The 288,358-nt window shown below is 40.1% G+C and overlaps 2 protein-coding genes and 2 long non-coding RNA genes across 7 annotated transcripts; 1 reads left to right on the forward strand and 3 right to left on the reverse strand.

The window, feature by feature from the left end:
* Positions 1 to 3,778: 3,778 nt before the first annotated feature.
* Positions 3,779 to 70,380, reverse strand: SHB (SH2 domain containing adaptor protein B). The gene is made up of 6 exons (XM_030470862.1): positions 69,448 to 70,380; positions 55,241 to 55,358; positions 32,332 to 32,547; positions 23,720 to 23,891; positions 19,443 to 19,562; positions 3,779 to 6,719 (listed from the first exon to the last, which is right to left on the reverse strand). The coding sequence occupies exons 1-6, from the start codon at positions 70,027 to 70,029 to the stop codon at positions 6,536 to 6,538; spliced, it is 1,392 nt and encodes a 463-aa protein (XP_030326722.1). The 5' UTR covers positions 70,030 to 70,380; the 3' UTR covers positions 3,779 to 6,535.
* A 14,768-nt stretch (positions 70,381 to 85,148) lies between these two features.
* On the forward strand, positions 85,149 to 128,151 carry LNPEP (leucyl and cystinyl aminopeptidase). Of its 3 annotated transcripts, XM_030469713.1 has the most exons (19): positions 85,149 to 85,606; positions 94,529 to 94,629; positions 97,840 to 98,680; positions 99,543 to 99,681; positions 103,344 to 103,475; positions 105,928 to 106,048; positions 106,652 to 106,806; positions 107,133 to 107,246; positions 110,874 to 111,005; positions 112,468 to 112,599; positions 116,173 to 116,333; positions 118,134 to 118,222; positions 119,413 to 119,593; positions 120,320 to 120,476; positions 121,170 to 121,354; positions 122,038 to 122,199; positions 123,103 to 123,243; positions 124,643 to 124,724; positions 125,672 to 128,151. In XM_030469713.1, exons 3-19 carry the CDS (start codon positions 97,863 to 97,865, stop codon positions 125,801 to 125,803), a joined length of 3,033 nt encoding a protein of 1,010 aa, XP_030325573.1. In that variant the 5' UTR covers positions 85,149 to 85,606; positions 94,529 to 94,629; positions 97,840 to 97,862; the 3' UTR covers positions 125,804 to 128,151. The 3 variants fall into 3 exon arrangements, with proteins under 3 accessions (XP_030325573.1, XP_030325572.1, XP_030325574.1); XM_030469712.1 differs by lacking the exon at positions 94,529 to 94,629 and having other exon boundaries at positions 85,345 to 85,606; XM_030469714.1 differs by lacking the exons at positions 94,529 to 94,629; positions 112,468 to 112,599 and having other exon boundaries at positions 85,345 to 85,606.
* On the reverse strand, positions 110,147 to 132,719 carry LOC115600574. Its single transcript, XR_003989053.1, has 3 exons — positions 132,412 to 132,719; positions 127,018 to 130,921; positions 110,147 to 110,309 (listed from the first exon to the last, which is right to left on the reverse strand). It is a non-coding gene; the product is annotated as an uncharacterized LOC115600574 (long non-coding RNA).
* A 76,954-nt stretch (positions 132,720 to 209,673) lies between these two features.
* LOC115619880 lies at positions 209,674 to 229,995 on the reverse strand. Of its 2 annotated transcripts, none has more exons than XR_003995144.1 (4): positions 229,955 to 229,995; positions 216,191 to 216,290; positions 215,932 to 216,066; positions 209,674 to 211,245 (listed from the first exon to the last, which is right to left on the reverse strand). It is a non-coding gene; the product is annotated as an uncharacterized LOC115619880 (long non-coding RNA). The 2 variants fall into 2 exon arrangements; XR_003995145.1 differs by lacking the exon at positions 229,955 to 229,995 and adding an exon at positions 223,584 to 223,706.
* Between the last annotated feature and the right edge of the window lie 58,363 nt (positions 229,996 to 288,358).

Below are 288,358 nucleotides of genomic sequence, written 5' to 3' on the forward strand. Positions count from 1 at the left end.
GACAGTTACCTCCTGAAAAGTATACGGATGTTGTTATGTAGAGAGAAAGTTAGAAAGGCGAAGGCACAGATGGAAGTAAATCTGGGCACTGCCATAAAAGATAATAAAAATTACTTTTACAAATATATCAGCAATAAAAGGAGGGCCAAGGAGAACCTCCATTTTCTACTTGATACTAGGGGAAGCCTAGTGACTGAGGATGAGGAAACTTAATGCTGGGTATCCTCAGGGTACTCAGTTCCCTGAGCTGGATTGCAGAGATGGGGAGCTGATTGAAGTCCCCATAATCCAGGAAGAAATGGTTAGCGACCACTTGCTGCACTTAGATGTATACAAGTCTGTAGGACTGGATGGGTTATACCCAAGAGTGCTGAAGAAGCTGGCAGAGGAGCTTGCTAAGCCACTGTCCATCATCTATTAGCAGTCCTGGTCTAGTGGGCAGGTCCCAGAGGACTGGAGGTTGGCCAATGTGACGTCTCTCCAAAAAAAAGGGCAGGAAGGAGTATCCCGGAAACTACAGGCCTGTTAGCCTTGACCTCAGTGCTGCGGAAGGTCATGGAGCAGATGATCTTCAGTGACGTCATAAAGCACGTGCAGAAAAATGGAGGGATCAGGCGCAGTCAGCATGGGTTCAACCTGATCTATGATAAGGTGACCTGCCTGGTGGATAAGGGAAAAGCTGTGGACATTGTCTATTTGGACCTTAGTAAAGCATTTGCCACTGTTGTCCACAGTGTTCTTCTAGAGAAATTGGCTGTTCATTCCCTGGATAGGTGGATTCTTCACTGGGTTGGAAACTGGCTGGTTGGCTGTCCTGGGTTCAGCAGCAGCAGCCATTTTTTCTTGGTATTAGGGCCAGTGTTGTTTAACATCTTCATTGATGATCTGGATGAGGGGATCAAGAGCACCCTCGGTAAATTTGCAGATGACACCAGTTTGGCTTGGACTGTTGATCTGTTGGAGGATAGGAAGGCTCTGCAGAGGGATCTGGGCAGGCTGGATCACACAGTGGTATGAGGTTCAAGAAGTCAAAGTGCCGGGTCCTGCACTTGGGCCACAGCAACCCCATGCAATGCTCCAGGCTTGGGGAAGAGTGGCTGGAAAGCTGCTCATGGAAAAGGACCTGGGGGTGCTGACTGACAGAGCTGAACATGAGCCAGCTTGTGCCCAGGCAGCCAAGAAGGCCAACAGCATCCTGGCCTGTATCAGCAACAGTGTGGCCAGCAGGGCCAGGGCAGTGATCATCCCCCTGTACTGGGCACTGGTGAGGCTGCACCTCGAATCCTGTGTTCAGTTCTGGGCCCCTCACTACAAGAGAGACATTGAGGTGCTGGAGCGAGTCCAGAGAAGGGCAACAGAGCTGGAGAAGGGCCTGGAGCACAAGTGTGATGAGGAACAGCTGAGGGAACTTCGGGGGGGTTTAGTCTGGAGAAGAGAAGGCTCAGGGGGGACCTTATTGCTCTCTACAACTACCTGAAAGGAGGATGGAGCCAGGAGGTGGCTGGTCTCTACTCCCAAGGAACAAGGGATAGGACAGGAGGAAACGGCCTCAAGCTGTGCCAGGGGAGGTTTAGACTGGATGTTAGGAACAATTTCTTCCCCAGAAGGGTGTTCAGGCATTGGAACAGGCTGCCCAGGGCAGTGGTGGAATCACAGGTCCTGGAAGTTTTCACAAACTGTGTAGATGAGTCCTTAGTGACATGGTTTAGTGGCGGCCTTGGCAGTGCTGGGGTAATGGTTGGACTTTATGATATTAAAGGTCTTTTCGAACCTAGCTGATTCTATGGCTGTATGATTTTAGCACAGGCATTTGGAGCACTTACGTAAGTGGTCATTCTGTTCATGGAATTTCAGATGCTGCTTGGACTCTTTCATAGATGGAAATAGATCTTCTGCTCCTGAGTTGTGCAATTAACTTCTCTGACCCCTGGTAAGTGCAGCTCCAAAATCTCAATGATCAGCCTTGGATTAATCAGGGGTTCTTCGCCACCCCCTCCAGGAGATTGCAGCATCTCCTGAGGTGATATATCTTACACTTATCACCAGTTTGAATGGAGCCCATGCCTATTTCCTGTGCCATTTCCAGCTTCGCCTGTTGTAAGGGTCGCTGTTGCTTGGTTCCCCACATAAACCAATCTTACTTACACCACCAATTATAGTGTTTTGGCTAGTTGATATACCCAGGAATGTGCATTTTGTCAGAATCCTACCATCCCAAGGGAATGCTTAAACTTCCTTCTTCTTGGTAGATTTGTGTCTGGGAACTGTCAGCAGCAATAAATGCAATCCAGAGACCCTGAAAGACACTTGAGCACAGGCAACGTTCAGATGGATCTTGTCACTGAACTAACTACAAGGTCTAGAGCACTGAGGTACACAGCAATTCTGAACTGTGAGTATATGGTTCTCGGAGTAAGCTCAAGGTCTGAGACAGGCAATAACATGCTGCAGAAAATGGGATTGTAAATGGTCATCCCTTGCAACCTATGAACATCCTTTTAGTAGGACTTCCATTTGGTTCATTTCAGACCAACAACTTTCTTTAGCTGCTGCTGTTTCCTTCCTTCCCTTTTTCTTCCCTTCTTACTGGGGGCTCCAGCAAGAAGTAACAAAAGGAAGCAATTTGCAGTGTTTTATATGGGATCATTTCATATGATTAAAAAGGAAAGAATGTACAAAACCCAACTGACTCTCCACTGTTCATTCCCTTCTCCCCTTACTCAAACCATGGATGCAGATGTGTCTGTTTCATTTCTGTTTTGTTTTCCCGCAAGGAGGTAGTGCAGCAGTGTGTCGGGTGGGGTTGTTTGTTTATCTATTTATTTATTTAAACAAGTGTTAAGACCTTCCTTGTTCAGCTCAGGTACCACCCTAGGTACAACCTGAGGCTAGCATGAATAACTAAACAGCAGCAGAGGACCAGCTCAGTACCCCAGATTGTAGCTTAGCAGTGCAGCAGGTTGAATATGGTAATCAGAGCTTGAGTGAAAGATAGCATTTGCAGCCTCCACCAACATTGTCACACAGTATTTGTGTTGCTAACTTGAGACATGACAGCAAGAGAAAGGGCAAATCCTGAACCTCGTTGGGATCACAAGGAGCAGCACATCCTCCAGCAGTCATCCTCCAAGCAGCAGCGGTTTTCCTGGAAGCACAGACTCAGGCCATGTTCTTTGAGAAGCTGGAAATGTGTGTTTTGTACCTTTGCACTTTAGAGAGCCCCACACTTTGCATCCTGGCTCTAAAGACTTTATCTCAGAGAATACACTATTATCAAGAACAGAAGCCATAGTGATGACTGTACATCCACAAACCTTTATGATTTTTCCAATTATGGAAGGAGCTGGGAGATGTAATCTTGGCCACTCTCCTACCCATCATACAGATGTGCACAGCTCGGGGGCTTTCACTACACTGAGAAATACTCATCAAAATAGAAGCCTAATTAACACCTCTTACAAAGTCTGCAGAAAGTGATACACTAGTGTTACGCTCTAAACAGCAATAATTGGTTTCCTTGAGCATCTCAAGCAATTTTACAGCAGTATCATTCACACATGTACTTGGGCAGTTTTGGCACAGCCCTTGAAAATGTGTAAACTGTCAAGATAATTACTCAAGGCAGAACTGAGACTCACTCCAAACCAGATTATAGCCTAATGATGACTTTCACTACACAATCAAGACACACAAACGCAAGTTGTTCCAAAAGGCTGCTTCTGCTATTAGCTGTTGAAGACAATCAGATTAACATTAACAATTAGAGGAAGAAAAGGGAGAAGTTTGGGGTTTTTTTAATAAACTTTTAATGTGCTATATAGGCATGATCGCTACGAGATCTTCCACCTATACGCAATACTACACACTGCAACACGCCGCATTTTCACTGTACAGTAAAAAGTCTGGGAAGAATATTCCTTCACTGGAAAAATATCATACAATCACTTAAATAAACAAAGACAGCATTACAGTGCAAACAAAAATCCCCATTTTATTTATTCTGCAATTAATGAGCACTTTCTAAAGTCTTTTTTAAAAAAATTAATAATAATAAAAAAAAAAACTTCGACAGACAACCAACATTTTCTGAGATTATTTCCTCTTGCTGAACCAAGAAACCTGATCTGATCCTTGAAGCCGTAATAAACTGTATACACATTTATGTGATGCCTATTCACCTGATTTGTATGAAGCAAGGGATCCCAGCCCAAAATCTGCAGACAGCAATAAAGTGGCACCTGCTGGCTTCAGCTGACTTTCAGTCATGCCCATGACAAGATTCGGTACAACGGTCATCCCCGTGAGGTAAATATAATGTGCTTAAGGAAGCCTAGCAAGACCTTGGTTGCTGTTGGTTTCTACTGGTAATTGCTCTTAGAGAGAGGAGGGGCATACTTTTCCATTACAGGATTAAAATAGGCCACAGAACAGCAATATTGCCAAATTCTCAAAAATGCACTGCAACATGCAAAAGAAGAAATGTGACATACCTCTGTCTCAAGGGGCATGATGGAGTTGCCAAAGCCCACACAGGCAAAGACTCAGAGAGCAGCAGATTCAATCTAATTCCTAACCTCTGCAAGCTCTGCCGCCTTCATGTACTCCTACTCTGGTGGAAGAATAATGTGCTACCTTAAAAGTGCCTTACCAATTGGGTGATGTTAGGAGGAGAATGAAGAGTTCTGCAAAGACTTTAGGGAAATAAAAAGCACATGTAGGTGAGTATGTGAAAAAGGCGATGTTTGGTTTTACTGGAGAGGAATGTTGTCTCTTTGTATTCTATTGTGCCACCCTTCTCTCAGAAAACCACCAAGAGCCTATTACAATGCAGATTCAAATTCTGGGTGAGACAGCTGCAGTTTGACCAACTACTGTTGCTGCACAGAGTGACAGTGGGCTCCTCGTATATGTGATCCAGTCTGGTTCAAACTGTGTTGGATGTCACATAAAGAACAAGGCAAGCTTAAAAGGAAGCATAACATTCATCACCAGTGACATATGGGACATCCTTGAGGTTCTTATCAGATCACACAAGACAATGAAGCACTACTTTTACAGGCAGTAAGTGGTTATTCCATTACCATTTTCCTATTTGCACTTCTTTCTAAGCATACATAAAATGGAAGAGTAGTAGGTAAGAAAGCTGAATTAAATAACACACAATTTCACAGTCCTATTGCAGCCTGTAAAATACATATACTGCATATAACCAGTTTGCTACTACAACAGCTGATGGGTTAATGCACATCATTCTAGACATAGGTGGGAAATGGTACAAAGTGAGAACTACCAGGCTATTGATTGTCCAGTTCTAATTTCTGCACAATTATATATATATCTATTTCATTTATCCCCTTCAACGAGCACACAAAGCGTGTAGAAAATATCTCTCATGTAGATGGGCACTGAGTTGGCAGGACTAAGGTACAGAGCAGCTTGTGCAGTGCTTCTGGCTGACAGTGATTGAAATACAGCAGGAGGCTTCTGCTTATGGTGAAAATGAACACTGGCCAGAAGGTTTGTGTCAAGCAACCTTGTTTTAAGAATGTCTTGATACGCCAGAAAAAAAAAGTTTCTGCTACATACTAAAGTTCTCATTTGTACAGCTGCAAATGTCATCTTGGAAAGGCAGTGTGACACACACTTGTTAGTCTGCTATCTCAGTAGGACGACTGTCTGATACAGATGAATGAGCAAGTGAAGATTTTGCCTACAAAGCTTTATAAAAGCCTTTGACCACCCGCATGCATAAATACTAACCCATATATTAAAATGCCTCATTCTTAACTACGTAAAACATTACGGTTTAACTGCACCAAACAGAATTAGCTGCCTGCATCTATGAATGAAACTTGCAAATGAAGACAGTAACCCTTAAGAGATTATTTTACCAAAAAGGATAAAAATATATAACAAACTACTTTTTCATTACATTCCATCTTCATAAATAATTGACCGTGATTTGCTTTTACAAAATTATTTTCAGATTGTGTGCCTAATAGGAGTTCGACATTTGACTACCCCAAGAAACTGCCTTAAAAAAAAACCCCCAAAACCCACCAAGCTAAGTGAGCAGAGCCACAGGGACTCGCCTGCTAAGCAGCTTCTTCTCAAGTCCACCAAGGGACTCTGGGGTCCCTCAGAGTCAAGTTACTCTTTCACATGAAGAAGTTTCTCAGGGTAGCAAGAGAATAAAAGTTGCTGGTGTTTTACTGCTGAGAAGAACTTGTTGATTCTTCTCAAAACATGGAGGAAGAACTGCCGTTGGGAAGTACTTTCATTCACAGAGAAGCTCTGTGAAGGTTGTCTATTCTCTTTGTACTAAAATTAGATTTCTTTCTGTTATGTAGAAGCCTGGTTCTAGAGGCACCCTGCAACATAAGAGTACCATACACAACTCTGCAGAGCACCCACGTTCCCAAGACTAAAGGCTGCCACTCCATCACAGACTCAAGCACTGAATTCTGGCAATGAATTCTGTGCAACCCAGCTTACCTCTCACCTCCCATCCACAGGAAGGGGTGAGACTAGATTATTAGAGGGTCCGCACAGCCACAGGGTAGAGCAGTGACAAGTGTTCTGCTCCTTTGATAGGCAGCTTTTTTGTAGTGTAGTAGTGGATGACTTCAGGAACACTGTCGAAAGGAGGGCTGTTCTGACCCAGGATGTATTTCTCTTTGGTCTTCATCAGTTTCATGTGCATAAAACCTTGACTGCTCCTGCAAGGAGAGCAAAGTGTTAGTTCATGCTTACGCATAGGGAAGAGGGGAACAGAACCACAACAGGCTCTCCTTCATGTAAGGGAAAGTAGGATAACAACATACAGATAGTTGCTGGGTGACAGGCCAAGACAGCGGCCAGACCCTGACAGACAATGAAAGCCTGCAAACCCCCAAGGACAGTCCAACACAAAGGCAGCCTAACCCACTATGTTGTTTTCCCCATACGCTGTCTGGATCCAGGTGCAAGGCTGGAGATGATCCAGAGGTGTGCCAGAGGACAACTCTTTCCTGTCCTACCCCAGTGTTTTCCTGTTTACTGTTCACTACAGCCAATCATTACTTCTGGACCAAAAGGTGTCATTAGTTTTGGCCTGCCAGAGGGCTGAGGCCCTCTTCATAGACACAGAGGCAGGTCATGAGCCTCACTCAGATGAAGCAAGGCCTGCCCTTCTCTGTCCTGTTACCCACAGGACAGACAACACTCATTCCAGCCTGGCAGCATCTGCCCAGAACACGGCTATGTGCAGAACCTGGTGGTTTCAGCTGAGATGAGCTCATTCACCAGATGAGCCCATTCCCAACATCAGTGGCATAAAGGCTTTCACCTGCCCTCTACTGAGCAAAGGCTGCTATCCTGCAGCCTTTCTGCAGACAGAAACCAGTCTGTGACTTCCACACCTGCCCTAGGTTCAGTTGTAACAGTCATTTTTCCCCTTCCTAGTAGCTGGTGCAGTGCTGTGTTATGGATTTAGTCCGAGAACAGTGCTGATAACACACCGATGGTTTAACTGTTGCTAAGTAATGCTTACCCTGATCAAGGACTTTTCAGTCTCATGTTCTGCCAGTGAGGAGGGGCACAAGAAGCCGGGAGGAAGCAGAGACAGGACAGCTGACCCAAACTGGCCAAAGGGGTATTCCATACCACAGCACAACATGCCCAGTAATAAACTGGGGAGAGTTACCCAGAAGGCCCAGATGGCTGCTCAGGCTGGGCTGGGTATTGGTCGATGGGTGGTGAGCAATTGTATTGTGCAGCACTTGGGTTTATAGGGTTATTTTTCCTTCCCTTTTTAGTTTTATCCCCTTGTTATTTCCCTTATCATTATTATTATTGGTGGTAGCAGCAGTAGTTTTGGATTGTACCTTAGTTGCTGGACTCTTCTTATCTCAACCCATGGGATTTACATTCCTCCGATTCTCCTCCCCATCCCACCAGGAGCAAGAGGTAAGAAGGAGGGGAGTGAGCAAGCAGCTACATGGTTCTGAGTTACTGGATGGGCTTAAACCACAACATCAGAAGCATTCAGTTCCTAGATGACCTGCCTGCACAGTGCATTGCCTTTTTCAGGGAAGGCTCATGATTACACAGGGAAGACTTGCATGGTAATAACTGCCCTGTCTGCTTCTGCAGAAGCAACCCATCCAACACAATGCCACTCTGAGGGGTAGCACCCACACTGCCATACAGTACAGTAGTGGTAGAGCTGACCTCATCTCTTCCCAGCAGTGATCCTTCAGTGTCTGCTGTCCTTAGCATGTCATACAGGCTATTTTAAGAGTATAGAGTTTAGCTAGAACAAAACAAGAGCAAAGGACACCTCCTACACTTCAAGATGTTAAATAAGGCCTAGGTAGAGGGTTTTTACAGCTTGCTTCATGTCCCACTCCCTAACTTGTGGCTCCAAACCATTGCCTCTTCCAAGTGTGTCCAGGGACAAATATAATACTGTTAAAAACTGGAGTCGGTCTCTGTCAGCAAGAAAAAAAACAGTATAAGATGACACAGAAAGCTACAGCAGGAAAACAGATCATGCCATGTTAAAAAAAGCTTCTCTAAAATCTGCCATTTTCTACTTAGCAGGTGTAGCATTCCCTCCAGCAGTGCTTGTAGCACTATAAAGCTCATATCTTTCAGATGTATTCCACAATTCTCTGAGGAAGTGACCCTTTATTTTAAGCAGAAACTACTACAGACACTGTAATTATACCTCTACACACTTAAAATCATGCTTTAAATATCAATTTCTTAGCAGAAAAAACATCTCTTTTGAATCATAATGGCTTTTTTTTTTTTTTTTTTTTTTTTTGCTTTAAACAAAGGTGCCATCTTTAAATACTTTGTTATGAGGACAGATGTATTGTTCCGTTCCTTCAGTTCACTATGCATCTGCTTTGCTACAAGATGCCTTAAAAAGATAAATTAATGGAATCCCAGGTGCATACTTATTTCAGGAGTATAGCAAGAACTGGAGAACAATCTACCAAATGCACTTCAATACAGAAAGGGCCAGGACACATGCCCTTTTCGCAACAGAAAGAAAACATATGTAAACAAACTGCTACAAGCTGTGCATTCATGACAGTTGTTGCTTCCCTAAGAAACACCTATATCTAGGTTTGGGTAGTACATAGTCATAAAGTATATGATGTCTATGGCTGCCAGAATTCCACAAACAAAAAGCATCTTCTCTGTATCATGACAGGTCAGCCTTTTAGGAGGCCACATGGTTTGTGAAGATGAGTAAAAAAGAATGTGACATAGAAGTTATGGATAGCAGCCTGATGGAATTCCAAGGCAAATAGAAAGCTTCTGCCCATGGGAGGGAATAAACCCAGGCAGCAGCGCAAGCTGGGGCATGACTGGCCAGAAAAGGAACTGTGGTGGACAGGACGCAGAGCATGTCTGCCCATGAAGGCCTACTGCAGCCTGGGCTGTGTAGCAAAAGTGTGGCCAGCTGCTGGAAGAAAGTGAGTACTTCCTCTACATAGCACTGGTGAGACTGCAGCTGTACCTGCAACTGGTGCAAGGACTGCCCGTAAAAAAGAGAAGCCAACATTAGCACAAGTCCAGAGCAGGGCCACTAAACATGGCCTGGGGTGGCAGCACATGATATACAAGGACAGGCTGAGTGAACTGTGTCTGTTCAGTCTGGAGAAGAAGAGGTGAGATGCAGGGTGTCAGGCTGCAGTCATCCATTGCCTAAATGGGAGAGTTGCAGAGAAAATGGAAATTTGAGTCAACAAGCCTGAACTGCAACAAAGAGAGTTCCCACTGGACATAGGGGAAAACCTCCTGCTCATGAGAGTGGTGCAGCCCTGGGACCCGGCTCTGACAGATCAGGAGGAATCCATCCTCACAAGTTTTCCAAATTTGCCTGGCCTATACAAAGCACTCAACGACCTGATGAGCATATCCTGGTTGGAGCAGAGGGTTGGACTTGACACCTCCAGAGGTCAATTCCCAAATAGATCTCTCTATGATTCCATGACTAACCTTTACCATTTGTATATTTTCAGCCACTAAGTCGAGCTTCTAGTTTGACAACAATTTTGGTTTGAAACATTTGTAAAAATGTACTATTGAAGAAAAAATATCAAAAAAAAAAAAAAAAAAAGGAATCAAAGAAACCTGTGAAATTAAATGTCAGGACTTCTAAGTAAAACTTTCCTGAAATTGAAAATGTGGGACTTGTGGCATTATTTCACAAGAGAGCACACAAAATCCACCTCCATTTCAAGCTAGGCACAAAACACTATTAAGGGGAGACTTTATTTACATATAGGTCTCCTGTTAAAACCAACTGCTAGCTATGGTCTTTGTGGAACATGCCATATGATTCGACTGTCAAGTGGCCATGTGCAGATGAAAACTTGTGAGGTTGTCTTCATTCAAGTTATCAGTAATCTTCAATCTCTTCTGGTATGCCTGGACTCATAAAGAATCGGTGCCTAGTAGTAACTGGCAGGGCAGAAGGCATCTACACTTATTTAACAGCCCTGTTGCTGCTAGACCAGTGACTAGGATTACAGCAACACTGTTCTGAAAGGAACCTAGAAGTTGTACCCCTCTCTCTTCTTCTCTTCCAAACCTTTTAGATTTAAGCTCTGATTTCAGTATGCAGGAAGATTGCTGAAATTTCAGGTAGCAATGAAGGAAAAACTTCATGATTGAACTCGTGATAAATCAGTTTCTGCTTAGCTTTCTAAACACTGTTGGAGTCTACCTGAAGCAAGCAGACATGTGCCTGACAGTGAGTAGTCCTGGTTTTGGAATACTGATTTCTCATCTCTTTCAACAGCAATAACCATTAGAACCCGCCAGGCCCAAGGTTTTCAAAGAGCAGAACCTAAACACCAATCCCAAATTAACATATGTGAACACTGATAAAAGCCAGTGCCTTGAAGAGGCGAGACACACATTTTGCAAGAGAAGATGCTGGGACCTGACCTAAGTCCTGTGATACTGTTACTATGTGAATTCTGAATGCCACTGTGGTTTATCAAGTGTTGCAATAATTCTGAAGTTTTTGTTCAACTGAGGGAAAACAGGGACAAAACAGTGCCATTACATACAGTATTCGTTCCTTCCTTTCCTTACTGCAACTATTCCCATGGATTTCAAATACAGAATAGGAGAATTCCTAGTTGCTAATCCCTGCACCAAATTGCTTTGTAATTCTCAAGCACAGATATTTATACAGACACAATACTTGATACATGACTAATAGTCACACCTTGCTTAAAATGTTTTGCAACACAATCATAAAACCAAGCAACTTTGAGTTACAGCCTTCCCACACATTTTCCTTCAGTTTTCAAAAGCCAGTAAGGATAGGAAAGGAATTGTGCAGACAGCTCATCAGACTGTGCTTTATTTTGATCTTATGCCTGAAAGGCAATACAAGAACATTCAAGAAATATTAATTAGATATTAAACCTAGTAATTTTTTTCCATAAAATGTTAATGGTTTTGAAAGATCATTCATGTTCACAATCGGAAAAATTGGCCAAGTTTCTGAACACTGTTTTTGCTGAAGAAAATGCTGTTTTGTCAGAGCAGATTTTCTGCATTCATTTTGATGAAATGTCACCTGGACAAGGAAAAAAGCAACAACTTTGCAGTAACATCAGAAAAATAACATTCTAGCAATGTAGGAAGCAGGTTTTGTTGTTTTGTTTTTCCATTCTGAAATGCCTTTCCATTTTAATGTATTATATGCTGTCACTTTAAGCAAAACCTATAATGTTTCATGCTAACCTACAGCAACAAAGCAATAAATTAAAATTTCCTCTGAAAAAATATCACACACCCCCACCCTCCCTCCCCCACCTCCAATAACTCACTGCTTTGAAAAATCATTTACTGGAGCATTTACTTTTTTTTTTTCAAGCACAGAATACACAACACTGTCATTCTATAACTGACAGCCACTGTCTCCATGGTATACCAAACAATGTCTCTTCCCCTACTAGCAAGGGCTGCAGCATTGTAACAGCATCCAGTACATGTGAAGACCACTCTACTGAGCCAAGGCTCCATTCTCTATAATCAATTCCCATCCACTGTTATGCAGTTAGTAAAGATGTTTAGCTTGTTGAAGTTCTGTAGAAGTGACAAAATCCTTGCTGTTCCTATCATTACTGTTTAGGCCAACACCAGGCTAGTAATACACGTTTAAATACTTTTATTCAATTGCTAATTTAGAGAGCCATCAAAAATCCCACTACATCTTCATAAATTACATTGTCAGGAAGAAACTTTTATTTTCTTACAATATCGCAACAGCTACTTTCCACAAATATATTGCCATGTTTTAAATCAGCTAAAAAGTACAAAGTCCAGCATTAATCCAAACCCAGAACTATCCAAAGTCTACGTTCTTAACTTTGGAAAACCTCTTCTACAGATGAATCTTTCATTTTCATAATGACAAAACACTTTGCTTGCAGTGACCTTTGCTATTTAGGGAAAACCACATGCCTGTTTCTGAGTCCACAGGATCAGGATGTCAGTAGACACCATCCTCTCTGAATTCAGCTCTGTTCTCCCTCCAGTGGCAATGATTGTGCACTAATCATCTGACAGAGCAGAAAGCAAGGCCCATTACTGTTTTCGCTCAGTCTGCACATTTAGCTGAGTTGTGAAATAATCCTAATCTAAAATCCAACCACATTTCCTGAAATTGAAATGTGAGTCAGGAAATGAAAGCGGTGCAGGTGTGGCACATGCTGCTGCAAAAAGCCATGGGAAGGGAAAACCCTGACTGAAAGAATTAGCTATTAGGGCCCAGGTGACGGCTGGTCTTCACTGAGCAAGACTGAAATATAATAACCTATACTGAGATGTTCTATTATTACATTAGAAATGCACCTCTATGAGCTTCGTCAGCGGTCATGGACTGGGAGCCCTGGTCACAACACAATTTACCAGGATTATAGATTGCCAGTTTTTACCCAGCCTTATGCAATTAAAACTAGGTTTAAGTAAAGAGTGGGAGGGTGTGAGTGAGCCAAATACCTACAACCCTGTTTCCTCTTTTCCTACAGAAAAAAGAAAAACCAAGAAACAGTGCTGGCCTGCTGTAGGAGGTATAAAAGCATGCACAGCTGCCCCTCAGGCCTTTGGAACCTGTTTGTTCTGGGAAGATAGATCATATTCCTTCCTTCAGCTATGGAGAACAATGCTGACAAGGAAGCCCAGTTTCTGGATTACAATCCACAGAAAGATACATTTTGCCTCAAACACTTGCCATCAACAGTAATAGTTCTTTGTTTCTAACTGAGATGAGCTGTACCTCATAAAGATCTTCTTTGTTGACCCTAGATGTAGCCAATTCACATGTAATTATTTTTCCTTAGGTAAACTATATCAAAATAACAGACATTGACTTGAACAACTTAAACCACCTTGATGTTTTATCTACAGTTGCATTTTAATTTGTTAACAAAGCAACTTGGACACTTTTTTAATACCTTTGGAATGGTAATTTTTGGAATTTGAATCAGACAGAAAACTCATGCAAATTCCCCATGTGAGTTAAGCCTGTCTGGCTTAAAGTCCATGGAACAAAGAAAGATTTCCTGCTGTTGGAAAAGATTATCTTAAGAGATGTCTCCATTGTGCAATCTTCAATTGTATTAAATGGAATTGAGCAAGTGCTACCATTTTTAAGTTTTCAAATGCAGTAATACTTGTATAGATTCTCATTGCCAGACATTGCTGTGTTTTGAGAAACCTGAAGCTAGTCTTTTGTTACTAGAGAAAAAGAAAATCATAAACCCAAAACCCAGAGTAACAACCTCATGAAGCTAAAGAATAGACTTTAAATCACTGTCACTTAATCTCAGTACAAAATTAGTGCGTTTTCCTTCTTCCTTGAATCAGAAATGTATGATATTTATCTGAAAAAAAATGCTATCTCACACATGCTGATTAATGTCCCTGAGCAGCACAGACACATCTAAAACCCAATGGTGAATATGAATGCCTGGAAGAAGCACGCAACATTTGGACAGGAACAGATGCTGCAGTTTTGCCCAAGAATGATCTTAGACACAGAGCTACACAATTACCAGGGCATATCTCACTCCATAAAGCAATTCCAACATCTCACTGACCTATATATGAACTATTTTCCCATTTCTATGACTAAGTAGAATAATTTTGGCCTAAACAACAATAATAATAAAGAAAACACAGTGTCATCAATCAAGTAATGCAACCACAGATGACAGAAGTAACTCATTAGATTTCAGTATCAACCCAATCAGATATTGGAACCCTTGCTTTAGTAAACTAAAATGGAAAAAGGTAGTGCTCCTACTTCTTCAAACACAAGTTCCTTTGGCTCCCATAGCATTCAGGTAGACTTGGAACTGCATTTTAGAAAAGCCAGTTTCAGCTGCCTAATTTTTTCCAATTGTAGGCAGCATTCTGTCAGTCTCTTGACAACCTATTTCTAGCAAGATTTAAAAAAAACAAAACCAAAAACAAACCAACCAAAACCCAACTAAATTAAATCTCTATCTTTTTATTCTTTAATGTGGTTCATTTGTGCAGTTACACAACAAAGACCATTTTATTATTTGTCCCAGAACAATGTTCTGTGCCAACAATTTTTGCACATTTTTGCAGTGAGAGCGCTAGTAGTAGAGTGCCAGAAACTTAATACTGGAATTCACTGCCTTTTCCTAGTCAACCCTCATAAACATCCAAATCAGCCATATTAACAGCAGAATTTGCTCTCAACACAGATTAAAGGATTTGCCACAAGATGACAATTAACAGTCAAATGCTCCTCACAGAACAAGGGGGAACTGCGAGTTCATTCCCATGTATGCGTGTGGCTTTGTGTAAATTCAACTTTTCCATAGTATTTTCCATGTTATCTCTCCCTCACAGATACTCAATATGTGTAATACTTTATTTCATGTAGTCACTCATGTGAGCATACAGATATTCTGCCTGTCCCTTACCTATCCCTATCACAGGCTGATACATATCCCTATACCACAGCCTAATGGGAGGATGCAGGCTACAGACAGCCAAGTGCTTTTCAGAGCACATTAATTAGCAATTGAAAAGTGACTGTGGTTATTTGAAAGTATTTCATTACGGCTTCTGCAGCAAGTCATAATTTTTAATCAATGTCCTTAAACAGTGAAGCAATCTCTTCTCAAACTTATTACACAAAGAAAGTAACAATAAGACATCACACTTGATTAGATAACCAAGGACAAATTTGATAATCACTTTAGGACTCTAGTCCAATACACTGCCAGAGCTAGCCTGGATAGCTTAAATCTTCAGCACTGCTTTCCCATGTTCAAAGCAGGGTCATAGCAGAGACCATATCCATTGCTTTAGGGCTCTTGTTGCCTGAATTTCAACACAGCTGAATTAGGAAACAAGCCTTAAGGGGGCAGCCAGAAGCAGCTCTAGTGTTCTAGTGTAGAAAATATCCATTCAAGCTGGACTCTAGGAGACGCAAATCCAGTATACATCTAGTTCTCCTGTTGTAACACGAACCCCTTCAGTTTGGCTGTTGAGCACCTTACACCAACAGGTTTTTCTTGGTTTACTGTGCCCAGCTGTGGGGTAGTACTCCCTTCTCTCCTATAAATCAGAGAGCCTTCCAGCCTCTCATGTGGAGGGTCCAAACTCTAGACAACTCCACCCGCTTTTTCAAGTTTGACAACATTCTTTTTTGAGAGCTGGTTTTCACACAACCAACATACATTCAGCCCTTAAGGTCTCATTCAGTTTTCCTTGAGACCACACAGCTGATAGAGGACTTGGTGGTCTACCCCGGCAATTCTCCTACTTTATGAGAAGGAGGTATGTTCTTAGAAATGACACAGAAAGGAAAGCAGAAACTCACTAGATTTGACAGAGGTGGGGAAGCTGAGAGATATTATGCTTAAAATCTAGTAAACCTTTCTATTTCAGATGTTTCTAGGAAGCCTTTGTTCTCTTCCTCTCTTTTGCTTCTGGCAAGAAATGTAACCAAGGATGGGCTTTTGTGAATCACAGGTAACCTACTATTTGAACAGACGCACCAGCTCAAAGACATACAACAGTAGCAGTGGCCCCAAGCCCCAGACCCCTTCCTTTGGTTATAACAAGCCAAGAGAAGGCGCTACGTGCTTTAATGGGAATCAAACAACGTGAACGAGTTTCTCCCAAGCAAAGGATTTCAGGACAATCTTGTTCCGTAAGGCTTTCAAAGCACTGTGCAACAGCCCATGGTGAACACATTGCATCTAGTTTCTATTGCATTAGCACATCTCCTAGCACTGACAAAAAGCACCAAGCATGCAGGTGCTAGGGATAGACAGACTTCAAGCAGAGGGGGCACTGGAAATACCTAAGGATAGCAGTCCTTCAGTTCTGTCAGAGAATAAAAGCCCTTGCTGCTCCTACGCCCCTCCAGACTACTTAAGACCTGCTGTGTAGCACATAGTGGTCTCCAGCTAAGTGATACGGAGAGCCTGAGGACAGGCATGCTTGGGCGTGCTACCATTTGGAGCGGATCGGTCTGCACAGCCCTTGATCTAGAGACCTTTAGGGTCCCATAGGCAGCCTTGAGACATTGCTGAGATCATTCTGGTATTTCAGCTCACAAAGTCACGATTCAGTCACAGTCCGCCTATGTTAAGCCATGCTCTATGGTTTTTGAATAAAAGCGTTGAAGAGGTAGCATTAAGGAGGTTTTGCAATAGGACCTGGGTGCGCTTGGTGGGTAATGCAGGAGGATGAGGAATTCCAGTGTGTTCCTCACGGGGATTTGATTTTGGGTGAGAACAGCCAATAAATTAAACTACATGATGTTAACTGCTCCATAATACTGTACATATTGTCACTTTGGCTGTATGCCTATGGTGGCTATATGTCCATCACTGGACACTGGGCACCTCATGGCATCTGTCTCCAGATTTGAGGATTGGAACCCATCTCCCTTTTGATTAATGAAGAATGATCCGGAAAAGTGCAGCGGTGATGGAATCACAACTGGCTTCAGTATTCAGCAATCCAGCACCACACACAACCTTTCCTGCCCCGAAAGACTGTTGTAACAGATGGAGCCCAATGTCATGGACTCAATGAACTCAATGCCCTTTATAAGCGCAGTCCATAGACTATGAGAATGATATCTCTGTGTGTGTATATATATATATATACAGGGCGTGCTGACTGACGGAGCTGAACACGAGCCAGCTTGATGCCCAGGCAGCCAAGGCGGCCAATGGCACCCTGACCCATATCAGCAACAGTGTGGCCAGCAGGGCCAGGGCAGTGAGCATTCCCCCTGTACTGGGCACTGGTGAGGCTGCACCTTGAATCCTGTGTTCAGTTCTGGGCCCCTCACTACAAGAGAGACATTGAGATGCTGGAGCAGGTCCAGAGAAGGGCAGTGGAGCTGGTGAAGGGCCTGGAGCACAAGTGTGATGAGAAACAGCTGAGGGAACTGGGGGGTTTAGTCTGGAGAAGAGAAAGCTCAGGGGGAACCTTATCGCTCTCTTCAACTACCTGAAAGGAGGATGGAGCCAGGAAGCAGCTGGTCTCTTCTCCCAAGGAAGAAGTGACAGGACAAGAGGAAATGGCCTCAAGCTGCGCCAGAGGAGGTTTAGACTGGATATTAGGCCCCAGAAGGGTGGTCAGGCATTGGAACAGGCTGCCCAGGGCAATGGTGGAATCACTGTCCCTGGAAGTGTTCACAAACTGTGTAGACAGGCCCTTAGTGACATGGGTTAGTGGTGGCCTTGGCAGTGTCGGGGCAATGGCTGGACTTGATAATTTTGAAGATCTTTTCCAACCTTGCTGATTCTATGACTACAAAGAGTCTCTTATTCAGTTGGCATAATCAAAACCACTGTGATAAGGGACCTGCACACAACTCCAACCATGCTCATGCCAGCAGCCCAATGCCTGCAGCTCCTTTATGATTTTTTAAAGAGAAGTCCAGTTGCATACCCTACTCATATCCTAGTGATCATCATGGAAATTAACTGCCTGCCAGTGACATCAGGCAGCAGCTTAAGTCTACAATTGAATATTTCAGCAGCACTTTTCTGTAAACAGAAATAATTTTACTTCCAGCAGTGGAATCACCACTATGAAGTGAACATCCTCAGTACAATCTGAAGAGGGGATGGATGGTTGCTGTTGTGTCTATGGTTAACTCTCCCAACTACCCCATGCACACCTTGTTTGAGCACTTCGATACAAGCCATGTATCTGTGCTGGTGAAATGGGTCTTACATATATGTCACTCAAAAATGAAGCAAGTGAAAGAGTAAAAAGCCACCTGAACACTGGCTTAGCCAATTCAGTGAAGTCAACAAAACTGAAAGAACACAGAGGCTTGAAATCTCTTTGACCATCACACAGGACATGCACTTCTACTCAACCCAAAGTGGAGATACAAACCCAAACTGCAATTCGCTTGTTTAGACCAGCAGACTAAACCAAGGTAGAGTAGATGTGGCCCCTTATTTCTAAGGAACTTACGAATGTAAAAAGGATTAGGTTTGTTGCTGTCTATGTAAGTGTACCTCTTACCATCATCCCCCCGCAGTAAAATGTGTCTCCAGAACAGACCTATTAAGAAACCATGTAAAAGCCAAACTGGCATGAGTAATGCTAGTAAAAAAGGCAAGCAGGCCTGTGACCCAGACCTACCTGGAAAGGTAGATTCCACATCAGACCCTATCCTGTAACAAGGAAAGAAAGGAAACAATTCTCTTTGCACTTGTACAGCCTATACCAAGGTCAAGGGGCTTCTTGCTTTCCTGCATAGAGTGCCTGGAAACTTCCTCTGCTGGAAATGCAAGTGAGCTGATGTCCCTGCCCATGGCAGGAGGGTTGGACTAGATGATCTTTGAAGGTTCCTTCCAACCCAAACCATTCTATGACATGTTGAAGCCAATATCTGTAATGTATCCTAATCAGCCTAAGGCAGGTGGGGCAAGTTCAAAGCATCACTGACACTGGAACAACGCTCATTTCCTAATTCTGTAGATCTTTCATTATTGATCCTGGGCTTTTTACTTTCAAGAATTGTAGCAATACTGTACAGCTTTACCACAGTAAACCACACAAAGCCTTCCTTCCATGTATGAAGCAAAAGAAATAAAATCCCCAAACAACACAGTTGCTTATTACCCTGAAGCAGAAGCAGCAGGTTCATTTTGTTAAATAGGCACCAAATGAAGACTAAAAATCTCTCAACATCCTCAAATTGCAAGGTCCTAATTCAGCGATCGTCACTATATATCATGCTCACTGACAGTGTCAAACTGACTGGGTGCCCTTCTGAGCTGAACCACTGCAGCAACAGACTGGATCATTTTCTATTCTCGTACCAGAGAAGTTATAGCTTATAAAATACATTTATTATTTATTACATTACATTTATTGTTTTACTGAGAAGTACTTACTTCAGTGAAAGAGAATAGTCATGCTTGCTCGTTTGACTATTTCTTACAAGGTAGCTACACTCTTTACATAAACGTAACAGGTTTTCTGCATCTGTCCGACTGATTGCTCCATGATACCATCTAGGAAAAAGCAGAGAGATTAGTACACATATTCCAACTCATACTCCTTTCACTACTTCTTTTCTTTAAGGGATGAATAACGGTTAATATCACATAGATATCTTTTAAATCCGTATTATGGATAAAAAGCACAATGCTTGCATTATCTGTGACATATCAATATTTCAACTAATATACAAAAGAACAAAAAGAAATTAAACAAAGGCAAACAAAAAGAAAATTGCATCTGAAGAATATGAAAGTTAACAGTGGAAAACATTTGCTAAAATAAATCTTTGAGAAAGAAGAAAAGTGATAAAGTGTGAAGATCTGAAACAAAGACACTTGTTCTAAACATAGCTGTGACAAATCAGAGTGCTTTAAGTAAATCTCTGGTGGATCTGTGGAGTAGGTGTGATCAATTCAGGGAAGAAAGGAAACGGGGAGAGAAAAGGTGGGTCCTTCACTAAACTGACCACTGCAAATAACGAACCTCCTCAGCACATGCTGCTCTGTATCAGCAATTAAAATCTCACAGTCACAGTAGTGAACACTGACCCTTCTCTCAAGTTTCCAGAGCAATGTAATGTGCCTGGTCCTGCACTGGGTCAATCATCTCTGAGGAAGATTTCTCCCTTCCTGAAGTTGCCAGATGCACTTCAAAGCACAATGTGACACTACCATGCCTGCCTAAGCAGGATAATGCATACATCAGGAATGCTCTCTGTGTGTTATTACCAGGAACCGTCACTGGCCTTGTGCAAAAAGTTTTTTTCCATTTGTTGTAATTTTATTTATCTGCTGAACTTACTCTAAGGGACATGTTCCAACTAAAAAGTGAATAAAGACCAGACAAATCCCTTTGACGGAAGTCATGCTCTTAACTACCTTGTGCTGATGCCAGCTCCATGTCAAACCTGATGAACGTGCTACACAAAAGTTGGTGCTCAAATTAAAAATTCATTGTGTGCCTCGTTACAACCAGAGTCTTCATTAGAGAAAGCTAAAAAAGAGGTTTATAAATTTGTATATTTATCACAGACTAGAAAGGGAGGCCCTGGCAGTTCCATCACTTCATAAACAAAATTGAGACACAGATGCAAATGTTTTCAGGGGGTGTTCTCCCTATCTCTCATGGGATATTTACTGCTGAAGGATATTTCTGAATAAGTGATTTAAATACTAGGTTGTCTTCTGAGTGTAAGGGAAGACTATTAACTCTAAGTATGAATCAGAAAATGGTTTTAGGACAGTCTAAAAATTATTCTCATTAGCTATTTCCTATTTCTATATTTTTTTCTGACCCAGCCAAAACCAGGGAGATACCCTGGGCTCTGACGTTCAGAAGGAATTATTTCATGTATTGTTCAGATCTGGTGCTTCCTAGTTGTCAGAGAGATTCACGGAAAAAGAATGCAGGGTGCTTTCAGGAATCAAAACCTGCTTTTAAAACAAGTTGGAAGAAAAACAGTGAAGTATGAAGACAACTGCTGATGGAGAATATCTGACCCATGGAAGTTGTTTTGGCTACAGCTGAGAGTAAAGAGCAGTAGCCAAAAGCGTAATTGCTTGTGAATCACATGCCCATGCAAATGGAACACTGAGATTGCTCCTGTTCCAGCTAGGTAGCAAGATAAGCATGGTGCAATAATCAACTTAAAGTTCCTGACAAATCTGCTGTTTCAACTGTAGTGGGTCTGTTTGCCCTGGGCGTGTTTATTTTTTAAATGTTAACATACAGGTATTTGTGCAGAAGGTCAAAGACAAAATAGTGAAATGACAACTTCTGAAAGATAACAGTGCAAAAGCATGATATAAAAACCTGAAGACATGCACACCTTCTAAGATATCCTGGGAAACAGGCATACAATGCTAACCTGATAGCAAAATTCAAACATAATCGCACACTTTGACCTTTACCAGGATCTCCTCCCAGGATTGAAAGCATCCTGACTGTGGTTTATAGAATATTCTTCCTGATGTCTCTTACTTTCTCAATGGCCAGGTATCAGCTGCAGCTGAAGTGGCCGCAGCTCCACTGAAGACAGGACAGCTGCATCAATTATACAGTAAGTATAATAAGTTATTACAGCTTATATAATGCACAACACTACTCTGTTTCTGAATTGGTCAGAGCAAAACAGAAAGTCACCAGATCTTGTACATAAGGCTGGGAGGGATTCACTTTCAAGAAGACAATAGAAACAGCAGAATATACTTTCTTCTTATCACTGTTATTGAGGAAGCGGAACAAATTCATTCAACTCTCCTGGATTAATGAGTTACTAAGCTCATAGTTACAGATTTCTTAATCACAACTAAACAACTAAAAGTATTTTCTTGATATATTATTACACCTTGGTATTTCTCCCTATTTGGGAAACTTGCTAATCTACTTGTCCACTTGCATACTTCCTTTCCTCTACATCTTCTATTCCCTTCTATAAAAACAGATTCCATTTTTGTATAGAGAGATGGAATGGTTTGGCATGTACTGTGGAGAGGTCTCATACTACTAAAACTTCAGCAGTTTGAACAACTATGAATAATCTAAGGTACCATAAATTTAAACTCTTCCACTTTCTGATTATTGTCAACCGTGCATTCAATTCAGGTTTGATCCTGCATAAGGAAGAACCAAAAAGAATCTCAAGTGATTAGCACTTGACGCAAAACTAGTTTTGTGAATTTTCAGTTGTTTCTATCAATTACATGTATATATATTATATATATCAATTATATATATATCAATATTATAACCTCAGTATAACTGAGGTTATACTAAAAGAGAGAACTATACAGCAATATATTTATGAGTCAAAAGTTAATTAACAGATGCTTAACTTTCTCCAGTATTTTAAATGTACTTTTTGGGGTATGGTGGAACTACCCACACCTGAAGACCAAATTTTACAGTCAAATTTATAGCCTTTTAGTGATTTATGTAATACTATCAGTGAGCGATTTCACAATAGTGGTTGCTAGTTCCTCTGTTGGAGATAAGTATACAACCTGTCCATGAGCAGATGATTCAAAGGCTGATGTTGATTAGATGGACTATGATGGATATGTGAATGATATTATTCTTTGTTTCAAACTGAAGTTTCTGAATATTGTATGTAAAAATGGAATGTCAAAGGAAAATTAATTTCTGGAACTACCTTCTCGCAGACACAAATGACAGAGGGGGATTTTCTCCTCTTGAGGATTGGAAGTGCAAAAGCATTGCTAATCCTCTCAATATTGCTACATTCAGGAACAAAGCATTCTCACAAAAAGCACATTTGCATCCATGATAAATTACGCCCTCCCTCTCCTGTGAAAATAAACTCTCCATCCAACTTAGAATGACAGTAGCTGGACTGGGACTGCCTTCAGCCATTCAAGACATGACTTCTTCACTTTTCTGTGTGAATCCACTGGCTTCACAGTGCTCAGAAACACCAGTGTAACCTGTGCAACTTACTCCACAAAAAGATTTTTTTTTTTTTTTTTCTTTGTGTAACAGGGGATTCTGGCCCCTTCTGTGAGGCTGCACCTTTGATATAACACAGGACAGTGGGTCATTCCATCACACAAGCCAGTCTGTCCAAGTGGTTCAAGGAAGGGTAACGATAAGGAAGGACAGAGGCCACCTTTGTGGATACCAGACATTCACTCCAGGGAATTCTCCCAGAACTTGAGACTGGAGTTGACAAAACCTCCTCTAAATACCAGCCTCAAGCTTGACACTACCAGAGTTGAAATAAGTCTCTTTTCTGAAGAGCTTTGTAAGTGGTCTCATCAGTCTCTCCCTGGAGCATTATTACAGACAGAAGCAAGGTACATCTGAGGTACTAGAAACATGCTATGCAGCCACAAAGATATGGAATCTGTGCAGCTTTAAAGCAATTTGTATACAGGGGGTATTGATCTGTTTTCCCTAATGCAATGTAAGCAACACAGTTGAAGGTGGAATAATTGCACATTCTTGGCAGACAAATTTCACTGTTCCTGAGATGAGTTTCCTGTTTAAAAGTATTTTGTCTCCCACAAAAGTTAATCACAGGATTAATAGGAATAGTTTTTCGAGAGCACTAACACAGGGGAAACTGAGGAGGGGGAACTAAACAGGAGGATCTGGGACACTTGCTGCTTCTGTAATTGGGGAGGCAAAGAGCTAGAGAGCAATTACTTACATCTGTTTTTCCAGTTGAATAGTTGGATCTATTCTCTCTCCCAGGATCCCACAAAACTCTGGACTGCCATGTTTGATGGGTTTAAAGCCTCCTCCAGGTGCTCTTAACTGCCTGCGCTGGTCATTTGAGAGAGAAGGAGATGCTTGCCGTTTCTCACTTCCATTAAATTGGGCTGCAACATACACAATAATTACCTCTCCAGGCAAGGTTAACAAGGTTGTAGCTCTTAAGAGGTTTCACACTTCCCAGGGGAAATAAACATGCATGCACTAGCATTAGGATGTAGTGGTTTATCTACAAACTTGTAACATGTAAAGGTGTTTCCAACTATGCAAGATACAGTCCTAAAACTCTTCTGCCTTTCCAATAGCAAAATCCACACTCTTCCAAACCTTGTTACAATAACTAGGGCTTATCTTAACATTTGATACTTTCTTCCCCAAGAGACGATACTGTTAAGCAAGTAACAGGAACAAAGATAGGCTCCTGCCATAACTACAGTAACAAACAAGTGAGAACATCTGGAACCCAGCTTCCCTCAGTGGAATCATCCTAACTGTGATCTGGGTGCAAATCCAGACAGCTAACACCCACCTAACATCTACATCAGAAATACTGGCAAGCAGCAATAAATTAAAAGTGTATCCTCTCATACAACGTGGGCACAAAGCTTTTATCTTGAAACGTTAGGGTACAAAGCGACAACAAAGGAAAATGGCATTTATTAATTTCTTTCACAAGCTATATTATTCCTGGAAAAACAAAATAACTTATTTTCCAAATCTCTAATTTCTTAGAGCACTGCAACATTTATAGCAAAGCACATACTAATGATGAAGTGCTAGCACAGGTTGCCAAAAAAAGCTGTGGCTGCCCCATCCCTGGCAGTGCTCAAGGCCAGGCTGGACGGGGCTGGGAGCAACCTGGTTTAGTGGAAGGTGTCCCTGCCTGTGGCAAGGGGTTGGAACTGGATGATCTTAAGATCATTTCCATCCCAAATCATTCTGTGATCTTATGTCAGTATCCTCATTCTACACTTACTACACTTACAGATTCTACATATCTATGTAATTTCAAAAAATTAAAAGACAGAATATTGACAGAAACCGTGCAAGGAGCTACCCACACCATCTTCCTTACTCTTGCTGCCTTCTATGGTTTGCTGCTTCATCAAAAACTAACACTCTAAGCTGCAGATGGATTATGTTTTAAGGTAGTCTAGTGGGGACCAAGCAGAAAAAAACTTGACTGTATCAAGAGGCAAACAACATAATGTACATAAACACACACAGTGCAATCAGCTCTCCTATGAGTTTCAAGACCTGTGAGCTTCAAGATCAGAGAAAATGGTACAAGGACAACAGCGTGTTGTAGATCTCATGCATTTACAGCTCCGCTTGTAACACACAGCCACTTAGGCATGTGGTTGGTAGTACTTACTGTTTTAAAGCAACACTATACCACAGGAAGATAGCTGTAATGTTCAAAAACATAATGCATACAAAATAAGGAAGGCATCCAACATACCTCTATGGGGCTTAGGACACTTCCAAATTTTCTATTCAGAGAAAGTAGGCACAAATTATTGCAAAAATTGGATGAATGTATTTTATCATATTCTGAAGTATGCATGGCAGAAATATACCGGTTATTTCTTAAAATGGAAACTCAGATTTAACCTCATTACCTGGGTAATGAAAGCTGATCAGCATAACAAGGAGAAACATTGCATGCGTGTACTTGCCAGTGACATACATGAACAGAACTGTTACTTCAACTGTAAGAAAACTACCTGGATATAGTTTGGGAACTCTGTGAAAACTGGTGAACTTAATGTCAGCTTCTGACCACGCAACATCTTTCACACCAAAAAATTCAGTTCACAGGACAAACATGAAACTCAGTTTCATAAACAGCAATATCTTTACAACATGACAGTTGGAAGTAGGCTCTGTTCTCCAAAAACAGCACAAAGTTAAATTTCAGATGCTTTTGAATGTTTTCTCTGTCTGAAAAGCTCAGGCATATCTCTGAACTCTTGCTCTTTTATGTTTGGGGTTTTTTTGGGGGTGTGTGTATATGAGAAAGAATTAAATTGGCAGGAAGAAGTAGTCTGAAATGGATATCCAGGCAGATTAAACTGGTAAGTGTGATTACCCAGTGAGGCACCAACCCATGCAATGTTGTTATCAGGATTGAGTATAATCCCCTTTTAACCAAAGCTATAGTATACATAGCAAAGGTTCAGAAGCTCAGTTACATGCAGCGGGAAATACAAATTTTTTCACTGCTGTGGTACTTCTGTTTACATAGCCGTTGCAGTTATGGAACTGAGTGCATACCTGACCCTTCCTCACTCTCCATGTGGCCTCTCTTCCTCTGCCCTGTAGCTGGTACCATGCCCCTCTGGTGGTGGTCTCATTCCAGAAATTCTCTGCTTCAAGTGTCAAGGTCCTAGGCTTTCTGTACAACAGCAATTGCCAAGGAGCTCATGATCAGTGCTGAAAACTCGTACCACATGGCCCTCTTCGTAACAGAGGCCCACTTATTTTGTAAAGCAATATCCAAGACAGGATTTACAGATTTTACATGCATTTGCTTTACCCAAAGGTTTGCTATCCCATATGACAACCTGGAAAGGCCTCATTGGCTCATTTGGGAACCAGCGTCAGCCTGACATTCCTGAATTGGGCTCTCCTTTCCCAGGCAGACTGAGGTACCAAAAAGCTACTTCGTTCCTGTTACTTTGCCAGCCTCAGCTCTTCTGGGCAAACTAGTTTGCCCAGCTCAGCAGGAGGTCTAACAAGACCTGCCCACTTCCCATAAAAGCCATCAAAACCACATTTCAGCTTCAGCTGTACAGCCTCCAAGGAAACAAAACCAAATTTGTTTGTTAAAGAACTCAAGCTTTAGACAGTCAAAATGCTGCACTCCAGCTTTGCTACACAGAGACACATCTTTCAGCACTACGGTCAACAGCAGAAGTCCCCGGGGAAGGCTGTACACAGCTTGCTCCACAATGTCAGTATGATGCCAGCCCCAGCCACAGTGCTTAGGAGCCACAGAGAAGACATGCTGCCCTCAACTTGAGCAGACTTCCTATCTTGTGCACATTTTCAGTCTGGCACATCTCAAACTCCAGGTTGGAGACAAACAGGTCTTATCCATGCTTCAGCAATAAGTCTTGGCAGAGGAAATCATGGCAGAGGAACAAATGTTTTCCTTAGAAGACTTGCATAAGTAATTAACTTCATGATAATTCTAGTGCTGCTTGACATTTTGGTTTGTTTTGTAGGTCTATCGCCTGACAAATTGAGAACATTTGCTGCATAAGCCTCTTTGTGTCGGCACTTTGCATATGTCTGTTGTCCCCTTCAGATGAACTTCTCAAAATAGGAAACTTGTAGCAGAAGATCCCTTCACGTTCACAGCCTCAACAACTACAAGTAGTTGGTGGATGGCAGTTTTGTGCCTTTTGTGCCTCTAAAGCAGGACTTGCCCATTGCGAGAATTTCTAATACCACTTAGACCAACATTATACTCTTCAGAGAAATCTACCTCAGCTAAGAACTTAAAAAACACCACCTAGTCTAGTTCCATTAGCTAGCTGTTGCAGAACCACAGCACACACTAAGCCAGAAAAGCACCTCACAAATCTTAGCAGAGGTTCAACACTTCTCCACTGAAATTTCCACTGTTCCAAACTTAGAAGCTGAACCTCTTTTTTCTTTATTTTAAACATTTATAACTCCTAGGAATTAGATTAGGTAGAGACAGACATCAGATGAGACGGCAGCTTGAATCTATGCTTGCAGCCAATCCTTATGCATTCCTTGGTAACAAATAACCGGATACCTAAGACATTCTAAGTTATAACGAATGACAGATGCAATTAAAGAAATTTAATTAAGCTAAAAAAATATTTACTCTCTTAGCATTTTAAAACAGAACTCTGCATGCTGAATCCATAAAGAATTCAACCATGTAATATGTTTTAATTAAACTTATTTAGTCCATTATTTCACAAAGCAATATTTAAATTTAGCATGCTTTCATAAGCGTTAAATACATAATGCTTAGAAGAATATTTACACATAGGCCAATCACAAAATCTCATATTGGATGGATTATCTGGATGCCTTATTAATTTACAGTTATATGTGACCACACTCAGAAAACCTATTTCAGAATTTACCTGAAAAAGACCAAAACAGTGGGCATAGAAATGATTTACAGAGCTCAGAGACTTAGCAAACACCAAAAGAGCTATGCACAAAAAGGTATGCATATGTTCTCTGGATTCAATGAATTAAATATCAGCCACTTCATATAATATGTACAATACATGAAGAAAAAAGTCCAAGATTTCCATATGCACACATATGACTCTTAAAACAGTAATTTTATGACTAATAATCCCATTTCTGTGTATTGGTCCCATAATTTATATCTCAGTATTGCTAAACATGAAGTTTCTGGTTTAGGTATTTTGCATACTTGCATAAGAAAAATTACTTCTGGATAGTACACAGTCACCATCCTTGTGTGGAAAGCTCACAATAACTCTGATATTATTCTTAGCCTTCGGAAAAATATCAAAACTATTACATAAGGAAATACTCAACTCACAGAATCCCTGTGCTATGCTAAAACACAGAAACAAACTGCAGAGAGATAAATAGCCATAAAGAATTCTACCTTTGAAGACTAAAGTGTTGCCTGCTCAAGCATTTGTTCCTCGATGGTCTTTTATGTAGTCCAACAGCTTTACTTACCCTCTCACCTTCAAACAAAATATTCTTCGTTCTAAAGTAGCTCTAACCTCAAATTGTCCAAGAACATACACAAGAATGGCTGAACACGCCTCCAACCAAGCAAACATTGGACAGATTGGCAAAAAATAACTGGAAGCATTTCAGCTGACAGAGTCAGCAAGAATTAACTGTTCAGCCTTGTTGCAGTTGTTCAACTGCAATCTGTAGTCACTGTAGCCCAGACATTGCCATGGCATCTGGCCTAGCCCAAAGGGCTAGAAGAATGGATATGAATGAGGAAGCACAACATCCTTCTTCCTTGTGGACAGAAATGCACACACAGCTAATAGGAAAGGGTCTTGGGTGATAGGGAGTAGGTATCTGAAGGTGGGAGAAGAGAAATCTCAAGGAGATGTAAGAAGGTAACAGAATGACACCGAGTGTCAGCTAGAAGGATGAATGAGACTCTAAACACAGATGCAATTCTGTGGGACATGAGAGGGTAAAAGATGACCACAAACAAAAGAAAGATGGGCAAGAAGCAGATGTGGCAGAGGGAAGATGGTGAAAACTCTCCAGAATCTGGAATGGAGAATAGAGAAATTCCCTGGAAAACAATGTGGAGAGCAGCCTAAGACCTACTGCAAATACACTGACTGTGGTTCTGCACAGCCCCTATATGTGCTCTGACTAACTTTTTGATCCTTCCAGGTAGGAGACACCCTACCTCTACAACACAGTTACTGTTGACTATGTTGATGCATATTAAGGCTTATCTTTGAGGAGATGGAGGCTGCACATATGCTCTAGGCAAAGGCAGCACTGCTGCCATCACAGAGACACATGAAAAGGCATGGAAATGTGTACTGAACTGGGGAAGACATCAGTGCTATAGCATAAACCCAAAGCAGAAGGCTTTACACACATACACCAGACCAACAATCACCATCTCCAAAAACAGCCATTGTGGCATTGGAAACCTAGTGATACATGTCTCTGATTAGCCTATCTTGACACACAACAGATATCCCAAATCATAGCCAGGATCTCACAGCCAGGCAATCTCCCAGCACAAGCCCAGCAAAGGGGATGAGTCAGCTCAGGCAAGCCTGAGCCAAAGCCTGCTTCCACCAGGCAGAGCTCAGCAGCAGAACTGTGTAACATACTAGAAGCCAAACAAGCAGGTTAGACTTCTGTATTAAGAGTTCATGCTCTTCAGGGAAAGAGACTACTTTACCTGCACAGCATCCAACAGAACTGGATGCTAGTTTAATTCCAGCCTTGAAAGAACTATCAGCATATGCTTAATGGGAAAGTGACTGAGCCTGGAACTCTGCAGGATTATTAACAGCTCACATGCCAGAGGAAACCATGCTGCTACGAAGTAGAAATCATTTTTCTTTAACCTCCTCTTCTGTTCCATAGGAGCCCGACAAGCAGAAAGGGGATGCTGAACAAGAGGTTTATTTTTAAGCAGCTGCTTCAGTTTCATCCTTTTGTCTCTCCCACCCACATTTCACAGGATGGATACTGCAGATATGAGCTTGGCAACAAACCCGAATCAACCACAACCTGAAGATGTAAGAACAAACGAAGCAGAGAGGCAGAATCAGTCTCACAACAGATCGCCACAGCACTACTCCACTGTGCTAAAAGAGAAACACACTTCTGTCATCCACATCCACCTACCTATTAGGAGAACAGGTCAGGAACACTCAAAAACGGTATTGTCATTGTTTATGTAACAGTGGCCCTTTATAGCTGTGGAGAGCAGTCAGTTCTCATTTCTGCAGTGTGGCAATATCATGGCACAAGGAATTGCAAAATCATGGAATAACTCAAGTGGAAAGGGACTGTGGGAGGTGTCCAATCCAACCTGCTCAAGGCAGGGTCTGCTATGTGATCCTATGAGGTTGTTCCAAACTTTATCCAGTCTTCCCCTCACACAGGATGAAAAAATCTGAAGATGGAAACTGCAAGGGCTTCCTGGGCAATTTGTTCCAATGCTTGACTGTTGTTGCAGAGGAAAATAATTTCCCAATATTGAGTCAGAACCTCTCCTGATTAAACTTATGTCTCATTTTCCCATCACACCTGTTCATGTGTGAAGAATCTGGCTCCACTCTCTTGAAAATCTCCTCATAGGCATTGGGAAGTTCATACTGCATCCCCTCAAAGCTTTCTTTTCTCCAGGCTAAGCAAGTCCAGTTCTCTCCACACATTTAGTCCCCATTCCCCCAGGACTCTATAACCCCTTTCAGCAAAGCTGGAACCCAGCAAGTCAGCCAGTCTTCAGTCCATATCGTTGCAGGGGGTTAGTCTGCTCCAGATGCAGGTATTGAGTTTGTCCTGGTTGGATTTTGTAGGCTTGTTGTCAGCCCATTTCTCTAGCCTGTCCAGGTCCCTCTGAATGACAGCTCTGCACAAACACACTCTCCTGATTTGATATCATTCCAAACAATGAGGTGCATTTCCTCTCCTCCTCCTCCAGGTTAGTGATAAAGATGCTAAACAGGAAGAGTTCCAGACCAGATCCCCCAAAGAATCATACTTCTAACCAAACTCCAGGAAGAATATGAATCACTAAACACTATCCTTTCAGGTCAGTGACCCTGACAGGTTTTCATGCATCTAGTAGTCCACCCTTCTAGGCTACAGCATCCCAAATCAGGTAGCACAGCTGATGCCACAGCACAGCATGCTGCAGGCTGAAGTTCAACATAGATGACACCTACTGCTCTCCTTCTATTAACAGATCTAGCAGTTTCAGTGCAGAACGCAAACAGGTTTGTCAAGCAGGATTTAGCCAGGGTAAATGCACGCTGACTACTAATCATTGCTCTCAGGATTCTTACCATGCTCCCTCCCAGAACCACATCTCTTTTCTTCCCTCCTCATCCCCACAACCATCACCTCACACAACTCTCCTTTCCAAGCTTTCTGCCAAGCTAATTCCTAAAAAGGACAGGGAACAACCTTGATCCTAGACACAGCTTTTCACTAGAACATGCCACTGAGGAGAAAATCATAGAGCATGTATGACTCTAGCACACTACAAGAGCATCCTGGAACATGGTCAGACCAACTGATACAGCTGGGCACACAGAGGCTGTTTGAAAGAAAAAGCATTGGAATCACATATTCACTGGACGAAGCCCCCCATAACCATTCCTGCAAAGCAACAGAAGAAAAGAAAATAAAAGAAAAAAGAGCATTTTTACCCACACCAAGCACAGACATTCACAGATACAGAAAACAGTTTGTGTCAGATCTCCCTGACTGACAAGTTCTGATATGAGAGAACTCCAGCAGTTCAAAAGGATTAATCCAAAACCAAGTTCTACATTAAATCACAGAATCATTTAAGTTGGAAAAGACTTTTAAGGCCATCCAGTCCAACCATTAACTTAGTATATCCACAGAAATGCTTGCAATTATAATGAAAATACTCTGAATACCAAGAAACTCATCACTGAGTAGAAGTATGTTACTGCACGCATGTTACTCAGCTATTTTTTTGTCCTGCCCCTTTAAGAATTGACCCACAATTTAAAGACCTTGCAAAGCAACTCCCTTGTCTTAGAGCAACTCAACAATGAACACTATATACATCACATCCATTAAAATGGGGGTAGGGGCAAGGAGTGCTGATGTGATTGACAACAGGTCGGCTGAAGAACCATACAAAAAGTCCACATTTCTGCAACAGGTAAAGAATTGAGACTACCCACATTTGCTTTTCAGAGATTCCTACACATACACACACTAAAAGAGCAGAAACACTTTAATTCTCCCAAGGCAAGTACATATACTACAAGTGTGACAGAGAATTTCCTGGCTGGGATCTAGGAATCCTACCTGCCAGAGCTGGGATGGTGACTTTGTTCCACTCCCATGGCTGATCATATTCATCTGCAGGCCTGTCGTCATCCTGTGGCAATTTGCTTTCTCGTAAACGGTGACTCACCACACTTTCAGAATCAGGTTCCACACCACTGCCTTCTGGTTCATAGGGTGTGTCATAGAGCTGCATGTTTTTCTGATAGGACTTCATGCCTTCCTGCTTCTGAAACTCTGTTGGCAAGAAAGAAAATTGCGTCAGCATCACTACTAACCATGCCTTATCATTACAGTCAGTAATTTTAGAACACTCAACTTCCATCCAGTCCTTAATAGACACATAATTATACAGACGGCAAGCTTGAACAAGACTTCTAAATTCTACCTTTACATTTGGTAACTGGCTGGAAGCAAGTTTGCTCTGGCTAACGACCACAGCACACAGAGTCTCATGCCTCCACCAACATTCCCTGGCTTGCAAAGAGCCAGATTACAGGAAGCACACCATCCCTGGCAGTAAAGCACACTTACAAGGAACTGTAATCTGGAATCTGCAGGAACACTGAAATTTGTGTATGCAGTTAACTCTTTAAAAGCAGATCCTTCATAGGTGTAATTCAAAGATATAAAGATCGCAAAAAATAAATACCACAGTACAATATGCCAATAAAAAATCCTTTGCCGTTATCTCTACAGAAATCCAGCAGAAAATTACTAGGACTAGAGTAAGAACAGAATACCAGCAGAAAATAAGCTAGAACTAGAATAAGAACACTAAACAAAAGCATTGGTAATTAGAGCTTAGCTCACATTGTATTAAGGAACATGTATTTCTTTAAATTAACACTGATCTTATAAAAAATAAACATACTGAAACTTCACAGAAAGGAATAATATACTGCCCTCCTGAATACAGCAAACCAGAAACTGGGCTTTGTAAGGAGAAGCACAGCTAGCAAATCAAGGTGCAAGCTGTCAGGCCTTCACATTGGCCCCAAGGAGGCTACACCCACCAAGAGGTGGGTCCTTCTATGACCAGTCTGCACACTCCCTAAAAGTAGTGTGCAAGGAGCGAGCTAGTTCATAAAACTAGAAAGGAGCCAGTGCAGAGCTACCAAGACAGCAAGGTTCAAGGGTCTATGACAAGAAGATATGGTTTTGTTATTCTGGTAAGGAGAAGGCCAAGGTGGGATGTGACAGCAGCTCTCAGCTGCCTGGGGAGCAGTCAGAGCCCTTCTTGCACAGTGCCAGAAGATGTCATAAGGAGAAACAGATCCAAGATGCAGCTTGAGAGATCCAAGTGGAACATTTGGGGAACCTTCTTCCCCTGGTTTGTAGCACAGCCCTATGATAGGTCATCATGTCATGGTAGGTGTCTCCATTCTTTGGAATTTGCAGAGCCTTGGCTGGACAAACCCAGGGTCACTCCATCTCCTGATACAAAACTGGATAGAGTGGATGATAGACCGAATGGCTGTGCCCTCATTTAGAAGGACCCGGAGATATTGGAAAATTGCAGGCTAACTGGCTGGAAAGCAGCTCAGCAGAGAACTTTGGGGTCCTCTATGACAGCAAGTTGAACATGAACCAGCAATGCACCCTTAAGGTAAAGAGGGCCTGTACTAACCTGGGCTGCATTAGGATAAATGTTGAAAGCAGGTCAAGGGAGGTGATTCAAGGGAGGAAACTTAGAGGGAAAAAAGAAGCTTATAAAAGGTGGAAGCGAGGACAGGCGGCCTGGGAAGAATACAGGATATTGTCCAGGAAGCTAGGGACCAAGTTATGAAAGCTAAGGCCCGGTTAGAATTAAATCTGGCAAGGGCTGTGAAAGATATCAGGAAGGGCTTCTATGGGTATGTAGCAAATAAAAGACAAACTAGGGGCAACATGGGCCCTCTACGGAAGCTATCGGGAGAACTGGCTACCATGGATTTGGAGAAAACTGAGGTTCTCAATGACTTCTTTGCCTCAGTCTTCACTACCAAATTCTCTGACCACACCACCCAAGTCCTGAAGGGCAGATGCAGGGACTGTGAGAATGAAGACCTTAGGCTCACTGTAGGAGAGGATCAGGTTCGAGACCTTCTTAAGAACCTGAACGTGCACAAGTCCATGGGACCTAATGAAATCCATCCACGGGTCCTGAAGGAGCTGGCGAATGAAGTTGCTAAACCACTGTCCATCATATTTGAAAAATCATGGCAGTCAGGTGAAGTTCCTGATGACTGGAAGAAGGGTAATATAACCCCCATTTTCAAGAAGGGGAAGGTGGAAGACCCGGAGAACTACAGACCAGTCAGCCTCACCTCTGTGCCTGGCAAAATCTTGGAGCAGATTCTCCTGGAAAACATGCTAAGGCACATGAAAAATGAGGTGGTTGGTGACAGCCAACATGGCTTCACTAAGGGGAAATCCTGCCTGACCAATTTGGTGGCCTTCTATGATGGGGCTACAGAACTGATGGACAGGGGCAGAGCAGTTGACATCATCTACCTGAACTTGTGCAAAGTGTTCGACACTGTCCCGCATGACATCCTTGTCTCTAAATTGGCAAGACATCAATTTGATCGATGGACCACTTGGTGGATAAAGAACTGGCTTGATGGCTGCACACAAACAGTTGTGGTAAATGGCTCGATGTCCAGTTGGAAACCTGTAACGAGTGGTGTCCCTCAGGGATCGGTGTTGGGACCTGTCCTGTTCAACATCTTTGTCGGCGACATGGACAGTGGGATTGAGTGCGCCCTCAGCAAGTTTGCTGATGACACCAAGCTGTGTGGTTCGGTTGACACGCTGGAGGGAAGGGATGCCACTCGGAGAGACCTTTACACGCTTGTGAGGTGGGCCGATGCCAATGTTATGAAGTCTAACCAAGCCAAGTGCAAGGTCCTACACCTGGGTCGGGGCAATCCCAGGCACAGCTACAGGTTGAGCAGAGAAGAGATTCAGAGCAGCCCTGTGGAGAAGGACTTGGGGGTGTTGGTTGATGAGAAGCTTAACACGAGCCAGCAGTGTGCGCTCGCAGCCCAGAAAGCCAACCGCATCCTGGGCTGCACCAAAAGAAGCGTGACCAGCAGGTCGAAGGAGGTGATCCTGCCCCTCTACTCTGCTCTTGTGAGACCTCACTTGGAGTACTGCGTACAGTTCTGGTGTCCTCAACGTAAAAAGGACATGGAGCTGTTGGGGCGAGTCCAGAGGAGGGCCACGAGGATGATAAGAGGGCTGGAGCACCTCCCGTATGAAGGCAGGCTGAGAGAGTTGGGGCTATTCAGCCTGGAGAAGAGAAGCTGCATGGAGACCTCATAGCAGCCTTCCAGTATCTGAAGGGGGTCTACAAGGATGCTGGGGAGGGACTCTTCCTTAGGGACTGTAGTGGTAGGACAAGGGGTAATGGGTTCAAACTTAAACAGGGAAAGTTTAGATTAGATATAAGGAAGAAGTTCTTTACAGTGAGGGTGGTGAGGCGCTGGAATGGGTTGCCCACGGAGGTTGTGGATGCTCCATCCCTGGCGGTGTTCAAGGCCAGGTTGGACAGAGCCTTGAACCACGTGGTTTAGGGCAAGATGTCCCTGCCCATGGCAGGGGGGTTGGAACTAGATGATCTTAAGGTCCTTTCCAACCCTTACGATTCTATGATTCTATGATTCTATGATCCTGCCCCTCTATTCTGCTCTCGTGAGACCTCGCTTGGAGTATTGTGTACAGTTCTGGTGTCCTCAACATAAAAAGGACATGGAGCTGTTGGAGCAAGTCCAGAGGAGTGCCACGAGGATGATAAGAGGGCTGGAGCACCTCCTGTATGAAGACAGGCTGAGAGAGTTGGGGCTGTTCAGCCTGGAGAAGAGAAGGCTGCGTGGAGACCTCATAGCAGCCTTCCAGTATCTGAAGGGGGCCTATAAGGATGCTGGGGAGGGACTCTTCCTTAGGGACTGTAGTGGTAGGACAAGGGGTAATGGGTTCAAACTTAAACAGGGGAAGTTTAGATTAGATATAAGGAAGAAGTTCTTTACAGTGAGGGTGGTGAAGCACTGGAATGGGTTGCCCCAGGAAGTTGTGAATGCTCCATCCCTGGCAGTGTTCAAGGCCAGGTTGGACAGAGCCTTGGGCGACATGGTTTAGTGTGAGGTGTCTCTGCCCATGTCAGGGGGGTTGGAACTAGATGATACAGGTCCTTTCCAACCCTAACTGTTCTGTAATTCTATGATTCTTCCCTTCTACTCAGCATTGGTGAGGACACATCTGAACTGCTGGGTCCAGTTCTCACCTCCCCCATCAAAGAAAGGCATAGACATACTGGAGCAAGTCCAGCAAAGGTCTATGAAGCTGATATATGACTGCAGCATTTTTCTTATGAGGAGAGCCTGAAAACTGGGACTGGTCAGTCTGGAGAAGGTAAGTTTCAGTGAGGACCTTGTCAATATAAATATCCAATGGCAGAGAGAGAAGATGGATGGCAAAGCCAAGTGACAGGACAAAAAGCAACAGGCGTAAATCAAAGTACATGAAATTCCATCTGAACACAAGGAAACACCTTTTTGCTGTGAGGATGGTCAAATATTGAAACAGGTTGCCTGGAAAGTCTCCATATGTGGAGATATGCAAGACCTGACTGAATGTGGTCATGGACAACCTGTTTTAGCTGACTCTGCTTAAATAGGGTTGTATTAGATGATATTACAGGGAGATGGCTTTTAACCCACAAACCTAAGTAAAGATTTAGAGCTGTTCTTTTCATTCCTGTAACAAAATCCATTCACCAATTCATCTATCAGCATGAATATTACAACCAAGCAATTTCTAATTTCTCCAAACCATTTCAAAAGTACTGAGATGTCTACAATATGACAGAGTACCCTTATTATTTGGAAAAAATAATAAGCTTATACAGTACAAACACAGTAAACTTTATGCAATATACACCAAAACCAATTGTGTAAATACAAGCAAGATAGGTCATGATAATTCCTAGTTATGAATGACAACCACATTACCATCTTCCAACACAAGCAAAACCTAGAAAATGGTATCTTAAAGGGTAACTTATTTGAAAAAAGCGCTTTAAAGCTTTTAAATTAAAACACAGTCTTTGTCTTTCACCTATCTTTCAAAAAGAATTTTGCTCAAGGAAAAATGCTGCATTAAGAAAAACCTGTATTAGAAAGGATACGCAGCCAAGACTCTCTTGGATAAATTCTCCTGGATAAAGAGATAAATTTTTTTTCTTTTAAAGTCAGAAACATGGTACGTGTCTGATTTTCAGTACTGTGAAGCTAGCCACTGATACACCAGGAAACCTGAATTTCTGAGGAAGAAAAGCCACAGTCCTACTAAATCAGAGACTATATGGAAAGGACCAAAGCACCAGACCACACAAGAAAGATTACGTGTAAATAGAAGGTGGTATGCACTGATTGATGATCCACGTTCAATTAGAAAAACTAAAAATATTTGATCCTAAAGCAGTTTCTCTAGGCAAAACTAAAACTTAGAGAGAGCGAAGAAGTGGAAGAAGGAAAATATATCTACATGCATATATAAAAATATATGTATGTATACATATACACACTTACACATACTCACATACAGCCTTTTTTATAAAGCTTCCTATAAATTTGCTTGAAAGTCCATTTTTTTTTTTACTTAATACATTGGAAGAGTATTTGTACAATTTAATTTTAATAGAAGTAAAACCAGAAATAGTTCCTTTCAGTAACAGACAGCAATGCTGAATCTGTACCACAAGCAGCATTAGCATTATACACAGCTAGTGAAGACTTGGTATCTAAGAATTAGATAGTTGAAAACAACAGAACATTTGTGATGAAGCATTTCTCATGGTTTTCATGCAATCTCTAATCAATGACAGGTCTAAGTGCTGAAATAGTCTGGAATGGCCAGGGAGCCCAAAACTGTGATAATTTCACTTTTTTTTTTGTATTTTTCACTTTTATTAATTGTATCCTTTGAATTCTCACTGCTGATCTAGAAGAGTACATGTTTATGCATTTTATACATACTGAATTATGCTTATTAAATTATTTAGCTACTAGAAGAAACAACTAAGATTTTGAAGGAACTTTTTTGCTAGCAGGCTGAAAGACTCCCACAAATAATTCTTATTCTCACAGATTAGCAATTATAACAGAATCAGGCTCCAGTGTAAAACCAAGAACCTGATCAGCAAGGTACAGAAACTGAGACATCTGGGAACACAAGATTATGAGGTACAAGACTGAATTTGACATTATTCTTGTTTAGTGAACGATTCTGACAAACACATATGGAACAGACAAAGCTCCACAGGGGAGCAGTTAACCTCATGATAACCTTCCAGCAGCCACACTAGACCTTTTAATAGTCTTAAATAATTCACCAGCATTACTCATAGATGCACTGTATTCCTGAGGTGACTTTGGAGTGAATTAGGGGATGTATCAAGAAAACAGAACAGCTAAAAAGCCAACAACGGAAACTTTGAAGACAGTAATACTTGCTTATAGAGCCCAGAAGTTGAGCTTCTCCAGCTTTCCTTCCAAGAGGAAGCAAGACAACAAAACAACCAGATTCTTCTACAGCATACAGATGCCAATAGGTATTTCCTTCATCTCAAACTAAAGCATGCAGTAACAAGAGGTCAAACAAGGTAATTGCATTCTTAAAAAAAATCCTGTTCTCCCAAATCAAGAATGCCTGTGTCATCACGCAGTAAAATACTTAATGCTATTTTACAGCCCTTTTGCAACGTTTCTTTGGATGAAATATGATAAAAGCAACATGTCGGAGTCCTGCAACAATTGTGCAGGGAATTTCAGATACAGAAAGATTCCCTCAAGTTAAGTACTTGTAACAAAGATTTTGTTTTCCTGTCTGGTGAAAGACATTGAGCTACAAACTCTGTTGGGCAGGTTGGGAAGTAAAGGCAAGTTCCTGCATCACAGTAGAAACACATCTTGCTTGCCTACATCCAATATGAAGAAAGAGTCTTAGCCTGCAAGAGACAAATTACTAAGTCATATAAATCCCTTGATTTTTTTAACCTCTGCTGTTCTACTGGGAAAGGTTTTAAACATTTTACCTGCAGGGAGTTCACAGCATCTGTGGTAACGCATGCAAGTTTCTTTATCACTCCAACATCAACCAGTAATTTATGCATGCTCCACTGAGAAATAGATTCATAATGTAATTAGATACAGACACATTAACTAATCAAGTGCAGCACAATAAAGCTGTTTTGTCAGATTCCAAAGTGTACTGACCCACACACACCAGCTGTGGTATGCGACTGTGATAAAACAGACCCATCTCCACTTCAGCTACAGATTCCAGGGCTGGTGCAAGATTTAAAATGGTACTACCTACTACCTCCTCTGCTGCTTTCCCTACCAACAAACCCTAGCCTAGCAAGACAAATCTGACTACAAAGGTAACATGCTGGAAACCCGATTGACATGTAAGACCAACTTTTGAAAACCTAGCATTGATAGAAGCCATTGAATGAAAGTACAATGATTTTTCAAGGTCAGTTGCGCATGCACTTAACTTTGCTCCTTTTTGAAAGAAGCTCAGCACATTGTTCATTCATTTAACACATGTTAACGTGTAAACACTGTGCTGGAAAAGGATTGTACAGAGAACAGCTGTCAGCTTTAAGAATTTATGCAGGTCTCCTCTAGATGGTTGCTGCTTCACTAATGTCCTCTTCCCAGAGGTCAGCATTTAAACAGCTTCAATCCTAGTGACCTGGATTTAGTTTCCTGCTACGCACATAAAAAACACAGCCTGCTATCAACTACACAACATACAAAACTATAACCAACCTGGAGAAAATACCACTGTGATGGTATTCTCACTTAGTACATTGACACCATTCTAATCTATGAGATAATTCCAGCTGCAAGGATCTTAGTGTTGAAACAACCTCATCTGGAAATTACAGATGTTTCTGGTATTGAGTTTTCAAGGCACACAAACAAGCTAAACATTTATCATCAGAAAGATCTGGTTGTTTAATTAAAGCAGGCAAGCAAACAACAATCCCTTGCTTGAGTTCACTATTTGCATGTTGTTCTCCTGTACAAACAAAATGCCTCAGAAAGAGGGAGTGTTTCAGCAGTTAGGGAATATGCTAACCTGTCTTCAACTAGGATAGTCAGAGCAAAGTTACGAGCAGCACGACTTCTGAAATGTGGATTCAAATATTTTATATTCAAGAACCTCAGAAGGGCAGTCTGCAAAGTGTTTGGAGGACTTGCTGCAGCATGCTGGTTTTCTATAGATAAACCTGGGATAACTAGAAGAGCACCACACTAAAAATATAAATCAAAACAAAATAAATCAAAACAAAATAAATCAAAACAAAATAAATCAAAACAAAATAAATCAAAACAAAATAAATCAAAACAAAATAAATCAAAACAAAATAAATCAAAACAAAATAAATCAAAACAAAATAAATCAAAACAAAATAAATCAAAACAAAATAAATCAAAACAAAATAAATCAAAACAAAATAAATCAAAACAAAATAAATCAAAACAAAATAAAATAAATCATAAAGCCTGTTTGTGGACTACAGCCACTTGTATTCCTTGTACTCTTACCCATCACTGAAAATCTGAAGTTACCAGTGAGAGTAAAAAGAAACTTGGGAAGGCTCAGAGTTACACTGAGAGGTACTGGTGAATACCTGATGCATCTCCCCAGACATTATCCTGACAGATTGGTCATCTCTAGCAGAAGGCCACATGAGAGCAAGGTCTGAACATAGAAAGCCGAGTCTCACCTGGAATTATTCTTGCTCTCTATCAGGGAACAGGTCTTGCTGAACTGGCCCAAACCTCTGCTCTTCACATGCTCTGCTCCTGAGGCTTCCAATGGAGAGCCACTGAACCAGCACGTAACCACAGTAAAGGGCAGTGAGCTGTTTGCACGGAGTATGTGGGTAGGCTACAAATGAACCAAAAAACTTGCCACTTTGCCAGAGGCAAAGAGAGACGCTAATGCAAAGATCACCCTGACACAAGAACATCTGTTCCCACTGAATGCATTTCCTTTCCCTCTCCATAAGCAGGTCAGAAACACTTAGCCGACTACTCACTTATTCCAAGCCTCACCATCAGTGTTTCTTTTCACCATCTTGGCCAAGAAAACCTGGAAACATTTTAGAAGTCATGCTGCAGAACTCTCATTGTATTAGTGCAAAGACTATTCACCACAAAAGCTAAGTTTTACCTCTGCTCAAATTTCACCTCAGGCCATCAGAAGTCAAGCTGCTTTCTGCTCTGCTTCCAGGTCCAGCTGGATGCCTCCAACTGCTGGGACACAAGAGAACACCAATAATATTCCAATATGAGGGAAGGTTGTTTTGCTTTGAGACTGCAGCGACTGCTTCCCAATGCTCATGATTCCAGATTTTGCTGCAGGACAAGCTGGATATGAGATCTTCCATCATTTTTGCTTCTGAACTGAAGCCAACTGACTCAGAAGTGAGCCATTTTCCAGGAATGAACAAGAGACATTTGTTTCCCTGACTTGGTGTAAGAGCTCAGCATAATCTCTTGATGTGAAAAGCAATGTCTTGGAAACAGTCTGCACCATGGAAATCTTGCTGAAGTCCAAGTATGATTCATAACCCCAGGAAGAAGCTTTCAAAGCAACTTTACATTCCAACAATCCTGATAAAGAAAGGCTATTAGGCCAACCAAAGCAAGGGCATAAGGAAGATATTTATCCCTTTCTGATAAGTATCAATAAACCAGCAAGAAAAAACATTATTATCTTCCACAGAACACATGTGCTAAGATAAAATAAACAAACAAGCACACCCTGACCAAGAGGACAGGAAGTACAAGATTTTCTTCAGAGGTGGGGAGGGGCAGGGAAAAGGGGGGGTGGATGTTGGTGGCATTGAGACGCATATTAAAAAAATACAAAACACATGGGAAGAAAACCTAAATCTTGGTGGATTTGAAGTGGTACTCTTCTAAAGGACATGAAAACTATTCTTGGAAACATAATTCTTTTATGGTAGAGGCAAAGAAATAAAAAAAATTCCCTGAATGCACAAGTTTATTCTACAAAGCCTTTCCTCCTCAACACCTAATTTCCTGTTACATAAGCAGTAATTAAACATTATAACTGCTATCTTAAAATTCATAATTTCTGCAGATTTTACCTCTTCAGAGGTGCTTAGCTACTTACTCCTTACAGATTTCTCCAAAAGACATAGAAGAGGTTAGCACAAGCAGAATCAGTTTTCCGTAAGAGACATTCTAACACCAAAATGGTAGCTATTTTAAACAAGTTAACACTCTCCAGTATCAAGACAGAGAAGCTTGCAGCATATATAACTGTCATTTCCTGAAGTTATTGCTACTCATGGCTGCTACTGATGCTCACAATGTCCTTGACAGCTGTCTTCAGGAATCACCTTAAGAGGCGAAAGGAGTGGAAGAGGAACCCATTGATAATGTAAATGACATTCAACGCTTACATAGAAGAAAGATTTGCTCGAATCCTGTCTGCTTGTGAGAGTCTCCGCTTACTGAAAGCTTACTCAAAATCACTGAATGAGATAAGCACTGATCAAAAACATTTTTAGTGAGTTTAAATATTTATCTGTATTTATACATTCAAGATAAGATTGCAAGGAATATCTAGATGTGAGAAAATTGAGTTTATTAAAACCAAGATAAAATATCCAACTATTTCCCCGATAGCCAGAGGTTTAAGTTCAATGAGAATTACCCAGAGAGGGCTTATCTTCTCTGCACATAACTAACTTTAAACATGGCCTTACTTGGGATAGGGAAGGGGCAGAGAAGGAAAGGACGTGGACAGAGGTCTCCTTCCAGACTTAACCACCCTCTGATACATAGTGGGGAAGAAATTGCATATGGGAAAAACATATGGCATGCTGAGACAGTAGACTCATGTAGCCAGAAGAGGTGCCATATCTGATTTAACAAAGCCAGATGAGATGTGCTCTTATCTTTTTTTAGCCACCTGCTAGCATTCCCCCTAGAGAGTACAAGGCAGAGAGAAGGACTGCTGCTTTAAAACTCCTAAGATAGGCTTATTCCACAGACTACATGGTGATTACATGGTGAAAAGCAACACAGACATTTGAACTGTACATTGTTTCTGAAGAAACATCTAGGCTGTGAATGAATGTGAACTATGAATAAAAAGCAAAACAAAACTGAGAGCTCAAAATATACCCTGAAGCTTCCCTGATGACTAATGCCCATTATTTTATCTCTGTAATTTTTTCAGAAAAATGTCATGAAAACAAAGAGAAGTCAAAGCTTTGGAAGTGATACCTGATGCATGCACAAGATATATTTCCTCTCTGACCAGTATTCCAGCAAGAGCAGGCACTAGCAGTACTCTGTTTCATCCTCTGGCAGGACTTAAAAGCCACAGAGCATCTGCATGCTAAACCATCTGTTCTTTTCCTGTTCACTGCAAGTTGCTACAGTGACCATTTGCAATTTTGCAATTTTGCAAATGGTAAGTTGCAAAAAAGAGTTCACAATTTTACCAACTTTGACTTGCTTTCCAAAGGAAAGTGTTGTCCTAGTTGCAATCTTTCTGTTCTGTTGCTCAAGTTGATCTACTGGCACAATCAAGGAATTCTGATCAGTGCTTAAGCACCTTAATGAAGATTGACCACCATCTGCTGGATGTGTAGACATGAAAGATGGTCTACATTTGCTGTTCAGCTCTGAAGACAAAATGGTTTAATTTAAAATTGTGCCTCCACATGAGTAGTACAAGGAAGCTGCTCAGTTGTCAACACATCCAGTTACAGATTTTGCTTTCCACAATCCAATCCAAGGCTTTGCTTGAAGTAAAACACAGCTGACTTGCTATCACAGAAGAAGTGACAGGGATATGAACATTGGAATTGCTAGTAAAATGTTTCACCTTATCCCCCTTGGCCTATGATCCCTTACTCATTGAGTTAGCTCAGCAATGGATTGATGGAAGGAGCAACTAGTACCTAGAACTTGTAAGACTTCAAATACTCTACGCTGAGCTGTCCAGCAGCTAATACTCAGTACCCTGCACTTTTTTGCAGATTTGTCCGTAATTACTATACTATTCAGTCAAACCCCAAGTAGATATTGATTCTTAGTTGAAAGCCCTCATACAGAATAATGTTAGTAATGCAGTATTGTTTCTTTCCTCCTGAATAATGCTTCTATATAACAGTACAGAACATGAAGTGTTTTTTTGAATGCACGCAGCTAGTGATAATATGCTTTAAAGTATACAGTCTATCAGGTCATTACTCAAGAGTATTTGTGCTTAAACAGATATCTAACAACAGCAAATAAATCTGCTTAGCATTCAGCAGAGCATCAGTAAGAACAGACACTATTGTTCTGGACAACAAACCACAGTCATGTAAACGCCATAAATCAGTCCTCCCCTTCTTGCAACAGAAGTATGACAAATCATGAAGAGTAACATCTGTTTTCTTCCACTTAGGTCAAGTCAGAAAATGCCATGTTATAGAAGTTCACTTCAGTCATAATCTTGATGCATACAAATGAGTTAACACTTTCTCATAAGCTTTCCAGTTACACTCTTATTTTCCAATATGCATCTTCAAACCACTAACTAAAGTGCTTGCAAACATTTTCAATGAACAAAACCACACCCAAAGAGACAATGGCGTAAAGCTGGGGTCTTTGCTGGGTGTTTTGCTCTTTTTTTAAAAAGAAAGATACAGAATTCTTTTTTTTTTTTTTTTTTTTTAAAAAGTTATAGGGAGAGGCTGCCTCTTGATATGCTCTATATTCTACCATGATGCCAAGTTTTCTCAGTGATGGTGCATTTCACAACCAAAGGAAAGGGCAATAATAAGTGCTAGGTGGCCTAACATACAAAAGTACGTGGTGTATCTGAAATACACCACATTTTTTCCCTTTGTCTCCCTCTTCCCTTTCTATTTTAATTGAGATAGCAGCACAGATACCTTCTAGCCCACTTCAGGCTGCATTACAGCCATGACAGCTGCTGCAAGACTTGCTGAGGAAAAGTTCAAGAGGGCTCAGCTATGCCATCCCACTTTTCTGCCTTGCAGCCAATCCCAGCCAAGTGCAACTGTCTGACAGACCACACAAGAGCTACAACCGCACAAGAGGCACAAAACCTACTGCTTCTTCACATAGCTTTTCAAACTACCCATCTTGCAGAAAATGAATGCAGAACTCAAAGCAAGCCCAGAGTTCCTAAAGGCAAGTTTCCCTATTTCCCTCTAGTTTGCCTGGTTTGTTCTCTATTGCTAGTCAGACCTACAACAGTATCAGTTTTGCATGCCTACATTCTGCTTCATAAAATCAAGCTGCATGTTTCCTCTCCCATTCCGAAGTGACCAACATGTGAAATTGAGTAAGGCAGAACCAAGAGCAAGTTCAGATGAAGACTGAGTATTTCCATCTTAGATTTGCACACGTTGATACTGCTCAAGAAATTCTGACACAGTAGCACAACACAGTCCATCAGCAAGCAGAAACACACTGTAGGCTTCCTAGGTCTTTGCTTGGGTAGGGATGACAGAAAGAAATGCACATATCAGCACACCAACACACACCAAAACAGACAAGGCTTACCTGACCCCATCCAGAAAGGCGGGCTGCTCCTGCAGACAACAGCCTCTAATAGTTTAAACAACCCGAATAGTAATGAACCACTAAGTTTGCATAGACATTTGAGCTCCTCCAAAACAGCACGTTAAAGCAAAGTTCTTCACAGACTGAAACCAGAGAAGGAAAGAAGCTGTATGTTGTTGCCAGCCTACATAAAACACACAGAGCACAAAAGAAGTTGTGTTTCTGGCCACTTTCCACTGAAGTTTTAAGCTCGTTTTATGACACTGTTGTGAAGCCACATTAAAACGCTTGTAAACTGATGTGGCAGGATGTTCAGTCTCTTTGGCAAACACGAAACAGGCTGAATCTTCAACTCTGTGGCAGGTACACATGCCCTAACAAAAGCCCTGACAAAGACCTGACCAAAGCCTGTGGAAGCTTCCCCCCATGGATAAAAACTGGGGAGAGCTTCCCACATGCATAGTTCTTGTCCTACCTGCGTGATAGAGGTCAGCAGGTACAAAGGCAAGGAAGTTGGGTCCTGAGCCCATGGGGGCTACAAGATCATACCCGACCACAGCTCAGATTTGACAAGGGTATAAATGAAGCCCTGCTGGAGAGCCGTTTGGAGCCACCCCTCCTCGGAGCAGGCCTGCAGTAGGGGACTCTCCTCTTGAGTAAGGACACTGTCCTAGGAAACTCCCTCAGGTTGGGAGCCCTCTCTTTGTTAGGTGAGGCATTTTGGATCATTGCCCATAAAATATGAGTCAGCAGTGCAGTGACAAAACCATGTGACACCCAGAATCAGTAGTTCATGTTGATGAAGCTTTAATTGAGTTTGAACAATAAATTTTGGTTAGTTTCAAATTACTGGGTCTGTGACAAACTCTCTCCTCTGGTTTGGGTTACGAAACAAAAAGAAGATGCAGTAGAAACTATAGCTAAGATATTACAGCTGATGTCAGAAACCTTTACTTACGGTTTCACTCATGTTTTGCCACTAGAGACTTTCAAATTTTGGCTGCAAAGCCAGTAGGCAAAAATTCTATCCATTTACTAGCAGGCTAAGCACAATGAAGATGACAAAATATCACAGTCGAAAGGGTATCTTGTTCCTTCCAAGAAGTATTATGTTTGCTTCATCATACACTTAACTAATACTGTACCATCTTAGAGATGGTACATAGAATAGTTAGGGTTAGAAAGGACCTTAAGATCATCTAGTTCCAACCTCCCTGCCATGGGCAGGGACAACTTGCACTAAACCATGTCGCCCAAGGCTCTGTCCAACCTGGTCTTGGACACTGCCAGGAACGGAGCATTTACCACTTCTTTAGGCAACCTGTTCCAGTGCCTCACCACCCTCACAGTAAAGAACTTCTTCCTTATATCTACCCTGAACTTAACCTGTTTAAGTTTAAAACTCATTCCTCCTTGCCCTATCATTACAGTCCCTGATGAAGAGTCCCTCTCCAGCATCCCTGTAGGCCCCCTTCAGATACTGGAAGGTTGCGATGAGGTCCCCGCCCTCATCACAAGGTCGTTCTTATGTTGAGGACACCAGAACTGCACACAGTACAGCAAGTGGGGTTTCACAAAAGCAAAGGGGCAGGATCACTCCCTTTGACCTGCTGGTCACATTTCTTATGATGCAGTGGGCTGAAAGCCAACCACACACTGAAGCCAGCTCACGTTAAGTTTCTCATAGACCAACACCCCCAAGTCGTTGTTGGAGCTTACTTAATTTTTTGTAAGGTACAGAGAAAAAAACAAAGTGATCGGAGTAAGAGAGAATACGATATTGAAAGGCTGATTGAGAAAGTACTTCGGGGGGGGGGGGGGGTGTGGATCTTTCCAAGCTGCTGATTCTTCATATAACAAATTCTTTCTATTCTGCTTTTGAACAATATTTCAGAAGAACAACAGAACCGGGACCAATTTGAGAAGATTGAGGGCTGAACTGGTAAGTCTGCAAGACGTACCACTGATGTCCTCCTCTCAATAAAGTGGCTCTGATTCCTCCCCCTCAGAGCCAGCAGCAAGTTTACAGCAGTCCCTTCCTTTCACATGCAGACCACTGGTATCAGTCACCTACACTTCCATCACACTTCCAGCTGAAAAGCACCCAGAATTCCTGCCAACAGAGTCCACACATGCACATACAGCCCCAGTCCTGCCTGCAAGCCCATCTGCCCAGTCTCTGCTCCTTCATCCCAAGAAGGGATAGTGAACAGCTGCCAGGAATCACACTTCCTGCTGCAACAGCATGCCTTCAGAATGCGTAACCCCCATCCAGTCCAGAAACTGGATGTTTATGGATGAGGTCCTGCTCAAGCTGTATTTCAGCAGGTTGCTTCTTTCTGCCTCTCAAATCACCTGTGTGGTCTTTCCAGTGATTAAAACGACAAGTACTAGGAGCATACTGACATGGTGCCAAAGCTGGAAATGGACTGAGACCAAACATGGATTTCCATAACCTAGCCTGGGCTATCCTGATTGTCACAGCCATTTCTCACTTTCACAGAACAGCTACAGACTAGTTGTAGGAACACAAGATAAATTAGGTTAAAAAAGATGTTGCTTGTATTAGGAAAGTAGATAGGTTTTGCCTAAGTAACCCTCCTGATCAAAGTAGTTTGAAACTTTCTGCTTCTTAATCACCATGATGCAAAGAGTCTTCCAAAGAGGAGGCATTTTGAGCTCAGCGGTTTCTCTTTCCCAATCATTCAAGCATCCATTTCTTCACTTTGATTTTTGTGAAAAAACATAGACCAGATTTATTAGACACTGAGCAAGTAAATTGCATGAATGAAGTTACATTCCTTCCAAACACAACTTTACCTAGTCTATTACCATACTGACCTACCTTTCCAAAGCTCTGGACATCCCGATGCCATTATTTTGGGTGTAACTTGTGTCTTAATGAGAAGAAGCAACAGGAAACTGAAAAAAGCCTCAATTTATATTCAGACTTGCGATTCAAGTTTCACCATTTAGTCCATTTCCAGACTACATCAAGTCATAGAGCAAGACGAGGGTGCTGAAACAGCATGGTGGGATGGGGAAGACATTTAAATCTTGGCTTAAACCCATTCTGAACAATATGTTTTTACACTGAAACTAAGGAACAAAATTCTGTGCATGCAACTGACGCATTGAGTGGCAAGACACAGATTTTATCTTTCTATTCCAAACTGGGATGGGGTAACGGTTACTTTTTCAGGAAAAGGCCAATTTTACAGTTACCCAGTTGTGTAGAGTGGAGAAGGAGAGCTAGCATTTTATTTTCACTCATTTGTAAGTGGGTATGCACTATCCAGAACAATTAGCACTGCCCTAATGTTAAACATCAGAGAGAATGCCTAAATTATTTTAGGGGAGGAGAAAAGATTTAAACATAGAGGAATGATATTCATTTTATGCACAGCTGGTTTCCACTCCTAGTTGTGCACCTAGTTACAGCAACCACAACACACCACACAATAAATTATACTGTATACATCCTGGCCTTACCTCCTCACACTCACTGATGAGGTGCAAAGTGCTCCATGAAGACAGGAAGAGAAGTACTGATAATCCTGGCAACTCGGCATGGACCTAAAGTGATACAGTTTCACAGCACATGTGAGATCTATTGCTTTGCTCAGAGAGAAGGTAAGGACTTGTGTGAATGCAGATTCAGCATTATTTCAAACATGCCTCGATTCATGTACCTCAGATCTAATGCAAGGAAGAAGTCCTCTTCCATAATTGTCTGTAGATAACTTTTTTGTTTTAGATCATTAATGAATGAAATCTCTGTCCAAATTTCTAACGAAGGAAGAAACAACTTGAAATAGATGCTGAGGCCGAGGAGGTTTCTAACTAACATTACATCCAGCATTTTTTAAAGAAGGAGCACAGCTGTTCAGAACATATGTTCTCGCTTCTACTGGGCTGCAGGGAATTCTGCACTACAATCAGGCTAGCTTCAGGTGAGGGCCAAGCTCCACAAACACACAAAGTAACACTAGCAGTATGCTCCAAATGGTGGGTATGCTCAGGATGCATCAGACATCCCCTTCTTTGTCAGCTTGAGGAAGAGCTCCCAAGATTTCCAGTGCAGTCCTTTAGAAAACTCCCAACATGTAAATAAAGCCATCCTGTAACCAGTCACAAGCTTACTTCTGTGTGTAACTGAACTTCAGCTCTCACCCAGTGGCCCTCCACATTGCAAACAAGTTGAGAGCACATACACATCCAGTTTAAAGAGTAAAGAGTTACCTTGCACTTTTTCCTACTTTTTTTAAAGAAAAAAAAAAATCTTAAAACTTGTTCTGCTAGAATGACCAGCATATAGTCTTATTCACACCATCTGGCAAACTGACAATGAACATAAGATTTTTAGTCAGGAATCCACAATACCATATGAGATGGATTGATGATGGATAAATTCTCATTTTGGGCTGTTGGCAAGCCTAGTGTCAGATCCTTAAACAGAATCTAGAATTGAAACACACAAAAACATAGGAACAAGAGAAGATTAGTCTTTTGAAAACTATGCCAGCTGTTGAGCTTTGTGAGCATAAACACTGCCTCTTCTGTGCTGGTTACAGCTGTTTGCCATGTTCAAATACAAGCAGACAGCAAACCTTGATCAGTCACTACAGTGCTTAAAGATTGCAGGTTGGCTTGCTAGGCTCAGTGACCTTCAATAGGCCAAAAACATTCTTTCTAAACATCCCATGCTGTACATGTTAATCTACGCAGCCTAATATTTATAAAAGTAAGTATCATTGCTCTTTTTACATTGCAGTGGTAAACTAGGCACCAACAAGCAATGTGCCAGAAGCCACATGGAAAAGAATTTTACAATAACTGACTCACCACCATGGTGCTGTAGTGACTATTCAGATGAAGTTACATGTCTGAACAAAAAAAAGCTTCTCCAGTTACAAGGGAAACTGACACCCAAAACCTTTTGAAGTAGGTGCAGGTTCATGGGAATGCTGTTTTCGCCACACTCCCAGCATTTCTGTGATAGCTTGAAGCAAGACAAAGCTACTGCTCCCAGCATGTCCCATGTCCATGGGGAGCTCCCAGTTAAGGCAGATGTACTGCTTCTGCTAGGCTGCCTGTCATGTATTGGAGATTCCATCGTGATTCAGGCATAGACTCTTACTGCAGTCCCTAGAAAGAAACAGTGAAGTGCAGGAAGGCATTTGCTCTTCTAGCACTGCCTGCTTCTAGAGAGAAGTCTTAGTTTTCTGCATCCATCAGGCAAAGCACAAAATCCCTAAATGTGAGGTAAATAATCTTGCTCACCAGTGTTCTACTGCATAGTCAAAATGAAGTTTATGGAGACAGAATGATAAATACACAGAGAAAGAAGAAAGAAAGGAGGATGCTAACGCTGTGAGCCTTTGAACAAAGCTGTGAACTTCCCATTCAAATTATCTCTAATATCCCCCTTGTTTAACCTCAAAAAAGATACTGTTGATAGAATCTTCATATTTATTAAGGACCATCTGGATGGGGGCTCTGCCCTTCCTCATTGAGCACTTCCTTTAGCTTATGTTCATTTTTGCTGATAGCGCAGATATGTCATCACCCAAGTTGATGAACGCATTGAACAACAGACAGGCCTATGATCCAAATGCTCTAGAGCATCCCTAAAAATAATTTCCAGCTCTTCAGGTGCAGCACACAGATCCCTCTAGCGTACCAGTGTTGTGGTTTCTCAGACTAAAGCCAAAACGTGGCTTTGTACCAGCTACTAGGAAGAAAAATAACTCTGTCCCAGATGAAACCAGGACAACCAGTCACCCACCCCTGGAGCATGTACATAAACTCATCTGTTCAGTCTGCCTTACATAGACCAGGCATGTATGGGTATTTGATTGCAAATGTTTCATGCAGTCTGAGGACTTAACTTTATTCCTTCTGAGAGGCAGACACACCTGGAAGAGCTGTGCCAACACAGTGTTATGGGCACTACCACTCTGGCCTGACATTGTCTCAACTGTTCACTTCTGTTCAAATGCAGCATCTCCAGCTACTGCTCCTCTGGGAAACTCTCTCAAGCATGATGTATCTCCTATACCTGATCCAAGCAACAATACTTGGTTACAGGCCTGTTTCTGTGACAGGCCACATGTTCTGCATCAGCTATTGCAGCAGCTACAGACTGATGCTAGGGGAAAAATAAGAATTGAGAGCTTGCGTAAGAAAGCAGTGGAAACACCATACTTAGAACACACTTGGATAGACAGCCTAGCTCTTGCAAAGGAACAATAGGGATTTATACTGCTGGTCTGAGAGAGTCCTTTCAGCAAATAGGCTGGGGATAAGGCAAAGACATAATACCGTTCCTGTGGCTCTAGCTGCACACCCAGTCAAGATGAGTCTCACACTGCACCAAGACCTGAATTCCCAGGGATTTTCTCTGAATCTCCAGTGCAGATTTCCTGAAGACAGGGCAGACACGAATATCAGCACTGGCCAACAGATATGCTTGACTGCCAGGAGATGACAGCTTCTTATAAACGTGCATTCATTCTCAATATGCTCTACCTTACCCTCAGGTCAAGTCTTTCCTCAAAAAGCCTTTCCAAACCTTGGCATAAAGGTTGCTTTCTTCCATTCAATATAACCACAAATCCAGGAAAATAGTATATTTTGGGGACACCATCAGCAGAAGAAACTTCAAGCCTGATTAAACCTAACCTAATTCTAACTATGGACAGCATGGAATCAGACAGATCAATAGTTTCTTTAAATAATCAAGTTCAAGGCTTACTTTTTTTTTTATTTTTAATTAAGCATCAACTGAGAGCCAACTGTATCACAAGTGCAAACCCACAGAGCTTTCAGGGAAGAAGAATAAGTTTTGAATGAACATAGTTATTTCAGACATCACACACTTCTACTTGGGTGTAAGCTTAGCTTCCCAAATTGAATTAACAGGGTCTTACTTCATACGGACATTTGCTTTTGCCTAATCCTTGACTAACTCAAGGAGCACGCAGCATGTACAAGAACTTTAGGCTCCTATTTCAAAACAGCCCTTACACCTGGTTTCCGGAATTGATCAAGAATTAGAGTACACTGGTAAACAAGGAATAACTGACAAAAAGTTGTTTTGTTTTCTCTCTCTCCTAAAATGCATTCTGCTGAAGTATACAGATTCCCCCTGTCTGGGGATTAAGCCATGTGAAATACAGTCAGAAGGGCTTCATGAGATTGGGTAAGCTAAATGGATAGCCATATAACATTCTTTTGTTCATCAGACAGCACAGCTAACAAACAAATATAACAAACAGCAGTAAACATTTTGAGGCCAACCAAATTGCAGTCCAAAGGCCTTCCTTAGAATAAATACATAACATAACTCACCTGGGAAATATAAAGTGAACCTTTGAAAACTCTCCAAAAAGATGCCTCTGGATTTTCATTTGTCAAGTAAAATGCAAAGGCAACATCCATACAATTAAAAAACTAACATAAAACCACATGTTTGAATACAATGGAATATAACCTAACCTCACTGAGGTTTACAGAAGGGCTTTCTCTATTTCTACCAGCATTAGGACAAAATGACTGGAAACCAAACACCTAGATCTCAAAACACTAAACATCTTCAGGAAGATTTCAACTACCGGCTCAACCAAATGCATATTCAGAACACTTACTACATTATACTCAATTAAACCGAAGTTTCAAAAGTGCCTTTAGCATTTTTGAGAGTTCCACCTGTAATAACATACAAAGCAGATGTAACAGCTTAGTCAGCTGCACCAAACACCAAGGGTGTCCTACAATTGCAAGTGTACACAAATTTCTGCCCCTTAATTTAGCTAAGCCATTTAAGATTGTCCACTAAAACAACCCATTTATTATGACTAATCTTGAAAAGAAGATAGAATGAGCTCCTACCCTAATCACAGGAAGAAAGAAATCAATGCACTGTCAGCTTCATAGTTAAAATTACGAATGCTCATCACTGCTGTATAAAGAACAAGAACTTATTGGGACTAATATTTCCCATAACTGGGTGGATGCCCATTCCTGGGAATGTGAGGGTTGGATGGGGCTTGGAGCAACCTGGTCTAGTGGAAGGTGTCTTTGCCCGTGGCAGGGGGCTTGGAATTAGATGATCTTTAAGGTCCCTTTCAACCCAAAATATTGTATGATTCTATTTTTCCTTCTCGTGGGAAATTACTCAACTAGAATGAACAGATTTACCCCAATGTGAAATAAAAGCTCCCAGCTGCTCTGTAAGATACTGAAAACTTATTCCAAATAATATAGTCTACATACGCCACAGGAGTCACTTCCTGTAGCTCCCTTTCAGAAATGCTATTTAAGAAAAGAAAAATAGGAACACTTGCATGAAAAAAGGATCTTTGATCCAACAGCCTCATCTTCCCCCACTGATTAATTTTTCCTGAGGGCAGGAGCTGCCAATAGAAAAGGAAAGCATACAATCAACTTAACTGGGCTCAAGAGTGACTTTTACCTCTTAATGAGAAAAAGAGGACCTGATGTACAAATCCAGGAAATGCACACTTGATCTGCATAAAGATGAGTGTTGACTGAGTAAAATCATAATAAATTAGAAACACATGGCGCCATAACCCAAAAAGTTCACAGACTGCATAGCCAACAAGTAGGAAATGGATGCAGATTGTATGAGGAAAATACAGCCACATAATGCCTGGACAAGCAGCTCAAACAGTCCAAACTCCTCCAACAATGCCACCTTTAACCACCTCTTTATGTGACAGAAAAGAAAGGATGCTACCAATGATAGCATTTCAAGGCTCACAGGCACCCTAAAGTGTCTCATTTTGGTACAAAAAAATCCATCAGAGAAGTGAGGAAGGAAAGAAGGAATCTACGCAAAGATGTAGCTTTGCACCTCCCTTGTCTGACAGAGGGAAAACCAGGAAGTCTGAATCTGATCGAGGGGAAAAAAAGGCCATAAGCAAACTGACGAACAGTTTTTTAGTGAACTAACACAATGTCATTCTTTGGTCATCCCTACCATGTACATGGATGAAAGCCCTGACATTGCCAAACTGAGCAATACACACTTCAACTCCCACTGCTCACAGTTTCATCTTTCCACATGACAGTACAAACCATCTATATTCAATAGTGAGGTCCAGAGCAGTACTTCTAGGTAACAAGGCATGTGCAGGCATATGAAAAGCCTCCACAGCATTTACTGTTGACTGAGCATCTTCTGAAATGTGGTTTTGCATGCTAAAGAACATTTCTGTTTCATAGCAGCTGTAATATCCATGTGAACTGCCATGATCACATGTTGAATTATCTTTTCTTACCAGTCATGATTCTCTGGGCTTCATATGGTTCCATATAGCCAGTATTCTCCCCTTTTCCCATTCTGTTCAACTCACTTTTGGCATCATATGGATCTGAGTAGTCATCAGCCATCAATACCTGAAAGACAGGAAAGTAACTGTTATTAGAATCTCCAGCCAGATGGCACTAACACCCTACCAGGAAGAAAAAAAACCCACAGTTTCACACAGCTGCATCCTATGCCATCTTTTAAGCACAGTCTGAGTTCAGAGGACAAATACACAACAGCCACAAATCAGTTATTAAATGGTGCTGAAACAGAAGTGTACTCCTGTTCATACCAGATACCTCACAAGGCAGACTCTATGTCAAAGGGTTTCTGACTAGCACAAGACATGGAATAATCGGGATGCACAAATTAGAAAGATCCAATCAGTCAGCATATTCAATCCAATGCAACTCTTATCAGAGAAGTTTGCTAATATTCAGAAAAAAAAAAAAAAAACACACAAACAAACCACACTTCCACTTACTTCACCCCCTCTGCTTTTCATGTGAATCAGCTACAACTGAAAATATTGCTAAAAACTTTTCAAAGAAATGCTCAACGGCTACTCTTTTCACTACATTAATAAAAAGCTTTTTAATTTTAGCTGTCAGTTGAAAACGAACAAGACACAAAGCACACTTCTTGTTTAAACTTAGTTCCTTGAACCCATCTGTGCCATTCTTTCTCTCAAGGGAACATTGTATTTACCCGCATTTTGTGAACTAGAACAAAAGGTAGCAAAAAGAAATTATCTGTCAGAAGAACAAATTTCTCTGGAGTTTAGAAAATCTAACTCCCTACCCTTCGTTACCATGGCGCTCCTACCCCTGCACAATCATTGTATGCTGTGTCCCACTGGTTATGGAGGATGTTAAATCAGTTGATTAAACCAACAGGAATCATTCCTCCCTGGTTTTGAAGGGGTGGAGTTAATCTGGGTTTCTAAAAGCTGGTAAGGACCAGAGTAAAGGAAAAAATCCTCGTATGAGAATTACTGCAGACCACAGAGATGTAATGTAGGTCAGGCAAAAGAGACTGAAGCAGACAAAGCAGAGGCAGGCCTCAGCATCAGAATACCCATAGAATCATCAAATAATTCAGGTGGGAAAAGACCCCAGGACCTCTCACTCAAAGCAGAGCAAGCCTAAGAGGTTCTGCCCAGAAGGCCTATTCTCTTTAACAGGGATTTTTCAGCCAAGACTTTTTCTGTCCCACCAGTTACTTTACATCTTTAGGAGCAGCACCAGTAAGACCGACAGCTTCAATCTTGCCAACAAAGAGCAGGAAGCACATTGCCAGCTAAAAGACTGAAGCTGCATCTGCTTCTGTCTCCTGCTGCCAGCATACCCCACCACACAGAGCAAAGAACAGGAGACACACACACTTCCAGATCTAAAACCTGCAAAAAAGCCATGGAGTAAATGAACACTGTTGGGAAAGGCAGAGATCTCCTTTAATATTAGGGAACAAAACATCTAACACTGGCCCTGAAACACTGTGACTTTATACTACTTATTTTTATTATTTAAAACCAAAAAACAAACAAACAAACAAAACCCCACAAAAAACCCCGTCAACCAAAAAAACCCCACATCCCTCATCATAAATTCTCAATCCCTGGACTACAGATCACTCGCAAGCACATCCCAAAGAAGGGACATTTTAGAAGATGTATTTGTTATGACTGAACTCACAGCTGTGAGTGTCAGAGCAAGACTTAACTGCCCTACAGTCACAGGTTAACAGCTGGGATATCAAAGCACCTGGAATTGATGTTTTAATAGCAAATTAATCATGCTTTCCTCCACTCCATGTTTAAAGTGACTGGAAGTTTCTGTTTGACCTGAAACCACCAGACTGACATGAATAATAGAGGGAGGGGAAAAAAAAAAAAATCCTTTCTCTCACTTACTGTCCAAAATTACTGCCTCATTATCGCAAAAAACAGTTAAACCAAAGGAAAAAAGCCCCTTCCCCCATGTCTGGCAACATAGCCCCAGGCAGCAAATCAAGTGACAGCAGCTGCACACACTTAAGTCAAAGACAACAATGCATGTCAGGCAGCAGTAATTTCTCCTAGTCACGAGGACAGATTTATGTCCCAAAGTGCTGTAGCTGAGATGCCATCCATTTAGTCTTCTGATGCAATCCTGTCAAGAGCTGCTGGGTGGTAGTACGGGCTCTGAACTGCTCTCCCACTACAAATATTGACAAGTAATACTTGGCAATCCTTAGCATAACTGTACTGAAACATAAAACAGGATTTGAACACAGTTATTTGTTATTTCTTCTTCTCCATTTGCCAAAAGTATACTAGGAGGAAAATTATACATACGTAAATATGCTGTCAAACATGATAAAAGACTGATTTGCTTTAAGCATAATGGTAACCTATTCAAGAGCTTTACTGTACCAAACATGAACAGAAGGACTAAAGCAACTAATTTATTATTCAGAAGAGGTCGAACAAAGCAAAAGCTGCTTTCTAACAAGGAAATAATAAAAAAAAAAAGTCAGAAGGTTCAAATCCACATTAACTTATTCTTGTTTTTATCATTATTTTTACACTTTATTATCTGCAAATCTGTAGCAGATTAGACTACCACTGGAAATATATATCCACTACTACAGTAATCCCTGGAGTGAAAATCTCCCCTAGCTTAGACAGCGGGTGTAAACTGTTCCCCTTCAGATGAGTAATAGTGTCACAAGCACTGTGAGATTCTATACAGCTCACCGTAACTATGTTTTCAATCAGGTCACCTATCAAATTTGTCAGATGGGCAAACTTGTTCCCCTGAATGACCACCCAGAAAAAACATTCACTGAAAACAACAACAACAAAATAACAAACAAACAAATCCCAAACCTACTTCTCAGCACTCAGTCAGGCAGAAAGAGCCATCTGATTCACCTTCCAGAAGCTGTATATCTGTATTTCCTTATTAAGAGTAGCTTTACAGCTCGGACCTGTCTGAGGGCTTCCCAGGTGACTGTTACTGTTTCCATATATCTTAAAATTTACTGATTCTCAGCCTAGATATAGCAGCTGGCCAGTGCCAACATTTCATTTCTTCTGTACTTGCTAACAGCTATAATTTTTCTCTTCTAGGAACTCTCAAGTTTTAGTACCTCTTTCAAAAAGAAGCCTTCATTCAAAAAGGCTTGAAAACCTCAGATGAGTATGCTTGTTAGTTCTATTATAACATACCTACTCTAAATGCCTAAACTCTAAATTCCTTTTCACAATCCCATTACGGACGATTTCTCCTGTTCTCATTTTAAAAAGAGTTTCTACTCTCCAAGTCTTTGTGCCACCTCCCCACAAATTACTTTTATCTTAGCAAGCTCATCTTCCAAGCCTATATGCAGTAGGTCAGACAAAATCAGACAATATACCACCAGTCTTTCAAGGAATGACAAGGTTCTGATTAGAAGAGTTTTCTACTTATGGTACATGTAACAAACAAAATATTTACTTCATGCCAGAGGTATGAATATGTTGTCCTCATATCCCTTCATGCCATCCTCCCAAAGCACAACCTTGCCAATGTTACATGGAGGTTCTGTACACAAGGCTATGAGTATTCCAGCTATATCCCTTGCATGTCCAGTGGAACTTTCCAGATCACAATTTTAAGCATTTCCATGCCATGTGGGGAAGATCTAATGTGAGAGCTTCATGCTGTCAGTTCTCCTCCATGGGCATGTAGAAACAGGCATTTCCATGCGATAATCAAAGTGTCTCCAAGTGTCTCAAGTAGTCAGGCTACCCAGGGTCTAATGCTGTACCTGCCACATAGATGTAATCAGAGGAGTGGTGGCATGCTGAGGTTTTGTAACTGCAGGCTAGAGAGGGCATTCACACACGGGGTCTGACCTTTGGTGCAGGACAACAGTAAATTTCTCTCCTTTCTGCCAAATCCAGCCACCTTTCAAGTGGGTCTTACCTTTGAAAATGAATCACAGTTATCAGGGAATCCCCTGGAGGCCTCAGGCAGCTGTTCAAATCCAAAATTCATGTCTCAGTTGGCTGCATTAGCCAGGGATATTGTTAAAAATCTGTGGCTTATCTTTTAATAGAATGCAAGTTTATCAGAGAGGACTGTGAGCTGCTACAACTATTAATTCCTGCTCTATACAAGCCCTTCCTTTGGCATCCCTTACACACGATATTATTTTCTGTCATGTAGATCCAGTAATAGTAACTTGAGGCATGAGTAAATTCAAGCTAAAGAAACTCCAAAACATAAATAGAAATGCGCTGATTAAAAGTAAGTGAAACTTGCATTTGAGCTTCCACAATCAGAGAAATCAACAAGGATTTGGAGAACACTCACAGGAGTTCTGCCTAGCAGGTTGTTAAAACTGAAAGGCAAAAGAAAAGGAGTAAGGCTCAAGTTTCCAAACAAACTAACAATTTCAAAACCATAGCTCTAGCTAAAATGTTAGAGAGACAAGATGAAAAAAACACAAGCTCCCCCCTCTCCTGCCCCCAAAAATTAAATACAATGTGAGATTCTGGTTTACTTCTTTAATATAAATGAACTAAGGTGCAAGCTTCACTTTGCTCTTTTACAGTCTTAAAAAATACCACTTAAGACGTACGTACACTATTATATTAAATACAAGTTTGAGCAAGTATTTGCATACACAAAAGCATGATTTGCACATGCTGCTAGAGGAAGAAAACCAAAAAAAACCAAAAAAAAAAAAAACCAAACCAAAATAAACAAACAAACAAAAAAGGCATAATTTTCCAGATCTCTAATGTGGCTAAAAACAGATTTTAAAGGTAACGAACAAAAAGAAACAAATGAGAACTTACCACACTGAAATAAACCCTCCTCTGAACGGAAAGAAAATACAAAAGATCTACCCTTGAAACAGCAACTTCAGCACAGAACTGTTTGTTATTTGACTGATTTAGTGGCTATCATGATTAAGGACACACTATTCTGTAAGCATCCAAGAGGAATTATGATAAATAACATAGGAAAAAAACCAAAAGACCTCTCCTGCCAGACAGACCTTTGGGACATTTATTATGGGACGCTTTTCTGAGGGAAGATTTACTATTAAATATTATATGTTAAAAAATATATTACTTACATATTTACTTTTTTAAAAAAAAAAGGACAAACCATCTATTCTTCTCTTGGCTTTTGTGACTGGCAATTAATTACAGCCAACGTGACTGTCAGCAGAGATACAGAAGACAAGAACACTTCGAAATTGTGAATTAACACCATGGTTAACACATTTAATACAATGTAATGAAAATTTCTCATCCTTTCCGAAAATTTATAGTCACAAAGACCTGTCACTAGCTGCAGTAGAAGTCACTCTATCACAGAATCACACAATCATTAAGGTCAGAAGGGACCTTCGGAGATCATCTAGTCCAACTCCCCTGCCGAGGCAGGGCCACCTGGAACACGTTTCCCTATCTTCCTTTTGTTGCTGATATACTTGTAAAAGCAACATCTTGTAGAAGCAACAACTTGTAGAAGCATCCCTGCAGGCTCTGATGATGTTCCTACACTTCTCCCACTTGGCCTGTCCCTTTTTCCACCTCCCATAAATTTCCTTCTCGAGTTTAAGAACTCACAGAACTCATTCACACCTTTCACTTCCAGAAAGGGATACATTCCTTGTCTAAAATGTAACTGAAGCACAATTGGGAAAGATGGATCCTAAATTTCTGAAACAGATGTAGACTGGTAAGCAAGGTGGGAGGGGAAGCCAGTATTTAATAACAGGCTTTCAAGAGCTTCTCCCCTATACACGAGGCTTAGTTTTCAGAGACAATAAATTGCTCTTTGTGGTTTCTACAAGTCCACACACTCACAGTGGCAGGACCCAACTGCTAACACGCTGATACATAAACAACCGTTACTGACTTCTTGCCTCCCCATTTCTCTTCTCTATGCCCTTGATTCCCCAGGCAGTAAGTGCAGTTCCCCACTATTCCATGTGTGTTCCTACTTCACATACAGCAACGCAGGCCACCCAGATGCTGCTGCTGCAAGTTGAAAAACAGAGTTCTACCTGCTTCCCCAGTAAGGAAAGGGTCCTTCCTTCATGCATCCTCCCTACTACTTTAAGTTTGAATACACCTTGCAGCATCTGCCAACAGAAAAAAGAGTTATGGAAGGAAGGACAGACAGAGCAGTTAATGGGTATTGCTCCCTTCAGAAAACTAGGTAAAAAAAAAAAAAAAAAAAGAGGGGGAAAAAAAGTCCAACACCACCAGAAAAAAAAAAGTAAAAAAAAAAAAAAGTATCCCATGCACTGACATTAGCAGAACACGTTTTGTAAAGTCATTTTCTGTACTTCCTGAGCAATGCACAACTACTCCAAAACCACACCTTATGTCTGTTTCCTTGTCCATGGACTGTTTTACAGTAACATTTACAGAAACAGGGACATATCCAGGAAGATCAGCACCGCAGTCCCTTTCCTCTGTAGCCCCACAATCCACCATGTGCTGTTTCAACTGCCAGGTCTCATATTACTTCCTCCACTTCAGCACAGTGCCTCGCATACTGTTAGTCATGGATATAATCACACTGACACATAGCAGCTAAGGAATGAGAAGTTAAACCATATTCTTTGCCACAGGGCAGTGCTCTGCATGAATGTCCAAGAATCAGACACTATACCCAATTGCTAGTAGCCAAGGACACATACTAAGATGTTTAGAGACACAAACATCTCTCCTATACCAAACAGTGCCAGTGAGCTTGGGGAGCAACGGAACTTGTAAAAAAAATATAGACTAAGTATTCCTTGAGTGATCCAAGCAAATACAATGGCAAACTGGCCACCACAAAACCAGACTGCAAAATATTAATTTACTAGCAAACTTGATGATTAAAAAACCCCACAGATTCACCTTTTTCCTTTCTAGATCCTTTATCTTCATTAATAAGACTAAAAGCCATTTACGTAAGTTCTAATACATACTCTTACTGTGCCTTATTTCTCATTCAGAGTTTAAATGAACTTTAAATCACAATAAACCGCATAACAATATTCTATCTATAGAAAGTTTACTTCTACATTACAACAGTCCTAATGGTATCCATTTGTTGCAAGTTTACCTTAAGCTGGTGTGTAAAAAGTGTAATACAGACCCTCCTTCTTTATCTGAACAGTTCTGAAGTAAAGGCTGCAGATAATGTCTGTGCTACCACGCAGTATTAAGAAAGCTGTATTTATGGTGGCCCTGCTGTTGAAACAGAATCGTGAAATGCTATTTTAGCTGTGCTTAGTGTCTCAGTACTTCTGTGTTCACATGTAAACTTAACTAAGCCCGGTCCTGCACATACCCATGTGAAAATTCAGAGGACAGTCCATAGAAGCAAGCACAATTCATTCCTTCTTGCTGATCAGCACCAGTATGCAGCACTGTTTTAGTGTCCTCACAATATCATTCTCTCCCATTGATTCACCCAACCATGCCCAACTGAATACACATGCACTTGATCTGAACAAAGCTCTATTCATTCTTTCATGCTTTTGTAGAAGAAGGTATGCTTATATGCTTTAGAGACTATTGTCAGACAAACTCCACACTCACTTACTGCACAGATTCATCTACAGAATGGGGAAAACATTCCAGCTTGACAGAGCTATACCTTAGATCCTGCAACAGTGTCCTTACAGAAATGCACTATATTAACGTAAGTCTCCTGGCAACACTCAGGCTCCAGGGTAGCTTTTGAACATCAGAGTTACATGAAGACTTAGGTTCCATGAGATCTCTAAGGACAATTAAACCACTGTTCTGGTCAAATCAAGGGTAATATGAAAGATAAACCAAGTTGTCCAGGGCCTTTCCCACACAAGTTTTGAAAGTCTCCAAAGACAGAAGGTCCACAACCTCGTTCTCAGCAATATGCATGTTTATGTATGTAAAATAACATGTAATAATGACAACTATATATTTTATGTATTGATAATATTTCTATATGTATGTGTATGTGCATGCATAAATCATCTCAACAGCTGCCACTGTTTGCACTGTTTGTCCTCTTCCACCTTATCTTCAGCAACAGGAGCATGTTGACTCCTCCAGCACACTAAATGCTCTGACTTCAGAGTGGTAGGAGATCCTCTGTGCAGGCTTTCCAGATGCCAAAGAGCCACTCCATGATACTATGCTGCAGCCTTAGGGACATCGGTTCTTCTCAAAATCAGCATGCAACAAGCTACCGGTTGGGTGGAACAGTGATGCAGAGCAGCCCTTCAAAAAAGGATTTTGGGGTGCTGGTGGATAAGAAACTGAGCGTAAGCTGGCTTCGGTGTGCACTTGCAGCCCAGAAACCAACCGTGTGCTGGGCTACATCAAAAGGAGTATGACCGCTTGGAGTACTGTGTGCAGATCTGGTGCCCTCAACATAAGAAGGACATGGAGCTGTTGGAGCAAGTCCAGAGGAGGCCACAAGGATGATAAGGGGCTGGAGCACCTCCTGTATGAGGACAGGCTGAGAAAGTTGGGGCTGTTCAGCCTGGAGAAGAGAAGCTGTGTGGAGACCTCATAGCAGCCTTCCAGTACCTGAAGGGGGCCCAGCAAGGATGCTGGGGCCTACAAGGATGCAGCATCCTACAATGGATGCTGAACAGTCTCTACAGTTCATCAGGGACTGTAGTGATAGGACAAGGGGTAATGAGTTCAAATTTAAACAGGGGAAGTTCAGGTTAGACATAAGGAAGAAGTTCTCTACTGTGAGCATGGCGAGACACTGGAACGAGTTGCCCAAAGAACTGGTAAATGCTTCATCCCTGACAGTGTGCAATGCCAGACTGGCTGGGGCTTGAAGCAAACTGGTCTAGTGTGAGGCATCCCTGCCAATGGCAGGGGTGTTGGAACTGGATGATCTTAAGGTCCTTTCCAAGCATAACAGTTCTATGACTTTATGCAATGAGCCCAGAAAGTAAGCACATGCTCAGGCACTAGCTTGGAGCCTAGCAGCTATGTGGATCTCTTGGATTCAGGAAGATAGCCCAGCACAGAAACATGTTCATCTTGCATGCTCTCCTCTGAAGCAAGAGGGGGTACACATGAAAAAGTGATGCAAGCATGTGTTCTTGCTCACTGGGGGACAAGTGAACATGGTTCATAGACATCAGATACAAGACCAATGGCATCTTTTTCTGGAAACCTTTGACTCAAAGCAGAGCCATCTGCCAATGGGAACCAAGTGCAAAGGGGAAGTTTGCTCCAGAGTAGAACCAATTGTAAAGAGAGGCAGCCTGACACCCTGTTGTAATGGATTAAACATGGGAATAAGGCACAGAGATACATTTGTAGTTTAAGATCTCTAGAAACTATATACTTTTACATAAATAACCCCAACACTGCTTAGATATCTTTTAAGTGTTTTCTCAGTGCACCTCAAAATACCAGCTGCTAGATTCTGTTAAATACATCTGACTGTTCTCACTTCCCAGATCAAATTAAACTTAGACCTTCTAACATCTTTTCAATTTTTACTAAAACATTTTAATTATATACAGAAATAAATAATGTTCTATGGAGCCTAAGTATTTTTATGGAAGACCTTAAAGGTTCAAACAGCACTTCCATAGGCCATTGGAATGTCAGAAAGGTGCTTGTTTCTTACATGATGGGGGGAAAGCTTTCAACGAAAACAGCTTCAGCCCTCATGCTTAGCCAGATTTCTGCACCACACGCTTCCATGGTGGGTCCCATGGCAACAAAGGGTTTTTTTCTTACACAAGTATAGAATTCACACACAGACTTTGTTTTTAGACCTTTGTAAACCAAATCAGCAGCTATGCTGCCCTGAGCAGTTTCCTTCCTGACTGCTGCTGCCACTCATCATTTACATGCTTCTGCACTGGATCAGTTCTGCCTGTGTGGAATTGAGCTATTTTCTACAGCATCGGATATGTCCTGTGGAAATGGGTCTTGCAACAGTTCTTCTGCATTCAATATCCAGAACTGCTGCACACATCTGCCTCCACTACACAGAAGGAATGCAAAATGCTGCTCATTATGAAATAATTATCTTTTTCAAGGACAAGTATGCTACAATCCGATATTTTAAATCCGAAGAACTTCCTCCAATGGAGTTCAGTTGCCCTTTGAATAGCGTTCTGGGTTCTTCAGCTGCAAAGCCAGGCAGAGAAAGGTTAGGTTCAAAAAAAGTGTAAGAGATGAGAAAATACATAAAGTATCCTTTCACATGGACACTTTCCACTCAACTATTACTACTATTCTGGATTTACACACACCATACAATGCCAGATAAAGGACAGTCGCTGAAGAAGACTTCAAGTCATTCTTTTAGATCCCCAGTTCACGAAGTGGTTTGTCTATTGAGTTGATGTTAAGTCAAGTCTTGCATTTATTCATACACAAACACAGTAGCCAGCAGGTTGTTCCGGCACATAGCCACATGTTGTTCTGGCTTGCCTACACTCATTTGTTTGCCACAGGAGAGCTAGGAAGTTAACATTTCCCAGGACAGCACTAAAAATGGAAGCCAGTAATTTCCTAAGTTGTTCCAGCTTGCCTACACTCATTCATTTCTCACAGGAGAGCTAAGCAGTTAACATCTACCAGGCCAGCACTAAAGGCAGACGTCAGTAGTTTCTTATCCCCCATACTGGAGGAACTGAGCTGCTTCTGCCACGAATTCTAACACAGCCTGCTACTCCCTTGTTTGAAGATAAGCATCACTGTTAAAGCCCTAAAGCCTGCCTGATAGTACCACCTAAATAAAAAAATCCACCCACCAATTCAAGTTCAAAGACAACTGGTGATGGTGACTCTCCCTTAGGCATCTGTTGTAGAGGTTAGTCACCTCACTATTAAAGACGCATGGTGGTTTGGATTTGTCTGCTTGAACTTTAGTCAGTACTTCTACCTCTATACATCAAACCTTCCTGAACCCCAGATACATTACATGTCTGTGGTTACTTTTACAAGCTGTACCTGGAATCTTGCAAAATACAATCATGCCTGCCATTGCTTTTAATGTCCATCTCCTTTATTCCCTGAATCAGCTAGTTTATCTTTTTTTTTCCCTGGGAATTTTGACTAACCTGTCTGTCATTATTGATACTTTGCCATTTGTCTTTTATAAGTAACCACACCAAACAAGCACCTTCCTGAATCTCCTTCCCATTCTAGTAACTCCTTCAAGTTTAACACACAACTGAGCTCTGCAAACAACTCTTTACCGATGACCAGTCACAAAAGTTATAAAATTGCTCACTGAATTTGTTGAAAACCATACTTCTCACTTCTCAGTGAACATTCAGAAAACAGCACTCTATCCTTGTATGCAAAAAAGAAAAAAACAGGTGCTAAATGGACACAAGCATTTAACAAACATTAGTGGATCATTAAACACTAACATACTTCTATGATGACAGGCCTTTATGGCAAGCAGATCTTTTTTCATTCCTAAGGTACATAGCTTAAGCTATGCTACTCACAGATTTTCAGCCCTTGATTTTTTTAACATTTCTATCAACTCTTCTGAATGTTAAACCTCTAGCTTTTTTGATAACATGTTTACTGTCCCCTCTGCTATAGCCTTCTTACAGAAGTTTATTTCCACTTGCTTTGCCACTGAACTAGACATACTCTGTTAACTAACATCCTCCTTTTTCTCCTCAGTGAATGACAGGTGTAGGAGAGATGCAGTTCTCTGCCTGCCCACTATGACCATAGCTTACCAGGTTCACCTGTCAGGCTTTACATTCCAGGGCTGTGAAATACAAGATATTTCATTTCCATTACTGGGAGGAAATAACATAACTGAAAAAAAGGCAAGCTATGTAGCACATCACAGCCAAATTCCATTGCGGGCGGCAGCAGGCACACTTTGCTTTTGAATATAGGGAAAATTTTATCAGGCATATTAAAAATTCCTGTTTGTCACATACAGTTCTTTCTCCCAAAGACAGAAAGAATGTGACTATGAAATGAGTGTTCTATTTCTTCTTGTAGGAAAACATAGGCTGCTTGTTCAAAACAAATTTCAGAACCTGCAACAAGGGCTTGGGAGCAGCACACAGATTTATGACCATACAGAGTAGCAGGTTACCTAGCAACAGATGTAGTTTCTGCTTCAAAAATTGCTTCAGTAGCATCACGGTTTAAAGCCAGCCAGCAACTAAGCACCATGCAGCTGCTTGCTCACTCCCCCTCCCCAGGTGGGATGGGGAGGAAAATCAGAAGAATATAAACCCGCAGGCTGAGATGAGAACAGTTTCATAACTAGAAGTAAAATATAGTGATAATAGAAAGAATACCAACAATAATGATAATAGTAGGAAACAACAAGAGAAGAAATGAAAGCACAGAAAACCCAAATGATGCACAATACAATTGCTCACCACCCACTGACCAATACCCAGCCCGACCCAAGCAGCGATCTGCCCTTCTGGGTTACTCTCCCCAGTTTATATACTGGGCATGTTGTGCTGTGGTATGGAATACCCCTTTGGCTGGTTTGGGTCAGCTGTCCTGTCTCTGCTTCCTCCCAGCTTCTCGTGCCCCTCCTCACTGGCAGAGCATGAGAGACTGAAAAGTCCTTGCTCAGGCTAAGTGCTACTGAGCGGCAATTAAACCACTGGTGTTTCACCGGCATTGTTCTCAGACTAAAGCCAAAACGCAGCACTGCACCAGCCACTAAGAAAAAAATTAACTCTATCCCAGTCAAAACAAGGACAAGCAGTGTTCAAAATTGAAAGATACTTAAAAAAAAAATAAAAAAAATACTAGCAGTTGCACTTGGAAGCGTTTTGCCCCAAGCAGTTATTTTCTCTGAAGTTGCAGAAAGTATTTGCCAAGAGCAGATACACAGTATCAACACAGGCAATTGAAAGAAGACTGACAATGCTATAACACAGTGAGACTCTAATCTATTACTCCAACAAAAAAAGTTGCTGCTTTTGCAACTGTTGTCAGGAAATACACCTAAAATGACAGGCAATGTAATAAATTTTAGACTTTAAATCTTGTATCATCACCATCGCAAGTTGATTTGTTTGGAATTTCACCTGGACAGGATGTAATTTATCAAGTTTTCACGGAAATGCGTCACTAGTCAATGCAATCAAGTCACATATTTAAACATGTACATACAGATCACTGAAATCGATAACACTGAGCACGTTCTTGGAATTCCTGTGATGCGACTATTACACTGAAGTTGTAAATGCCAATTTACAAAATGGAGAAATATTAATTTCCAACATAAAGAAAAACTATAGCTAAACTATCCCCACAGAACCCAACAAGGGTGGGGGAATATGTGCTGTGCTTTCAAAATAATAACAACGATTCCCTCTGCAAAGCTTCCCAGTTGTAAACCAAGCTCCCAAGCTCAGCATTTTCCGGTGCTGTGTCTACAGTATTTTGCTAATATTTGCAGGGAACAAAGACTAAAAGATAGGAGAACATTTGCAACTGAGCAAATAGCTAAAATGTTTTCTTAAGGTACCTGCCAGTTGGAAACACAGTTATCATGGAAGTTGTCATGCTGTCATGCACAGGACTTCAAATGACTTCACCTTTGACACTGAACTAGGAGTCAGAGAAGCTATTACTGGACACATGACAAGTTGTCTCTTTTAAAACAGGCAGTCTGACTCAGGATGGCATCAGATTATTATTTTTATAATAGAAATCATATATATGAATATATATATTTGCATGTGGTATGCAGTCAGATATACGACAACTCCATACCATATGCAATGGGTCTGAGGCCACAACTTTGGGTCACAAGCACAGGGCTTCTCAAGTGACTCCAGGGCTCCTCAAACATGCTCTCAGAGACTGACATCCTGTCCTGCAGGAGCATGCCAACCTCAGAACCTTGCTACCACTCCTGAGGTTAGCACCGCACTATGCCCAGAGCCGAGCTAGGCACACCTGCCCCATCAGAAGGGAGGTGCGTTTGAAAGGACTGGGCACTACCGCTTCATGTGCCAACCTTGAACAGGTCTTGCCTGCCCCAAGATATTAAAAAGGGCCAGGCCATCCAGTGGAGCATGGTGGAGAGCAGCGGCGGCTCCAGATGCATTCAGATAGGAGCTACTCCCGTCACCAAAAATCCTCCAGCGGCTAACGCAGCCCCAGCCCTATTGCCAGATCTACGGGTGCAGGAACAGGACCACAACACTTACTTTATCTTTCGTGGCAGAGGGGACAGAGGTTGCCAGCTGCTTGGAGCCTTTGTTGAGCTTCTTGCTTGTTACATCGCGGCCACCGCCACCCTCGACCCTGATAAGCCGGTGCTTGGGGGAGATGTACTTCACGTCGGGCGGCGTGGCCGGGCGGCGCTCGCTGTGGCTGCGGAAGAGGTGCGGGGAGCCGGCTGCCCCGGCGGCGGGGGGCGCGGCACAGCATGACGAGGAGGAGAAAGCCTTGGGGGCCGCCTCGCCCAGGTCCTCGGGCACCGAGTAATCCGGGCGGCACATGGCACGCAGCTTGAGCAGCGAGGAGCCGGGCCCGCTGTAGGGGTCCTCGAAGTCGCGGTCTTTCTGCGCTCGGTAGGCGCGGAGAAGATCGCTGGTGTCGTCGCGCAGGCGGCGGCGCGGGAAGCCGGGCGAGGTGTGGTGGTGAAGGTGGAGGTGCGGCGGCCCGTCGGGGCGGGGCACGCTGCCGGCACCGTTCCGCTTCTCTCGGTAGTCGGGCCGCGGAGGCTGCGGGGGGCTCTTGGTCTTGTTATTGCCCAGGCTGAAGTACTTATTCAGCCATTTGGCCATCGTCTCCGCGGGCCGTGGCCCCTCAGCACCGCGCGCTGCCCCCGGCGCCCGGTGCGCCAGCCCCGCTCACCGCCGGCGCCCGCATGGAGAAGCAGGGCAGCGGGGCGGACCGAACGCCCCGCTCTGCACACACGCCGCTCTTCCGCCCCGCTTAGGCTCCCCTTGGCTTCCCGGCGGGACAGAACCGCTCCCGGCCCGGGCCCGGCGCTCCCCCGAGGCTCTCGCGAGCACAGCTCCGGCTCCTCGCAGCGGAGCAGCCCGGCCTGACCTCAGCACGCACCGGGGAGGAGGCCGCCGCAGCTGCAAGCAGGCCTCGGCCCGCCCACAGCCGCGGCCGGGGCGGGGAGAGCCGGCGGGGCCGGGCCGGGTAGCGGCGGGGCGGGACGGGCCGGGTTGGGGGTGGGGATCTGCAGTAGGGTCATCGCTCTCTCCCTTTGTAAGCACGGGGAGGGACTGGACGCGCAGCAGCAGCAACGATCGTGTGCGGGGCGCGGGTGTCGGTGCGGCCTCTGCCCGCGCTCCGTGGCAGAAGGGAGGCGCCGGGGCCACGGCGGCCGCGGCAGCACCGGGTGGGACGTGCCGCGTGAAGTGCAGGGGAGCGGCTACCACTGACAGGAGACCGCGGCCGCGGGTTTCTTTCGTTTCCCAGCTGGCTTCAGCTCCAGCAGCCTCTGTGTCTCCTGCAGCCTGTTGTCCGCAGGCGCCGGCACACTGCAGCCAGGGCGATGTGGGCTCAGCCATTGCCTACGCAGGTCGGGCTCGGGCTTTTCTAGAACAGCTACCAGTGTGTCTGTCACCCTTGGCCTCCGTGGGTAGGGGGTCTTTAGGCTGGGCGCAGGTGGCCCCTACCTAATGGCACCAAGCCCTAGTTTTGGCTAGGTTGGAGGGGGTGATCCTGCTCCTCTACTCTGGGTTCGTGAGACCCCACTTGCAGTACTGTGTGCAGTTCTGGTGATCTCAGCCTAAGAAGGACATGGAGCTGTTGGAGCAAGTCCAGAAGAGGCCACGAGCATGATAAGGGGGCTGGAGCACCTACCTCCCGTATGAAGACAGGCTGAGGAAGTCAGGGCTATTCAGTCTGGAGAAGAGAAAGCTGTGCAGAGACCTCATAGCAGCAGTACCTGAATGGGGCCTACAAGAATGCTGGAGAGGGACTCTTCATCAGGGACTGTAGTGACAAGAGGTAATGGGTTCAAATTTAAACAGGGGAAGTTTAAGTTAGATATAAGGAAGAAGTTCTTTACTGTGGGGGTGGTGAGGCACTGGAACAAGTTGCCCAAAGAAGTGGTGAATGCGCCATCCCTGGCAGTGTTCAAGGACAGGTTGGAGAGAGCCTTAGGCAACATGGTCTGGTGTGAGGCATCCCTGCCAATGGCAGGTGAGTTGGAACTAGTTGATCTCAAGGTTCTTTCCAACCCTAACCATTCTATGATGCAAAGCACACAGGGTATTGTGTATTTTGTTAGTAGGTGCCTTTCCCAGGTGTGTTCCTAGGTAAGAAGGGGTACAGTAAGTCAAATGCAGAGATGATACCTGTGCGAATCATGCCGCTCAGCTTGCATATTGCCAGGAGGGTTTGGAATCTTCTGGCCCACCATTTTTGCGACCAGTTAGTATTGGTCTGCCTTTCTCCATCTGCCCAAAGGTAAACATCTAATACAGCAGGTTTTCCCAAGTTCAGGTGATAGCCTTACCTGAATCTGTAGTCTTCATCCCGGTGCTGATTTTGTCTGGCCTCAGAGAAGGCTGGAGAGATTGAATATGCAGGTTGGGGTAGGAATATCCTTAGGCTGATGTCTCCAGGCCCACCTATGGCCTTTGCCACAATAAAGAAGTTCAGCAGACAAAAGAACTACCCAGGCCATAGCTTGGCCTGTGGTGCTTCAATTGTGCTTGCTGATCTGGAACAGCCAGCCTACGGTTCTGGCTATACTGCACAGGTGGAATTCTGCTTCAAATAAAGGGTGGAGAAGGCCTCACGATTAAATCTTTTGGAGGCTTCCTTCATTCAAAATTCAAACCCATCCATACTAGCAATAAAAAGTTATTTTACATTTTGGATCATCTTTTTCATCCCTTCAATTCAAAGTGCTCCAACTTATGACAGGGTTTTCCAGATCCCTTTTGTTTTATCAAGCCCATGAATGCAGAGACATGAGTAAGCTGGGGACTTGCAACACAGGAGTTCTTTTCATACAGGTCAAAGCTCTGCACAAGGACATTCCAGTTTCATCCGGAGCCATGGACATGTTCTTAACAGCAGAAGTCCTAACATGCTTTCTGCACAGAAGGATGGCCTGAAATTAGAACTGAGATGTAAACCCATTTTGAAGAGGGGATTTAGGCAATGCTTGCAGTGTTCGAAGAGTGATGTGAAGATGTCAGGAGCTAGTCACATTTGCACTGCTGCTTTTCATCATTTGGGAAATGGACATCTTCTTATCTTCCCTTTTTATATTCAGAATAGGGGAGGGAAGAGAAGAGGAACCTTTTAGCTACTTCTCACTGCCAGTCAGCAGTGCTCTGTTGCATTTTGGCAAGAACCTGTTTAGTTCTCTGTTGGCATTGCTGAAGCCAATCATCAGTATTGCCTGTAGCATATTTTACACACCTACCACCAGTCATGAGTTCTGAGGGCAGAATGAAGTCAGTTATCTTCATGAAGTAAAGATGGATTGGATTTTCATGTGAAGTTTTTATCTGGTTTTATGGACCATTTTAACCTTGCTCTTGGCTGCACATTCGCTCTATGAAGCTTCATTCTCTCTTTTGAATCATAGAATCATAGAATAGTTTGGGTTGGAAAGGACCTTAAAATCATCCAGTTCCAACTCCCTGCTATAGGTTGGGATGCCTCACTAGACCGTGTCACCCAAGACTCTGTCCGACCTGGCCTTGAACACTGCCAGGGATGGAGCATTCACCACTTCTTTGGGCAACCTGTTCCAGTGCCTCAGCACCCTCACAATAAAGAACTTCTTCCTTATATCTAACCCAAATGCAAAGGAATTCCTTGAGTTTGTTCATTAACATGCAGCTTGCTCATGGTAATGGTGTTGGTATGTTTTAGTGACCTCCTGAGGACAGAGCTCTTCCACTATGAATGCGGGGTTCAATTATAATTCTTTTCTGGCAGGACTTCCTACGGCATTGCCATCAGTTTGTGTGGGAAGAACAGCATGCTCCCTTTACTGGCTTGGGCAACTGGGAACATTTCTGCTTTTACACCCTCCGTATTGTTGTCACACCTCTGACTGGCACATTCATCCTGTCATACTTTAGGGGTTTTTTTTAGGTCAGTTTCTCAGCTGGAGCCTGAGAAGTGTCCTCTTTCTTGTCTGGCTAGTACTTGAGTCTTTCAGGGGGTTGCAAGACTCCCAACAGTTGCTGTTTCTAGGAATGGCATGTTCTAGGATCTTTATACAGGGGTGAGTTTTTACCTTGAAGCAAGATGAGTTTCAATTTCTTTGAAAATCAAAGGATCTCCTTACCCAGAAGTCTAGCAGCTCCCTAATTCCTGTTCTGCCAGTCTTTCCACCAAGAATTTGGCTCCAGCATGGGAGGGGGAAGAAGGGCCCAGGAGTACCTCAAACTCAGACCAACACTGTGCTTTGTGGCTTAATGAGGAACTACGTTTTCTCATCTGCATTGGCAGCTTGGAGTGACAAAATGATGACAATACAGGGCAGCTTCTCTAATATTTCAGATGTTCCCTTAATTTACTTACCATCAAATCTCAGCAATGTGGGAGGATAGAAAAAATGGGATACTGGATAACCCCAGGAAAAGCCAAACATGGGTAATACCTATGAATGAAAATTCCTCTATTTTCAAAGAATCTGCAAGATAGGCATAGCGGAGAAATGAGCTTAATATTTCTGTTGCCTCTGGAGTACGCCAGTCTCAGAGGTTGTTCCAGCCTGAGTCTTCAAGGACCACAGCACTCTTGGATGTGCACAGGCTGCTTTCCAACCCCAGTCTGTTAATGCAGGGTATACCTGCACCTGCAGAACTCTTAGTCTGTCTCCAAATGATTTTTACATGGCTTTTTCGAGGAACCACGCTTCATCTTTTCAGAGCTTTGACTGGAGTTATGAGTTATGGTTGGTTTGTTTCTGAGATGTTTCTTTACCAAATATAGGTTTGGCGGGATAGTGGTGAAAGAGAACTTCCTTAAAACTCTGTGAAGTTACAAAATGAAGTGTTACAATCCAAGTTGAACATCTTGCTTCTGCTTGGCTCTGCATCTCTTGTAGCAGAAATACCAAGAAAGGCTTTGTGATTTGTTCCATCTTAGAGAATGAGTAATAAAGAGATGCTTACCTCCACTGAGACCAAATGAAGAGCTGGCATTTGATACATGTGTATTATTGCACACAAGTAATTTATTTGTGTTGACAAGGTATGCACCCTCCTAATCATAATAAGTTAAATAAATAATTAAGTTAAGTAGCAACTACACTGGAATTTTAGACATTTATTTCCTCTCATTCTTCTGGTTTTCATGTGTAATAAATGTTGCAGTACATGCAGTGCATTTCAAATTAAAATAAAGAAGAAAAAGTAGCAAGTAACATAGAGAGGAAGGAACTTTCTGGATTAATAAACACCCAAATGGTGCTGCCATATCTAACTTTAGAGTTATCCTACAAGAAAACAAGTCCAATATTTCTAGTATTGATCAATTCTTCATATTGAAATATCTACAACAAGCTGGAAAGGAGGAAAATCCTTCTGATAGTGTGGCTTGGTCTAGGCAAAACATCACAAGCATTCAGTGTGTTAAGAACTGTCATCACAAAACATAGGAATGTTCTCCTTTTTGATACACATCCTTTTTACTGACTTATGTTGGGTAGTTCAGGAAGAGTCTATAGCATTCATAATGCATTTGGATTCCTCCTATTTGTGCATATTGCATCATATTCAGGTAATGACTACAGATCAGTTTGCCACCCACAGGCTATCATAAAATGGCATTAGTTATGTTAACCACATATGTTAACCAGTTGTCAGGAGCAGGGGGTACCAGTCACACTACTTTGCATTATTCATTATGTTTTGCTTTGCAGTTGACTGCGTCAGTGCTTTTGAATCTACCTAGTTTTCCTATGCACTCGTGAATACCTCAAACTCTTTCCTACATGTAGGTAATCTACACAAATTTAATCATAATTTTATCATAATTTGCCAGCTCAGTGCTCAGACTGTTTTCCAAGTAATAAGTTAATGAACCTTAGCAATCCTAGCATGGATCCCACAGGCTCGCTGCTGTTAGCTTCTTGCAGAGGTGAGAATTGGCTGTTTATGACAAGCTATGTTTGGTCTTGCAGTGTCTGTGCCCAGGTCAAGAGAAAGCCACAGGACACTTACCAACTCCTGAGTGGCTATGCGAAATCATTGCAATGTATATTGTTGTCAACGTGCCTACATCTTAGGGGTGTACAATGGTGCTCATGGTGGTGGACTTGTTTACCAAGGTGGCTACTTTTATTCCACTGAAGAAGCTGCCTACAGCTTCTCAGACATCATGTTTGTTGCTGCAGCATATGTCTCACTGCCTTTGCCTGCAGGACAGCATAGTGACTCTGCCCCACGAGGCTGGCGGCGGCTGTTGGCGCGATGCAACGTCGCGCCGGCCTCGCGCGCGACGCGCAGGTAGAGCGCGCGGTCCTCTCACCGGCGCCGCCCCTGGCCGCTGTCTTCGGCCGCCCCAGGGGCGCGTCCGCTCGGGTCGGGCGGGGGACCCTGCTGCGGAGGTCGGCCGGGCCTCGTGGGGCCGTGAGGGGCGATGGCGGGGCCTGCGCGGTGGAGCTCTGCAGGGGGACGGGCACTGCCTGGCAGGGCCAGTGCTGTGGAGCTGGTTGTGCGAGGCAGGCAGGAGCTCGGCCCCTGGGGATCATCGTCGAGAGCTGCGGTGGCTGCTTGGCGGGCTCCTGCCCGCAGCGTTGGCTTATAATAGCTCACCCCCGCCCCGGTAAGGGGGGAACGTGATGGGACTGCGTAGAGGAATGGCAGAGATGCCCTGGGCTGGTGGAGAGCAGAGAGAGGGCTGGTTGTGATTCTCTGCTGGGTGTTGAAAGAGTTGGGATTGTTCAGCCTGGGGAAGGGAAGGCTCCGGGGAGACCTCAGTGCAGCTTCCAGTGCCTAAAGGGGCCAGCAAGAAACCTGGAGAGGGACTTTTACAAAGGTATGTAGTGACAGGACAAGAGGTAACAACTTCAAGTTGAAAGAGAGGAGATTTATATTAAGTATAATGAAGAAATTTCTTACTGTGGGAGTGGTGAGGCACTGGCACAGGTTGCCTCAGGAAGTTGTGGATGCTCCATCCCTGGAAGTGTTCAAGACCAGGTTGGATGGGGCTTTGAGCAACCTGGTATAGTGGAAGGTGTCCCTGCCCATAGCAGGGGGGGTGGAACTAGATGATCTTTAAGGTCCCTTCCAACCCAAACCATTCTGTGATTCTGTGATTCTGTGTGATGAATTGTGGGACCTAGTTTTCTGCCAAGCTCTGGAGGTGCAACTCTTTGTTTCCACTCCATATCACCCACACCTACAGGTCATGGGAAGCAGGTGAACCAAATCCTGAAGCAGTATTTCCACTGTATTAGTTAACTTCAGGATGACTGAGTCTTAGTTCCTGTTGGCAGAATTTCCCTGCAACTGTAGTGACCACTCTCCCATGCAGCAGACCTTTTTGTATGCACAGTGCCCATCCAGATACTCCAGCATTTGTTCAGGGGCTTTCCTTTGTGGACTTCCTTGAGTACTTGCTGTGTGTGCATTTGTTTCTTCAAGAGCAGATAGGAAAAGCAAAGATTACTTACCAAGAGGATGCTGACAGATGTTGGTGACTGGCACCAAACTTTGCAGTTGCATGAACATGTTTGTCCAGTGAACATGTTCATTCCTTACCAGCTCCTCTCTGTTGGTGAGAACAAGGTCCAGCATGGCCCATCTCCTCATTGGTTCCTATATTGCTTGGAGAAGGAAGTTATCATCAATGCATTCCGGGAATCTCCTGGATTTCTTGTGCCCTGCTGTGTTGTACCTCCAACAGGTATTGGGGTGGTTGAAGTCCCACATGAGGACCAGGGTTTGTGAATGTGAGGCCTCACCTACCTGTCTATAGAGGGTCTTATCCCCTGGTCTTCCTGCTAGATGGCCTGTAGCAGATCCCACTGTATTGTCTCCTGTCCCTGTCCTCCCTTTAATCCTGACCCATAAACTCTCAGTTGGCTCCTCATCCATCCCGAGGCAGAGCTCTGTGCACTTCAGTGACGTAGAGGGTGACACCCCCTCCTCGTCTCCCCAGCCTGTCTTTCCTGAAGAGCCTGTATCCTTCCATTCCAACACTCCAGTCACAGGCTGCATCCCACCATGCCTCCATGATGCCAGTGAGGTCATAGCCCTTCAGGCATGCGCACATCTCTGACTCCTCTTGCTTGTTCCCCAAGCTACATGCATTGGCATAGAGGCATTTCAGTTGGGCCCAGATGAAAACCAGCTTACTGCCTGGAGTGGCTGGAAGTCCTTCGTGCTTTTACTTTTGATCTCAGGCAGCTGTTGAATGTGCAGTCAGCTACCCCTGAAATTGTTACATGGTGATTCCTAATATTGTATCACCTCAAGCACACTGTTTCTAAATAGATACACTGCATTTCAGCCAGATAATCCTGCAAACATTACTTTGTGTGCGTCTGATGGTTATGTGTTAAGTGTCATGTAAGATTCCACCCTAGACATGAAAAGTATTTTGAAAGTTTCAGCTACAGCAGTTGTATCAGCCTTTTTTTAGAATATGCTCTGTTCTTTTACTTCAAGACAGTGCCATTCTTCAATGCCCAGCCAAGGTAGCACTGGTGAGAGCTAAATATCATGTAACTGTGAGTACAAGCATGCTCACAATCAAAGTCATGTGAATTCCTCAGAAATAGAATGATAAGACTCTTGGATACTATTCATAATCTTGTATTTTATTTTCAATAGATATGCACTTCCTAAGACTGTTGAAGTGACTGTAACAATGCCGATGTCATACTATTTGGTCACTGCTGTTGCTGATGTGTCACTGAAGAAGACTAGAGGTTAATGTGGAAATTTCAAAGCTGTATGCTTCTATTTCCATTCCCCATTCTCAAGACCTTGGTCGACAGTTTCTGAACTATCCCTTATGTTCCCTGCATGTTTTATTTACACTAATGAGGTTAGTGTGGCTATAGAGTGTAGGATAGAAAGAATGGCAGTTTTATTATGATGGGGTCTGGTAAATGCCAGACATGTTTGAGGTATTGTGGGAAGCTAGCTAGAATGTTGCAAACAGCAGGCTAGTAATTGCATATGCATACTTGCAGTTGGCTATTCCAGAGAATGATTTTTTTTTTTTTTCCCTTTTTTCTTTTTCTTCTCTTTTTGGAAACTGAGTTGAAAATGTACTGTTTGCAGTGAGGTGTCCTAGTTCACCAAATTATGACAATTAAAATCACTTGGAATGCAGACCTCTGTTTCTCCTCTAACTAGCTGACAACTGTCGTATGTGTTGGAGAGATTTTATTGGATCATAACAGTGATGATTCTACACTTGGATAGAAATCACCAGTGTGAGAACTGAACATATTCTTGAAACTAGCATGCAGGTATGTGTGTTTCCATAGTTTAATCTCCAGGAAAGATAATAATATTTGATTTCTCTAAATCAGTCTATGGGGAAACTAGTCTTCAGTTTAGAAACTATGGAATTAAATCCTTTGCTTTTGTAACTTATTGTAAAACTGCTCAAGTCCAGTAGAGCTGTGTGAGTATACCCATTCATATCAGCTGTATGTCTCATTAATACAATATATAGTATACAGAGAGCCTTGAAAATTGGGTGTTATCTAAAAAGTTTTTGAAAACTGGTACATCTAAAATATTGCATAAAGGAATAAAAATAGGCAGAACTGGTTAACTCTGAGCCCTTGGGACTGATCTTTTATGTTTTTTAATTCTCAAATAGATTATACTTTATTTCTTTCTCTTTGAGTCCTGTGACAATATCTTGTTTCGCTATATGACTCAATCTTGAAGAAACTACTAAAGTGAAAGGTGCCAAGACAAAAAAGGGAGCATCAGCCATTTAATAGGAGCATAAGATCTTCAGATAAATCCCCTCAGAAAAGTTGAACCACAAAATTAATTGGGTTTTTTTTAGTGAAAGGGTTTGCTAATAATTGAAAGCTCTTCCGGATTAAATTTCATCATTCAATACTATATGTCTTATGTTCACAAACATTTTTTGTGCATTATTGCTGTTTTCATAACTGGTAATTATCCTGTGCCTTTGGAACCAGAGGTGCAGTAATGTATTTCTAACCCATACCAACTTTTGCTGTCTGACAGTGGTATCCGTCTGGTAAGCCATACTGCTTTTTAGCTGTTTGGATTGTCTGACTGTTCATATCCATACCATCCAAAAAGTTATCCTAACCAAGTGGCATGCTGGTTTTTAAATCAACATTTTTGTACAGTACCCAGACCTATCTTTTCCAATTGCCACCAGCTGCAAAGTTCACAAACCTGTGTGCGTGAACATTTATTTTATCCATGATTATTTACTGTACTGTTCTCTGACTGCATTGACTTTCTCTGCAGAAATCTTGCAATATACTGCTACTCTAATAACAAGAATCACATGAAATAAGTGTTTATCAAATGTGGCTGTGGAACAAATGTCTGGACAGAGACTTTCCAATGGACAGGATGTAGACTATAATTTTAATACCAGTATCAATTATATAACTAGTTTCTCATAATACAAACATAACTAGCATCAAGCAGTAGCACACAAGCCCCATAAAGTCCAATATATTGCTTAGAATGGATACCTAAAAGCATTCGTTATTGCTTAAAATAGATAATATGACAGGTTTTGTTAATATCTGAAATTATTTTAATGTTTTAATTAAAAATATAGCAGAGTAATTATAGTGTTTGATTAGGAACAATTATATGTCTCTTCAACATAGTGTTATCAGGTTATTTGTTACCTGCCTTTCTCAAAGATTTGTTTTTAAAGGAACACTGCCAACATATGATGGATAGACTTTCAGTGAAATAAATGAAACACCAGAAAATTTACCACAGGCAAGTGGAAAGAATCTAGATGCTGAATATATACTGAAGTCTGAGCTCAAAGACATTGACAAGAATTTACATTTTCTTATTGCCTTGAGATGTTGTAAATTAGACCATGGTTTAAAAGATGTCACTGTTGTACATCTTGATTACCATATGCTGTGATCTCTACTCTGCTATATATGCTATTTGAGTGGATGTAACGGATGGGAACCTAGCTGAGAGTTTCTTCTGTCTCATGACTGAGAGACATTACAAAGTATGGTTTCTGTCGAAGTGTATTTGGTAAAGTGTATATATTTCTGTTCATCATGACTGTTTATTGCATACATAGGTGTGCAGCTGTTCTATGACCTTCATACCTGGCCCCACCAGGGCTCCTGGCCAACACTCTCAGCACGGCCAACAGTGAGATGGTGAGAAACTGCACGGTCCCACGAGTAAACAATTAGAGATCTGGCATAAAGTTGGCTGTTTTTCTAAGGGTATAAAAGCAGGACCCTCTTGTGCCTGAATCCGAAGCCTCACCTGTGGGTGGACGCACCGTGTCGGAATTTTCCCAATTACCAGGGACTCGCGTCATCAGCTGCAACAGGGCTTCTCAGTTTGAAGTGTGGGACTGGTTGGTGATTCGGTGGTAATTGGTGATGTATTTCTTCTTAATCTCTATTCACTCTATGCAGTAATGATTTGATGCATTGCTTATTTTCCTTTGTACTTTACATATATATGATTTGCTTTATTGTACTTATTTACTGTATATAGAGAGATATACGCCTGATTCACATTAGTGTGATTGTTTACTTTAGTGTGCTTATTTGCATTAGTGTGCTTGTTTGCTTTAGTGTGCTTGTTTAATAAACTCTGCATATTTATTTTTTTTTTATTCTACAGCTAGCGTATAGTCATTTTGTGGCATACCCTGCCTGTTAGGCTACATTTTCATAGCAAGTAAAAGCTCTACAGCCTTCTACATAATTTAAGACTGATAGAGAACATCACTAAAATATATTATTTTGCTAAACAGTATTATTCCCACTGTTTGCTTACAATTTTCTTTTATAATCCTCTTCAGATGATTACAAGGCTCATGAAAGCCTTGTGCAAGTGAAATCAAATCAGGTATGTCAACACCGAGTATTTCAGAGAAGTATGTACAATAACATTTATGTGTTCTGTGGCAGTACCCTGACCATTCTGCATTCTATTAAGTTTCAGTTAGTGTTAGATAAGAGAACTAACTGCTTCCTGAGCTGAGCTAAGAATAGAATCACTGGAAAGAGCGAGCCAAATCCATATATGTAGAAAGCTGAAGAACTGAACCCTAATGAGGAGATTGCCATAGTCATCTCACCACTGGAAAGAGAAGAATCTTCCTTCTCTTCTTTGCCTCTCACTCTGAGCCAATGTTGCTTAGCTGCATGCTCATGAGCCCTCCTTTTACTGATGTTATCCTTTGCAGATTCTGAAAAAACCGATAATTATCCACTGCTTTGCTGAATTAGTTTTCTGCCAGATTAGGCAGTAGAAGAGTTGAATCAGCCTGCAGAGGAATATAACAAGTATTAGAGTTGGTACGAAGTTCATAGTTAAAGTATGAAGCAAGTATAGGCCAAGAAGAAGAGCTGAGCAGGGAAAAGGACATTGCCATTTTGTTAAGTGGCAAGCTGTTAGATCTGCGCAAATTATCATGCTTAACTGTATTCTAATTTTACCTTAGGAAAAAGCAACTTTTAAATCATGCTCTATAGAATGCTGACCACAAAAGCTGACACGTTACTTCTCTGCTACCTGGATGATATACTAATAGTACCTGATAATTTCTAACTAGTGAATGCTTTAAAACAAAACAAAACACAAAACCAAAAACAAACCACAAAAAATAGATGTGAGTCTAGAAGTGACATGCAAACTCAAATGTTCCAAGGAAAAGAGAAACATACACTGGTTTAATTTCAGGATGTGGAAGTTTTTACAGTAGTTTGTTTATTTTTATGAATTAAACAAAAATAGCAAGCCAGGAAAAGCATTTACAGGCAAAGGGTCTATGCTACAATAAAACACTGTAATCTTCTAACCCTGCCAAGACTCTCCTGCTTAAAATACATCTTGAACTTGTGGTTTGGTTTTTTTTTGTCTGTAATGTAGCACTATAATCCATCTAGAAGCTAATGTGCCACTGCTGTTTATTTCTACACTGCTATTGAGAATGGGACTGCAATCAGCATCCTGCCAAATCCTTGTTCTAGGCCACAAAGAATAAAGAATTTGCTGGATTCTAAGAAAATACATAGTAGAACAATTACAATACATAGTTTTGTCAGCAGTGGAGCTAAATGAGATGTGGTTGTCTTTGCATATCTTAACTCATTGCAAATTCTTGATAGAAACTTTTCTTGCATTGGCATCCTTGAATGCTCCCTCTCTTATGTGTCTCTACATGCACAATTTTTAGTGTTTCTATTCAAGGATTCTTTGCTGTATAGTTCACAGTGGAATTTTTTCTCTTATTGAAGCACTTATGGTACCTATTCTCTCAGATCTATTTTTCATCTAATTGGTAGAAAATTTATTGCTTTAAGATGTTTTCCCTAAGATAAATGCAGTGGTCTTGAAGCTTTTGGAAGAAACACAGAAAGAGGCAAGGTAACTGTGTAAACTTAACTATACTCCAATCAAAAAGGAATGTAGATCTAGGAAGTATTGCTGAAAGGTAGGTTTTGTAACTACATAACATACATAGCAATGACTCTTCTGTGGCAGCAGCTGCTTCTCCTAGACGTGGATATCTGAACAGATAAGATACACAGATAGACTGGTACGGTTATTTGTTTTGTAAACACAGTGCTATGGATTCCTTGGGTTAATACTCTGAACAGAAAGTGGTTACCAACAACTGTAGTTCCTGCTTGCAGGCGATGAGGGTGTCAGGTTTATGCAGAGTAATGTGTACAGCAATGAAAGATTTTTAGCTTTAAATAAAACCCCTTACCTTAAGGAGGAAATTAACACGGTAATCAGTAGTATTTACTACTTCAGTCAAGGAATAAAGCCAACTTCCTCTTTCTTTATCTCTGCTCAAGCTTTAGGCGTAAGTATTTGTTGGGGGAATTTTTTCATCTCCTTTTAAGCCCATCAGCCAAATGTTTCGCCAGTCCCACACCTGATTCTGAGCTAACTGACATGTTTTAGCAAGTCAGAGGAAGTAATGCGTTTGTCTTCAAACCTCTGGAGCCCTGGAAAGTTCTCAGCTACAAAGCTCTACATCCTATTTTAGTGTAGCTTCTTCTTATGTGCAGATCTGGCAGAAAACAATTGGAGACTTCCCACTGTGTCAAAGGCACCCAAGTGTCTACCTGACAGTTGTAATATTCATGTGTCCAAAACTCTGTTCCTCTCACCAGAAAAATAAACCAGAACAAAGAAGTTCTGAGTCATGTTTCCTGCTGTTTAAAAGCTGAAATATCTCAGGCATTTATTACGGAAAGCAAGTCTTCAAAGACAAGAAAGAAGTAGGGCTTCTAGCAAACATATCTTACACTATGGAAAAGACTCAGTTAAGATATTCCTGAATGGAGGCTGCCAAACAAAGATGGAATATAAATCATAGCAGATGCTTTAAGGATATATTTAGGACTTTGTGCAATTAAAGAAATGTTTTATTCTGCATCTTAAAAAAAAAAAAAGAAAAAAATATAAGAAAGAAAAAACCATTGTGGTAATAACTTATTTAAGGCATGGGGAAAAAAAAACCCCAACATTCTTTGTTCTTATCAATCACTCCTACTACTGAACTATAACTAAAACCAGTATTTAACAGTGAAAAAGATTTGTAACTCTTTGACAAAGATTTTTTTTTTCAACATGCTGTAGAAATTCTAGGTTTTTAACAACTCCAGCAAAGTTGGAGCTTCAATTGCATCCAATTGTGTTCTAAATGATGTTATAGAAAATTAAACTGAAACCCTTATTCTTGTAATACTGAGCATATGCAAATAGGTGCTACTGTGAAACAACCTCTGTACATAACTTCACCTGTATGAATAGTTCCCATCGTATTCTCTTAAAATTTGATTTTAGTAGCAAAATACAGTTATGGAAATTTCCACACGTACTAGAACATGATCTTATTTTAGCTTTTCTGCTTCTTAGACAAGAATTATGGATTGATAAGAACGAAGAATGGTGAAAGCAAATGGTTGTTAATATTTCCTTAATATATTTAAATACAGGCCAGGCAGGGTCTAGCTTAGAAGAGAAAGCTCTCAGGACATCCCATGCTATTAAAAGAAATGCTTTGCTGATTTAATAATTTAATAATTAAAGTTTTTCTTTTGAGGTTGGGTTGTTGTTATATGCTAAGGAGTGTCTAAGAACATGTTGATGAGTAAACAGTAATTAAAACTGGTACAGCTCAACATCAGGGCTAGGACTAAACTCCAACGACTTAGTGTGAAATGTATCTATGACCTAGTTTATGCTACAGGGTTGTCAATGTAACCAAGTATTTGAAACACTTAGACTAAGGTGTGAAAAAATACCCTTCCAGGTTCATGTAACAGTGAGAACAGGTACAGAACTGGGAACAGAACCTGAGCTCTTGTGGGTGCCTGGCCCTCATCCCCTCCCACCCCCAAAGAACAGTTAAACTTAAGAGTTCTTGGTAAAATAAACTCGGGACCTTTAGATTATGAATCAGTTCCCATTTTCTACTTTTCCAACAATCGGGTTAAAATTTTCCCATATTAAAACAAACAAAAAAAAAAAGGTATTTAATCACCCACGTGATGACAGAAGTGTAGTGATCAGGGAGGAGGGAGCAGATAGGGCAGTAATAAGGCTAAATATAGAAAATTAAGGTTAAATCGTGACGGTGAGATGCAGTCGAAGCTAGTCGGGCTCCGCGCATTGCCACGGCTGTCAGGCCCCTGCGCAGCCTCTGCGCGGCGTCCCGGGGCCGAACCCTGTGGCCAGGGTTCGTCCCGGGCCCTCCTCTACCGCGACGCGACACGTCCGAAGCACCCCCAGGCGAGCAGACGGCAGGGCCCAGCTCCGGGACACCCGCTCCCGCTGGGTCCCACCGGAGAGCCGCGCAGGGCGCCGCGGACCGGCACCCCCAGCGGGGGGCGGGCGGGGGGCGGGTCTGTGTGGGGACTGGGCGGGGCGGCTGGGAGGGAAGGGGGCGCCGAGGCCCGGGCAGAGGATTCTTGGTGCGGGCTGGAGAAGCTGCAGGGTGGGGGCAGACCCGCGGCCGCTGGAGGGGCGGGATCAGGTCAGGCGGCACCAGCTGCGGTGTGAGGTGCCGCAGCAGTCCGGGGCAGTGGCCGTCCTGGGAGCATGCGGCAGGAGGAGGAGTGAAGAGTCGTGGCCGCGCCGCCGCGTCGTTTCTCCGCTCTCGCCAGGAGCTTCGCTCTTGCGGGCGGAGGCCGGACTCCGCGAGGGAAAATGGAGCCGTTTCCCGGCGGTGAGTACCGCGGCGGCGCACCCCGAGCCCGGGATGGAGGCCCGCGGCCTCCCCGGGCTGGCCCGTCCTGCCTCGCTTCCCGCCGCAGGGCCCGGGCGCGGCAGGGGCTCCCGGCGGGAGCTGCTCACCATGGGGAATGGGGAAGGCTCCTCGGTCATGCTGTCCCGATTGAAGTCACCTTACGTCTTGTTTTATTTGGGTGAATTAGGCACACGTGTGTTGTAAGTTGGAAGGTGAGAGGAGGCTCCCGCTTTTTCGGTACTTGTTGCCTGGCCATAGTCTCACGGTGACAGATTACGGACAAGGTGAAGCCAGGGCAACTTCTACACCAGGGTGTGTTCTCACTATGTGTTGCTCAGTGGAAAGGAAGAGCCTTGTAAGCACCCGCAGTGCCAAAGCCATCATGTCTCTCTGATGGGAAGGAGGACCCAAACCCCCTGTTTATGCCATTTTCCTGATCGAAGCACTCTACAGTGCTCCTCCCAGCAAGGGAAAGGAGAAATGAAATACAGGAGGACTTAGGGTGTTTGAAGAAGTGTTTCAGGGTGTTCCCGGAAACCAGGAAGCTTTCAGAACTGTCGGTACATTGACAGAATAGTGCTTAAAGTAACATTGTGGTTGTAGTTTTGAGATAAGCATGCAAGAGTGTTTGTTGACAGAGTGTGTGTGCTTGTGCTTGTGACTGAAATGAAGCCATGTGAAGTCCAGGTTACTACTGCTTCTGTATTAGTAACATATTGTATCCATCCAGGACAGAAGAAGAAATTAAGCTCGCAGATCAAACTGAAACTCAAGTATGTTTGGTTAGTCTTAAGACCATAGCCAAATATAGACTTAGGACAAGACACTGGCTAAAGCAACAGCTTTCCTTTTGAAAATACAGCTTTTTCATTATAGATAGGATTTGGTCTTTTAAATGACAAGCATGCTGCGTAGCCATAGCTAAAGCACAGGGTAGAGTTTGCTGCATTGTATTTTAACTCCTCAGTGACCTGCCAAATCAGAGTACAGAACTTCTGCCAAAATCAGAAAAACCCACATGCAGATAAAAACAAACTTTCTGTTTCACTTGGGAAATATATTGTCATTGCCTTGTGTTTCCCTTTTCTCAAATACACTAAAAATTTGATATCTGAAGGTCATGAGCTCTATTTTGTTGGTTTAACAACCAAGATGGACCTTTTCCATGATTTTTTTGTTTTGAGGGTTTTTTTTGTTTGTTTCCTTGTTTGTTTTGTTTTGTGGATTTTTTGTTGTGTGGTTTTTGGTTGGGTTTTTTTTTTTTTTTCATATTTAAAGTACAGTTTGTACAAGCAGTTGATCTTTTGGTTTACAGCTTATTACAGTCACAGAGTTGTAATATGCATTCCTGTATGCATGGTGAAAAGACCTTGACTTTTAATAGTAATGCAGTTTTGGGAAGAATTTTGTTTAAAGTCATATTGCTGAGCCCGTTCCCTTTGAGAGAGACAACCATCATGTTGCTATCGCTCTAAAAGTCTGTTTGACATAATACTGTTACTGCATTATGCAACACAACATTAGAAAGATTCTGCCCTTTATCCATGCAACTGGAAGAAGTGGCAGTGTGAGCTTGAGCATATAGCTCAAAGGTACTTTGTGCTACCACTGAGAAGCCATGTTCATGCTCAGGACTTCCTATTTCTTTTTTCCCTTATGAGAAAAGGCTGGAGATGATGGTAAGATGGTTTGGAAGAAAATTTGGAGCCGAAGCTGGTTAATAAAATTCCTCCAGAAAGCTGGCTCTGCTGGAAGGGACACTAAAGAGAATGTGCAAATATTAGAGCACAGATGTTGCTCCTTATTTTGATGATCTTGAGGTGTGTTTGATGCTCAGTAGCAGCTGCTAAAATCTGAACTGAAAGGGATGCTTACACTATTGGCTGGTGGTCTGAAGCTTTTATGGGCATCAAGTCTTTCAAATAAACTATGCTTCATGGTAACTGAAAGGTTTTGGTTTGTCTTATGCAGTAGTAGTGAGTTCTGTTTGTGGGTTTGTATGTTAATTTCCTGTACAAAGTGCTGTGCAAATTTAGAGGAAAAGATGGTTGTCACAGGAAGCTAACGGTATTACATTTGTAGCTCTCTGAGTTCTTTGGGGCTTTTACTCTTACAAAACAGGGGGAACAGACTGAGTCTTACAATTTTCCAAAGCATTTCAGTTGGATTTGGAACTCTCTGATGCCCATTTGTCAAACTGGCAAGAAGACAATTTCTTGTTTTACTTTATGGATGTAGAGCCTGTTTCAGAACGGATATGTATCTTTATAAAACAGTCTTTAAGGCAGCAAATGCGCTAAAGTGGATATGAAAGCTCACTGTTTTTCTAATTCAGAAAATCTCATTCAAAGAAATCCTTTCCTAGAAATGCTAGTAGGTGTGCTGAACTCTTAGTGTTTGAATAGTTTCTCCAGTGGAAATACTCAGATAACCTAAATAAAAATATTTAAGATTTATTTTTTTATTTCGCCCCTCAGCCCTGTACTGGAAGCATAGATCCAGTCCTCTTTGGAGAGCTCTCTGCTATGCCTTCGCTCCTGCCCAGGAGTTTAGTTGGAGATGATGTGTGAGTTCTGTAGCTCTGGAAGAACAGTTAATTGCAGATCTATTCTTAGATCCTGGAATCACTGACTTAATCATAGGTTATCTTAAGTTGGAAGTGACCTATAAGGATCATCGAGTCCAACTCCCTGATCCTCTCGGGACTACCTAAAACTAAACCATATGGCTAAAAACGTTGTTCAGATGCTCCTTGAACTCCGACGGGCTTGGTGCTGGGACCACTTCCCTGGGGAGCCTGTTCAGTGACCAACCACCTTCTCAGTGAAGAACTTTTTCCTGATGCCCAGTCTGAACTTCCTCTGAAATGTTATAAATGTTCTAAATTAGTATATATTTTAGAAATGGTTATTGGTAAGATTTTATTTTTTTATATAAATTTGTCAAATATATGTGACTATTCTTAATCTGAGACCTTTCCAGAAATGTGAATAATCAAGCTGTACTTAGAAGTGCATGGAGGACTTCACTATGTTTGCACTTTATTATTTTTCTAAGTTGTATGACCCCAAATCCTCTGAATTGGTAACTAAAAATTAATGAGCAGAATTTATTAATTCTGTCTAGTCATTTGTTACCTACAGAGTTTCACCCCCTCCACAAAAAAAAAAAAAAGGTGGAATACTGGCTAAAGAAGATATATCATTTAATTTGGGACATCTCTCTTTTTACAACATTATGAAATGCTTTGCAAGCTTTTTGCTTTTATTTTTAGATTGCATGTGTTTCTGAAAGATTACTTCACGATTTCCTGTTTAATATGTTAAACACAGAACTGTTCCATTTGAGATGAAAGCAAAGGTAGAAGTGAACTATTACAGTGTTTCTCACTTAAGACAGCCAATGTGCATAAACAAGTAACTGCTGAAGAGAAAACTTGTGATGATCTGCTGAAATGTAAATAATATTCACTTTGACTGACATTCTTAAATTATTTTTATCTTCTTTACACAGGAAATGGAAACTTTGAAATTAATTGCATAACTAAACTGATGAACAAAATAAAAAGGCTTTCATGGGAAGTTTTTTTGGTGTTTTTTTCTTTTTGGGTTTTTTTTTTTTTTTTTTGTAGAAGGTAGACATGATTCAAGTTAGGTAATGTAATTTACAAAGAGAAAAATGTCATTTGCAAAATCTAGTAATTTCAGCTAGTTCCTGTCAATTCAGCAATGTTTTCTTTCTTTGTGTTAGTTTTGTTCAGTATATAGTTCAGTGCATATATATATATATATATTTTTTTTTTTTCCCTTGGGCGACATGGTCTAGTGTGAGGTGTCCCTGCTCATGGCAGGGGGTTTGGAACTAGATGATTTTAAGGTCCATTCCATTCCATTCTGGTATTGGAGATTGCAGGAGCATGTTCTATGTGCATAATCTGCTGGGGACAACAGGCATACACCTAACTGTCAATATAGCATACTGTTGTGTCATGGAGCAGAAGGATTCCTGTTTGTTTTAACTGTATATTCAGTCTTGAACAACAGACTGAGTAATCTGTTTTGGTGAGACAGTAGATAAAAAAAAATCTCAGAATCTCAGTGTTTTCTCTCCCTCCTGCATGTTTTGCATATCCTAAGCATTTTACTTTAGTCAAATATTACTGACAGAAAAAAATGCTGATTCTATCTGTTTCTATGTGTGAATCTTGTGTTGTTGAAGTGCATGTTGCTGGATAGTATTTTTCCACAAAGCCGTGTTGTAGCATCTATATCTTGTGTTCCTATGTCAGCTAAGCTAAACAGGAACCTGTTTTGTCAATGAGTTTGATATGTATTTGCTTTTACTGCATTTCTGTGAACTCCCTATATAGCAATGGCTGCTCAAAAATGAATTTAGTAATTTAGATGCAGTCTGTGTAGCTGAGAAACAATCTGGGCTTCATTCACATGGACTAAGATTTACATCCTTGTTTTGCTGGCATTTTACAGTACAAGCTGGGATCTGGATGTACTAGGAACAAATCTGGAACAGAGTATTCCAGCACCTGCCATGAAGTTAAAAGCGATTTGATGGTTAGAATAATGAGGGAAGTAGAGAAACGTGAGAACGGAGAAAGAATTGTTAACACATCAATAGAATTACTTGTAACTGCTTATGGTAGGAATGCCGTGTTTGTCCTGCATTATGTACGCTGATTAGGCTAGCAAGCTCCATCACAGCAACTGACTTGTTGGCAACTCTCTTGATTGATGATTGGCAAAAGTTCAGGCTAGTGCTGTGCTGAGGGATGCTGCCTGGAATAGAAGAGGCTACACTAAATGTTAAAATGCAGGAGGGTCAATACACTTTATACTTAAAAGTTCTTTGTGATTATTTTCCCCCTCCGCCATGCAAGCCATTCCAGTGGTGTATCTAAAATAACAATATGTAGATTCTAAATCTTGTCTTTGTCAAACTTGGGTCCTTTTCACAAAAAGAGTAGGCCATATTGTGGCAATTTTTCGTCTGTAGAAATTATGATTGTGGGATTAAGACCAGTCAAGGCAAAAAACCCTCGTGGGTTTAGAACTGTTACTATGAGGGGTTGTATCATTAGCAAGGCTATGATCTACAGAAATTATTCTCTTCCAAATAAAATTGGTGATTAAAAATACACTTTGTCTAGAGAGGAACCAAAGGTTGTGGGTTATATTTCTGTTGTATCTTTTCCTCTCATTTTGCTATTTTCTTTCTTTTTCTGATAGCAGTATATATGTTCTGAAATGTGCGTATCTTCTAATAACAGTGGTGTGAACAAGGATATGTACATTGCTGGGCAAAGCAACCCAGATTAGCTGCCTGTATGCACAGCTTGTTGGTTGGACTTCCCTCTAGAATGACCCTGGTAGTATTTTTGCAGCAGCATTTCACAGACCCCATGGGGCGCGTTCATCTGCTGTATAGATCAATCTGGCACTCAGTGCAGTCTGCAGCTCTCCCACCTGCTTTTGCCATCATGAGAATGAATGAAAGAGGTAACCCCAGGGTGCCTTCTGAAAAGCATCTGGTATCTGAACTGCCCCTAACCCCATGGCTGTAATGAAGCTGATTTCAAAGCTGATATATGATACCTGGGTAGGGTTTTGGAGCAATTTAGATCTCAGTATTTCTTGAGCTACCATGCAGGCACACTGCCATGTCTTTCTCTATCCAAGCTGTTTGTCTTGCTACATAATGAGACTGACAAAAGGGAAATATGTTGTTGCTGTCCTAAGACCATATAAAAGTCACTGCATTGCAAGTCATAGGCAATAACCTTTAGACATTATTGCTTTTGTGAGCTGAACTACCAGTTGTGAAACAATGAGCATGCAATACTTGCTTGTGACCTACAAATGGTTTGTATAGTGTTATGACTGGAGTTGTCAAGTTTGTATTAAGTAACAATAGCAATCTGGAAGGCACATTGGGTTGTTTTTTTAAAAACTGTTTGAGGTGAGAGGGTATGGTAATTTGAATTTATTGCTTTAGCAACAACAGCAAAACCCCAAGCAAACAAACCAAAAAACCCCTGTCAGATTGCATGACTCACAGTCTGTTAGATGTTTTGCAAAGTTCTCTACAAATTTTTCCTCAGAACAACTGATACTGGCAGAGAAGTGTTTTGCAACTTCAGTTGTGATGAGCCTGGTATTTATCAGCCATGAAATTGGTGGACAGATATAGTGAAGAAGGTAGTCAGCAGTCATGAATATGGATGTTCAGTAGCTCAAGAAATTTGAGACACAATTTCCTGTCTTGTCTTGTTCCTGCAAGACTAAGGGCCTTTTCATTAGGCCCCTGGGGTTAAACAGTTTCTATATGTTTAATTGCAAAACATACTCTTGATCAGATTGGAAACGGGAAACACAAACCCATGTTCTAACATTAAAATTCAGAGCCCTCTTTCCCATCCTGTGTTTTGTTCAGCTCCTGGCTGAGAAGGGAACACTGGCCTAATGTTTTTGGAAGTTGTAGAAGGTTTTCTCTCTCAGTAGTGCCCAAAGAACAAAGCGTAATTTAAGCCAACCCCCTCCTTTTCCCTTCTCTCCACTTCCCCTGCTTTTCACTGTTGAAAAAATACCAGATTGAAGTTTGAAAATGTTTGGTAAGATGTGAATGGACATTATATAGTGTGGAGAAGAGAAGGCTCCAGGGAGACCTTATAGCAGCATTCCTATACTGAAGGGGTCCTACAAGAAACTTGGAGAGGGACTTTTTACAAGGGCATGTAGTGATAGCGCAAGGGGGAATGGCTTTAGGCTGGCATTAGGTTTGATTAAGATTAGATATTGGGAAGAAATTCTTTACTATGAGAGTGGTGAGGCGCTGGCACAGGTTGCCCAGAGAAGCTCTGGCTGCTCCATCCCTGGCAGTGCTCAAGGCCAGGTTGGACGGGGCTTGGAGCAACCTGGTCTGGTGGAAGGTGTCCCTGCCCGTGGCAGGGGGTTGGAACTGGATGAGCTGTAAAGGTGCCTTCCAACCCAAACCATTCTATGATGCTGTGATTATATACCTATGTTGGTTATCAAAGTCCAGACTAAGCCTGTATTGGTTAGCCTTAAATTCTTCAGTTATCTCTATTGACCTTCAGATAAGTATTAAAAAAACCCTGTATTTTTTGCCAGTTGAATAAGTGTTCAGTAAATGAACCACACTCTTTTTGTTGATGACATGAAAGTAAAGATTTGAAAAGACCTATCAGTGATAGTCTGGCTATCTCCACATAAAGTTAATTGGTAAATGTTGAAATGTAATTGATACATGTGGTTCTTCAGCCTGAGGCCCTGCTGAAGAAAATGCAATTGTGCTTTCCTTAAAAATCAGGAAGAGACTTTCAGAAAGCCTTTTACTTGCACCCAAGACCAATAAACAGGGATTTACATGAGATTACGCTCTCAGCTTCTGTTTCTCATGGCAATTTAAGGTAAGAGAGCGCCTTAGAATACATAATCATGTATTGTTTTCATTTCCATGGTACAGACCAACTGGCAGAATTCTGCTCCAGTGTGTGTGCAGAAGCTCATTATTGCAATATTTGATCTCACATTCATTGAAACAAACAAACAAACAAAACCTCCCAAATTAAACAAACACTCTGTGGGAACCAGTTTTTACTCCAGCTAACACTGACACTTTCACTGGGGTATGCTTAAGCTTCTAGCTGATGTAACTTTAAGCTTAAGCTTTATGCTTTTAGCATCATTTAATTAGTGCCAATTAAGGAGCAACAGTACTCAGCCCCATGACTTTTTTTTCCTTTTTACTCCTTGTTTACCCTTGTGTTTAGTAAAGATTTAGATTTAAATTTTCATGCCTCATGACAGATAATTTTTTGTAGTGCATTTTAGCAGCTCAGATCGGTACTTCTCTAATTGCGGACTTGCATGACCACAAATGCCTCTAGCGCACCTGCAGCCTCTGGCACGGCTGTGGTGGTTCACTGGAACATGCAGCTTCTTTATAGATTAAAGTTCCCTAGTATTGCAGTTATACCAAGTTTCTATGTCATATTTGGAATCTGAATTCATGTGCAATGCGTATGTTTTGAATTGGAATGTTTGTGTCTTGGCCATGCTTGGTGTGAAAGATCACAGTGAAATGTGATGGTTGCAGTCATGTTCCTCAGGCTGCTGCTTATTCCTAATGACTTGTTTCAGTTTAACAATACCATTTTTTGTCTTTCCCATGGGCTTTTAGCTATATTGTAGCAGCTCATGCATTAAAACCGAAAGGTTGTAAGAGTTCAATTCAGATGACTGATGAATCACACTATAATATTATAAATTCCAGTGAACCAGCACGAAACAAACAGTCCAGAGTTTATCTGAGTATAAAAGATTTATACATTTGCCATGGCTCCTCTCCAAAAAGTAGCCTAATTTCTATGCTTCTGTGAATGTACATACATAACTCCAGTAACATTTTGATACTTTGTCTGTATGCTTACCAGTGCAGAATAGTAGTCTGGTGTTGCCCTTGATCTTCAGTAAAGTTCTGATCTTACAGATTTTTATCACTGCAGAAGAACCAAGACTTTGATTGCTTCCAATTTTTGCGAATACTTCCACAGAAATTGGTTTTAACTGTTGTTTTCATAGAAACGAATGTCTCTTAGGTATTAAAACTGTGAGTTGCCTTAAAACTAACTTTTGTTGTAGCTTTTCCATCCTAGTTTCAATTGGAGATTATTTTGTATAATTCTTTTTGACTGAAAGAGTGCTTGCATGCAGCTTTTTAAAATACTTAGATAGTTGGCTTTAGAAAAAACTTACTAGAGAATAAGCTCTTCAAAAAGCGAACTGTTCTATGAGCAACAGAGCTGATAAAGCCTACTTTCTGCCAGATTTACGCTCTTTGTCTTTCTCTTCCTTTCCTCTGCAGTGCCTCCCCTGTCATCTACCTCTTTTGCTGGCCATGCAGCAGCACATGCCATGGCAGGTGCTGGAGCTGTGTTGACTTCTACCTTTTGGAGTAGTTAAGATGTGAGTTTTAATACCTGCCTTTTCTACATAGCAGATATTGATTTGGGTGTCTTCCACCAGCAGCTGGTTGTTTTGGGGTGGGATTGCTTTGGGACTTGAAGAAATTTGGTCTGTTTTCAAATTTGATTGAAGTTAGACAGCAGATTTGAAAGGCAACCATCAGAAGGAATAATCAACAGAATCTCTGTTACAAGTGGTTTAGTGAATTCATGATAAACTATTGGGCAGAGGAATTGTAAAAAAAGCTTCCGTTGCACAATACTTTGTCTTTCCATTCATTTTTTTACTGTAGTTTGTTTATGTGTTCACTTGAAACTTAGCTTTCTACCCTCTTTCTTTACTCTGTGAGGCATTCAGTCTAACATATAAGTGCATATGCTCCAATGTAGAGACCATGGTGCTGGACAAGCGAACTGCAACCACAGCCTAAAGGGTGGACCATGAACATTGTTCGGGGAAATGCCACAGGGACAGAAACTTTCAGAAGCTGCTTTTGCCTGGAGGCTGGAGTAAGTGACTTCCTGAAGTCACTTCCAGTTCCAGGTATCTTGTGACCCTATGGTCCTATTCCTAGTCAGAGCAGCATTTTTACAATGGGACCAAGGGTGAGTAGGTAGATCCAAATTCCAGCAATCTACCTGCTTTCATCCATCTCTTTATTGCTTGTTCAGATTGCACCTTCCTTCTACTGACTTTTGTGGAGCGGGATTTTTTTTTTTTTTTTTCTTCTTTTAAGTCCTTTACAGGGAAATGTTCAAGCTTGATTTTTTTTTTTTTTTTTATTATTTTTTAAGTAACCCCGTAGTTTTTTGTTGGAGATGCAAGGTGCTGATTTATGAAGCTCTTACTTGTTTTGAAGGTATCTGAACAGTCTGTCAGTCTAACTCTGGAATAGCTGGCAGGCTAGTATCATTAGAGATTTAATACACAGATACTACACAAAGTGAAAAGCATAGTAGAACATGGGCTAGAATAAAAATTCTTGCTCCATCCTTTTCAGTCTTATGGCTACAGACGCTATCATTTTTGGAGTTTGTGCCCTTGAAACAGGAAGTCTTGGTATATTTTAAAGTAAATGTTGAGGAGCTTTGTATATCTGGTTTGAAAACATTCTTGCCATCTTTTCTTTAAGGTGTTTTATTTTCACCTATGAGAATTTCAGCCATACAGAAACCTGACTTTAAAAAAGAAAAAAGAAAAAAAAAAAAGAAAAAGACTACTGCTGAACCACAAATCTTTACCCTCCCAGTATCTTCCATTAGTCTGTTTCAACATCTTAAATCCTATCAAGCAGCTATATATAGTTATATTCCTGAAATTATTAATGTTATTTGTTTCTGTATAATATCCTCAGTTATTGGATGGGAGTTTAGCAATATAGATAAAATCACTAATGTGTTATAGGAACACTGATATTATAGGTTCTATATAGATTGGCAAAATGTACATTTTTATCAGAAATCAATAAAAATCAACCTGCTTTTCAGTATGTTGAAATCAAAAGAAAAATTTATCTTTCTCATTCGGGGAACATAAAAGGTGGAGGATAGAGGCGTGATGTCATTATTGTTCAATTATAAGTAGACCTTCACATCTGAAAGAGATTAGTTTCATTTCTGAAGCCTTGCAGTCAGACAAGAGTTTTGTCTAGTCCCTTAGAAGCTGTGAGAGGGGACTAACTCAACTGTAATGTCAAGGCCCTAAAACACTGAGTGGGATTTCTTGGGCTTTTCCATTTGAGTTGTTTTGTTCTCTAGACAACTCTGTGGTGTCCTGACAAAAGCCAGTTAACATCCTTTCTATGTTGTTTATAGTACTTTGTATTAAATACAGTATGAAAAAAGTACCTTGCTCTGAAGTTGGCTACTTTTGGATGTCTATGTCTAATATTAATTTCCAAGAGTGCTTTTAATTTTTTCCACTTTTCAGTAGGTTAGTTGAAAGATAACCTTTTACATAAACAGTTATAGCCATGACCAGAAGTTTGATTAAATTATAACTGCATGTGGAGTATGAAAGTATCTGATACTTCTAAAATTTTGTATCAATTTCAATTCTCCTTTTATATTCAGTAATGTTATCTACCAAGGACAATTTTTGTGAAGACAAAATCTGATTGGCACTGATTTAACTTTTTACCTGCATGGATTTTTTCAAGGGTTGTACAAGAAGGTATCTATTGGAACAATAATTTTTATACTGCCATTTTTATTTGAGAAATATTTTTCATCTTTTTTGGAGGTATGTGTAAAAAATAAAGATTAAAAATGTCAAATGGATGTTTTACTTGTGTAGCTGCCAGCACATTGACAGATTTTCTCCTTTATTAAAGAACTCATTAACTATTATATTCAGAAACTCCTCTAAAACTGTATTGGCTGCCTATGTTTTATCCTGCAACTGAAAAAAATATTCCATCTTGACTAATTTAGTTGAATACAAATATGGTTTACTGGGGTAGAAATAATGTAGCCAGGACACTGACATCAATGAATGAGGATCATCAGGGGGCTGCAGCACCTCCTGTATGAAGACAGACTGAGAAATTTGGGGCTGTTCAGCCTGGAGAAGAGAAGCTGTGTGGAGACCTCATAGCAGCCTTCCAGTATCTGAAGGGGGCCTACAAGGATGCCGGAGAGGGACTCTTCATCAGGGACTGTAGTGATAGGACAAGGGGTAATAGGTTTAAACTTAATAAGAGGATGTTCGGGTTAGATATAAGGAAGAAGTTCTTTACCGTGAGGGTGGTGAGGCCCTGGCACAGGTTGCCCAGAGAAGCTGTGGCTGCCCCATCCCTGGCAGTGCTCAAGGCCAGGTTGGATGGGACTTTGAGCAACCTAGTCTAGTGGAAGGTGTCCTGTCTGGGGACAAGGACAGAGGGGTTGGAGCTGGATGATCTTAAGGTCCTTTCCCACCCAAACCATTCTATGATTCTAACTGGGAGTGCTATGCCGTGGTATAGCTGATCCCTGGTTACAGTGCAAGACATGATTGAGTATGCGCAACGGAAGCATCTTTTGAAGATACTAAATGAAAAATTACGGCAGGCAGAAAAGCACAGAAAGGTTTTCTAGAAACAAACCTGAGAGAAAATTGAGGAGCTCTTGATTGCATGGTCTGTAAAAGTGTTTTCCATTCAGTAAACTATATCTGAGGTATTATAACCATGACTTTTGTTTATCATGTAACATATTGTCTTTTCTTTTTCAGATCAAATTCAGTTACCCAGGAATATGATTGAAAACAGCATGTTTGAAGAAGAGCCTGACGTTGTTGACTTGGCAAAAGAGCCTTGTTTACATCCCTTGGAGCCTGATGAAGTGGAATATGAGCCTAGGAGCTCACGGCTCTTGGTGCGTGGCCTTGGAGAACATGAAATGGATGATGATGAAGAGGATTATGAGTCATCAGCAAAATTGCTGGGGATGTCCTTCATGAACAGAAGCTCCAGTCTCCGGAACAACATGTCTGTCTATAGGCAAAGTTCAAATGGATCATGTTCACTGCCGTCTACAAGGACCATGGTGGTTTGCACAGTTATTCTTGTGATTGCAATTGCATTAATAATGGTGATTTATCTTCTTCCCAAATGTACCTTTACCAAAGAAGGCTGCCATAAAAAAAATCATACGATGGAACTAATATACCCTTTGGCAACCAATGGAAAACTATTTCCATGGGCAAAAATTAGACTTCCTTCTGATGTTGTACCAATGCATTATGATCTTGTCTTGCAACCAAACCTAACTACTCTGAAATTTTCAGGCTCTGTAAAGATAGTGGTTAACATCATCCAGGTAACTTGGAAGATTGTGCTTCACAGCTCAGGACTTAATATCACCAAGGCAACTATTACTTCAGCAGGAGGGCATCAAGAAAAGCCAGTTGAATTCCTGGAATATCCGTTGCACGACCAGATTGCAGTCATGGCTCCTGAGGCTCTCCTTGTAGGACAGAATTATACTGTCAACATAGAATATTCTTCTAATTTATCAGATACCTATTACGGCTTTTACAAAATTTCTTACAAGGATGAGATTTCCAAGCAAAGGTATGCCCATAAATGCAGCTTCTCTCTTCTGTCACTTCTAGATTGTGCTTTGATAATAACAGAAATAACAAGGATTGCTTTTTCTATTGAATGTTTTGTACAACTGATTCCTATTGAGCAAAATCCATCTTTAATCTCCTGATTAATCAACCTGAAAAAGTGTCTTTGATGGATGAGTTCAGTAAATCAGCACAGCCTCTCTGTCAGTTAAATGTAGTGCAGTAGGTTGTAGGTAGTTATAATGTGGCTTTTTGTTTGTTTAATTTTTAGTTTCTCCCTGGAAATTCTTCCCAAATCTCCCCAGTCCCTGAGTCTCAAGGGACTGAGGGAACAAAGTCCCACCATTGTAGGAGAAGATCAGGTGTGAGACTGTTTGAGGAACCTGAACATACACGAGTCCATGGGGCCCAAAGAGACTCATCTCACAGTCATAAGGGAACTGGCAGTTGTAGTTGCCAAGCCACTCTCAATTGCCATGTTAGTCATGAAGTCCTAAGTGACTGGAGAAAAGGGAAACATCACACCCACTTTTAAAAAGGGTAAATCAGTGTTTTTTACCAATAAGATTAATGAAATTGCCACCCACCACCACCCACTTTGAATGGGTCTTAACACTGGTCATGTACTTAAAGAGTGTTCATGCCTTTGGCACACACTTGTCCATGCACATTTACTAGAAACAGAGTGGTGCAATAAATGAAAGATGGAAAAAGCAGTATGGGTCAGTCCAGGACCAGCTGACAGAAAGCTACTCCCATAACAAACTTACGAGTTTTGAGGGGAAATGACTGTTCTATCATAAATAAACTGAAATTATGCTTTTCCTAATTCTTAATTTGCTCTTCTCTACTCTTCCCATTAGATGGTTTGCAGCAACTCAGTTTGAACCTGTGGCAGCAAGGTCTGCTTTTCCATGCTTTGATGAACCAGCGTTTAAAGCTACTTTTTTAATCAAGATCAAGAGAGATGAGAAACTTTCCACTCTGTCAAATATGCCAAAGGTACCTGCTTTTGTTGATGAATTTTAGTAGAGCAGCTGCCTAGGTAATCTGTTTAAGTGCTTTGCATTGTGTTTTGTTGCATTAATGCTCAGGATATTGACTTGAGCAGATAAGCTATAAAGTCTGTGACTTTATAATAAAACAACTATCTCTTTCTCAAAGATTTGAACTAAATAACTTTGTAGAGAAAACTGCGCAATGCACTGCACAGTGTAGGATGTTGTTGTAGGGCTATTATTGTATGATGTTGAATGGCTATGGTAGGGATTCCTGTTACATTTAAATGAATCATTATTTTGCAGGAATTTTGTTGTTGGCTACAACAGTCTCAACAGACCTTAAGATTCACTTTTGAGTTTTCTGTGTTTGCTGATACTGCACATGTGCAGAATACTGGAATATCTTTACCAATACTTTATATATCTAGCAACAGTCTTGGTGAAAGGTATGCCTCACCTTGAAGGGTATGCATTTGAGCCTAAAACGAGAAGTAAGGTGTGAATACGGAGTCAACCCCAGAATACGGATGAGGGATCTGAAATTCCTTCAGATAGATCTTTTCATACAGAATCTTGTAAGAGCGTATCTGAATTTTATGGTGATGCTTTATGATGTTAAACCTTTTGACACACCTTTATGGAAGCCTAATTCATTTAGACAGACCAGCAAGACTAACTTCTTACCTAGTCTGTGTCTGAACTAGGTTGTCTTTCATCAAAACATTATTACCATTTATCAGAAACTCATTGGAGGGTGTTTCCTGTGGTTCATAGGTGCTATTACTTTGGTAGCAGTTACCTGCCTACTGTCCCTTATTATGTCTGCTAATGCCCATTGTGGTACTAGACTTCTCCAGGAGGATAAACAAGAGAGTAAGATCCCTCATGGTAGCAAGCACATGTGTCTACTTCCTTTTTTTCTTTTTTCTACCGTATGTGGTTGTGCAGCACCTCCAAGGTGCCTTTCTCATTAAGTACTTTGTTGAATCATTTAACCTAGACTCTCCATCACTTTCCTTACTTTCTCCTATGATTTCACCCAGATTTCATGTCTTTGGTGAGACGTGTTAATTCAACTTTGCATGTACAGGAAGAAGTCACTTGGGAAAATGCAGTGTCTGTGTTTGTGGCATTGGACATGACTGTGACATTTCAGATTGTGTCTTCCTGCAAGCTATGCAAGTGGGTCATGATGTAGTGAACACTGAGTGTTCACTCAGATAGAGATATGAGGAGGCTTTTCAGTCTTCCTGAGAGAATCTCCAGAGAAGCTCAAGCTCTGTGTTGCCAAGAATTGTAACTTGAGTCCAGCAAACATGCCTGAAAGGGCAACTCTGTATTTCTTGTTTAGCGAGTTATTATTTGTTGCCAGAGGATCTTCTTCTAATTAGACTGTAAATAGCTAACTCTCACACCTCAAGAAATGTGAATTAAATATGAAAAAACCCAGGCTGTTACATCACCTGCATGTCTGATAAAGATTTGAGAAAGCTTCTGGATGTGGAACAAAGATAGTATTAGAAAAAGACATTAAAAGTAATGAAGTTGTATGTTTAGTGCTGGGGATCAAATGTGACTTCTTGTGTCAAAAGAACAGGTCAGGTTTAATTAGAATTTATCAAGAAGATATAGAAACATAGAGAAAATGAATTGATGATTTTGCTGATGGGCAACATCTCCAAGATAATTACTCATTTGTGCTTATACTGCAAGCAATATTATTTTCGTTTTGTCCTCCAAATCTATGCCCTGATAATTTGATACTGTATAATTCCTCTTTTGTTGTACAAGGTCCAAACATGCAGTCTCTTAATGTGTTCAAAAGTAGTTCCTTTGTTTTTGTAAGTTGTCCAGATAACTTGCACATGTGAATTACAATAAAGACTTTTTTTTTTAACTGTATAAATAAGGAAATTAGACAAGAGTTTCTGTGAAGTAGTATGCTACATCAACACAACACTATTCCTTGTATCCGTGAGGGTTTTTTTTTAATGGTACCTATTTTTATGTGTAAATCTTCTTTTTAAGTGGCATGGTTTTATGATTTATTTCTTGAGGGCTTTTTGATCTCACGAGAGCTTTAGCACATGCTGAATTCTTACATTTTAGATATAGCCTGGATTAGGTATTCTCTTACATACTATGGTATCCCTATGCAATATGTACAGGCTAGTGAGTTGATTCTTTTGTGAATAAAGAAAGAAATGTGAGAATTGAATGTTGTGTTGTATAGAACTATATTGTGTTGGTGAGATCATTACTGGGATAGGTTTGCTTCTGAAAATAAACACTTAAACAAACCCCTGTTAGGAAAAAAAAAGTGTTACAGATACTTCTGTAATAACTGCAGTTCTTGGTAATAAGCTGTGCTGAACGGAGAGAGTTTTTTATTTAGCCATGAGAAGGTTAAATGTGACCTTCGTTTTCTATAAATACCTACATGAGCAAGAGATCTTTGAGGCAGGCCTTCTCAACTAGCATGTGCATTACTAAGTTATCAATATGTAGTGGCTGACACACAATAAGGCTAGAAATAAACTGTGTATGTTTGCGGCTTGTGGTGTTTTCTGTTGTGGTTTTGTTAGTGGGGTGTTTTTGTTTTTTTTTTGTTTGTTGGTTGTGTTGTGGGTTTTTTTCTCTTATAATTAGTGATTTTTGAACCAGTTTATCTGCAGCCACAGTATATTTTCTTAAATAGGGTGTCACCTCTTTATGAAGATTAAGCTGCAGTAAATGCAGAAATGTTGAGTTTGCTGAAGGAATTCAGTGATGGCGTTCTGTTCTATGCAGTGGTCAGGCTAGATTATTGTCCCGATTATGTCTTCTGGCTTAAAAATCTATTCCTCTTTAAGGTTGACAGCTAAATTTTCTGTGGCAGTTTAATGTTAAATCGTTGTTTGGTTTGAAATGACCATGTCTAAAACTGAGGTTATTTTTGTTGTTTTTTAAATATTTGTGATTTCTGGAAGCAAGTTTATTTACGAAGTTTAGGAAGGCATATGAACTGCCATCTCTGTCTCCAGACCTTTACTATTCTGCACTACATGGGTTTTAAACATTTCACTTTATTGTTCATGTAATTTATGCTTGTGAAGGACTATACAGAAAAGTAATTTAAGGCATATAGTGTGCCTTTCCAGGACTAATATTAAAGAAAAACTTCTGCACTAAATGTAATTTAAGATACACCATGGTATCTTACTTCAGAAGACTGAGCAGATAGTTATATTTGGCAGTGTGTTTTTAAGCTGGGTAAGTTTTTGCTTTAAATTAACAGAAACCTTAGGTTTTCTTCACTTCTTAAAATACAATCTCTTTTCTTTTATAAAGGTGTGTGTGAGTGTCTTTTTGTTTTGCCGTTTTAAAATAGTGAGTATGTCTGGTTACCTAGTTTTGAAGAGGCTTCTGGGAAGAGACATGTTAAACTCATGCAATACCACTATTTTTAGTAGGCTATGCTGAACTGTGTCTCTGATCTAGCCTAAAGCCCTCTTGAATAAATGCTAATCTTTATGTAGATTTTGGATTATACAAAGGATTGAAGTGTGAACTAAATTAGATTGGGGTTTTTTTAATTTTTTTTTTTTTTTTAATTTAGCATTGTTTCCTTGCATGTCTTAATGTTCTTTTGTCTACATTAATAAGTTTTCCTTTCACCTGCAGAAAGCTACTACTCCTGTGACAAATGGAATTGTTCAAGATGAGTTTTTTGTGAGTTTGAAGATGAGCACCTACCTGGTAGCCTTTGTTGTTGCAGACTTGAAAAACATCAGTAGGGAAACGAATGCGAGTCTGGTATGTTTGTTGCATTTTAAGTTCTCCCTCACCCCTCTCAAGTCAACCAGCCAATCGAAACAACATAAAAAATCTGTAACTCACAAGCAAACTTTGTCTCTTTTGAATTTATTTTCTCGCTTTTATTATACTCATCATAGTATAGGGGGAAAAAGCCATATGCTACAGGTTGGACTGACTTCAGTGCTTATACTAGTTCCAGTAAGGGACTCAGCATCAGGTCTCGTTAACAGTGGAAATTTACAAAATCTAAAATTCTTAAAGGCTGTCAGAGCTGAAAGCTTTAAACTTTTAGTTTTAATGCTTAATCTGTGAGGGAGTAATGTCATGAAAACCAGGAGTTGTTCGGATGATGTACAGAAACATTATAGTTACCAGGGAAGCATACATACTATTTTCAAGCTGCAAATATGTTCTATACCTGCAAAGATAACCTACTAAAAAAACCCAAAACAAACCCATGCCCTGCAGTAAAGCAAACAGACTAAGTTTATGTCTGCATTTAGTCACCTGAATACAACTATTTCACTGTGAGGTTTTTGTTTTTGAAAGGTTGAAAAAATCGAACAGTTGGTCCTGTTTGATCTTTGCCCTTCATGGGGATATGGCATGCAGGGTCAGTGAGCAGTTCCTATAATGTGTGCAAATTAGAGTAACTAAAGAAAAAGCATTTTAATATTAGGAGATGCTCCCTTGTCTCATTTTAGGAGGTGCAGGAGTTTCATGTGAGCAATGGTTTTCATGACTCTCTAACAGGAAATGGCCCTTCCTCGTGAAATGTCAGAAGTGCCAGTACCTGCCTAGAAAGAGCAGGGGGAATACTGCTAGTAACACTGAGAAAGAGAAGCAGCCCTCTGTTTAATCCAGTATACACAAGTAAAGATGCTGGTCAATAAGCTTTGATTCTGACCTGGACAAGTATTTCTAATTATAGCTGAATAGGACAGACTGTTTGATCTAACCTGTAAAGTTAGACCACTACTTTTTTTATTCCCCCTCCAGCCCCCACACTGTGGCTACCATTCAGGTGCATATTCGAACCGTAGTCTGGTAAAACCATATAGCCAGTTCTTTACCAGGCATAAAACTGATGAGCATACTAAATGTTTTTTGTTTGCAGAGCCGGAAACAACTACCTATGAGCTGTGCTTTGCTTCGTTCATAAAACTAAGAGTAATTTGCATGGATTGTCAGTACTTCAGAAGTATTTTAAGGCAGAGGCATGTAGGACAGGAGGAAAGGACTGTGTGATGTCTTCTAACTAAGGAAAAAAGTTCTTAACTGTGCTTCTCCTTCCATTCTGACCACCAAGCAAGATTTGGCCAAGCTAGGGAAGTCCAGCAGACCTTTAGAAAGCACCAAACACAAGGGATTTTGCAGTATCTAAGAGTACTCGCCAGCTAAAAGGGAGAAAGCATAAGAATGGTTGTACCAAGTAAGGCCAAAGTCTAGCTAGTAGGTTGTTTTCTTGCCAACAGCCTCTAGTAGGCCAAGGAAGATTTTAAGAAGGAAGCATATAATGTCATTTTCTCATAATGCTTCCAGCAATTTGTGGCTGGGAGATTCAAAGGTTTGAGCTAACCAATTGTAACTCTGTTAACACATAGTAAGCTTGTTGTCTTAAATGTTATAAAATTGCTTAGATTTGAAGTCTAAGAATTCCAGAAGATCCTCTGATTTTGATTTTAAAATTTTCAGCTAAGAACACATTTCCAGGAACACTAGATTTTGTCTTACTGATTCAAACTCAAAAGATCACCCTATCTATCTATTTGAAATGTCATTTGTTTACTGATTTGTAGCATAGTAAAAGGGAGGGTTTTTTCAAGAGAACAGGAAAATTAGTCTCAGCATATTTTTTGTTTGTGTATGAAAGGGCATCCTAAACCTGGATCAGCCTGTAACCTAATCGAAGTTATGTTCTTGATATAGCCACTACAATGTGACTAAAGGAAGGCTGTAATCTCTCAATTTTTATGAGTGCTTCTTACATCAAGTCTAACGTGGCCCTTCTTAGGTAGGAAAATGAATTAACTTTTGCCAGTTATTATTTCTTGGGAGAATTTCTTGCAGATGATACTGGTGTTACCATAGTGATAGATTCAATTTACAGACTAATTGAGGTATGCAGGGATGTCACTTAAGTCATAAGGGAGTGAAAAAGGAAATGGATCAACTTCTGTTCATGTAGACCTTCATGAATACTTTCCTTAAAGGTATCAGCATTGAATTGTTCTCACATACACATAGGTCACCTGTATAGTCTGTCTGTATTTTGACTAGCTTTAGCAAGAGTTAACTCTTCGTTGACAGCTTTATAACTAGTATTTGTAACTGACTTGTGTACTCCCAAAACTGTTGTATCTGTTACAAGAACTTCTGCAAGCTTCTCTTTGACTTCTAAAGCTTTTGTAGCTATATGTTGCAAAATCTTTTTTTCTGTTTGGACTAGGTATCTGTCTATGCCGTACCACAGCATCTAAACCAAGTGGAGTATGCCCTAAACACATCAGTGAAACTTCTGGAATTTTATCAAAACTTCTTTTTAATAAACTACCCTCTTGAAAAATTAGGTAAGTCCTGGTCATGTGCAAATTGAGAAGTAAGGTTCCGCCTAAATTATTTAAAAAAGAAAAAATAAAAAAAAAATCACGTGTGTAAGTATGATCATTAAGTGATTCTCAAGCTGGAATTTTTTTATGAGCTTTTGACACTGGATTGCTTATAATTGTACATAACATGAAAGCAATCGGTGTAAATTTAACATGATGTGCCTTGGTATGGAGATACAGAATTCTCAATCAGTGAATCATGTTCACTAGTGCAAAATCTGTGCCCTGACTTCTCTACATATATTAGTTTGACTGGAAAGATAATGAAATGTAGTCCTCTAAACCACTGCTTTCAATAGGGGCAGCCCCATTTCCTCATTAGTTGTTAATGCAAGGTCTAAAGGCAGAGTCTGCATAGTGCTTTAAGTTTGTGTAAGAGTAGTGCTAAAGAAGCATAGCTGTAAGTCTATGGGGCTTCTGTGTTGCTTGAGATGTGAGCACATGTCCACACCACAGGATTTAAATAATGAGGTGTTCAGGGATTATCGAACAGGACGGGTACCTTTGAAATACATAATTGCTCTAACTAGCAGTTTTCAAGAGCTTTTCTCAAATCTTTTCCAGATTTGGTGGCAATTCCTGATTTTCAATCTGGTGCAATGGAAAACTGGGGCTTGATCACCTTCCGAGAATCAACACTCTTGTTTGACAGTAATACTTCTTCAGTAAGGGATAAGAAGTTAATAACTGCTGTGATAGCACATGAGCTTGCCCACCAGGTACTAGACTGGGGATGTCATTGTTTAAATGTGGTGTGTTATTTTTGTTTTTAATGTAATTTTGTTGTTAAACTCACCTGTGTCCTCACTGTGACTGGGTTGTACGTTGTATCTGTTGAAAATACCAGTGGGTGTATTTCTTTCCAGTACAGCAGGTGGGGTGCAACTCTGCCTGATGTACTTAGGGAGTTGTTAATGCACAATTATTACTGTGGTTTTGACTGAACTTGATTTTGCCGCAAGATAAAGCTAAGGATGGACGAGGTGTTACTGTACTAATCTGATTTTATTTATGAAAAAAGAATTATATTTTTGGTCTTTTATAGTGGTTTGGCAATCTTGTAACTATGGAATGGTGGAATGATCTCTGGCTGAATGAGGGATTTGCCACTTTCATGGAGTACTTTGCCATGGAGGAGATTTTTCCAGAATTACATTCAGTAAGTACTTTCTGTAACTACATTTACTGTACCTTCAGTATGATCTATGTTTTAATGCTGCCCATAAAGGACTGATACTTAAAAACCTATACCCTATACTGAAATTCCCTTTGGGCATCATTGAGGTTATACTCTCTACTTTGGCAATTTCATTATATTGGAAGTGGTTTGGGAGGTGGGCTTTGGGTATGCTGGTTTTGTGTTCATGTTTTGTTTTTTGTTTTGTTTTGGTAGTAGTCTACATTCAGCCTTTGTGTTTTGTGTAGGTTAAAGTGTTCTGTGCAGGACAGCAGGCGTTAAAACATGTAGGTGTCTATATATCAAATTATAACTTAAAATCTTTACACAGAAAGTCCAGGCATATCATTGACCAAGTATTTTTCCTAGTAGACTACTAGGAAAGTAGTACCCTTTTTTCCTAGTAGACATAAGAAGCAACAGAGCTTCAGGTTACTAAGTATTACGATGCTAATTTCTGTTTTTCCATCATTGTGGTACTTGTTTCTGTCTGAATCAGTTTGGTATTCACAAATCAGGGGATCTGGTAGAAAAGTATCATATGGTCCCACCTAACGGATTCTGAAAGCATTGAGTTACACAGATAATACAAAGCACTGCTCCCACTGGCGCTTGTGTTTGCACATATGGCTGAAGGAAAGTACTCAGGTACTAAGTGACCTAGCTTTTCAAACCCTTGAAAACATGAAAGATTCAAGCTTGATCTTTTGCCCTCTAAGGAAGGGATACCAGCTACTGCTGTAAAGCATCTCTGTCACTGAATGAATGCAGAGAAACAAAGATTAGCAGAAATAAAGGGAGGGAGCAGTGGAGAGACTAATTTTGCACCCTGGGTAAAGGTATCTCCTAGGAGAGGAGGGCTCTGGAACCAGCTTGCAGGAGTGTTTGTGATTTGCAATTTTAGTCATGGGAGTCATGCTAGCTGGTGAATGAAGTTGCTAAACCACTGTCCCTCATATTTGAAAAATCATGGCAGTCAGATGAAGTTCCTGATGACTGGAAGAAGGGTAATATAATCCCCATTTTCAAGAAGGGGAAGGTGGAAGACCCGGGGAACTACAGACCAGTCAGTCTCACCTCTGTGCCTGGCAAACTCTTGGAGCAGATTCTCCTGGAAAGCATGCTAAGGCACATGAAAAACAACGAGGTGGTTGGTGACAGCCAACATGTTTCACTAAGGGGAAATCCTGCCTGACCAATTTGGTGGCCTTCTATGATGGGGCTACAGAACTGATGGACGGGGGCAGAGCAGTCGATGTCGTCCACCTGGACTTGTGCAAAGCGTTCAACACTGTCCCGCATGACATCCTTGTCTCTAAATTGGAGAGACATCAATTTGATCAGTGGACCACTTGATGGATAAAGAACTGGCTGGATGGCCGCACGCAAAGAGTTGTGGTAAATGGCTCGATGTCCAGTTGGAAACCTGTAACGAGTGGTGTCCCTCAGGGATCGGTGTTGGGACCGGTCCTGTTCAACATCTTTGTCAGAGACATGGTCAGTGGGATTGAGTGCGCCCTCAGCAAGATTGCTGATGACACCAAGCTGTGTGGTTCGGTTGACACGCTGGAGGGAAGGGATGCCATCCAGAGGGACCCTGACACGCTTGTGAGGTGGGCCGATGCCAACCTTATGAAGTTTAGCCAAGCCAAGTGTAAGGTCCTACACCTGGGTCGGGGCAATCCCAGGCACAGCTACAGGTTGGGCGGAGAAGAGATTCAGAGCAGCCCTGTGGAGAAGGACTTGGGGGTGTTGGTCAATGAGAAACTGAAAATGACCTGGCTTCAGTGTGCACTCGCAGCCCAGAAAACAACCGTATCCTGAGCTGCATCAAAAGAAGCGTGACCAGCAGGTCAAAGGAGGTGATCCTGCCCCTCTGCTCTGCTCTCGTGAGACCTCCCTTGGAGTGTTGTGTACAGTTCTGGTGTCCTCAATATAAGAAGAACATGGAGCTGTTGGAGTAAGTCCAGAGGAGTGCCACGAGGATGGTAAGAGGGCTGGAGCATCTCCCGTGTGAAGACAGGCTGAGAGAGTTGGGGCTGTTCAGCCTGGAGAGGAGAAGGCTGCGTGGAGACCTCATAGCAGCCTTCCAGTATCTGAAGGGGGCCTATAAGGATGCTGGGGAGGGACTCTTTCGTAGGGACTGTAGTGGTAGGACAAGGGGTAATGGCTTCAAACTTAAACAGGGAAAGTTTAGATTAGATATAAGGAAGAAGTTCTTTACAGTGAGGGTGGTGAAGCACTGGAATGGTTTGCCCAAGGAAGTTGTGGATGCTCCATCCCTGGCAGTGTTCAAGGCCAGGTTGGACAGAGCCTTGGGCCACATGGTTTAGTGCAAGGTGTCCCTGCCCATGTCAGGGGGGTTGGAACTAGGTGATCTTAAGGTCCTTTCCAACCATAACTATTCTACGATTCTATGATTAAAAACCTGACATGTACCATGTTCTGCTTGCTGGATTGTTTTCTTCTCCGCATTCTGAGTGTGACTTTTAGTTCTTAATTCATCCTTGTTGCTGCATTAAGAAACTTGGGCTGCTAATTTGATTTGGTAGAATTCTCTCTTGGGACTGGATGTTTAAAAAATTTTTCATTTTCATAGCTTGGTTGTTGATTTTGATGCCCACTGAAAATATGTTTGTGGGGTGCTTCTTGGGTGCATATGTGGTGATGGGAGGACAGAAAAATAGTCTAAACTAGTTCTTTTAGCAAGAACTTTGTTTTGAAAGATGCCTGACAAGGTGCCTTCACCAGCGTCTAATTTCACCACTTGGTGATGCCAAAAATGTGTTTTGATAAAAATAACAAAAAACCCAAATCAGTCAAGACTTCTGCATTCAAGAATAATGGCTTCAACATTTTAAACTTTAAAGTGTGTCTTTATTGTATCATACACAACTCTCTACTGTATAGAGGTAACTGTACAGAGAATTGTTTACTCAAGTCTCAGTGAAATTAAATGGACAAATACCAGTGCAGTCAGCTTCTTTTGAGTGTTTGGGGTTGCTGTGTTCTGGTAAGAATGTATTCAATTGAAATATCTTAATTCTAGAAGAAAAGAAGGAAGAGACTTTGTTACTAGGATCACTAGAGAAGATGGTGTTTACATTCTCACAAATAACACTATAGTGAGTAATTTCACCAGACTTCATGCTTCAATATTAAAGCATACTAAAGAAGTAATGATTTTGTATTCCCTGTTTCCTGTAAATGAATTGAAAACATCGGTGAGCCAAATTTTAAATTGGATGCATACTTACTTAGTAGGTACATTTATTTTCTCTAATGCCAATGATGCATTTAACTGAAACAGGAGTTTAAGGGTTTGGATAGTGATGCAAACTCAGGAATGAGATTCCACTGCTGAAATGATTTTATAAATGATTTTATAAATAGATTTGTAATTATTTTTATTTTAAATAGATTTTACATGATTATAATGATTTTATAAATAGATTTTATAAATGCTACCCTGACAAATCTTTTGCTACCTCCATTGGCAGGAAGGTGAGCAATAGCTTGTTAAGCCAATAGGAGAGCAATACAGAGACAACTTTTACTGTTCTGCTATGTGTTCAAGCTTCTCAGACATTTACAATTTTTCCTTTCCAGGATGAAGATTTCCTTAATTTAATTTTCAAGGCTATGATGAAGGATTCCTTGAATTCTTCACATCCAGTCTCCTCTGCTGTTCAGTCTTCAGAGCAAATTGAGGAAATGTTTGATGCACTTTCTTATATCAAGGTAACTTTAAAAATATTTTGAAATATTTGGGAAATGATATATTAAGTATTGAAAACGTGAATGTGGAATCATGATTAAGTAGGCATGTACTGACAATTGCTTGGGAATAATTTACACTTAGCAAAAACAATGCAGGATCTCTCAGCAGTGTTTCTGAGCATCTACATAGCTTTTTAATTAGGAAAAGATTATGTGTGTTTTTGTTCTTACTTAATATCCTTTTGCTTGATGCATGCTTCAGCAGAAAGTAGAATACTCATGAAGATGTGAGAGGGGTACCCAGCAAGTGAAACAAAATATCCGGTTAGATATATTTTCTATTCTGATGGCAAAATGTAACAAGTGCTTATGAAAAAAGTAAAACCAAGGACTTACTGAAGCAATTGATCCTTTTTATACTCTCACTGCTTTTAAAAATCAGTATTTTTGAGACTTTCTGAGCTGGAGGCTTGCATCTGGAATGCAGAATTATTTCACTGCATATCCTGGTTGTCTGCAACTTGATTATTTTTAATGTCTAGTGAGGGTTGTGAGCTCCACAGTGCCTCAACTGAAAATGCATGAGACAGCAAATATCTGTATTTGCCCAATTTTTACTCACATTATCTCAGGTTTTACATACTGTGTCACATGACTTTAGTAGTATTAGAGGAAAGCTTTTTATATTGTTTGGATTAGCTTTTTCCCCTCCCAACTATCTGTCTGTGCTTGTACTTTCATCTAGTAAGAAACCATAGAGACAGCTAGTACTTATTAGAAAATAGTCAAATACTACATCTGTGCAATGTACTCAGTGCAAATACTGCCCAGTGCAATGCTATTCCCACAGCTATCTTGGTTTGTCTCCTCCAATTTCTTTTTGCAAGTCTCAACTGGTCAACATGAGTTGACTGGCATCCTTGAGTAATCTGAGACTCAATAGAGAAACCTGGTCTACTTAGGGCTGATGGATCCACCCCTCAGAGAAGAAGAGCATCTTTCGTCACTGTCAAAATGCACTTGTCCTTCTACAGTCAATTCCAGCCTACTAAGTAGATTTCCTCTTTTCCCTATATTTTTAGCTTTTTGATAGAACTGCAAATCATATGACTGTTTAATACTATCTCACAAATGCAGGTCTGTACCATGCAGAAGAGTATTTCTAATGAAATATGGTAGAGAGCAGAGAATTACCAGTAAAAAGGCAATATTTTCGAGATGATATTAACTAGAAAAATTTTCAAGCTGTATTAGCATTTTTTGTAACTGTACTTGGACTTTATGAAATACTAAAAAAATACTTTTACAAGGCATCTGAGTGTTAGTGTAATTATTCAAATGATATCATTTGGGATGAAGTCTGCCAGCTACTGAGTTATTCTTGTACTGTGAAAAAGCATATGCTTCAACAAATTCTATACCTTTAATTTACCAATTCATTTCCTTTTTTATTACTTTATTTTTTCTTTCCCCATCCCTAAAGGGCGCTTCACTTCTTTTGATGCTGAAGCACTATCTCACTAAGGATGTTTTCCAAGCTGGAATTGAGGTATACTTGCATAATCATAACTATGGATGTGCCCAGAGTGATGACTTGTGGGACAGCATGAATGAGGTATCCATCTTTGATATGCTGTTCTTGTTTGTTGTAAATTTGATTTATTTCCTTGTTTGTGAAAGAAATAAGATAATAGATTGCAGGTAAATACTCTGAAGTTCTTGCTTGTACAGATATGGATATTCCTGTAGCTTCTAGGACCCCACTGAGTGTAATCCCAAAAGAGCACTGGAAGTGGGAATGCACTACCATGCATATCCACATGTGTCTATGCATCAGTATGCACATATCCTTTCTCGAATTGCATTGTCAGTGTGTTAAGACCAGAATAAAAATATCTCAAATACAGGACAAAACTTTACTTTCCAATAATCCAACCTCTGTAGAGGACTTGGGATACACTCTACTAGTCTAACTTCATTTCAGTGATAGGTTCTGTTTCAAGAAGCAGAGCTGGAATTGTAGGAAAACAGACTGTGAGGGACAACTTAGTTCAGCAGCTCTCAAATGGTAAGGCAGGCATTAAAGTGGGTATGAGGGCAGAGACTAAGGACACAAGAAAGCAATGGCACAGGCAGGAGAGAGCAAGGGCGAGAGTTCGGAAGCCTCTGGGAGCCAGGGAGAGCAAGGGCAAGAGAGAACATGTGAAGGAGGAGGGAGAGACAGCAGAAGGGAGAAAGGGAGAAGGAGAGGTGGAGAGGGAGAAGCGCAATGGAGAGAGCACTGGGATGGGGGATAAGAGGGAAAACATTTGTCTCAGTGAGAGTGCAAGAAAGAGACTGATCCCAACAAGAAAGAGCTGCTGAGTATCCCCAAGGGAGTGTCAAGGTAGCTGTGTAAGGGAAGGAAACAGATTTCCCTGTGTGTGTACTGCATAGCATGTATTAAAGTCTCAGAAATACATGTGAGGTTCCCCTACAGAAGCTGAGTGCTAGGCAGAATACTAACTTAATGTTTAGTTTTGGTTCTTGACATCTACCTTGTGATATTTGAAATTCTGCAGAATGGGAACCTCTGTTACTTCTTGTCAGCTGTCACAAGTGGCTGTAAATGTGTGTGTTTAATCATACTCAGTCACTAGTTTGCCAACTAGTGAGAGATTATCAGTGATATCAGACTATGACTTTCTTATGACAGAGAAGTCTTCTAGTTTGTATGGTGATTTCTTTTTTTTTTTTTTTTTTTTTTTTAAATAGACTTTCCTTTCCTCAACCTCTGCAAAATGGAGCCTTCTGACCATACATCTTCAGTCATGTATACATAGAAAACATACCTCAGGGAGATGGTAGTATCCACATAGAGTGGCTAGAGAGACCACACACATGTCTTATATTAATTAAATGTGAGGGCTTAACTGCTACTGGATGCAGTGTTTAACTGTTACTGGAGAATGAGAAAAGTGTCATTCTCAAAACTTTAGATTACTTGCTTAGTCTGTCTTCCTGTCTCAGAAAGAAGGGGGTTTCTATTACAACTCTACTGTTCGCACATGGCCCAAGGTCAGCTTTTCTGCAAACTCAGCAGATCTCTTTCTCCAGTCTTTTGGAACCTCAGTCATCTTTTAAGAGTCAAAAGTAATAGCTACTAACTCTGGGATTGCTTCACCCACCTGTATTAATATTGTTAAGTGAATAACATCCAACCTATTTAGTAAACTCTAACATCAGAACTCAGTGTGTATTTCTTGTTTTAATGAGAAACAATCATTTGTATTTAGTGCAAATTTAATAGTTGCCAAATTCCTGCTGACACCAAGTATTCAACAGCATTATCTGCCAGAAGTTGCCCTTTTGTGTGGAGCAGCCCACTAACTGGTCCTTTAGATGTTTTCTGATGCTGCTTATGATGTTTGCCTTTTCTTCTGTGTCCGTTTCTGGCTGCACTTCATTTTGTTCCTGAGCCTTTGGTTTGTTTTGTGGAGTTTTTTTGCACATAGGTGGTAATGCTGTTGATTTTGTATTTTCACGTAGGCTACACTTTTGTACACTTTCATATTCCCTTTTTGGATTAGAATTATTCCAGTAGAGCAAGTTTCAGTTTTACTCATGTACAGATTAGACATAAATCTTTCTGACAGTTTTTAGGTGACTCACAGTGTTACACAGGAAGACTAAGATGAGAAACAGGCAAGTTGTCAAGATGCAAATATTAAACTTAATTAGTTTCCTGATCTCTTTACATCTTGGGTTTGGGGTTTTTTGTGTTTTGTTTTGTGAGTGGGTTTTTTTTTTTCTTTTGGGGGGGTGGGGGGTGTGTTTTGGTTTTGTGTTTTTGTTTTGGGTTTTTTTGTTTGTTTTTTGTTGGTTTTTTTGGTTTTTGGTTTTTTTTTTTTGCTAGCTGGCTGTCATTGATCTTATAGATTTCTTAGTGATTTCAAAGTGTAACAGGAAGGAAAGGAAAAGATAATGGCAAAAGAAAGTGATAGCATGCATCAGAACATCTCGGGGAATTTATGAAAGGATTGCGTAAAGTACCATTATAAGTGTCACAGTGATAGCTTGTGAGAACAAGATGGAGGAAAAAGCCAGGCTGGATGTGGTTCTGGGTAACCTGATCTAGTTAAAGATGTTCCTGCTTGTTGCAGGGGAGTTGACCTCTGAAGGTCCCTTCCAACCCAAACTATTCTATGATTCTATGAAAAGGATTTAGCCAAGAGTGGTTTTCTGGGAGTAGGTAAAAGGTAAAAAAAACATGTAGACTGCAAATTCTATAAACTTTAAACTTTTTATAGAGAATTGTTTCCCTTGAATTGAAACTGCTATTTAAAGTTTATGGTCATTCTTTACATAAATAATCTAGAATTTTCCCAAGAGGTTAAACTGTACATATTGCTGTTGGCTTGAACAGAGAACAGTTGGCAGTAAGATGCTGCTGAGGTAAACTAGAGAAAGACACATTATAGGTTGGTGAAAGTTAAATGTGAATTGAATAATGATATATTAATTTTCTTATGTTCCTGTTAGCTCAACCCAAGACATATTTTTGTAAGTTAGAGAACATACTGCCTTGTCAGGTTGGATGATCATCTCCGCTAATAAAGAAGCAGTGATACGTAGACATTATAAAGTACTTGTCCTTCAGTGGGGATATTTTAGTACAAACAGTTCCTGAAAGATTAGAATAGGTTGAAGGTTAAGCTATGCGAAGGCTCGTCAGTGGGAGGAAACAAAAAAAGGAGATAAAGGGTATGCTAGTTTTGTTGTACAAATTACTTTGCTTTAATTCAATTTGTAATGTTCATTTCAGAATTAAAAGAAGATCTTTAATCCAAAACACCTATAGAATATAGAATACCAATATGGAAACCGAAAAGGGTAGGAGGGAACTTGGGAGCTTACCATAACTTCCTTTTCTGTAACATTCTCTTCTCCACTTTCATGACATACTGGTTCAGCATACTGTATGTTTCCAATTTGTCTTTCCACTGCTTAGCTAGGATTCCCTCAACTTTAGAAAATAAAAAACAGCTGCTCCCCTAAGTCATTGCTTACAAAAGTTGCAAGCTCAGTGTCAAAGTGTTTGCTTACAGATACAGAATCATGCTACTACATACTTGGTAAGTTAAGGAGGAAGGTTTAGGAATGTTCTCCATTTGCTATTTTCTCGTTATTTTATGATTGTTTTGTACAGATTACCAATGGAACACTAGATGTAAAAAAGTTGATGAAAACTTGGATCCTACAGAAAGGATTTCCTTTAGTCACCGTTGTCCGAAAGGGAAGGATTATTTCTGTAAAACAAGAGAAATATTTGTATCGCTTGGAACCAGAAAATTGGACATCAGATGCAAGGTTATTACTTTCTTAATACTTTTTATCCCTTGAAAACTACCTAGAGATATCTTTCTTGTATCTTGTACATATTTCTCACTTATATTCGCGGGTTCTAGTATTTTTTCTGAAGGCAGGTAATAACAGAAAATGTGGCACAGAAATTCACACATCTAGTATTTCAATACCATAAGGCAGATTTCACAGGTAAAATTTTCTTTTCAGGAAGTTTTGTGTGGTTAATGGGAAGCTGAAGAAAGGCAGGTTGCAGAAGGTACAGATGCATATGTCTTACTTAAGAGCCTTTGCTCCTTCCTGCCAAAATTCAGTGTATATCTTGGGCTATGTTAGAGGAAATTTGAAAAGCTAGAGTCAAAGCTTTCTTCACTTAAAAATTTTAAGATGGCACTAATGCATGACAGCAAATGGCTACACATATGAGAGATAGTATCGATTGCACCAAAACCTAAAAGGATGTACATATGCAAATGGTGAAAAAGCAGAATTGTGTGGCAGTTGCTAATTATAAGAATGAATTTACTGCAAATACGTCTTATATTGTGAACCTTAGCGTATTTTGTAACTAACCAATATATGAACATTTGAATCCTTTTGAGATTGTGGTATTTTCATTCAGTTGTTTGAAGTCTTAACAGGAACTGAGTCCTTTCCATCGTCTTACAGAATCAGGCCATGACAGGATTTGTCTTTTGAAATATTGGATGTTACAGGGCTTTGTTGTATTTTTGTTATATGGAGGAAGGAAAATAATGTGTGGTTGAAAGGTAGGAGAAGAAGGAAAGGATCATTAGGCTTAATTATTCTTCTGTTTCTAGTCAGTGCCAATTTGGGGAGTGCATGAAAAGCTTTTGAAGCAGAGTGCTCTGTGTGAGCCATTACACAGAAAGATTCCTTGTCAAAATTGGAATATGCACATATTGTGTATGTGCAACTTATTTAATCTCCCTCAAAGTTGTGTTTTCTCTAAACAGCTGAGTCCTTATCATCATTGTGAGCAACCTTAGCACTTATTATTCCAGCTTGCAGTTGACTTGAGACAGTCTTTGTGGTATGCAATCAGTTTTGGTTTCTATTGCTACGATTTGGAATTTGAGTCTTCTACTTGAGTCAACATAGATTGTTTTAAAAAATAATTAATGTAAAATTTCAAGAAGACAGAACATTTGACTGAGGTGAAAATAATACTTCTAATACAGCCAGAGATTTCTTGTCCATATGACAATAGCATAAGGGTAATGGCTTTAAGCTAAAGGAGAGTAGGTTCAGACCAGATATAAGGGAGAAATCTTTTACAAGGAGGATGATGACACACTGGAACATGTTGCCCCAGAGAGGTTGTGAATGCTCCATCCCTGAAAACATTCACGGTCAAGTTGGACAGGGCTCAGAGCAACCTGATCTAGTTGCCTATTGCAGCAGGGGTGGATTAGGTGACCTTTAAAGGTCCTTTCCAACCCAAACCATTCCGTGATTCTATGGAACTTTCATACTTCTCAATATTGTAGGAATAAAAAAATAATTACTGTACATGCTGTACATGTATTCTTTTATCATATTCTGATTACATGAATGAGATTTAGGCTTTATTATTTCACACAGCATGCTGTGGTTCTAATACCATTAGCCATAGAATCATAGAATAGTTAGAGTTGGAAAGGACCTTAAGATCATCTAGTTCCAATCTCCTGCCATGAAATAATAATTTTAATATATTAAAATGCTTAATTAAAAAAACCCCACCCTTCAAGACAAGAATGATATATGTAGAATATGTAAGTGAACATTTGCTTTCCTTTGCAGTTATCTATGGCATATTCCTCTCACCTACATGACTAGTAGCTGCAACTTTACCCATTGTACTAATGCATATTTATTGGACCAGAAGTCAGGTATGTCTCCAAGCTTTGGTAACAAGTTACATAAGTGTTACAGATTACTGATGTTTCTGAGCACACACTTCAGTAAGATATGAAGATGAAGCCATAGGTAGTACAAAAAAATTGCAGAGATCTGGTGTCAACCACTACTGGTGGTGTCATCATTAGAGAGTTGGTTCCCTATAGCATTATATGTACAAGTAAATGGCAGCAACTGGAGCAGAAGCGCAAGTTTGGTATTTGTAAAAACCTTTACTCTTTTCATCCAAATGCACGCACAAAATCTCTGAAACTGCATGTCTTCCAGAGAGCGGGTAATGCGCCGCTGCTCTGCCAGTGTGCTGAAATGTGAGGAAGTCACTTTCCACTGAAGTATTACTTATTTGCCTTAATAGTATGAGAAAATACTGCATCTGCATCAGATTAAGTGTTTGAGGATGATGTTGTAGAACTTTTCGCACAAACTGTTTCCCACAAAGCTGTTTAATTGGATGTGGTTTTGATCTTACCAGAACTAATAGCTAAGTAGCCTGATTTTGTAATTTTTGTTTCACCTTAAATGGTTCTGTTGATGATGTCATGTTTGTCATATTAATACCTCACTCACTGTAGAAAGTTGGACGTGAAGGATATAAGAGTAGGAGATATGTACAGAAGAGTTTTAGGTGGAATATTTACTAAATTTCAAAGGCATCATAGATACTATGCAAATTGACCTTTTCGGCAGTAGTTATAGAATGAACTGAAATGAAGAACTTTCTCCCAAAGCCTCTCTTCTTCTATCTAGTTGACTTTGAAACTAGAGTGTGGCCTTGCATCTAATTAATGCCCTCTCCATTTCTTTGTTTCTTTATATGATGTGTGTAACTGCTCTTCATATATATCTGAAAGTGGGCAGGGAGAAGATGGGGTTTGAAAGGAGGACTGGACAGAAGGAGAAAAATTAACTGCATAGATAAATCTTGGGGCAGATTGTGATACTGGTCATTCAGTCAGATGTAGGAAGGAGGAAGTACAGCCTGGAATTTTGGAGCCTTTTCATGGAACCTTTGTACTGACTATTCCTTCTTCATAGTAGAGGGAACTAGTGGGTGGAAAAGGATTTATTGATTCTCTGGAACCAGTCTACTTCATAGATTTGGATTTGAACAAACTGTTGCTAAGTGTTTGTTTCTGCTGCTAACTCATTGTCTGTCTATTAGCTGTCATTGAACTTCCAGAAGAGGTGGAATGGATAAAATTCAATGTGGACATGAATGGCTATTACATAGTACACTATGGTGAAGACTGGAAAACACTGATTGATCTTTTGAAAAAAAACCATACTGCTTTGAGTCCTAAAGACAGAGCCAATTTAATCAACAACATCTTCAACCTTGCAGGGTAAGACTTTTATATTGGAAGCATAGTTAATCTGTGTTTAAAGTTTTTTCCAAGTCAAAGAAGATCAGACTTAGATTGTAAAAAGACTGCTTCAGAGAAGTTTTAATTCAGTCTTTATTAGCCTATTGAAAGTGTTCACTGTTCTAATATATTTCTTTTTAATTATTTCACAGATGTTTCCATATTGGTGTTTCATGTTATCTCCCTGTTCTTTATAGCAGCATCCATTTATTTGCATCACAAAAAGCCACACGATAGCCACCGTTTCTGAAAGACAGTTTTCTTTAGTGTCTGATAATCTGCCTAGCAGACTGTTTTCCTGTACTCTGTCAATGAGTGCTTCACTTTAGACAAATAAGCTATTTGGCTCTCAAATTTTTACTGGCTCCCTCTCTCGTCTTGCACCACTGCCATCAGAGCAGGTGAGGCAGAGCATTCTAGATGGCCTCTTTGATAGCTGCTTCCTGTATCAGAGTACCCTCGTTTATGATAAACATTTTCAGGCATCGTTTTGTTAATTAAAGGCAAATTTGGCCATTGTTGCTTGGTTCAGATTTTACTAATGCTGTAACACAAAAATCACTAAATCTAAAGTGTTTCTTTTGTTACTCCCTCTGTTTGCCTATCCCTCTGTTAATGTAATGGGAGAGCATCACTTCTGATCTCATTTCAGGGAGGGCTTTTGTTTTGGAAGCCATTTTAATGTTTGTATTCATTGACCTATAGTCTAGGAAAAGAGTCTCTGGAAAAGGCCTTTGAGCTGATTGATTACCTTAACAAAGAGAGCAGCACTGCACCACTCACTCAAGCTTTGTTTCAGCTGAGTCTTATATACAACCTTTTAGAGAAAAAGGGTGAACAACAACTGGCAGCACGCCTCATGGTATGTCTTAGTTTTCTGTAAATTAGATTTGAAATAACTACCTATAATGTTCTTTATAGTTACATTATCTTTTCAAGTGTTGACAGTTAAGCATATTTAGTAATCTCACTAAATTGGATGGGGATTTTAGGTAGTTGCCAGTCTTGCCTGCTTTTGTTAAGGCTTTTGTTAAGGGTAACTAGTGAGTGCTTAAGGAAAATCATAAGAAACAAAAACCCCTTACTATGTTAATTTTCCTTATTTAGTATTTATTCAAAGGTTTTAGAGATATGCTGTGATAAACAGACCAAGGTATGGTTTGCAATGCAGTGTATATGAGGTAATATTTAAGTTCAAGTGTTTTTAGCTGAGATGTAGTAGCTGTACGGTGCCTACCTGTGTTTTTGGCAAGGTCGAAAACTACAAACATGAAGGGTGTTCAGCCTATAGATAAAGGCTGGTTTGTTTGTTTGTGCTAAACTAAGGTGTATTAACCTGACAGACTTGAAGGCATTTATACATAGAGGAGTTGTAGTCACTTGAGATAGTAAGCAATGTTTAATTTCCACAGTTCTAAAACTGAACTTTTTTTTCCTTATACTAATTTTGTGTGTATATATGTGTGTGTATATGGGTAGACAATTTTGTAATATGTATATATAGGAAATCTTCTTGGGAAGAATTAGCTATTGTTAATAATTTTTCCTCCTTTAGCACAGAATAGAGCGCCTGCTTGGAGATAAAATTGATCAACAGAGTTGGACAGATGATGGGGCCCTGTCTGAACGAGAGCTCCGGTCAACGCTGCTAGCTTTTGCCTGCACCCATGATATAAGAAACTGTAGAACAACTGCCACTGAGATGTTTGAGAAGTGGGTGAACTCTAATGGAACAATGAGGTACCACAAAAACTGTGTTTCCAATTCTTTTATCTACCTGTTTCCTGCTACCTTGCCACCATTTTTTCTGAGTGGGTGGGTAAACAAACAAGACAATAATAAATACAAAAAAAAGGAAAAGAAACTCCGACCACACCACCAACTGAACATGGATGACAAGCATTTCATTCTTTTACTGTTCTTTATGTAGAAGAAATTGCTATTTTAAGATGAGAGGGAGTACTGTGCTAAAATTTAAGACTTCATCTGCAGTCTTACTAAGTGTGACTGCAAAATCAGCCAGAAATTGCTTCCATCTGCATTTCCTGCATGCTCAAGAATAGTAGCAACATCAGAGCATACCTTTTAATCCTGCAGAATTCATTCTGCTCTGGATTCATGTGCATTTTGAGGCACAGAAAGTTACTCAGATTTTTGTACAATTTACTGTGCTTTCAAATGACTAAAATGATTTTCTTTCTTCCCAGTGATTTAAAGTATTAGACTGGCATGAGTTCAGTCCAGCAAACTTACAATTGCTCAAGAGAGAGGCGTCTCTTTCAAGCTAATCTTTTAATTCTGTGACTTTTCTTCCTTCTTTTCTCAGATGAGCATTTTTATGCCCCCCTTTTGTTTCTTTGCTTGTTTTTTTGTTTGTTTTCTTTCGTTGTTGTATTTTATTTTTTTTTTTTTCCCCCCTGTAGTCTGCCTAGTGATGTTATGAAAGCCATATTTACAGCTGGAGCCAAATCTAGTGGTGGCTGGGACTTCCTCCTAAAGATGTACTCCTCTTCAGTTTCTGAAGCAGAGAAAAGTAAAATGATTGAAGCCTTGGCCAGCACAGAAGATGTCAGAAAGCTAATCTGGTATGAAGGAGCAAAAAAGTTGCTGTGTAAACTGAAAGTGTTAAAAATCTTCTGTGAAAAAACGTATTGCCTTTTTTGTATTGTTGAAAACATTTCTGATTGCTAATGAAAATATATGCACATATTTTGTACAGGCTTACATAAATTATTTTTAAGTGAGAAGTATCAGGTTCTTCAAGGTTATATAACAGAGTAGATCAAAAGGACAGATTCTGAATATGCATAAAGAGAAAACAGTTGAACTTCAAGGCTTTGTGCTACTGGTAACAAAAAATTGCAGATTTTGTGGTGAAGGTAACAAAATTGCAGGTTGCTCTATGGAGTTATAAAAGATTGATGTATATTTATAACAAAAATAATAACTAGTTTGGGGTTGGGGTTTTTTTTTTTTTTTTAGTTGGTTGGGCTTTGGGTTTTTGGTTTTGGGGTTTTGGGTGTGGTTTTTTTTTGCTTTGGTTTTTTTTTTTTTTTTTTGATTTTTTTTTTTTTTTTCCTTTTCTTTCTTTGGGTGAAGTTTTGACCTTACATTATGCTCCAACACCTCTCTGTAGACCAAATCTCAGTTCTGCATGGAGGACACCAAAGCTGTCTTGCTAGGTGATTTGTGCTACAGCTTTCCTCTCTGTGTTTTATGCATCGTTAGAATTTACTTCATCTTTTCCAAGAACAATGAAAATTCAGTTACTTGGTTTAGAGCTAATATCTCTCTGGTAATTGGAAACTAATGCTAAGTGCGTGCAGTGGTTATTAAATGGAGCATCGGTATGTTCTAGATGTCAGAAGTTGCTTGTTATTTGGTCTATTATATAATCTTTTCCATGTAATTTAAGAGTCTCAGGAGAATCATGTGAAGATTTGAACAGATGTTTTTACCTGTCCCTTTTCAAATGCTTTGTCTTTTAGGTTAATGCAGAACAGCCTTGAAGGAGAAGTCATCAGGACACAGGAGCTTTCACACATCATAGCAATTGTTAGCCAGAGTTTACCTGGACATTTGTTGGCTTGGGACTTTGTCAAAGAGAACTGGGAAAAGCTTACACGAAAGTAAGGCTTTTGATGCAGCTGAAACTTCACACTCACAATGGCAAAAGCACCTGTTTATTCATTATTATGCTTGAAAGAAACAGTTGGTTTCATGCAAGATGATTTGTATTAAAATTTTAAACCCTGTTTTAAAATCTCATTTTACAGAAATTACTTGGAACATAAACTTTGGAGTATCACCAGTAGCTGATGGGACTTTGCAGACTCCTAGAGCTTCATAGTAATTCTGAAAAATCTTGGTTTGGATTTCTGTTAAAAGGATACTGTCTTTAACATGATTGCCACAGATGCAGGATATTTATGTGGATCAAATGCATTCAAAATCTGACCCAGGGAATTCATTCAGCATCTTTATTTTCCATTTTTTTTTTTTTTTTTTTTCCTTTTTACAGCAAGCCCAAATCCAAATAACCAAAAAATCTCACTTGCTTTAGAAATGCCACACGGTGTCACGGGCTGGTTCTGCCGTGGGGCTTGCGCTGGGCCTGGGCCGCCCCTTGGAGCTGGTTTGAAGGGTGAGGGGTAGTGAGGTGGGGTCGGTCTCTTCTCTCAGGTAACAAGTGACAGGACAAGAGGAGAAGGCCTCAAGTTGCACCGGGAAAGGTCTAGACTGGAGATCAGGAACAATTTCTTCGCTGGGAGGGTGTTCAAGTATCGGAACAGACTGCCCAGGGCAGTGGTGCAGTCACCGTCCCTGGAAGCATTCACAAACCGTGCAGACAAGGCCCTCGGTGACATGGGTTAGTGGTGGCCTTGGCAGTGCTGGGGCAATGGTTGGACTTGATAATCTTAAAAGTCTTTTCCAGCCCAGCTGATTCTATGATTCTATGAAATACATGTTATCCTTAACTGGTCTTGAAGGGTTTCCAGCAGGAGAGCTAGCCTGCATGTCTTCAAAAAGCTAACAATACATGGAAGACTGTATTTCTAAATCCTAGTATTGATTTGGAACAGTTTCACATTGCTAAAAAAGCTTCTTCCAGATGAAAATTTCTGCTCTAGCAAGCTCTTATTAACCAGTATTACAAAATTACTTTGCTTGAAATGAAACCTGGTTGCAAATTCAATTACTGTAGAGTTTTGGAATACATGCCACAAATACAGGCCTTGGTATTTAGTGTGTGATGTCCTCAGTTCTTTACTATTTAATCTGTGATAGAAGTTTGAAAATTTTCCATGTCTTTTGCTCTGAAGTTCAATTTTTAGAGGGATTAGGGTACTAGAAGGCTTGGAGTTCTAAGACTTGTATGTCTTAATAAATGAGACCTGTAAACTTGAATTCAAGTGCTTTTAATGATTTCCAACTATTAAAAAGGTAGAAATAAGAATGTGTACATACACTGAACTTGCATCTTGAAGTGACTCTCAGTTAAAAATAACTTCTTTGTTTTTATTTCAGGTTTCATCTAGGTTCATATACTATCCAGAATATCATTAGCTGGTCAACTTCTCAGTTTGCAACAAAGGCACACCTGATTGAGGTTGGTGGCTTAATCTACCAGAAAGGGATCTTTCCTAGTTCCAATGCTGTATTCATTTACTTGAGGAATGAAGAAAACACGTTATTTCTGCCCTTGAGGTCCTTTTGCTAGGATATACATCTATTGCTTTCCCTACTTCACACATGGCAAATACATACATAAACATATTGAAGATTACATACTTAGTCTGTGGCACAGTTGCGTATAGAATTGAATCCAGTTACCTGTTCAAACTGTTTTGTTTTCCTGTTCACCGGAATAACACTGTCTCCCAAAATAATTATTTAGTCTAAATAGAATTGTGGTCTAGATTTTGTGAAGAAGCTGTGGAATCTCTGGAATGTGATGCGGTGCCACAGAAACTGTGAATTTTGCTGTAATACTCCCAGGGAGCTATTGTAGAGGTTGAGGATCAGTTAAAAGCCAGTTGATAGCCATTAGAAATTAGAAACATAACAAGGTCCTAACAAGTTAGTGTGTCAAGCTTATGGTTTAGTCCAATATTATCATTCAGGTAATGTTGTAGACATAGTTGTTAAAGGTTTGATCTATAGTATTTTAATTGTTTAGCATTAATAATTATGATGATGATGAGTGGGTGTGAGGTTCATTCCAAGGCACTGAAGAGGGTTGCTTGCAACAAGTTCTTTGAACAAGATTCCTTTTTCAGAATTTTTGAGTGCTCTGTGATTATTATGATAAGTGAATGTCTGTTTATTGCTGAAATAACTTACTGAAACCAAATGAGTTACTGTTGCAGTTCCCATGAAAAATGCTTTTCTTGCATTTTGGGAACTCCTTTGAGAGGTTTGCTTACTGCATAGATACAAGCGATTCTCAGGGATTTCCTGCAACATAAGTGTAGCCTCTGCTTCTGAATCTATTTGTGTGGACAGTGTTGATTTTAAGTAAAATGTTCTTTTTCTTTCTTTTCCCTTGCTATGCAGGTAAAGTCGTTTTTTGAGTCAAAATCAGAGCAAAGTTCTCAACTGCGTTCTGTAAAAGAGGCAATCGACACAATTCAGCTCAATATCCAGTGGATGGACAGGAACTTAGCAATGCTACAAGAACTACTGTAGTATATAACGCTGTGGTGTGTCAGCCCTTCTGATGCTCTGTGGGCAGTTGCTGTGTTTCTTTTGCAAAAGCCAGGGTTAAACCAGGCATCACTGCAACATTGTTTGCACTATTAAAGAGTTTAGATAGCTCAGGGCATGCCTCAGATCTTTATTTTCCTTGGAACATTAATGAGCAAGATGTAAGTATTTATTCTCAAACTGTTTCCATCTATAGACCAAATATCTGCACAAATGATTTAATATGATTTTATATTTGAAACATAGGCCCTTCCATTTGGAGCTGTGTTGTGCTTCCTTAGCAGTGGTTTAATATTGACAGTTAGAAAGAGTTACCATGAACTGTTACTTTTTGCAGACTGCTTCTTGAGCAGTAGATTTTTATAATGCAAAACTGTAGGTGGTTTCCACATTTAGACATAGAAGCTGTTATGAAACAAAATCATACTTCAGATGCATAAGTAATAGTGGATCTTATAAAGTACACCAGTTTGAGGTGAAATTAAATAAGGTTCTGATTTGATTTAAGTTTGGATTTTTTATTTTCACAGTAGTCTTTAGGAAATATCTCATGCTAGTAGTATACACTTTGATGTATGAAGTGGCTGGGTAGTAGTGTGGAAAAGAAAAACCAGATAGCAAAAAGAACTGTTATGGGATTTCCAGAAACACTGATGTGACCTTGGAACTTTTACTCTGAATTTATTAGACATTTTTGAGAATCTCATCATTAATCATTGAACTTTTGCTGTACTGATCTCTGAGCAACTGCACAAAACTGCATTTCTCCAGGTTGGTTCACCTGTTAGAATGACTACTGTTTTGTGCCCTTTTGACTACTGATTTTTAATTTCACCATTTGTTGCAGAGGGTCTGCAATTAATAGCTACGTCAGCCAGTTTGTTTTGAGTAAACTTTTATTTTTTTCCTTGCCTGATAACTCACATATCACAGTATACTTCGTGAACTTTGCTCACTCTTTCTGACATCACCTTTAGGAAATCTTCTCATTTAGATTTTGTGATTTGTTCTACTGTTGTGAAAAACCTTGTGAGACAAATCTCCAAAATCTTTCAAAGAAAATGATCCAAAACATGAATGTGCTACACTAAAAAGGTGAAATACCTACTGTGCAATCTGCATCTCTTTCAAAATCAGTGAAAAAGGCATCTTTGATGTATAGCATATATATACAACACATGCAAGTGTAAACCTACCTTTTTATCTGGAGATTTGTTCTTATTTATTTCATTACCAATATACCTTTTGTGGATTCATGCAAGCAGATTCAGGCCTGTTGCTGTCTTATCATCCAGTTATGTGGTCAGTTATAAACTAGAATGAAAGCGCTAGCAATTAGAAGTAGTACTATTTTAATTCAACTAATTTCAGCTACACCAAATTCTGAAGAATAGTTTGAGTTAAAGTTAAATTAATGGACTTAAAAATTTGTCACAGGGCAACTTAAATTGAATGTTTTAATTAATGAAACTGCAGCATTGTTTTTTAATTTGGTTAGCAAAAATTGTAAGCAATGACAGCTTAGGCATTATCATACTTCTCCCATTTTTTCCTGAATATCTGTGAAAACACCTGGAAAAGAAATTCCTAATTTTCCAGCTCACATTAGAATTACAGATGTCATTTTTTAACCTTGAAATTATCTGAAAGAATGTTAGATCTTAATAGTGTGCAAACACTTGTTTGCTCAAAAGGCCCAAAAATAAGTAATTTTTACATGCACTGAAGAAGGAACTGGCAGTATGAACACTGAAAATAAATGGTACTTCCTTGTAAGTTATGGAATTAGAATTGCAATTAAGTACGTTCTGAGAATTTTTGTACTGCCGTATGTTATGGCTTCATTTCCTCGTTTATTTAAAATCTTTGGAATCTCTACAGAAATATGAGTTCCATCTTTATTTGTGTATAAATATGTCATCTCTCTTTCTTTCTAATCACATCTTCATATTAAATGAGAGGTCAGTAGTAAACTTTAATTTTTCTATCCCTTTTATCCCAAGTATTTTACCTCATCCCTAACTGCAGTACTGAGGCATACAAAATTTAAAATGGAAACTGTGGAAGATCCCATCTTCTATGCTGATTTTGTTGTGGGGATTTGAAAAATTTACTATTTTGCTCAAATGCTTTAATGACTATTATGAAAGCTGAGTTTTGGACAACAATCTTTACCAAGAAGCTCTGGAAAGTTGGGGAGGTTGTGGAGGAGCTGTTGAATAATGTTTCAGTTTACGTTTGTTGCATATGCATACTTTTGGTATGTCAGGTGTACGGAAAACAATTTTTTTTTGCATGGAGTCTCTGACCCTATTAAAAACTGTGCTGGAGTCCTTCTTCCATGAGAAATGCTTAATTATACTCCTCCCTTTCTGAGTATATTAGGAACTGATGAAGATTGGAATGTCTCACGATCCGGTGCGGGACGGACAGCCATTGCTGATGAGGCTCCATTTTATACATGGGCTTAGGGTAGAGTGGGAAAAAGGTTAGGATTCGATGAGAGACAAAGTATATAGCCCCAGCGGTAGAAGAGCTGCAAAGAGGCTGCCAAGGAAGGTGAGGGCTGCCAAAAGCTTTGTCTTGGGCGCTTTTTCTTGGGAGCCATAGCTGGCAGCATTCCTGTTGGACCTGGGGTCTGGCTAGGATTAGGTGAGGCTTAGACATAGGCGCAGGACAAAGAGCAGAGCCCCGTGTGTGTGTTTGGAACATAGGCTCTAGTTGTGGGGCTGGGATGGGGCTGTCAGGGGAAGGTGAGGGCTGCTGAAAGCTTTTAGTTTGGCCTTTTCTGCATGGGAAACATTGCTGACAGCTGTCATAGTTTTTCTCTGTTCCTGCTGGAATGAGGGTGTACGTGAAGTGGTTAGAATGTGTTCAGAGCTGCAGTGGTTTCTAGTATGCAATGGGGATGCCACAGGAAGGTGAGGGTTGCAAACAGCTTTAGATCTGGGCCACAGCTGTCTGGGAAACATGACTGGTGGGTGTATGTTTGGGGCCTGGTCTCAGGCTTAAGTAGGTGGTGTAGGTGAGATTCAGAATCACAGATCCTGTATATCCCTGGCTGCAAAACCCCCGAGGAGGACCTCAAGTCTCTCCAGGTGCTTTCTGCCAGAGGCTCCAGGTTGGGCTGTTGTCCCTGGCTGAAGTGTAAAGCATATTTTTACACCTCGTCCTGTCCGGACTGGCCCAAGTGGTACTGCACAAACTATCTCCCATTTAATTTGTTCAAAGGCTTGCTGCTGCTCAGGGCCACATTCAAAATTATTGTTCTTCCACGTCACTTGATAGCAAGGGTTTAAAATCAGGCTATAACCTGGAATTTCTATTACCCAAAACCCCATGACACCCAAGAAAGCTTGTGCTTATTTTTGTTAGTTGGTGGAGACCTGTGATTTTTTTTCTTTTTTTGGCACATCCACTGAGAGATGGACGACACCCATCTTACCATTTTATTCCTAAAAAATGGAGCTCCTATGAAGGTCATTTGACTTTTGTTTTATGGCAAAAACCATTTTCAAAAGAATCTGGATTATTCTTCTGCCTTTCTCAAACACTTCCTCTGCTGTGTTGCTCCACACACTGATGTCATCAATATACTGCAGGTATTCAGGGGTTTTACCTTGTTCCATTGCAGTCAAAATCCAGCCCAAATCCAGCAAATGTGGGGGTTTATTGGGTTTTTGTTTTTTCTTTATTCCCATCTTCCCATGAGCAGGGAGAGTTTTCTCAATCCTGACACTTACGAAATACAATTTCCCTCCTTCCAAGCAAATACATGTTAAATAAGTGGTAAACCTGGGAAGCGTTGCCTCTCGTGCCTGCGGGGCTGACTGCTGCAGGGAGCCTAGCTGCATGAGCTGGGACACAGGGGCAAGGGACGCCATCACCCTGGGAGCCTCTGAAGGGGAAGGTGGAACATCCCAGAGCCTTGTGGAGGCAACTAGGGAGCCACTGCGGCCAACTAGGAAGCCCAGAGGGCAACCCAGAACCTTTGCGGGCAACTGGGAAGCTTTCAAGAGCCTCTGGGTGTAACTGGGAATAACTGGAAACCGCTTGAGAATCTCTGAGGGCTACTGGGAATCCGAGTGCAACCCAGAACCCTGCTGGAGGTGACTCAGAGTAACTGGGAACCACTCAAGAGCCCTGGTCAATCCTATTGAATGTGCCTAGTGATGGTGCTTGGTCCTGCATACCCCTGCCTGCTCCTCACCAATCCCAAGCAGGGCCTCTTCCCTGGCTCAACCAGTTTGGAACTGAGATGTCAAGGACTCTGGGCTGGGCACTGAGCTGCCTGGGTGTGCCAGCCGGGCCAGCACTGCTTCGGGCTTCACTATGTGCCTTAAACCGGGATCAGACCCACTGTGGGACAGATAATGAGGTGGGGGCTCTTCCTGTCCTGAGGTTATCCCAACTTTCTTATGTTATTGGTCATGAGGATTCAGGAATGAACTGGAGAAATGAACCTTCAGGTGGCACCTAAAGGATGGATTTTAGGGTGGGTCTGCAGGGAAGCCCTGTTGGGGGATGTTAGGGTTTGGGTGCGGTCCTGGGCTCCTGGGCCGGGTGTTGTGTGTTTGTGTTTTCATCCCTCTGGGAAGCTCTTTCCTGCTCGTTCCCACCTCCCGAGTGAGGTGTCTCAGCTGAGGGCAGAGACCAGCAGTGTGAAGAAAGTGACCCTGCATTTTGGGGAAGGAGGCTTGTCTGGACAGAAGACCTTGAGGAAGCACTCCTTGGGAGCAGTGGTGGGCTCAGTCTGCTGACCGCAGCAAGCCAGCCTTTGCCAGGGGCTTGCTTGGGGAGCTTCTGTACTGCACAGACCCTTCTGCGGGACCAGATTAACCAGCCGCTTCAGGCAGTGGGAGACTCCTGAATTATACATATATTTTCCATCCCTTTCTCTTGGTTTCTCACGTGGGAGCAGCACCCCTCTCATTACATCAAGAAGCCTTCTTGGCAAGAGATGCAGTCAGTCTTTCTCTACTGAGAGCAGGCTGGAGAACCTTGGGTCTTTTCCATGGTGTTGGCCACAGAGGAAAGAGGAGCAGCAGGCAAAGGGAACCAGAATCCTTCAGTGCTTATTCATGAACTGAGCACTCCAGGCTGTAAAACCAAGAGTAAGGAGTTGGAGTGATGATGATTCCTGTTCAGGACTCTCGCTAAATTCCATCAGGCTTAGAGGAACTTAGTGCAGCGGCACTTATTATCCCCGTTCATGGAGAACCTACTGGGAATTGACTTGAGAGAATATTTGCAAATCAGCATTCTGTGGCTGATTCTAGAACACCATGTGTTCAGATGTGGAGGCCATGGAACCCAGCAACTGCCCCACAGAACTCAAGCTGGGAGACAGTAACTGCCCCACAGAACACAAGCTACTCAGGCATGGTCTCTTGGTTTTTTTTTTTTTTCCTTCCTCCAGGCTCTTCAGACTTTTGATCCTGGATGTGAAGCAGAAAGCCCTGTGGTTCTGGAGCAACTTTTGGCATGGTCTGAGCCTGCAGTGCCTGGCACCCTTCCTCTTCCCCTACTGTGCCTGCATGTCCTTAGATGGGGGCCTGGAGCTTGTGCCCCTGCACACCCATGCACGTGGCAGAGGGGGCCACTGCAGTCTTATTTGGGCCAGCCTCTTCCTCCTCTCAGGCTTCAGCTTTGGCCAGGCAGTGAGAGCATCTGCCTTCTCCAGCTGCTCACCATGGCCACAAACACCAGTGTGGGGCCCTCTCAGGAGGAAACCCTCCCCTTCCCCAGGGAGCTCAGAGATGGGGTCCTGCAGCTTCTTGCCTTCTTGTTTGCCCTTCCTGGGCAGGGTCTTCATCTGGCCTTGGTGGCTCTGAACTCTGCAGGGGGAGGGGATGGTTATTTTGGCATACTCCCTGCTCAGCCCTGACCCCCAACTCCTGCCCCAGGCAGCCTGAGGAGGGGTGCAGGAAGCCAGACCCAATCCTTCTGCTTTCCCCAGCTACACCACTAGCAGCTGGAGGAGTCACTCCATGAGCAAAATACGGCTCAGTTACCCCCCACCACTGCACCCTCCTGGCTGATGGGAATCGGCTGCCCCAGCAGCATCTGCACAAGGCAGATCTCTCACCCCAGCCCAAAATGGGGTGTAAGAGTCCTTGGCACCAAAACTGCCCAGGGTTAGGGCTCACCTCCCCCACTGCCCTCCTCCACCAAGCACAGAGTGGGGACTCACCACTGTCAGACTCAAGGAGAAAGAGACCTGCTAGAGGTCAAAGTGGCTCAGCTCCAGCTCGCTCTGCTGCAGTGCTGGCTGGGCCTTTGGCACCAGGAAGGAAGTGCACATATAGGGGAGAAAAACCAGTTCTCAGAGGCCCCCACAACAGCCATGCTCCATCCCCAGGGCAGTGCGGGAGGGATGCCGGTGGGCAGCAAGGAACAATCTCACATTTAAGATGAATTAATGGGATACCATGCCCCAAAGTAGATGCTTGCTCCCTCTCACCAGGGCCAGCCCACCACCAAAGAGACACAGACACTAATGTCCCCCATGGCCACAGGGCAGCTCATCCCTAACCATGCATCCCCCAAGCTCAGGGCCAGAATGTTCTCCTCCTCCATAGCCAACTCACCACTGCACGGCTTGCAGTTTCATGGCTAACTTGATGGCCTCACTGCAGAAGATCAGCTCCTCCGTGGTGCTTCCTTTGTACGTGTCACGAGGCTGGCAGCTCAGGCAGGCTGGGCTAGGCAGGGAAAGGTCTGGGACCCCCGCAGCTGCCAGTCCCCCGCCGGACTCCCAGCACACCCACACTCCCAGCCCCACTCCCCAGCGCTCACAACCGCACCCCGCGCTCCCCAGCCCCGCTCCCGGGCACCTCCGGGGCCCACCGACCGGCTCCAGACTCACCGGGTGTCCGCGGGGCACACCGGGAGCTGTAGTCCGGGCTTCAGCGCATGCGCACAGCGCAGCCTGCCGCGGGGAGGCGGGGCCGCGTCGGGGCCGCAGGAAGCGTGCTCGGGAGACGCAGATGTGTGCTCTGACACCAACGTAGGCCTGCGTGCTGCTGTAGGGCCTGACAAATAGGTGAACGGCTGCGAAAGAAAACAGCTCAAGGAGTCTCTCAGGGTCATAAATTAGCCCAAACAAGAACATGTAGTTAGTTGGAAACACTAAACACATTCCCACATTCCAGTGTCCTTAACTAATGGATTTCCATGGAAGGGTAAACCGAGTGGGGGTATTTGTCCCCAAACAAGCACTGCAAACCCGAGAAAACTCCTCAAACTCACAGCACTTGCGCCACGGCAAATTACCATATGCAAAGAGTAACACGTATTGGGTGGGCATTTCACAGAATTATAACGAATATGTATGTAATGAAGGTACATGAGCTGTGAACTGTCTCTTTGATGTGTGTGACAGGCGGATCAATCCCCCATGCATCTGCTACTATAATAAAGTCATGTCGATTTCTAACCTGCCATTCTGGCTGTAGAGTTTATTTCCCAGAGTTCAGTGACACTATGATGGATATAAGGAACCTGTCCTTCCTCATAATGAAATAAATGTAAAGAGGCCAGCCATCCAAAGGGTGGCTTTCCCTCTGATCCTTTAATTATATTTAATTTCTATGTGCACTTATGGTTTCCTCATAAAGTGTGTGTTTTTCAGAGCCGCCTTTTCAATCATGTGCTGGTCAAGGCCCAGCTCTGCCAAGTCCCTGGGACCTCTGGTTGGTCCCCTGGGACCTGCCTGGCTGAGGCGACAGGGAGCAGGGAGTGAGGGGGTGAGAATCGGGCTGTGCTGCTGGCTGCGCTTCCAGCAGTGGGGAATGCTGCTGCTGCTGCCAGCTTGCTTCCTGTTCCTCCATTGCACACCTGTAAAGCAAAGATGGGGAAAGGAGTATGTATGTACTCCATGTTTCTGCTTTGGATAGGAAGAGAAAGGAGATGTCAGAGGGCCAGTGCAAGCAAAGGGGAGAGCAGGATGTGTTCCCCAGCCAGCTGCCTGCTCTCAACTGCTCGTGTTGTGGCCATGCTCAGGGAGAACCAAGAGCAAAGCCCCTCAGCAGTCTCACTGCCACGCGTTTGCCGGAGGCCCAAACTTTGGCTGTGGTAGGACAAAGAGACACTGGGGTGCAGAGCCAAAAGTCTTGGTTTGCTCAACCTCTTTGCTTCCGAGGAGTAGTGACGGTGCTCCTGGAGCCCTTACTTTGGGGAAGAGCTGCTGGCAGTGTTGAACAGTGTGGACAGAAAGCACGTTCCTCCTGGGCTCTGCTCTGACAGCTCTCTGACAGCAGCAGGCTTCCAAAACAGTGGCTCTTGAGTCCTGAAAGTGGAAATCCATGTGTAAAAAGGTTTGCTCAAGACTTGGCTCATTGACAGATACAGGACTCCCACTTTCAGAGGCAAAAGATGGCACTGCACTAGAAGAGGTGCTTGAAAGTCATCTTCTTGTTGCTCTCAATGGTTCTTGGTGAGTCTGCATAAGCAAACATCTGAGCATGACAGCCTGGCTGTGCTGGATACCAGCTTTCTTTTTTGGCTCATATGTTTGGAAACTCCCGTGGCCCAGGTGCTCCTGGAGTATGTCCTTGCTGGGGACTTGTTTTTGAGCTACCAGTAAGACTGGTAGCTTCCCAGCCATGCTGCTGCACTGGCCACAGGACCAAAGGGCTTGCTCAGTCTGCAAGTCTGTGAGAGAAGGACATCTATATTTCCAAGCCTCAACTGGGGGGTTCCCAGAGGGGCTGTGCAGGGCGACCAGAGGAGAGGTACCTCTCCTGGCCAACGCTGCCTGGTCTCAGGGCTCAGGGAAGCAATGAGGAGAAATGCGGAATAGCTCTGGGCCACCGAGCACACCTGAAGATCAGCTACACCAGCTACACCAGCTACACAGTGCTGGTATGTACGGCGGGACCTCACTGCCAGTGTGAACAGTGCAGGCAAAGGCATGGAGAGAGGTCGCTGAGTCTTGTGGGACAGGTACCTCCTGCAAGGGAGCATTGCTGACAGTGGATGGCTAAATCACAGGCTCTTCTGCTTCCATGCAGGGTGACCCAAAGAAGCAACAGCTTTTGCCAGAGCTTCCTAGGGAAGCCTCTCCTGGGAATCCCTGGCAGCTCTGGTGGTGGATGCTCTAATGTCAGATCCCTTTCAGGATCTGATGTGGGCATCTGCAGCAGAAACAAAGATGCAGAGGCAAGAGATGTTTCCTGAGCTGGAATTGGGTCTGGGCAGAAGTGTCAGCCGACCTCATGCTACTTGCACTTGCTTTCTCAACAGCCAGGGCTCCCGTTCTTCCCTCTGGCCTTTGCTTTTCTCTCAGCCTGAGGAGGAAGGGAAGCACTTGCAAAGCAGGGAAATCACCTGTGTCCCTGCTCCTGCTGAGCTCAGACACTCCCCAGGAGAATGGGCTGCTGTCTGACAACATCTGCTTTCCTGTTCTTGCAGGAATTTGCGCGCTCTGTTGATGGAGCAAACCCGAAGTTGCAGCTTCTGCTGGAGGTGTCTCAGCTGAGGGCAGAGATCAGCAGTGTGAAGAAAGTGACCCTGCATTTTGGGGAAGGAGGCTTGTCTGGACAGAAGACCTTGAGGAAGCACTCCTTGGGAGCAGTGGTGGGCTCAGTCTGCTGGCCGCAGCAAGCCAGCCTTTGCCAGGGGCTTGCTCGGGGAGCTTCTGTACTGCACAGACCCTTCTGCGGGACCAGGTTAACTAGCCGCTTCAGGCATTGGGAGACTCCTCACATCCTTCCCTTGTGTGGAAAATGGGGGAAACTAGAGACCACCTCCCCCCAGTCTTTATCCCAAAGGTATAATGCTAAGGAAACCTTAGGGTAAAATGCAGCTGCTACTCTCAGGATGGGATGCAGTTGGCATGCACGGAATCTACCTGGTGATAGTTCCCCAGGCAACCCTGCAACCCTGGCACATGCTGTGATAAACTGAACAGAGGGTGGAGCGCAGCAAAGGCCCCTCGGGCAGGCTCTGTTACACTCCCTGCAGGAGTGGGAACTTCACCATATACTTATAAATCGCACAGCAGCTGCCAAACAAGGAAACTAGATCTGCATTTGTAGAAGCAAAGCAAGAGGATTTTACACCCATCAGTAACAAAGTGTGTATGACCAGAGTCGCTCAAGCTCTGTAGGCATATAGTTAAAATGTTTAAACCTGTGTAACTATGGAGAAGCCTGGACAGATCCAAGGCCCTTCTACGAGGTCAGGATGAACAGCACTGACGATCAAAGAACGGATAGGGGGAGAGGAGGCTTTGCCCTTGTGTAGGCAGATTAAGAAACAGAGCTAACAAATCTCTAATTGGGAAAGATTAACCTTGAAGCCTGGTACAGCGCACAGACATCATCAACATACAGCTTCATCCATCAGCAGAAATAGTGACGAGTGGTGTCCCTCAGGGGTCAGTGTTGGGACTGATCCTGTTCAATATCTTTGTTGGCGACATGGACAGTGGGATTGATGCACTTTCAGCAAGCTTGCTGATGACACTAAGCTGTGTGATGCGGTTGATGAGCTGGAGGGAAGGGATGCCATCCCAAGGGACCTTGACATGCTTGTGAGGTGGCCAATGCAAACCTCATGAAGTTCAACAGAGACAATTGCAAAGCCCTACACATGGGTCAGGACAAATACAAATATAAATACCCAAGCACAAATACAGGCTGGGATTACGAGAATATATTGAGAAAAGCCCTGCAGAGAAGGACTTGGGGGTGTTGGTTGACGAGAAGCTCAACATGAGCCAGCAGTGTGCACTTTCAGCCCGGAAAGCCAACTGTATTCTGGGCTGCATCAATAGGAGCGTGACAGTAGGTCGAAGAAGGGGATTCTCCCCACCCACTCATCTCTTGTGAGATCCCACTTGGAGTATTGCATTAAGGTCTGGGACTACCAACACAAGAAGCATGTGGACCTGTTTGAGCAAGTCCAGAAGAGGGCCATGAAAATGATCAGAGCACTGTCATCTTCTGTGACTTTTTAAAAAGACAACATTTGGTTTTGTTTTGCCCAGTAAAACAGTCTTGGGGGGTTTTCCTAACCTGTCCCTGTAATGAAAAGATGCTGTTTCTTTTCTGTATGGGTTTCTGTATGGGAAGTCAGGCGTAGCAGCAGTGTGGATAGCAGACACAAAACTGAAAAATTCATAGTTGATACTGAAAGAAAGCTAGGAAGTCCAAGCCTTGCTTTGTTCAGTTGGATCTCACAAACAGAGCAGTCATATGTGTTGTGCTTCTTTTTAGGGTAGTCTTACTGCTTTTCTCAGTTTATGGCCAAAAAACATCTTCCTTATTCTTCCGTATTACTCTGACAAGAAAGCAAAACAACTTTAAACATCCCGAGATCCCATCTTACAAAAATCTTCTGTCTCTGAAGGATGCTAGACTTAGGACAAAATTACATTTTGAGTTTTCAATTTTATTAGCATATATTGCTGACTAAACCAAATGAAACTTATCAGTTTCAAGACTGCTGTGAATTGCCGACTCTGAGCTTTGAATATCTGTATTCCTGAATGAAATGAACTGTAATGAACTGTAATGAAACTACTGAAACATTGAGAGATGATTTCACTAAAAGAAAGTTGCAAGGATATGTTAAACCCAAATTAAAAGTTTCAAAATAGCATGCCTATGAGGGTCTCCATAGTCTCTTCCTTATATCAGATGGCCTTTAAGTAGATGCTTGACCATGGCTTGATGACCCTCTGGAGTACAGCAGAGGAGATCCTTTGTGCAGATGATAGAACTGAGACACTGGGGACATTTCTTCATGTACCTAACAATAGTCTAATAAAGGAGTAACAGCCGATTTTGAGATGGCTATTTCATATTATCTTGTTACTAACTTCCTGCTTATTTGTAGATTTTCACTTTGGGAATATGGTCTGAAGAATGTGTGAATTTTCTTCTGAGGCACTCTGTGTGGTGCAATAGGACGGCGATGCCTTTCACACAAACAAAAACCTTCCTGAAGTTTGGTCACTAGATGGCATTTCAGTTCACTTACAGAACTCAACGCTTCAGGAAACTACTTTCAAATCTATTCGCACTGCACGCCGTGAGTCGTTTAATATCATTGTTCTATTGTTGATCTGAGTTTATTAAGTAAATCTTACAGGGACACAGGAAATATCAGTTCACAATTTTCAAGTGTAGCTCATACTTCTGAAGACTAATAATCTCTTTGGAGGCAGGTATTGTAAGGTACACAAATAAATTTTGTAATTTTAATTCTAACCTTCTTAGAACTACAAAATGGAAAATGCAAACATGTAAACTAATTCTTAATATACATTTGATTAATAACAAATTTTTATACAGTCTGGAAAAACTGGTATTTAAAATGAAATTGTATATTCACTTGAATGACCTGTAATAGTACGCAAACATTTGCTCTTAAGCTTTAAAAATGGATAAATTTATGAACGAGATATCCTGGATCCTTCCAGATAGGTCAGTGTGGAAACTGCGTTCCAAAGCAATCTAAATGGTAATCCAAAATTAATTCCAATAGGTGCCCAAAGGTGCATGGTCCCTGTTGTATTATAGGTTGATTACTGGTATGCTAGCTGCTATTTTCCTGTGTATAGAAATAAATAGATATATTCCATTACAGTCTTCTACAACCTTCTACTTGATTTATGTCAACTTTCCTATATGTCTGATCATTTTGAATTTGAAATGACAGGTGAATCCCCATTCATCTCTGCAGATAGCACCTGCATAGATGAACAAACTGGGTCATAAACTTGCTGAATAGCTGGAGTGAAGCATAGTTCTGTCCATTTCTGAACTCATCCCTTTCTTTTTTTGTCGCAAAGTGCTATACTAAAATTGTTTGACCTGCTTGACAAGAGCTACAGGTTAAACCTCATTAATGCGCATGAAAGGGAAACTGACATTAAAACATTAGAATCATAGAATGGTTTGGGTTGGAAAGGAACTTAAGATCATCTAGTTCCAACCCCCCTGCCATGGGCAGGGACACCTCACAGTAGACCATGTACCCAAGACTCTGTCCAGCCTGGCCTTGAACACTGCCAGGTATGATAAAATGACTCTCAAAAGGAAGAGAGTCAATGATGGAAACAAGTTTAGGACTCTGAATTTTGTAATGATAACTTTTTTTTTCTTTTTTTCTTTTTTTTTTTGGTGTTTTTAGTAATAGTGGTATCTGTATTGAAACATGATTTAAGATTAGGGTTAACCACTCCTCAATTACAACACTTCCCTTTCACTCTACTTCTAGCTGTATCTCCATTTATAGAGCTATTTAAGTGCAAGGATGACCTCCTGGTCATATCTAAACACATACACATTTGGTTTTATGACTTTTATAATGCCTATATTGATGAGATTCATCTCCTACTTGACTGCCTGAGCTGTGCTCAAGCATCCTGTACAGATGCTTAGAAGTCTTCTCTGGTCAGCCTGGAGCTTTGTTTCATTGAGTTCCGCGTTGCTGATTTGTTTTAATGTTTACTATGTGTTGCTGGTGTCCTGGTGTAGATTACAACATCCCTAGTTTATGATAGTAACTACTGTTCTGGGCCATGGCTGGGTATTTATTTTGTCTGAAAGTGAAATACATATGACAAAAAATGATTGTTTTCCATGTCAAGCTTTTAAAGTTGTGCTGTTCTGCTGGTAACAGAATGTTGCACCTGCTTCTACAGATGTTTTTGGACTGATAAATCGTTCAAGGTGCCTTCTGTGCTCCCGATTGTTCCGCCATTCCTCCTGCCAGCTCTGCTCCTCTGCCCACTGAGGACTCTACAAATCTTTGCCTAACACGAGCTTCGTTATAACGACTTTGTTTGTATTCTCTACTCAAAGCTGTCACCATTGTCAATGGTGCTGTCTCAAATGAAATATAGTCATACATAATTAGACTTTCTTCCCTATCCATAATACCATGTATTTTCTTTAGCATTTTATCAAAATCAGATATACTGTCTGATGTACAAATCATGGAATCACAGACTCACCTAGGTTGGAAGAAAACTTTAGGATCATCAAGTCCAACCATTGCCCCAGCACTGCCAAGGCCACCACTAAACTGTGTCACAAAGGGCCTCGTCTGCACAATTTGTGAATGCTTCCAGGGACGGTGATTCCACCACCGCCCTGGGCAGCCTGTTCCAATGCCTGAGCGCCCTTTCGGGGAATAAATTGTTCCTAATATCCAGCCTAAACCTCCCCTGGTGCAGCTTGAGGCCATTTCCTCTTGTCCTGTCACTTGTTCCTTGGGAGCAGAGACCAGCCACCTCCTGGCTCCATCCTCCTTTCAGGTAGTTGTAGAGAGTGATAAGGTCGTCCTTGAGCCTTCTCTTTTCCAAGAGTTCCCAGCAGTTCCCTCAGCCGTTCCTCATCAGACTTGTGCTCCAGGCCCTTCACCAGCTCCTTTGCCCTTCTCTGGACCCGCTCCAGCACCTCAATGTCTCTCTTGTAGCGAGGGGCCGAGAACTGAACACAGGATTCAAGCTGCTAGGCACTGATTTTTTTTTCCTCAATCATAATTGATTAATGTTTGAGCTTAGTGCAGTTGGCATGTTGCAAAATGGAGCTGTAAAGCTGAACAGAACAATAGCGATTGTTTTATAGTGCAATTATTCGCTGTTCAAAAAAAATCCAATCCTTTGGACACAGCGTGCCTCAAGACAGTATAGTTCACTTCCTAATTTTGACTTCATCTACTTTTTCTAGATGAAGGTAACAAAAAAATAAACTCCTCTCCAAAACTGAGGAAAAAAATGTAATTAATAATGTCTCACTCAGAGGCGGTTTTGGAGACCCTAAACCCGCGAGTGAGAGTACAGGGCGCTAACAGAAGCCCCTCAGGTCAGTGCAATGTCCCTGTAGTATAGAGGCGGGTTTCCGCCCAGTGGCCGGCAGGGGTCGCCAAAGACCCGCGCCGAGCCCTGCGCCGCAACGCCCATCACCGCGCCTCGGGCCGGTGCCGCGGCAGCTGCGGGGGGAACGTGGGCTGATGGCCACGGATGTAACGAGAGGGCAGGCAGAGCCACGCCAGGACATCTTACGGTGTGAAAACCGAATCTCAACCACGCTAAGACGCAATGGTCACCTTGAGGTTCCCCCCTCCCCCCATCCCTTCTTTTTCATTTTGAAAGGAGAGTGAGTTAATGGAGTGTGTGTGTGAGTTTGAAACTCTTACCTCATCAAGCAAAAGACCACCTGGATTTTACTGAAACAAAAATCCAAGCACTGTAATGCTTCCATATTTCGCTAGTGCACGTGTGAATGCAAAACACACACTGAAGAACCTACATAGTGGTAGGTTTTAAATAGCATAGTGCAAGACTTATTTTACAGCAGTGTCTGTTTACCTGTGAAAACGAAAATGTTCTTAAAGTATGCTTTTATGTAATTCAAAAGTCTTTCTGTTCTTAAACATCAATCCAGAGCAAATGTTACGTCTCCTAACACACCCCCCAGCTAAAGAAGATGTGCATATTCAGTTGGTTATATTCACTAAATAATGATGTGATATTATTAGCAACGTAGATGAAACCACTATGCACAGTAATGTACAGCTTCTTGTGAAGAGTGAGCATCAACCAGAAAAAAAAGCTCATTCTAAGAGCAAATTCCAGTTCTATTTCTCTTCAGAAGATTATTTCTTCACCCTTTATTATTTTAATTAAAGATGTGGTTTTTCTTATCAATAAAGGCTTTGTATGTTGAATATTAACAAATAATTGAAAATGGCACCCTAATTCTGTTCTTACTGCATTGGGCTAGTGCTGAAAGACTTGAAACAAATCCAGATGTAAAAATAGTTACTGTTAGGAGGCAGTGGAGGGAAATTGCAGGAACCATGGATTCAAGTTTTGACAGATTCATACTGAATCAGGTATTGTTCAAGACCCCTTCAGAAAGTATGAGTGCCAGAAGTATTTGGCTAGTAAAGGCACAACATGATATGCAGCAGTGTCAAATTCACAGAGGCCGAACTGAAAGAAAATACATTCTGCAATGTCTTCAGTGTGTTAGTTTCTTTTCGAAATCAGTGATGCTGCTGATTCTTTAAATTGGTGTTTCTTTGCCACATTGACATACTGTTTTATTATTTTTGGTTTTTACTTCAGAGGCGCTTCCAGTATTTTTTATTATAGGTAAGTGTCTTGTTTTAAAGTGGGCTTGTGTAGACACATTGGTAATTTTTGTGCACTTATGTAAGCCAGTGAGCCCAAACATAATTTTTTAACTTGCTTAGGCAGTTTATTTTTAATTGAGGAACTTCCTCTTGAAAATGGAATTAGGATTTTGTTGTCATGGCAACAGATTTCAGTCCTTGTTTCCCACAACTTGTATTTTCTATGTTCCTACAATCCTGGGGTTTATCAGTGTTTCATCCACTGAGTTTTATCCATCGATATTTCTCAGACAAGAAAGGCAGGTTTCCACTTTGTGTACATCAAGACTTTAAATCTCCTGACATACAACTATATAGTTAAAAGTAGATACATGTATTTAACTAGAGTCAACTTTGATATTATAGCCTGAGGATTTTAATTAAAAATGACACATATATATTAAAACACAAATGCATGCTGTGGTTTTCCTTTGTGGTGAAAATCAAGTAGACTTTAACCAGAATGTAGATGAAATAATAAATATGATACTTAGAAGAAAGACAATATGGATAGTATTTGCTGTATACAAATACTTGAAGTCTGACTGTCCTGTTTCCAACTTATAATATTCAGGAAATTAAAACAGATTTTTAATTTTCAGAAATCAATCGTATTATACATTCTGTCCTGAGAGAGAGGCCAAAGGTAACCAAATCAACAGGTGAGATTCAAGGAGATATTATTATGCATAAAAGCAAAAGGAATGAGGAAGAAAAAGATAAAAAATAGAAGACAAATATCTCAAACTGTAAAGTATTAGCTACTAAATTTCTTAGCCTAGAAGAAATACAGATGAGGAAGAATCATTGAACTCCCTTCAGAACTGTCTTAAGTGCAAGCTCTGCAGTGAAGCCCCAATGTGATAGTGTTATGTGCAAATGTCTTATACAAAGAGTCTGCACCACAAAACAAGCCATGCTTCAGCATTCTCAGAGCTACGCTGATAAGTAAAGTGTTACCTAAATAAATAAATAAATGAGCAAGTAAAGGGCAATAGGCCTATGCTACAGACCCCGTCACTGGAGGGTAGACCTAATTCTAGTTACGGAGAGGTGCCTTGCAAACTTGCCTCCTGGCTGGGATTGAGTTAGAAGAGCTAAACATTTAGTCAGGTGTTAAATTTTCTAGCCATGTAGTTACTTTCTGATAAGTATTGTATTTGATTGTATTTCTTTTTCTGTAATCTGAAATCAGTGCTGCCTGTTGAAACACTAGTTTTGTTCTGACATTTAAGAAAACATATTACTTATGAAATATCCAGCAAATAAAAACACACATCGCAGGCTGTCTCTTACAGGATTATTTTGTTTCAGAGAGAAATTTCTCCTTTTTCTAACTCTCAACCCTCCTAAAACAACATCTGTTATCAGACTTTTACAGACCAAAAAGTGATGTTTCCAAATTCTACACACTGAATACTTCTTTAGTTTGCAGAGATTTTTCTGAATTACCCATGCATGACATGAACAAAACCCCTCACATTTTTAATGACGGTGGTGTAATGACTTAAATTAACTTTGGGTTTCATCTGTTTGTTTTTGTCTGTACTTTGTTTTGGATCCGACCATGTTTTAACTTTAAAATCTTGTCTATGGTATCGGGCTTTCCATGCCTGATCAGGTTTTTGTTGTTGTAGCAAAAAGAATTTGAATAAATTAGTAGAGAAAAGTGCCAGGGTGCTGGGAAAAGATGCCATATAAATGCTGAAATGATAATTAGAAGGGGTTTTCCCCAACATTTTTCAATTTAAGAGACTCTAAAATGCCTTTATGTTTGATTACTTTTTCTATAGATCTAACAAAATTATCTCTGTGCCATTCAGCATATATGGAAACTGCTGTCTCTCTTCTAGTAAATCTTTCTAATAGCACCACAGGTGTTTCAGTCACCTACAATTTGGGGCCATTTTATTGAAGGGAAGCAGAGCACAAGATGCAACTTACTTTGATATGCTGATTGACTGCTGCTCCCCCTTAAATGGGTATAACATGTTCTTAAATACCATTTTCCCTTTCCTCTATCTACCTTCCAGAAGAGAAATAAAATAGTGATCCAACCTTACTGACAGGGATTTTTATGCTCTGTAAGGTTTAACTTGGAGGAATAAATTAATTCCTTCTGATACCAAACACTTAATAAAATTAAATGCATTGTTAGTAACTGTCGTGGTTTGAGCCCAGCTGGTAACTCAGAACCACACAGCCGCTCGCTCACTCCCCCCCACCACCTTCTTCCTCCCCCCGCTCCCGGAGGGATGGGGAGGAGAATGGGAAGAATGTAACTCCCACGGGTTGAGATAAGAGCAGTCCCGCAACTAAGGTATAACACAAAACCACTACTGCTACCACCAATGATAATAACGATTAGTGAAATAACAAGGGGAGAGGATACAATTGCTCACCACCCACCGACCGATACCCAGCCCGACCCGAGCAGTGATCTGGGCCTTCCGGGTAACTCCCCCCGGTTTATATACTGGGCATGACGTGCTGTGGTATGGAATACCCCTTTGGCTAGTTTGGGTCAGGTGTCCTGTCTCTGCTTCCTCCCGGCTTCCCCTCCTCCCTGGCAAAGCATGAGACTGAGAAAGTCCTTGGTTGGAATAAACATTACTTAGCAACAACTAAAAACATTGATGTTATCAGCGTTGTTCCCAGGCTGAAAGTTAAAAAAACACAGCACTGCACCAGCTACTAAGCAGGAGAAAAAATGACTGCTATAGCTGAACCCAGGACAGTAACTCATCTTTAAGTGCAATGATTGGTTAATAGTTCAGGTAATAAACATTTTCATATGCTCTGTTAAGCACCCGCAAATCCTTTGTTTAGAGGAGTAACTTCAAAAAGGAGGTACTGCCACAAGACCGCAAGATAGATGAGCTGACCGGATGTTACCACAAGAAATGAGCTCAGCAAAATTGAGCACAATCTGGGGGGAAGGTAATTCTGGCAGGGGTAGATCGTGGCCACCGACTCATAGACCACTGACTCAAGAAACACCCCAGACCCAAAGAGAAGTAGAGATTGAGCATGTGGACCAATTAAGATTGCTGCTTAATAAATAGGAAAAGGAGCACTAAGTAATGAAAGATTTATGTACTTTGCAACCAATGAAAGCCAATGTCTTTGCTTGCTAACATGTGTATATAGTGTAAAAGTTGTGACAGAAGGTGAGCTAGGTGTTTGTGGGTTACTATCTAGCTTCCTACTTCGTGCAAACTAGAATGAAAGAATAGAAATATCTTGACTAGGTGTGTGAATTAGTGCTGTGTACCAGACAATGAGCCTGCATTCAGGACAGAACTTCCACCACATTAGTAAGGGGATGTCTGCATTAAAGTTACACTAACTGTATGCGCAAATTCACAGTCAGAAGGCCATTCTGCTTAATGGCCATTCTGTCACTGACAGGGCCAGCCTTGTCCCCTGCTTTGCATCACCTTTATTGAGTCTGTGGACACACTGTATCTAGAGAGTTTAGTCAGCTGGCTGAGAATGAACTGAGCAAAAAAGGAAAAAGGTTTGTTTTCCTGCAGATCAGTACACTGACCTCACTTGCGTGGTGGCTAGACATTCACTATTACTGATGCTAAATTGGGGTGGGGAGAGGAGAATATGCAGGTTGGCTAAACTGGAATTTTTCAGAGATTCAAGTTAGGACAGAGATTCTGTCCCAGCTAAGCAGGAGACTGGTTAGTACATGTGTATAAGTTAATTTTAATCTTGCAGAGTACTACTATCTGGGTTGCCAAACTAACCTATATTTTAACACATGCTGACCTTCTGAGCATTTATTGAGGGGAAAACTTCCAGAAATTTCTTGACTTGTTTTATCTTTGGTGTACCATTGACCCTTAAAGGCACTGATGCTAATATGCAGTGGTCAAGATTGAAAGGTTTTTTTTAAGTGCCTAAAATACTGCATACGATATTTCTAAGTGGCCTACTAGATTGGACATCACAAAAGGAGTAGACTGTTTAGACAAAATTGCTCAAGGCAAGGCATTGGATGAAAATCTAGCCCACTCTGGGAAAATGTAAGAGTGGGTGTATGGATTCAGACCAACTTCTGAACCCTACTTTTTCTAGTAGGGACAATTGGAAACCACTCATGGAAGAATAAGGAGAAAGCAAATATGTGTGATGCTTCTTCTGAGTAGTCTTCATCTTCAGACTATTTCCACCACTATGAGCAGTCTATTTAATGACCCTAAGTAATTATTCAGAGTCCTTTTGAACCCATAAAAACCTTTTGCATCCACAGCACACTTTATGCTTTTCTGCACTGTAGATTCCTCTCCTTTCATTTCCTTTCAATCTGACCCTCAGTTGTTTTGCCTGAAGTTCCCTGGAACTCATACTGGAAAAGACTGATTTTTTTTCTTTTGTTGTCTCACAATACCATTGCTTGCTTATCTACTTCAATCATTTTGTCCCTAAGTTATCTCTTTTCTGTACAGAAGAGTGTTTCTCTAGTCAGCCAGATCTCATAGATGATAGCCAACCTCTACACATTGTAACCCTGCTCTGAACATTTTCTCATTTAAATGTGTCCTTTTCAAGTTGAGGGGAGATATGCATATAAGATTTGAATTTTGGAAGAAATGTTAATTTATACCACAGTATTATGGTATTGTCCGTTTTGTTGTCTGTTCCTTTCTTAATATTCTAATCCGTGGCTTGCTTTTTGACTTCTACTGAACACTGAGCTGGTGATTTCATGGAACTAAGTGTCATAACCCCAAGATTTTACTCCTTAATGGCAAAGATAATTTTATAACTCTTTTTAAATGTAAAGCTGTCTTTATTTGCCATGTTCGTTAATCTTTGTTTAACTGCCTTAACTATATTAAAGGCATTAACTACACTCAATTTCATCTGCCACTTTAATGCTGAATGATATAGCTTTATGTAGTTCTTCTGTTCATATGTATCTATAGCAAAAAAAAAGACACACCTCTATTAAATATTTAAATTATCTTGGAAGAATCCTCTGTGTTAGGGGTTCCTGAATCTGGTAGCGTGCAGTTGCTCTGTGCCCCTAGGCCCAACCAGTACCAATGCTGTACATGTATTCTCAAAAGACAAACAGAAAGACAGGCATATGATCCAAATTTACACAGGAGGCTGCACAGGTCATAGACAGAAAACACCTCACTCTTGCAAATGCAGAAAAGCATCAATGGCCTCATCTTGTCCTCCTCTTTGTCAGATAAGCATCTGTTAGTGGGAAATACATGTATGCACAGGTCTGGCTTCCCAAAGAACTAATTCAGGTGCTCAGTCTGCCAGGTAGCATACCCTGGATCTCAGATCTCTCCAGCTGCTGAGACCTGGGCACATGAGGCTTTCCTCCTCAGGCTTGTACAGCAAAATTATTATGACTGATATATATAAAAATGCCTCCTTTATATTTTAAGTGCTGTGGAAGATGAAAACATAATGTGTAACTTAAAGTTTAATGAAGCTTATGGCTGAAACTGACAGCTTCCTATTAGCTTGTGCTTTCTTGACTCTTGTCAAGAGCTTGTCAAGAGCTATGCCAAGGCACTTAATAATTTTGAATTTATTTGCATTTTTCCCTTTCTTTTTAGCTTGGTTAGCTAAAAGCTAACAAAGATCAAAACATATTTAGAATTCCCCATTCCTTACACTTAACCATTACTCTCCAAAACCCCCCCCAAACAAAACCAAACAAAAAACCTAAACCATTTTTTTTAAGAAGTATTTCAGTGAGCAGCAAGACCTTGATTAAGTGACTCCTACTGACATCTCTGGGGAAGCTTTTTTTTTTTTTTAATAACATCACACCTCCTTTTCTATCTAATTGTTAGTGTTTCTGATTTAAGATTCAGGAAGAAGTGTTGTGTTAGAAAGTTTATTGTTTTAGTTGTCAGTGACTACATTTCCCTAATCAAAACTTGCTATGCATTCTGTGAGATGTGTTATTGAGAAAGACCACCTGTCAATGGCACTCCAGTGACATACAGTTGGTTTTGATAAGATCCATTATCACCCTTATGGATTGATAGATCTTTTTTACTCATTCTGTTTTATTTGCTTGGATTATCTTAAATTGAATGATCTTCCAAAACAGAGTTACAGCCTCATTCCCCCTCCTCTTGTTTCATCTTTGAGTGTCTCTATACTGTTTTTTGTATCAATATACTTAGTTGCTAGGAATCTGTTTTTCCCCTCTCAGTTAAATAGCAAAATGAAGTGTATTTTTTGTTCCACAGATCTTAGTGTCACCTTGTTTCTCAAATCTTTTGGAGGTAAAAGTGTGCTGGAATTAAAGGAATGCTAATTATTCCAACAGGGAACTGAAGATGGGGAAATCAAATGGTTTATGTAAAAAGAGCTGAGAGAGAGAAAGAAACTGTCCTTCCAATCTCCATTTTAGTACTACAACCACTTTCTCTCATTATATGCTGTCATATCAGCAAAGTCTAATTGGTAATTTTGTCATTTAATCTGGTTCTTCAGATGTTAGTAAGTAGAAGAACGTAAGGTAGTTTATATCTTAAATTTAGGCTATGTATAATTTGAAAGACAGCATAATTTTATTTGAAAACTTTATGGTGGAATTGGAGAGCCTAATCATCTTAATATACCTCTTAATTGAGTGGCAGATCGAATTAATTAGACAAAATGGGCAGTTTATAATGTAAGCAGCATTTGTTAACTTATATATTGTTCTTCTCTTGATTGGTGACTGGAAACAAAAAATAAAAAATATCATAACAGAAGATATAAAAATTAACATGACACTTGCAAAAGCTCTTTAAGGATTTTAGCTTGTTTTTCACATCAAAGAAATGCAGTATCTCGGTACAGCTTTGAATAGTCTTCCAAGCTGATTTTTAAAAAATTTTTGGATGGTTGACTGTTTCTGCTACATGCCTCAGTCAGGAACATATCTATTTTTAAAAGCATCTTTTATACCTTTTGCAAAACCTTTCAGGCAGCACTTACTTTCTATCATCCACTGTTGAACTGAAAAACGTATTTTGAGACTTAGCTGTAAGTAGTTAAGCTTTTTACAGAACTGGCAAGAACAGAATTTATTATCTTCAACAACATAGAGTTCTCTACATAGTAGTGCTAGAGTCCCATTATGCAGCATGGACTGCTCAGTTATTTCTGTACAGGCATACTTCACTGAAGTTTTGATTCAGCACATAACGCATTTTAAAAACAAGTTGGATCAGAACCCAGAATTTTATTCTCACAGAATTCTCCCCCCGCACATGATCCCTGCCTGCACAAGATAGTTAGAAATGGAGATTAATGAGAAGACGGGGCAGACTGTGCTAATCACAGCAAGGCCGGGCAAGCATACCGACCAGCCCACTGTTCACACACAAATGGCACTCTTTATCCCTGTTTTTCCCTGTTGTTCCTCCCCAAATCACCTGGATCCATTCCTTTCCCTGCCTTTGGTTCATCCCCTGAACATCCCATTGTGAGTCTTGTGCAGTTGCAGGATGCTTTTCCTCTGCAGCCCACAATGTCTCCCATACGCCTAGGCAGCAACACTACTCAGTCTGAAAGGCGCTCTGGGGTTGACGCATCTTTATGAATTTCATGTCTGCACATGCAGTTGAGACTTTCCTGGGAGACATCTGGGAGAGACATGTACTGGGTGTCCCTTCTGAGTCCTCCATTTGGTTCATGTTTACCTTTGGTCCTTGTATTTCTCTGGGCTCATGGAGATGAGCTGTGATGAACTTATGGGTCCTGGGATGGGCCTGGGACCTTCTGGGACAGTATTATTCAAGGTCTTCCAACTAACATTGTCTCTCTGTTCTGTGTGAGTGTGCAAATGAACTTTTATTCACACATCCTACCAGAAAATTTAGTAGAGTAACTGTTACTGAGTTCAAAGTATCAGTAATCTGCATGTTACTGTCAGGTATGCCTTTTGTCTGGTGCTCAGACTGGTAATAATAGTCCTTTTTTTATAAACATAGCAGTTTGGCACACACAGCCAAAAGCCTTTTCTTCTATGCATACACATTCCTTGATCCTACAGTGGATAACTGCCCAGCACGCCACTTCAGGGATTACTTAAAAAGTGTTTCAGGATTTCTTTACATTTTTTTATCCCTCAAATATATGTTTACTCTGTGAGTTCTCTGTAATTTCCTATTGATTCTTCCTTCATCACAAGCTTGGCATTGTACTCTTCTATTGCAGTTATCCTCTACCATTAATCTTGGGAAAGTGAAATAAAAATCCTCTTCAAATCTTTCAGGCCTTTTCTGCATAATGATTAAAAAAAAAAAAGAAAAAAGAAAGGGCACTATGAAATCCTTGGCCACTGGCCTTTAGAGAAAACTGATTTTGAAAATATTTCTTTCTGACTGGCCCAACCTCACTTTGGCTTTGTGTCAGATGAAAATGAGATTTCAGTAGAATAATGCAAGAAAATACACTGTTCTGCTCAGGATAAGTATTACGAATATGTTGCAGATAAAGAAGAAATGGTGAATGAGGATGGGCAAGCTTATGGTTGATGAACGAAACTTCTGAAGCTGCTGTTTCTCAGAAGTTTGGGATGTTTGTAAGATCATAGTAGCATTTCACTTTTTCAGCAATTTTTATGTCTGTTAGCTCTTTTGGGAATAAATTTGGAATGCAAATTTGGAATACATTTAATAGGCTTTTCAAGGCCTGCATATCATTCACAGGCATTCAAGCTGAACTGAATGTTAAGTGTGGCTGCTAAGGGCACTAGCTGGAGATACAGGCTAGAAATACAAAAAATCTGAGTCAAATGAATATTCAGAAAGCACTGCAGGATCACTGAAAGACAGTGAATTTTCACGTACACCTAATTTTGGATATACCACAGGCAATTTTTTAGAAAACAGGTGAATGTTTTTGACTAAGTTGTCTTATATCTTGAAGCTTACTCAAACTTGAAAGTCCAAGCAAATTAGAGAAGACAAGTGCACAAGAGAAACATTTATAAGCATCCTGCCAGAATGGTTTCACAAAATTACAGCTAAAGTTACTTGTCATTCGTGAACTCTTAAAACTGTCTGTTGTTTTGTATACCTACCACGAAAACAAGTTACCTACTGGAACTTAGAATCCTAGAATAGTTAGGGTTGGAAAGGACCTTAAGATCATCTAGTTCCAACCCCCCTGCCATGAGCAGGGACACCTTGCACGAGACCATGTTGCCCAAGGCTCTGTCCAACCTGGCCTTGAACACTGACAGGGATGGAGCATCCACAACTTCCTGGGGCAACCCATTCCAGTGCCTCACCACCCTCACAGTAAAGAACTTCTTCCTTATATCTAACCTAAACTTCCCCTGTTTAAGTTTGAACTCATTACCCCTTGTCCTACCACTACAGTCCCTAAGAAAGAGTCCCTCCCCAGCATCCTTATAGGCCCCCTTCAGATACTGGAAGGCTGCTATGAGGTCTCCACGCAGCCTTCTCTTCTCCAGGCTGAACAGCCCCAACTCTCTCAGCCTGTCTGCATACAGGAGGTGCTTCAGCCCCCTGATCATCCTTGTGGCCCTCCTCTGGACTTGTTCCAACAGCTCCATGTTCTTCTTATATTGAGGACACCAGAACTGTACACAATACTCCAAGTGAGGTCTCACGAGAGCAGAGTAGAGGGGCAGGATCACCTCCTTTGACCTGCTGGTCACACTTCTTTTGATGCAGCTCAGGATACGGTTGGCTGTCTGGGCTGCAAACGCACACTGAAGCTGGTTCATGTTCAGTTTCTCATCAACACCACCCCCAAGTCCTTCTCCACAGGGCTGCTCTGAATCTCTTCTCCACTCAACCTGTAGCTGTGCCTGGGATTGCCCTAACCCAGGTGTAGGACCTTGCTCTTCGCTTGGTTAAACTTCATAACATTGGCATTGGCCCACCTCTCAAGTGTGTCAAGGTTCCTCTGGATGCCATCCCTTCCCTCCAGCGTATAAACTGAATCACACAGCTTGGTGTCATCAGCAAACTTGCTGAGGGCGCACTCAATCCCACTGTCCATGTCACCGACAAAGATGTTGAACAGGACCGGTCCCAACACCGATCCCTGAGGGACACCACTCATTACTGTTTTCCAACTGGACATTGAGCCGTTTACCACAGCTCATTGTTGGCATCCAGCCAATTCTTTATCCACCAAGTGGTCCATCCATCAAATCCATCAAATTGGTATCTCTCCAGTTTAGAGACAAGGATGTCGTGCAGGACAGTGTCGAACACTTTGCACAAGTCCAGGTAGATGACGTCAACTGCTCTGCCCCTGTCCATCAGTTCTGTAGCCCCATCATAGAAGGCCACCAAATTGGTCAGAAAGGACTTCCCCTTAGTGAAGCCATGTTGACTGTCACCAACCACCTCGTTGTTTTTCATGTGCCTTAGCATGCTTTCCAGGAGAATCTGCTCCAAGAGTTTGCCAGGCACAGAGGTAGGACTGACTGGTCTGTAGTTCCCTGGGTCTTCCATTTTCCCCTTCTTGAAAATGGGGGTTATATTACCCTTCTTCCAGTCGTCGGGAACTTCACTTGACTGTCATGATTTTTCAAATATGATGGACAGTGGTTTAGCAACTTCATTCGCCAGCTCCTTCAGGACCCGTGGATGGATTTCATCAGGTCCCATGGACTTGTGCACGTTCAGATTCTTAAGATGGTCTTGAACCTGATCCTCTCCTACCATGGGCCTAAGGTCTTCATTTTCACAGTCCCTGCATCTGCCCTCTGAGACTTGGGAAGTGTGGTCACAGCATTTGCCAGTGCAGACTGAGGCAAGGAAATCATTAAGAACCTCAGCCTTCTCCAAATCCAGGGTAGCCAGTTCTCCCAATAGCTTCCGGAGAGGGCCCACGTTCTCCCTAGTCTGTCTTTTTATTTGCTACATACCCATACAAGCCCTTCCTGTTATCTCTCACATCCCTTGCCAGATTTAATTCTAACCGGGCCTTAGCTTCCCTGACCTGGTCCCTAGCTTCCTGGACAATATCCTTGTATTCTTCTGTCCTAGGTTCAGCTCTAGCAGTCATTTTTGTCCTTCTTAGTAGCTGGTGCAGTGCTGTGTTTTTGACTTTCAGCCTGGGAACAACGCTGATAACATCGATGTTTTCAGTTGTTGCTAATTAATATTTAATTCGACCAAGGACTTTCTCAGTCTCATGCTCTGCCAGGGAGGAGGGGAAGCCGGGAGGAAGCAGAGACAGGACACCTGACCCAAACTGGCCAAAGGGGTATTCCATACCATGGCACATCATGCCTCCTGGATTGCTTGTGCTGGGCGGTACCGTCCCTCCAACAGATACCAGGGTGGTTGAAGTCCCCCATGAGGACAAAGGCCTGCGAGTGTGAGGCTGCTCCTATCCATCTACAGAGCGCTTCGTCCACTAACAAAGAAAGAAGGACTGGTTGGGAATGTGACGGTTGGGGGCAGCCATGTGGTTGCAGTGACCACAAGATGGTAGAGTTCAGGATCCTGCGTGGGGGAAGCAGAGCAGTAAGTAGGATTGCACCCTTGGACTTCAGGAGAGCTAAATTGGGCCTCTTCAAGGAGCTACTTGAGGAATCACATGGGTTGGGGCTCTAGAAGGTAAGGAGGTCCAGGAGGACTGGTTAATATTCAGCCATCACATCCTGCAAGCTCAAGATTGGAGCATCCTCTGAATAAGAAATCAAGTAAAGGGAGCAGGAAACTTGCATGGATGAGCAAAGAGCTTCTGTCAAAACTCAAACAGAATAAGGAAGTTTATGGAATGTGGAAAAAGGGAGAGGCCACTTGGAAGGAATATAGGAACACTGTCAGAGTATGCAGGCGTGTAATGAGGAACTATCCAGTTCTGGGATTCCCAGTTCAAGAAAGACAAGGAACTACTGAAGAGAGTCCAGTGGAGGGCTACGAAGATGGCTAGGGGAGCCATCTCTCTTATGAGGAAAGACTGAAAGAGTTGGGCCTGTTTAGCCTAGAGGAGAGATGACCGAGAGAGGATCCTATCAATGCGTACAAATATCTTAAGGGTGGGTGTCAAGAGGATTGGGCTAGACACTTCGATCATGCCCAGTGACAGGATAAGTGGCAATGGGCACAGACTGAAACACAGGAAGTTGCATCTGAATGTGTGGAAGAACTTACTTGCTTTGGGGGTGACAAGAGTACTGAAACCTGCTGCTCCAGTGAGGCTGCCCAGAGATGCTATAGACCATAGGTCTTCTTATCTCGAGGTCTTCAAAACCCTGCTTGGCGTGATCCTCTGTAACCTGTTGTAGGTGAATCTGATTTAGCAGTGAGGTTGGACTGGATGATCGCCAGAGGTCCCTTCCAACCCCAACCATTCTGTGATTCCATGATATGAGATGGCTAAACGTGGACTTGTGAGACTCTGCTGCTGTCACTGTTTATGTATTTTCTCATATGGTCAGCAATCATAAGCATTTATTTTAACTAGAAAAGTCCTTCAGTTCCCTCTCAGAGATGAGCCTTTATTATTGCTTTATAATAGGTTGCGACTGATAGTGTTATTTTTTTAATAAATTTTAATAGCTGTATTTCAGGATTTCTTGGAACTATCTATATGTATAGACCATTTAGTGTGGTTCAGTTTTCTTCTTTTGTCTGGTTTAATGATTTGGACCATTACAGCAAGATGATTTACTTTAATCACTGCTGTCAAATCTCTATGTTGGTCATTAGGTACCAGTCATTCTAATGAAAACAAGCACGAATGGCTTGGCTTGGTTGTAAGCTTTTGGTGTTTGGTTATGAAAGGTATCTTTTTCTCTTACTTTTCAATGAACTGCCACAGCTCACCACAAAACCCAAAATGCTCACACACACAAAACTCCAATCCACACAAAACTCCAGTGTGGCATCTGAAGATGAAATCAGCACCAGTGTGGTAAATAGGAACACTGTGAGACTTGGCCTTTTCTGTTGCTGCTGAAAAGTTTCATGGCTGCTGGAATATTAAGTAACTTGAATGGCATTGAGAGCTGCCTCATTTGGGACAGTACTGGTCATTAGCACTTTGCTTGCTCTGCAATTGCAAGATTGAATAAAGTACACCAGTGTATTCCAGCTACCACAGTTAATGTCTATTCACGATAGCCATGAATGTCTGTTTTATTTTACTTCTCTTATCACTAGTATCTCATTTGTTTTGTTTCTTTTGGTGTCATTGCAAATCAGTTTTGTCTTTTTTTACACTTTTTTTTTTTTTAAATACGATTTCTCTTTTCTGTTATAAGGTCAGTCACCACATAGTACTTAGAGTTGACTGTAAGTTAACTGTAGTAAGCTTCAGGAAACCTACTACAATGTTTTATCTATGAGAGCAGAGGACTAAATACAAAACTTGTAACACAGCAGTGTATTCTACAGTGACATTTGCTCATTGGTGACACCACTTTAATGGAACATATGGTAAACAAAAGTAGGGTGACAATGAAAGTAAACATAGGTTACGCATCTGTTTTCCTCAGTGTCTAGAGAGGAACAATTTTTTATTATTTAAGGTTTTATAGAATTGTGAAGAGACAACTGTGTAAGAAGAATTCTCTTTTCTGTTATATGTCTGTCTTTTTTTTCCTTTTCTATTTTTCTGTGGGTTTAATAATGCTTGTCATCTGCCCCATGAGTTCCTTTCTCCGTATACATAGCAATTTTATGGTAGCTAGTAAATATAGCTTGTGTGGGCACTTATAATGTGCAAGTAAACCACCCATCTGTCCTCATCAGATAATTCAAGACAATTTCATGTGATCTGATAGAGAACACTGATGTCAGGAACTCTCTCTCATGTGTTATTTACTGAAATTTTGAGAAACAGATCTACAAAATCCTTAAAGTAAAAACTAACCCCATTATATTTTTTTGTTTTCAGTTACTCTCTGTTGGATAAGTGAAATATAAACCAAAATATCCTTCCTGAATTACTAAAGAACAATAGCAAAATGATGCTATTGTAAAATGTATTCACTTTTTGTGTGACATATATATGTTTTGGATTTTTTTGCTTTTCTACTGCCCCCATTCCTCCTCCCACCCTCCCAGCTATTTCTATGCTTTCTGGACTACTGTCCAGCACTAACTGTGCACTAACTGTGTAAAACAATTTGTGTGTGGATAACTTACATTATCTACATTCATTCTGTGGAATTTGGCTTACATTTCAGAGAGTGTACAGTTTCTGCCAGAAGAATTTTGCCAGATATGAGTGACTGAATGGAAGATCTTTTTTAAGTAGGGATGATTTTGTGTGGTAATCAGTCTTTAAAATCTGGACTTAACCTAGAGAAGATTGTTTTCATGAGTACTTTTAATTCATAATTTTATTAATTTGCTAAAATAAAATATTTTTTTAACTGGAAAGTGGGAGGTATCTTCTATTCTAAAAGAAGTTTGAAATTTTGTTGGCAATTTGTTTCTTAGTACTTAGCTGAGATAAAATCTCAGAATGTTTAAACATTCAAACATATTAATGGGAAACTGTGCATCTAAGAAAGTAAAATAGTGCACTAATTTTTTTTTTATTTTTGCATAAACTAGATAGAAATTACTCAAACGATTTGTATTTCAAATGCATGACTACAAAATACCACCCACTTCAACTTTTATTTATGAGGTATTTTTATTACAGTTACTTCATATGCATAAGTTCTGCTTTGGGGGTAACTGATTTCAAGTGAAATAATTTTTTTACCACCTAAAAATAAGAGATAAGATGTGTTTTGGTGAGATTATGTACTAATTATTAAAAATACTTCTAGCAGTTGTTCTGGTTCATTTTTTCCTGCAGTGTTTTCACTAGCGAAAAAGGTTTGGTTTTTTTTAGCTTTATAAAATAGCCGTTATGCTATTCCTAATAAGCTACAATATGAATAATAAAAAATATGATTTACTTAAGGTTTTGGGGGGCTTTTTAAGCTTTGTATGTGAGGGAGATCGCAAAGTAATTGAATAGGGCAGAATAGGAGAAAGGCACCTGGTGAGTCCTGATCTACATTTTAGAGTTGGTGAATATAAAATTCTAAAAGATAACAAAAGATTTCTACAAAATGCGACAGTGGCAGGGAACCTGTATTATGTGGATTCCTCCCTACCACGGTCTAAGACTTAAGATGAATGTTCTGTTTTATGAAAGAAATCAATAGTTTTATGAAGCTTTATTTTAAGTAAAAATTTGCCATTCAGGTATCTCTATAAAGTTTTGTCAAGAATAATTGGATTGGTAGAAAAGTTTCCAATAGCTAAAAACTCATAAATGTGTTGCAGCAAAATAATGATATGAGTACATAAGGGAACAGGAACATAGAACAAGTGATTTGCTTCCAGCTTGGTCTCACAGAATTGAATGGAATTATCTTGGGTTAGTTGCTCATGTGAAAAAGGTGAAATTCCTTTACCCAAAAGGAAATGGATCTTTCTGAGCATAAATTAATACCATAATATTAATACCATGCTTGCAATAACAACAGCATGAAAACTATTTTTCCTGTTTTTTGAACCTTTTGCATGCATCTTCTCTAGAGGCTTTTCAGTGTTTGCACTGAATAAAGGGTGATAAAAGAAGGGGAAGAAAGGGGAGAATTGAAAGAGAGAACAAGGGAGAGAGAATCTGGGAATAAGTGGTTTAAAACACCTCAGAACCTACTGATGAAGATGCAAACTGAATGGAAGAAGAGTGCAAATTCAAGGTTTTCATGTGAATTACAGAGAACTTAGAGCTAAGTAGCATCTCCAAAATGTGAGGGACGTATCCCATAGGTGCCGCTCATTTCCACTGAGGTCTCACTTATTTTAAGGCAACAGCAGAACTTTCTTTTCTTTTGGCGTGAAATTGTGTTCAACAGAAAGATTGATGAAGACCTAGATTCAGAAAGGAGATGAGGATGGAGTTCTTGTAAACAGGTGTTTTTGGTGGAAAGCAAATTCCCCAGAAAGTTCTAACTAGGTGTGTTCTCAGAGTTGTCTGCTTCTCTCAATGGAAAGGAAATTCGAAGTTACTCTGAAGTAGCACAACCTAACTGTAAAAGGTTAGGAATGCAGGGAGGAGAAAATCTCACAGGACCAGAAGGCTGACAATATAACAGAATAGTTCAGTTGGAAGGGCCCTCCCAGCTGGTGCAGGGGGTGTCAGGACCCCTTGGGGCCCCGGGGCAGCTGCTGCAGATCCCCTCTGCAGTGCCACTCCCACCCGTGGCACAGCTCCCCTGCGCCCATGGACAGGAGGTGGCCTCCAGCAAGGACAGGGCAGCCATGGAGGACAGCATTCTCACCACCAGTCCTCACCAGCCTGCCCCAGCCCTGATGACCCCCAGAACCACCATGAAGCCCAGAGGTGAGGCTTGGGAGGCTGAGGAGCCTGAGAGCGGGCAGCCAAGCTGAGCAAAGCTTGCATCGCCTCAGGCTTGGCTTGGCTTTGTTTGCTTTTCAGCAGCGGTGACCACCCCAGCAACTCTGGGGGAGCCCATGGAGGTGCCCAAGCAGGGACCAGCCACCTTTGCTGAGGCCTTTCCTGAGCAGGCAGAGGACACCACTTTCATCCATCAGCTCACCTGTTCTGACACTGCGGACAGAGATGGCACCATCCCTGATGTCCCCGGCTGGGCTGCCTTCCTCCATGAGTTCCCTGAACTCTCTAAGTATGTTGTGGAGGGTGGCAGCATGGTGGTTGTGGGGCTAGGGGATAGTGAGGACACTTTCCCTGATGTCTTCGGTTTTTCCAGCAGCCTCACCATCACCGATTTCTTCAATGAGTGCTTTGACTTCCTGAAGCACGTGGTGAATGGCGACTGCCCACTGGACCAGGCGGTGCTGGCACAACTACTGCACATTGAGGTCACCACTGGGACCGCCGATGTACCCAGCTGTTCTGTCAAGGTCCTCCAGGAGCTCCCTGAACTCTTCAAGTATGTGGTGGAAGGCGGCTACCACAAAGAGACATCGGTGGTGGTGGGCTGGCAAGGACACAGTCCCTGTTGTCCCCAGAGTGCCCATCCTAACCAGCTCTCTCAACAAGTTCCGCCATCTCTTGAAGTACAGGGCAGAAGACAGCTGTAGTATGGAGCTGGGGGAGGATGGTGACAAGGCCTTCTGTGATGGCCTTGACAGCCTTGCCAGCACTGCCTCCTTCAGCCAGGTCCCTGACTTGCTGCAGAACTGGGTGCAGATCAGGAGAACCAAGGGCCAGCAAGCAGCAGCAATGCTGGGGGATGCCGACCACCTCTGGGGGGTGGCGGCCTCCCCCTTGCAGGACCCACAGGGGGAGCAGGTCAGGGTGTCATCAGACCTCCCCCCCGGCCACCACTGAACCCCTCTGAGACTTCTGAGGAGAGCTGTCTGGAGAGCTATGTGCACAGCTCCCAGAAGACTTCAGAGGCTCCAGAGGACAATGCTGTGGAGAATCCCCAGAAGGATCCCCTGACAGGTCCTCCGGAGAATCCGCTGCTGAGCCCCCGGTGGCAGCCCAGGGTGGTTCTCAACCGCTTGCCACTGCTGAGTCCCCAGGCCAGGCCCCCGGCTGCTCTCAAGCACCATCCATCTTGCACAGCCCCACTGGTGCAGGAGGCACTGCAGTGACAGCCCAGGGTAGTTCTGAGCTGCTTGCCACTGCTGAGTCACCAGGCCAGCCCCACTGCTGTCCTCCAGTGTGATCCACCCTGCACAGCCCCACTGGTGCAGGAGGCTCTGCAGAGGCAGCCCAGGGTGGTTTTGTGCTGCTTGCTACTGCCGCAGGGCCTCGTCTCCTGCCAGGGAGTGCCTAGCCTGGGAGAGGCAGGCTGCAAGCAGGCCAAGCGCCCTGTGCCAGCCAGCACCCCCACGGAGCAAGAGTCCTCTCATCAGGACAACATCCTACCAAAGAAAAGGAAGAAGATGGTGCTGCACTGGCTGAGCAAGCACTAGGAAATGCTGTGCGAGGGCAGACGGGCAGAGACAGCACAGCGGTGGGCAGCAGCAGACAGTGGGCAGGAAGCAGCAAGGGGAGAGTTGAGGATGCCCTGCACTGACCGCAGGTGTGCTTCCTGAACTCCATCCAGAGTTTCCACCTGCTGGGGCAATGAGTGAAGGTGTGGGGGCCACTGTGATCACCTCACTGAAACCGTAACAGAGCTGGAAATTACCCTGAACAACCTGGAAGAGTGCGCCATGGCATCCAAGTCCCTACAAAATCAAATGAGCACGTTACAGCACAAGGTGTTAAAACAGACTCTCTGCTCATAGAATCACAAAATCAGCTATATTGGAAAAGACGCTTAATATCTTCGAGTCCAACCGTTCCCCAGCTCTGCCAAGGCCACCACTACTCCATGCCACTGAGGGCCTCGTCTACACAGTTTGTGAACACTTCCAGGAACAGTGATCTCACCACTGCCCTGGGCAGCCTGTTCCAATGCCTGACTACCCTCTCGGGGAAGAAATTGTCCAGCCTAAACCTCCCCTGGTGCAGCTTGAGGCCATTTTCTCTTGTCCTGTCACTTGTTATGTGAGGGAAGAGACTGACCCCACCCCACTACCCTTCACTCTTCTAAACTGGCCTCAAGGGGCAGCCTAAGCCCAGCACCGGCTCCGCTGTGGAACCGGCCTGTGACACCGTGTGGCGGGGCCTCAGCCCTGGCTCTGCTGACCGCTGGTGGCTCCTGCCCGTTGCCGAGGGGCTGCCCGGATGCCATGTGCCGCTGCCTACACGGGGAAGCCCCCGGCTGCTGCCAGCCCCTTCCATCCCAGCCTGCTGGAGTGGGTGGCACGGCCCGGCTGCCATCTCACCACCCCCTGTGCTCCCAAGCAAAAATGATTCCATCCCCCTGACTGAGCAGGCAAAATCCCAAGCCCCAAAACAAGGATTGAAACAATTTCAATGGTGACTGCAAAGCCCTTTTGCCACCCAGGACTGGTACTGCTCAGCTGTTGCAGCACAGACTCTTGGAAAGCTCCAAGTTGATGGGAGTCGGGGCAAAACTGGACTTGTGACACCCAGGCTACCAAAGTTTATGCTTCTATGAGCAACAGTACAATTAGAACTGCAGCACTGTTCCCCTTCCAGACTATGGCAACCAACATCATTTGCTTCTCTGCCCCACTGCACCCGTGGGCATTAGTACCTGTATTTTAGAGTTACCTATGCAGCTGAAATAATGCTCCACATTGTTCCTCACTGTCCTGAAGAAGTGCAGAGCTGTGCCTGCTGTCATAAATAAAACCCTGCTACACCTCTGACCCGGTGGATAATACCTCTGCACAGCCAAAGCTATTTCCACATTTGGGGATCTTCAGGACTCTCTTTGAGGAGCAGGCTGAACTGAAGCATGTGCTGTCTCACACATAGACAGTCTCCAGCAGCTTAGCACCAATCTACACCATTGTGCAACCCAGCTGGTGGCTATTTACAGTAGCATTTGAGAATTTAAAAGAATTTTAATATCCTTTGAATATCCTTGAGGCCAACCTGGTCCTTTTGCTGGGAACCAGCATGTTGCTGCATGTGATTCAGATCTTACTTAAGGTTAAACAGCTTGCTGGCATCTAAGAATGCTAGCAAGAGATCTTCCCCAAGGCTGGACAGTCATGAGTGGCAGGGTGTGTTGGACAGTACAGACAAGTACCCAGGCTAGTGGCACATCCAGTACTTTGGAACGTCACCCCTGGACAAGTGTAAAATCTAGACAAACTAGTAAAACACTTAGACAAGGGGTACCGTCATCCTGGCACCACCAGACAGGGACAAAACACCGCAACCTGCTGGGGCCTGGCCCATGCCTACCAAGCCCTGCTCAACACTATCCAGCACCCTCAAGGGGAAAAAGATGTCTGAATCTGATGGCAAAGCAGCAGGCACAGTGGCCCCTCCAACCCCAGCAACAAGCACTGCAGCTGCTCCAATCCCAGCGACAGACACTGCAACTAGTGTCTGTCGCTGGGGTTGGATAGCTACAGTCACCGCAACTAGTGTCTGTCGCTTGAGTTGGACAGCTGCAGTCACCGCAACTTTTGTCTCTTACTGCGGTTGGATAGTTGCAGTCAACACAACTAGTGTCTATCACTTGGGTTGGACGAATCGCAACGACCGCAACTAGTGTCTGTTGCTGGGGTTGAACTAGTAGCAGTCACCGCTACTAAGTTAAAAGATGTAAATGTGTGTGCCTTAGTAAGTTATGTGGGTTCACAACTCAAGCACAATGAATTCTAGAGTACCCCATCCTCCAAGCACTCTCAATTATTTTCATATTTAAGCCCTGTTATTCTTGGTAATTATCTATTTGTGCAATATGGCTTAATGCCAAAATTATCAGGGCACTGATGGAGGTTTTGTATGCTACGCCAGCTACATTTTTCCCATCTGTTTTGTAATTTTGGGATAGAAAGGCCATAAACATCTGAGTTAATGTTGATAACATTTAGAAGGACAAAAAATTCTACCAGCAAAAAGCTAGTAAGTGACTGCTGGTATGAACAGTATAGTTATAATGAGGAGGTACAACTATTAAGGTATTATTATGTAATCCTAGGTCTTCTCTTTTTTTTCCAGTTGTCCCCCATTTTTTGTTCCAGCAATACTCAAAGGAAGCACAAAGCAATTATGTGTTGCAGAAGGTTTGTCTTGGAATTAAAATCAGCATTACTTCACTAGTGAAGTCCAGGGTAAGTGATACAGCATAAAACTGGTGGCAATAAACAGACAAGTATATAATTAAGATCCGGCTCGACAGAAAAAAACTTAAAGTTCATCACATTACATTAGTGCATTATTTAAAACAATTCAAGGAAAATAAGCAAGTTTTCAAAACCTATAACTTTAATCAAAAAAGCAATGAGCAAAACAATCTTAGGAAGAAAGAGGAAGGAACTAATATGCTGGATTTGTGCAAAATTTCATTTGACTAACTGTTTCTCCTTTTATAGAAACATTTTTCCTTATATTCCTTTGGTTTTATTCAGAAAAATGCAAGATAATAACAGAATACTATTAGTGTTGGGTAAATAGTATGAAAATTTGGGCTTTTCAGGTGAGTGTTTCGTTTTAACGAGGACTTGAAGTTCCTGCTACTATTTGTTGCTGGAAGGAAATATGCTTCCTATTTTTCAGGCAAAGGTAATCGTATATGGAAAGGAAAGAGTGGTGGTGTCTGCAGATTACTGGACAGATAAGTTAGGGTCTGATTCCACGAAGGCCTTAATCATACAACAATAATTTCCTACAGCTGTAGGAAATAAATAGTAGGATAGAGTCTGTTGTATAACACAGTGTGTATCGTATGCTTGCTCTTCAGTGCCAAGCCTGCCTCTTAAAAGAATTTAGCAGCTCTGTTGTCTGACCTTTTATCTCGAGCTCGAGGAAAAGGGATCTTGTGTCAAGTCCTCAGGCAGGGTGCCCTGAGGTCTGTCTGCATTATTCTTGTGTAGACATTAATGAAGTCCGAATCAAGATTTCCTTGCTTCCTCCAATGCTCACAATGCAATCAGCTTGTGTAAAGTTGCCTAATGCTTATAATATGTTACAGTGGACATTTTCCTTCGCCTTAAGTTGTGCTCATGAATCAACTATTCTCATGAATTTCTGCTTGCGCTCCCATTTTATTGTGTATAGTACTGTCATTATTGCAAAACTCTGAATGAATGTTTTCATTCCTGATGGTATTATTTTGCGTTCTAAGGGAAAGAAGTACCTTGCTTTGTGCCCTAGTCAAGAGTGAACTAGCTCAGTTGGCTGAAGGGCAGATCCAGCATTTTCACTATTTCCAGTGTTTTATAGTGTATGTGTACACATTGAGAAGGGCTGCTGGGGGTAGAAGAGCTTCCTGTCTCATGATCCTGCAGCAGCAGATCTCCTCAAATGCCTCTGGAGGCACCCTAAAACTTACAGAAAATCTAAGTGAAACTGTAGTAGACACTGTTCATGAGTCTCATTTTTACACTGTTGAAAAGGAAAAAGAGAGAAATATATGTTTGAAAACCCATGAAGAGTAAAAATTTCCAGAATTGTGGAAGATAAAAAGATCTTAGGAAAGGTGGAAAGTTGAATTCGTGTACATCATGTTCTTGATAAATGTCAAAGCCCTAGGCATATGCCTTTTTTGTGTTGGATGGCATTACAAATTCAGCTTCTTGATATTCATCTAGAATAGAGATATATCAAGTTCATGCGGCTGCTTACAGCATAGTGAAAAATTTAGGGTAAATGCTGATAGTGCTCCGCTGCACTCTGTGTTTGCCTTGTTCTTCCAGGGCTTGAAAAATTTAGCCAAGTTAAAAATATTGGTAGTATGCATTTATTTTATTAAAATTGTCAAATAAAGAAAAGAGGGCAGGAGAAGGAACTCAGGGATTATGTGGTATGAATGAATTTGTTTCTTGTTTCTTCCCATTTCCCATTACATTTAATGAGTAATTACATTTTAGGGATTTCAGAAATCAGTAAAGTACAATTTCTTATATCTTTCTATGGCTGTTAGCAGGCTACCTAACCATGGCTAATAATAAATAATTATAGGTATAATAGAGACATTACAATTTTTACTTGTAAAGTGATTGTTGTGAGTCCTGGTAAGGCTGACCAATGGTTTCTAAGGGTAAGTACAGATGCAGCAGCATTAACCTGGAAAAACTCAAAGGAAGTTTATAATGAGCTCAGATGATAACTTATTCTGAAGGTAGCTCAGTTAAATATGCAATGCTGCAGATCATAGGATCTGGTTGTTTTCCTGGCTCATGGGGGATGATTGGTTGCAGGGTATAGAGAATATTCAGTCCTTGGACAGATATTTTAAAGGTCTGAAGAGATGGAGGGTCAGTGTTTAAGCTTGCAGCTTTGATTCATACTGAAAAGGCCACTTTAATATAATTACAATGGGTTTGAATTGTGGCAAGAGAAATTTACCTTAGATATTAGGAAAAAAGTTTCTAATGATAATCTAATTAAGTACTGAAATGGATGGTAGAATAATTAAGGGCACTAAGGAATTTCTGTTGCTGGAGACTTTTGAGAACACAGTAGACACATGCCTGTTGGCTTGATTAAATTGTAATTCACCCTGTCTTGGAATTGGTGGCTGCCACTATGAACCTATTCAGGTTCCTACCAACCGTGTTTTCTATTATACTGTGCTATTGGTTTTGATTCATTTACTATAGCCATTTAAATAGTCAAGTAGAGAGATCCAGTGAATGGAGAGAAAGGTTATCCACAAGTGTCATTGTCACCACTAGTTTAAAAAGCAGTTACTGATCTTTTCTGAATACATAAGTAGGATAACACTTCAACTAAATGTTTGTCTTTTATTTTCTTTGTCTCTAAGAAAAAATGCAATGAAGAAAGAAAGACTAAGTTACAGTTGCTATAAACTTATTTTGGTTAATACATGAAAAGGAAGAAACATTTGTTCAATACTTTCTTTGACTCCACTGTAAAGAAAAGAAGATCAGAATGCAAGAGAGAAAAGAGATTTGATATATAGTCGTTTTGCAGAATACAGTGACTTACTGCGGTGTACTGATGGATTGGTTTTGAATCTTTCTTGTGTGCCTCTCATCCTATGCACCTCCTGCAAATGCTGTGAATTTCTCCACTGTAGTCAGAGCCCAGTTAAAACAAAGAAAGTCACTTTGAACATAAAGTGACAAGGCAAATGATCAAATGGTTTCCCTGGCAACATCTATCAGAATAGCTCTGTTTTCATTGTCTTTAGTTTAGATTTGGATGGATCAGTTTGAAAGGAGAATCAAATGTGTCTGGTTTTAAAACTTTTATGTGAAATGAAATAACAGTTTGTTAGTGCAGTTGAATCACTATTAAATGAGTAAACAAATCATACTCCCTATACATTTGAAGTTAGGCTAGATGTGTTTGTTTCTTTTCTAAGGTGCAGACCATTAGAGAATCATTTATGACTATGAGTAATCTGTGATGAGTGCACTCCAATTCTCAAAATGAGAAAAAGGAACCAAAAGATGCAAGCTATCAAGAATGCAGAACCAACCAAAGCAAATTTTTAACCCAATGTCGTGGTTTGAGCCCAGCCGGTAACTCAGAACCACGCAGCCGCTCGCTCACTCCTCTGCTTCTTCCTCCCCCCGCTCCGGGAGGGATGGGGAGGAGAATCGGAAGAATGTAACTCCCACGGGTTGAGATAAGAGCAGTCCCATAACTAAGTATAATACAAAACCACTACTGCTACCACCAATAATAATAATAATGATAAGGGAAACAACAAGGGGAGAGGATACAATTGCTCACCACTTGCTGACCGATACCCGGCCCGGCCCGAGCAGTGATCTGGGCCTTCCGGGTAACTCCCCCTGGTTTATATACTGGGCATGACGTGCTGTGGTATGGAATACCCCTTTGGCTAGTTTGGGTCAGGTGTCCTGTCTCTGCTTCCTCCCGGCTTCCCCTCCTCCCTGGCAGAGCATGAGGCTGAGAAAGTCCTTGGTCGGAATAAACATTACTTAGCAACAACTAAAAACATTGATGTTATCAGCGTTGTTCCCAGGCTGAAACTTAAAAAACACAGCGCTGCACTAGCTGCTAAGAAGGAGAAAAATGACTGCTATAGCTGAACCCAGGACACTCAAGCAAAAAAAGTCACAATCATAATTCTTTTTTTAATTTTTTTTTTAAATTTCCAGGGTACATTTGCTTTCCACATTGAAAATAGTTTGTAACTCAGTTGTATGCCTTTGGTGACATGCTATGCTGTCTAACTTTCTGGTCTTCAGATCATCATTTATTTTAATACAATATTTGTATATTTTTGTATATGTGTGATTTGTGGCTGTTTTGACAATCATACGAGTGTTTCTCCTTTATAGCAGGAAAAATTGTCAGTCCCAGATTAAGTGTAACCAATTAATTATAACAGACGAGTCTGCAAGAAGTTTCCACTGGGTACCAGCAATTACACCAACTGCGTGTCCTTGCTTTTAACTGCAGTAAAAAGTTCTCATTTGAAAAACCTTTCTGTTTGACAGTAAAAATGAAGAACAAAGTTGCTTCCTTGTGAGAAAAATCCCATAATAGCTCAAACAACCAAAATGGGAGAATCTGTTCTATGGACAGGGTCTGTCCAGCCTGGATCAGAGGCTCCTGTGATACCACGTCACCGAGGGTACCCAGCATCCCATAAGGGAATGCAAGATTATCTATCTATACTGTTCTTTCCTTATGAATATATTGTAATTTTAAATGATACTTTACAGGCTCTCAGTGCCTTTCTTACTTGTATAACAGATCTGCATCTCTCGCTGCAAAACATATGTGAGTACAAAAGTCATGTTAATTATCCACTAAAAGAGTGATGTTAAATATTATCAATGACAATATAAAATATTGCATTTTTCATAAAAAATATGAAAGCATTCATTAAATTATACTGACTTTTTGTAGGACGTAAAAGCTAAATAAATACAGGTAATGAAATACTTCCTATTCTGATGATGAACAGTAAGTTAAAAGATGACTGAACAAATTTTTCTCATTTTAAAGTTTGTCTGGATCAAGAAATTCATGCCCAATTTTAAAGAAATTGAAAAAGTGTGACTCTTTCTAAAGATGATTTTCAACATATACTTGAATGTTAAAAGAAGGCCAAGATGGCTGGAAGTAGATTAATATTATGCTTATGGTTAGTTGTAGTGAGAATGATTTAGCTGATTTAGCTCACAGAAAAATGTTGAGAAAGGTAGATGTGTTAACTAAAGAATTACAAGACACATATTCCCCTACACATTACCAATGGAAAACATGGAGGGTTTTTAAGTGTAAATGATCTAGCCTTATACAATATGAATTTTAACAGAAAAAGTATATATGTATACTTTACTATCAGGGACTTATTTTAGTGGAGAACTGGTTTTGCTGCTGGTTTTGTTTGGGAAAGTTCTTGAGAAATTGCCAGGGATGCCATTTCTCAAGAAACTTTAGTAACTAACATGTCATTTGCTTTAGGTCTTATGCAGTTTCTGACAGTCAAATGCATTTTTAATTATGGCAAACTAAGTAAAACCACACCTGTACTTCATACTTATCATTCTTTATTCCTCATTTTTACACATCTGCAGAATTCAGAAGTAGAAAGAATGGTCTGGGTTGGAAGGGACCTTAAAGCTCATCCAGTTCCAGCCCCCTGCCACAAGCAGCGACACCTTCCACTAGACCAAGTTGCTCCAAGCCCCATCGAACCTGACCGTGAACACTGCCAGAGATGGGGCAGCCACAGCTTCTGTGGGCAACCTGTGCCAGGGCCTCACCACCCTCACAGGGAAGAACTTGTTCCTAAGATATCTCAGTCTCCCCTCTGTCAGTTTAAAGCCATTCCCCTTGTCCTGTTGCTACAGGCCCTTGTCAAAAGCCCCTCCCCAGGTTACTTGTAGCCCCTTTAGGCACTGGAGCTACTCTAAGGTCTCCCCAGAGCTTTTTCTTCCCCAGGCTGAATAAGCCCAGCTCTCTTGGCCTGTCTCCAGAGCAGAGCTGCTCCAGCCCTCACAGCATCTCCGTGGCCTCCTCTGGACTTGCTCCAACAGCTCCACGTCCCTCTTGTGTTGTTGCCCCAGAGCTGGATCAGGACTGCCGGGGGGGGAGGGTGTGTGTCTCCCCAGAGCACAGTAGCAGGGGAGAATCCCTCCCTCGACCTGCTGCTTACGCTCTGGGGGTGCAGCCCAGCACACGGGAGGGTTCTGGGCTCGAGCACGCACTGAAGCCAGGTCATGGGGAGCTTCTCCTCATCTGACGTAAAATAATAATTTCCTGTGCATTATCATGTGAAATACATTACTGAGTCTCAAATAAATAACATAGCTTTAATGCCTCTTATCTAAATAATTATATAATGAAAGGCAAGAGAAACGTTTGTGACAATCTAAATTTAAGTAAAGATCTGGATTTAAACCTTTGGACGTAAAGTGCAGGATTGTTGGGTCATTGAAAGATGCTAAATAAAACCCAGACCAAAAAGAAAAATATGTAAATCTGTTTGTGTTGTGTGGTTGGAATTTTCCCTCAGAACTCTTTGGTAGTTTAAGAAAAAGTACTTTCAGCTGTTATAGCTTCTCTTTCAAGGAGTATCAGGATGAATGAGTATAACTTTCCTTTGAAGTACATGGAACTACTACAGCATAATTTCTAACTCATTTTTTAAGTTTTTATTACAAATTCTTCAGGCAACTTTACACTGAATGCCCTACATAATGATAGTGTTATAGTTTTCAATTATTTAACAAAAAATGTTACTTAAAATACTATTATATTTACTGTAAACTAGATATAAAAGACATACACTAAAAACTTGTAATAAGGGCAATAACAGTTACACTTAAAACACCCTCCAGAGTCAAATTCACAGGTAATGGCCTGGAAGCAACTATTAGTGAAAAATGGAATATCTGTGGAAATGGAATCTCTTTTAAATATCCAAGGTGCCGCTGCAGGAGGATAAAATGACTATGGCAAATTTAATGAAATTCTATCAACTGTTTAATAATAACAATAGTAACTGAAAAAAACCCAAACAAACCCCGTTTAAAAATCACTGTGTGTCAGAGTACAATTATTAAAGCTTTAAGTAGAGCAAGGCCAAGATTATTCCTTTCAGTCATTACTTTGTGAATAGATTCATGGAATTCAATTCCAACAAATGGTTCAATATGGGTGAGAGCGGCAGGGTCAGATCCTAAGTGAGCAATGCTTATACTGTTGAAGAGAAAGAGAATCTTTCTTTGAATATAAAATAAGTAATTTCGTGTTATCTCAAAGACAAATATTGAATGTCGCTCAGTCAGCAATGCATATGTAATAAGCCTGGAGGGTTTAGAAAGCTAAGTGATATAGTTCTTTCCCACGATGACGATGAAACACTTTCATTCAGCACCAACTCTGGAGAAACTGAACAGCCTTGGTCAGAACTAGATTTTTTTATTCTACCAGGTCCACATAACATGCACACCGTAGTATTAAAAGACCTGGATGAGAAGCACTCTGGGACATCAGAATTTATGTTCAAGAAATATTGTACCAGACTGGATATTTCAGAAGGAAAGTAGTGTGCTAATATTTAAAAGTGATAAGTGGAACAGCACAAGTAATTGAGTTTTCTTGCCTGTTACCAAACAATGTAATTACAGCAGCTTTGCAGGTTTTGATTATAAAAAACAAGGCCATGTGATAAAACTTTAATTATTATGAACCTGAGGATATTTTTCAATCAATATCTGTGGAAAACATATATTTGTATTAACATTGTATGCATATGTAAATAATAATTTGGTTGACAAATGTAATAGTGTAAAAGTAGTTTGGTATACTGACATTTCCTTCTGAAAGGCACTTTTATGCCATTTCATATGAGAATGAAAAGAATGCCAGCTTAGAATGCTCTCACTACACTGATGACAAATTTGGCTGCTAAGACTGGAAGTGTAATTATAATGAAAGAATCAACAAGTGGTTCTAGTAGAGTCTCATGTGATCTTGTTTTTGAACCTGAGTTCCATAACATTTCTGTCGATGAGCTGGAACTGATAGAATTTATCATCATTTCAGTGGGTTCAAAGGTATATTTGTAACAAAGCACAAAAATAACTGGTCCAGAATAATGTAGCTTGATTTCTAGTATAAATTATGGAAAGCCTTTTTACAGGAAGAGGACAGTCTAAAGTAAGAAGCAATAACTGTATAAAACACTGAGTGTTGAAGTTGTTGGTCAGATAAATGTCCTCTCCCAGTGTAACACTGGTGAAACAGAGACTGATATGAGCACTGCTTATATAAAAACAGGATTCTGGTTGTTTCAAAAATTTAAGGTGGAATTGTAATTTAAGTTGAAGAAGGAAGCTGGTAAATTAGAGTAGGATAAAACAAGCAAAAAAAAAAAAAGAGAAATCTGATTAAATAGCTATAAGATGTAAGACTTGCAGATTCATAGAATCATACAATAGTTTAGGTTGGAAGGGACCTTAAAGCTCATCCAATTCCACCCTCCTGCCTCAAGCAGGGACACCTTCCACTAGACCAAGTTGCTCCAAGCCCCATCGAACCTGACCGTGAACACTGCCAGAGATGGGGCAGCCACAGCTTCTGTGGGCAACCTGTGCCAGGGCCTCACCACCCTCACAGGGAAGAACTTGTTCCTAAGATCTCAATCTCTCCTCTGTCAGTTTAAAGCCATTCCCCTTGTCCTGTTGCTACAGGCCCTTGTCAAAAGTCCCTCCCACATTTCTTGTAGCCCTTTTAGGCACTGGGAGTTGCTCTAAGGTCTCCCCAGAGCTTTTTCTTCCCCAGGCTGAATAAGCCCAGCTCTCTCAGCCCGTCTTCACAGAAGAAGTGATAGGACAAAGGGAAATCCCTGGCAGTGTTCAAGGCCAGGGTGGACAGGGCTTTGAGCATCCTGGTCTAGTGGAAGGTGTCTCTGCCCACGGCAGGGGGTTGGAACTAGATGATCTTGAATGTCCCTTCCAACCCAAGCCATTATATGGTTCTATGAATGCATGGTATATAGTAACAAAGACAGATTAAAGGACAGATCACATCACTTAAATGGTTAGAAAAGTTAAATAAAAAAGGAACATAAGAAACATGCTGGAAAAGCACATCAAATAACAAGAATGCTATCAGTTTCCTATATATTATGGAGAAGTTTATTCTGGCAATCTAGATCAAGTTAAAGCATGAACTCAATGGACCTGCAATGGACCACTACAAGGTTGAAAATGTGGATACCTAATGCATATGCAGTATCCACATATGCATATGGGATATGTACTTTATTTTTCCCCAGACCCAAACTACACTGGAAATATGAGTCAACAGGAAATCAAAATAAAAAAGTGGTCCAGTACAAGCAAATACAATACATGCTATTACTTCAGGTATTATGTTCAGTAAAATAAAGTCTAAGGCCTGGTCTAGCATATAATTTAGAATCTGAGGCTGTCTATGCTGCTAAATAAAATGGAGAAAATTACTTTGTACATGATTGTAATTGCTGATCTAGAGCTTATTGTTTAAGCTCTTGTATTGCTCTATGTATTGCTTAACTAGAGAGACTTGTCCACTAAGGACCAAATGAATCTTGTTTTCTGTACAGCTCAGTAAACAGATATTTGGTCTTTACTCACTCTAAACTTGTGGTAGATTCAGGCCAGTAATTTGGAAGTGAAAGTCTTAGTGTCCTGTCATTAATTCTTGAAGCCATGTAATTAGAACTAGTATGCATAAGGGTAACTGAAAGTCCCTCATATGTAATGGTTTTTGAGCATCTCTTCTGTAAACAAAATTTATTATCAACTTACTATTTGAACCATATCACAACAGAGTAAAAACCCATTCAGGATTTTAATTATTGTGAGAAGGGGGAAAATTCTGTTATCACTCATGCATGCTGTAAAAAGATCCAAAAAATTCAAAACTGCTGATTCACTTACATTTATGGACATATTAGTCCATTTTCCTTGTCAGTTCTGTTTGCCTGCCTTTGAATGATACAGGATATCTGCATTTTGAATTCCAAAGTTGTCAATGCTGTGCACATAGCTGAACAGGTTGAGTTGCTGAATTATTTGAGTTGCTGAATTATTGAAAAATATAAGTGTCAGAGAATGAATAAAAGGAATAACATGGAAGCCCAAAGGAGATATAAACCAGCTAGTTTAAAGCAGGCTTTCCATTGGACAAACTCTTTAGATTGTGTTGTTCATTTTTGCTATGGCAGTTTTACAGCAATCTAAAAGATCTAAGAAAATAATAATCCGGAAAGACTTGTTCAGTGGCCACATGGTAAGAAGGAACTTGAAACAAACTGATGTAATTACTGTGTAAAAGGGTCAATTTTCCTACAATTAAAAATAAAATAAATTAATGCTTTATTACTAATTCAACAATATGTTGTTACTTCTGCTTTATGTGTTGTTAAAATGGAGATTTGCATGTAGAAGAAATAGAGCAGTTCACATTAAAACTAAACATTTGTAGATTTCTGCACAGATTTAAACTTAAAAGTTTATTTATAAGAAATTCAGTACACTTTTCCCTGAGAAGGTATTTAAAATTAATTATCTTCTATACTTTGTATGATGCATTGTTTTAGTCGTATTAATGTTCTTTATGAAAAAATATTTCAAAATTACAATTTGCTTTGTAAGCATCACTCTTCTGCCTCTTCTTCAGGATTGGAAATATGAAGGACCAGAATTGGAGCTGTTGCAGTATCTAATTTGATACTGACTTTTCCAAACCAGGGGGCATTTAGATCCAGAGGTTTTAGGCTTTACCCTGGTTTTCAGGGAATTTAATATCTTTCCCAGAAAATGACTGTGCATTAATTTACAAAGACCGTGCTTGAAACCCATGGTGAGGCATGCTGAAGTCTCAGTCGTTTTAGAGGGTGTGTTATAGACTTCACACATTGGTTTGTGATGGCTTTTTTTTATAAAATGAGCCAATGAAAGGTGGCTAAAGAGGAAGCAGGCAGGAAAGGAAGAAAACCAAGCAAACAAACAAAAACCCCAGCCACATGAACAAACAAACACTCTGCAAAGAAGAAACATTTCAGAGCTAATTCTTCCTACACAGCTGGTAAAGCTGAGAAGAAAGAGACCACAGGGATTCTCAAGCATCAGTGAACAGCAAGGCTGCAGGCTGGTCAGAAGGAGACAGGAATGGCTTTGAAGAGGTCAGAGGTTGCAAGATGGAATGATCTGAACAAGGTGAGGGAAAGGGGTTAGAGAAGGTAGCAGGAAAAAGGCTATCTTTCTTCTAGCCACAAGCAAGGGTAAACTAAATCATGAGGGATCTTGAAAATTTTTGACGAGGCAAGTTTTCAGGAGTAATGAAGATGTAGGCATGCAGGTTTCTACTTTCACCTTCTGACTGTATGTTTTTCACCCTTACAGTTGTATATCAAGGGCCTCGAGGATGTTCATGGTCAGATTTACACAACTCCACTTCCTATCAGTAGGTACACTCCTTTTACCCTTGTGACTGATGCATTTCTCCTATTTGAACTAGCTGAATTTTGGTACAGGCTGATACTCAGCAAATAGGCCTAACCTAAATTAATTCTGCTGTGTGAGGCTCTCAGAGAGAACAGAGGATCAAAACTCCCAAAAAGTAGTTTGGCTGGAGACTGGGCTGATAAATGGCCAAAACTGCAGGAACACAGCAGAAAAACTGACTACAAATGAACCACTTTATACTATAAATAGCTGCAGCCATCAGGGTCCGTTGAGCTCTCCCTCCACAGCATCTGGCTGTGCAGCTGTGATCTCCACTTAAGTAGGGATGCCCTTCAAAACTATTCCTCAAGGCTGAAAGGTAAATAGGCAAATGTAGTAAACCCAAGTAAAACCACATGTGTCTTTCGTAATTTTCAGAGAGAATGTAAATTTATCCAGGGTTGGGGACAGACAACTTTTTCGTGCTTTCGTATCTTGGCTATGTACAGTCTACAAAAAAAAAAAAAAAAGTGTTCTCCTTGGTCGTATTTTCATTAATCACAATATACTTTCATCTCAATTTAGATCAAGTCCTGTCTGTTTTCTTGTGTCGGTCTTACAAGGACTCTTAACTTATTGAATGGCCGATGCTACCTAGCCATTTTAAGAAAGAAAACAATAGAAAGGCTATTGTAGCAGTATCATAATTTTTCATTTCCAGCTAAAATAGTCTAAGATAAACGATTATAATTGCCAGTTATCTTATCCCTTCCTCTGCTCACCTATTTACTACTACTTAGAGAATATACACCTGCACAATTACCAGCATGCATCAATCCCTCAAAAATTTCTTGCTTTAACCCAAAAACTTTCTTTGAAACCTTCCTGGCTGATTGGCCTCACCAGTACAATAAGGTCTATTGTCTTCCACAGTTAAAAGTCCTGTTAGACTTATTTTACTAGAGCTTACAAAGAGCAATAGTCACAGAAGTGGTAGGATGAATATACAATGGTGTCAGAGAGATAAAAGTAATCTGAATTTCTTTCTAGAGACAACTGCTAGAATATAAACTCAAGAACAAGAAGTATAAAATCTGATGCTTATTATATCATTTGGATTTCTTTTTAACACATGCTACTTCAGACATTGTAAAATCTACAGAACAAATAACAGTATAATTTGTCTCCTTTCAATCAAGGAAGCTAAAATGGTACTTGAGAAAGGTGTGACTCAAACATAAGTAAAGAAATTGCACTAGACTTGTGTGAATGTTTAGCTACTATTTCTGACATCTTCTTACATTACTGTTGTGGGTTAGCCTTGGAAAACAACTGAATTGTCACCCAGCTGCTCACTCCCCCTGGAGGAACAGGGGAAGAAAATAGGAAAAATAGGAGAAAGCAAGCTGATGGGCCAAGGTAAAGACAGGGAGATTGTTTAACAATCAACATGGGGCACAAAACACACTGGACTTGGGGAAATTAACTTCATTTTATGTCAATTACAATAGATTCAGGTAGTGAGAACCAAAAAAAAACCACCACCCCCAACAAAGAAATCAACCACCTTTCCGCCCTTTTCCAGACTCGACTTCACCCTTCTACACTCCTGAGTGGTGTGTGGGGTGCAGGCTGTGGTCAGTAAGTGGTGGTTCCTCTCTGCTGCTCCTTCCTTCTCAGTTTTCCTCTACCCTGGTGTTGCCTCTCTGGTGGCTGCAGGTCCTTCAGGAATGTCTTTCTCTTTGCAGAGGGTCCTCCACAGTCTGCAGTGTGGATAACTGTTCCACCATGGAACACTTCTTTTTCTGACCCTGGTGCCTCAGAAGAGGGCTGTTACTTTTTTTTTTGACCCTGCTCCTCTGCCCATCCAGCACTTTTCCCCCTTTCTTAAATACTCTTTACCAGATCAAGGGGCTGAGCTCTGTCCTGCGGTGGGTCCATTGGAGCTGGCTGGAACCGGCTATGTCTGGGCACAGTCTTTCCTCACTCTGTGCTGCCCCTGCAGCCCCCTGTTACCAGCACCTGGGCACTTGCATCTTATACAATTACGAAGCACAGATGCTTTGGCACGAACCCCTTGGCAGGATCCCTTTCCTGAGTTTTTCCTATGAATTTCTGTTAGCATCCCACAGTAACTTAGATTTCAGTCTTGCCTTGCAAATAAGCAGGAATAAAAGCATGCTGCAGTATAGATTAACTGCTGAAATTGTATAGAGATTGATAAGTAAAATGTTGTGGGACCCTGATTTAAAGCCACCCTGTGGGGGTTGTAAGAAGGCAAAAACCCTAAAAATTCATGGCATTTTGAAATTGCAGGCTCTTTCCAACAGGAAAAGAAAGTGGAGATCTTCATCACATCTAACCCAGAATGTTAACACAGTGCTTAAAGGACTTACCCTATCTGCCACACCTTTAAACTTTTTGACCTTCATTGATCCAAAACCCTCGTTGAGAAAAAAGACTGTTTTTTCTTAATCTCAAGGAGAACTGAAGACTTACAGGCATAAATTGTTGGTCTAGTCCTTCTTTAAAATGTGAAAAACCCTGTATATGCTACCAGCATCTTGATTACTTTGTTTGTCCTAGGGAATAAACAAGCATAAAACAAATCCCCCCTTCCGTTATGTTATCTCAAATTACCATGTCGACCGCAGTTAGGCAGATTCTTACTCAGAAGAGATCTGAAGCAGCCCAGGGAGAGATGCAGCCGTGTTCTCTTGAAAAGATACCTATGATATTTGAAACATTTAAAAACAATAAAGCCTCTAAAGTGTCTGGTCTATTGGCTTAGGCACCAATAGGTGCTGGGGGGAATCTGGCATTAAGATCACATCAGAACCTCTGTTATATTCCCTGTGTCAAAACTTGTTCTTTAGGGCAGTCTTCAAGCAGTACTTGTTCTTGTAACCCTTGCCTCTTCCTCAGCTGTGAAATTCACTGAACAGTGCTGACAGAAATCCCAGAGGGGTCATCAATTTTTGTTCTACTGGCTGTTTAAGTTGCCTCTATTTTATTTACAGCTACTGGATGTTGGAGAACAACTACATCTGTAGTTGCTGTAGTTAGCATCTGTAGATGCTAGCAACTACAGAAAAGGATATCAAGGTTTCTTTATCCTACCAACTGCTCCCCATCAAGCGGTTTTCATCTGAGCTTATCAAGGATGTCTCAGGATTCCTGCTAAGATATCCTTCTTTGTCAGTATGTTTACCGGGTCCCCCCTGTGGCAGTCCCATCAAATTTGCAGATGGTAAAGTTTTAAAGGTAATGTAGGTAAAGAAACCTGAATATCACTCCTCATTTGCTCAAAAATGAAGCAGTGTCAAAAGAAACCTTTACTTAGTCAGAAGAATCAGAAGGTGCTGGTCAATAAAATTACCACAGACAATAAATAGAGCTGTTCACCGTTCAATAGCTTAATTGATCAGCCATTTCTATCATGCACATGGTCAGCTGGCTATTAGCAAGCAAACAAAAAAAAATTAAAGAACTGGTAAAAAGTATGTGTCACATCTCCCTGTGAGACACAACATGCATGTGTTGTGGTGTGTAGGACATAAGCACTGTATATGCCTGGAAATTTTTACTGTAAACAGGGTAAGGCAGTCCTGTAAGACAGTGCATATCATCGTCTGAAGATATACAGTTGCAGATAACTCACCATAAACCTGTCAGACCTGGTACCAAAGTGTACTTTGTATAACCATAGCTCTCATAGTCAACTTTTTACATTCAGTGACCACCTTCTCCGAGTCTTATGTTTAGTATTACACTACAACACCAAATGCAAGTTCATATAAGACACAATCATTTAATGTAGTGGTGTTACCTTTCCCCATCTTGCTGCGCACTTCAATACTGTACAGAATCATGTATTTTTCTACATCTTGTGACTGCCCCAGAGATGTAACTCTCCTTCCTCTGGGAATCCAGGCCATGCAAGATGCAGAGACTCCTATCTAATACTTAGAGAATGGCTGAGCTAGGACCTGTGGATTTAACCTGTCCACCCCCCTTGCTCAAGCAGGGTGACCTAGAGCCGCTTGGCCAGTACCATGTCAAGACAGGTTTTCAGTATCTCCATGGATGGAAATCATGCAATATTCCTGGTCACTCTGTGCTACCGCTTAGTCCCCCTCACAGTAAAATAGTGTTTCCTGATATTCAGCCGGAACCTTTTATGTTTCAGTTTGTGCCTGTTGCCTGTTTTAAGTAGAATGAGTCACTTAGAGTTACAATATTGTGTAGTTTAATATACTGTTTGCTCAGCTTTGCTTACTTAGCATTAGTAGCTAGATTTGCTGAAGCCTTAGGCTGTAAGCTGTGGAATTTCACCTAGACATTCTTTTGACTGGAATAGGGCTAATTTTTATAGTAGCTGGTACAACTACTGCTGTGTTTAGTATGAGAAGAATATTTGTCACATATTGAAGTTTTAGTTGTTGTTAAGTAATGTTTATCCTAGGTCTAGGACTCTTTTAGTGTCCTATGCTCTGCTGGCGATCAGGTGCACAAGAAATGCAAACGAGAAGGAGGCCACAACCATCAGCAGAAGCTGCAACTCAACATGGAAGAGCAGCTAATGGCCTGCATGTATGGAGGCAGAGAAGGGATCCAATAAGGTGTTAGAAGACCAAAAATCACCATTGGACTAAAAAGCATGTGAGAGGAGGGTGCATAAACCGAAAGGGTACAGTTACCCAGGGATTTCTTTGGAGCCTCCCTGCGGAGGCTCCCAGCTCGAGCTGCCCCTTTTGCTGTACCACTCAATTATTAAATCACTTTTTCCTGGAATTGGGCATCTGAGTCTGGTGCAAGAAGTATAGACTTGAGCCTGAAGGAGGAGGGAGCATGCCTGGGAGTGAGTGTGTGTGTGAGTGAGGAGCCAAAAGGAGCACCTGTTGGCTCGCTGAAGCCACCTGCTGTGGAGGGTCTCCAGTTCTAGCAGTTAAAATCTCAGGTGGTGTGTGTGTATCTCCTTCAATGCTGGTGAACGCTCAGGCAGTGGCTTCTCCCCAAACAGTTGTCACTGGGTACCACTGAAAAGCACCTGTCTTCTTCTTCTTTACACCCTCCCACCAAGTATTCGGACACATATAGTAGTCCTGTGCCTCCTAAAGCCCAGGATACCATTAGTTGTTTTTTTGTCAAAAGCACACTTTGCTGGCTTGTGTACAATTTACTATCCTCCAGGATCCCAGGTCGTTTTCTCCCAAGTTACTTTCCAGCCAGTCAACCTCAGGATATGCTGGTGCCAGGGTTTCCCCACTCACCCTTGGTGCAGGACATTTGCACTTCCCCTTGTTGAACTGTACGAGGTTCTAGTCAGGCCATTTATTTCTCCAGCCTGTCAAGGTCCCTCTGGATGACAACACGACCACATATCAGCCTGATGTATATACCTGACACATCATCAGATATCAAGTGTTATCAGCCACTCCTCCCAGTTTTGGAGGAGTGCTAAGGGTATGTTCTGGCTGTTCAGTGCTCAGTCCACATCACTGTCTGTGTCTCTGTCAGGATCTGATGGACCATGTGTTGAAAGCTTTATTGCAGTAATTGTAGACAATATCCACTGTTCTCCCTCTGTTTACATAACCAGTCGTTTAATCATAGAAATGTATCAGGCTGCTCAAGGGTGACTTTCCTTTTGTGTGCTTAGATCTTTCTTGGCAGGGAAGATGGGCCTGAATAGATATAGGTGGAAAATGTGAATATATCTTCAACGGTTTTCTCATGCAGAGAAGAACTCAGTGATGGACGTAACACTTATTTTTGTTGAAAAGTGTGAAATCTAGAAATTTTATCTGTTGAGATTTTTTATTTCAGCAACTCCTTCACTTTCACTTCAGTTCCTTTATTTCTGAGGCAGAACTGTAAATGGCCTTTCTCCATCATCCTCACTTCTTATTTCACTCTTCTCATTGCATTGTTTCATCATTGTCACCAAGCAGGTTTCCCTTACCTATCAAACCCTTTTTTTCATCTCAGCTCAATAGACGTATGTATTACAAAATCTAGGCTCCAGTATAAATATCCTGTAATGCCTCTATAATTCCTCAGGAATCACTTCATCGTGAATCACATTCGCCACTGTTACATGGAAATTAGAGTATTTGTGGCAGACAGAGAGTGTCATATTGCTAGAATTTGAGTCAGTCAAAATATATTGGCTACTTTTTAAAAGAAAGGTCCAGTTTGTGGGAATATTTCCTTGGAATCACCTTAGCTTTGGAGCAGGCTACCAAAGTACCCCATATTCTTGTTATGCGATTTAAATGAACACAAGCCACAGTAAACACCACCTCTATACCTGGATGGGTGGGGGGGTCTCCTGGCAGAGATAATAAGGTCTCAGAAAAAATTTCAATGGTTTAGTTACTCTGTATGTTTGGGGGTTTTTTTTGATCCAATAGTGCTCAGATCACTGTTGCATTTTTCAGATCTGTAAATAAGAGCATCAGCTGAATATTTCAAATTACTAGAGGAGTGTGGTTATGAAAGAAACTGTGAAAGTAAATGCTTCTTGAAACTACTGTCAGAATGGAAATCTTCACTGCCACTACACACTGAACAGACCAATGGAAGTTACCTGTGTTATTTTTCTTCATACCCATGAATATATTTGCTGCACCAAAAAGTTTGATGCCTGCCGTAAAATATTAAAATTTGATCAGAGGAAAAAATGCTTGTGCTGAAACAAACAAGTGGCTGAGATCGCGGAGTCACACTTACATTAGACAATCCCTATCTAAAGCAGTTAAACAGTGTATTTCTTACTATTTGGTGATGAAAAGAATTTTATCACTTTAGTATACTAAAAGGGAAAATTAGATATATTCAAGCGTGAACAGTGCAAAATACTATCAAGTGCTGGGGATAGGAAGGAATTTTATAAAGGGCAGAAAGGGGCATTGGTATGAAAATATGGTGTGCTTTCTTCCCTTCCCCACTTATCTTCTGACATTTATTCCAGACTTGCTCACATTAGAGGAAGCTATATCCATTGGCCTGTTCTAGTATATAGCATTTTAATCTGATACAAAGCTTACTAATAATTTTGAAAGAATCTATAGCAAACTTTTCCACTGACCTTTTCTAAATTTCTTGCATATCTGGCATGTCATGTGAGTGTTGTCATGTAAATACATCATGTAAAAAAAAAATAAATTATGAGATTAGTCTCCTAATATTTAATAGTATATCATCATATATATACATCTCCCTAATTATTGCTTGATAAAAGGGATGGTAGTGTGCATCTGCATCTGGATTTGCTTTAAGCTTTATTTATGTGTGTCCTTGCAGGTGAAGATGCCAACAGTTCAGTTCTGAATTAGAGAATTTACCCAATAAGACTTTCTTTATTCTTTCTTCTTTCTCTTTAATGCAAATGGTCATAATTGTTGAAGTTTATGTCTGTTTAGACTTAAACAACCTAAAAAAGGTATTACTTGTTCTGAACATTTAATGGGTCACTTGGGGCTTAAAATTCCTATATTCCCTTGTATAATAAATGTTGCAACACTTTATGATAGAACAAACTAAGGAAGTGAAGACAATATATTTTCTCATTGCCAGGATCAAGGAGGCCTTCAATCTTTAGAAAACTAATGTATTTTTGAAGATGCAAGTTGTGAGACTTTTTTTAAGTGTTTTTTATGGGTGTGTGGATATCAAAGCAAACAACATTGTTTCTTCCTAATTATTTTTTCTTAAAAAAAATCAAAAACCATTTAAGGTATGTAAGAAGTGCATACAGAATATTACATTTATGCCGAAGTAATAATATGCTAAAAAAATTGTGTTTGACTGGATAAAAAAATGCCAGCAGTATTCAATAGAATCTACATATAAATTCAAAAGTACTTAAATGATCTGTTTTTTAACAAATAGATTTATCAGAGTTTTCCTGATTTTTAGGAATTGCTTTGATTTCCTTTGTTTGAAAGAGCAAGACGGCGATATGTGGAGAAGTCTGTTAACTTCAACTCCCATGAAAATCCTACCAAAGTCAAAGTAAGTTCGATACTGCATTGCTGTGTTAGACAAAGGCACTTTGTATCATTAATCACTCTTCTAGCCAAAACCCTCCTGTTAATTTATTTCATTGATACAGACTAGCAGTCCTCACTAGCAGTGTTATAAAATATTATTCACAAACACACACATTTGTTATGGAATTGGCATAGAGCATTCTTCGCTGTTCAATTCTCTTGTTGATTTATTCCATCAATCATAAATTATTTGATTTGAATGTCAAGATCTAGCAAGGCTATTCTTTTGTCAAGTTGAAATAGTGCTGCAAAGATTGTTATGCATTATAATTGGGCTGGGAATCAAACTTCACCTGTAATTCTCAGCCAAAATCAAACTGGCAGTGTTCCCTTGGTAAACAAAAAGATTTTCAGTTTAGAAATTGATTGCCAGCATTTTTAAGAAAGGCACAATAAATGTCACTTGGAACATGCTCAGGAATTCAATTCCAAGCATAACTTTAAGGAAGAAGGATTAAATTTTATAAAATAGGACCTCCAAGAGAAAAACTATGATGGAAAGAACTCTAGTTCTTCAATTGCAACAAAGGTAAAGCCTACAGCTGTTTTGTGTTAACTTTAAAAATATAAACCCATTCTTGTTTCATTACTTATTATTAGTGATAATCCCTGCATAGAAATGCATTAAGTGTTTCACTGCTGGATTATGTTAGGGAGGGGAAAATCTGGCAGTCAGACTAAGACAGAGCTGCTGCAGCTTCATGCCCCCAAGTGGAAGTGAAGCTGAGCATGCATTCCTAGTTGGCACAGGCACACACGCACATGCACACACAGGTGTACACACACAAGGCTCTGGTGGGTTGACTTTGGTTGGCTGCCAGATCCCAAACCAGCCACTATTTCACTTCTCTTGAACAGGACTGGGGGAGAAAATAAGATGGAAAAAGACCCAGCTAATGAAACCTGCCTTGTCCATAAGCTCCTCAGCAAACTGAATGTCTTGGGAGGTTGTTTTTTACTGTGCCCTTGCACAGGCTGAGGAGGAAGGAAAACTGTACTTTATAGTTACTGAAAACATGAATCATCACCCTGAGTTCCCTGTCCACAACAGCATGTATAATTTCTACTGTGACTGTTTGGAGATGTGGTTTATTATAGGGTCACTTTGCAGAGTGCTGTGGACATGGACCACCCAAGAGGGAATAACAGTAAATCATTCTTCCAGCTTGAGGTATGGTATTGAGAAGGACTGTGTTCCACAGAGAACATGTGGATAGCACCAAAATGATCAATCCCAGTTTCCAAGGTGTCTCCTCAAAAGTGTGCAATGTGGTTACTGTTAGTCCAGAGGGTCTGTCTTCAGTGTCCAAGAGCAGTATGACATGCAGACAAACTGTCATGTGTTTGGGAGTGTGCGATAGTAGTGCATATGTCATGGCTGTGCTCACAGTGGTTTATTGTGTGGCATTCTCTTGTGCTACAGGTGATACCTATAATTCCATGTTCCTCTGCAATATTTTTTATGAAATCTTGTCTGCATGTGGAAAGTATTTTACCTGTAAGGGACATTTGGACTAGTTTGTTCTGAAAAATATTCTGTTGATGAACAAAAAAAGGTTTGTTCATCAGCTTGTCAGCCTCATTGGTTTAATATATAGAGCAGTTTGAGGGCTTTTATTTCTATTGCAAACGTTCCCCATAGGAGTCTCCCACAGAGGCTATTTTAATTGCTGCTCAATTTTCTTACATACCCAGCCTTAGAGGCCATGTACAATTATATAACCAAGAGAATTCAGCTTGCTTTCTCCATTGAAATGCAATCATTTCCACTGTTTTTGTTTAGCACAATCATCCTGATTTGATGAACAGCAGCCAGTTTTACTGCATTTTCTGTTCTGTTTTCTGGTTCTGCTGTCTACCTGCTAATTCAGAGCCTTTTTCAATTGTTAGTAGTTGAATAATTTCCTTGTTTTAATTTTTGTTTTGCTCAGGCAGTGTTTTTACCTACAAGTGTTTTTCTATTATAGTTTATTCATGGGCCAGATTAATCGTATTTCTATACAATTATTTACTTTTTCATCCAGAACAAATGCAAAATTAATCCACAGAAATGCAGAGTATTTCAAGTATGCTGGTTCAAATTTAATTCCACATGTCTTCTAGTATGACACTGATAGACTAAAGGCAAAACTGAAAATTAATGTTTGTAAGTGTTAATTTCATCTCACAATGCAGTCTAAAACACATCTCAGAATCTGGACTATCATTTTATTCCTGTTAAATATTCAGGAAAAAATAAACTCAGAATAACTGATTTATTTACTTTTTTGTTTTTAAACGTTACTCTTTGGAAGATGGAATTTGAAGTTTAGATTCCTGCAGAAGCTGATGGAAGGTGTGCAGCAACATACATTCTCTTTTTTTTTTTTTTTGAATAGTCGAAGTTTGTTTGGCTTGTAGATCATATGTTAGGCTGTTTTATGTCAGAAAACTTGATACAAACACACAGTTATGTTTATCTATTTCCGGGCCTCACTGAGAACATGCAATTATCACTGTTGCATAGCTGTTGCAACTGTTGCAACTGTTGCACTATTGCAATCAGTTGGGTTAACTGATTAGTTGGTTAGATTAGATAAAAGCCTTCTCTCCAAAGCTGCTTTTCAGCTGGTTGGCCCCCAGTCTGCACTGGTGCATATGTTTTCCTCTCTGCTCTCCATAAAATGATTTCAGAAACAGGAAGAAGAGTCTTATTGCTTCTCTTTTTGCTCTCAGTAATCCCATTCATGAATGAATAACTGCAAAGCAAAAAGCTAAGTATTGCTTATTACAATAAGCCAATGACTTCTTTGCCTCAGTCTTCACTGGCAAGTGCTCTGACCATGCTGCCCAAGTCTTGGAAGGCAGATGCAGGGACTGTGAGAATGCAGACCTCAGGCTCACTGTAGGAGAGGATCAAGTTTGAGACCATCTTAAGAATCTGAACATGCACAAGTCCATGGGACCTGATGAAATCCATCCATGGGTCCTGAAGGAGCTGGCGAATGAAGTTGCTAAACCACTGTCCATCATATTTGAAAAATCCTGGCAGTCAGGTGAAGTTCCCGACAACAGGAAAAAGGGTAATATAACCCCGTTTTCAAGAAGGGGAAAATGGAAGACCCAAGGAACTACAGGCTGGTCAGTCTCACGTCTGTGCCTGGCAAACTCTTGGAGCAGATTCTCCTGGAAAGCATGCTAAGGCAGATGAAAAACGAGGTGATTGGAGAGGCACTGGAACAGGTTGACCAAGGAAGTTGTGAATGCTCCATCCCTGGCACTATTCAAGGCCAGGTTGGACGGAATCTTGGATGACATCGTCTAGTGTCATACCTGTGGCAGGGAAGTTTCAATTAGATGATCTTAAGGTCCTTTCCAACCCTAACTATTCTATGGTTCTGATTCTATGATTGTTGGGAAGACACAGGGCTCATGAAGTTTGCCAAGTTACTGTTGTGGTTTCAGGTAGGACAGAATTATTTTTTATCCTAGTAGCTGATGCAGTGCTGAGTTTTGGCTTTAGTCTGAGAATAATGTTGATAACACACTGATGGTTTAGTTGTTGCTAAGTAGTGCTGACCTAACTATACCTAGCTGTAAAACCAACGGTAACATCTTCTCAGATGGTAGCCAGCTGACAACTAGTGTGGCTGTAGCTGTAAGTTTAACTTACACAGCAACAATGTGTGATGATGTCCTGGTTTCAGCTGGGATAGAGTTAATTTCCTTGCAGTAGCTGGTGCAGTGGTGTGTTTTGGCTTTAGTCCGAGAACAATGCTGATAACACACCGACGTTTTAGTTGTTGCTCAATAATGCTTACCCCAATCAAGGACTGTTCAGTCTCTCATGCTCTGCCAGTGAAGAGGGGCACAAGAAGCCAAGAGGGAGCAGAGTCAGGACACCTGACCTGAACTGGCCATAGTTCAGGGGGTATTCCATACCACAGCACATCATGCCCAGTATAGAAACTGGGGGGAGTTACCTGGAAGCGACTGATCGCTGCTTGGGTCAGGCTGGGTGTCAGTCAGTGGGTGGTCAGCAATTGTACTGTGTAACACTGCTGTTTGTTGTTTTTCCTTTCCCCTTTTGTTTCATATTATTTCCCCTTGTTATTTCCATTATTATTATTATTAGTAGTAGTAGTAGTATTGTACTTTATTTTAGTTATTAAACTCTTCTTATCTCAATCCATGCGTTTTACATTCAATTCTCTTCCCCATCCAGTCTGAAGGAAAGGTGAAGGAGGGTTGAGTGAGTGCCTGCCTGGTACTTAGTTACTGGCTGGGATTAAACCATGACAATTACTAAATAAACAGACAAAATAAACTGAAAGCAGATGTGACTATGAAATATTTGCCCTGATAAAAATGCTATAATTATTTCATCGGTACCAATCAACTTTCTATTTGTGATGAAAAGTGAAATAATGTCGTTCAAGAAATACCCTGTGTTCCAATATCTACCACTCTAGGCAATCATATTATATCCATCCAACACTAATCCATCTATGTCTTGTTTTGGTCATCTACTTAACAAAAAAATGACCAGAAGTTAGAAAAAACCTTACACATCAATCTGTTTTCATAGAATCTTAGAACAATAGAATGGTTTGGGTTGGAAAGGACCTTAAGATCATCTAGTTCCAACCCTCTGACAAGGGCAGGGATGCCTCACCCTAGACTATGTCACCAAAGGGTCTGTCCAGCCTGGCCTTGAACACTGCCAGGGATGCACTTGGGTCACAACAACCCAACACAATGCTCCAGGCTTGGGGAGGAGTGGCTGGAAAGCTCTTCGGCTGGAAAGGACCTGGGGGTGTTTGTTAATAGCCAGCTGAACATAAGCTAGCTTGTGCTCAGGCAGCCAAGATGGCCAACAACATCCTGGCCTGTATCAGAAATAGTGTGGCCAGCAGGACTAGGGAGGCAATTGTCCTCCTGTACTCAGCAGTGGTGAAGCCGCACCTCAAATTCTGCGTTCAGTTCTGGGCCCCTCACTAGAAGAGAGAGATTGAGTTGCTGGAGCAGGTCCAGAGAAGGACAACAAAGCTGGTGAAGGGTCTGGAGAGTAAGTTTTAGGAGGAATGAGTGAGAGAACTGGTGTTATTTAGTCTGGAGAAAAGAAGGCTCAGAGGGGACCTGAAAGGAGATTGTAGTGAGGTGGGGGTCACTCTCTTCTCCCAGGTGACAAGTGATAGGACAAGAGGTAACAGCCTCAAGCGTCACCAGGGGAAGTTTAGATTGGATATTTGGAAATATTTTTTCACCTAGAGGGTGATCAGGCATTGGAACAGGCTGCCCAGGGCAGTGGTGGAGTCACCATCCCTGGAAGTGTTTAAAAACCATGTAGATGAGGCCCTTGGTGACATGGTTTAGTGGTGAACTTGGCAGTCCTGGGGTAATGGTTGGACTTGATGATCTTTCAGGTCTTTTCCAATTTAATTGATTCTATGATTCTATGGAGCATTCGCCACTTCTTTGGGCAACCTGTTCCAGTGCCTCAGCATCCTCACTGTAAAGAACTTCTTCCTTATATCTAACCTGAACTTTCCCTGTTTGAACCCATTACCCCTTGTCTTATCGCTACAGTCCCTGATGAAGAGTCCCTCTCTGGCACCCTTGTAAGCCCCCTTCAGATATTTGATATTTTCATCAAAACGTCTCTTTTCAACAGCCTTAGAGGTAGACAAATAGATCTTGCAGCATGCAGCATTTACCGAACTAAAAGAAAATGACAGTATCAAAAATGTGGCAGAGAAAATATGTCTGTTCTGCAGCTCTTTGTCATTCTGTATCTTTCACATCAGATCAGGAACTAATATTACTCTTACCAATATAGTAATCTATTCTCTAAATTCTTCAGTGTTTACCTGGTGTTAGGATGATACAGACTTGATAGGTTGTTTGCACTACAAATAAAAAATATTAAAATGTCAAGTCTTCTACCCACATGTAATGAGATTAGGTTGGGCAACAAATGGGTTCATGAAAATTTGAAAATATTTCAATGAATGAATTCTAATAATGCCACCTACCTTTTCTGCAAATATCTGGCATTTGGTGTTCACAGTTTGAGTTGTGCCCCTATTTCATGTATTTCATATAAAGTTGTTTCACTTTATTATCAGCTGAATTTCCTTAGTTAATTTTCAGTTTCTTTAGAAACTGGTGTGTGTGTGTGGGGGAGTTAACAAGTCCCATTAATTTGCTGCAGGTATAAACTAGGGATGAAACTTCACAGGAAGTGAAATTTTAATTAGATTTCTATTAATAAAAGAAATAGAACATAGTGTGTGCATATAAATCTAATTTTATTGCATTCTGAATTCTTCTCATCCTCTGATCAAAGGCAGATGCAGTCTAATGCATATTGTGAAATGCTTAGTTGATCATCTGTGACTTGTGGTAGGCATGAACATGTTCTGTGCCAGCTGAATATAATAAAGTATGTAAGGAGGTGCAGCATTTTCTTCCCACATTTCCTCCCTCATAAATCCACAGAATTACATTATAGTGCTGGCAGTATGTCACTAATATTAGACATTGCACTTTGAAAATTTCCATATGGAAAATCTGAAAGGAGGCTTATGTCAAGTCATGTTAAAAATCTAGAAGTTCTGTTACTCTTCCTCCGCAACTTGGAAAGCCTCAACCTGACAGGAGGAGAGTGAGAAGTTGGAAGAAACAAAATTTGTGTATGCATAAATGTTCATCTCCTGTTTTGTGAACTGACCTGCAGAGAAAGGTTGGCTACCAGGTGAAGATATAAAGATTCTGTACTTAGGGAGCTTCCACTGCTTGAACGATGAGTGCAGTATGTTGGAGATACAGTGTTCCAGGATTTGATATTCTCATCAGTAGTCTCAGTCATTCTTCATTGTAACCAATTAAGTGGAAGCGGAATTGAGTGGAAGAGAGGTGGGAATTCAGAAAATGTGCATCACGTATTAGGTGAATGCTCTTCATTTGGCCATCTATGAAATGCTTGGAAAATGTTTGAAAAAAATTATTAGCAGTGAAGTTAAACATTTCATGTGGAAATAAACACTGTCCAAAAAGCAGTGGTGAAAATCCAGTTCTGGCAAAACTGCTAAGGGTCTATTTCGTGTTATTAGTATCGATTTGTTTCATAGTTTCCAACTATTATACCAACCCACCATCCTCTTTAGTGAGTCTTATAAAATGGGAAAATAGCAAGATTTTTTTTCAATGTTGCGGCAATAAAATAGTGTGTCAAGAAACACCCTTAGTGAAATTTGACTTCCTATAAGCTGACTGAAATTGATATTTATTTTCTTAATAAATCAGATATTGCCTGAATGTTTTAGTGCTATGTGCTATTAACTGCAAAGTGAATGTAGTGGATGGCATGGTGAAAAAGCCTTTTGTAACAGAGATTACTTAAAATAAAGATTTTATATTATATTTAGGTATGTGCTACCCACCTGAGTTAAACCAAGATACTTGCTTATGAGCTGAATAAATAATTTCCTCTCACTTCAAAGTGGAAGTCAGGCTTTAAAAAATGTGACCAATTATAGTGCTCTTATACAATAATTCTGTGACAAGAACTCTACTCCAGAGTACTTGTGGGCACAAGTAATGTACCTTTCTTGTCCCAGATCTTGTTAAATCTACTGTTATTTGATTGAAATATAAATCTCTCGCTAATGCAATGCTTGCTCTAATTGTAAAGAAGTCTGAAATTCAGAATGAAATCTTCAGAACACAACTATGTTCAGCCATGTCTGCCTGTCACTTTGAAAAATGTTTCAATTTTGCTTTACTGCTGAGAGTATCATTGTCATTCTCTTAGTGCAATCAGAATATGATAAATAAATGTGTTCCATTTAGCTCTGCTACAGTGTGATCTGCTCTAGCAAAAGTGGTAAAAAATATACTCTTATTTTAAATTGAGCAAAGGCAGCTGTGCAGGATTAGTGTGGCAGGAAAGACTCCAAACAATGATTCTTTAAATTCCATAGAAAAGAGAGCTGTGTTTTAATTGTCAGGACTGTTTGTCATGTGGGGGTGCAGAGACCTTGTTATGTGCAACAGAAAGTCAGAAATATTTAACCTTGTCAGGAAATTGCCTTGGAATTCAAAGAGCAGGGAATTGACCTTTGATTGTTCCTTACATTACATAGAACAGAATTACTAGAGCTATGTGGATGTGACTGAACATGAAGTGAATTTAAGTCTGGTTGTTTTTAAAAACTTAGGAGGATATGTCTGGAAGAAAACAGAGGTTTTGGAGGCTTTTTTTCTTTTCTGTATTTTGGAATATTCTGTGAATTCATCCTTAGCAGATAAACATTTACAGTGGATAGTAAATAGCCTGGTTATTAATTCCATACAAGAAATATGTTACTGTTATATTTTCCAAAAATGGAAAAAAAAAGAAGAAAAATAAAGGTGAATTTTTCAGTTTCCTTATAAAATGTGTGATGGTTTTAACTTTTTCTTTTGCAAACTGAAAGTTTTGCAGAAAAGTGACCGAATGGTGCTTGTTACAACTTGCCTTTCAACAAACTTTAACCTGTAATTAAGCAGAAGTGAGGCCTATAATCAGAATATTGAATTTAGGTATTATATTACAGTGAGATAATACAAGTTTACCATACTGTCTTTCAATAACCTTTCGTCTCAACCTTACTCCCTTTCTCCTACTTGTCCTCCTGCATCAGTTTTTGAATTTATCTAATAAAAGACTATCTAAAGATTTATTTTAAAGGATACTACTTTTAATCACAGAATCCCACAATGGCTTGTGTTGGAGGGGACCTTAAAGCTCATCCAGTTCTAACCCCTTGCCATGCGCAGGGATGCCTTCCACTAGACCAGGTTGCTGCAAGCCCCGTCCAACCTGGCCTAGAGCACTGCCAGGGATGAGGCAGCCACAGCTTCTCTGGGCAACCTGTTACAGTGCCTTACCACACTCATAGTGAAAAATTTCTTCCTCAAATCTTAGCTAAAGAAGAATGGAATACAGATTATCTGATATAGATCATATAGATGAAAACCCCAGAAATATAGCAACTAAGTGAAAGCTGATTGCTGCTCCAGATTTTTAATACTTAGTTGCATCAACTAACATTAATATTTTTTAGACACAGTAATATAGACATAAACTCTTGGTTTAGCCAATCATATTATTTTTAAAATCAGTCTCATTGTTAAAACTAACACAGACTTCATATTGCTTGATATAATAAAATGATTTGAAATAAGAAGCCCAAAGAAATATTTCCAAAAAATTCAAAAGACTGTATTTAAAAATGCACTTTTGTATTTTTTCTGAAAATCCATTGAATACTTTGTTGAATAGTTATAGTCTTCCCCACAAGGTTAACTCTGATTAAGTGCTTTGTTGTATCAGTACAAACTCTTATATGGCTCAATTTCGCCTGCTAGATAGCATCAGATAAGATTTTCAATTGTGACTCCAGAATATCCTTTAATTTTGACTTATCTTTTAAAAATTGAATTAGCAGTCATATAGCTTGTGTGGTTTCAAAATTGATGTATATGCCTAGGGAATTGGTAAGTGTATTTTTATAAATTGAGGTGTAAATACTGAATAGACATCTCCTTGTATAGTTTCTTTTGTTTTCCTCAGTCAGTTTGAATTTAGTGGCTTACACCAGTACAATCGCAAAGCGGAGAAAAACATGGAATGTTTTCTTTTTAAAATTATGAAAGCATTGCAACAACTTCTTTGAAAAAATAAAAGTAGATTTTTTTAGTGGTCTACACTGAGCTCATCTTTTGTGGATGTAACCATTCCCTGATGGGCCAATTCCTGATGAGCTCATTAGCAGAATTAGCTTCTAATTGTATGTATGTGCCTATTACTGGATAAACATAGATCTTCACTATTATAGACAGCATTTTTCCTAGTGCCAATATGACAACTTGGCATTCCACAATATTATTGACTTAGTGATGTGTTCATTGCAGATCCAGCTTAAAGGTTATATGCTTTCTGGTTTTCAGCTCTGTTCTTTCTTTGATTATACCTTTTCTCAATTTCAGCTCTGTTCTTTCTTCTCTTCCCATCCAATTTTCCTCTCCACACCTACTGTAATTTCAGTTGTCTAAGCATCCACACTTTAAAAGAGTAAACAACAGAAAAATAAACCTGGTTTTCGAGACTTTAAAACATCTGAGTATTTAACAGACACAATTTAGAACACAGTCACATAAGGAATCGAATTGGCAAAACTAGGAACTTGATTGCCTTTAATCTGTGAGGAATGAGAGAGATTGGATACAAGCAAGGTTTTTCATGCAAGGGATACAAGCAAGGAGGTGCAACAACACTCCCTTGTTTGGATCTGCAAGTTACTGAACAGGAAGGTAGATTATTTCAAATACAGTTAGCTTGCCACACTGGTTTTGTGTGAATCTGAAACCAGCGAAAAATGGTGTTTATTGCTTCTTTCTTCTCTTTGCAGTGGGTACTATAATACAGACAGGACTAACTCAGTGAAACCCTAAGTGAAATAGAGAAGTTAAACTGGAAAACTATTGCTCAATTCCTCTTTTAAAATAAGGAGTAGAGACATTGTTATCCTGTGGCAGGTGGGAACAAAAGATAAACAGTTACACAATGTGGATTTTGGCTGCAATTTTTTTTTTAAATAAGTTGTGTTGTTTAAGGTTATATGAGTTCAGAAAGAATCTTGACAAATTCACTGGGAAAAAAGTCACTAAAAACTATTGCATTTCAAGATACTATCTTCTGGCTCCTGAGGTCCATAAATTGCAGACTGATGGAAGCTGGGAAAGCTTACAGCAGTATTACTATATGCTCACTCTATTCCTCTGTTCTTACTGAGGGATTCCATCCTGGGCAGTTAGAGAAAGAATATAGGGCTAGGCAGACCTTCTGTCTGGCTCTGTTTTCTTTTATGTGACTGTTTTGCTTCCTGTTTTTCTTATCAATATTATTGTCTCAGTCACTCTAAATAACTTTACTAAGTAGTTATAAGTCCTATATCTTTTCAATGATCTCTGCATCCTCTGCTGCACACAAACCTAGTTACTTAGCAACAAATGAAATTGTGGACATCATTTCAAGTATAGTAAGAACTTCACAAATTTACAGGCCCTGAATTTAAAACCCCACAAACGTAATTTCTATAGTTTGAGTACAGAGGCTGTGATTTTAAAGTCTTCCATGAAGAATAAAAGGCAGTAGTAATAATGCCTATCATTCTTGTATTTTGAGTATGCAATCACTATTTGTCTGTTTATTATGTGCCTGTGACAGGCAAGTGCAAGTGAGTGCTGGTATCCATCTGTTCCACCGTTTGTTTTTTTATGTTTAGAAGTATATTTTTAGAGACACCATTGTGCTTTTGGAGAAAGTTCAGGGAAAAACATGAGAGCACCTGTAGTAAAAGAATGAAATTGCATTGACATTATTTCTTTTTATTGCATTGCTCTTTGGGTCACGAAATCACCAAACAAATAAGCATTCTTTAACTGCTCAGTATGTGACTGTACACTGTAACTAATCAAGATCTGAATTTATATGGAGCACAAATGCTGAATAATAAGAATAGAAATTGTGTGTTCTAAATGCCATTTAGTCTTTTGATCTTACCCTAGTATTGCCTACTGAATTTCAATGAATAATAGTGGTTACACACAGTGTCTTGTAATTTCTTTCTTAAAAAGGCATTTGGTGACAGAAAAGACTTTAAGAAGCTGGATTAAAACTGTGTGTGGAGGTAATGTTTATGTAGCAAAAGTGGTAACTGGAGGTACTTTTCCATTCTTGCTTATTCAGAAGCTTATTCCACCTCTTACAGAGATATCTCCCTCATAGAATTACTTTGTGAGAATCAAAATAGCTGTTTGTGTACATTGAGAACAGTGTCCCCTGTAACAGTGTATTGTGTAGAGTTCCCATTTGCCTCAGGTTGGGACTCCGTTTACTTCTTAGCCAGTGTTTCTCATGGCATTCAATCTGACTTTTCTGTAACGCTGCAAATAACCCAAATCTATCTGCTGAGCTCTGTTCTGCAACAGGACTTACATGATAAAAGAAAAAATATTCCATGAGAATCTGAATCCAGTGGATAAGAATCCTGTTAGATATCTTCATTTATTTATATCTCAGCCTGCCACGTTGGCCATACATATTTCATGTAGACGTAAGCTGGAAAAGGCAAGGTAAGTCAGAATGAGTCCTGGGTGGAGCATGCTTTGACACCTGCTGAGCTACATGTGGCTGTTACCACCTAGCCATAATGCCAAAAACCTGTCTAAGCTACTGTGTCCCACCTGACTACAGTACTGCAGTTGATCTTGCTGGGTAAGCCACTGAGCAAATGCTGAGTTTTTACCAGTGATTTAAGTTTTCAGGAAAACTGATTTCTCCTAAATTAAAACCAAAAGGAAATAACATCTCCTAGTTGAAGCAAAGTATATCTTGGTTGTACTGTTTTCTAACCACTGAAATACTTCATTTTTAATTTTGAAATGGTTTTTTTTTTTCACTTTCATGAAAAAAAACCCAAACTGGAAAGACATACTTTTGTGCTCAGAAGGTCTGTTTTGACCAATACTTATTTCACTGAAAAATTAATTATGAACCAAAATTTTGTGCCAAAGCTTCTGCAATCAAAAATAGAGAGTGAAATTTGGAGTAAGACTTAATGATGAATAGGGTTGGTGTTCACTCTAGCCCTGGAACTGTACCCATTGCAAAGATCTGAAATTACGTGTTAACACAAAGAAACAGCTTGTAGTGTAAAACAAGCATAAGACAAATTAGTTCTCAAAAAATTCTGCGAATTTGCTATTTATTCTTAACAATTGTTTAGTGAGAATTCATTTCTGCATTGGTAAAGACATGTATTGAACATTGTTTATTCATTAATGGATTTGCCATTTAAATTATTCTTTTAGGTTCCATTGCTGTTTGCAAGCATGAAATTTCACAACAAAACAAAACTTACAGACTTTTAAATATTTCATGACCTACTAGTCCAGCCCTAGATGCACTTTCAGTCTCTGAAGGTGCCAATAGAAATAACCTGAAGTCTAAACAAGTCCAAGAAACTTGCTGCTTTCAGCGCTTAGATATCATGGATAATCTCCAATTGGGCGAAGAAAAAGCCTGCATCTTTGAGAAAGAAACTCGGGTTTTTTGTGAGCCACCATTACTACCCAGCAATATGATGCAGGCACAAGCAGATCCAACTCTTTCCTGCTGCTAGGAAATAGAGATGAAGAAAATTTAATGACCTGTCTTCCAACAGTGTTGAGTGCCCATGATGAATGATATGTTTTAGCGTTTGGGGTTTTTCAAATTTCCTTAACAAGCTTTATTCAATAAAGACAGTGGCAGTTCTTTTTTCTAATTCCTATGGCATTTTCCCTGTATTTTTCAAAATAATGTAAAATTACTAGTTTTGGTTGAAAAGTAGTGAAACTTTAGGAAAATGGCAGTAAGTCCAATATATCTGACCAAATTAATTGCGGCTGATTTAACTTGAATGTTTCCACTGTCAGTCCAGTTTTGTGAAGTGCCTTCTCGACAAATTGCATTTTCTTACACAAAATCAAAATAATGAACTGATGTATATATATATTTTTTTTTATGTCTAGCAGCATATTCTCTGCAAGATAAAGGAGGAGGAAATAATAACTTCAGTGTTTGACAGTCCAAATTCTCTTTTCCTTGTCATATCTTTAGTTGTTAAGCTGTGTGAACTCAGTTGGAATTGATTTCCATGAATTGTCTCACTCAAAACGCTGTCCTTACACTGAATTTAAAAACATTCTTTTACTTTGCAAAGAAATTATTGATTAAAAGAATTAAACCAGCTGCTATTTTTCTGTGCTTACTTATTTTTAATTAATTAAGAAACATTGCCATTTGGTTTTCTAGCTTAGGCGGGACAAGAATAAGGAGGCATATGCTTTCTTCCAGAGTGTCACAAAATGACCTTGGAGCTCTGCTCCAAGTATTATTGCAACAGTGAAGGTGTAACTCCCATGACATTTCCTTGCTCTGAGATGGACTGAGGTGTGAGCTGGGCATGTGGTTGTACATGGAACATAGTATGTTCTCTTAAGATCCATTGTATAAAAGCAGCCTTTCAAAAGACTGCTAAGAGCACAGACTTCTACTTGGAAACCATAAATTTCCGTTAAGACAGAGACAGCCTTGATTATGATGCATCAGGATGGTCCAATTTACTCATATGCTTCATTTAAGAATTTCTAGTTATCTCTGGTTTAAAAGGGGTTTTGTATCTAAAATTACTGATATTTGCTTAATGCAGATCTTGGCAAAACTTACTTTAAATTTAATATTTTTCTTTGCTGAAAATGAAACAAGAAACCATTTAGTTCACTGAACATGCAACAGCAGCCCAGGAAAAATGTGGTCTCAGAAAAATGCCTACACATTGTACAGTCTACATTAAAATGTATATTAACATCCATAATTGTTCAGCGTCTACACTACGTACATTTCTATTTTAGTGCCACAAATTTTCTCAAGAAATCCATGTTAGATCTGCAACTTTTAGCAAATTGAAACTAAAATGAACCAGAAGCAGCTCTGAGGAATCAGTATGTAAAAACTATACAAGCATACGGAAAGAATATGTTGCTTAAATAGTCCATCCACGCTCTTTGACAACCCTTCTAGCCTACATATCTGGGTTTCCCTTCTGTTTAAAACAATCTTCAATATTAGTAGTTATTGCCCATTTTAGTAATTTTTTGCTATTGGAAATTCCCCACATGTGGCTGGAATGGGACTACACTGATATTTCCTACCGGGAATTATTCAGTGAAGTTTTTGACAACACTAAGTGCTTCTCTGTATTATGAGTGCTTATCTCTATATCTCATCATGATATAGGTGCATATATACATATGAACTGTACTTGTGATGTTACCATGTGCAGTTTTACACAAAATCAGGAGTTTTGAATACATTTCTGTGGGTATATATGATACTAAATAGTAGACAAATTCATTAATACCTGAACAGCTAAAAATAATATTTGTGTCTCATCACCTGCAACATCTGGTTTGAAACAGTAAAGTAATATATATTGAAATACTCACTTTAAGGAAAGCAGTGTCACCTTTGCAGGAAGTGTTTTCATTGAATTTGAGAAAGAGACATCAAATCTGTTTGGTTCCATTTGTTTGAACTGTCAGAAAAGAGACTATCCTATTGGCAGCTGATAAAATCCTGAGTAAAATCAGCTTTTGAGATACATAACCGGGGTATCTAAGCAAATTATTTTGCTGGGCTGAAAGTAGGCTTTTCTCTTATGACATGAACTTCTAACCCAGCCAAATCATAGAAGTGATCTCTCACTGGAAACGATAATTGTAGTCGAAGGTGGTACTAGCTGCTGTTGACATGATATTACTTGTTTGTTTCTTTTTTCTTTTCAGCTGCCTGTAGACTGGCTTATGGAATGTGCCTATCACAGCACAAAGAAGCAAAACTGACAAATGAAACTAATATCTTTTATGACAATAGACCATTAAGGGCAAAGGAATGTTCTTGTAATCTGACTATCAAGGGGAGACAAGCTTTATCCCCTGAAATTGTAACCTTATTTGTTGTTATAGTAACAATAAATAAGGCTCATCATAGTTACAGGCCCTGAGATTTTTTTTTAAGGTTTTATCTATAATTAGAGAAGTTAGTGAATGGAGGGAGGTATTCAGAACTCAACTGGAAAAGGTTATGAGTGACCTGATCAAGCTTCAAATCAGTCTCCAGCTTTGAAGCTGGTCTTCTATGCGGGGCCAGATGCCCCTTGCAACCCAAATTATCTACATTACATTGCAATTACATTATACTACATTAACTTACATTGTCTTTTCAACAATAATACAAAATAAAACTGCAGTCAGAATAATCTCCTTCTCATAAATTTTTACCCTAGACAAATGCTAGTCAAGCATATGGTGTCCTCTTAACTGCTGTACATTTAGGACAGGTATTTCTTCTACGTAACGGTATGAAGCACTATGTTAAGACAACTGCAAGTCATTTGCAATTGAGGAATGATATATGTTTGTATCAAAGCTAATATTATTTCATGCATGTTTCTATAATTAACTTTTTTCTGGAGGCATCAATACATTCCTATAAGGCATTGTATTTTTTTTTTTTTTTTAAGTAATGCAGGGTAAAATCTATATAACAAGGTATAGTTCTATTTTTTAGCACTTCTGTTCCTATGCTTCAAAATTCTGTTATGCTTCAAAATTCTTTATTCAGCTCTCAGAAAATTGCATTTTGACTCTAATATTTCGTAGTACAGAATCAGATGTCATAAGTGGCAGAGGAGGCTTGGTGAAAGACTTGGCTTAGAGTGCATTTTTTTCTTACGCTATAGTGAATAACAGATGTATTTTGGTGAAATCACGAGCATGCACATTAATCACCATAAGAATAAATACTATAATTTTTTAACTTGTGTGAAAAGAAAGCAATACAAAATTTTTCTTTCTTGCATATGGACTTTGGGTATGGGTTATACTTGATCATATAAAATGAAACATAATTACAGTTTCAAATGTCAGGATAGATGAAAACCCATTTAATAAAATGCATTTCAATGATTCTGCAGCATCATTAAATAAGTCAACATTTGATCATGTAGCTTTAGAAATACACTCTGCATGCATTTTCTTGTCATTTAGAGTGCTATGCTCAGATTAGGTTCTGCTACACACGGTTGTACTGTGACTCTACAGTCACAGACCGGACTGTAAATGCTCTTTTCTTTGTAGCTATACCTTCATTTCTTCAAATATGAGAAAAAGGGTAGCAAGTGAGTTGGGATGATTATGTCTGTGTTCTGAAAGGCTGATCTCATCCTAGAGCTCATATTTAAGTACCATAACATGAAGTTACCACCATCACTGCTGTGCCCTGAAGCTCATTATAGAATGATCTCTTTTTACTGTTTGGAGATTGCAATTTTGACTCTTGCAGAAACCTTTGAGGTAGATGATTTGGTAGGTGTGGTTTAACCCCAGCCAGTAACTCAGCAGCACACACCCGCTTACTCACCGAGCCACAGTCTCAGTCAGCTTAACAGATAAAAGATTCAAAGTTGAGATTCTGCTTCTGTATCATATGGAACATATATTCATCACACCACTTTGCAGGGCAAGCGTTGTTGCTGTGCAGTTGCTTGAAATGAATGTAGAAGGTGTTTACTCTCAAAGTGGTCTCTAGATGCTGGATCCACTGAATGAACTTGGGGGGCATTGGATTCCCAGATCTTTGTCCAACCTCCACATTTGGCATAGCAGTTTTTTTCTTTGTCCAAAACTTCTCCCAGGTTGTATCATTGAGCAGCTTCTGTATAAGGTCTGGATGAAATTTAAGCTCACTTTCTAGAGATTGTACAGCAAATTGGTTTGGGCTGCCAATGAGACTGTCCTAGTTCCTTCAACACTCCACATCAGCACCTTATATGCAGTAGCACCCCTGCATATGCATGACTGCAGTGCCCATCCCGATGGCTATAGGGTGGCTGCAACAATTAGCTCTCCTGTATAGGTGCTGTCTGGAGGTTAGGTAGCTCAAAAATGGTACTGAACTTAACGTTGCTTAAGCTTTTCATTGGATCTAGCTGCAAATGTCTACAAGTGCAACAGGCTGCAATCTAAAATCCAAAAAGGAACTGGCTCCCCTGTTTTTTACCTCCTCTTGGTTTCCAGAGTGGCTGGGCTGAGCTCCTCCTCAAGAGGAAGATGAGCTGTTGACTGATTCCTGCGGAAGAGAGTAAATAGTGTTCGTCTAACTCTTCCCAGTTAAACCAAATTCATGACCAGAAAAGGGTAATGTGGAAGGAAATTGTTTGATAGTAACATGTAATAAACATCCAATATTAACTAAAATAAGAGTGCTTAACATTGTATTTTGTGACAGATTTATTTTACTTAATGAAGAAAAATCAAGTGATAGTAAAATTTCATGGAAAGTTGTGGTGCTGTAGATCTTTCCAGAACTTGGAATTTATAGCATGTGCATTGCTTTAATTCATTCCTGATACAATGTTAAGTTTGCAGTCTTGATGACCTGCTTAAACAATGAATATGATAAGATCAAAAAAAAAGAGAATGTTAGTTAAATAACTGTTCTCTAAATTAACTGTAACAGTCAAACCATTACTGATTATTTTCACTGCCTACATGAAGAAGGAGGGAGAACATGTATACTGCTGCATTTTTTCAATTTCATGAGTAGTTTGCAGTTACTCCAGCTGGACTATAAACGTTGTGGTTTTGTGGTTATCTTTCCCTAATCTAGTAATTTTTTTTTTCCTTTTCCTTTTTCGTTATTATGAAAAATCTGATAAAATAAGAGAAGCTTATCAGAGCCTATTAGTCAGCAGCATATGGCAAGGAATACCTGAATATTATTTTGCAGGCATCAAAATAATAAGGAATCTAAGATTTATTAAATTGTGATAACACTGAAAAAATGTTGATCCCCCTGGTCCTGAGACTTAAATAATGTTTTGTCCTACACTATAAATGCAAGCGATGTCATAAAAGCAAGATGCAGATGTACATAGGTTCTATATTACAGCAAAATGCCACCTTCCATCTTAGTTCTTAACCATGTTTCTTGATGATACAAAAAATTTTATTGTGTTTTTTTTGATGCGCTGCATGTCAAGTTTATGGTTTCAATGAACCATTAGTGATGATCCCAAAATCTTTCCTGGGATGAGACTGTTACTGGCAAATTCAACATGTAAGCATGATTTGGATTATTTTTACCTAGATGAATTGCCAGTTCTGTAGCTCACTGACCCCCTCACTCAATTTGATGACTGAGTGTTCACTCACAAAAACTCTGGGTAGCACTGACTATCCAAAAAAGCTGTATCTGCAGTCTTCAATATTCACTTTCTTCTCTAGATAATCAGTGAAGACACTGAATAAAAGTAGTATCTTAGTGTGGTATTGTGTTCGCTGGACTGCTTTTGTCTGTATTGTTACTGACCCTTTTTTCAAACCCTTGTCAGGCAGGATTTTGTGTTACAGGAACCACACTGACTTTTTTCCAAGTTCTTCTCCAACAATGAACTTATTGTTTATTATAAATGCACCCATCTTACCAGGGATGGAAGATAGACTTGCTGGTTTGTAATTTCTGTTATCTTTTTTAAACCCATGTTTGTGACAGGGAGTTTTCTGTTAAACATTTGCAAAGGTTATTATAACTCTAATGCCTTTAAACTTCTCTACAATTGACACAGTGGGTTCCATAGCTGCCACATTATTATGCAGTAATATATATTCTCTGGGGGTAAAAAAAAAAAAAAAAGAGAAAAGCAATTAAACTTAACATTTAACTTAACTGTGAAGTCTCGGCTTGCAACTACATATCATGACACTTTCTAGAGTAAAAAATTATCTGGGTTTGAAAACTAGTGTCAAATTCATGGTATGATTTCAGTAGCTGTTAAAGGGTCTCATAGACCTGTATTTTTTCCATGCAAAAAGCAGCTGCAGGCACAGCAAAGTAGTCTCAGGAATGCATTTAAACTCAATTACTTTCTAATATATTCTACACTCTTTACAACTTTTAAATTTTCACAATAATACATTACTTAGAATAACAATTATCAAGTGATTTGGATTGTTTCTCCACATCATGTAACAATGTGAAGGAAATTATTTACATATAAACTCAAAAAATTGCTTGTTTTAAATGAAAAGAAAGAAAAGTGAATTTAACTTTGGTTTTTATTTGGATATAATTATATGAAGAAATTATCAGCTTAAAGGAGCTTGGCAATTTAAGTTTTGCTTGTACTTGGAAAATCAGGTTTCAGACTGACAAAAATATTTTATGCTGAAATCAACAGTCAGACTTTGGCATTTAAGCTGAAAGCTGGATGGAAAGTGTTGGCATCTGTCTGGTGTTATCAATCTTTGGTTAAAAGAAAAATTAGTAATCCATGTCACAGAGAACATGTCTTGAGGTTCCAAGTGCTGGAACTTACAATCTGTTCTAACTTCGAATGTAGGAAGTTAACCAACTTATGTCATCACAGGAATGCCTCTTGTGAGGTCTTTGAGATTTACACTTTTAAATTTCCATTTGGTCAGTTTTAGCAATCTGACCACATTTCAGCATGGTTCCCCAAATAAATTTCTGCAGTTTACGTAGCCACATGCCTGAGCTGATAATTAAGAGATTCCAGATGCTTCTTTAGGTATTACTAATGGCTTATTCAGATTTGTGAGAGATAGATAGCATCAAAAAACTACTGTATTACACACTGTTAAGTGTCAGCTTTTTGCAGATCTTGGACTTTTTATGTCATGATGCCTGCCACTTGAGGTCAAAGAATGTGTAGGTATTTTTGAGGGTTTGATTTTATCATTATTAACAGAGAATACTTCCTATTTAAGTGGATGCAATCTTAAAATTAAGAAAACTGAAATAAACTTCAAATGAAAACTGTCCTCATGCTGATAGCTTGTCATCTTGTCAGACCACTCTGATGAGATATAATGGCATGAAGAAAATACATCAAAATTTGAATTTATGACAATAGAAAGAACCATTTAAGATGGTTTATTTGTTATAATTTATTTAATTAATTTCTTTTAAATAAACATTTATTTTTATGTTTTACTGTGCTTTTTATGCATGCCACCCTTTTCTAGTCTATTTGAGATAAGTGAGTAGAAATATACTTACCAGGATTATTTAGCTTCTTGACCATAATACACATGGCACATATTAACCACAAACTAAATCTTAAGTTATAGCCCCAAATACTTACAAAAACAGGGATAACAGTGGTGAAATCTCTTTTGAACTCTTACTGAGTTTAATTTGTTGGGTTTTGTCCCAAATTAGTCTAGCGACAATGCATGTGGTAATGATTAGGCTAGTAGGGAACAGCTAGCTGTGAAGCCTCATCTTCACAGGTATCAGCTATTTACCTCCTACCATCCTCTGCACTTCATACATACCTGTCATGCACTTTCTTCCTCATTTTTCTTTTCCTGTTTCAGTGCTCCTTTTCTTTGTATCTCTGTGATTTATGGTCAGAAAGATATTCAGGAGGGTAATTGAAGCCCAGCAGAAGAGCCCTTTGGATCACTTTGGCTGTCCTAAACTTGCTATTTATACATGAAAGGTGGGCAAAACTTTGTCTTTCAAGATCCTAACTAGCTGGAAGGAGAAGATAGTTTTAAATGTCATCCTGTTCTTCCTCAGCTTTTTGAGTGGAGTCCTAAAACATCACAGTGACATTTTTATTTTCAAATGCCACAGCTGAAGAACACTGTGATGCTAAATAGAACAAGTGGTAACATATTTTTTTATTATTATGATTTTCTAGTAGCACATAGTCTTTAGAGTTTGAATTCCAATTGACATGAGGTAGAATTTTGCACAACATTTCTGTCCATATTGCACATTGTATTGCTTTGTGAAGATCCTTGCACTTTAAAATGGGTTAAGGATAAGAAGCAATGAGACCACATGTTATGGATCTTTGCCTAGGCTATTTTTACCTGCTGAGCAACTGACTGCCAGTTTCCTGCATGTGGATGAAAACTCCTTCAGCCAGGTATTATGCTGTGGAGAACCACGCTAATGAAGATTGGGTCTTTTGTGCTATTTGATACAAACTGATAAACTTGAACTTTTAAATGCTCAGAATTTAACCAGTCTCACAAGGATTGTGCAATACTGATTGTCATGAAGTCAGAAAAATAGTCCTTTTTATGTCAGTTCTTCTGACCTTGAAAAATATTCATCACTCATTTAAAATTCTTCTTTGGTGGCAGGAATGTCATACACTCAGTTAATATAAACATACAACTCCCACTCCTTTGTCTTGAAAAATGGGTATGAAGGCTCAGTTATTACGAGTCTGTACCATGGCAGAGTTTTTTATTGAATGCATTTAACCCTGCAGCTGTTAGCTTTTCTTTATAGTTATAGTAAAAACATCTAATTAAAGAGAGCTATAGCAGATTTCATTAGTGTGTTCTGGGATATTTTATTAACTTTTGTCATCTGTGATGATATTCTTGGAGTAGAAAAGGTGTTGTTGTCTACAGTCAATATCTTCATGTAAGAAATGTATAAAAAAAAAAATCCACATTTTCTCTCTCTTTATTTTCTTTCCCGTGTACCTCTAGTGAGCATATACATTTTCTTTTCTTTACATGTATTTGGGAAAAAAAATGGTAATATTTGTCATCTATGGGGCAGTTCTGTGAACTATTTGGGTCAATGAAAACATTAATGATGTTTTTTAAAATAGATGTGCTGCTGTTTTTTTTTTTCTAGGAAGTTAACTAGGGATTATTTTATTTTCAGAGGCTGTTAGAGGAAGTGGCTTCCAGAATCATAGCAGTTATGGTATGCCTTTGCAGCATAATTTTTGTATGAGGGCAGTATTGTGTAATGAGTCTTGATGGAGGGAGGCTTCTCCAGATTAAATTATACCAGTTAGGTATATTATAGTCTGGCGCAGCATGAGTCATCATATCCAGAAGAAAGCTGAACATTCAGCCTGACATTTGTTTTAAAAGTGAGGGTGAGTTTGTGACTTTTTTTAATCAGCTTTCTGTGTTGAAACATCAAACTTAGGACACATATATATATGGTCCTTCAAAATAATTTGTTCTGAAGTTCGAAGTTAAGATGATTATGATTTTTGAATCATCAGGTGTTAAAAAACAGTAGGATACTGTATTTTGCATACTGTTATAAAACATTATATACAACTCAGACCAGGGAGTTTTTACTGCAAAGTTAATTTGAATGAAATTTGAAAATTCTCAAATAAGAGGAAGTCATGTTCTTATGTAAAATGGCACCAGTTCAACAAAACAATCATATTTTTAATTATAAGCCTTTAATTCACCCTTAATCAGAAGATACATCATGGCTTCTTGAGATTTGGCTTAAATCAGATGAAACAACACCTAGTACATGCCTTTCCTATGCACAACAATCATATAGTTTTTATGGTGCACAAGGCTCAAGTGCCTAAAATTTAGTACCTATAATTTTGAAGGATATTTGTAGATGTAACTCTTAAATACCCTAATCTTGGAGCAGCATAACATTATTAGGTGTTATTTTCATATTTTACTATTAAATAATATATGTTTTCCTCTTCTGGATATAGAGTTATGTCATTTCCCTGTAGGGGTTTGACCTTTTCCCACATATGCAAGTGGTAATATTTCCCTTTGGGTTCTGTAGAAGACCCAGTCAGTCTTGATTTCTTAGGTGAATACTTAGTTGTGAAGTAAAACTTAGAAAACAGTGCTCTGGGCATGGAATTAATGATTTAGAATCAAAAGTCTGTTGCAGCAAGCTACATTGGGAATGAGTGAATTAGTTCTATTCCTGCCCCGCTATATTTTTAGAATACCTGCACCAACTTTCTAAACTGTTCTAGAAAGCTCTTTGTCCTTCCCAGGAAAGAAGAAACTGTGGAATCAAGGTCTGTTCTATTCCCTTTCCATCATACATTGATTGATCTACTGCCAACAACAGTGAATTGTACTGCATTGTGAATGTGTTCTAGGGTGATGTTTTCTATTTTTTTTATTTTTATTTTTTGTTTTGTTTTTAATTCAAAGTGTTTTTACAGAATCTCTAATTGTTTATGTCTATCCTAATTTTATTTGGCATCTAAAGAAATGTCCCTTTTATCATTTCCTAATTCAACATTACTTTCAAAATGTGTACGTAATGTAGTAACTCCAGCTGTTTTATAACAGGGAAATTAGAAATTCCATTTATATCACATATTATTTGACAATGAAAAATCAAAGCTACGAAACAAATCGTGCATCATGAATTTACCAGATTATAAAATACATCAGGATGGGACTCATGTAAAATAGATGATGCTACCCCTTTAACAAATGTACTACATGTGAGAAGCATAGCAACTGTAGAGTACAATTCATTTTCAATCTTATTCACTTGGGAATAGGAAATAATAATCTTTTCTTTTGACTATGCTGCCTTAATGTTGCAGTACTTGATTATAAAGATGAGTATTTAGAATCCTGGGAAGTGATTGATACCCAGACAGCTACATAGTCATCGCTGAAGAAGTCCTGACAGATTTAAGAGTGTGAACAAGAGTTCTGGGGCAAGCTTCATGTTACCTGGATGAGTGATAGAAAACAATATCCCTGCTATCCCCAGAGCTTTTTCCAGCAGGGGCTCAAATTAATTCCACATTGTGACTATATCCTAGGAGATTTAGCTTACAGAAAAGTCCACACTAAAGGTTTCTGCTTTGGCTACTTTGTGCGATAAGAAGCCAAGTGATGTGCAATAACTTTTCTTTTAAAAACATAAGAAAGTCAGTGAGGAGTGAAATCAAGAAATGAACAGGAAGCTGAGGATGTTATTCAGTCCGCATCTCTTCAATGACTCAAGAGATACTGGCTCTCTTTGCCATTAACGTTGCTTACAGCAAAAATCATATACTCATATATAAATCCCAGATCACAATGTGCAATTAACAAAATATTCCTGAAGGAGCTAGTATTGATGTTCTTCTTCAGATATTCTCATAAGTTTCAAAAGATTAAATCCTCCACAACAGACGTAGGCTATTTATCAGTTGCAGTAATTTTCTGCAGGGCAATATGGATCTTTATAGCCTCTGGAGAAACCACTTTCTGCATTTCCTTTACTTATCTGCCAAACCCAAACTTTTCTGCAACTTCCTTCCATGTGTTTGTTGGTGATATGAGCATGAAAGTTTGCTTCCCTGTAGGTAAGTGACCATGCAACACTGTGAAAACCTACTTGAACTCACAAAATATTGTAATGAATAGAAGTTAAAAACTTTATAGAGTAGTTAAAATATAAAATGACTTGTTCCTGTTCAAGTTAAATCTAAGACTCCAATTATTTTCATTAGGAACTCATGAAGGGTGATGCAGAGTAAAATTTGAAGTAAATCTGGACATTGGTAGCATGTGTGCAGTTATTGATCCAGCCTTTTTAATTAGGATCTCATTACACATATTTTCTTTAAAAATATCAACCTATTATGTGTCTGATACCAGCAAAGTTTGAGTTTTCTTAGAACCAAACCCTAGATTTCAGAATATTTGTATATGTATGTATTCACAGATCCAACACCCAATTTGCTTTATGCAACTATTAAAAAGAAACTTACTCTAAATCACTTACTACAATAAAATATCATTATGCCTCTTGATCTGTAGGCATAAAGTTGTATGCTGAAAATCCATGATGATACGCAGTGAGCATCTGTAGCTGCACAAGTAAAGTTAAATCGCGTTGAGTCCTATTCAAAACTAGCTAGAGCTTTTGTAGATTGTATTATGTGGAAGAGAGAGAGGAAAAAAAAGTTTAATTTGGCAGGCTTTATTCAATAGAAAACAGTATTATAAATTATCAGTGTACTAGGCAAGTGATGTTTTGACTGCATTTCTAAATTCATGGCAGAGACTGTGTTTTCTTACAGCTGATGCTCTCTTTGCTATTGAAATCACTTCTTGCAGGTGCCAGTCTGTTCACTGTTGCAGTATATTCTTCTGGAGCAGGTGTCCTTTTAGCAAAAGTAGCCAAACGTTAGTATTTGTTATCACATCCCCACTGTGATTTTATATTTCAAGTAGAAAAGGATAAAAATACTCTAGACACTTTAGGATTTCATATTAAGAGGAGGAATAGATTTTAGTTCCTGATGTTTGTAGCTTTCAAAGATGTTAAATATTCTTTTTTTCTGCTGTTCAAGGGTTCAAAAGTAGGGATGTCATTATTGGGGCTGGATGGTTTTTCAAATCACGTGTAAGAAAACTTATATTTTCTTAAAAGTCATTACTGGTCTCTGGTTATAGTTATTGGAATTAGCTGAGCAGCTGAACTTGGTACTAACAGTAAAGTTCCACCTGTGGAAAAGCAGCTGTTTGTCAAGGCAGTGAGCACCTCACTCTTGAGCCTCTCATTTCAGCAGCTTCCTGAGATCAAAACCCAGGAGTGTAGTCTGAGACCTGAATGTAATCTAATTTGATTAAATCTGATGAGAGCCAAATTATCAAATTGTTGTAATTTGAATAGATCAAAAAACCCCAAATCTTTCTTTCTTCGATATTGCTTCAAATAGCTGTTGATAACACACAGGGCTTTGATGTTGGGAAGATTATGCTGAAGCTGAAGATCTTAGGTCTTTCAAATAGCCTATAGTTAGAGATCTTTTAACTTTGCAGTGAGGTAAATTCCTGCTAAATTTCCCAATAAGTAATTAATACAACAGCTTTAGCAAGAGCATGTGATCAACTGTGACTATTGAACTCTTCCTCGCTTACTAGAGAGACAACTGTATGTTCTTCATCTTTCAGTTTAAGTTTCAGTTAAATACCCTTGATATCTTAACAGATAACCAGGTCTTTATTCTGAAACACTTGTTTCATACTAATTTTTGATAAACATTTCACACAATTGATCATAACAAACAACCTAATTAAAAATGTTAACAAACCTGTAGGAGCCAGTGGGTCAACTCAGTCTCTCCATCAAGGCAATGCTATAGAGAATGTGTCTGTAATAGAAAAGAAAGCTCTATATGCATTGTAAGGAGGTGCATTCCCCAAATTTTTAATTACAGAGGTTTTTATCATATGTTTTTCCTGGCACTGTTGTTGATCTGAGATGACCTATATACAGATAAACTGAAAGGTTAGCTCTGAGCAGCACTAGACTAAATACAGTATTTCCCTGAGATGTTCAGTGTGCTAAATGAAAAGTGCTGGTACTGGTGCAGTTTGATTTAATTGCTACAGTAATGGATAATTTGACTGGGAAAATGCAGAAATAATATGTCTAGTTATCAATGTCTGTGTAATGTAGAGAGTTTGCGAACTTTAGTCTCGGTCCACAATCAGCTCTAAATGCATATGCTGTATGTCATTTAGCAACTAGCAACTGTTCAGGAACTATCATAACTGGTACAATATTCTTGGAATTTTAGAGAGAGATATAATGTCCACCTACTGTCATGTTTTATGATGCCTGTGGAAATATCTCAAATCTGGTACAATGCTTCAGTGTCAAAAATCTGAGAAGGTTGGGATTGGTAGTTTAATATTTATGTTTACCCTAGCCATGTTGCTTTTTATGATATGGCACGACATAATAAATTATTAAAATACACAAAGATGAAGCTTTCATTCAGTTCTGTCAGCAGTGTTTCTGTATAATTTTTATCATGGAATTTATTAGGATGAAAGTTTATCATGGAATATTGCTATGTGCTCCTTATTCTTGTGGCTACAAAAAATTTCAGTAGTACATAAATAGCCAGTGATAACCAGCACAGCATCTTAGGGACCTTGCTAAACATTTACCAGAATTATTTGGCTAGAAAGGAAAGTGCACCCTTTGAGATTGACAATAAAAGGATCAGTGAAGAGACACAGATCTTCACAAAAGGCGAGTTACGGTTCTGGCAGAATGAAATTTAGTCAGCAGCAATGACCACCTACTAGTTTTACAAGCAGCTGCCACGAATAATTTGCAGCCCTCAGCAATTGATACTTTTGACAGTTACATTATCTGTGTTATATATGCATGGGATGAAAAAATCTGCAGTCTCTTCACTGTATCACCAGTAGTTGATACTCTTTAGATGGCATGCATCTCTGATAAAACAAGTACAAAGGAGACACATTATAGAAAATTCAGGGAGAAATACTTCTGACATATGCTATACATGTAATTTCTTTATTTCTGTTATCTCGGAATTATTCTGTACCAAAAGACAGAAATCAATGCGGTAGCTACAGAGTGAAGCTTCAGACAGAATTACACCAAAGACACTCTCAGATGGCTTTCTGAAGTTCTCATTCAAAAATATTTCGCCTCTCTCTGAAGTCTGCTGTGCTACACTGATTCCAATTAGCCCTACTGTCCTTTGCCTTTCCATTGATATCCTGAAACAATCTCTCCAAGAAGATTTAACTTAATGATATTAAACAAGATCAAATTCAACCTAATAAGGGAAACTGACAAAGACAACAGCAAAAACTTCTGGAAATAAGGTGTTTCTTAAGGCTTTCATACTGTCCATCTGTTTGAATAGTCATTCTTGTTTTTCTTAACTCCCTGTCTCTCATAACTTGATTGTGTATGCTTTAGACCATGGACTGTATCATACTCTCTGTGATTTTTCAAACAGACTGAAGAGTTTTTACTAGTATCTTCCAATGGTGCAGACACCTACAAGCACCTATGGCCGACTAACAAGGACTTGCAATGATAAGAACAGTTTTATAAATGTCTTGAGTTTTTCTCCGTCTATTCCAGCTTTCCTTGGGATCTGATCTATGAACAGGCAAATGCAGAGCTCAGTCTGTACTTCAAAACAACCAGATTTTACAAAGTAGAAGGAAAGTGTTGGAATGGAAAATCAGTTTTAACATGAAAAAGCAGCTTTGCGAAATATTATGAACTGAATTGAACCATTACATTTTTAGCAAACATTAATTTTTCAACCATTTCATTAAAACTAGCTTTGCTGCTAATCATGCATTTTCCGCAAATTGCTTTATAATGTGTTAATCCACCAAGATTCTGAATGCAGCACAGCATGCTTGATTTAAAGTAGTTCACAGACCTACTTTGACAAGACCTGCACTTTCAGGAATGCTGAATGAAAGCTACTTGAACTAGAAGACTAGCTCAGAAAACTTTGTAGTAATCCTGTTCACTCTTGCCCTTTTATTATCACTGAAGTTCACCTTTGATATGCAAACATATTAAAGAAGTATTTAATGCTACTAAATGAGTGAAAATATTAGAGTGATGGCAAGCAATGATTGCTGCCATAAACCAATAAATGTTTTTTCTGTGATTTAATAAACATAGCTTCTATTCAGTAAACCAATCATTGTTTGATGTTTGAATTTATTTCCATAAAAAGATGTATCAAGAAAAAAAAATGTTTCTGACACTTGCAGCTAACATCTTTTTCTCGTGTACAGAGGACGCAGGAATGAGACACTCAGAATATTTTAAAAGAGGAAAACATGTTTTTTTTTTCTTTTTTTTTTTCCCAGTTGGGGGATATGAAGAATAGCAAGACTAGTTTTCCCTGCTCTTGCTGCAGGATTCATTCCAGTCCTTTTTTTCAGTCCATGCTGGCAAAGACATACTTTCGCCAAGTTATTTGTTTATGGGTATGTTAATGGAAACAATATTAACAGCCTCCCTTCCAGTTTTCTCTTGAAGTTATTTGATCTGTTATATCCATGCCAGTTCTCCCTTTGTCCGCAGAGCCTAAAACAAAACCAAATGAAAACTATGTCAGTTTTTGTTTCCTATTCCTGAAGAAATGAGAAGTACAAATCTACTTTTAATTTGGTCACATTTGAACATTTTTTTCTTAGTGGAATATCTTAGCTAATACTCATTTAGTTTTTATGCTGAGTGCTGTGATAAATTCAACCCTTGCAACTTGTAACAATAGTGGTGGTGTAAAAATTACCATTTGTCATGGTTTAACCCCAGCCAATAACTCAGCACCACCAGCTCACCCTCACTTGTGCCCTTCCTGGATGGCATGGGGAAGAGAATCAAAAGAATGTAAATCCCACTAGTTGAGGTAAGAATAGTGCAGTAACTAAAGTACAATACAATAGTGCTACTGCTATTACTACTACTAATAATGGTAAAGGAAATAACAAGGGGAGAGAGTATAAAACTAAAAGGGCGAACGAAGGAAAAAAACAGTAAACACAAGCAATGCACAGTGCAATTGCTTACCATCTGCCGACTGATACCCAGCCCGACTCAAGCAGCGATCTGGGCCTTCCAGATAACTTTCCCCAGTTTCTATACTGGGCATGATGTGCTGTGGTATGGAATACCCCTTTGGCTAGTTTGGGTCAGTCCTCTCTCTGCTTCCTCATGGCTTCTTGTGCCCCTCTCACTGGCAGAGCATGAGAGACTGAACAGTCCTTGACCAGGGTAGGTGCTACTGAGCGACAACTAAAAGCATTGGTGTATTATCAGCATTGTTCACAGACTAAAGCCAAAACACGGGACTGCACCAGCTATTAGGAAGAAATTTATCTCAGCCAAAACCAGTATACTATTGTATTGAAAATACTTCACTGCAGATTTTAATCCTAGCATTTTCTTGATAGACAGGTGAAGTGTACTACTAAGGATTTTTCCTCTTCAGAGACCATTTATGTGCTCTAAAGAAAGAACATACTTTCATATAATTTGAAAGTTCCAAACTGTCATTTAATCTTTGTGAATATTTGGCCACATAATAAAGAACATTTTCATTCTCTCTGTGGCCAAGCCATTTTTCTTTCAGTTTTCCAAACCTACTCTCTTTCTGTACTGCCTCCAGTAGAAAAATCTAAGAAAACTGCAGTTTCATAAAGTTTCATAAACTTTTGCTGGGGAATTGAGTGGTTTTTGCACAGATCATTCTACCCATGTAAAAATATGGTGCTACAATACCTCTTCCAGTGTGATTTAAAAAGTTGACAACAGTAACAGAATTTTTTAACACAGTCATTACAAGTGTAATTTTTAGACTCACTTCAGCCAAATAAAATCTGCTGGAATAATGACTAATTATGATTATGAGTCATAATAAAATGAAATTTCATGAAGTCTGAATGGTACAAATCAAGCCAGGTATGTTTTGAATTAAATTTATGAGGTAAATATATAATAGGGAGAAATGACTGTCAGAGTGGTGTTTCTGTTCTTTCTTTATCTTTTACCTTTTTCCTCTGTCTTGAAAATAGCATTAATGCAAACAGATCTAAAAATTGCAAGTTAAAAGATGCACATATCCTTGAACAAGAAAAAGACCAAACAATAGTATATTTAACATTTTGTTTTATAGGGACAGAATTTTATTTTATAGGGACAGAAATATTTTTTCTCCCTCTCTATGGATCATTTGTTCCTTAAAATAAGTGATATGGGAGGAGAATGAAGATTTTCATAGCAATTGTTGAGTAGTCAAGTCATATGTTTTGAATTTCTGACATATTCCAGATTTTTTCAATCTTCATCTGAATAATTGTAAAAACAATACTCTGTAATGGCTTAGTGAGGCAATTTAGAATGAAAATGCTTCAAAGAGAGGATAAAATGCATAATCTACAGATTTACAATGTTTTGTTAGAGAATGGAGAATTGGTGTCAAATTATTTTAAGGTCATCTAAACACCTTTACACTTTACCCTTTCTTAACTATAAATTGTAGTACTGATCATGTCTTACAAAGCAGAACTTAAACAAAAAAGACTTTATATATGTAGTGTCTGATTTACTTTTTAAACTTCATGCTGGACATAGATGTATGTGCAGCAGGCATGAACATTTACATTGAAAATGCACAAAGGTAAAAATATTTTTGACAGAATAGTTACTTTTTGTTACATTAGCCTTTTCATCAAACATAAGATATTTTGCAGATAGTCCTCTTTTTCTGCTACTTTTTCAAATTTTTATGGGTGAAGTATGAAAAGACAAAATGTGGAACAACCAGGATCTAGCCCTCAATCTGAATTAAAGTCTGTTTGATGTAGTGCAGCACAGCTTCTGCCTGACGTTCAGATACCCCTTACATGGAAATATGGATAAGAGGGGAGAAAGGAAAAATGCTGATTTATAGGTGTCCCCCTTCATATGACATTGTGATTTGTAACTCAACTTTCCCACTGCATGGGTAAATTCTTCTCTCTACTTTCTTTAAGTAAAAAAATTGTTTCTCATTTAGGAAATAAAATACAATGTTTTTGCAAGAATATGAAAAATTATTTAACTTTCATCTGATATTGAGGAAAGCAAAAGGTAAAATTTGTCATGTAGCTAGGTACTGAAATTATTATTTTTGCTACTTACCTTCCACATTCAATCATATCATCAACTGGTATGAACTTTGCTAGCTAACCAAAACTGAAACCATTAGCATTTTGAAAAATCTATCCAGGGTAGATTTTGAAAATCTATCCTGACAGCTTTTTAGGACCCAAATTTCTCAATGGCACAAGTATCTGGAGATCATTTCCATGACAGCATGGTTCTATTTTCTGAGCCGTCTTTGGGTCTTTATGTTATGCACTTCTAATAGAAGAACAATTTGAGTTGATATAGTTTTTCATATACCTATGGTAAGTTACGTATATTGAATCTCTTTGCAGCAAATAGGATATTGAATGTGCGATTAATGAGGAATGGAACCATCAACTGAAGCAGCATTGTACCACGTTCTACAAAAGAATAATTTACAAAGCAGTTTGTACATGCTGTCCTATTTTCACAAACAGCACCAAAATTAAAGTAGATTTTTCTAATCTAAGAGCAGGGCTTTTATTTTTCTTTTTACAGATTAATGTCAAATATATGTATCTGTGAACATTTGGACTAATGTGCATCTGACATTTTCTCTATGCAGACTAATGTCAAATTGTCATGGTTTATGCCCAGCTGGTAACTCGGAACCACGCAGCCGCTCGCTTACTCTCCCTCTTCTTCCTCCCCCCGCTCCCGGAGGGATGGGGAGGAGAATCAAAAGAATGTAACTCCCACGGGTTGAGATAAGAGCAGTCCCGTAACTAAGGTATAATATAAAACCACTACTGCTACCACCAATGATGATAACGATTAGTGAAATAACAAGGGGAGAGGATACAATTGCTCACCACCCGCCGACCGATACCCAGCCCGACCCGAGCAGTGATCTGGGCCTTCCGGGTAGCTCCCCCTTGTTTATATACTGGGCATGATGTGCTGTGGTATGGAATACCCCTTTGGTTAGTTTGGGTCAGGTTTCCTGCCTCTGCTTCCTCCCGGCTTCCCCTCCTCCCTGGCAAAGCATGAGACTGAGAAAGTCCTTGGTCGGAGTAAACATTACTTAACAACAACTAAAAACATCAGTGTTATCAGCGTTATTCCCAGGCTGAAAGTTAAAAAACACAGCACTGCACCAGCTACTAAGAAGGAGAAAAATGACTGCTATAGCTGAACCCAGGACACAAATATACATGTATGAACATTTGGACATAAGTGCATCTGCCAGTCATCTCCAGGCTGAGCAAAGCTGGTGCATTCTAAAGAAGTACCATGAGCACTTTTAAACAGTTACAGATCACTACTACCTTCCTGAGAGGCTGAAATCTTTTTTATAGAATCATAGAACGGTTCGGTTGGAAGGGACCATAAAGATTATTTAGTTCCAACCCCCTGCTGTGGGCAGGGACACCTTCCACTAGATCAGGTTGTGTCTCTCTATCATGGCTTAATCCTTTGCTTGCAGCACTAGTAATAAAACTCTCTACCACTGACATTGATAAAAGAAAAAATTGAAAATATTTTGTTGTAAACTTATCACCAGTAGGTGGTGAGTTAATTACATAATTTAATATAAATTCTGGACTACCTGGTTTACCTGTTAATCATCTCTCATATTTACTCAAATTTTTGATAGTGTCAGAGTTCTGTTCTCCTTACCTACATTTTATTATTCCAAATGCTCCCTCACTGCTATTCTGGGAATTTTTCCAAACTTCTATGATCTGTGCATCTTTGCACATTGTGAGAAAAAGAGGATGCTCTCTAATAGAACAACAATGAACAGCCCAAGAGAGATTTACACTCTGACAAGCAAATTTCTATCAGCTCAAATTGCCTTGCTTGTTAGGATTGTGATTAGGAGAGAAAGCCTGACTCACTAAAAAATTGCAGTTGCTTCAATTCAGAAAAGCCATTAACAGGCTGCCTCAGTCATTTGATAACTTTCAGAGCATCAGCATCAGCCACAAACATACAACCATCTTGATTTTTTTCAAGCAACTGGATAGCTGGAGGAACTGATCCATACCCTCTCTGCTCAGTATTTTAATTACTTCTAAAAACTTTCAGAAAAGAGGATTTTATGCTTACTACATTTTAGAACCAGAATATGCCAAGAAGATAAAAGTATAAACAAACCGACTCCTGTGTTCCTGTTCCGCTCTGCCACTTCCATTCTGGTTAAAAACATGCAGCTGTTTTTTGTTGTTGCAATCCATGGTCTTCCATTACACCAGGAGGTGCACCATCAGAAAGTTCCATTTATGATAAGAGCTGGTAAAGGAACAACAGAGAATATTTTTCAGGAAATTGTTAAAACTTTTCATGGTGCCTTTTCAGAAAGTCAAGAAAAAATTTGGTCAGTGTACTCAGGCAACTTCTGAGGATATATCAGGACCTTTGAAGGATAATTACTGCTCTCCATATTAGTGTTCCTTCTCTTAATCTATCCCTGTATTGTATGTAATACAGATTTTCTTCTTGCTCTTCCAGTATTTCTGAAAGGAAGAGAGAAATAAATATGAATTATGTCTTAATTGTTAACATCTATATCCTTATAACAGGGGTATTGTCACATTTCCATGTTCTCCCAGCTTTGTTGGTTCTTCCACTTTCTGCAACCCTTTATCACAAAAGAGATGATGACAATATTCTGCTGTACCCCCAGGTAACTTTCATTTTATGTTTCATCAGAATCTCACAACGGCATCTTTTGGCTGGAATTTCTGCTGCCTTTTTGCATTATGCTCCCACTGATTATGCATGAACTGGAGCCTTAGAGAATCTTGCCTGATGTGCCAGCAGAAAAGGGGTTAGTGAGATCTGATCTGAGAACAGTTTTAATGGAAAATGACCTACGTGAACACATGGCTCATTTCTGGTGCTGAAATGTAGGAAGATAGTTTTTCCTAGATTTCTGGGTGGTGCAGGAATAATTGTAGCTATTTTTGTTTCCAAGTTTACATTAAATTGTTCTAGGCATTGATAAGGGAATCACTGATTTTTAGTAAGCTATTTAGCTGAGACCAGTTTTGCTGTAATCACTACACTGGTTCCTGACTTCATTCACACACACACTCCCCATCCCCCACTTTTCCTCTTTATTCACCCTAACTATGAATTTGGTCTTCTAGTGTCCCTAAAGGATTCTGGGCTTCTCCCTGCACTGACATGTATTTGAACAGCTAGGAGTAGACAGCAAGAGCTCCTAATAGTTCACGGCTGAAAGGGACATATATGTATAACAGGGATGTATATATGAATAACATTTACTGAATACTACAGTAAATCAATTCACCATTCACAGGGAAAATGAAGAAAAAGAAAGGAGTGCTTCTGGGCTCTCTTTAGGATCCATAGAGAAATGTATTCGGTTAGAGAAGGAACTGAGTGGAAGCGACTAATATAAGAAAATACTTGAAATAAGAAATTCCAGTGTCATAGAGTAAATGCTTCAGTAGACAGAAAAAGGCAAAGAATTGTAATATGTATTCTCTCCATGCACACTGCCTGCATAGATGTCCATCAACTTGCTAGAGATCACCAAACTGTTGGTTGTTCCTTGCTGGTACATGTTTGATACCCACAAAGTAGAAAGCTTTCCAGGACCTCACTATAAATTTAAGCACAGTCAGAAGAGAGATCTCATGAGTTATGCACAATGGATGAATACCTGTGAAAGAAAGGAGGTGTCATCTTGAAATTAAACCTCTGTATGAGTCACTGTAAGAATCACCTTTCTTTCGTCTTCACCAGCTTCAAAATTTATTCACCATTCCCTTATAGGTATTATACTCACCCTCCAATGAGCTCTAAATTACAGCTTTCTTACTGCCAGTTTCATCCAATGGCAGATTAATCAGAGTATATATAGACTTGATATTCCAATACTATGCAGTGAGAAGACATTCAGGACAACATGGTCTGACTCAAAATACTGTATGTCTTTTAAATAGAAGGATAGGTTATATAGACATATTAACAGGTAGTTATACTAAGTATCTGTGGTTGTGTGACTGGGTTTTGAAAATGGAAAACAGTTCTTTGCCAGGATATTTATAAGTGGTATTTATTAAATCTTTACTCCATACCCTTTTATAGAGAAATACCCTTTATGAGGATCAACTGTATGAACTGTCGTATTACCCTGAGAAGACAAAAAGACACAGAGAAAACCCGAAGGCCTGATTTATCACTTGGTTAGGTGGAGTAAGCTAAGAAACTAAGGGAAACGGAGACTTTTATGAGGCTACATTGACATGTAAGTAGGTTGAACATATGTTTCCTTTCATTTGTTCACGTGTTTCTCTTGGATGTAATTATGGTATTTGATTGGGGTAGCTTTTGAGTATTGGGAGAATATTTATAACCTACAAAAATTGTTTTTCAAACAAGGACACTATAATTGCTTATGCCAAAACAATTTAAGTTTAAAGAGCTTGAAATTGTTTATTAAAAACATTTAGACACAGCATTTTTGGAGCACGTGAAAATTTCAGGGAAAAAAGGAATGATCTAAAATATCTTAAAAATATTAAATGCTTATAAATTTTTACATGTACAGTCAGACATGAAATTTGTTGTCACTGAACATGTGGTTTTGGGCTAAGTGAAAATTACAGGCCAAAATATTTCATCCTGTTTTGCAAAAGTCTTTCTCTGACACAGGATGAATCATTCAAAAAAACCGGGAAAAACTTATGAATAATATGGTGTGGGCTTTCTCGAGAAAGAAACAGGAGACCTGGTTACCCAGGACATGGAGAAGGCTGAGGCACTCAATGGCTTTTTGCTCCGGTCTTCACTGGCAAGAGTTCCAGCCACTTTGCTCAAATCAGAGAAAATAAACGCAGGGATTTTCTGCATTTCTTCCTGCATGAGAGAATGAAGAACTGCCCACGGTAGGAGAAGATCAGGTTCAAGACCATCTAAGGAACCTGAAATTGCACAAGCTCATAGGATCTGATGAGATGCATCCACAGATCCTGAGGGAACTGACAGATAAAATTGCCAAGCGATTATCCATCGTATTTGAGAAGTCGTAGCGGTATGGTGAAGTTCCCTGTGACTGGAAAATGGGAAATATAACTGCCTTTTTTAAAAAAGGGAAAAAAGAAAGACCCAGGGAACTACAGGCTGGTCAGTCTCACCTCAGTGCCTAGCAAGATGATAGTGAAGATCCTCCTGGAAACTATGCTAAGGTACATGGACAATAAGGGGGTGATTGGTGACAGCCAACATGGCTTCACTAAAAGCACATCATGCTGACAAATTTGGTGGCTTTCTATGATGGGGCCAGGGCGCTGGTGGATAAGGGAAGAGCAACTGATGTCATCTAACTGGACTTGAGCAAGGAATTTGGCACTGTTCTGCACGACATCATTGTCTCTAAATTGAAGAGGCATGGATTTGACAGATGGACATCTTGCTGGATGAAGAATCATCTGAATGGTCACACTCAAAGAGTGCTCGATGTCCAAGTAAAGACCAGTGATGAGTGGTGTCCCTCAGGGGTCGGTGTTGGGACAGATCCTGTTCAATATCTTTGTCAGTGACATGGACACAAGGATTGAGTGTGCCCTCAGCAAGTTTGCTGATGATACCAAGCCATGTGGTCCAGGTGATAGGCTAGAAAGAAGGGATGGGATCTAGAGGGACCTTGACACGCTTGAGATGTGGGACGGTGCCAACCTCTGAAGCTCAACAAGGCCAAGTGCAAGGTCCAGCACATGGTTTGGGGCAATCCCAGGCACAAATACAGACTGGGCAGATATTGGATGATGTCCTTGAATTAAGATTTTTCTGTTAGTTTTTCTTTGCTGGAAGATTATAGAAGTTTTAAAAGAAGAACTGTGACTATGTAAAAGGAAAAACATAGACTAGGAAAAGACTGACACATATTATGATGATAGTTTATTATAATTACGCAAGCAGAATTGAAGTTTGCCTCTGCCAAAGAGTGTGCAGGTTATTGATGACAGAGGTTTGTGTAGCATGGCAAGCCTTATGAAGAAAGGGTATAAACCAGGTTCACTGGTCTGTGATACACACTGTGTGTAATACTTGCTTTAAAGCCAGCAACTTTTTCTTCTTTTAGTGACAGTATATGATTTTTATTTTCTGAGTTCTTAATGAAACAATTAAATCAATGTCATAGTTGCCATTTCAAATGCTAGACCCAGGCAAACGCCAGAAAGGCGAGACTAGGTTCCCAAGTTCCCAAATCCCCTCCCCCTAAAAATATATGAGATTTTTAAAAGTTATTTTTGAGCTGTTACATATGACCACTGATGCCCCTCTATAGACTTATTTTAATATTAACAGACTATTTTCTTCTAATATGTGGAAAGAGGAGACTGTGTGTCTATGTAAGATTTACTGCCTTAATTGAATCAATCTGAAATGTCTGAGCTTGTCTATTTTAAAAGAGAAGGTCTCTATTCAAACACTCATATTCATTTCATATATCTGTATATTTGCAACAATTTCTTGCTAAGAATTTTAACTGCAACCACTGTTTTTCAGTTCTCTTCTCTGGTTGATTTTGCATGTCTTCCACCTGAGTTAACAAGAATGGATTTTCCATTTCTATTTTGCACATCTTTGCATCCTTGAAAATGTGCATACAAAAAATTCCTATATGAACATTTCAACACACACGAACATTTCCAGAACGTAGTTTAAGAGCTGCACATCCACAGTTTTTATGCCACATCCACTATCATAGGTTTTGCCCAGGACATAGAAGTAGGTATTCTGCATAAATCAGTCAATTGCACCATACTCTATACACAGTTAGACTATCTGGCCAGACACATAGGAAGCATGATAGTTTCTATTTTCCTAATAAAATAATATTTTATCATAAATGTGCTGTTTTACTAATTAGCTGCTATGTTGTTATAATTGTAATATATCTTTTAGTTTATCTTCTTTTCTTTTATAAACTTGTTCCCATTAAACTAACTATATTAGTCCTTTGCTGTTTTAAAATTTCTTTTCCCTCTAGAAGAACAACCATTATTCCATTTTATTAACATTGGAATTACGCTGGGTAGAGGTTAGCAAACCATACATTACCCATTATTTAAATAACTTTGCACTTCTAGCCACATTAAATCACTGATGCAGTTGTAATTTATTTGGTATCCTAACAATTTTGATGTTAAATCTATGCCTCCTTTGCAATTTCAATGGCTGACTATGAATCAAGTAGCCATAAACTTTAAATCTTTTTTTGCTTTGAGATCAGTAATTTTGCTTTGCAAGAAGGAAGGACTAACGCCTAAAATTTGTAAAGAAACTTAGTCCTTTTTATTCATCACAGAAAGCTAACATATGGACATCCAACTTTGTTTCTGAAGCCAGTGATTAATTATAGCAGAAAAGGAGAGAAACTTTGTTGAATGGCAGAATCTAACCATCTTTTTTCTGTAGCTGAGAATCACTTAGAAATAGAACTCCACAAAGTAGAGAGAAGATTGCAATGTCCGTCTCATAAAATGTACGGACATTGTAATATGCTGTAATTTCAATGAAGGCTGTTTAAGCAGTTGTTGATTTTGGTTAGATTTAATAATCTTCCTTTACTCTGTTGTCAGCTTTCCAGGGGCTACAGCTCGTGTCAGGAATACCTATCTGCTCCAGTGTGGGTCCTCCATGGGCTGTGAGGAAATATCTCTGCCCTGGCACCCGGAAAGCCTTCTCCTCCTCTGACCTTGATTTTTTTTTCCCTTTCTCGAGTATGTTTCCACAAAAGTACCACCATCTTGGGTGAGGGATTCAGCCGTGCATTCCACTGCAGTATATTCATTTGAGCTGGCTGGAACAGTCATGTCTGGCACAGGGCAATCCCTGACCACAGAAGCCATTCATGCAGCCCCCATTCTACCAAAACTTTGGGCATCTGTCCACTTGATGCTAGAAAACCCCACTTCATTATTATTATTTTCTAATAATATCTTGCCAATGGAAGCCAGGGTCTCTAAACTGTATTTTTTAGTTCAACCTCTTTAGTTTGGATAGAATTAAACCAGAGACAAGGCTGACAGAATTTGAGTCTGACTGCTATCAGAAAGATTTCAAAATCTTCCTGTGTTGCTGCTGGGCTCTCTGCCTGGCTCCTCAGCAGTCCTTTCAGCATGCTGACACATGGTTCACTGCCCACAAGCCCTGAGAACATCCCTCCCTGGCGCATGGTGCTGCCACGGCTTCCAGTCCCAGTGGTCCAACAGCTGCCACATAGCCAGGGTCTGTTACCTGCAGAGAATCATTCCAAAGGCTTGCTTTTCATTGCTGATCAGAAATAAAACAAGTTTTAAGATATAAACACCTTCACAAAACTGAATCACAATTCTTCACACAGTTTTATATTTTTTTTCAAATGCAATCCTATCCATTAAGAAAGAATTCAATGTTTTAAGATTAGATAATTATATTTAAGTATTTAACCCCCTTACTCTTCATCTGTTCTCGTACTGTGACTTCCTGTGGACCGCAGAGACTTTTTTTTTTTTCAGGTTATAATACCACTATTGCATGTTTCGTAGCTGATGTGTCTGACATTGAAAACAATAGATTTCAGTGCTATTCCTGAGATTTTTCTGATCTGATTTTCAAAAATTAAGTACATTAATGAAGCAAAATCCAGATTCACACTGAACTGTAGAAAAGGAAAGAACAAAAGCTAAATAGAGTAAGATAAACATTTCTGCTTAAAAGGAGAGCAAGAAATAGGTGAAGCCCCAGATATTTTATGGATCTGGATTGCTTTGGTACATGGTAACTTGAAATTAATTTGCATGGAGAAGCTGGAAATTTATCTGATCTTTGAAAAAAATCAGCTGCCTGACATAGCATGTGTTGTTATTAACAACACATAACAGAGAACTGCAGAAGGAGCACAGAGTAATGCTGGAGAAGGGAAAGAAATTCAATAAGGAAAGTTTATAAATCAATGTCATGAATGCAGACTTGAATTCATAATCAGAGTTTTGCAGAACAGGAGAAGGACAGTCAGGCTTTGGAAAGAAAAGTAAGAGGTAGGAAGGAAGCTTTTATTATTATTTATATGTTTTGGGCTATGACAAATGTAAGAAAGAGTGGAAGCAGGCCTAAGTTCAAATGTAAGATTAGGATATGTATTTCACTTCTTGGTAGGATTTAGTAGAGTTACTGGGTAAGAGACATTCTTTCCTAGAGACAGGTTTTTTCCCGTTAGCTGGTCCGTCTCTCCTCTTCCTCATCATAAGCCAGACAATGTAATGCATGACCTGTTTCTTCATAAGTAAAACCAGGTGATGTTCCAACCTGTCTTACAGCTTGTCTGATCACCTAGTATCTGATTTAGAAAATCAGGTGAAGCCTTCTTAATCTGTTGGAACCCTAAAGGATAAGTGACATTGTCATGTTAAGGGGAGATTTTACCCCAGACCTTTATGTTTGATGGGTCTGTCAGCGTCCCAGGAAAGGTGAGAGCCTTGAGCCCGAATAGCCTATCAGAGCGCTCTGCAAGTACTCTACCGGACAGAGCGCACTATGTTGGAGGGTGTTTTGACTATCCTATTCAGGGGTTCATGGTAACAGATTCACCCATAGAGTTAATTATTCAAGTTTCCGGAAGCTCCCGCAAAATGGATCTGAGCTGAGAATTTTTATTATATAAATTTGTGACAGATTAAGCATCAAAGATTGCTGTTGATAGTACACTAATGGCAAGAATAATTGTGAAATAACATATACAAAAGCTAGCTAGAATTAATCATTAAGAATGTATAGAGTATGGTTGTTACCTAATAGGTGTCCTTATGGGAGGAGAAGTCAGGTTTCACCAGTTGACCAATCCCAGTAGTTACAATGGAGTCTTCCCTAATTTCTCCCCTTTCTAATTTCACATATTTGCACAATTTAGCCCAGGTTAGTTACTCCCTGTAATCCTCCCATGTTTACTGATTGGTCAATTAATTTACATAAGGTTACACCATTTAATTCCTTACGCATTCTCAGGGAAAGGGTCTTATAACCTGGGCAGGGGTCTTTTGACCTGTAGGTATGATTTTTAGTATTATAATGAGGTGTCGTGTTCTAAACCCAGCCGATAACTCAGCACCACACAGCTGCTCGCTCATTCCCCCCGTCTTCCACTCCTGGCGGATGGGGAGGAGAATCAAATGAATGTAAATCCCACAGGTTGAGATAAGAACAGTCCAATAACTAAAGTACAATACAATAGTACTACTACTACTACTAATAATAATAATGATAAGGGAGATAACAAGGGGAGAGAATATAAAACTAAAAGGGGAAAAGGAAAAGAAAACAACAAACACAAGTGATGCACAATACAATTACAACCAATACCCAGCCCAACCCAAGCAGTGATCTGAGCCTTCCGGGTAACTCCCCCCAGTTTATATATTGGGCTTGTCATGCTGCGTTGTGGAATACCCCTTTGGCTAGTTTGTGTCAGGTGTCCTGTCTCTGCTCCGTCTCAGCTTCTTGTGCCCCTCCTCACCAGCAGAGCATGAGAGACTGAAAATCCTTGATCAGAATAAGCATTACTTAGCAACAAGTAAAACATCGGCTTGTTATTGGCATTGTTCCCAGATTGGAGCCGAAAACACAGCACTGCACCAGCTACTGAAAAGGAGAAAAATAACTGCTACAACTGAACCCAGGACATGAGGGTATAATGAGGATAGTTCATCTAAAGTACACTCTAATCATGTTTTGCTGGCACATCAAAGCCGTATTTTGACGATGTCCATATGTTTTTCACGATGTACCAGGCTTCAAGGGTAGTCTTGCCTGATTAGGGCTTTATTAGCCCCATTTGTTAATATGCCTACACAAGGGCAAAGCCTCCTCCTCAGGTATCAGTTGTTTTCGTTAGTGTTGTTACTTGGTCATCCTTCTGACCTTTTAGGAGACCCTTGTGCCTCTTCAGGCTTTTCCTGAACACAAGTTTCAGTTTCTTAACTACAAACATATGGAGCTTGAGTGACTCCAGTCATACATATTTTATTACTGACTGGTGTAAAACTCTCTCACTTTGCTTTTAAAAATAAAAATATAGCTTCCTTATTTGGCATCTCCTACGTGGCTTATCATTACATGGCACCTTCAAGTTTCCAGTCATGCTGGACTACTGCAAGAACATAAATGTGTCCCTTCCCAGGCTGGGAAGAAGTGGGCTCAAAAGTTCTGGCAAGCAATTTTATAAGCCTGTTTATCTTGTGCACAGAAAGAAGCTAAAGATGTCTCTACTCCTGAATGAATTGGTGATGTAGAATATTTAACTGTAAAATCAGAAAACGAGCTAATGAAATCATCATTAAATTTTTAAAGGAAACAGGAGAAAACCTGAGAATCCAACTTTATGAACTTATGACTGAAAATGACCATGTTAAGGCTGAGGTCGATGGCCTTAAAACTCTGCTCGCTTTAACAGAGAGCAGAGAGAAACAGTTGTTGGAAAAGCAATCTTCTGTCTCAGTCAGACAAGTCTGCAGATCGGTGCATTGTACAGATTCTGAGACTTTGAACAGGGACATTTGGTATGACAGTGGTGATAATGAGACCCTGGAGACCCCCAGTCACAGCTCTCAATTGATTTCTCTATGATCGTTAGTTAAGACTGAAACTGCTATTCCTGCTGCTGCTGACATTCGCACTACTGTGCATAAAATCCCCTGGTCACCAGCAGTATTACTGAAATTACAGAAAAATATTCAAGGCAACCAAAAGAATATGAAATTAAGTTATGTGTGGTGAGTTTCCCTCATGGGAGGGGATTGAATTTTATTAAGTGAAGAGAAATCAGGAGGTTATTCAGGACACTTGTATTACTCTTTCAGGAGGAAAAATGGTCACATTTTATCAGTATGTGTGCCTTCAAAAAGCCAACTTTAAGCTTTCTTGGTTGGATGCTTGTTGAAAGATTTTTTTAAATTCTTTTTTCTAATATATTTGTCACTAAATGTTACTGAAAGTTTTTAAGAGTTCTTTTATGATGTTTATAGGGGCCTTGCATCTTCTCTTAAGCCCAATTTAATTTTGTTTTTATACAGCAATAACAAGAGCAGACAAATAAAGCCAAACCTCTGAAATTTATACAACTCATACTTCATCAGAGGATCACTCTAGAAGCCTGTTAAACTCAGGCAAAATCACATTGTCTTCACTTCCAAGGCAGTAAAACAATTTCTGAGCTATACTCATGCTTTTATGCACTGCTAGTAGGAATCCGAATTGTCATCAGAGACCTCTAGCTGTCAAATGGGGGAAACTTTGTAAAAGTTTAGTGTCCATTACAATTAGAAAGCAGACGCTTGGATAGCTAGATAGAAATTGAAGCGAACAAAGTGTTCACGTTTCTGTACTGTAGCCTGCAGAGGACTGCAGTGCTGAGTACTTACTGGTGGCAGCATTATAAATCCATGTTCACAAAGGCAACCACTGCAGAAGCCTTCATAACTCTCAATATGAATGGACTGCCATCTGCCATCTAGCTGAAAGTCAGCAGAGGGAGAGTTGCAATGCACTCTGGGGTAATAAATTGTCTCTACTGATAACATGGGATGGTCCAAATAATGATCACGAGACTTGTTTTTAAGATAAAGATGGCTGAATTACTCTAGCTTCACAAATGACATTTATCTTTTGAACTGCTTCAGCATGTTGTTTGTTGAATTGTCAATAAATAAAAAGCCTCAGACTTATAAGGTTGACACATTTTGAAAAGCAGCATGTTTGTGACCGGAGTTCATGATTTATATTTGTTAGAAATCCGCTAAGTTGCAGCTTAGCTAACATGTCAGAAGGGCACTCAGAGTGAAGGAGGTAAACAGATATTTAAGATTTAGTCCATTACTCCAGTTGTAATTAGGACTGCTGCACTCTTCCCCTTCTGCTGCTGTTACTAGAAGTAAATAATAAGAAATAAAAAAAAATTTTTGGTAAGTAAGTATGGTTATTGATAGTGACTACCTAAGGACCACAGAGTCCAAAAATAAACTATTTCTTCAGGTCTAAAAAAGTTTCTGGATCAGTTATTTTGAAGAAAGGGTGTGAATAATATCACCTAAGTGCTAGAACTGGTGTCACCTTGAAATGAGTAATGAATACTAAAAAGTGTGGTAAAGGGCTAGATCTTTGTGTTGAAGGTAGAAATCTGCTTGGAGTTTCTCTCTAGAATTTTGGATTTGTTGAGATAGACTCTTCTAGTTGGAATTTTTTAAGTAATAACATAAAATGTTAATAAAAAAGGAAACTGTCCCTCAAACTCATCACATGATAAATAAACCACACAACATATAAGAACCCTGAATTACTTTGTGAAATTAAAACCTCATTCTGAATAACACCTTTTAATAAACTTTTATAAGATGGATTATATGCTTCATTCTCTACAGCTTTGTACCACGGAGAGGAATTACATGAAATGTTTTCTTGAGATGGCAAATAGCTCAAGATACTATTCAAAATGTGTCATAAAACTTGTTAAACTAAACGAAACATTAAGTGTTTGTCAAGAGCTGAAATGTCTTCTGTGCTCTTAGGTCAACTCTCATATAATGATTGGGTAACGTAACCTAAAGCAATCAAAATATTTAAAACTAAATTAAACAAACATAAATATATTTTTCTCTTTTTTCTGTGATTGTTTATCTTCCTCTTTATTTTGTGTGGTTTTTTTTTTTTTTTTTTTTTTTTTTTTTTTTTTTACTCTAGCAGATATATTTTTAGCTGCTAACATACAGGAAATATTTCAATAATTTTAGCAAAAATAATTTTAGTGAAATACTGTTTTCTTGTGTTCAGATGAAATTTCATATGTTTCAGTTTATGTCCATTGACTCTTCTTCTGTTACTAAGTACTACTGAAATAAGCCTGGTTTCATCTTCATTGTTGCCTCCCATCAGGTATTGATACACATTGATAAGATGCTCCTGATCCTTCTCTAGAATAGTGTCAGTTCTTGAAGCCTTTCCTCATAAAAAAGGTGCTCCAGTCCCTCAATATTTTTGTGGCCCTTCACTGGGCTCGCTACAGCTTCTTGCCCAGGTTTTTTCTAATGCAACCGAACATACTGTTTGCCGCCTTTGCCTCAAAGGTGCATTGCTGGCTCATAGTCAGCTTGTTGTCCAGCAGGACTCCAAGGTCCTTCCCTCTAGAGCTGCTTTCCATCCAGTCAGTCCCCAGTGTGTAGTGGTGCCTAGGCATATTCTTCCCCAGACATAGGACTTTGCATTTTCCCTTCACTGAACTTCATGAGAGCCCTCTCAGCCCAATTCTCCAGTCTGTCAAGTTCCCTCCAAATGAAAGCATAATGCTCTGGTCTATCAGCTGTTCCTTCCAGTTTTATTTCACCTGCGGTCTTGCTAAGGGAATGCTTTGTCATGTCATCCAGGTCATTAAAGGCAATGTTAAACAGGGTCGGCCCTCGTATTGACTCCTGGCACACACCACTGCTGAATGGCCTTTAACTGGACATTGTGTTACTAGGAACAGCCATTTGGACCTGTCTCTTCTGTTTGTTTTATGGAAACATCACTGTCCATTAACCTAAGCCGTACATTGTCAAATTGTCTATAAGGATGTTACAGGAGACAATGTCAAAAGCCTTGTCAAATTCAAGGTAAACAACATTCATGCTTTTTCCTCATTCAGCAAGCTAATAAATTCATTGTAGAAGGTTATCAGGTTGATTAGCGTGATTGTCCCTTTGTAGATCTATACTGACTACTTCCAATCACCCTCTTGTACTTCAGGTGTTTTAAAATGGTTTGAGGAAAGATTTTGTCCATCACCTTTCCATTATTTGAAATTTGCAAGCAACATTGAGAGAAATAAATGAATAAATAAATTTTAAAGGAACATGAACTGTGTATGTTTTAGTAACTTGAGGATATGTGTGCCAGAACCAGACTGTGGGACAATGAGAAATAGCAGGTGAAAAGAGGAGAGTGAGGAAAATCAGAAAATACATTCAGGGAGTTAAAAATTAGTCAGTTACTATACTCCAATTTAAGGATTAAGGGAAGTGTGTAAAGCAAGTAAGATCATATATTATACTAAGACATAAGTAGAGGTTGAGGTAACTGAAACTAAACAAATTACAGTAGAGGTCAGTCCAAAATACCTATCCAAGTTTTTATCTGTTTGACGTTTTACCTCCATTCTTTTTTTGTCCAAACTGTTCTAGCCAGTAAAGTAATAAAACCTGAAATGTTGGTAATTAGTTATGGCATATCAAGGAACTGAAAAAGCATCTTTAATGGCATTGTGCAGACGCATCTATATAAGTACTTGGTCTAGGAAGGTTTTCAACTAAATTGCCCTGTTTTTCTTATGTGAATCCCTAAGTCTCAAGCTGGATTCCATACTAAATCAGAGATGCACAGCTAATGTGCTCCGTCTTATGGAAAGCATTCATTCCTTGGGACCAGACTAAGCTGAAAATATGTATATAGTGCAGACAATGGTTTCCTGGAACCATTTTACTTCTTTTTGCTATTATTGCCCTGCAGCACCTGGTAATTTTCACGTGGTCAGTCCTTCACTGTTCTTTGCTCCTGCGTCTGTTATTTCTGAAAAGGATGACAGAGGCTTTGAAGAGTAAGAGGAGAGAAAAGATAGTAAAGTATTCATTACAAGGTGCTCCGTTGTTTGCACCAAAGCTGCATACCAAGAGTGTGATTGATTGATCTGACAACTCCTCCTACAAACACAAATGTGTAGAAATAGCAATTTCTTCTGGTGAGATGAGATTTATAATGGATGATCTATTCTTCTATTTTTTTGTGGAAAATCATACGTACCTGCAATTCATTTCATTTGAAAAGAGAGAATGTTACATTTGGATCAGACAAATTAACCAAAATCATTGCAGCATAAAAATTAAATTGGCCTGAACGTGATTGTCGTGGTTTGAGCCCAGCCGGTAACTCAGAACCACACAGCCGCTCGCTCACTCCCCCCCACCACCTTCTTCCTCCCCCCGCTCCCGGAGGGATGGGGAGGAGAATGGGAAGAATGTAACTCCCACGGGTTGAGATAAGAGCGGTCCCGCAACTAAGGTATAATACAAAACCACTACTGCTACCACCAATGATAATAACGATTAGTGAAATAACAAGGGGAGAGGATACAATTGCTCACCACCCGCCGACCGATACCCAGCCCGACCCGAGCAGTGATCTGGGCCTTCCGGGTAACTCCCCCCGGTTTATATACTGGGCATGACGTGCTGTGGTATGGAATACCCCTTTGGCTAGTTTGGGTCAGGTGTCCTGTCTCTGCTTCCTCCCGGCTTCCCCTCCTCCCTGGCAAAGCATGAGACTGAGAAAGTCCTTGGTTGGAATAAACATTACTTAGCAACAACTAAAAACATTGATGTTATCAGCGTTGTTCCCAGGCTGAAAGTTAAAAAACACAGCACTGCACCAGCTACTAAGAAGGAGAAAAATGACTGCTATAGCTGAACCCAGGACACTTGGAAAATGGCCAAATAAACCTAAAAGAGGGGCAAGGCTTACAAGCCTATCACTTCCAGATTAGAACTGCTAGTTTGTAAGGTGTTGCATTTTGTTCCTCTATAGATCAGCTATAAAACCCTTATATGGCTCTTAGCTTCTCTTTATTAGGTTGAAATACTGACATATTCAGCAATACCCGACTGATCAAATATCCCAGTATACAAAATTCACAATGTGATACAAAAGAACTTAATATTAGTAACTGCTATTATAAAATCAATTCTTTTCTTGCTAATAGTCACAAAGTCTTATATGGACAATCCATTCTGACAACCTGCATTTCAAAGCTGAATAACATGAAATTGTTAAATTTTGAAATCAGTATTAAAAGATATTTAATTCCTTTTGGTATAGAAAAAAAGAGATAATTCAAAGAAAAGAAGAAATACATTTGAACTTTCAAATAAACACCCTATAATCAGTAGAAGTAAAAAAGTATGTGGTTATGGAAACTAGCATAAAAATAAAGAAATAAAACTAAAATTAAAGAAAGCCAAGAAAACAACTACAGGCTATACGTGTCAGGGACTTACGCCAACTATTTTCTGGAATGGAAATTATATACATATTTATATCATCTATATTATGAATTCCTTACTAAAGAAGAGTACATCTTTGAGTCCTTACTGGACACTGAAAAGAATTAATAGCAGTAAGAAACAAAATTTAGGAAATTCTACTCAAAAAAAAAAAAAAGTGATATAAATAGGAAGAGACCGTCTTTTCTAAAAGAGCTGGAGAAGTGACAGAAGCATTCACAGAGGGATCATATCAGCATCATTAGAACAGGGAACAGGGACCCAGAGCGAACACACGAAAAGCAAACTTCTACATGTAATTACAGGTAAAAATCTTTCCCTTGTAGTAAAAAGTTTTACTTTGCAGTAAGCTGTTACTAAACTATATGACACCATTCCTGTATTATCTGCTTTAAGTTGCCAAGTCTGTTTGGAAATTTCCAGTGTAGTGTTAAATTAACTACTTTAGCCTGTGACTCTGATCTTCATGTTTCTACATATTTTTCTTGTAAGTTCAGTAATTCAAAGATCTCAAAAAAGAATAACCTCAGAAGGTCTGCTGCTCAAAAAAGCAACATTTCTGTTGCAAAAGGAACACATTTCTTCAGACACTTTATCAGGCTTAACTACATTTGTACCATTAGTCTCCCACATACACCATAGGATAGACAAAGATCCTAATTCAATTCATTAACATGAAGCTGTCAATTCAAGCTGTCACAAATATACACATATATTATATACATATATATACATATTAACAAAATCTCAGAATGAATATTTGAAATAAATTATGTGTAGTACACCAGTACTCTGCCTTATGAGTTCAGTATGTGAAGCACTACTCTTACAGTTTTAAGCAGCATGGATCTGGACAAATCTGATGAAATGTTCACCTATTACCAGACGAAGTTTTAAGGACAGAAATGAAATGTATTGCTGCATTTGTCTGTGTTTTCTGAATGATCCCAGCTCCTATAGTCTACAGAATATCTTAGACAAACTCTGTGGTCAGAGCTGCTACAGAGACAAAGGAGCAACAGATCAGTATCAGCACAGGTTCAGACTTCTTTGTTAAAGTCACTGTATAAGTAAGGGAGACCCATTTGTCACAGTCTACCCTGAATTCCAAGTGGTATTGTAGAAATTTAAAAGACATGTTAGGATTCAATACAACCAAAAAGTCTACAGAATGTTTTTTTCCCATGTTTAACCATGCCTGTATTTGAAAATTGAAAAACAGAACAACTAATAGAGTCAATAGGGTCTTATTATTGAGACCCTTATTAGGGTCTCAATAGAGAGAGGTCTTTGGTGCAGTCGTTATGCTACTTGTTTAATTATAAGTTATCTGAGAAAGTCGAAGGGAGGAAAAGGTAACAAAACATTCTGCTCCTAAACAAACATACCTATATACGTGTATATATGTGTATATGTGTAAACATACACATAAGTTAATCTCAAAATATGTGTGCCATGTGGGCCCCTCCATCTCTAGAAGGTATAACTGAAATAGTATGTTACAACAAATGGCTCCTGTATAAGAAACAGGAAAATATTATTGCTCCATGAAAAAAGCTGTTGAAATGTAACTGAAATGAGAAATGGCAGAAATGATGAATACGAAGTTAGAGTTCACTGTAGTGAAGTATCAGTACAAGAAGTGGGGGAGCCACTAATTAAAACAATTGACAGCTAAACAAACAAAATAAGATACTTCTCTATGAAACAGGGTAAAGTTAATACTAAATATATACTAACATTCAAAAAGAACTTGACAAATTCATGGAAGAAAAATCCATGAAAGGCTATTTAAACACTGGGGTAAGATCTTTCTTGCACAAAGTGAGTGCTCAGTCACTGGAGCATGGGAAAATATTCATGGCAATTAGCACTGCATGCTTGCTCTGGTTTTATATACTTCCAAGGAACCATTATTGACCATGGGTGGAAACAGATATCTGTCCAATAGATAGATCTTTGGTCAGATATAATATAGTTCCTTTTTTTATTTATTTTTAATAGCACTGACTGCCAGGTTACCATTCCTGAAGTAGGAATGGTTACTGTGATAGCTTTTCCCACTGCCTAGCAAGGTGTGGTCTGGCACTTCTCTGTTTTCTTCTGTCAAGTAAAAAGCATTAATGAAATTTCAGATGGTGATTTAAGCTAAAATATTTGGCTTTAACTTGAACAGAGAAAGAGAAGGTCTCAGTCAATTCTGGTATTTGTAGTGTAAAAGGACTAAGCATCACTTTTCAGCTAAGACAGATGTTTCAATGTAAGCATTTCTCTTTCTCTTTCCTGAACACTTAAGACAATCTCTTTGATTTCCTTTAGGAGCAGAGCAGCAGAGGAGATGCAATGCCTTTTGCCTTGTGTGTTAGCCTGTGGTTTTAAGTGCTACCATCTCCTAAGCATATTATTTAACATGACACTACACTACAAAAGAAAAGGCAATAGAAAATTCCATTACTGTAATTTTCTTGATTCTTGTAATTTCTCTGAGGTGGCAAGAGAGGTCCATTAAAGCTGTTTTTCCAATATACTTTCAGATAGATCAGTGACACCAACAGCACCATGATAAGAGCAGTGTAAGTTCAGTAATACCTGCCAGGTCTGCGCATCTACCAAGGCTTCTCTTTAAAATACAAATTTAAGACTTGAAGGAAAAGTCTTATCCTCTCACCTACGTGATCTATGCCAAATATAGAAGGATAGAAATGTCACTAGAATTGTCAATTACAGAACAAATTTGTCCTGCAGACTGTTATTTTATTTAAAAAAAAGGCAAAAAACTAACCCCCCTCAAAAAACCCCCCCACAAGTAAATAAACAAACAAACAAACAAACAAACAAAAAAAAAACAAATAGCAAAACAACTTCAGAATGTCTATATTATTGCTGAAATGAGACAATCAACTAAAGTCAGAGAGGCCAGATTCCGAAATCTGCAAGTATTCAAGGCACGCTGGTGATGACATTGGACTACAAACACACGCTGAAAAAATGTGTTCTAAAAACATAAAGTTAGAAACTGGTAATTTATCTTACAAATGGCATGAACTACATTATGCAATTGTTTATGAATAGGCAATATAAATATCATATCTAAATAATGTAGTGATAAAGTTAAAGCAAATGTACTTTAATATAAATGTGTTTAATAACTATTCTTAAAAAAAACATAGACATTTATTTGCTGTGCTCTCAGGCTATACTCAACAGTATTTTTTCCTACCTATTTTCTCCTACCTTTAACATTAGATCTTCTAATGTACTTTGTATTTAGCTCTTAGTAGGATAAACATCCATAAAACTGATATGTAATTAAAGGTAGTGGCATATTTTAGTTAAAAAATGAAAATGACAGTTCTATTAAGTTTTATTTTTAAATAGCAATAATGATTATAGAATAATTTACTCTGGCCTCATGAAACCTGTCATTTCTGTAATTATTTGGCGGGAACTTGAACACTGAACATCTTTTTCCTGTTTCTTTTCTTTTTGCTTTTTTTTTGAGAAACATGTATTGTGCAGCTAAATGCTATAAAAATTTTTTCAGCAATTATTCAGTAACAATTTGTTTACATTTTCGAAGTTGTCAAAAGGATGATATTTGTATGGGTTTTGCTGTCTTTATTTGGGTGTGGCAGATGGGATACAGTACTAAAATATGGACAATATACTTGAAAACTTTTTTCAGGGATGTAGAAAAATTTGGCTTAGCTGGGAAGACTAAACTTTTAAAATACTAAGTTACGTACACTACAAAAAATACAAAACAAAACCAAACACCTTCAAGATCAAAGAAACATGTTTAATACCTAATATTCTAATGAGTTGATATTAAGCATGGTGTTATAGCCACATTGATTTTTTACTTTAGTGAAAAAAACATGAATGTCATAATGTAAAAAATTATTATCTGGAGAAAGTTGAAGGTTCAGTAGATATTGTCATTACTCCTATGTATGCGGGCTGGGTACATTCACATTGTAAATGCTGTGAAGTCTGGTAATTCATGGCTGTATGAAGTTCATGTGCCACCAACCTTATGCACACCACATGAAGTTCAGCAAAGTGAAGTGCAAGGTCCTACACATGGGTCGGGGCAATCCCAGGCACAGCTACTGGCTGGGTGGAGAAGTGATTCAGAGCAGCCTTGCGGAGAAGGACTTTGGGGTGTTGGTCAATGAGAAACTGAACATGAGCTGGCTTCAGTGTGCACTTGCAGCCCAGAAACCAACCGTGTGCTGGGCTGCATCAAAAGCAGCATCACCAGCAGGTCGAAGGAGATGATCCTGCCCCTCTACTCTGTTCTCGTGAGACCCCATTTGGAGTACTGTGTACAGTTCTGGTGTCCTCAACATAAGAAGGACATGGAGCTGTTGGAACAAGTCCAGAGGAGGCCATAAGAATGATAAGGGGGCTGGAGCACCTCCTGTATGAAGACAGGCTGAGAAAGTTGGGGCTGTTCAGCCTGGAGAAGAGGAGCTGCATGGAAACCTCATAGCAGCCTTCCAGTATCCGAAGGGGGCCTACAAGTGTGCTGGAGAGGGACTCTTCATCAGTGATTGTAGTGATAGGACAAGTGGTAATGGGTTCAAACTTAAACAGGGGAAGTTCAGGTTAGATATAAAGAAGTTCTTTACTGTGAGGGTGGTGAGGCACTGGAATGGGTTGCCCCAGGAAGTTGTGGATGCTCCATCCTTGGCAGCGTTCAAGGCCAGGCTGGACGAGACTTGGAGCAACTTGGTCTAGTGTGAGGTGTTTCTGCCCATGGCAGGGATTTGGAACTAGATGGTCTTAAGGTTCTTTCCAAACATAACCATTCTATGATTCTATGAATCTTTGTGTATCGGTGAGTAAATATTAGACCAAGGCAACATTTTGCAAAAATAAATCCACACTGAATTTATATGAAATTTAAGATATTTATATACATATGTAAGTAAGGACTTTAGATAAAAGTAATAGTACAGAATGATGAGAATGTAAATTATAAATCCCAGAGAATCTGTAAGGGATCAGATAAGCAATCAATCTGCAAAACCACCTCTTTTTGTCCTTTTCATCCCTCTTGGAAACACAAGAAACAATGTAGAAAAGACTTAACCAGATATCTTTAAAGAAAAAAACAACCTTCCATAGCCTCTTGCAGGTTCACACAGCTTCCATCTTAAAGCTATGTATGATAAAACAGGAAAGCTGATGTGCTCTGGGATTAAAAACAAAATAAAACAAAACAAAAGAAAACAACAAAACCAACAAAACAAAAAAAGTGATCCAAAATATTAAAGAATTTAGTACTACATACCAAAGACTTCATTTCACCTCTCATTTATTCGTATCCATGAAGTGTGAAAAATTGGTTTGGGGTGACTGAAGTGCCAGTAAAATGCAGTACATAACATTTCTGTGCTAGAAAAAGCTGATTCAGTTTGCAATAAATGCTTGGCTCCCAGTGAAATGGATGATATCCATACTGAAGCTTTGTCTCCTAATGTCACATTTGCCGTGATTAACCATTAAGGACTGAAGCTTTTGCAATCCTTTCACTTGATATTTTTAACAGAGTAAGCAGCATTATCTTGGCATAGGCCCACTTTCTTGACGCTCTTATGAGTGATCTGAAAAAGTATACTGCTGAAGATTCTGTTGAAGCTCTTCTCTGAACTACCCAAAAAGTCAGAAAGGTCTTCATTAATTCAGACCCGTTGTACAGAGTGACTTATTTTCGGTTTCTGATTTTAAAAATAGATCACACAGAGAAGAGATTGAGACTTTCCCTTCAGTAAAAACACTCTACTTTTTTTTTTTTTTTTCAGTAGGGAATTTTTGCCCAAAAACCTATGATCTCTTTTGCTCCAAAAAGTTTTTTAATCACTGTCCTGGGTTAAGCTATAGCAGTCATTTTTCTCCTTCTTAGTAGCTGGTGCAGTGCTGTGTTTTTTAACTTTCAGCCTGGGAACAACGCTGATAACACCGATGTTTTTAGTTGTTGCTAAGTAATGTTTATTCCAACCAAGGACTTTCTCAGTCTCATGCTTTGCCAGGGAGGAGGGGAAGCCGGGAGGAAGCAGAGACAGGACACCTGACCCAAACTAGCCAAAGGGGTATTCCATACCACAGCACGTCATTCCCAGTATATAAACCGGGGGGAGTTACCCGGAAGGCCCAGATCACTGCTCGGGTCGGGCTGGGTATCGGTCGGCGGGTGGTGAGCAATTGTATCCTCTCCCCTTGTTATTTCACTAATCGTTATTATCATTGGTGGTAGCAGTAGTGGTTTTGTATTATACCTTAGTTGCGGGACTGCTCTTATCTCAACCCGTGGGACTTGCATTCTTCCCATTCTCCTCCCCATCCCTCCGGGAGCGGGGGGAGGAAGAAGGGGGGGGGGGGGGAGTGAGCGAGCGGCTGTGTGGTTCTGAGTTACCGGCTGGACTCAAACCACGACAGTTCTTTTTGGCGCCCAACGTGGGGCACGAAAGGTTGAGATAACGACAGATCTGACCAGAGTGTGTTTAATCATATTTGTGATAAGCATTCATTGTTACTACTCGTCACAATGGTGATTATTTGGCTCTCAGACTTGTTGCGCTTGATCTCAGAGTTTCAGCATGTTGTACCTTACTTACAGCCACTATTTGCTGTTTTAGCGTTTATCGGCTGGGGGGTCTGGGCTAAGGTTCTTGTTTCACTGTACTTCATGGTAATGACTTGTAATACAATAGACTCATTGATCATGAAACTGGTCTGGTTTGTGCTTCCAGCGTGGCCATCACCACTATACATTGGGAGGTATATAATGAAATATTTTAGCAATTGCATATCTTTTTTTTTCTCCTCGGGGGGTAAACTTACGAAGGAAGCATTCTCTTTCACCCCCCGTTCCCCCACCAGCCTATTTGCAACAGCAGTTGAGAGTTCTGAAGGTTTTAGATGGCCTTTGAGTACCCTTGAAACCTGCCGGCTGATTGTGCTGGGGATCAGCATGTTGGCAAACATACGGAGTGTGTTTTACCCACGGCCATCCCGTCATAGGAACATCCTATTTCGTTTAATGTCAAAAATTCAGCAGTATCAGGTTCGAATCTGGTCTAGGGTTAGACGACGATATAGGAGGACCACCAGGAGATTTTCCCTGAGGCCGGACAGTTATGAGTGGCAGGGTGTGTGGGATAGTATGGGCAAGTACCTAGGCCAGTGGGCCCCTCCAGTGCTTTGGACTTCACCACTGAACAAGTGCAACATCCGGAAAAACTAGTAAAACACTTAAACGAGGTGTGCTGTCGTCCTGGTTATACCAGAGAGGGACAAATTTTGGCAACGTGCTGGGGCTTGGCCTACGCGTACAGAGCCCTGCTCAACACTATCCAGCACCTTCAAAGGGAAAAAAAATGTCTCTGGATCTGATGGCAAAGCAACAGACAACGCAGCTATGCCAACTACAAGCACAGCAGCTACTCAGACCCTGACCACAACAGTCAACACAGCTACTCCAAGTACAGCAGCTACATCAACCCCAGTGACAAGCACAACAGCTACTCAAACCCTGACCACAACAGACAACGCAACTACTCCAACTTCAAATACAGCAGTTACACCAACCCCAGTGACAAGCACAACAGCTACTCAAACCTCGACAGCAACAGACAACGCAACTACTCCAACTTCAAATACAGCAGTTACACCAACCCCAGTGACAAGCACAACAGCTACTCAAACCTCGACAGCAACAGACAATGTGGCTACTCCAAGCACCGCAGCCACACCAACCCCAGTGACAAGCACAGTAGCTACTCAAACCCCGACAGCAACAGACAATATAGCTACTCCAAGCACCACAGCTACACCAACCCCAGTGACATGCACAGTAGCTATTCAAACCCCGACAGCAACAGACAATATGGCTACTCCAAGCACCACAGCTACACCAACCCCAGTGACAAGCACAGTAGCTACTCAAACCCCGACAGCAACAGATAATGCAGCTGTTGGTGTTACTCAACTCCCAAGCACAACAGCTGCACCAACCCCAGCAATAGACATTGCAACCACTCCAATCCTAGTGGCAGACACTGCAGCTAAACCAAATGTCCAGTTTGTGACAATGTCTGTTGCCCCTGTAAGCAAAAGGAGACGAAAGGCACAAAGAGCAACCCGCGAAGCGAAGAAAGATGAAGACCCAGTGCCATTACTATATGCAACAGCACCTGAACAAGAGTTACTACTACGTGGGTCAGAGGAAGAGGAAGAAGAAGAAGAGGTCACTTCTCGACCCCGGACCTCAACCGAACTGCGGAATATGCGAAAAGATTTCACCCGTCTTCCAGGGGAGCACATTGTCACCTGGTTGCTCCGGTGCTGGGACAATGGGGCCGACGGTCACGAACTAGAAGGTAGGGAAGCCAAGCAGCTGGGATCACTTGCTAAGGAAGGAGGAATTGACAAAGCGATTGCAAGAGAGAAGCGAGCCCTCAGCCTTTGGAGGCGGCTCCTGGCAGCTGTGAAGGAAAGGTTTCCCTACAAAGACGATATTACGAATCGCTCAGCCAACTGGACCACGATAGAGAAAGGCATCCAGTCCCTGAGGGAATCAGCCATTCTAGAGATGATCTATCGTAGGCCGGATTCCAGGAACACATCCGTAGATCCAGATGAAGTCGAATGTACACGACCCATGTGGCGGAAACTTACACGGAGTGCGCCATCATCATATGCCCACACATTGGCATCAATGACCTGGAATGACGGAATATCACCAACAGTGGATTGCCTGATTCGTCAACTCCGAGAGTTCGAAGACAATCTCACCCCTTCCATCATTTCAGCTGTGGAAAAACTGTCCCAGGAGTTCAAACAATTGAGAGACGATTTATCCGATCTATCCAGCTCTCCACGCGTACCAACCCATGTCTCAGCTATTAACAGAAGGCGCCCTACTGCTCGAGAAAGAAAATATAGGAGGTACACGCCACGGGCCACCCTATGGTTTTACCTGCGGGATCATGGAGAAGACATGAGAAAGTGGGATGGAAAACCTACTTCAGCTCTGGAGCAACGGGTGCGTGAACTGAAGAGGAGAACAATGGTCAAGGATGATCCTCCCAGGAAAGCTGCTGCTCCAGTCTCTGGCGAGCAGTTTCCCAGATGGAGCGAAAGAGCTGATTTTACTCCAGCCCCTGTGATAAGGAATACTAATCCCTTTCTACAAGACAGAAGTGGAGAATTTTGTGATCACTATTAGAGGGGCCCTGCCTCCAGCCAGGTGGAGGAGAGGGATAATCGGGTTTACTGGACTGTGTGGATCAGATGGCCTGGCACATCAGTCCCACAGAAGTATAAGGCTCTAGTAGATACCGGTGCACAGTGTACTCTGATGCCATCAAGGTATCAAGGGGTGAAACCCATTTCTATTTCTGGAGTGACAGGAGGATCCCAAGCGTTAACTATGCTGGAAGCTGAAATCAGCCTGACTGGGAGGAAGTGGCAAAAGCACCCCATTGTGACTGGTCCAGGGGCTCCATGCATCCTTGGCATAGACTATCTCAGGAGAGGGTATTTCAAAGACCCAAAAGGGTATAGATGGGCTTTTGGTATCGCTGCCCTGGAGACAGAGGAAATTAAGCAGCTGTCCACCTTACCCGGTCTCTCAGAGGATCCTTCTGTTGTGGGGTTGCTGAAGGTCGAAGAACAACAAGTGCCAATTGGGACCACAACAGTGCACCGGCGGCAATATCGCACCAACCGAGACTCCTTGATTCCCATCCATAAGCTGATCCGCAGACTGGAGAGCCAAGGAGTGATCAGCAGGACCCGCTCACCCTTTAATAGCCCCATATGGCCAGTGCAAAAGTCTAATGGAGAGTGGAGATTAACAGTAGACTATCGTGGCCTGAACGAAGTCACACCACCATTGAGTGCTGCCGGACATGTTAGAACTTCAGTATGAACTGGAGTCAAAGGCAGCCAAGTGGTATGCCACAATTGACATTGCCAATGCATTTTTCTCAATCCCTTTGGCAGCAGAATGCAGGCCACAGTTTGCTTTCACTTGGAGAGGCATACAGTACACTTGGAACCGACTGCCCCAGGGGTGGAAACACAGCCCTACCATCTGCCATGGATTGATCCAGACTGCACTGGAACAGGGGCAAGCTCCAGAACACCTGCAATACATTGATGACATCATCGTGTGGGGTGATACAGCGGAAGAAGTTTTTGAGAAAGGGAGGAAGATAATCCAAATCCTGCTGAAGGCCGGTTTTGCCATAAAACGGAATAAGGTCAAGGGACCTGCACAGGAGATTCAATTTTTGGGAATAAAATGGCAAGATGGACGCCGCCAGATCCCCACAGACGTGATCAACAAGATAACAGCAATGTCTCCACCAACTAACAAGAAAGAAACACAAGCTTTCTTAGGTGTTGTGGGGTTCTGGAGAATGCACATCCCAAATTACAGTCTGATTGTAAGCCCTCTCTACCACGTGACCCGGAAGAAGAATGATTTCAAATGGGGCCCTGAGCAACAACAAGCCTTTGAACAAATTAAACGAGAAATAGTTCATGCAGTAGCCCTTGGACCAGTCCGGGCCGGGCCAGATGTGAAAAATGTGCTCTATACCGCAGCTGGGGAGAATGGTCCTACCTGGAGCCTCTGGCAGAAAGCTCCAGGGGAGACTCGAGGTCGACCCCTTGGCTTTTGGAGTCGGGGATATAAAGGATCTGAGGCCAGCTACACTCCCACTGAAAAAGAGATACTGGCAGCCTATGAAGGGGTTCGAGCTGCCTCAGAAGTGATTGGAACTGAAGCACAGCTCCTCCTGGCACCCCGGTTGCCTGTGCTGGGCTGGATGTTCAAAGGCAGGGTCTCCTCTACACATCATGCAACTGATGCTACATGGAGTAAGTGGGCCGCACTAATTACACAACGAGCTCGAATAGGAAATCCCAGTCGTCCAGGAATTCTAGAAGTCATCATGGACTGGCCAGAGGGCAAAGATTTTGGGATGTCACCAGAAGAGGAGGTGACGCATGCTGAAGAGGCCCCACCATATAATGAACTGTCAGAGAGTGAAAAGCAATATGCCTTGTTTACTGATGGGTCCTGCCGTATTGTGGGAAAGCATCGGAGATGGAAGGCAGCTGTGTGGAGTCCCCTGCGACAAGTTGCAGAAACTGCTGAGGGAGAGGGTGAATCGAGTCAATTTGCAGAGGTGAAAGCCATCCAGCTGGCCTTGGACATTGCTGAACGAGAAAAATGGCCAGTACTTTATCTCTATACTGACTCATGGATGGTGGCAAATGCCCTGTGGGGGTGGTTGCAGCAATGGAAGCAGAGCAACTGGCAACGCAGAAGTAAACCCATCTGGGCTGCTGCATTGTGGCAAGATATCGCTGCTCGGGTGCAGAACCTGGTGGTGAAGGTACGCCACGTAGATGCTCATGTACCCAAGAGTCGGGCCACTGAGGAACACCAGAACAACCAGCAAGTGGATAAAGCTGCTAAGATTAAAGTGGCTCAGATGGACTTGGATTGGCAACATAAGGGTGAATTATTTTTAGCCCGGTGGGCCCATGACACCTCAGGCCATCAAGGCAGAGATGCAACATATAGATGGGCTCGTGATCGAGGGGTGGACTTAACGATGGACACTATTGCCCAGGTTATTCACGAATGTGAAACATGTGCTGCAATTAAGCAAGCCAAGCGGTTAAAGCCTCTCTGGTATGGAGGACGATGGCTGAAGTACAAATATGGGGAGGCCTGGCAGATTGACTATATCACACTCCCACCAACCCGCCAGGGCAAGCGCTATGTGCTTACCATGGTGGAAGCAACCACCGGCTGGCTGGAAACATACGCTGTGTCCCATGCCACTGCCCGGAACACTATCCTGGGCCTTGAGAAACAAGTCTTGTGGCGACACGGCACCCCAGAGAGAATTGAGTCAGACAATGGGACTCATTTCTGGAACAACCTCATAGACACTTGGGCCAAAGAGCATGGCATTGAGTGGGTATACCACATCCCCTACCATGCACCAGCCTCTGGGAAAATCGAACGGTACAATGGGCTCTTAAAAACTACACTGAGAGCAATGGGTGGTGGGACTTTCAAACACTGGGATACACATTTACCAAAAGCCACCTGGTTGGTCAACAGTAGGGGATCTGCCAACAGGGCTGGCCCAGCCCAATCAGAACTTTTACGTACTGTAGAGGGGGATAAAGTTCCTGTGGTGCACATAAAGAATTTGTTGGGGAAGACAGTCTGGGTTATTCCTGCTTCAGGTAAAGGCAAACCCACTCGTGGGGTTGCTTTTGCTCAGGGACCTGGATATACTTGGTGGGTAATGTGGGAAGATGGGGAAGTCCGATGTGTACCTCAAGGGGATTTGATTTTGGGGGAAAACAGCCAATGAACTCAATTGTACGCTGTTGCCTACTCTATAACACTTTTATAGCCCACCAGCTAGATATCTTCAGGTCGCCAGCCATTGACCCTGACTTCCCTCCGATCATCACCTCAACAAAGAATGAATTTTGAGGAAACCAGACGAGCTCAGCAGTGACCAGATGAGTTTGGCGGTATCATCAGCAGGCAACAACCCAACACTACGTACCGTCCCTCCTGCCCTGAAAGACTATTACAAGAGATGGAGCCTGACATCATGGACTGGATGAGTTCAGCAATTTTACAGGGATTGGTCCATGGACTAGGGAATGATATCTTTCTCTGTGTGTGGGTGTGGGTGTATATATATGTGTATATATATGGGACAGGGGTGATGGTGTGCTGAGAGATGTGGGATCGTGAGAGATGAGCATGACGTGAATGGTATGGAATAAGGGGTGGATACTGTCCTGGGTTCAGCTATAGCAGTCATTTTTCTCCTTCTTAGTAGCTGGTGCAGTGCTGTGTTTTTTAACTTTCAGCCTGGGAACAACGCTGATAACATCAATGTTTTTAGTTGTTGCTAAGTAATGTTTATTCCAACCAAGGACTTTCTCAGTCTCATGCTTTGCCAGGGAGGAGGGGAAGCCGGGAGGAAGCAGAGACAGGACACCTGACCCAAACTAGCCAAAGGGGTATTCCATACCACAGCACGTCATGCCCAGTATATAAACCGGGGGGAGTTACCCGGAAGGCCCAGATCACTGCTCGGGTCGGGCTGGGTATCGGTCGGCGGGTGGTGAGCAATTGTATCCTCTCCCCTTGTTATTTCACTAATCGTTATTATCATTGGTGGTAGCAGTAGTGGTTTTGTATTATACCTTAGTTGCGGGTCCGCTCTTATCTCAACCCGTGGGAGTTGCATTCTTCCCATTCTCCTCCCCATCCCTCCGGGAGCGGGGGGAGGAAGAAGGTGGTGGGGGGGAGTGAGCGAGCGGCTGTGTGGTTCTGAGTTACCGGCTGGGCTCAAACCACAACACCAAGGCTTGTTGGGGTCCTGTGCAAATGATTGAAATGTACCTCCACATGAGTCCCCAGTAGTTTTCATTCCAGTTTTATTGAGTGCAGAAGCCAGCTCGATTTTTCCTCTGTAGTTTAACTATGCGATGAATTTCCAAGGACGCGTAAATGCAGTATGGAGGAAAGAAAAGAGTACTTCTATTTTGCTGCAAAGAATTTTTCTGGTAACCAAAACAAGAAGAGACTAAAGAATTTAAGAAACTGAAGTTCCGTTAACATATATCATTATCAATACTGTTAATGATTAGAGGATTTATTTCCTAATGTTTACTACAGAAAGTCTCCAACTGTTCCAATGATCAAAACAGGAGAGAGTTTGTGTATGTACAATGTTGCACTGTTTTCTTTGCTTTTTTTAGGTAAGAAAAACAAAGGAATAAACACATGATAAGAGAGAGGAGCAGAGGAAGAGGTAATAGAAACATAGCATTCTATCATCTATGTGAAGCAACAAATAAACAATTTTATTTTTACCAGAATGTTATAGTTACCTGTTGAATTTAGCTAGTTAGACAATTACAGTCATGAAGTATTTACATGAGTGAGCTTTGGAGTTAGGAAATTAACTCCATTGTGTACGTCAATATATATCATTTTTTCTCGATAGTAGTATGAAGACACCAACAAATTTGGATATAAACATGGATTCATTTTGATGCCTGTAATTTGCCTGATTTGCTGTATTTGGATGTCCAAGTAACATGCCTTATGTCCTCAAATAAAAACAGGTGTGAAATTATTATCAGAATTAAAATGCCTGTAATCAGGAAATACACAGATGTTGGTATTTTTGCATTTTTATTTTCCTCATGTTTCCTGAATTGTTAAGAGAGGCAACTCCAGGGCATTTCCACTACCTGGAATAAGCTTCTTGTTATACTGAAATATTATTTGGTTTTTTGTTTGTCTTCTTTTTCAGAAACTTTTCACTCTTTGTCTTGTGAAGCACTGTCAGCCTATGAAATGGTGATCTTTCATTTTCATTCTCCACTATATTGATTGACTGTCCTGCATTATATTGCTTTATTTTTGCTGAAATATGTTTTTGTAGCACTGTCTGACTTTTATTGCCTTAGGACATTTATGAAAATGAGAAGGGGAAGAGCTGTTTTGGTAGGAGGCTTGCCAGGCTGGTCAGGAAAGCTTTAAACTAGATGTGTTGGGGGAGGGGAGCATTGATCCATCCCAACATTCCTGGTCAGTTGCCAGCACCTGTAATAAGTGCTTGGAGCGATGTAGAGATGTTCCAGCTGCCCCAGCCATTGAGTCGGCTGCATTTGGAGCTCGGCTAAGGTGCCTCTATACAAACGCCCGTAGTATGGGGAACAAACAAGAGGAATTAGAGATGTGTGCAAGGCTATGGGAATATGATGTCATTGGTATCACAGAAACATGGTGGGATGGCTCCTATGACTGGAATGTCGGAATGGAAGGTTACAGGCTGTTTAGAAAAGACAGGCCAGGCAGATGGGGAGGGGGTGTTGCTATCTATGTCAGTGATAGGCTAGAGAGTATGGAACTCTGTCTGGGGACGGGTGATGTGGTAACAGAGTGTTTGTGGGTCAGGATCAAAGGGAAAACAGCAACAGGGGACATTACGGTGGGGATCTGTTACAGGCCGCCTGATCAAGAGGACTCTGTGGATGAAGCGCTCTGCAGACAGATAGGAGCAGCCTCACGCTCGCAGGCCCTGGTCCTCATGGGGGACTTCAACTATCCTGACATCTGTTGGAGGGACGGTACGGCCCGGCACAAGCAATCCAGGAGGTTCCTCGATTGTGTGGAAGACAACTTCCTCTTTCAAGCAATAGAGGAGCCAACGAGGAGAGGTGCCATGCTGGACCTTGTGCTCACCAACAGGGAGGGACTGGTTGGAAATGTAACGCTCCAGGGCAGCCTTGGCTCTAGCGATCACGAGATGGTTGAGTTTGAGATCCTCAGGACGGTGAGAAGAGCGTGCAGCAAGCTCACTGCCCTGGACTTCAAGAAAGCAGACTTTGGCCTCTTCAGGAACCTCCTTAGTAAGGTTTCATGGGATACAGTCCTAGAGGGCAGGGGGGCCCAAGACTGCTGGTAGGTATTCAAGGATCACCTGGTACGTGCTCAAGAGTGTTGCATCCCGACTAGAAGAAAGTGCAGCAGGAGGGCCAGGAGACCTCCATGGATGGACAAGGAGCTGCTGAGGAAACTTAGAAGGAAAAAAGAAGCTTATAGAAGGTGGAAGCGAGGACAGGCCACCTGGGAAGAATATAGGAGCATTGCCCGAGAAGCTAGGGACCAGGTTAGGAAAGCTAAGGCCCAGCTAGAATTAAGTTTGGCAAGGGATGTAAAAGATAACAGGAAAGGATTCTATAGATACGTAGCAAATAAAAGACAGACTAGGGACAATGTAGGCCCTCTCCAGAAGCTATCAGGAGAACTGGCTACCATGGATTTGGAGAAGGCTGAGGTTCTTAATGACTTCTTTGCCTCAGTCTTCACCGGCAAATGCTCTGACCACACAACCCAAGTCTTGGAAAGCAAATGCAGGGACTGTGAGAACGAAGACCTTAGGCCCACTGTAGGAGAGGATCAGGTTCGAGACCATCTTAAGAACCTGAACGTGCACAAGTCCATGGGACCTGTTGAAATCCATCCACGGGTCCTGAAGGAGCTGGCGAATGAAGTTGCTAAGCCACTGTCCATCATATTCGAAAAATCCTGGCAGTCAGGTGAAGTTCCCGATGACTGGAAGAAGGGCAATATAACCCCCATTTTCAAGAACGGGAAAATGGAAGACCCGGGGAACTACAGACCAGTCAGCCTCACCTCTGTGCCTGGCAAAATCTTGGAACAGTTTCTCCTGGAAAGCATGCTAAGGCACATGAAAAACAACGAGGTGGTTGGTGACAGCCAACATGGCTTCACTAAGGGGAAATCCTGCCTGACCAATTTGGTGGCCTTCTATGATGGAGCCACAGAACTGATGGACAGCGGCAGAGCAGTTGATGTCATCTACCTGGACTTGTGCAAAGCGTTCGACACTGTCCCGCATGACATCCTTGTCTCTAAATTGGAGAGACATCAATTTGATAGATGAACCACTCGGTGGATAAAAAACTGGCTGGATGGCCGCATGCAAAGAGTTGTGGTAAATGGCTCGATGTCCAGTTGGAAACCTGTAACGAGTGGTGTCCCTCAGGGATCGGTGTTGGGACCGGTCCTGTTCAACATCTTTGTCGACGACATGGACAGTGGGATTGAGTGCGCCCTCAGCAAGTTTGCCGATGACACCAAGCTGTGTGGTTCGGTTGATACGCTGGAGGGAAGGGATGCCATCCAGAGGGACCTTGACATGCTTGTGAGGTGGGCCGATGCCAATCTTATGAAGTTTAACCAAGCCAAGTGTAAGGTCCTACACCTGGGTCGGGGCAATCCCAGGCACTGCTACAGGCTGGGCAGAGAAGAGATTCAGAGCAGCCCTGCAGAGAAGGACTTGGGGGTGTTGGTTGACGAGAAGCTTAACATGAGCCGGCAGTGTGCGCTTGCAGCCCAGAAAGCCAACCGTATCCTGGGCTGCATCAAAAGAAGCGTGACAAGCAGGTCGAAGGAGGTGATCCTGCCCCTCTACTCTGCTCTCGTGAGACCTCACTTGGAGTACTGTGTACAGTTCTGGTGTCCTCAACATAAGAAGGACATGGAGCTGTTGGAGCGAGTCCAGAGGAGGGCCACGAGGATGATAAGAGGGCTGGAGCACCTCCCATATGAAGACAGGCTGAGAGAGTTGGGGCTGTTCAGCCTGGAGAAGAGAAGGCTGCGTGGTGACCTCATAGCAGCCTTCCAGTATCTGAAGGGGGTCTACAAGGATGCTGGGGAGGGACTCTTCCTTAGGGACTGTAGTGGTAGGACAAGGGGTAATGAGTTCAAACTTAAACAGGAGAAGTTTAGACTAGATATAAGGAAGAAGTTCTTTACAGTGAGGGTGGTGAAGCACTGGAATGGGTTGCCCAGGGAGGTTGTGGATGCTCCATCCCTGGCGGTGTTCAAGGCCAGGTTGGACAGAGCCTTGAACCACGTGGTTTAGGGCAAGGTGTCCCTGCCCATGGCAGGGGGGTTGGAACTAGATGATCTTAAGGTCCTTTCCAACCCTTACGATTCTATGATTCTATGATTCTATGATTCTATGTGTAGCACATGAAGCCACACTGGTAGGAAAATATAAAATTAATAGAGTAACCCCTTGTACTCTTTCTCAAAATAAGTGATGCAAAAAGTATCCATGATGTTTTAACTAGAAAAAAAATATCTGTAGCTTTATGTATCACTTGTATGTGCTTCTTTGCATAGCTATAGAACTAACATTATATCTTATCTTGTATCCCTTAATAATAAAACAAAATAACATGAACAACTAATACTTACGTCTCCTTGGAACGGGAGTGGTATTATGTTTCAGAGTGCAAGTGTGCAAGTATGAACTGAAAGACAACTTGAATAATATTTTAAACAAAATATAATCTCTGCATGACCAATATTGTCAGATAACTGTTGCACGAATATATCGTATTTTAAACTTTTGCTCCTCAAGCTATACTATATTACTTTTTTTTTCTTTACATTCAGTAGTAGAAGAAAACTCATTGCAGGGAAGCTTTTAGAAGCAAGATCAGACTGTAACTGGTTAATATATAGTAGAGGTATTGAAGTTGGCTAACATCTGAAATTTTTTCAGAATGAAGATTTATACGATAGATGATTCGAAATACTGTAGTTTAATAAGTAAATTGAGAATTAAAACCTATTTGTAAAGCAAAATTTTCTAATGCAGGATATAATTTTTAACTTAGTTTATTTGATATGAATTTCTACATTGCCAAAATAAAGAAAACATCAGGTTAAACAAGGGAAGCCAATACATTTATATATAGTAATACACTGTTGGTATAAAATTTGTTTATTCACTGTGGGCTGAATCTTTTGCCTTGGCAGAGTCAGAAAATAAAGCTATTGAGAGCTTTACAGTCATGGCAAATTTTCTATCTACCTATTGCAGCCTCTTCTGGTCTACAAAATGGTCCGTTAATAAAGATGACTGTTTCCAAAGATAAATGAGTCTCTAATTCTTAGTAATTGAAAGAAAATATGTGATATGTAATCATTCAGCGAAGTGTTAGAAGAGTGAGTGATTTACTATTCTTCTAGGGAAGAGAAAAATTTCCAACCTTACCTCCACTTCTGTGAGGAAGTGAGATGAACGCTCTCCAAAAACATTTGACAGAATTTTGTGGGCATACATAATATATACATCATAAATAATTTTTTGCACAAAATTGATATCTCCCAGTATCTGTGTTCAATCATTTACCATTGGAAAGGCTGCTGTAAATGCAGAAGCTTTCCTGTTTTCCAACACATGAAGATTTTAACTTCTGGTTGCTTGTAATGAATGAGTTCATTCTGTTAAAGTTGTTGTCTGGGCAGTTCAGTCCTCAAATTGCACACCTTATCTTTTGTACAAGTCTAATTTTAAGAAAGAGGAGAGATATATGCATTTTAGGAATTACATTTGTATGTGAGGACCATTAAAAATTATTATTTAACGATTTGCCTTGACTGTACTTAGTTGTATTAAAAATTGCATATTCTTCTGTGAGACTTGAATTAAGACTCCTTACAGTTATGAGACAAAGAAACGGCAGAAAATTCAGAACAGAATGAAGATATGCTCAGGTTCTAAAGGGCTATTGATGTGAAGGACTATGAAGAGAGAAGCAGCTCACTAAAGAACGAGTCTGGAGGCTAGCACCACTGGCACCAATCAGTCTTTGCTGAGTTTGTGCAAAATCAAACTGCTTCAAGTTTGTAATTTACCTGATTACATTTTCTTTAAACGAAACCCCAAAGCAACACAAACATCAAAATTAGGCACTAACTAAAAGTATGATTAGCTGCTGTGAGCATAACTGCATAACAATCTCAGCAGCCAAGTGCTCTAATGATCAGGCATTCCTCTAATGCAGAGGTCCAGACTTTCTGTCCTAGAAGCTGACTAGAAATTCCAATACATGGTAAAACAGTGGTAAAATCTAATATACCAAAAAAACCCATAATGTTTTTAACCACAGTAGGCTGTCTTAACCTTGATCAGTGTTGTGGGGCACATTCTGCTTTTTCTCTGAACTCTGTACGCGGATGTTTAATCTTCTACTGATATGTATGTTTTCTGCCTTTTCATTATCAAACCTCATCCTGAGAGAGACAAACAGGCATCTTTCTGTCTTTCTTTTTAACCTTTCCTGTCAACCATCAGCTGAGGCATTATTCAACTAGTTTTATAGGCAAAACAATATATGTCCTATTCATTTCAAGATTGCAATAACTTTATAAATGCATATGTAACACTTAAAAATATACTTAGAAGACAAATACATAAGATAATGTTTTGCACCATGGATGGGGAGGTACAGTGCATAATTGTTTCTGGATTACAATAAGAAAAATCCAAAAATAAATGGCATAATAAAATAGCTGTTTTAACAAATAGAATGAAAAATAGGTTGTGAGTAAATCTTGCATCCTTTCAGATGATGGGAACACTGTGTTTATGCAGATCACGGATGAATATTCCCCACAACACACTGCACAGATCTCATCTGTGGAGAGGTTCAGTTTCCCTCGCATACCATGATGCCTTTCATCTGGTGTAAAACACAAAATCATATGTCTTCCCCTGACGAGCAGGAGGGTTGTCTGTTTCATGATACATCATGCAGCAGTCTGTCATGGGGCACTCTAGCAGATTTCCTTGCAGCAGCGGCCCATATTGATATACATGTTTCTCAAGCTTTAAGTACAAGGCCTGATAGAGCAGATGTGGTTTGCCTGAGATCACCAAGCCCTCAAATGCAATGTCTTCCTCATGGGATATGTAGGATATTATCAAAATCTCTTTGCAAGTGTATTTAGGCTTGTAGTGCACTCCTCTCATGTCACCATATGTTTGAAATTCAAGTATAGTATTGCTACCAGAAAAAAATAAAAAAGAACAATAGGAAAGGCATTTTCCCCCCTTTAATATTACTGCAGTTTTTACAGCCGATGAATATACCATACTATGTAGAACTGCATGCTTAATTTACAAGTCAATACCTGCTTAAAACCAAAATACGGTAAAATATTGATAATTAAAAGGAACCCCTCAAAATGTCTGTAGCTTCACCCGAATTCATTATATTTTGATGCTTGCCAGCCATGTATTTCATGGCATTAGGAAATCAGGTTTGAAAATTAAAATATCTACTTACTAATTAGCAAGATACAGGAAACTAATTACCAGAAAAAAGGTAATAATAACCAATAAAAGAAAAATCATTATACAAGAGGTCAGAACGAGCAAAAATCATGATAAGATAGTGCCAAATTTTAAAATGAAAGCCCTTGGAGTTACCATAGCTCTTCTAAGTTCTCTTTAAATATGGGAAGAGTGGATGAGGGAAGATTTTCCTACTTTGAAATTTTGTCAGTAAAATCACATCTGAATAATGCTTAGAGAGTTAGTAATATCAAAGGCAACTCAGCTAATGTGTGATATATGGTCTTCTTTTAAAAGATGGTATGAAGATGTCTTTCGCCGGGGAACTGATGCACACTGAAAGCTCCCTAATGTGTCTTCTGATGTAAGTTCGTGGCCAGTGATCCACAGTCTTTAAATCTGGCAAATTTGCCCATGATAACATATTGGAAGCAGAAAAGGATTGGGTAAAACTATATTTTAAATTTTCCTGTAATGGTTTCTACGGTTGCTTTAGCTGCTTGCTGGAGTCAATTCTTCACAAGGCCTTTATAGTTAAAGGCCATTGCACAGGCTCAGATCTTTTATTTTTCGCAACTTTAGATTACTGTTCCTTAACCCAGTCATTTTGCTCTCTGGGCAACAGTCCGTGATATATTCTTTGCTCTAAAGAAGAGATGCTACAGTGATTTCTCTGTTTATACAGCACAGTGAGCAATGATTGAATGATTTTCTGTACTATAGATTATGCTCCAAATCAAATGTTAAATAAATAAATTGTACAATCTTATATAAAATTGTCTGAAGCTAGGTCATTTGCAAATTTCAGGAAGAGTTTACTTGTAAGTAACAATGTTTTGATAAACTTCTATTGTTAACTCAGCAAAAGTGCATAGACTATAACATAAAAATGTGATGTATACATAATGTTCCAACATAGAATCACATAAAATAGAGTGATCACAGAAAAATTATGGAAAATTGAATGCTTATTGAGGTATCATTTCTGCCCCAAGTCAGGAAGAACTAGCGTATGCCTTTCCCGACAGACATGAGCCTAATTTATTCTTAAAAATAATAATATAAAAGATATTCTATGTGAAAGTCTACACAACAATTTCACCAAATATGCTAGATAGTCACACAAAGATTCTGCTCAGAATTTAAGAAACATATGAGAAACCACAACACTATAATGAAGTAAAACATATCTTGATCTAAGCCTCCATTAACTCTTACTACTGTGTTCTGTGAAAATTAAGAATTCACCTACTGTCTCAGAAACATTCACAAATACTACTGAATCTATTACGGTGAGTCTATTATTTTGTTTTCTTATTTTTTATTTATTATATTTCTATTCAAAGATGGTTAAAGATATCTCTGCTTACCTGTGACATACCTCAACTTATGTCTGTGTTGCATTCTGCTGTCTCTATTGTATGGATGTGCCACGGGGTAAAATTACTTACTAGGGTCATTCTCCCCAGTTTAGAGAGAGGAAAGAAGAAAATGTTATTGGTTTAGTCTTGATCACTTCAGTGATCAGTTAAATTATTTCTCAGCTGTGGCTCTGTGGTCTTAGTAAGAAATACAACTAGAAACAGCTAAAAGTAGTGCTCTGAGATATACCAGTACTTAATTATTAGTTAATTATTAATTAATTGATTAGCGAACTTGGACGATGCAAGGGGTTATAGTTCTAACTTCAAAAGTCGATCTTTTTTCCTAAATACACTTTCCCCCCCACATCTTCAGTCAACTGGAGCATTTGTCACCTTGTTTACTTGCTTGGATTGTTGAATACAGTTCAGCATTTAAAACATTGGTAGACAAGCTCTTTACAAAACATAAAGCTCCCTAAAATGTCAGCTTAAAAATGTTTCAAATATTATATTTCTAGTTCTGGTGCAGAACTGCTTATCTGATTCACATTACAAGATACAGACACAAGAAAGGCAGTATTGGCAAACCATTTAATGTTAATTTTAGATCTGACATAGCTTAGAAAAAAAATCCTCTACTGTAATAACGGAATTAGATTTATTTCTCTCTATGATTTTTTTAGGTTTTTCTTCCATCTGTTCCAATGTAGATTGACATTACTCATGCTTCTTGTACTTTAAAATTATTAACATCTTGTTCACTCTTATCTTAATCATCGTTTGATTAAAAAAAATTGTTTGTTTAATCATTTTCTGAACTTCTTCAAAACATAGCTGTTTGGAAATATATCATGCTATTCTATTTAATAAATACATGCAAACCCCCTTTTACTTGAGACTCAATCATTTTCCCCAACACAACTAAATTATTCTTTTTTTTCTATCCCAGGAAAAAAAGTGCCTTGCAATGCCCTTCAGTAGCTGTACCATAAAGATTTAATTTGTGGGCATGTCAACAAGTAACATAATTCTTAATTTTAAGAATAGAAGCTATTTAAAATAATAAATCTTGTATTAATTTACAATATTTATAATAAAATAATATGTTTATATCCCTACTAGTTAAATATAAATATAATATTTTCCAGATATTCCTATGTCTCAATATCAGAGACCTCTACATTAACCAGGAGGCAGACTGAGATTTTTTTCTTACAGCCAACTCTATTTAAAGACCAAACTTTCTCCCAAGCAGAATTCTTACCAAATAAAATTTTTTCATTGGTAGCTCTGCCATTGACCCCATCAGGTTCAAATACAGAAAGTGTCAATGACAGCACATCAATCATTTTCATTTCTACCTTGTTGAACGAAAACAAAGATGCTGGGCTGTGGAGGGCAGAGACAAACAAGGACTTTGCAGATCACTGCTTGCATGAAGGTACCATGCAGAAAGAGGATGGATGATGTGCACTACCATCCCAGCATCATTCTGATAATGTTCTCTTGAGTTAGCTTTTCAGCAGGTGCAGCGCTATGCAAACTTCTAAGAATATGAAAACATCTAGCCTGGTTGTCCTTTAACAGTGGCCTTTAGCAGGTGCCTGAACAGCCCGAGGATAAGAGCGTGGCAAGCATGAAGTGCTACCACAACTTGAGGTTAGCAGATGAACCATGTTGAAGGAGTTATTTTACAGGTGGCTATCAGGCTAATCTTCCTGGATTAGATGAATACTTCCAGTGCTCCCCTCACAGCTGAGATGACTTTGGAATACATTTAGTTCAAAATGTGAGCTCATCCAGGGTAATTTTGACTGCTCTAGCTACACACTCTGATAGCCACTAAAGCCTTTGGATTACCTAGAAAGGAACCGTAAAGCAGAATAATCTCAAAAGGCAAACTTTAAACCACCTCAAAAGCATAACTTTATATGTTATCAGTACCATATTAGTTAAACTATTGTGGAGTTTTTTGTTGGTTTTGTAGGGGGTTTTTTGTTTGTTTTTTGTTTTTTTCCCCAACTAGGCAGCGTTCTACTATTTTGTCCTGATTAATTCTTTCATCCTTGTTAAGAACTCAGTAATTCACATCTTCATATCAGCCATGTTCTAGAAATGCTGAAACAATGAGCTGCTCAGTGAAATAGACGCACGGAAGTACAAATCATCAAGTATACTGATACGTCTGACATCAAACTACCTCATTATTGCCTCAGATTTTCATACACAGTGGACAGGAAAAATGATTAATAGACCCCATTAAAAGCCCATCTCTCCTGATGTGGATGAGCAATTGCCTGCTCACATTTCACCTCTCAATAGTTCTACTGTTTACAGTCATTCAGAAAATCTTATATAACCCTGATAGCAGTTAAACCAACAAGAACTAATTGTCAATGGCATGTAAAGCTGTAGAAAGAATGAAAAAATTAGCATTGACAGCTGCATTTGAGTCCTAGAGGGAAGTTACTATGAATACTGAGACTTTAACATGAGAAGGAAAAGTATAAATATTTGTCTATGGTCTTAATCTAGACCAAGTTCTCCATATTTTTAGATCTTTTGCTTGTTTATAAAATTTTGTGCTTTCCCACTTTACCAGAAATATATCACTGTCTTCTAGCTAATTTTCCCATTTTCATTCTTAGTCACCTGGCAACTCATTTCCTCTTTGTTTCTTAGCAAAGTCTGAGCAAAAGTCTGAAGCAGATATGAGTGTGATGTTGTCATACAAAGTAAGGACTGAATTTCAATGGCAAGTTTGAGAGGTACTATTGACAGAACATGTCATAGCATAAGCAGACCTGAAATATTTTCATTAATTCAATTTTAAGTCATAAGTTAATGGAGATTCAACCTCATTCATTTATAAAAGAAATTATGCAGCCATGTTTGTTGCATTATTATTAAATTATTGAATGATAGACTTGAGCATAAGACCACTATTACTGTTAGATTCTATAGAAATAGTTTTGCCTGCTCTTCTGCAATGCATTTCTCTGTGTCTTTAATAGTACATAGGTCAGTTTCTCAAAGTACTCTGTAAACTAATGTTGTTTCAGCAGAAAATACCCACCTTTGAAAATATTTATAGCCACAATGATAGTGTATAAAAATCTTTTATATTTTAGTGCTTAGAGGCACACAAATATTTCTGTAATATTGAAGGCAGAAATAACATTAATGAAATGTAGTTGAGGATGTTTTCTTCTGGGTAACATTGAGAAAAGCAGTAATAACATATGCCTTCAGAAAGGTTTCTGCATAGCATATATTTTGGGAACATAAGTACAGTGAGGAATTCATTCAGAGTTCTGTGGTATATTCAGGAAATAAAATTTTTATTGCCCTTTTTTTATTAAAGTGTGTAAAAATTAGCCTGTGAGGCAATATACTGTTGTATCCATACCCTCTCCAATGCTTTTACTGCTGTAATTAACTTTCTGATAAACGAAAGATCAAATCTGTTCCAAGTAATTTAAATATTTTACTAAATTCTGTTTCTAGATTTCTGTGTCATCTTTTATTTAAAGCAGGAATAGCTAGTCTGTTAATGAAATTCAATTGCAGATTCGTGTGTGACAGGTTAATATTCTACTTGATACTGTTTAAAGAAATTAGCATACTGTATTGCTACATTTTCTGCTATTTTTGTCTGAATGAGTCTCTTGCAGAAATTCTATTGAGTAAAGTGGAAAAAAGGATTTTCTGGACCTTAGCAACAGAGGGAACATGTGCTATCTGAAACAATGAAATCTCAAATTTTCTACATTCTGGACTTTATGTTGCGATATTAAAAAGGATGCATGAAGTTTAAAATTTTGTCTGGAGAGATGCATGAGAAATGGATTGTCTCTCATTGAGAAATAAAATCAAACCCACAAGAATATTTAAAATTATTTTTGTTTTAAAGCATTTTAATGTTTTTGGGGTTTTTGTTGCAATTTCTTTGTAGGTATTCAGTCTTTGTTATTTGCAATACACAGAATTTAAAAATTAATGCATGGTGCTTAAAAGTTTGAGATGATCAGAATACTGCGAGGTAATACAAATATGGAATAAGCAAAAGAAATGCATTTTTCATAAGCAGTATTTATTTCTTTTAGAGAAATTTCTTTAAATTAAGTTAAATCAATAATCTGGTTAGAAGTTGGGATTTACTCTGAAAACAATATGTGAAAAAAAAAAAAAGTGTAGTATGGAAAACCCACAAACCTAGGCCAGTTGTGTTTGGTTTACATGGCAAGGTTTTAGCTGTGAGTTGCCTGTAGGGATGCCTTCTGTGAGAGGATACCAGGAGTTGCCTCCATGTCAGACAGAGTCAGTTCCAGCTGTCTCCAAGATGGTCCCAAAGCTGAGCCCATCAGCCATACTGGTGGTGCCTCTGTGGTAATGTGATTAAGAAAGGGTAAAAAATGTGACAGAGCAGCTGTAAGAAAAACCCTGCATACACTAAGCTTAGTGAAGAAGCAGGGGGGAGGTGCTCCACGCTCTGGAGCAGAGATTTCCCTGCAGCCCATACAGAAAATCATGGTGACATACAGTGTCCCCTGCAGCCCATGGAGGACTGTATTGCAGCAGATACCCACACTGCCTGAAGGAAGCTGCAGCCCATGGAGAGGATCCCACTCAGGACTTGTGTACTTGTGTTATTGTGTGCTTTTACGTATATTGTTTGACAGAAATATAAAAAATTTAAATGCAGGAAAGAAGATTATGTAGGTAAAGACAGGATTAATAGAAAACAATTCTCTGAAGTGATACTTTTGTTTCATGTCTTTCAGGATCAAACTGTCCCTCAGCAGGGAACTTACTATTTTAACACTCATTTTGTCATGGTAGGTTGGTAAGAATTTGTTCCTGCAACATGTTGAGGAGTGTCAACTGAGAAAAAGAAGACTCCCCTGGTGGGCAAAGTACTCAAGGATGGGTTACTTTAAACAAAAACATTGCCTTTTTTTTTTTCAAGTAACGAAATGCTAGTGCTATGGTGTTCTAAAAAAAGGAGACATTAAGATAATAAACTGATGACAAAATCACTATTGCACTGGGGAAAATAAATATTGAAAATTTAAGGCCAGATTCTATATCTAACAGGTTATGTTTCTGCTGGTGGTAAAAATATAGCACGTAAATACTTTTCCTCCAAAATGGTTTGTAGTTACATCAGGATAGACTGTGGATTTCTTGAATGAGTGAGAAATCTCAGTGGATTATTTTGACCTGTCTTTGTACATTAGGATTGGATTGTTAAAAAATAACAGCAACTTTTAGGTTCCCACCTGGAAGTGTTGCCTGCTACAGATTGCAGATTATAATTATTGTTACAATTTTCTGAAAATGCTGGAGATGTGTGCAGTCTCTTCTGATGCTGGATCACCATTCCTTAGTTTACTGGAGTGCTGCTGTGGTTTACTGAATGTAATGAAGTGTTGAAAGGGAATATCAACTCCTCCAAAGAGTACAAATAAGCTGTTATTGAAAATGTTAGCTAGGACCAGAGGCCCTCTTTTATATTCTTGCCTTCAGAGATCTGGAAAAATTGAAGGACCTGAATTGGCATCTGTCAGATTCACACTTCACTTTTAGACTGAAGATGGATTCATTGATGCATAGAACGGGTTTGTTATTGCTTTGCAGACCATTACGCTACTTAAAGGGGACTTGCAATCTCAGGAGGGTACAGGTCCTATACCATAAACATTAGAAGGAACTTTTTCATCAAAATGCTTGGTTGTGCACTGCAGTGAGCTTTGAAAGACTTCACATGCCTAGATTTACCATAAGTCTGTTTCCAGAGAAGTTTGGTCTCACTAAGCGGACTAAATCAGCTGCATCTCAACTCCTTTTTTTTACCTTGAACATTTATGTTCATTTCTTCTTTGAACACTTTGGATGAGTTCAGAAACCAAATATATCTTTCAGTTTCCTTCTTGTACAGATGAAAGTATGTGAAAGACTAGCTTGCAGGATCACCTCCTTCAACCTGCTGGTCATGCTTCTTTTGATGCATCCCAGGATACAATATTCCAGTTTATTTCCATGTCCTACTTAAAATTGGTTTTGATTAGTGCCGTTGCTCAACATCTGACTGTAGGCTATAGGAACTTTGTTAGAGCAGAAACACCATGTCAATTCCTTCTGTCTTTTACTGTCTTACCTCATGTAACCTTTAATGTTATTTCTGTGATTGATCATATATACCAAATTATGAGCTTTCTTTCACCTTCTGTTTCAGTCTTCTGTGACACACTTTACAATACACTTTTATTTGTTTATATCCACTTCTCTCCATTATATTTAGATATCCTGTCCTTCTGGACACTGTTTCTACCCTTTAGATTTTTATCTTTATTCTATTAGTATTTTGAAGGGAATACTGATGAAAAGCAGGATATGGTTCTGTAATTTAAAACACATTTTAATTCATGCACAGAAAAACACAGATAGAGTTTCCTAATTATCTGTCCTTAGCTTCATAATGGTCTTTTATTATCACCATTTTATAGGATATGTATAAAAATTATTTTTTGCGAATTTATTTTAAAAAATTAGAAAACTTTATTTTGCTTCTAAGACCAATGCCTTTTTTGCATGAGATATGGTAGAAATCAGTAACATGAAACTAATAGTTGGCCAATTTTTAATTGCTATGGTGAATTTGCTAGGAATATTCTGTGTTTTGATCTGCATTCAATTTTTTGATATGTAAAATTACTGAAATGACAATTATTAATCTCATACTTTATCTTGCAATAACATATTGCATCCAAATGAAACATTTCATTAATTCATTTTGATAAGAAAAGAAAGCATATAAAATTACTATCCATGAAAGTCAGTGTCTTTAGAGAGTGCAATTCAAAAGGAATAGAATAAAACCCAGAGTGTGTTTGGCTCTGATTTACTCTTGAAAGCAGTTTGTGTACTTGAATTTGAAGTATACTTATGATTTTGAAATCCCTGGAGGAATTTCTGAGGGTTTGCCAGTGTGGAAGGGTTTGATTGAGTGATCTGTGGAGGACTTCATCAGTGCAGTTCTGGCTCATTTGCTTGACTGGTTGTGTCAAATCAAGGCAATTGAAGAATAAAATGGTAACCTGAATTCAGCCACTGAGAAGAGGGAGGCACGTGGAAAAGGCTTTGTGGCGTCCCTGCTCAGAGGGGATCCTCAGCACAGCCCTGAAGATCTGCACATAGGACCCCACAATGAAAACAAAACGGCCAAAGACTAAACAGGCACTAACCGCAAGAATCCCAAGTTCCCTGAGATAGGAGTGTGAGCAGGAGAGCTTGAGGATCTGGGGGATTTCACAGAAGAATTGCTCCACAGCATTGCCTTGGCAGAGGGGTAGTGAAAATGTATTGACTGTGTGCAGCAGAGCATGGACAAACCCAGTGCCCCAGGCAGCTGCTGCCATGTGGACACAAGCTCTGCTGCCCAGGAGGGTCCCGTAGTGCAGGGGCTTGCAGATGGCCACGTAGCGGTCGTTAGGACATGACGGTGATGATAAAATACTCTGCTGAAATGAAAAAGAGAAAGAAAAAGACCTGTGCAGCACAACCTGTGTAGGAGATGGCCCTAGTGTTCCAGAGGGAATTGGCCATGGGTTTGGGGACAGTGGTGGAGATGGAGCCCAGGTCCAGGAGGGAGAGGTTGAGCAGGAGAGAGGTTAGGAGTTCTGTTTTTAACTTAGTGGCAAAATGTTTGTCTCTCAGAAATAGAAATCTGTTGGGAAAGTTCTTTATCTTTGTGATCTAGGAGTGATGAATTATTGTTAGTAGAAGGATTAAACAGGAAATAGAGAGATGACCATGAGTCTGGAGGCAAGTTTGAGAGGAATAGAAAACACTGGAGAAGTGCTAGTGAGGACCTATTATTGCAGAAATCTGGTATAAGTACAGTTAAATTACTGAGTTCCAGATAAAATCAACCTCAGCAGGGAATCAATACTATGGAAGTCACAGATGTGCTAGTTTTATTGAAGAGCGATGTGTGGTAAACTGGGCAATGGTTGGGTCTTTCCTCAAACTTTCCCTTCTACCTGAACACTACCTGAAAGGTATTTGCACATAGAAGGCATCCAAAGAGCAGTAAACATCGAAATTCAGAATTTAAGCACATACATCATTGCAATAAAATGAAAATGTGTTGCAAAATTCGAGGGTGTCACTCTCAGATGCCTAAAAGGGATAGAAAATATCATATCAAACTGTCTTCTGATGACACAATTTCTGCTCCTGTGAAGTGACAGGAGCTAGACCCGTGGAAGAGCTATAAGCTGTAAGCATAATTTGAAAGATCCTGAAGCAGGTTGTAGAGGGTACAGCCCAGGTATTTATACTTTAGAAGAAAACGCATCTCAGAAGCCTCTTATATTTCCTGTTACCCTGATATATTTATATAATTTAGCTCTGGTTGGTGTAAATGAAAGCAATCTGCTTGTTGGGGTAGAGAGAAGGATCCAGCATGTCTTGGGCTGCCTTCTGGTGATCATAAGATAAGATGATATAGCTCTGATATGTCAATCTAGCTTATGAATATTCCTTCTACCCCTTTGTTGTAGTGCTTTAGCAAGGAAACTATGAGTATATGGCTTATTGTAGGAAGGTTAAAGCATTAATGAACTGGTGTCTGTATGTGAACAAAGCTGTGATACTGTTTCCAAACTTAATGACTGTGGCTGGAATAAATTTTATCATTTAGAATTTTCATTTGTTTGCCTGAGCAGCAGGACAAATACTCTAAATTAAAATAAAAGAAATTTTCTAGAAGCAGAATTAAATGATAAACAAAGCTTCTGTATTTCTGGGAGCCTGTAAGAAATTGTAAACTGTTCATTTCTAAAACCCCTGTTGTTGTGCCGTAACTCACTAGTGTAGTGATGATTTTCTCTGAACAAAAGAGTCTGTCTGTGTTTATCATATCCATTTTTGTCTAATTCTTTCTGCCCTACTAGTAGCATTAGTGTAATATGTGGCTAGGAATAGGTCAGGAGATTCATGTCCCTGTATTTGCCTCTCCCTCTGGTTAGTAGGATTGTTTCTCCACCAGGTTACCGGTAAGATATTATAAAAGCATGTGAAATGAAAGCTCAGCAATAATGACTCTTTATCCATTCCTTATTACAACTGGTCAAAACTCAGAATTTTCAATCCATTCCTGAGACAGTAAGACAATTCCTGGGGGAAAGTACCCAATATCAAACTGGAATACAAGACTTATTATTTAAAAACAAGAAAATCCTGCATAAGAAAGGGGCAGTAGAAAAAAAAATGGCAATTCCAAAAACTCGAATAAAACTGAAACAGTCCTCCAAAGAATTATTGAGATCTTAATTCAGAATTATCTGGAATATCCTGAAAGGAGGAGGTAGCAGAGGAGTTTTGTTTCCTTTCTCCCCTCTATTTAGGAATGAGAAGAGTCCTCTCTCTAGCTTAGAGAGGCTGGTAGAGTGCCAACCCTAGTGGTGGCAGCAGGCTGTGTGGTGAAGGCCCAGGGGTGCTGCACCTCTTGCAGCCAGACTTGCCAAAACTGGCAATTCTCCCCAAATGTACTCGTGGATGCCTGCCCTCTTGGCACAAAACAGCCTGCCATCCTGGCAAAAAACAGCCTTGAAGTTTCTGACTCCAAAACAGTAAGTTAGCAGGGTTGCTCACCATAATGTGCACTGGAAATCTCAAGATGAGAGGTCTGGGGAGGTCTCTGCTTATGTATCTTTTAGAAAACCCCCAAAAGCCCACAGCAGGCAACCTGGGAGTTGGGCAAGTTTCCATCACAAGTCAGTCAGTATGCCTCCTACAGAGCAACTTGGCTTTGACAAATCACTGGCTTGATGGAAAATTTCCAACCACCTCTATCGTTGCGTTTTGTTATCTATTTTCTCCCTTTTTCATTGGCTGTTACAGAAGTATAGCCAATTAGTTGCATTCTTACACTGAATTGTGAATGCAGCATATGAAAATTATACTGTGAAGGTGCGTACAGATACATTGTCTGTTAGATAACAGAAATCACACATCTGTGGGCCACTTACTGCAGAAATATCTTCAGAATTAAATGCCAGGGCCATGGATCTAGTGGCTGACACATACTGTGAATATAGGAAGTTAACAGACTGAATAAAGCAGTTACTCTAAATTCATCAGTATTTCTAAATAATCCATACTTCTAAATACTAAATTTGAAACAAAAAGAACATATTAAATACTATATTTCTCTACAACAAATTCTTGCAATTTGTATTTCTAGAATTAATACTTGAAATTATTAGTAGAAGTATAAGCAAAGCGCTTTTTTTCCTCTGGATATTTTTCTATTTAATTTCTTTGTATCTTGACTCAGGGTCATACTTCTTGTTCAGTTTGGGTTTTGGTTTTTTTTTGGTGGTGGTGGTTAATACTTCATCCAGCATCAGAGGTTTCACAGACCCATTTATGCAATGAGTTTCTGCATAGATACAAAATCTCTCATGAGAGAAATTCCAAATGTGAAGAAGAAAATTATTTGTGTAGTACATTCATTGTTGTGATATACAAGCATCTCTCATTCTAGTTGACATATTTTGTAAGTAGAGGGTGGTTTTTTTGTCTCATCATCACCGCCCTGAAGAAGGGCAGATTTATTTAGCTTTGCTTTAGATTCTTGGTTGTGGCTATATACTTACAGCAGTCAAAAAAAGGTCAAAGGAATATAACTTGATTAGGAGTATAGGATGATAGAGTCTTTCATGCTTCTTTTTTTTTCTGCAGGAGATAGATCCATTTTTACCTTGCTCTTGGAGGGTAGAGGAAATCTTGCACAGATTAATTTATCCTCTTATTGGAATGATCAATGTGCTTGAGGTAGAGTTGTTGACAGTAATATTCATCCTAGTGCAGTATGAGATTATTTATTCATTTATTTATGTATCATGGAACAAGGACATTCAGTAATAAGGACTCAAATCGTGTACTTTAATACCTGCTGCCTAGAGGACAAATAAAGGAGAAATTCTGTGGATTTATGGTAGTTATCTCTGAGTAAAGGTATTTTGGAATTCTGTACTAGCTGGAATTGCCAAAATGCCAATGACTCCACGGTTTATTTGCTATATAACAAGGAGCATGCAAATCCTATTTTTTTTTTTTTTTTTTTTTTTTTTGCACAGTGAGGGTGTAGTATTTTAAAAATCATGAGATACTGGGCATTCTTTGTCAGCAAATTACCATAAAATGGTGTTCTAAATAGATTTGTCTACTAAGAAGTTCAAGTTGAATTTGCCTTTGTTATTACAAGTGAGCAAATTTCATATGACTTTTCACTACAGTAAAAATCTAAACCACCTTAGTATGTACCTTGTAAAGGATACAGAATTTGATTTGATATTCAAGGATCATCTGATACATGCTCAGGAGTGTTGCGTCCCGACTAGAAAGAGGTGCGGCAGGAGAGCCAGGAAACCTCCATGGATGGATAAGGAGCTGCTGAGGAAACTTAGAGAGAAAAAAGAAGCTTATAAAAGGTGGAAGCAAGGACAGGTGGCCTGGGAAGAATACAGCAACATTGTCCAGGAAGCTAGGGATCAGGTTAGGAAAGCTAAGGCCCAGTAAGAATTAAATCTGGCAAGGGATGTGAAAGATAACAGGAAAGACTTCTATAGGCATGTAGCAAATAAAAGACAGACTAGGGACAACGTCGGTCCTCTCCGGAAGCTATCGGGGGAATTGGCTACCCTGGATTTGGAGAAGGCGGAGGTTCTTAATGACTTCTTTGCCTCAGTCTTCACTGGCAAATGCTCTGAGCACACCACCCAAGTCTTGGAAGGCAGATGCAGGGACTGTGAGAATGAAGACCTTAGGCCCACTGTAGGAGAGGATCAGGTTCAAGACCATCTTAAGAACCTGAACATGCACAAGTCCATGGGACGTGATGAAATCCATCCTCAGGTCCTAAAGGAGCTGGCAAATGAAGCTGCTAAGCCACTGTCCATCATATTTGAAAAATCATGGCAGTCAGGTGAAGTTCCTGATGACTGGAAGAAAGGTAATATAACCCCCATTTTCCAGAAGGGGAAAATGGAAGACCCAGGGAACTATGGACCAGTCAGTCCTACCTCTGTGCCTGGCAAACTCTTGGAGCAGATTCTCCTGGAAAGCATGCTAAGGCACATGAAAAACAACGAGGTGGTTGGTGACAGTCAACATGGCTTCACTAAGGGGAAATCCTTTCTAACCAATATGGTGTCCTTCTATGATGGGGCCACAGAACTGATGGACAGCAGCAGAGCAGTTGACGTCATCTACCTGGACTTGTGCAAAGCGTTTGACACTGTCCCGCATGACATCCTTGTCTCTAAATTGGAGAGACATCAATTTGATATATGGACCACTTGGTGGAAAAAGAACTGGCTCGATGGCCGCATGCAAAGAGTTGTGGTAAATGGCTCGATGTCCAGTTGGAAAACAGTAATGAGTGGTGTCCCTCAGGGATCGGTGTTGGGACCAGTTCTGTTCAACATCTTTGTCAGTGACATGAACAGTGGGATTGAGTGCGCCCTCAACAACTTTGCTGACGACACCAAGCTGTGTGGTTCAATTGATACGCTGGAGGGAAGAGATGCCATCCAGAGGGACCTTGACACACATAACGTGGGCCAATGCCAATGTTATGAAGTTTAACCAAGCCAAGTGCAAGGTCCTACACCTGGGTTAGGGCAATCCCAGGCACAGCTACAGGTTGAGTGGAGAAGAGATTCAGAGCAGCCCTGCGGAGAAGGACTTGAGGGAGTTGGTTGATGAGAAGCTTAACACAAGCCAGCAGTGCGCGCTCGCAGCCCAGGATACGTTTCGCAGCCCAGAAACCAACTGTATCCTGGGCTGCATCAAAAGAAGTGTGACCAGCAGGTCAAAGGAGGTGATCCTGCCCCTCTATTCTGCTCTCGTGAGACCTCCCTTGAAGTACTGCGTGCAGTTCTGGTGTCCTCAACATAAAATGGACATGGTGCTGTTGGCGCAACTCCAGAGGAGGGCCACAAGGATGATCAGGGGGCTGGAGCACCTCCTGTATGAAGACAGGCTGAGAAAGCTGGGGCTGTTCAGCCTGGAGAAGAGAAGGCTGCATGGAGACCTCATAGCAGCCTTCCAGTATCTGAAGGGGGCCTATAAGAATGCTGGGGAGGGACCCTTCCTTAGGGACTGTAGTGGTAGGACAAGGGGTAATGGCTTCAAACTTAAACAGGGGAAGTTTAGATTAGATATGAAAAAGAAGTTCTTTACAGTGAGGGTGGTGAGGCACTGGAATGGGTTGCCCCAGGAAGTTGTGGATGCTCCATCCCTGGCAGTGTTCAAGGCCAGGTTGGACAGAGCCTTGGGCAACATGGTTTAGTGCGAGGTGTCCCTGCCCATGTCAGGGGGGTTGGAACTAGATGATCTTAAGGTCCTTTCCAACCCTAACTATTCTAAGATTCTATGATTTGTCAGTTTTTATATCATACTGATATAAAAATATCATAAAAACTTTACAGATCCATTCGGGAGTTCTAGGCCATTATCCTTTGTCCTGAAAAGTCAAAAAAATAGGTTACTTTAAGTGGAGGAATAGTTGGAAGTGGCAGAACAAAACTGACATAATTTTAGCCTGTGGTTTAGAAATAGGGGGTCATTACTGGCACAGCTTTACCAGTTGATGATATACAGAGGAGATCCAGAAGCTGACCAAATACATTCCCTTTCAAACACTTAATATTCCTTTCAGGAATAGATTCCTTTAGTTCAGAATGCATTTTACCTCAACATTTGTTCATCTATTTCCTTCCTTTAACTTGTCAATAAGCAAAAAATATGTTTGCAAAGCGGGTATTTTTCCAACAGTTATTGTTAATAGAAGTTTAAAGAACTATTTTTAATCATTTTCACCTTAACTGTTATGATTAATTTAATGACTTATAACTAAACTCATATAAATCCCCTATTCTTCCCTCGTGTTCAAAAGTAATTCCTTGTAAACATGTAAAATTGACTTTTTCCATTGAACAAACTGAACAGTGGTTCCATTTGATGTGTCTTAGCACACAACGTGGAGTAAACAGGAACCAGGAGAATCATGTTTCACTCATATTTTTTCTAATTCCTATAAAGGAAAGTAGAAATCACTTGAGACGGATCAGACATTGCAAACAAGAAACATCTGCATTTGTTCATTTCTGAGCAGTGCCAACTTTTCCATTGAGCAAGCTTGATAGCTATGGATATGCATAAACTATCACAAAATCGTTTTGCCACTGCGAGCTTTTGCCAAGAGTTTCCAAAATGACTTCTTGGTTTGTCTTACGGTCTTTCTACTTCCTATAACATCACAGTATTTAATTTTATTTCTATAAGACTGTCTCTTCTTTCAAAGTATCTTTGCTTATTTCAAAGCATCTAAGAAAGAGGGAATTTAAAGGGGGTGTATGTTAAGGGAATACAGAATACATACTTAGTACAAGACAAGCAACTGCTGTGTTTATAGTTTAATCTCTCAGTTCCTGAAATTCTAACTTAGGATCATTTTATCCCTTTATCACTATATCAGACAAGTCTAGGGGCTTTTTCTTTTCACCTTGTGTGAAGCAGCTCTGCAAGTCTCAGGCTCAAAATGCAAGCCCTAACAATTCAATCTTGAGCCACCAAATACAAGCAAATAAAAGATGGACCCATACATAAAGTTTGTAGAAAGGAACATAGCTGGATGCACTGCTTAAGTGGAGCAGAAGTATGTTTGACTTGCACATAGAATCTACTGAAGTATGAAGATAAAATAGGTGTTTAAAACCAGGAGAAACTACCTGGATTTCTGAGACGAGTAACAAATCCAAGTCTAGGTTCTGGATTTTCTTAATGACATGTAATTAAATGTTTAATCCAGAATGTTTCGCCAAATTTCAGCTCAATACTGGTCGCACACACACACACACGCATTTTCTAATGCCCTGTGATATGTTAAAAATCTATTGTAAAAGATAAAATTATAATGCATTACATATGAACAGAGTGCTTCCTATCCATGCAGCTAAAATCTTTCCAGGATGCAAGATAAGATTGTGGACAAAGTATTGCTACTTCTCCCAGAACTTTTCTCCAAGATATGTGTAGTTTTAAGTGATGGCTGAAGAGATGAAAGACAGTCATAATAACAGATGCTTTTACAGGAGGGTAATTGTTTGATAAAATATACAGTTCTAAATATGCCCAGATATAATGTTGCAGGCCCAGGAAAATGTAATTGCTTTTCTACTTTCTTACTGTTTATAAAACATACGCATACATACTGTAGCACTGTTAGGGAGATCTTTTGTTCTTGCCTGAGGAGAGCTTAATGGCAGCTGAATTCTCAGCTTAACCATTGCCTCCTGCCTCTCCTTTTATCTCTCCCTTTCAAGAGAGATGCATTAATTAGGAAAAATGCAAAAGAAAAGGGTTTCAGAATTGCACGGTATGCTGCTTGTCTTGACAAGCCTTTTAGGCTGTCATAGAGCTGAAGATTGTATGAAACAACAGTCGCAGTTGTACGTTCTGAGGCATGGTATGAGGAAAGGATACATATATAGTTTTATAAATCACTAGCGGCTTGCTGTAGAGATTCTAGAAACCATGACACTATGCTTAGAAAAGAAAAAAAAATATATTCTTTCAGTAGAAACACGTTTTGAAAAGAGGAATCTAATTCCATGTCCAGTTGAGTAAGGTGTGTAGTCTTCTTGCATAGATCAGAAATTGTCATCCACCTGTTAAGGGGCAGAAAAGTACATAAGCAAATACTGCGAAGTTTTATATTAAACTAATTATTGCACAAGGTGTCATTGGAAAACTTTAATCAGAAACCATGTCTTAAAGATCCTACAACTTAATAGGAAAGATAGAGCATGTAGAGGAAACATTCATAGTATATTTTGCTGTAGCTCCAAATATTGTATTAACACAGCAATGGTTTCCCTTCCCATCCCTTCCAATTCCTGCCTTGGATAGAAAGTGGAATTTATTCAGGAGAAAAGAAACTAAATGGCTGTAAAAGTGACAAGAGTGAGGACAATGGAAAGAAGGGGTGAAGGATCTGAGGCTTAGAGGAAAAAGGGATTAAAAATATGAGAAGTAAATTATGTGATTAATAGGAAAAATTTGGAGAGAAATGTTTAAAAATATTGAAACAAATTACGAATTTTAAAATGGAAAAGCAGAAATGTCTGTGGGATAATCTTGTCATCTCTGAATTTCAACTCTGGTAAAACTCTCATAAAACTTCAGCTCTGTTTGTTAGAATTTTGCTTAAGGGCAACTCTACGTTGTCTTTTAATGGCCTCCAAACCTCAGGATTGGCATTAAACAGGAAAGCCCTAATATGACCTTTCCTGCAGCAACTCTTGGTTACACACAAACTGTTGACTGGGAAACACCTACAGCAAGCTGTTTTTGCATGGGTGTGCATGTGTTCATGTGTATACACACCTGACTATCCTGACATAGGTCTTACCTACTGGACAGTTTTACTCATTTTTAAGGGATGAACCATCTGGGTACAGACAAGGAATGACACTTAATTGCAAACTACGAACACTGTACAGATTACCTGAAAAACCTAACAGGTTTGTGTGGTCTTCTTTCTGCTTGAAGAACAGTTGAATCAATTTCTGACTATGGAATGTAGTTTCAGCTATTTTGGTCTGAGACATAATCTCAGTGTTTCTCAGTGGAAGGCAGGGATCACTACTCATGAGACAGGAAATCCTTTGCCAACAAAAAAGTTTAATCTCTTTGTAATAAGGGAAATTTTATGTTACTAATTTTAATGACGTGATTTATTCCGTTGAACTGAACAGAATTTCTTTAATACCAATTATGCTGCATTTCAAAAGGACAGCTAAAAGTTTGGCTATTTGTCTGTATAACTGTAGATACCTGACTGACATTCATGACAGAATATTGGATAACTTTACAAGATTCAGTGAATTTTAAAAGAGATATGTAGGAATTCTACAAGGATACTTTTTTCCTTTGCAAAGTTTTCTCAAAATCCACTTCTACCCCAATACCAAGAAGTAACTGACAATTTTTATAGCTAGTTCAAGCTATGCCATATTGAATATATATAAAATCATAGTCTACAAAAGTACAAAAATTTACATCTATATCATACTGGGGAGAGAAAAAGAGTAGAATATATGCAGTTCAGTGAATGCTGATATGGTTCCAGGAAAAGAGTACGAAATTTAGACCAAAACACATTATGTAATAAAGTGGGAAAAGGAGCAATTGAATTTCTCTATGATGGGCAATGTACACTTGTGATTATTGAGATTAGAGGAAGTAGGAAACTTCAGAAGGGCTGTTGTGAAGAAATAGAATGGATTAATGTATACAAGAGATGTTGGCATTCATGTACAGTTGTATGACCTTCACTCTGTTAGCTTACATGAAGTTATGGGAAAAGTTTTTATCAGAAACAGTTTTCTTTACAGGAATTTCAATGAACAAAATTTTCCTAAACCAGGAATTTGAGGGTTTAGGGGTTTTTTTGTTTGGTTAGTTGTTTTTTGTGTATGTGTGTTTTGGTTTGTTTTTTGGTTTGTTTTTTTTTTTTGGGGGGGGGGGGAAGATTTTTAGGTTTTAGCCTTAATAAATAACATTTTGCCTAAACTAGACTAAAGGGTTTTAATTTTTGTTTCACTGGAGAAATTTATTTCCTTTTATGTGTTTGTTTTGGGTTTTGTTCTTTTTAATCCCAGGTTTTATGATTTATGGCTGGTTTAGAGGCATTAAAGAAATATTTTGAAACAGGGAGATAAAATCAGTGTGGTGATCTATCCATTCCTAAACCACAAATATCTTCACTGAAACAACACATTTGGATAAAGCAAAAGGATTCCTATTTCAATTTCAAGAGAAATAATATAGAAAATTAATTCAGAAGTTTGTTTAATGTGCAAGTTATGCAATTTTAATTTCAAAGTGAGGAAGGTTAGTGGAAAGTATGTTTCTAAAATACCCTCTAAATAAGAGGTATGATGAGAACTACAATGTTTATTCAAAGATATTTGAAAATTCAGAAGAGGGGATGAGCTGAGCTGAAAAAACTTGTCAGTTAAAAGTCAAAATTCTGTAACACCAGCAGAACTATACTCAATAACTTTTTAATTCTTGCTGACAACATTTTGCTGTCATTCAAATTCTGGAATGACAGCCTTTTAAACTGTGTCTTAGCACTTTCCTTTTCTGTTCAGGAACACAGAACTCTACAAATGGCTGGCTGAGTGAAAGGAAATAATGACAATGTGTGCTAAAAGGGATCATCTTAATTACATTTATAATACTTCCCTACAAATTAGATTACAGGTTAGATTATAGATTAGAGCATTGGCTAACACTTTGTTATTAACTTTTAGGGTGTTTCTTTTGCTGTAAAAGAGTTTGCTGTCTGTTTATAGTAGTGTTAGTAGCCATCTGATTTCTCTTAAGTTCCTGAGAAAACAAAACCCAAGGTTAGTAACTGCTATTAAAACCTACATAGTATTATCCTTTGACTCTGTGTTTGTATTTTTCACTTCAAATCCTAGCACTTTCCTAGAGAACAATAGAAACAAACTTCTCATGCAATAGTGCAAGGAATGTCTGAATTTTGGAAAATAAATTGAACCTCTGTAGGTACATGCATGTTCCTTTTAAAGCATATATAGAAAGATTCTTTCACCTCATTCTCTCTGAGTGTCTTGCCCCTCTTGTTGGACGTGAGGCCAAAAAGCTTTTGGGATTTGGCAGTTGGGTTGATTTCGGTAGCCAGTGGGCACAAGTAGCAACAGTTAGAGTTATTAGCAGGGCTAACACCCTGTTTTATTTTATCTATGTTTAGTTTCTATCCTGTACTGAGTAAGGCTATGTTTGAATGAACAAACATTGCCTTCATGCAAAAAGGGATGTATATTTCAGGTTAATTTGTGCTTGCAGTTTTAATGATGTAATTCTTCTCTTTGTAACATTTTTTTATATATATGAATTTTGTTAAAGCCAAGCTCATGACAGTTTGCCTTTCCTGCCACAGCTCAAAAGGTAAACACCAGTGAAAGAAAAAATCCAAAGAAAGTGCCACATGTATAGTGTGGAAAAAACCTCCAACCCAACAACAACAAAAAAAAAAGGCAAAACCAAAACCCCCAGCACACCCCCAAACAAACCAACAACAACAACAACAACAAAAACCCCAAACCAAACCAACCAACCAAACAAAAACAGAATGGAAAGGAACTCTAGCATTTTATTTATGGAAGAATTGAAATTCTGTAGCTTAATGCCTTGGTTGAATATAATAAAATTGAACTCACGTTGCCAGTCATTGAAAAATTACTCTGAGAGTAAAGGTGCTATTCTCAGTATCTGCTTAGAAGGAATAGAAAAATATATGCGAAGTGTTGTAACAACATTTTCTTTTTTCTTATTTCTTTTTTTCCTTCTTGGTGGTCAATGGCTATTGTGTAACATAAGTTCATTCTTGTGTGCTGCTGTCATACAGTGGCAGTGAGATGAACTTTACAAGGTATATGCATAGCAGACTAGTGATGCTTACTGTCTTTCATTCCTCTCACACAACACTAGTTATTATTAAATGATTTAGCTTTTTGAAGAGATAGGTTTAGATGGGAGGAAGAGGTGATTAAAGTGATGCTTCAATGGTTTTTTAAACCTCGAAGTCTGTAGAATATTTAGATATTATTTTGCTTTTAGTAGGAAAAAAGTATTTCAGAAAGTGCAGTTTGTGAGACAAAGAGGGGGTTGTATTACATTTTTCAGTCACAAGCAACAAATGACTCCTAGCAACATACCTGATTGTTGAAGCTTTTATACAAAGTGATTGCAGTGCAAATTCTGCTGCCCAGAATTAAGATAACATGGTTTACTAAGAATACATCAGGCTCACAGAAAATAGCTTTAGAGGAACTGAAATGGAGACATGGTGGTTCTGAAGTTAATGTTTTCCATGGGAAACTGTTTTATCCCAGTTGGCTGACCCAGGTTACAGATATAGCACTTCAGCATGTTCAAGAAGAATGATTAAAATGGCAGAAGCAACTTTTAAAAGATTCCTTCAGGTGTTGTTTTGTTATGAGAGCTCTAAAATTTACAAGATAGCTTTCGTTGCCATAATGAACCAACTCATTTTCAGTGAGGTCTTTCAGCCTGCTGTGAAATTTGTAGTAGGCCATCTGTTGTGATTTAAACTCAGCTGGTAACTAAGTACCATGCAGCTTGCTCACTTTCCCCCACTCCCTGGTGGGATGGGGAGGAGAATTGCAAAAATTATCTCAACCTGTGGTTGGTCTCACACATGATTAATCATTATCTCTATATACTCAATACATAAAAGACCTGTTAGTCTTTAGCAACCACATCCCATATCAGTTGCTACTATTCAAAACCATGGAGCAGATGATGTATAATTTCCAGAGATGGCTATGATCCTTGATCATCCTTATCTCTGTGACCAAGCTGATCAGGCTTCAGAGGTCTTTGATAAGAGAAATGAGAACTGGACTGTCTTCTTTCTTCTACAACTTTCGTGGGGCACTGTCCATGTTTAATGGTCTCTTTTCCATTCAAAAGTGATATCTCAGCTGTTCCTGGTACTTATTTCTTTGTCCTTGGTTCTCCTTGTGTGTCTGGCAGGATTTCCAAGTCATTTGTAGTCCCCTGCAGTACTCTTTATCTTGCAATCCTGTTGCTTGCTGCTTTGGTGGCCATATTGCTCACATGTAAAACAATTATATCTTATGTTTGGCTGTGCTACCACAGTGCTACATAGAACACTGTTTCACTGCTTTAGTACTGTTTTAGTATTCCCATATTTGTGTTCAAGGTGATATAATTTTTTTTTGTATCTTGGGTTGTGCACTTACAGTTAGAGATGTTACAGACCTCTGGTTTGGCTACACAACTGCAGTGCATTTCCAAACTACCTTTCAAAGAAATATAACCATGTCTATTATTAGGCTTCCAAAGTCAGAGTGATCACTTATTTTCTCACTTTAACTTTTCCATTTCCCAGGTAGCTTCAAACTACACTCTGATTTCTTTTCTCTTTGTTTACAAGAAGTTAATAGACATTCTTAAGGAATTGCTTCTGGTTGTACGAATCAAAAATATACTACATTACACACAAAAGTACATGCTTCCTTTCTAAAGTTTCTCTAGCTAAAGCCTCAATCTTTCCACCACTTCTTCGTGCAGTGAAAAACTGAGATTTGATATTTATTTAATCTTAGCTCTATAGAGAGATTTTTCTTCCACACAGCAGGAAAAGAGGATTTGTGTGGCTTAAATGACTTTCGACTGGTACACTAATGAAGCTCCCTTTCATATCCACAGGGAAGTTGGTGTATTCTGGTATCATGTGCATGTGAGAGAGTAGTAGGATCTGAAAAACTAGCCTGTCCTGGGAACATGTCTTCAAATTGCCTCTCAGCTTTGTATCTACATAGATCCACATCCATGGATCTGTAACACAGGCTAGTGAACTGCTCTGTGTCATGTTGAAATCAACTCTTCTAGGGCTCCAAAGGAGACATTTAAAGACTAATGCTGAAAGGAGCTGAGCCCTTTTGATAGAATTTTTTACTGAGCATTTCTTCTTAAGTCAATGGGTTTTGAAAGAATCCAGAACCCAGCTGGATCCAACTCCTAATATTCACAGTGGTTTTGGTTTTCTATGAGCATTTTAGAAGGATTTATAGCTTAACATCAAATAAGTAGAACATCAAAAGATGAATGAAATAAATACCATCAAAAGAGAATATAAGATTTCAAGATTAATTCTTGTACAATCAAAATACACACAATCTCAGTTAAATAATTTTAAATGAAGGTGTCTGTGAGGGCAAAGAAGTGGACAGATTAAAAACGTCGCCACTCCTAGTCAATTTATGCTTAGATCATGAGTTTTTCTGGTTAGGTATTTCTTGTTTGATTATGGAAAATTAGTGTTGTCAGACTTTTATTCGTAGCTTGAAACCTTACCTGTGACTCCATCACAATTATTTTTGTGACGTCTATTTACAGTACTACTTGTATTGGCGTATAAACAGGAAGAGCGAAAATTTCTATTATTTTACTAAAATTATTATTTATATAAAAAAGGTCTGCTGTTGCTCATGTGACTGTGATTGTATTAAAGAGAAGGGAAAGGAAAGACAGACAGGGTCAGAAAGACTGATGTATTCCATCTTTGTGTACCATTTGTTTTGAGATTCAAACTAGAAATAGAGAAAGAGCTGCTGAAAGTCCCTGAGTGATGATTATAGGGGAAAAAAATAAGGGCAACATCTAAAGGTTATAATTTACCAATAGCCAAACTAGGAATGATTTTATAAATCATATCATGCATTCTTCCTTCTCTTCTGGAGTTGGGCAAACACTTAATTTGAGATCTCTATAAAGGGCAGACTGAATAGTGAGATATCTCGAAAACATAGTTTTGGTGATGGTGGCCTACTACTCCATCAACACGTACGTGAAGTGTGTATGTGACAACAGGACTCAGTTGTTCTAGGACTATAAACTTCCTCTAGGAGAGGAATTAATGCATGTTTTATTTTGATGAGCTTTGTTTTTTTTTTGTTTTTAAAGGTAACCTCTGCTGAAATAATCTCAGTTACATGCATGATTTTCACCATGCGCCTCCAGTGCCCTTCCAGCAGTGCCACACAGCTACTGACAGGTATAAGCAACTTGCGAGAGATTTCTCTGAAGAATTTTGCAAAGCTTTTCAGATTAGTCTGCAGTGTACCTCAGAGAAATTGGGTGCTCCCAGCCAAGCTATCGTGATCCCACGGTGGTGAACACAGAGAGTCAAACCAAGCAACATAGTGGTCTTTAACCCACAAATGCTGTATATATCCAGCATACATATTGAATCAAAACTTATTTTCCTTGAGTAAAAAAGTACTGAATGAAAATAATTTGTAGTCTATCAAATATAAAAGTGTACAGAAAAGATCAGTTAGCAAACATTTGTCACACAGGAGAAAGAATAGCTACATTACAGTAAATTCTACCTTATATTTAAAGCAGAAAAGGCAAAACCAATACTCATATATAACAGTTTAGTGAATTACAGAAAATCCCATACCTTTATTTTATCTAACTCATCTTGCTATACAGGAGGTATTCTTTTTTTATTTAGTAATTTACTTGATTATCAAGTATTGGCTTAAGAGAGTCCTACTGCAGTGTTCAGTAAGATCTCCCTTGCTGCAGAGAAAGCCATGATGTTCAAACATACTAATCTTTTAAGAAGTATTTGTTCACAATAAACTGCTCTGTAGTCTCCCACTCAAGCTGTGCTATTCAGTGCATCTCTGTTTGAAAGATGTAGTGTATAGTTCCAGCATGTAGTTTGTAATTACATTAATATGAAAGAGGGGTTTCTGTAGACCCAGTACACAATTTCGTTGGTTTAGAACTGGAAAGAAAAATGACAATTATGTCTATTATTATTCTGAACAAGGGAAAACTTGAACCATGAAACAACCTACAGATCTATCTTTTTATTTATTTATTGTCCTTGATAGTTTGTGGGGCTACAGGGTAATGTCTAAAAGTGCTATACATCTTAAAGTAGACCACAACTTGTGGGCCAGAGAAGCAATTAAAGAAAGGGTACTCACTTGGTAGGAAGGGAGTCAGTTCAATAACAACAATCTACCAAATGTTATCATTTTAAAGCTATAATTTTACTCAGACAAAAACAAAAAACACCTCCCCCTCCAAAAAAAAAAAAAAACCCCAAAAGAAACCCCACAAACCAAAAACCCCACAACAACCCAAACAAAAACAACCAACAAAAAATCTTTTTGTAGTCAATCTAAAGTGCATGGAGTTTTTATCTGTCACAAGCTAACCTACCTCCTCTTTGGTCTCCCCAGTTTGACACATATTTTAAGTGTTCTTCAACAGTCTTATTTGAAAACATTCTCTGGAGCATGTTTTGGTCAACAAATCAGCTGTAGCGCTAATCAACCTTTTAGGCAAGATCTGTCTGTTTAAATACTAGAATCATAGAATCATAGAATAGTTAGGGTTGGAAAAGACCTTAAGATCATCTAGTTCCAACTCCCTGCCACAGGCAGAAACACCTCACACTAGACCATGTCACCCAAGGCTCTGTCCAACCTGGCCTTGAAAATTGCCAGGGATGGAGCATTCACAGCTTTCTCGGGCAATCCATTCCAGTGCCTCACCACCCTCACTGTAAAGAACTTCTTCCTTATATCTAACCTAAACTTCCCTTGTTTAAGTTTGAACCCATTACCTCTTGTCCTATCACTACAATCACAGATGAAGAGTCCCTCTCCAGTACCCTTGTAGGCCCCCTTCAGATACTGGAATGCTGCTATGAGGTCTCTATGCAGCTTCTCTTCTCCAGGCTGAACAGCCCCAACTTTCTCAGCCTGTCTTCATATGAGAGGTACTCGGACCCCCTTATAATCCTTGTGGCCTCCTCTGGACTTGCTCCAACAGCTCCATGTCCTTCTTATATTGAGGACACCAGAACTGCACACAGTACTCCAAATGCGGTCTCACGAGAACAGAGTAGAGGGGCAGGATCGTCTCCTTCAACCTGTTGGGCATGCTCCTTTTGATGTAGCCCAGTACACATTTGGCTTAGCAATAAGGTATTTATTAATCTTAAAAATGTCTCATTAAAAAAATTAATAAAAGGACACTGGTGCAATTACTTCCTCAGAGTTTGCTTGGAAACATTTTAATACAAAATCAGGACAAAAATAAAATTCCTTTGAATGTGCATTTTTTAATAAAAGCAAGCTGATGAAGATGTGACAAAGTGGCCAGCGGCTCAGTAGGTTGCATTCCTATTATCAATGTCTAATTATAGGGTCAACATTTACTAAATATACTGAAAATATATTCCCAAGCCAATGAGGAGTATTTAATTTTCACTAATGACTTTTGAGAGATATTACAGGATTATTAGATTGGAAAATGTATGGTGCTGTTGCTTAGTTCCTTTAATTGTGATTTGCATTGCAAAATCCTATAGCTACAAAGTAACTATTTAATCTTTCTTCAAATATAAGCTATTTTATAATTTTCTAATCCTTGGTGCCTTCTTTTACCCTCAAACTGTGGGAGAGCAACAATTGCTGCTGTTAAGAGGAGTACAAGGCTCTTGAGGTATTTTTGGATGTGTCTAAAGGGGTTTCTTGGCCCTGACACCAAAGATGACCAGCTGCTGGAGGACACCAGGATGGTGAGGGTCTGTGGCTTCACCAGCCAGACCATTCCACCTGCATGACTACGCTGTTGGTCAAAGTGCCTCTGCAGGTAGCTCAGGCAATGTTAACTACCCAACAGAAAGTTATGTCCGCTGTACCCTCTGTGTTAGCACCCACTGATGTAGCTACACAAACAGAGCTTCCAAGGCAACTGGCAGCCTTCCAGGAGTCTGGGTGCAAGGTGTGCCCAAGGTTTCTGCTAGTGTCTAAAGGTAGTACTGAGAATGCCTGTCGAAGGTGTACCCAGGTAGAAGAACTGCTCAGGCATAACTTCGTCTTGATGAGAAGGCTCTTCAACTTGGTGAGCAGAAAATTTTGCATTTTTTCATACCATGTAGGCAGTGACCCACCTCTGTTCCATTAGGTGCTTGGGATCTGTACTGTGGCATTGCAGTGCCAGATGTCCCCAGCCCACAGCGTTCTTGCTCAGACAGCTCATTGGGATGCCACAGCTTGACTCATGTTCTGAGCTTTAATAACTTCCAATAATACAGACTATGTTTTACCTCAGCCATAAATCCATCAACCATAAGTTTCAATTTAAGAATCCAAGTAATAGCTTTGAAATTTGTGTGGTTGCTCATCTTTAAAATAGCCATGTGATTAAATATTGTGATAAGCTGGAGTTTTATATTGTAAACAAGTATTGAACTTCAGGCAGACTGCCTTCATTTCACCTCGAATTTCTTCATTTTCAGATGGAATTTTCCCATAAAGACTTTTATTCATAAAGCATACAAGCTAGGAAGCAAATGAGAAGGCTGAAGACAACTGTGAGCAGGCCATAAAAAATATATTGTCTCTGGATGAGTTTGGTCATATGTGCAAATATGAATTACTGAAAGGAATAATATTAACGTTGTGTAATTTTGGAAACTTTTGAAGAAAAGCTTTAATTGAAATAGAATTAAAACCTTTCTTCTCATCTAAGTTAAACTTGGTATGTTCACATATATATAACACATGGGTTTCTCAATATGTTCTATGATTTCTTGTAAATCCTTTCTCTTATTAGGATGTTCTTAAAAAAAGAACAAAACAAATGCAGAAAATTAAGGGATAGAAAGGTTTAATAATGAAAGTAGATGTGTTACAAGCACCCATTTATTCTAGACTCTAGCTTAATAAATAATTTTGAACACAAAAAGTCTTTCAGGAAAGAAACTTTACATCCAATTCAACAAAGACTGTCAACAATGCTCAAAAACTTGCATTCTTTGGTAAAAAGTCTGAATCACTTTTAAAAGTGAATGTATAAACATAATTACTAATTATGTACATTATCTCTCAGTTACACATTTTGGTTGCTTATTTATAATGCAAATTGCTTTTAAATTATAACATTTAATTGTGCTTCAGCTGATGCTGGATTACATCTAACTAGCACATAAACACCTCTTTTTGGTGATGATGCCATTGTGCAGCATCCTTAGGATATGGATATGCTTGAATCTTATCCACTCTTGACAGTAACTGTTGAAAAACAGCTAAAAAAAAAAGAGTTTTGAAAAAATTTTGTTACAATAATCGATATTTTTTTCAGTCCCTGGCAAAATGTAGTCACCTTTCATCTAAAATATGAAGAATTTATTTGTCTGAGGTGATTTTGTATTCCTTAATTCTTTATACTGTAAGGTTTTAAAAGGTTGCCTCATTTCAGTGTAAAGGTACACATATTGCAAAGCATAACTTGACTAGTTCAGCTTTGTGGGGTTATTAACTGATGACTACATTTTATTTTGCAAAGTTCATATGGCTTTAAGGAGTTTGTTTCAGTTATTACTATTTATTCTACATTATCTCTTTGTAAAGAAACAAAATTGCTATCATTGTGTAAGCTTTTGTGTGGCTTTGTATTTTCAGTGTTTCATTTTTGTTATTTTCATCAATGTCAAGAAGCAGAAATTCAAAACAGTCATTATTCACTTCTGTATTAATGTTACATTCTTATTACTTCCTGAAGTCTATCATGTATTGAACACAGGACTGGGATAACAAAATTCACATTCAATCAAGTAATCATATAACTGGCTGGACACTGGGTGCCCACCAAGCCACTCTATCAACAAGACAAGGGAGAAAAAATATCTCAAAAATCTCATGGATTAAAATAAGAACATGGAGAGATCACTCATCAATTACCATCACAGGCAAAACAGACTCAACTTGGAGAAATAAGTTTAATTTATAGCCAATCACATCAGTATAGATAACGAGAAATTAATAACCCAAAATAATAACCTAAATCTTAAAAACACCTTCCCCCATACCTTCGGTCTTCCCAGTTTAACTTTACTCCCAATTTCTCTACCTCCTCCCTCCAAGCAGAGGAACAGGGAATGGGGGTTCTGGTCAGCTCATCACACATTGACTCTGCCACTCCTTCCTCCTCAGGGGAGGACTTCTCATGCTTTTCCCCTACTCTGGTGTGAAGTCCTTCCCACAGCAGATGATCCTCCATGAACTTCTCCAACACAAGTCCTTCCCATGGGTTGCAGTTCTTCATGAACTGCTCCAACGTCGATCCCTTCCACAGGGTGCAACCCTTCAGGAACAGACTGCTCCAACTTTCCAAAGAGGGGGTCACAGCGTTCTTCGGGCATCCCCCTGCTCCACCATGGACCAACATAGGCTGCAGGTGGACATCTGCTCCAGTGTGGACCTCCATGGTTCGGCTGCCTTGCCATGGTCTGCACCATGGACTGCAGAAGAATCTCTGCTCTGGCACCTGGAACACATCCTCCTCTCCTTCTGCACTGACTTGGGTGTCTGCAGGGCTGATCCTCTCGTATATTCTCACTCCCTTCTCTGGCTGCAATTGCTCTTACATAGTAAGTTTTTTTATCTTCTTAAATGTGTTATCACAAAAGTCCTACCGACATTGCTGATGGTCTCAGCCTTGGCCAGCTGTGGGTCCATCTTGGAGCTGGCTGACATTGACTCTATCAAACACAGGGGAAGCTTCTAGCAGCTTCTTACAGAAACCACCCCTGTACCTCGCCCACTACCAAAACCTTGCCATACAACCCCAATATAGGCATTTATTTAGTCCTTAAAGATCCAGTTACTCTTGACAAAATAGCCCAAAATACGCCTTAATGCAAACCCTAAAAACTATAGAGTTTAAAAAAAAAAAAAAAAATTATGGAAAAATAAATCAAGAACAATTAAATTGATAAGGTCTGTATCTAGGAGGAGGGAAGAAAGAGGACTTTGTCAGGTGAAAATGGCATTTGTGGACCTAGCAGAGAGAAAAGGAACTTTAAGCTATTTGTCCCAGTGGTCCTGTTTTTCTATAATAAGGCTGGGATCTCTTCCATGTACTTCTGTTTGCAGATTTTTGAAATACTTCTTGTCATTCCACTCTGCCACTTTCATAATCTGCCTTTTCAATGTAAGAAGAGGAAAAATAGAACATGAAAAGAAAGAGTCTACAAAATCTAGCATGGCAAAATAAATGTAAATTTGATATTTCAACTGGCACTTAAACTAGCTATTTAGCATAAGCTCTGTAGTACTTTTTTCTGGCTATTTAAGGTCAGATCATCATCTGCCATAATAGTAAGTTTAAGCACTTCAACTTGTATCAGTTGAACATGATACTTTCATGTTGTCTTACTTTCAATATTTTTCACCAAAAGAGTAATTTATATAGTCACATTTCCTCACTATTTGACAATGTGAGTTTTGGTTACACATAAGTTGCAGAATTAAGTCACATTTGGATGAAAAGTGGATCATCTTTTCTCTCTGTGAGTATCTGTTAGGCAGCTGTTTTTCCAAGTGTCTATAAACTGATAAACAATATTCAAGTGTCTGCTGGAGAGCTATGTAACTATTCAGAGAAGTATTTATTCTGTTCAATACAATAGCTGTGTTCTGTATTTGCATAAATGCTTTTCAGTAGCATATCCATAGATAATAGATTAATTTAAAAATTCCCATACTTTTAAAGCCCCCATTATTTTTATAACTGAAATAATTGTATTTTGAAATTGTACTTTGAAATGAAATAATTCACTTTCATAAATCTTTCACATAAACCCTTTGATAACATAATAATTGAAGGAAACATGGGTAATCAAAATGAAGGTGATATGAAAAATTTACATTTTTATTATATAGGAAATCACACTTTAAAAAACACTCATTAAAAATGTCTGTATGTTCACAACATTTTTCAAGCAGCTGGCTTCAGAAGAAAGCAGCAAAATTTATCTTTCAAAAGGTAGGGCGCATGGTGATATTCCCTGAGAATATTGATAGTGTTATTTTCAGACCCTCAATTTAAGGGTTTATCATTTAGTGAAGTTTGAATACAAGGGGGGTTGAAAAATGGCAGAGTACCTTGTTAGAAAGTATAACACTGTCTCAGCCTTCAGGAGGACAAACAGAAATAAAGCAAAGGTCAGTGTTCATTTTACATGTAGTTCCTTGACAGTTTCCAATTACACTATCAAGCCAAGATAAAAAAATCCTTTAAATGGGCATTAGGCGAAATGTCAAGATAAAACATTGTCTGGTACTCTTCAAGTTTGCAAACATTTTTGTTGATATGGCAAATAAAATTTTTAATTTTTCTGTGTTCATAACTGTTTACTTGGACTGCTATAAGTGAAACAGGTTGGACAGTTACATCTTTTAATTAAATCTAGTGTGTAATGTATCATTTGTCGTATTTTTTCTGAAGTAGGAACTAAAAAAACAAAAGGCAACACATTGTGTCCCAGTTATTTAAGCAATATATGAACCCAATATCTCATTTAAGAACAGATTGGATAACAAAAAAAAAATTTTGATCTTCTTCTTCAAGAAGAAGGAGGAAGTTCCTCAGTGAACAAGTCAGGCACAGAATCTTATTTATTACTGTTTCTTGGTTTTGCACCATTTTCATCACCAGTTGAAGCCTTTGGTACTGTTTGTCTATTGGACACTAGTGGATGCCTAAGCATTGGATGACAACTTTCCAGCAGAGGAAAAAATAATTACACAGAAATGTTTTGTTTATACATTTGCACAAATCCTGAAAGGAAATCACAAAACCCCCTTTGTTTCCAAAGATTGCAATACAGTAATGCTTTGATCAGAAGTTTCTAAAATAATTCAATTCTAGTTAGCTGTCAGGACAGATCTCAATATAGAAAAAGCCTTCTGCACAGCTATGTCTGCTCTAGAACTCTAATACTGGACAAGATCTTAAATCTCAAACTTTGGGATATAAAATCTTTGCGTGTTGCATAAGTAATTATTCTCAAATTCTGTTCTTAATCTCACTGGGAGAAATATCCATGGAAATGTCTTGTATTTCAAAATTTCTCTCTCACTATATTGGATTAATAATTAATCATTAATAATGGATTGTTGTTATCTTTCTCATCTATTTATGCTCCAACGAATGTATAGATTTGTTGTGCTTCCTATCTTAACAGAGCAGTATTACAGATTATTACTAACATTCCTCCCCATTTTTTTAGCAATTAATTAATTAATTAGTTGTTGCTGATTTGGACCACATTTGTATTTCGTATCTTTGTATTGTGTGTTGGGAATAAAAAGTCCTTGTGAGGCAAGTTAAATATATTCCCCAGAAATCCAGCCTTTAGTTCTCCAGGTTGGCTTGTGTTTCTTTCCAGAGGTAGCTTTATTTCAGTGGGAACAGTGTTAAATAAAAGCTAAAGGATTTCTGGAAATGATGTCCAAATTGTTTTCAGTTTTATTGCTGTGGAAAGGGACATCTATGTGAAATAAAACACGAAAAAGTAATTCCAAGCCATATTATGTCAGCAGATTTTAACCACTGAAATCATCGGGGAATTCTGCCTTAAAACCAGTGACTGTGTCCTGTTATTATTAACTGCCCAAGGACCACAGTCATGTTCCACTTCCTCTTGTAATCATCAACAATAATAGATTTCATTTCTGCCTGTAAGTGTTTATTCCACAAAAAGTCTGCAAAAACTGAGTCTCTTCAGAGACTGTTTTTAAAGCTTCAATTGTCCTGTGACACTGGAGAAATGACAGGTAACATTTTACATGAATGATAAGCTTTATGTTCTCCAGGCTTTTGTTTCCTAAACACAAAGCATCAGCAAATTGCAAGAGTAACAGGATCTGGATAGAGAAGAACATGTTAGGAATAATTGTTTCACTTTGTGTATAACAGCCGTGCATGAATAGTCTATGTTGAATAGTCATCTTTTGTGATCTCAAAGTACAGACTTGTGCTTTCAGAGAATGAGTGTAAATATCAAACCCAAGTGACTTAGAAGGCAAGGACTCATTTTCAAAAGTAATTTTCAGCCAAATGGAAATGGCAGACTACATGCGTTGCATGAGATGACTCTTCATCTTTGACTTCAACAGCAGATAGTGCTCTAAATATTCTATTGGTATTATATGCTCATTTTGATTTTAAGAAAACATGACAAGTCTAGGCTTGTATCAGTTTTAAAAGAATGAGATTTAGATTGGTAATGAACTTAAATTGGTTTTAGGTGTTACTGGGTGAATCAGTTTTCTCCCACGGAAATTCTACAGTTATTATTGCTTCATGGCTATATGCATATGGATTGTAGGTGTATGAAAAAAGGAGAGAGAACAAGGGAGAAAAAATGGGGGAAAGAGAGGGGACTATGTTGTGGGAGTCAGTCATAAATTATACAGCAGGGCCAGTATTTAAAATCAAGGCGAAGTACATAATTCACAAGCAACGTACAAGCTGGAATATGCTAACTAAATTTGAAAAACAAACATTTGTAAAAATTTAAATCTGTTTTGTTTAAGCCTAACAGGCTGTTGAAGCAGGAAAAAAGGCATGTGGGATTGCATAGGATAAAGTTATGCTGAGTTTGTTCACTAAAAATGAAAACAAACCCACAGCATAAGAAGTTCAGGTTGCACAACACAATAAGGGAGGCAAGGATGAGTGAGCAAACTGAGAGAGCATAGCGCTCTGGACGATCTCAGGCATTAGGTACCTGGGATTTAATATCCTCATTGGGTTATGCATGTGAGATAATACCAAGTTTTTTTCAGGCATGGAAATCTTTTTTGGAAAACTAATTTTTATATTTAAGAATTTATTTTTTTTGCGTGAAATATCTGACAAAGATGTAATTTATATCAGATGTAATTTGGTATCAGTGAATTTCTTGCATTTTTTATCTGCATTTTGTTGGACAAACTCTATAATAACGAAACTACTTTTAATTCGACAAGAGATTAATGAGTGTTGCTGTTACTGAAGAGTAATGAAACTGGTATTGATACGTGTTCTTCTCTTATCAGCTGGCAGGTTTGGAGTGACTTGAGAATTTTTTGATTAAGAATACAGTTTCACCTGAAATTTTTAATGAAAGTTTTCAAGCCCATAAAGTGAGGGACAGCCAGGTGTTCCCAAAAATAAATTTCCCAGAGTTAAGGAATATATATTCAAAAGACCTAGCCTAGTCCACAGTTCCACTACAACACAGAGAGAGAGACCACAGGGAAGAATGAAACATTGGGTCTCCAGTAACCTAGGAGAGGGGCTAAGTGGAAGCCTCAGATCTCTGAAAGCCTTTAAGGCTAATTTAGAGCCTTGAATCCTAATCCTAGGCAAGCTGACAAGGAATCCAGATAAGCTTAAATATCTTTTTATTGGTAGCTTGTAATTGAAACAAATTTGTGGATCATTTTGCAGTATAAGTGAAATAAAAAAAGACAAAACTTCTCATAAATTTTCACATGGATTTCTTACATTAATATTTTGATAAAACATTGTTTATTACGTGTGATCGTGACCTGTTGTTTCTGCTCAAAACTGTCTCTGGCAAATAAAAAGTCTAGATGCACTGGAGAATTGTGTACAGTCAGTTTAATACATTAAAAAATTGTAGTATGGAAGTTTATGAATTCTTTGTAAGAAAATATAAATTTTTCTTCAATTTATGCTATATAAGAATGATCAGAATTAGGATCAGAAGGAAGTGAGAAGGTTCATCGAAATTTTTCTGCCTCCTCCACAGGCGTTCACCACTACACGAGATATCATATAATTAGCTTAATAATTTTTCCCTCTTTTTCCTGTGCTAGTCCAAAACGTATAGAATAATAATTCAAAAGCAACGACTGTAATAAAGAATATTCAGTCCTACACTACGATGAGGATACGGTATTTAGAAGATAAGAGGATAGGAGAAAAAAATACATTGTGAGGCCAAGAATGTGCACAGTCACAAATATACCCTCATTTGTCTTTTTTTTTTAATCCATGTCGTGGTTTGAGCCCAGCCCGTAACTCAGAACCACACAGCCGCTCGCTCACTCCCCCCCCCCCCCCCCTTCTTCCTCCCCCCGCTCCCGGAGGGATGGGGAGGAGAATGGGAAGAATGTAACTCCCACGGGTTGAGATAAGAGCAGTCCCGCAACTAAGGTATAACACAAAACCACTACTGCTACCACCAATGATAATAACGATTAGTGAAATAACAAGGGGAGAGGATACAATTGCTCACCACCCGCCGACCGATACCCAGCCCGACCCGAGCAGTGATCTGGGCCTTCCGGGTAACTCCCCCCGGTTTATATACTGGGCATGACGTGCTGTGGTATGGAATACCCCTTTGGCTAGTTTGGGTCAGGTGTCCTGTCTCTGCTTCCTCCCGGCTTCCCCTCCTCCCTGGCAAAGCATGAGACTGAGAAAGTCCTTGGTTGGAATAAACATTACTTAGCAACAACTAAAAACATCAGTGTTATCAGCGTTGTTCCCAGGCTGAAAGTTAAAAAACACAGCACTGCACCAGCTACTAAGCAGGAGAAAAATGACTGCTATAGCTGAACCCAGGACAGTATCCACCCCTTATTCCATACCATTCACGTCATGCTCAGATCCCACATCTCTCAGCACACCATCACCCCTGTCCCATATATACACATATATATACACCCACACCCACACACAGAGAAAGATGTCGTTCCCTAGTCCATGGACCAATCCCTGTAAAATTGCTGAACTCATCCAGTCCATGATGTCAGGTTCCATCTCTTGTAATAGTCTTTCAGGGCAGGAGGGACGGTACGTAGTGTTGGGTTGTTGCCTGCTGATGATACCGCCAAACTCATCTGGTCACTGCTGAGCTCGTCTGGTTTCCTCAAAATTCATTCTTTGTTGAGGTGATGATCGGAGGGAAGTCAGGGTCAATGGCTGGTGACCTGAAGATATCTAGCTGGTGGGCTATAAAAGTGTTATAGAGCAGGCAACAGCGTACAATTGAGTTCATTGGCTGTTTTCCCCCAAAATCAAATCCCCTTGAGGTACACATCGGACTTCCCCATCTTCCCGCATTACCCACCAAGTATATCCAGGTCCCTGAGCAAAAGCAACCCCACGAGTGGGTTTGCCTTTACCTGAAGCAGGAATAACCCAGACTGTCTTCCCCAACAAATTCTTTATGTGCACCACAGGAACTTTATCCCCCTCTACAGTACGTAAAAGTTCTGATTGGGCTGGGCCAGCCCTGTTGGCAGATCCCCTACTGTTGACCAACCAGGTGGCTTTTGGTAAATGTGTATCCCAGTGTTTGAAAGTCCCACCACCCATTGCTCTCAGTGTAGTTTTTAAGAGCCCATTGTACCGTTCGATTTTCCCAGAGGCTGGTGCATGGTAGGGGATGTGGTATACCCACTCAATGCCATGCTCTTTGGCCCAAGTGTCTATGAGGTTGTTCCGGAAATGAGTCCCATTGTCTGACTCAATTCTCTCTGGGGTGCCGTGTCGCCACAAGACTTGTTTCTCAAGGCCCAGGATAGTGTTCCGGGCAGTGGCATGGGACACAGCGTATGTTTCCAGCCAGCCGGTGGTTGCTTCCACCATGGTAAGCACATAGCGCTTGCCCTGGCGGGTTGGTGGGAGTGTGATATAGTCAATCTGCCAGGCCTCCCCATATTTGTACTTCAGCCATCGTCCTCCATACCAGAGAGGCTTTAACCGCTTGGCTTGCTTAATTGCAGCACATGTTTCACATTCGTGAATAACCTGGGCAATAGTGTCCATCGTTAAGTCCACCCCTCGATCATGAGCCCATCTATAT

Source organism: Strigops habroptila, chromosome Z, assembly GCF_004027225.2.
Source record: "Strigops habroptila isolate Jane chromosome Z, bStrHab1.2.pri, whole genome shotgun sequence".
NCBI classification, from domain to species: Eukaryota; Metazoa; Chordata; class Aves; order Psittaciformes; family Psittacidae; genus Strigops; species Strigops habroptila.

Excerpts from the sequence above, each read along its gene's own strand:
- LNPEP (XM_030469712.1), top strand. Across the intron at positions 103,476-105,927 it reads GGGAAACGAATGCGAGTCTG|GTATCTGTCTATGCCGTACC; the intron begins GTATGTTTGTTG and ends TGTTTGGACTAG. Across the intron at positions 119,594-120,319 it reads AACATCTTCAACCTTGCAGG|TCTAGGAAAAGAGTCTCTGG; the intron begins GTAAGACTTTTA and ends ATTGACCTATAG.
- SHB (XM_030470862.1), bottom strand. The coding sequence starts at position 70,029 with ATGGCCAAATGGCTGAATAAGTACTTCAGCCTGGGCAATAACAAGACC. Across the intron at positions 23,892-32,331 it reads CACCATCCCAGCTCTGGCAG|CCCAATTTAATGGAAGTGAG; the intron begins GTAGGATTCCTA and ends TGTATGTTGCAG. Across the intron at positions 19,563-23,719 it reads ATTCAACTGGAAAAACAGAT|ATGGTATCATGGAGCAATCA; the intron begins GTAAGTAATTGC and ends GCTTTTTCCTAG.